Source organism: Pristiophorus japonicus, chromosome 2 (assembly GCF_044704955.1).
Source record: "Pristiophorus japonicus isolate sPriJap1 chromosome 2, sPriJap1.hap1, whole genome shotgun sequence".
NCBI classification, from domain to species: domain Eukaryota; kingdom Metazoa; phylum Chordata; class Chondrichthyes; family Pristiophoridae; genus Pristiophorus; species Pristiophorus japonicus.
Window position 1 is genome coordinate 133,200,266 of NC_091978.1, and position 288,358 is coordinate 133,488,623.

A 288,358-nucleotide genomic window follows, 5' to 3' on the forward strand; every position below is an offset into this window, starting at 1 on the left:
ATAAAATTTGCAGAGACGAAAAAGGAATATGAAAAAGACTAGCAGATAATATAGAAGGAAACAGTAATGGTTTTTATAAGCATATAAAAAGTAAAAGAATGGTCTAATCCTGCTCCTATTTCTTATGTTCTTATCTTCTTATGCTGAAGTCGAGCTTTCAGATATGCTAAAAGAGCTGAAAACCAATATATCCCTGGGATGGACAAATTGTAACCAATAAATATTGACAGAGAAAAGGGGAGATTTGTGTTGGAGAGCAAAGTGGGCAGAGTTCCGATGAAAAGATTCTTCCACCTATTTTCCACTGCTGTCCATTCAATTACCGCTTCAACATTGAGAGGATTGTGATGTAAAATCAGGGCTAAAAAGTTACATGTGTAAAGGAAAGCATTGATATAAAATGAATCAGTTTGTTGATTTGTTATATTCACTAAAATGATTTAATTCTTTCTTACATACTTTAATAATCTGTTGTGAACATTTTAGGTCAACTATCTCAGATTCTTATGAAAGCACATGTTCCTATATTAAACCATGAGACATGCCAATCAGATTATTCAGAACATAATATAACAGACCAAATGTTATGTGCTGGTTATCAAGAAGGCAAAATAGACTCCTGTCAGGTAATGTAAAATTTTGTTCACATTACAATATTAATAATTAATCATAGTCACCCTGGATGTCCATGTCACATGTGCGTGGTTAATATCAGACTTCCTGTAGTCCAAAGGGAAGACTTGGTATGCAGGGCTGATACGATCCTAAATTAATATTTAAATGAGGCACCTACATATGTGAGGTGGGAACTGAAAAATGGGCAGTTCACAGCTGCCTGAGTACTGCCCCAAATTTGGGAAGACAGGTGTGTAAAATCTGACCTTGACTATTACACAGGAACATAGGAACAAGAGTAAGCCATTTCGCCCCTCGATCCTGTTCCGCCATTCAATAAAATCATGGCTGATCTGCGACCTAACTCCATATACCCGCCCTTGGCTCATATCCCTTAATACCTTTGGTTAACAAAAATCTTTCAATCTCAGATTTCAAATTAACAGTTGATTTAGCATCAATTGACATTTGTGGAACAGAGTTCCAAACTTGTACCACGCTTTGTGTGTAGAAGTGTTTCCTAATTTCACTCCTGAAAGGTCTGGTTCTAATTTTTAAACTACGCCCCCTAGTCATAGACACCTCTTGGACTGGATGTCAGACAAGCAGTCTGGCATCATGGGAGCAATGGAGGGGTCGAGAGAGGTGGGTGAGGTAAAGCTGCGTGTCATCAGCGTACATATGGAACCTGACGTCGTGTTTTTGGATGATATTGCAAAATGAAGAAAACCCACCAAAACTTTCTCAGGTCAACTAGGGATGGGAAATAAATACAGACTTACCATCATGGCCCATGACCCAAGAACAAGTAAAGTAAAAGACTTATTTGATTTAGAATCGTGGAGCACAAATGGCCTCCTGATATAGTCCGCGAAAATTAGCCTTACTACATTAAAGCAAAAGAGCTACATTTTTCCAAAGTGCCAGGCATTTAAATAAATGAAATTAAAATATTGATGGTTATTTGGTTATCTGTCCTGGGTCTTCAGTAGCTGTAGTGTCGGTTCTATTTTTGGAATTGTAGCTGCATTGTTTGAATGTTGCAAGAATTCCCTTGGACAAATTTCCTCTTATTCTTATGATTCTGACGAAATTTATATCAGAACTAATAGATTTCATTCCCCCTGAAACTTGCACTGTTTTATAGAGACACGAGTTATGTCTGCACTGGCGTAAATGACAGGATTTCTGATGGATAACATTATTCCTTCTATATGCTGTCATTTATATGGAATTGGCACTTTTAGGGCAGGCAATTCTTCTGCTCACCCCCACTTCCGCCAAACTTTAATGGGCACTGAAAAGAAGTGGAACGCTGATGTTTCGGTGTCAACTCGTCCAAATCTCAATCATCCCTGCTGGAAATTCTCCATTTTACTGTGTAAAATACTGGGATTCCTAGCCCACAATTTCTGTTGCCATGGCTTGGAGATACCACTGCAACGATAAGCTGTGTACTGATATAAATATCAATATTAGATGAAGTGCAGCAGTAAAGTGGCAAATTTTAATGGATAGAAAATTCTGTGGGTTGGACCCAAATTCCCAATTAAAACACAGAGTCAGTTTCCACATGTACACAGACGACACCCAGCTCTACCTCTCCGCCACTTTGGTCGACCCCTGCTTGTTATCTAAATTGTCAGATTGTTTGTCCAACATCCAGAACTGGATGAGCAGAAATTTACTCCAATTAAATATTGGGAAGACCCCGCCACAAACTGAGATCCCTGGTCACTGACTCCATCCCTCTCCCTAGCATTAATCTGAAGGTGAACAAGACTGTTCGCAAACTAGGTGTCATATTTGACCCTGAAATGAATTTCCAGCCACATATCTGTGGCATAACTAAAACCGCCTTTTTCCACCTCTGTAACATTGCCTGCCTCTGCTCCTGCCTCAGCTCTTCTGCTGCTGAAACCCTTATCCATGCCTTTGTTACCTCTCACTCCAACTCACTCTTGGCTGGCCTTCCACATTCCACACTACGTAAACTTGAAGTCATCCAAAACTCAGCAGCCCATGTAATAACCCGCAACAGATCAAGATAACCCATCACCCCAGTGCTTTCTGATCTACATCAGCTCCCAGTTAAACAATGCCTCGATTTCAATATTCTCATCCACTCCATGGCCTTGCTCCTCCCTATCTCTGTAATCTTTTTCAGCCTCATAATCCCACAAGATGGCTGCACTCCTCAAATTCTAGTCTCTTGAACATCCCCCATTATAACTGCTCAACCATCGGCGGACTTGCCTTCAGCTGCCTCGGCCCTAAATTCTGGAACTCCCTCCCTAAACTTCTACGCCTCTCTACTTCTCTTTCCTCCTTTAAGACACTCGTTAAAACCTACCTCTTTAAACATGCTTTTGATCATCTGCCTTAATTTCTTCTGTGGCTCGGTGTCAAATTTATCTGTTTTGTCTTGTAACACTGTTGTGCTGGAATGTTTTACTATGTTAAAGGTGCGATATAAATACAAGTTATTATAATTATTATTGTTATGCAAATGTTGGTTCTGTTAAGGTTAGCAGGGTGGAAAATACCATACTTGAACAAGGTGACAGGTAAGCACCAACATCTTACCTTGCCCTTTATCAAGATGAAACTCGACTCCACTATAGAGAACAAAGCTGATTCCCTGGTCGGGCTCCCAGTGAGGAGCACTGCCTGATTTTCCATCCAGTTAAATTACTGGACAGTAACTCAGCCATGTAGTTTTCCTGACCAGCCCTGCCCTGTGAGCACCACTCCTCACTGGGTGCACTTGCTCAGGAACTCGAGGTATAATTGGTGCTGTTATAATCGGACAGAACGCAAGGCAAGGAAAAGTTCATATTACATTTTTGACACGCAATGAGCCATTCAGGATAAAAATCGCTAAATAAGTTAGGAAAAAAATGTAATAATTACATCTAATCTATTTTTATACAGGGAGATTCGGGAGGTCCTTTGGTATGTGAACAGGCAGGTGATTGGCATTTGGTTGGAATTACCAGCTGGGGTAAAGGATGTGCTCAGAAAGGAAAACCTGGAATTTATACTCGTGTTTCAAAATTTGACACTTGGGTACACAAAAAGATTTCAAATGGTAAGAGTCACTTTTTACACTCTGCACGCAATTGTTTTTGCACCTTAGCTTTTCATTTTTTTGAGAAACAATCCAAAAGTCTCTGCAGTATTGAATTCTCAGAATCTGTCTTGTAAGGGGTTCTCGGGGAGTGTTGTTGTGCCTTGGGTCTCTCTCTCTGTACTTCAGCCCTCACAGCTTATGACTGGCCTGTGAGGTACCCTGAGTGCTGCAAGAGACTGTGTCCACAGCTTATGAAGGGGGTTTTGAGACTCGTGCGTCCCCACAGCTTATGCCTAGCCTGTGAGGCACCTGTGAGTGTCAAACACTCCTAACCGCTTCTTCCCTAGCCTGTGACACACAGTTGAGCGTTTTTGAGGCGCTCCTAGCTTCCTTTACACTGTTCTGACGTAAGACTCACGATCAGGAGATGTAATACAATAGAACTGAGACAAGGTGATTCCAAGAGGAACTTAGGCTTCCAATTTATTTGACAAGGTGTATCTCAACAAACATTAGTACACCAACAAAACAATCCCCCTAAATCCCACTAAACGGACACAACGAAAATCTTCACACAAATTTAGCAGTACAATGCCCAACCTCCCACCTTTCCTGGCCGAACTGAGTTGGGAATTCCGGGGACCAGAGGTTATACTAACTACTGTGCCTTCTGCAGTCTGGTGGTTTGTTTCTTCTATTTTTGGTGTCTTCGGACATTGGTTTTCCTTCAGTGTCAAGAGGTTTGCTGGTTGTTGGATCACGAGAGCAGGCAACCACACACAATGCGTCAGAAACCCCTTTTTATAGCCAGATTATCCAGTCCGCCTCTCCTGCTGAAATCGATCCTTCCCATTGATGGGCTTTGTGATTTTGAAAAATGCAGCAGTTTTAGATTATTGCGGGTTTTTTCCACTGATGTTAACCTACTCAAGGTTTGAGTTGGTGTTGTTTGCGTTGGCCTCCTGTAGCCATTGTGTAGGCCCTTGGTTTGTTTTGGGTTCCCTAGTTTTCTGAAGGTCTGCATAATTTCCTTCCATAGTGTAAACATGGGGAAGACAATAGCCCGATAATGGCGATGAGTCAGTCCTACAATTTTCGAGCAAGTGCTCTCCCATTGGCTTGAAAGCCCCATGTTTCGGGCTGACTCTGTCCCACCATTGGCCCTCCGGTGTCTTCCCCCGTCCAATCACTGCTCTGCCAAGGTCAAACCGTCTCGGTTTCAATTTCACATTGCAGCACAGACAGATCCCACAGCCCTTTTCCTTCTGGGTAAAATGAGGGGGTTTTCGTCCTCCCCTATATAATCCCCCATCTGACACAGTCAGACACCACTCAAGTGTGTCAAAGTTCAGGGTGGTGAGAAAACCCTAGGTCTCCCAAATTGCCCAACTTTCCCCAATTTAACTCTAAACTGATCCCGTCGATATATATCGTAATTCCTTTTAACGCGGTACAAACACAGAATCGAACAGGTTACAATATAGGACAGCAATATACATATATGTACTTAAGGTTACAGCAGTAATTGTACATTGAATCTCATTTCAGTCTTAACTGTAAAACAAAGAAACCTGCCCTGCAAACTCCCCAGGGGCCATGTATGAAAACGCAGTCATCCCTGGGAATAACAAAACCATCTAAGTGTCGTGGTCAAGCTTTGTTTACACGCCTTGAATGTTGAACAACGGCTCTCCTGTCTGTGTAGTAGCCTGAGGAACTGCTTTCTTTTTCTTTTTCTCCTGAGCTTACAGCTTGTAACTGCAGATAAGCTACAATCAGGAGTTGGCCGATTACTAAGGCATGCGATCCCACCCAGATCCACGCAGGTATGTCTGCCCGTATCCCCAAATCCCACCATGTTGGGGGTTTAATCTGGGCAATCTCCCCTGCTAGAATTTCAGTTTTCTGCTCCATGGTGTAAAAATGTTTTTGAGACAAATCCACTGCCTGGAGGAGGGCTGTAAGTTTCTCAGGTAGTGGAGCAATGGGATAGCCAAAATGGGCGACATATTGTTGTAGGTGGCTGAGGTTGTTTTGTACCGTGAGGTGAATCGTGGAAGGTTCAGAGATGGGTGTGATTCTGGTGTGTGCCACTTGAACCTCTGCCCTGGGTTTAAAGCAAAAGCTGCTGTACGGTATTGGACACCACCTTCCCGGTCCGTGTTCATACCATTGGACACTTGTGGTGACACAATATGTCCCACCGCCTACATATGCTACCTGTGGAGGCATGTGGTAAGGGGCCATTACCTCCATTGTGCAATTGATGGGCTCTGCCGATACCGATGGGCTCATTCGGTACAGGGGTGCTTGTCGTGGGGACGCCCCCATCACGGGCATCCTGACCACCACACCCATGGAAAGCAATGGAGACCCCTTCTGAACACATGCGAGTGGATCCCCACATACACAAATAAATTCCTTGGTCGTACGCCCACCATTTCTCCCAGCACACCGTGACCCCGCCAGATGATCCCGTGATGGTTCGGTAGGTATCATTATCCAGACGTTCCCAGTCCGAGTGTCGGTCTCCCACGTCCCTCTTGAGCTTTCTGAGCCACCACCACCATCCCAGAGGTATGTCCCCTTGGCAAGTTAGGCATACCTTCCTGCCTTCTGTCACTCTCACTCTGGAAGTGGCCACAGTGATCTCCGGGCAGGGGATGGAGGCCTCTCCGTAGGTAAAGTCCTTATGGTTGGAGTACTTGGTGGAGTTCGATCCCAATCACCCAGGCCATCAGCCGCCGGAGTCTCTTCTCCTGTGGTCACTGTCGGCACTCTGCCCCCGGAGCATCCAAAAACCAGGGAGTCCTTGATGTCCCCTCGGTGCCTGGTGCAGATCCTTAGCGATACCAGAATCACTAACGTCCAGTAGGGATGTGTTGACATCTGAAAGGCAAGAAGAACATGGCCTTGCCTTGAGAGACCTCTCCAGGCTCGGCCTGCATAATATGTTCCAAACACAAAAATGCTGTATCCAACCATCACTGCCTTACCTAAATACATATGCACACAACACAAAGTAACAAAACAGGAAGGGAAAATATCTACACCGCCACCCGTCCCCGGGTGGCCAGGCTACATCCTGTCACTGTACAGGCGTCGTCGACCACTCGGTTGACCGTACCCGGAGGACCAGGATGCCCGCCGCTGAGGGACTCGTATAGTCCCCCTTAATGAATCTTGTACTGCCGTCCAAGGCCCTCCCGAGCCCCGGATAATCGGTGGGAGACCCTTGCTAGTGCAACAGAGCACCCTCCCCGTTGTCTTTCGCCTTCTTGGTCTGGGGCAGGGAGCTAAGTAAACAGGGGACCACGGCGCCCTGGGCTGTGGCACTCTGTCACTCCTCCTTACTGTCGGTGCAGAGTCCCACATTATGGGCTGCAATGCTATCTCCTCCACCTCTTGGGCTAGCCCCAGCTGATCCACCATGGGAGGTTCAGCTTCCCCTCGGACCTTGCTAATGGTAGAGCCTTTCCCCCTACTTCTGTTAGTGGGCTGGGACCCTCTACCCAGTGGTGGGATAGCCTTACAGGAGCAGTGAAGCAGCCCTGGCTGTAGAGCTTCGGGGCCCGCTGCCTCCTCCGGAGCCTCCAAATCCACCGGGGCCTGTTCTTCCCCCAATGCCTGATTCCCTTCCCTTGCTCGTCCCCTCTGTTTTTTTACCTCTTTTGGGGTCAAACAATTTACACTGATTAATGTGATACCACTTCACCCGGTGAGGCAATTGAACCGCATAGACCATAGGGCTAGCCTTGTCGACGATGCTGTATGGTCCCATATACAGTGGTTCAAATACCCCGACCCGGGCGAAGCTTCTCACCATCACCTGGTCGCCCACCTCCCAATCATGGTGACTGCGGGGTTCCAGCAGCAGCAGATTGGCACGGTGCTGTTTACCCATGTTGTTGGCCGCCTGCCATTGAATCTGTTGAAGCTGTTCAAACAGATTCTTGACAAAGCGGTCCCGGTTCACCTCTCGAAGCTGCCCTTCGGTGAGAACCGGCGCCAACACATGCACTGGGATTCTCATGATCCGGCCAGTCATCAGCTCATGCGGTGAGTACCCTGTGCTCTTTGACTGACTGGCCCGGATTCCCATGAAGACCAATGGTAAGACCTCCACCCACTTGTTCGGTAAGTCTCCCGTCTTCTTGCACAGCCTTTCCTTTAGGGTCCGGTTCAGGTGTTCTACGGGGCCTGAGGACTGAGGGTTGTAGGCGACATGCCATTTGGCTTTTATCCCCAGCATCTTTAGGATGACCTGCATCACCTGGCCGGTGATGTGGCTTCCCCGGTCGGACTCCACGATTTGAGGTCGACCCCACCGAGAGAACACCTTCCTCACCAGAATTTTGCAGTCCCCACCGTGGTAGCTGTTCGGCAAGGGAAGGCTTCCACCCACTTGGAAAACACATCCACCAGGGCGAGGCAATATTTATAACCTCCCTGGGCGGCCGGTAGGGGTCCGATGTAGTCGATCGGGATCGACTGCCATGGTCCCTCTACCCGCCTGACGTGTCCCATAGACACCTTCCTTTTCTGAGTGTCTGGGTTATTTGCAGCGCAAACCAGACAGACCGCACAGAAGTTGCAGACATCTTCCCAGAGGCCTGGCCACCACCCTGCCTTTTCTACCCGTTGCCAGGTAGATTCCGGCCCGGGGTGTCCCCCAACTGGACCCTCATGGGCCAGCTGAAGGAATTCCCTCCGGTGTTGTGGCGGCACTACCCATTTGTCCCCTTTAAACAGCATGCCTTCCTGCACAGCAGTATCTGCAGCACTGTATGGGCCCTTCGCCTTTTCCCCCTTTTTGATAGCAGCCAAGGCAGTCTTCAGGACCAGATCCTGCATCTGGACTACTTTAAGGTCCGGGGCCGCAGCCGCCCCTATGCTCCCTTGTGTCCCTGGCTTGCTTTTTGCTGCTGCTATCCTGCCTGCCTTGTATGGGTCCCATGGGCGACCTGTGCGAGCACCTTCCCTTGCCAGAAGGTCTGCCTGCTGGTTACCTTCCCCCCCCGTGACTCAGTTTTGGAGTGGGCCTTGAGGACCCTGGAGGTGTACACCACTGGTCTCAGCTTACCATTTCGCTCCTGGAGCAACACTGCACTTAAGCTGTCGCCACTGGCTGCCACCTCCAGGAAGATTTCCTCCCCCCCATCAATTGCCCCTCGGGCTGGTGCTACCTGCAGGTCTCTCTTAAGACAGACAAATGCTGCCTCACAGCCCTCGCCCCATTCCCACTCGACCCCCTTATGTAGGAGTCTGAGCAGAGGGGCGGCAGTGGCTGCATAGTCCTCGATGAAGTCCCTACAGTAGCCAGTGATTCCCAGGAAAGACCTTACCCCCGACAAATCCCTAGGGACAGGGAGTTCCTGCACTGCCTTTCTTCTAGCCTCATCAATGGCCCTTTCTCCTGCCCTTATCGTCAGGCCCAGGAATTTTACTTCTCCTAGACCTATCTGGGCTTTCTTGGGGTTAATTTTAAAACCCCCTTCCTTCAGTAAGACCAGCAGTTCGGCCAACAGTGGACCGTGTTCCTCACTGCTGTCTGTGAACAACAACAGGTCGTCCACATACTGGACCAGCTGGTGTGGTTGGCTGAAGTCTTTTAAGCAGTTCGCCATGCATTGGTGAAAGATGCTGGGACTATTATGAAAGCCCTGTGGGAGGCAGCTCCATGTATACTGCTGTTCCCAGAAGGCGAAGGCAAACTTGTACTGGTCTTCCCTCCGTACAGGGATAGACCAGAACCCATTGGATATGTCCAACACTGTGAACGTGGTTGCGGATGCAGGGATTTCCCCTATCAGATCCGCAACCGCCGCTACTGTGGGGGCACAAGCTGGGATGTTTTTATTGAGCACCCTATAATCCACCGTAGCCCTCCAAGAATTGTCCGGTTTCCTAACCGGCCAAAGCGGGGAGTTGACATGGGTGGCTAGGGGTCTCAAAACACCCATAAAGCTGTCTCCAAGTCTGCTTCTGCCTCTCGGGGAAAGCCATACTGCTTTTGCGGGTGGGACATGGGATCCCCATCTATTCTAACCTCCACTCCTGTGACTCTCCCACAATCGTGTTTATGGATGGCAAATGCTGCAAGATTTGCTTGCACATAGGCCCGGTACTCGGCCGAGATGTTACCGACCAGATCCTCCAGGTCGTAACCTCCTTTTGGCTTCATTGTACACAGAGTCCCTTTTCCCTGTTTCTTATCAATAACCATGACTTCTCCCTCTGCTCCCGTGCCCACTGTGCCCCATAGACAGTGATTCCTCAAGTCTACTAGGATCTGGCGAGTGATGATGAAATCAGCCCCCAAGAACCCTTTTTCCACCTGCTCCCAGTTCATCAGGACGCACTTCCATTGTGTTTGGAGTGCTCCTAAACGAACTGCGAGCGGGACTGAGAAAAACCCAGCCTTCTCATTTCCTGTGAACCCAACTAGTTGATACGGCACCCCGTTTGATAGAGGTGAGGTTGCGGGGTCCTCCGAATGGACTATCGTGCTAGAAGCACCAGAGTCCAAAAGGTAAGTACCCAATACACCCTCAACCTCCATCTTGACCCAGGGTCGTCCCCAGGGGTCGTATTCTAGTGAGCACAGGTATGCAGGCTGGGTCTGGGCTAGTCACGGCCTCTGTACTGGCAGGGTTGCTGATGCTTCCTGCCTGTTGCCGTGGCTACCTTCCCAGTCCCCTCCAGCGCTGTCCTCACTGCAGCTACTATCTCGTCAAGGGATGGTGAGGAGCTCCCTCCACTTCCCCCACTCTGGGCGGCTCCTGAAGGTCTTCTCCCCCCATATCTCTTTACTGGGCTCCTGCAATCCCTTTTAAAATGTCCAGCTTTCCCGCACCCGTAGCACATTCCCTCCTTATCAGACGAGCAGCCACCCTCCTGGTGCCATTCCCTTTTGGGAATCAAGTTGGGTTTTACTTCATTTACCCGACCTTTGGAGGTTTTCTCCTCCTCCCCTCCTCCATTCCGTTGGACCAGTGCCAATTGCGTGACCACTGCTTCCTCGGTGAGGTTGGAGTCCCGGTAATCGAACCACAGTTCTGCCCTGGCCTTGAGCTGGGGCAAGCAGGTTGCCACCAGCATCCTCAGCCAGCGGCCAGTCTGTACCGCAGAAAGATTCGCCCGGTCGAGGAGCTCCCCACAGGCTGCGTGGTATACCACCCACAGCCTGTCCGCAAATGCCTGCGGGGTTTCCCCTGCGAGCTGCCTTGTCCTTTTGACCCGTTCGAAAGGACTGCCATCATCGAAGCCCATAGCCTCAAGGACGGCCCTCTGGACCTCAGTAAATGTGCGCTGCCCCCTCTGGCATTCTGCCGGTAGGGCCTGGTACAATTTGCTGTCCAGAGAGAAGAGCAGCAGCTTGGCTGTCTCTGCGTCGTCGCACCCATTAATTTCCCCTGCCTGCATCACCTCCATGAAGTGGATAGACGGGTCCCCGCTGCGAGTGAGTTTGGCCAAATGGGCCAGCATGGCCCTGAGTGATTGAACTCCATGGAGAATAATAAAGTCACTCTCCAGCGCTCCCTAACCTTGGCCACTTCCCTGTGGAGGACCGTACTTGCGCTTCCTGACCGGGCACATCCGCCCTGGTTCAGGATCTTTCTGCGCTGGTCCCTCTACCTCCGGCTGTCCCACCATACCCGGTGCAGCAGACAGTGCCTGGTCGCCTGATCCAGCCCTTAACTGACCCTCGGCGGGAGCCTCACATCCCTGCTGCCGAGCGGGACACATTGGCCCTGCCCCCAGCCCTGGGTATGCTACTACCTGCGCGCCCCACTCCTCCTGGTACCCCACCGGACAAACCACCGGTGCCTCGGGAGGTGGTCAGGCGTCTCTTACCTTTGGATTCTCCTCTACCCCCCAATACTCTCCTTTGTCCCCTGTGGACCCTCCAGGTCCTATCAGGGCGACCATCCCCTTTGCCTGGGATAGAGCGTGGGTGAGAGTTTTAATCCTCTCCTGGCAGGGACTGTGATCTGCAAATTCACGGCTACTGGTCACTTTATAGGCTGCCTGTACGTCTTTTAATTTATTCTCTAGTTCCCAAATTTTCTGGGTGTACTGAGAGTTCTGTTCCCGGAGGGACCCCTCACTACCCTTGGCCTCAGTGACCTGACACAAGATAGTCCCGGCTATTTCGTAAGGTCTCCTCCAACTGCCGGTTCCCTTGCTGCTCCTCAGCTAATTCGGCCAGCAGGTTGTCCCCAACCACAGCTCGGATAGCAGAGAGCTCCTCTGATTTCTGAAGACTCTGTTCCAAGTCCTTCACCCGCTGGTCGAGCTTTCGGACTTGGCGGGTGAAGCAGATAAGCCAGATGGCCTTTTCCACCCTGCGGTTGTGGTCCTTCCCTGCTGTCCACTGGGCAGCAGCATCCCCTGGGCGCTCTGCCCGTGTGAGGGCTTGCACCCAAGGTTTGGTGAGGTTCACCTTGCCAAAAATGTATGAGGAAATTCTCTCCTCCATTTTAGATTCCTCTCTTATCACCTCATCTGTTATATTAACAACTCCTGTTTGCTTATGTCCTGTCACGGTCACCATGTTCTGTAAGGGGTTCTGGGGAGTGTTGTTGTGCCTTGGGTGTCTCTCTCTGGGCTTCTGCCCTCACAGCTTATGACTGGCCTGTGAGGTACCCTGAGTGCTGCAAGAGCACTCCTGGAGAGACTGTGTCCACAGCTTATGAAGGGGGTTTTGAGACTCGTGCGTCCCCACAGCTTATGCCTAGCCTGTGAGGCACCTGTGAGTGTCAAACACTCCTAACCCCTTCTTCCCTAGCCTGTGACACACAGTTGAGCGTTTTAGAGGCGCTCCTAGCTTCCCTTACACTCTTCTGACATAAGACTCACGATCAGGAGATGTAATACAATAGAACTGAGACAAGGTGATTCCAAGAGGAGCTTAGGCTTCCAATTTATTTGACAAGGTGTATCTCAACAAACAGCAATACACCAACAAAACAATCCCCCTAAACGGACACAACGAAAATCTTTACACAAGTTTAGCAGTACAATGCCCAACCTCCCACCTTTCCTGGCCTAACTGAGTTGGGAGTTCCAGGGACCAGAGGTTCTACTCACTACTGTGCCTTCTGCAGTCTGGTGGTTTGTTTCTTCTATCTTCGGTGCCTTCGGACACTGGATTTCCTTCAGTATCGAGAGGCTTGCTGGTTGTTGGATCACGAGAGCAGGGAATCACACACAATGCATCACAAACCCTCAAGGATCTCTTCCTTGAATGCCTCCCAGTGCTTTGACACTGATTATCCAGTCCGCCTCTCCTGCTGAAATCGATCCTTCCCATTGGAGGCCTTTGTGATTTTGAAAAATGCAGCAGTTTTAGATTATTATGGGTTTTTTCCACTGATGTTAACCTACTCAAGGTTTGAGTAGGTGTTGATTGGGTTGGCCTCCTGTAGCCATTGTGTAGACCCTTGGGTTGTTTTGGGTTCCCTAGTTTTCTGAAGGTCTGCATAATTTCATAGTGTAAACATGGGGAAGACAATAGCCCGATAATGGCGATGAGTCCGTCCCACAGTTTTCGAGCAAGTGCTCTCCCATTGGCTTGAAAGCCCCATGTTTCGGGCTGACTCTGTCCCACCATTGGCCCTACGGTGTCCTCCCCCGTCCAATCACTGCTCTGCCAAGGTCAAACCGTCTCGGTTTCAATTTCACATTGCAGCACAGACAGATCCCACAGCCCTTTTCCTTCTGGGTAAAATGAGGGGGTTTTCGTCCTCCCCTACAGTCTTAAGCTTCCCTTTTTTTCTATTCCTTACCCTGTATGTCCCTTGATATCCACGGGGCTCTAGATTTGTTCGCCCCACCTTTTTTTTTAAGGGAACATACTTTCTCTGTACCCTCAGGATCTCTTCCTTGAATGCCTCCCAATGCTTTGACACTGATTACCATCAAGTAGCTATTTCCACTCCACCTTGGCCAAATCCATCTGAGCTCAGCAAAATTGGCTTTACTCCAATTGAGAACTTTTTTTTCTGGTCCACCTTTGTCTTTTCCCATAAGTACCCTAAATCTTACTGAATTATGATCACAAGCACCAAAATGCTCTCCCACTGATACAACTTCCACTTGCCCCTCTTTCTTCCCCTAAACCAAGTCCAGAACCGCTCCCTCCCTTGTTATGCTTGTTACATACTGGCTAAAGAAGTTCTCCCAAATGCATTTTAGGAATTCCGCACCCTTTGTACCATTTACATTGCTTTCTTCCCAGTTAATATTAGGGTAGTTGAAATCCTCCACTATTACAGTTCTATAGTTTTTTGCACTTCACAGCAATTTGCCGATATATTTGTTCTTCTATCTCCCTCTGACTGTTTGGGAGTATATAGTACACTCCTGCCGTATGATCACCCCTTTTTTTCTTCAATTCAACCCATATGGCCTCATTTGATGACCCTTCTAACATATCATCCCTTCTCATAGCTGTAATTGTTTCTTTGATTAATACTGTGACACGCCCCTCCTTTTTTACCCCCTCTCTATCCCACCTGAAAACCCTGCAACTAGGAATGTTGAGCTGCCATACCTCTCCTTCTTTCAGCCATGTCTCAGTAATAGCTATAATAGTGTATTGCCAAGTGTCTATCTGTGCTCACAGCTCATCTGCCTTAATCCCTATATTCATTTCCATTGAAGTACATACCATTTATTGGTGCCCAACTCCCTTGTTGTCTATTTACCAGCCTTTTTCCCTCTGTCTTCCAAATTCACTTTCTACTTTTCTGCTGCCCAATTCCAGTTTTGCTTCTCTCCCCACTGAATCTACGCTCCAGTGCCATCCCCCTGCCAAGCTAGCTTAAACCCTCCCAACAGCACAATCAAACCCTCCCACGAGGATACTGGTCCCGACTCTATTGCAATGCAACCCGTCTGGCTTGTACAGGTCCCACCTCCCCCGGAAATGGTCCCAATGCTTCAGGAATCTAAATCCCTCCCGCCTGCACCATCAAACACACAACCCTCATTGAACCACCTTGTGAGCTCCTCAAAAAATTCAATCAAGTTCGTCAGACACGACCTTCCTTTAACAAATCCGTGCATTATAGGGATGCTTTATGTTGTTGTTGTGTGGTGGTGGCAACCTGCCACAACATGTGGCAGCCAGGGTGTGCAGCGTCAAGTGAAGTAAACCTGGCCTTGGTTCCCGCCCCGCTGTCATTCATTTTAAATTTGACAGCTGACCACCCACCTATCCCGTCCGCTGAGCACCGGTAAAATTCCGGCCATTATCTTAGGATTTATGTCCTACTACCACCTCCCCTCCTCCCACCCCCAATTCTTGCAGAAAAGCAGGATGGTAGGGAGACAAAAATTTACTCTCATAAGTCATCTATTTTTCCTTCCTATGTGCTGCACTTTACACCTTTCTGCACTGTTTCATCTGCCTTTGTTATGCTCTTTTACATATTTTGTGCAGTTTCTGAGCTGCTTTCTCTGATTCACTGCCCCTCCTTGTGTAGTATCATTTGCAGATTTGATTACTTTGCTTTGAGTTTCTGAATCCAAGTCATTTACATAAATTAGGAACAGTAGGGGCCCCAGCATTGAGCCCTGAGGCACCCACTCAGCAATTCTTCCCTTCACTCTGACAGAACTCCTCCAGTGAGTACTCATTGTTTCATATCCATTCTTATCCATTCTCAGAGTTTACTCTGAATCCTCATAATGTTGAGTATAATTAATTCAAGCTTCAACGGAGTTCAGGAGGTTGGGCAAGAAGAATCTTTCTCTTCTGTATCCATACTGACTATTGTTAGCTAGACTATTGTTGTATAGATGATCCTCAAATTACTACTTATTAGAGTCTTGTATATGCATTATACTTAGAAAATAGTGAATAACTGGGAGTGATTACAAAGCAGTAACCTAATCAAGGTGTTCATAATATAAACAAAGGTTGAGCAGAATGAGTTTGCTACCTTGAACGTTTGGAGCTAATTTGAGAAATCTATACTGCTGACGGGAGTCTCACCAGCAACCGCACATATTGGAATCTTAGATGTGCACTGCCCATGCTTTTCTAACCATTAAGATTAATGGGCAAAAAAGGGAACGATAACTGAAATGCAGTGCTGATAGGCAAGGCTCCCTGGTGATGGTATGGACTTGTAAAGTTACCCCTCCTGCGGCCATTATGTCTCACACATCTTTTTCATCATATCACATGCAATCAAGTTAATTTTTGACATGGGGAGCAGCCTGCAATTGTATGATAGAAGGCAAGATAATAGCAGAATCCTGGAAATTACAGTAGAGAAAGAGACTATGTGGCAAATCACTAACTCTTCAACCAGAGCTCATCCTTTCCCAGTAACTTTTTATATTCTTTTATATCTAATTTGCTTTTAAAATGAAGTTATAGTGTCTTTGATGTTATGGTTTTTGACTCAAAAACACTTTGAGTTTGCTGCGAAAGTACTAATATCCCTCTGTGTGAAAAACAATTCATCCAACTATTATAATCTTATATATTCATCAACTAGTGCAAACAAAGGGGAAGATTTTCCTCTTCAGTCCCTGGATGTAAGAGGATTGCAAGGCAGAAGAATTTGTTATAAATTTGGTCATGAGCTGTTTGATATTTCTGTTCAGTAATGGATGGAACATGTGGACAGCCTGTACCCGAATTTGTGACGAGCGCTTCTGCCCTGCCAGTTCCTTATGTTCTAGCGCTAAAGAGGAAAATCTGCCAAATCTTTCACTAATTAACCTTGTGTTGTGGAGAAATCTTCCTTTCTCCCGAACAGACCCACTGAAATAGAGGATCGACGCCCGATTGATGACAGACTCCAGAGTTAAGTTCGAAATGATCTTTATTCCGGCATATGCGGGGGAAGTTCTATCCTAGCAGCCGAAGACAAAATCTTCAAAAACCCAAAGGATTCACTCATTATTACACAGATTTTGAGTGTCAGTGATAGAAGACACTGCCAGTGACAGTGAGAGGCTAAGTAAAGTGAACTAACTGCCACAGATAACACAAATGGGAGAATAGATACAAAGAAGGGATTCTGTCAAAGCATTTGTTATTCCTTATCAGATTGCCTACTAAGTGGCCTGTGATCTCTTCACCCTCCATAGCATATGAAATCATTCTCAGGTTCTTGGAATGTGTTTTTATCTGTAGGTTTGACCTTGCCCTGGCCTGAGCAGCCTGTTTCCTTGGGCAGAGAATTCCACAGATTCACAACCCTCTGGGAGAAGAAATTTCTTCTCAACTCGGTTTTTTAAATTGGCTCCCCCGTATTTTGAGGCTGTGCCCCCTAGTTCTAGTCTCCCCGACCAGTGGAAACAACCTCTCTGCCTCCATCTTTTCTATCCCTTTCATTATTTTAAATGTTTCTATAAGATCACCCCTCATCCTTCTGAATTCCAACCAGTAAAGACCCAGTCTACTCAATCTATCATCATAAGGTAACCCCCTCATCTCCGGAATCAGCCTAGTGAATCGTCTCTGTACCCCCTCCAAAGCTAGTATATCCTTCCTTAAGTAAGGTGACCAAAACTGCATGCAGTACTCCAGGTGCGGCCTCACCAATACCCTATACAGTTGCAGCAGGACCTCACTGCTTTTGTACTCCATCCCTTTCGCAATGAAGGCCAACATTCCATTCGCCTTCCTGATTACCTGCTCCACCTGCAAACTAACTTTTTTGGGATTCATGCGCAAGGACCCAGGGGCTGGACGGGCTGACCGTGGAGTTCCACAGGGCGTTCTGGGACGTCCTGGGGAGCGACTACGCGCGGGTCCTGGGGAAAGTCTGGCGACCGGGGAGATGGCCCTCTCTTGGCGCAGGGCAGTCATCGTCCTACTGCCTAAGAAGGGCGATCTCCGCCTCCTTAAGAACTGCCGCTCGGTCTCCCTCCTCAGCACGGACTACAAAATCTTCGCCAGGGCGATGTCTGCTCGCCTTGGTGCCGTGCTGGACCACATGATCCACCCCGACCAGTCCTACACGGTCCCGGGCCGGACAATCCACGATAACATCCATCTGGTCCGGGACCTCATCCATTGTTCCCAGGAGGCTGGTCTGTCGGTCGCCTTCCTATCCCTCGACCAAGAGAAGGCGTTCGACAGGGTGGATCACGACTATCTGCTCGGAACTCTGCGCGCTTTCGGGTTCGGGACGCATTTCGTTGCCCGGATCCGACTTTTGTACGCCGCCGCGGAGTGTCTGATTAAGGTTAACGGGTCCTTGACGGCGCCCCTTCGCTTTAGGAGAGGGGTGCGCCAGGGATGCCCCATGTCCGGCCAGTTATACGCCGTTTGCGTGGAGCCTTTCCTGCGCCTCTTGTGGACGAGGTTGACGGTACTGGCTCTGCAAGGGGCGTGGAGGTCGTCCTCTTGACTTACGCCGATGACGTGCTCCTCGCGGTAGAGGATCCCGCTGACCTGCGGAGGATGCGTGAGTGCCAGGAGATTTACTCGGCCGCGTCCTCCGCCAGGATCAACTGGGAGAAATGTTCTGGATTCCTGGTGGGTCATTGGCGGGTGGACTCCCTGCCGGAGGAGCTCAGGCCTTTTGCCTGGAGCACGACCCATCTCCTCTATCTGGGAGTCTACCTTAGCCCCGACGAGGGAGCCTGGCCGGCGAACTGGCAGGAGCTGGAGGCCAAGGTCGCCGCTCGCCTAGGGCGCTGGACAGGACTGCTCCGAGTGCTGTCCTACAGGGGTCGAGCGCTAGTCATAAACCAGCTGGTGGCCGCAATGTTGTGGTCCCGGCTGGTCACTTTGACCCCTCCCCCTGCGTTTGTCGCCAAGATACAGAAGAAGCTGGTGGACTTCTTCTGGAACAACAGGAAGCACTGGGTCTCTGCGGCGGTCTTGAGTCTCCCGCTTGAGGAGGGCGGTCAGTCGTTGGTGTGCGTCAGCGCCCAGCTCGCGACTTTCCGTCTTCAGACCCTGCAGAGATACCTTTACGTCGAGCCCCCTCCTAGGTGGTGTGCTCTGGCGACGTATTTCTTCCGCCAGCAGCGCGACCTCAATTACGACACGCAGCTCCTGTTTGTGAACTTGGGGGGTGTCAGGACCGCCCTCCGGGAGCTGCCTGTCTTTTACAAGGAACTCATCAGGGTCTGAAACAAAGTCTCCACCAAGCGCAGCTCTCCGCCAGCTGGAGTGGCGGCCGTCCTGCAGGAGCCGCTGCTCGGGAATCCGTACCTCCACGACCGAGGTTTTATGTGGCGGTCGGAAGAGAGGGCTGTGGCTGGTGAGGTGACCATGGTCAGGGACCTGCTCGATGGCGGAGGAGCGGGCTGGATGGCGCCAGACACGCTGGCGCGGCGCCTAAATTCTGCCAACGTCCGCCACGCGGCCGATGCCATCGAGTCGCTAAAAACAGCTCTGGGCCCTGACCCCGTTAGGTGCATCGAGGAGGCTCAAGCACGTGGGGAGATCCCATCCGAACTGACCCCCGTCCGGACGGAATTCCTCATCGGCGCCAAACCCCGGAACCTTCCTCGGGGGCCGGCGCCTCACAACTTGAGCCGCCTCGGGGAAATCCCCTCCATGCCTTTCAGTTCCGCGTGGAGGGGTTTCCTGTACGGGCTGCTCCTGCACACTCTCAACTTTGCCATCCTCGCCGGCCGTCCGGACACGCCATGGCGTACCATCTTGCCGTCCGGAGGAGGCGGGGGTCCCCGATGGAGGGCACTCTACGCAGGGGTCCTCCCACTATTCATCGGGGACTTGGCCTGGAGGGTGGTGCACGGAGCAGTGCCGTGCAACAAATTTTTAAGCCGGTTCACGGACTCCCAGGCCGCCTGCAATTTCTGCGGTCTGGAAGAGTACGTGTTCCATGTTTTTATGGAATGCACAAGGTTGCAGCCCCTGTTTTATTATTTGAAGGGGCTGCTCCTGAAATTCTGGCTGCACTTCAGTCCCACTCTCCTGATCTTTGGGCACCCTGTGCGGAGGGGAGCGGGTAGGTCCGAAGGCCTCCTCGTAGGACTGCTCCTGGGCACGGCCAAGGGTGCCATCAGCCGGTCCAGGCAGCGGGCGGTCGAGGGGGTCGTTCAACCTGACTGCCTGCCTCTCTTCCGCTCTTACATCCGGTCCAGGGTGTCCTTGGAGATGGAGCACGCGGTGTCCACCGGTACGCTCGCGGCCTTCCGCGAGAGGTGGGCACCGGAGGGACTGGAGTGCATCATCACGCCCGGCAACCAAATTTTAATTTGATTTTACGTTTTAAAGTTTAATTTTGTTTTAATTGCCGGTGCTTTTAGTGTCCCCCTCCCCTTTTATAGGGGGCACTTGGAAAAATGTGATTTTAGCGCCCAAAAAAAAACCCCCCCAAAAAAAAGGAAAAAAAAGGGCCTTGTAAATGTCTGCTGTGTCATCCAAGGCGGGTGGCACGTTTTAATGTTTCTTTATTTTACAGATAAACTCAAAAGAGTTTCATGCGCAAGGACCCCCAGGTCCCTCTGCACCGCAGCATGTTGTAATTTCTCCCCATTCAAATAGTATTCCCTTTTACTGTTTTTTTTTCTAAGGTGGATGACCTCACATTTTCCGACATTGTATTCCATCTGCCAAACCTTAGCCCATTCGCTTAACCTATCTAAATCTCTTTGCAGCCTCTCTGTGTCCTCTACACAACCCGCTTTCCCACTAATCTTTGTGTCATCTGCAAATTTTGTTACACTACACTCTGTCCCCTCTGGTAATGGGGGCACCTCATCCCCAAACATGTTCACGTACTTGGTGAGCTCCTCCTTTATGTCTCCTGACACCTGTATCGATGTTGACTCTCGTCGATGTATGTCTATCAATTCCTCCTTCCGATTCTCAAAAGTATGTCCGAAACAAAGCAGACTGTAGCAGTGGGGATCTGGCATTCCTGCTGATTGTACTTGAAGGATTTCTGATTAGTCATTACACAGTCTTCTCTGTTGCTTACATACGCCACGTGTGCCTTTCCCCATTGTGTGCACATGGTTTCCATGGCGCAATTTACTAGCGTATTTGTAATATTAAATCCACAAGCTGCCTCAGGACCATAACTAATTTTATGAGGGCGTATCGTGGTGCCCTGATGAGTAACATATCCTTCCAATTTTGTTCCTATCAAACTGTCTCCATAAGTTACTGTCTCATGATAAGCTATATACATACCTTTTCTAATAATCCCTATGTTTTGTACTTCATACACTTCCTTTGTGTTATCTCCTTCCATAATTACTGAAATGACCAATACCAATCCTAAGAAAGGAGGGAGACAGAAAGCAGGAAAGTATAGATCACTTAGCCTAACATCTGTCATTGGGAAAATGCTGGAATCCATCATTAAGGAAGCAGTAGCAGGACATTTAGAAAATCATAATGCAGTCAAGCTGAATCAGCATGGTTTTATGAAAGGAAAATCATGGTTGACAAATTTGCTCGAGTTATTTGAGAATACAATGAGCAGGGTGGATGAAGGGGAATCAGTAGATATTGTGTATTTGGATTTCCAGAAAGCATGTGATAGGGTGTCACATAAAAGGTTACTGCACAAGATAAGAGCTCACAGTGTTGAGGGTAATATATTAACGTGGATAGAGGAATGGCTAACTATCAGAAAACAGAGAGTTGGGATAATTGGGTCATTTTCAGGTTGGCAAACTGCAACTAGTGGGGTACCACAGGGATCAGTGCTGGGGCCTCAACTATTTACAATTTCCATTAATGATTTGGATGAAGGGACCAAGTGTAATGCAGCCAAATTTACTGATGATACAAAGATGGGTGGAAAGTAAGTTGTGAGGAAGACAAAACAATTCTGCAAGGGGATATAGACAGGCTAAGTGAATGGGGAAAAATTGGCAGATGGAGTATAATGTAGGAAAATGTAAGGTTATCCACTTTGGCAGAAATAATAAAAAAGTAACTTATTATTTAAATGGGGAAAATTTACAAAATGCTGCAGTACAGAGGGACCGAGGTCTCCTTGTGCATGAAACACAAAAAGTTAATATGCAGGTACAGTAAGTAATCATGAAGGCAAATGGAATGTTGGCCTTTATTGAAAGGGGGATGGAGTATAAAAGCAGAGAAGTCCTTTTGACAGATCCTCCGCATCCCCGCAGCCAGGACACTCGCGCAGGCGAGATTGTGCTATTTGCCCAACTCTTGCCGAGTGAGTCTCCGTAACATCTTGCGCCTGGTAAAAGCAGTCACATAGCCTACTTTTACCATCGTAAGAGTTTTAAACATATAAAAATAAAATTTAAAAACACATTTTAATGTAAAAAAACCCCTGTCCACTAAGGTAAGTTTAGTTTACACCCTAATAAGACAATTAAAATAAAATCCCAAAAATATTTTTCTAAAACATTTAATTAACTTTAATTTCAAACAATGTTAAATATATGAGGTATTTTCTTTTATTATGTTGTGTGTGGGTGTTTTAGCAGGTATTCTCAATGACAGTAATAGGAACTCGGAGTTGCAGAGTTCCCATTATTGTCAATGAGAATACTGTACCGTGATTGGTTGTCCAGCCCCATGTGACTCCAGCTTTTACTTGCCAATCTAGAAGCGGTGGACTCGCTGCAAAGCACGGGAAGAGAAGGTCTCCAAATGGAATCAAAGACAGCTCTGGCATCAGCAGGTACATTCGTAGAGATGTTTCGGATCGGAGGCATTCGTCCGAAGGAAGCCGCTGAACAGAATTTTAGGCCCCATAAGTTAGCATGCCGGTACAGCAAGAGATTGTCCTCTTTTCCAGCGGTAGCTCTGACAGCAAGAATTCCACAATATCCAGTTCAATAACTCTAATGCAGAAGACACGAGATGGTGCAGTTGGGCCTTTATGTCTGAGTAGTAATAATTATGATACCAGTGGACCGCCAGGTGGATTGTTTATGGCTTTGCTCAGCAGCAGATACTTTGCTGTAGTGGGTTAATAACCCCAAATAAGCTAACTCGTAGATGATGAAATTCGTAAACAGAAGGAGATCTATCATACTTCAATATTTTGAAGTCTTACTACCCTAGGACTGTATGTCACACTTTCATGGGGCTTATTGTCACAAGCACTCGTTAAATTCCCCAAATTTCCTTAGACTCTGGGATTCATTTCAAGAGCATAAGTCTTCCGGGACTGCAACGGAGAGGCATGAAAATTAGGCCGGACTTGGAAACACCAGGCTAAATTTTAACTTTTGGGCATTCACTCCTGCTGGCATGAGGCCTGAATTATCTTGAGGCCGGGGCCTAATTTCCATGCCGTTTGGCGAGCTACACGTCGGGGATTAAAGATTTGCTGCAGCTCGCTGGGTTTGGGCCAGTGCAGTATCGGGTAGATAGGATGCCGCACTGGCCCACAGGTGGGCCCTGCTGGGGAGGGATGAGGCAGGAGGGTGAGCCCCAGGATGAGAACGGCAGCAAGATTTTCCATTGGGGCCTGGGGAGGGTTCAACTTGTGCCCGCCCTCCTGCACAAAGCCTGTAACATAGCAGGGCATTGAGGTCATCAGGATATTTTCCATGCTGGAATTCCTATGGTTCCTGCAGGTCATTTCTTGGATTGAAATAGATCCTGGCCTGGACATCCCTGAAGAATGCCAGCATCCTCAGGGAAATCCTTTATGAAGGTGATTTTATCTGCAACCCTCCCCTCCCCCAGCAGTGCTCAACATGTGCTCATACTAGCATAGGCTCCTGACAAAAATATTTAAATTAAATGACCCCAGCCTGAACTTGTATACCCTGTAGAGGCTGGAGCAGAGGTGCGTAGCAGAGTGAGATTCCCTCTCCCGCACACTTTTTTTCTTCTTAGGCAGTCCCTCGTACTCGAGGGTGAGGATGATTTGCTTCCACACTATCAGTTCTCAGATGACTGAAGAGACCAATGTGGGACCTACAGTCTCTGTCACAGGTGGAGCAGACGGTGATTGAAGGGATGGGTGGGGGAGTGCTTGGGTTGTCGTGCGTTCCTTCCGCTGTTTGCGCATGGACTCCACATCCTCCCCGCAAAGAGACTCGAGGTGTTCGGCGCCTTCCTCTTTTGTCAGCCGACTCTCGAGTTGGCTCGACCATGGCGACCCTAGTGTGGTCCAAGCTGTCATCGTGCAGTCCGGCACTCCGCCTTGGGTGCCTTGCTGCTGGCCAAGTCGCACACTGCCCTTGTGGCCCATGGGTGACCATCAGAGGTCATGTAGTGTGCGCAGCAGCCCTCCCCTTTAATCGAAGGGGAGGGGTGTTGAAGTGCATCAGCGCTTCGTGGTGCATCCGGAGGTGTAAAATTGAGGTGCTACAATGCCACCACTGGCAAGAGCATGTAATTGTTGCGTGATAGGTTTACATAAATAGTGTCAATGGACGTAGACATCTATAATGGGAAAGGTTGACAGGATGTGCACGTAGATATAAAAGTAGTAATGTAGTAATGAATAATATTAATTATCACAGCTTGAGAATAATAATAATATGGTAAATGGATTGTTTTCAGGTTGTGGGAAACCAAATCAAACGGAAGCCAAAATTGTTGGTGGAAATGTTTCTGCTCCTGGTGAATGGCCTTGGCAAGTGTCTCTCCATTTTGAACAATGGGGTAGATTCAGCCATGTCTGTGGTGGATCGATTATTGACAGTCGTTGGATTATCACGGCTGCTCACTGCTTTCAAAGGTATGGGGCTGGATTTTAGGTTTTTTGCTTTTGGGGCAAAAACGTAGGCGGAGCGGGAAAGTTACCAGCCGGGAATAATCAGCGCTTTGGAAAAGAATGTTCACCATTTGGGCCCTGCGTCAGGGATGCAGTGCGTAGGGAGGTGTTGTACACTTTTTGAGGTGCAAAAATGCAAAACTCGTGAACTAAAGTGTCGGGTCATATGTGCTCCGATAGAGGCCTGCGGGATAGTGGTGGGGGCGGCGGGGGGTGAATCTTAAAAAAACCCACAAAAACATTCCCAAAACATTGCCCACGCCACCACAACACAAATCGCTGAAAGGTTTATAGAACAAACACTCGCCCTTACCTTCGGAGTACTTTACTTTCCTCTGTGCTGCCGGCCAGGCTGGACCGCACTGATTTCCCGGGCGGTCATTGTGGGCGGACTTGCGGGCGGATGGATCAGGCAATTGGCCAAACTACTGGCCAAACGCGAGGATTTACACACCTTGCGCAGCTTTTCCCAGCGGTGCAACTGAGCGCCGTCATAACAACCGACCGGAGGATCCCGAAGGGGCGCAGGAGAACTGAACGCTGGCTTTCACGCCGCTCCAGGTGAAACTCGGAGCGCAAAGGACCAGAAAATCCAGCTCATGATCTTCATCGCAGGAAATGAAAATCTTTGCACCAGTATACACTTCTATTTCGCACAACAGACATACTAGTCATCTCTCTGACTCACACTGTTAATTTGGTGTTAGTTTTGTGGCTACAGACTAGGGGGGCCAAAATTGCCCTCTGCCTAAAATGGGACGCATCTACCGATCTCAATGCATGGGGTGGACAATCTGAAGAAATTCATAACTTCGTGGCTTTTTTTGGAGCGGGACGGAAGTGGCCTCATCATCGGGACGGAAGTGCAGTTGGGGCGGCGGAGCCACCACTAGCGCAGCGGAAGTGGGGGCGGGTTGGATTGGCTGATGCTCCAAGACATCAGTGCCACGCTGATGACGTCATCGCGCTGGCAATTTCGGGAAGGGTTCGCCGCCGGTCAGTAAGTGGTTGGTAAGGGGTCGGTGCATGCACGACGCGGCGGGAGAAACGGGTGGAACGGTCCTGTACACCGCTCCAATACTGAAGGAGGGCAATATCGAAAATGGCGGCTCACTCCGCGGAGACTCGGCGGCCAGTCCGCATCGACACGTGGCTGCTGCTTTCAGGCGGCTACGGGACTTATAGAAAGGGGCAATTTTAGCCCCTCGAGGTTTAATTGCATTTTATTGAAAGTACCCAAATTCATTTCACCCTAACTCCTGCTGTTTTGATATATTTCTATTTATGGAGAAATACACCCAGTGATTCAAGATTCCATTACTGCTCCCGATGTTAGTGACTGTGGAAATAACACTGGGTATAACACACTGGGGTCGAAATTGCTCACTGCCCAAAACGAGGCGCATCTACCGCTCTTTGTCGTTCATTACCGTGGCAATGGATGCGGCGGCCATTCGAGCGAAATTCAGCAATTTTGCAGACAAAAAGGAGCGGTGCGATATTGGTGACGGTAATGGGCCCTTTGCAGCGGTGTGGGTGTGGAGTGGCCAATTGGGCGGCAAAATTTAGCTGATGCACATCTGGTGATAACGAGGCAGTGGCTCCGTGGCCTTCTTAAAGGGCAGGTTTTGCAGCTAGGCCCTGAACATTGAGTTTGTCTCTGTTGCTTGGCTAATGCAAGAGGTTTAAGGAGAGCCAGCTGCTTTTCAGATGTGGAACTTGAGACCCTGGTCCAAGCTGTGGAGGGAAGGTGGCACATAGAAACATAGAAAATAGGTGCAGGAGTAGACCATTCGGCCCTTCTAGCCTGCACTGCCATTCAATGCGTTCATGGCTGAACATGCAACTTCAGTACCCCATTCCTGGTTTCTCGCCATACCCCTTGATCCCCCTAGTAGTAAGGACTTCATCTAACTCCTTTTTGAATATATTTAGTGAATTGGCCTCAACTTTCTGTGGTAGAGAATTCCACAGGTTCACTGCTCTCTGGGTGAAGAAGTTTCTCCTCATCTCGGTCCTAAATGGCTTACCCCTTATCCTTAGACTGTGACCCCTGGTTCTGGACTTCCCCAACATTGGGAACATTCTTCCTGCATCTAACCTGTCTAACCCCATCATAATTTTAAACGTTTCTATGAGGTCCCCTCTCATTCTTCTGAACTCCAGTGAATACAAGCCCAGTTGATCCAGTCTTGCTTGATAGGTCAGTCCCGCCATCCCAGGAATCAGTCTGGTGAACCTTCGCTGCACTCCCTCAATAGCAAGAAAGTCCTTCCTCAGGTTAGGAGACCAAAACTGTACACAATACTCCAGGTGTGGCCTCACCAAGTCCCTGTACAACTGTAGCAACACCTCCCTGCCCCTGTACACAAATCCCCTCGCTATGAAGGCCAACGTGCCATTTGCTTTCTTAACCGCCTGCTGTACCTGCATGCCAACCTTCAATGACTGATGTACCATGACACCCAGGTCTCGTTGCACCTCCCCTTTTCCTAATCTGTCACCATTCAGATAATAGTCTGTCTCTCTGTTTTTACCACCAAAGTGGATAACCTCACATTTCTCCACATTATACTTCATCTGCCATGCATTTGCCCACTCACCTAACCTATCCAAGTCGCTCTGCAGCCTCATAGCATCCTCCTCGCAGCTCACACTGCCACCCAACTTAGTGTCATCCGCAAATTTGGAGATACTACATTTAATCCCCTCGTCTAAATCATTAATGTACAGTGTAAACAGCTGGGGCCCCAGCACAGAACCTTGCGGTACCCCACTAGTCACTGCCTGCCATTCTGAAAAGTCCCCATTTACTCCTACTCTTTGCTTCCTGTCTGACAACCAGTTCTCAATCCATGTCAGCACACTACCCCCAATCCCATGTGCTTTAACTTTGCACATTAATCTCTTGTGTGGGATCTTATCAAAAGCCTTCTGAAAGTCCAAATTTACCACATCAACTGGTTCTCCCTTGTCCACTCTACTGGAAACATCCTCAAAAAATTCCAGAAGATTTGTCAAGCATGATTTCCCTTTCACAAATCCATGCTGACTTGGACCTATCATGTCACCTCTTTCCAAATGCACCGCTATGACATCCTTAATAATTGATTCCATCATTTTACCCACTACCGATGTCAGGCTGACCGGTCTATAATTCCCTGTTGTTTCTCTCCCTCCTTTTTTAAAAAGTGGGGTTACATTGGCTACCCTCCACTCCATAGGAACTGATCCAGAGTCAATGGAATGTTGGAAAATGACTGTCAATGCATCCACTATTTCCAAGGCCACCTCCCTAAGTACTCTGGGATGCAATCCATCAGGCCCTGGGGATTTATCGGCCTTCAATCCCATCAATTTCCCCAACACAATTTCCTGACTAATAAGGATTTCCCTCAGTTCCTCCTCCTTACTAGACCCTCCGACCCGTTTTATATCCGGAAGGTTGTTTGTGTCCTCCTTAGTGAATACCGAACCAAAGTACTTGTTCAATTGGTCCGCCATTTCTTTGTTCCCCGTTATGACTTCCCCTGATTCTGACTGCAGGGGACCTACGTTTGTCTTTACTAACTTTTTTCTCTTTACATATCTACAGAAACATTTGCAATCCGTCTTAATGTTCCCTGCAAGCTTCTTCTCGTACTCCATTTTCCCTGCCCTAATCAAACCCTTTGTCCTCCTCTGCTGAGTTCTAAATTTCTCCCAGTCCCCGGGTTTGCTGCTATTTCTGGCCAATTTGTATGCCACTTCCTTGGCTTTAATACTATCCCTGATTTCCCTTGATAGCCATGGTTGAGCCACCTTCCCTTTTTTATTTTTACGCCAGACAGGAATGTTCAATTGTTGTAGTTCATCCATGCGGTATCTAAATGTCTGCCATTGCCCATTCACAGTCAACCCCTTAAGTATCATTTGCCAATCTATCCTAGCCAATTCACGCCTCATACCTTCAAAGTTAGCCTTCTTTAAGTTCTGGATCATGGTCTCTGAATTAATTGTTTCATTCTCCATCCAAATGCAGAATTCCACCATATTATGGTCACTCTTCCCCCAAGGGGCCTCGCACAACAAGATTGCTAATTAATCATCTCTCATTACACAACACCCAGTCTAAGATGGCTTCCCCCCTAGTTGGTTCCTCGACATATTGGTCTAAAAAAACATCCCTTATGCACTTCAGGAAATCCTCCTCCACCGTATTGCTTCCAGTTTGGTTAACCCAATCTATGTGCATATTAAAGTCACCCATTATAACTGCTGCACCTTTATTGCATGCACCCCTAATTTCCTGTTTGATGCCCTCCCCAACATCACTACTACTGTTTGGAGGTCTGTACACAACTCCCACTAACGTTTTTTGCCCTTTGGTGTTCTGCAGCTCTACCCATATCGATTCCACATCATCCAAGCTAATGTCCTTCCTAACTATTGCCTTAATCTCCTCCTTAACCAGCAATGCTACCCCACCTCCTTTTCCTTTTATTCTATCTTTCCTGAGTGTTGAGTTCCCAGCCCTGATCATCCTGGAGCCACGTCTCAGTAATCCCAATCACATCATATTTGTTAACATCCATTTGCACAGTTAATTCATCCACCTTATTGCGGATACTCCTTGCATTAAGATACAAAGCCTTCAGGCTTGTTTTTTTAACACCCTTTGTCCTTTTAGAATTTTGCTGTACAGTGGCCCTTTTTGTTCTTTGCCTTGGGTTTCTCTGCCCTCCACTTTTCCTCATCTCCTTTCTGTCTATTGCTTTTGCCTCCTTTTTGTTTCCCTCTGTCTGCCTGCATTGGTTCCCATCCCCCTGCCATATTAGTTTAAATCCTCCCCAACAACACTAGCAAACACTCCCCCTAGGACATTGGTTCCGGTCCTGCCCAGGTGCAGACCGTCCGGTTTGTACTGGTCCCACCTCCCCCAGAACCGGTTCCAATGCCCCAGGAATTTGAATCCCTCGCTGCTGCAACACTGCTCAAGCCACGTATTCATCTGCGCTATCCTGCGATTCCTACTCTGACTAGCACGTGGCACTGGTAGCAATCCCGAGATTACTACTTTTGAGGTCCTACTTTTTAATTTAGCTCCTAGCTCCTTAAATTCGTTTCATAGGACTTCATCCCTTTTTTTACCTATGTCATTGGTACCAATGTGCACCACGACAACTGGCTGATCTCCCTCCCTTTTTAGAATGTCCTGCACCCGCTCCGAGACATCCTTGACCCTTGCACCAGGGAGGCAACATACCATCCTGGAGTCTCAGTTGCGGCCGCAAAAACGCCTATCTATTCCCCTTACAATTGAATCCCCTATCACTATCGCTCTCCCACTCTTTTTCCTGCCCTCCTGTGCAACAGAGCCAGCCACGGTGCCATGAACTTGGCTGCTGCTGCCCTCCCCTGATGAGTCATCCCCCTCAACAGTACCCAAAGCAGTGTATCTGTTTTGCATGGGGATAACCGCAGGGGACCCCTGCACTACCTTCCTTGCACTGCTCTTCCTGTTGGTCTTCCATTCCCTATCTGGCTGTGGACCCTTTCCCTGCGGTACGACCAACTCGCTACACGTGCTACTCACGTCATTCTCAGCATCGTGGATGCTCCAGAGTGAATCCACCCTCAGCTCCAACTCCGCAACGCGGTCCGTCAGGAGCTGGAGGAGGATACACTTCCCGCACACATAGTCGTCAGGGACACTGGAGTCGTCCCTGAGTTCCCACATGGTACAGGAGGAGCATAACACCCGACCGAGCTCTCCTGCCATGATTTAACCCTTAGATACACTTAAATTGGCAACAACAATGTTAAAGTTTACTCACTGTTATAGAAGAGAAAAAATAAAAACTACTCACCAATCACCAGCCAATCACTTACCCTCTTGGCTGTGACGTCACCTTTTGATTTCTTTCTACTTCTTGCCTTCTCTCCCCGCTGCAGCTGCAGAGGTACGCCTCTCGCTGCCGCTGGGCCTTTATAAGCCTCACCAACACCAGGAACTCCCGCCTCTCGGACTGCCGCCGCCTCCCGCTGCCGCTGAGCCTTTATTGGCCTCACCAACGCCAGGAACTCCCGCCTCTCGGACTGCCGCCGCCTCCCGCTGTCGCTGGGCCTTTATAAGCCTCACCAACGCCAGGAACTCCCGCCTCTCGGACTGCCGCCGCCTCTCGCTGCCGCTGGGCCTTTATAGGCCTCACCAACGCCAGGAACTCCCGCCTCTCGGACTGCCGCCGCCTCTCGCTGCCGCTGGGCCTTTATAGGCCTCACCAACGCCAGGAACTCCCGCCTCTCGGACTGCACATTCTCTATCCGGACACAGGCAGACCCAGTCGCACTGTCTTTGTCAATGCCTGGAGAGAGATCGTATGGAGGTGTCGGGGACCTCCATTAATGACCGCACCGCCACCCAATGCCGCAAAAGGCTGAATGACATCATTCGACTGATGAAAGTGAGTACATGTTCACCCAACTCCTCATCTTCCATCTCTGAGCCTCTCCTTCACCTCTTATTTCCCATCTTCACTATGTAGTCAATGAAACATCATTTTACTACTGAGGCCTGTATTTCTATGTGTGCATACTCACAATGGAGGGTCCCTTTCATGTGAGAGTTACCTGCATGTAATGGACCCACACTTGCACTAATTGTCAAGGCCTCATGACATGTTACTCAGCAACCCTTCTTTGCTTTGCAGGCCAAGGTCTCCCACAAACAACAGAGGACAGGTGGGGGCGAGGACGATATCCAGCAGCTGAGTGATATAGAAGAGAAGGTGCAGCGGCTAGTGGGCCCACATGTTGCCTTCCCTGTGGCCGCTGGTCGTGTGGATCCTTCTGAGGCAGCATCAGCAATTGAAGGCCTTCCTTTAATGCCGTCTCTCTCTGAAAGTGGCAGCACTTACCAGTCAATTGAATATGATTGTGTGCAAGTTGCTTGCTGCATGGTGCAATGCCCTACATCACCCTGAATGGACCCCTTGTGCCATTTATGATTTCAGATGAAATCCCGAATGTGAGCCAGAGCGAGACCGAGACCCTTGAGGCGAGTGCAGACATTGGCGGCATGTCTGATGGGGGCAAGTGTTATGTATGTGAACCTCAGCTGTGTGTAAGACTTGCCACTAGGGGGCACACCTGTGGGAGACCTATGGGTCACCTGCGTACCCTGGGAGCAAGCAGGTATAAAAGGCAGTCCAACGCGCTGCTGCCTCACTTTGGAGTCATATTAAAGTGACCAAGATCACAATGGTTTGAGCTTACAACACAGTCTTGTGGAGTTATTCTGAGCTTAACAGCGAGGAAGAGGGGGATACTGCTGCCAGCATTGCGTCACTGCTTCCTACACTCACATGTGCCAGCTCAGATACTGGGACTATGCAGTCGGGTCAGTTAGATTTTTAATTTAAATGGAGAAAAATTGCAAAGTGTTGCAGTACAGAGAGACCTGGGGGGTCCTTGTGCATGAAACACAAAAAGTTAGTTTGCAGGTACAGCAAGTAATCAGGAAGGCAAATGAAATGTTGGACTTTATTGCAAGGGGGATGGAGTATAAAAGCAGAGAATTCCTGCTACAACTGTACAGGGCATTGGTGAGGCCACATCTGGAGTACAGCGTACTGTTTTCGTATCTGTATTAAAGGAATGATATACTTGCATTGGAGGCTGTTCAGAGAAAGTTCACTCGGGTGATTCCGGAGATGAGGGGGTTGACTTATGAGGATCGGTTGAGTAGGTTGGGCCTATACTTATTGGAGTATAGAGAAGTGTTCTGATTGAAACTTATAAGATAATGAGGAGGCTCCACAAGGTGGATGCAGAGAGGATATTTGCACTCATAGGGGAAACTAAAACTAGGGGACATAGTCTTAGAATAAGGGCCCACTCATTTAAAACTGAGATGAGGAGAAATTTCTTCTCTCAGAGGGTTGTAAATCTATGGAGTTCTCGGACCCAGAGAGCTGTGGAAGCTGGGTCATTGAATATATTTAAGGCGGAAATACAGATTTTTGAACGATAAGGGAGTAAAGGATGATTGGGAGCGGGCAGGGAAGTGGAGCTGATTCCATGATCAGATCAGCCATGATCTTATTGAATGGCGGAGCAGGCTCGAGGGGCCAAATGGCCTACTCCTGATCCTATTTCTTATGTCCTTATGTTCTTATTTAGTAGAGGGGTCTGCACTGGGTGATGCATCAGGGCCTAGAGGACTGCAGCATGGTCAAGGACAAAGCAACAGTTGTGTGAGTTTGCACACGAGTTCTGCTGTAGAGCACTCAGACGAGCCCCTTGATGTTGGGGCTTATGAAAGAAGGGTGGATGCCATGCATTCACAGATGTTGGGGGCGATGCCATGCATTCACAGATGTTGGGGGCAATGCCAATGGTGCCCGAGAGCCTGATGCAAGTGGTTAGGAGCGTGGCGGAGTCTGCCTCCCACATTGTGGACAGCTCTGCGCAACCCATGGAGCCATTATTGCCAGTGTGCAGACGATGGAGGACTCACAGAGTGGCTGTGCGGATCCAGCTGTCATGTCGCGTGTCGTGGAAGATGAGTCAGCTGCCATTACAGCACAGGCATAAGAGAATGAACGTCTGAGTGCTGCTTTGGAGAGGATGGCTGCGGCCCTGGAAGCTCAGAATGCTCTCATGCACTCTGAGCAACAGGCCATGGAGCGTCTTACTGCTGTCGTCTCTTGTGGCATCGAGACTGTGTCTGGTCTCATGCAGTCTCAGCTGGATACCACGTGAGATCTGACTGCTGCCATTGCGGCTGGGTCCACAGCGGTCCACCGGGGGCATTCCGGTGTCGTGCCATCCCACGTAACTCTGCTCCAGCAGATTGGTGGTGATGGTGAGGTGCTGCCCCGGGGGAGTGGCACAGGCTCATCGGACCAAGATCCTGATGTGGTCTTTCAGAATTGTAGCAGTCCTGAGCCAAGACCTGCCACTCCACCATTGCTCCCAACCATGGAATCGATCCAGCCAATTCTGACTGAAGGTGCTGAGGAGGATGAGGCCCAATCTGCAGCCGGCCATTCCAGGGCCTGAGCTGGTTGAGGAAGTACAGAAGTTCAGCTTCTATACCTGAAACACAGCTGCCTTCCCAGATCCATGATGCAGCCACAGGGGAGACACTGCATGTAGTTCCAGAATAGGTATACCTACGAGGGTTTCTAAGGAACTGCACAAGGGTGAGAATTGATTTTGTGTATGTGTTTTGGATCCATTATTTCTGACCGAATAAATCTTTATTTTGGGTTTGAATATCTGCGCAGGTGTCGCATTTCAGTACGGGGACTGATGTGTGAAAGGGCTCATTGGTTTGCCCATGGAGATTCACAGATGAAGGCTAAAGTGGGGGTGAACTCAGCGACAATGAGCAGCACTGAGACGGTTTACGACTTCCCTTGCAGGGTCTGGATGGTGACACCGCCTCTTGCGTGGCCGCCGAACCTCATCCTGGTCCTCCTCCTGTGACTCCTCCTCCTCCTGCTGTGTGTCATGCTCCTGCACCTCCTCCTCCTGGTCCTCCTCCTCAGGTGGTACTTCTGCCTCCTCCTCCAATGGTTGTGGTCTCATGATTGCCAGGTTATGAAGCATGCAGCAGATGATCACAAGTAGGGACACCCGCTCAGGCGAGTACTGCAGCATTCCTCCGAAATGATCCAGGCCACGGAACCTCTGTTTAAGGATTCCAATGGTCTGCTCAATGCCAATTCTGACTAAAGGTGCTGAGACGCCTGGCATACCGGTCTGGCACAGGATGAAAGCATCGTGATTGCTGCCAGGATACCGGGCATCAACTGCCAGGATTTTGTAGTTGTGGTCGCACACCTGCTGGACAGTGAGGGAGTGGAATCCCTTCAGTTTCTGAAGATCTCGGGATTGTTCTATGGCACCCTCAATGCGACGTGGGTGCAGTCTATGGCACCCTGAACCCTGCAGAAACGTGCAATCCTCACAAATCTGGTCTGCCGCTCCAACTGCTTCTCCCTGCTCTTAGGGAAGGATATATACTCCCTCCTCATAAGAACATAACAACATAAGAAATAGGAGCAGGAATAGGCCATTTGGCCCCCTAAACCTGCTCTGCCATTCAATAAGATCATGGCTAACCGAATCCTGGCCTCAACTCCACTTCCCACACGTTTCCCATCACCCTTAACTCCTCCTCTTATACAGAACATTTGTCACCTGATGGATGGAGCTATCTGTGGCGAACTGGGAGATGTTCGCGATGTCTGCAGTTGCAGCTTGAAAAGATCCAGTCGCATAGAAATTGAGTGCAATGATCACGTTTGATGTGAGTGTTGCGTCTAGCAGCATTCTTGTCAGAGAGTAGATGGTCAGAGCTGTCCTCAATCTTGTCTGGAGCTGCAGGTCTGGCTGCAGGAGATTGCACAGCTTCGTCACGATATCCTTGCGGAATCGCAGTCTCCGGAGACACTGGTCATCCGTCAGGTCCATGGAAAAGAACTGATGTGTGTAGACCCTTTGATGATGGGGCCTTCTGCCACCATGTTTATGTAGGCGTCTTCTTCTCACAGCTGCATCATTGCCTTCTCCCTCTGACTCTTGTTGGTCCTCACCCTCTGCAGCCTGCTGCTGGCTAATATCTGCTTCCTGTGCATCTGCCCCACTATGTTGTGCAGGGGTTCTGCATACTTGACCCACCTCCTGATAACAGGCTCTTCCTGAGATCTTTCCTGGGGCACCTCTCTGGGTCCAGCTCTGTCACCATCTCCATGGCCTTCTGCATGTTCCTCATCCATGTGCGCTGCGTCCCTTGTCCGTTGCCTCTCCAGCTGTTGGAGCCGACGCCACCTTCTCCTGCGTGCTTCCCTGCTGCACACAATGTGCAGGAGGCGTTCTGAAACCAGCACTGACCCCATTTAGTTCTCCTCTGAAAGCCCAGACTCCTCAATCACGGCTCTCTGTTGTAGAGAATGAAGAGTCTGGGCCACTATCACTCAATCCAGCTGTCAACAAGGCAACTCACAATGGTTGAAAAAGTCCGAATAAATCTCCCCGACAAGAATGCTGCAAGACACAATATGCCTTTCGAGGCGCTGGCGATCTTGAGCAAGCACTGTGTACCGACCCAAAAACCTGTCGTTGGCACCGACAGGCGGCTGGAAGAAGATTTGACTTGAATTTAGATTCCAGGGCAGGTCAGAGGCGCTGCATGATTTGATGATGTCGTTAACGACACATCTGCAGGAGTGGGGCGAAAGTGAGGGAGCAGGATGGATATCCACACCTCGGGAAAACCCATCAGGGAAATGCCGCGAATGTCGGCCAGGCCGCTGCGGCTCGGTGCCCATTCTGCATCGACCTGTGGCCACCGCTATCAGGCAGCCAGTGGCCTTATAGAAAGGGCCAATTTCAACCCCACTATTTTTGATAAAATCTCGATTCACCATCAACAATGCCGTAGGGAGATCTGCTAGGTTTCAAAATAGGGAATTCATTTTTGTAACACCTTTATCCAGTGTTGTTATTATTATCACAAACAATTTGTATCCTTTTTTTGTTGCTGTTTCTTTAGCATGGAAGTAAGACAGATAATAAAAGAGAATTTCTGATATCTGTCCTTTGAAATATTGCAGTGCACAAGAGTTGGTGTGACACATTTGAATATAGTATTCTAAATTTGTCACTAAATATAATTTGAATTTGTAGCAGCAGCGAGGCTCTCGATCACTGGAAGGTGTATGCTGGTATTACAAACTTATCAGATATTACAAGCACAACTTCGTTCTACAAAATTGAAAAGGTAATTATCCATGAAGATTACAAGGATGCGACTGAAGGTTCCGATATTACTCTCCTCAAGCTCGAACAACCTATTCTCTTTAATGGTAAGTGTGGTATTCAAATTCAGTGTACCAGGTTGATATTTGATATTGATCCCTGTGACATTACATACAAGGAGATAAATCCAAATTCTAATTCTAACAGATCAAAATGATTTGCATGCAACCTGGTTTTATCAAAAAATTACAATCCTGAACCTTATTAACATTATGGCCTTGGAAATAGCGGATGCATTGACAGTCATTTTCCAACATTCCATTGACTCTGGATCAGTTCCTATGGAGTGGAGGGTAGCCAATGTAACCCCACTTTTTAAAAAAGGAGGGAGAGAGAAAACAGGGAATTATAGACCGGTCAGCCTGACCTCAGTAGTGGGTAAAATGATGGAATCAATTATTAAGGATGTCATAGCAGTGCATCTGGAAAATGGTGACATGATAGGTCCAAGTCAGCATGGATTTGTGAAAGGGAAATCATGCTTGACAAATCTTCTGGAATTTTTTGAGGATGTTTCCAGTAAAGTGGACAAAGGAGAACCAGTTGATGTGGTATATTTGGACTTTCAGAAGGCTTTCAACAAGGTCCCACACAAGAGATTAATGTGCAAAGTTAAAGCACATGGGATTGGGGGTAGTGTGCTGACGTGGATTGAGAACTGGTTGTCAGACAGGAAGCAAAGAGTAGGAGTAAACGGGTACTTTTCAGAATGGCAGGCAGTGACTAGTGGAGTGCCGCAAGGTTCTGTGCTGGGGCCCCAGCTGTTTACCTTGTACATTAATGATTTAGACGAGGGGATTAAATGCAGTATCTCCAAATTTGCGGATGATACTAAGTTGAGTGGCAGTGTGAGCTGCGAGGAGGATGCTATTAGGCTGCAGAGTGACTTGGATAGGTTAGGTGAGTGGGCAAATGCATGGCAGATGAAGTATAATGTGGATAAATGTGAGGTTATCCACTTTGGTGGTAAAAACAGAGAGACAGACTATTATCTGAATGGTGACAGATTAGGAAAAGGGAAGGTGCAACGAGACCTGGGTGTCATGGTACATCAGTCATTGAAGGTTGGCATGCAGGTACAGCAGGCGGTTAAGAAAGCAAATGGCATGTTGGCCTTCATAGCGAGGGGATTTGAATACAGGGGCACGGAGGTGTTGCTACAGTTGTACAGGGCCTTGGTGAGGCCACACCTGGAGTATTGTGTACAGTTTTGGTCTCCTAACTTGAGGAAGGACATTCTTGCTATTGAGGGAGTGCAGCGAAGGTTCATCAGACTGATTCCCGGGATGGCGGGACTGACCTATCAAGAAAGATTGGATCAACTGGGCTTGTATTCACTGGAGTTCAGAAGAATGAGAGGGGACCTCATAGAAACATTTAAAATTCTGACGGGTTTAGACAGGTTAGATGCAGAAAGAATGTTCCCAATGTTGGGGAAGTCCAGAACCAGGGGTCACAGTCTGAGGATAAGGGGTAAGCCATTTAGGACCGAGATGAGGAGAAACTTCTTCACCCAGAGAGTGGTGAACCTGTGGAATTCTCTACCACAGAAAGTAGTTGAGGCCAATTCACTAAATATATTCAAAAGGGAGTTAAATGAAGTCCTTACTACTCGGGGGATCAAGGGTTATGGCGAGAAAGCAGGAAGGGGGTACTGAAGTTTCATGTTCAGCCATGAACTCATTGAATGGCGGTGCAGGCTAGAAGGGCTGAATGGCCTGCTCCTGCACCTATTTTCTATGTTTCTATGTTTCTATGAATGGCAATATGTAGAGTAACACAAAAATTGCAATTTTAGCAGATATTTACGGCAACTCACAATTATATAATGCAGTTAACAGGAAAAGATCAAACGTTCTTCACAGAGAGGTAATCAAAAACTTGAAGGCAAGACAAAGAAGGAGTAATTAAGAGGGGTGACCAAAAACTTGCTCAAAGAGGTGGATTTTAAGTAGCTCCTTAAAGGAGGAGAGGGAGGTGGAGAGGTGGAGAATTTTGGGAGATAATTTCTGAGTGTGGGGCCTAGGCAACTAAAGACACAACTGCCATTCATAAGGTAAATGGATGGGAGATATGCAAGAGGCCAGAATAAGGAATGGTGAGTTCAGGGGCCTTCTAGCGCTGCAGGAACTTACAGAGAAAAGGGAAGAGCAAACCCATGAAAGAATTTAAACATGAGGATGAGAATTTTAATTTGAGGAGTTGGTAGACTGGAGGCCAGTGTAGGTCAATGACCACAGAGATGATGGATGAACGGGACTTGGTGTGAGTTAGGATACGGACAGCAGACTTTTGGATCAGCTCAAGTTTATGAGAGTGGGGATTAGAGACCGGCCTAGGAGAGCATTGGAATTGTCGGGTCTGGAGGTAACAAAAGCATGGATGAGGGTTTCAGTGGCTGATGGGCTGATGCAAGTAACAGAGGTGGGCAGTGTTACAGAGGTGGAAGTAAGTGATCTTTGTGATGGTGAGGAATTTTTTAATGTTTAAAAATTCTTCCAAAGTCTGTAAGTTATTCAATTTCCTTCCTATTTGATTTCACCTTCCTATAAGTTTCAGATGATAGACATTCAATTTAAACTTTGATAATAAAAATCAAAAAGCTGGAAATTGCAAACAAAATCAGAAATGGAGGAAGCATTCAGTCAGCATCTGTGGCGAGAACAGACTGGTGCGCTCATATTAAACGAGACATCAATGGAGCATTTGGATCCCACCAAGATGTGGCCTGGACCCCCCAGGTTTTCAAAATCTTTGGAATGTTTATCAACCCGTTTACAATGGGAACTAATAACCATATTGTTCAGTTTCAGGGAAGGACCCCATCACTTGCCCAAGTGGGTTGATTTAGGACAAAATTCCCAGCTTCCTGGAGCAAGCAGTCACCGAAGCTGCAGCTCTAGTGGCCCTGACATTCACATTCACGTAAAGGGTTCCCCCTGCCCCAGCAATCTTGGCAGGGTCACTTACTAAGTTCCTGGTCTTATGCATCCTTACGCTAGGACGCTGCGCCCTGCCTCTGCCCCCCATGGATTTCAGGCCCCAAAATCTGCTTCAGTTGTGTTCGAATACTCTTCATAATTTAAAACAACAATCCAGAAAGTGTGCCAATGTTTTAGTCTGAAGATGTTTCAAACAGATTTTTGGTTGGAGTTGGCTTTTCATATACAGGTAATGGCCCAGAAATTCCCGGGAAGGCAACGGAAAAGCCGTTTTTCAGAGCACAATACTTTTACAGGCGTAAGAGTTTTAAAACACACCTAAAACATAAAAAATAAAATTAAAGAAACACATATTATTTTTAAATACCCTGCCCAATACTTTACATTTATTTTTAACAAAAATTAAAACTTTAAAAAACATTTATATCAACTTTAATTTCTATTGGTGTATTGATGCGAGATATTTTTTCAATGTTTTATGTAATGTTTGTGTGTTTTGGATCGTTTCTCATTCATAGTAATAGGAGTTTCGGATAAAGTCGCAAAGAATCTGCAAAGGGATATAAACAGACTAAGTGATTGGGCAAACATTTGGCAGATGGAGTATAATGCGGGAAAGTGTGAGGTTATCCACTTTGGCAAGAAAAATAAAAATGCTAATTCGTATTTAAATGGAGAGAAATTACAAAATGCTGCAGTACAGAGTGACCTGGGGGTCCTTGTGCATGAAACACAAAACTTTAGTATACAGGTAGAACAAGTAATCAGGAAGGCAAATGGAAAGTTAGCCTTTATTGCAAGTGGGAGGAGTCTTCTTGTTCTTCTTAGGCAGTCCCTTGGAGTCGAGGATAACTTGCACAGGAGTCGGTGGGGGTGTTGCACTTCCAAGGAGGCTTTGAGGGTGTCCTTGAAGCGTTTCATTTGCCTACCTGGGATTCGCTTGCCGTGTCGGAGCTGTGAGTAGAGCGTTTGTTTAGGGAATGTAGTATTGGGCATGTGGACGATGTGGCCCATCCTTTGGAGCTGATCGAGTGTGCTCAAAGCTTTTATGTTGGGGATGTTGGCCTGAGCACGGACACTGACAGTGGTGTGCCTATCATGCCAATGAATTTGCAGGATCTTGCAGAGGCAGCGTTGGTGGTACTTATCCTGTGCTTTGAGATGCATGCTGTACATAGTCCATGTCTCCGAAGCATATAGTATCTCTACTGCTCTGTGGACCATGACCTTGCTGCCGGGTTTGAAGTGCTGCTCCTCAAACACTCTCTTCCTCATGTGAACGAAGGCTGCACTGGCACACTGAAGGTGGTGTTGGACTTCGTCATTAACATCTGCCCTTGTTGACAGTAGGCTCACAATGTATGGAAAATGGTCCACCATGTTCACGGCCTCGTCATGGATCTTGATAATTGAGTGGCAATACTGTGTGGCCGGGGCAAGTTGGTAGAGTATCTTTATCTTTGGGATGTTTTTCTGTAAGGCGATTACTCTCATACGCTTCTTTGAAGTTGTTGACGATGGTTTGAAGTTTGACCTCCGAGTGTGCGCAGACAGCAAGTGTCGTCTGCATACTGTAATTCAATGACAGAGGATGGGACAACCTTGGATCTGGACTGGAGGCGATGGAGGTTGAACAGTTTCCCGTTTGTTCTAAAGATTGTTTCCACTCCAGCGGGGAGCTTATTGCGGGTGTGGTAGAGCATTGCAGCAAGGAAGATCGAGAATCATGCAGGTGCGATGACACAGCCTTGCTTTACCCCGGTCCACAAGTGTATTAGGTCTCTGGTGAATCCGTTGGTCAGGATCACAGCTTGTGTGTTATCATGAAGCAGGCAGAGGATAGTGACAAACTTTTGAGGGCAGCTGAATTTGAAGAGGATACTCCATAATCCCTGACGGTTGATAGTATCGAAGCCTTTGTGAGGTCAAACAAGGCCATGTACAGCGGTTGGTGTTGTTCCCTCCATTTCTCTTGCATCTGCCGCAAGGTGAAGATCATGGGCTAGACTTTCCATTATTTTTGCATGCATACCGCCTGCTTAACGTCCATTTTAATGCTGAAATGAGGTATAATGCCCATATGTCTCCATTTAGCCACAAAATAGAAACTAACAGCCATTTCTCTGTCATTTATCGCTGACCGTTACTTTCGGCATGAAATTAACGGCGATAAAAAATAATACCGCCCGCCCACCATTTTTGGGCGGAAATATCAGAATGGGCAAAACTAACACTCATAATATCGGCCAGCGTTACTTTCGGCACCTCGCACACAACTCGCTCGCTGAAAAAACCGCTGTGAAAAAGTTGCTCTCGTCCTGAAGTAATCACAACGGTATGGACACCATGTTCTAAATCAAAGTGCGCATCATTTAAAAGGCTGCTTCAACTTCGGGGGAGTTTGGATGTACTCTGGAGTTATTTTAAGGTGATGTGGACATCTGAACAAACATCTTGTCATTCTGTGGATGATTTGAATTTACTTTCGGTGTCTTAGTGGGGATATTTATTGTTTGTGAATAATTGGTGTAATAATGATAGTTATTGGAATGGGACCTGTCATTTCTCAGTCTGTCTTGATGAGTAGGCACATGCTGCAGACTAGAGATGGCAGAAGATATATTCGACAGCATTATGTGCCCAATCTAAGATGTGCCAGACTGCTGAGGAGGACCAGACCTTACACCCTCCACACTTACAGGAAGATGCGGTCTTACCTCAACTTGTCCGATAACACCTGCCTTAGGAGACTGCGCTGCCACAAGGAGGTTATCAGTGAGATATGCCAGCTCATCAGAGGAGATCTGCAGCCTGCCAGCACAATCAGGACCGCACTGTCCATCGATATCAAGGTCACCACGGCATTTTTGTTCGACGCGTCGGGTTACTTTCAGGCCTCAGCTGGTGACAATTGCGGTATATCGCAGCGTGCTGAATATTGCTGCATTAGACAGGTCACTGGAGCACTGTACACACGCAGGATGGACTTTATCACTTCCCTATGACCAGGGAGGCTCAGACTGAGAGGGCTTTAGGATTCTACTGAATTGCTAACTTCCCCAAGGTGCAGGGAGCAATAGACTGTACGCACATCGTGATGAGGACATCTTTTTAGGATGCTGAAGTTTTTAGGAACCGCAAGGGATTCCACTCCCTGAATGTGCAACACGTTGTCGACCACCAGCAAATAATTATGGCAGTGTATGCCAAATTTCCGGGCAGCATTCATGATGCTCACATCTTGCATGAGAGCACTGTATCTGACATGTTTACCAGTCAGCCACAGGCTCAATGCTGGATGCTTGGTGACAAAGGATATGGCCTCGCCACCTGGCTGATGACCCCCCTGCGTGACACCCACACCGAAGCCGAGAAGTGATACAACGAGATCCACAGAGTCACTCTCAATATCGTCAAGAAAACCATTGGAGTGCTTAAGCAGCGCTTTAGATGCCTGGACCACTCAGGAGGAGAGCTCCAATACCACCCTGAGCAGGTAGCTCAATTCATGGTGGTGTGCTCAATACTGCACAACTTGGCTATCAGGAGGAGACAAGAATTGTCAGAAGAGACTGACGGTCCACCTCAGGAGAGAGAGGAAGAGGAGGGTGAGGAGGTGGACACTGGCTGATGCTGAATACATGCCCCGGCCCCCCTCTGGACTGCAGGAAAGGGCCCGTGGTGGCTACATAGCTGCAAGACTCTCACGTCAACAGCTCATAAATGAGCGCTTTGCTTGAAGGAAAGTTGTTGTTATTTACAAAGCTGCAACACTGCTGGGTGTGTAGGTCATAAATCAATGGTGTGCATCACCTTGGTGACAGTTAAATTTAAGTTGATTCAAGTGAAGTGCAATTATACCCTTTCATGTTAAGGAATCACCAGTGTGTAACGGTGCAGCTATCTGAGACAATGCGCAATAAGGTTATATTAAATAAAAAAACATTTAACCCGACCATTTGCGTGAAATCATAATTATAATTGTAAAAATCACCTCACCCCACCCCACCCACACCAGAACAAATTTATCACATTTACATCATTCGATTGGTCACCATTTCCAGCAACACAGAACACAAATGCAAACCAACAAGATAGCCCCCTCGCCCCTTCCCCTGACCCTCCCACCAAAATAGCACCAACAACATAAAAATATGCCCAAGACAACACCTGCAGCCATGCTACTCACTTACCTGCCCCCCCACCACCGCTTCTCCTCTCCAACTCTACCCCTTCCCCTTCCCCTCCTTGCTCCAAGCCACCTGGCCGAGGAGCTCATCAGGCGATGCTTCATTGGGGGAGATGACGGCAGAACCGCTGCTTGGACAGATACGGGAAAGGACGGTCCCGAGGTGGGAATGTCCTCCGAGCCAGAAGCAAGATGTTCCTCCTGGCTCTCATGTGTCATTGACAATGGGGTGCAGTTCCGCGCGCCGGGACCACTGGGAGGCCTCTGCCACCAGTGTTCCTGGCTATCAGCTCCAGGGCCTCCACCATCCACGGCACGTATTCTGTCATGGTGGTGGACATGCTGGCCAGTTGGAGGGATATGCCCCCCATTGTCTGTTGGATCTGCTGACCTACGTCAACAGTCCTCCTGGACAAGTGTACCATGCCCCAGCTCAGATCTGCCACACGTGGAGGATAATTGCAATGTCGAACTAACCTCCGCTTGGTCGGCGCCGTCCTGGAGACACTTGGGGTGCCCAGTACCCCCACAGTGGATGTGGGAATGGCCGCAGGAGCACTAGATGTCACCGGTGTCGAATGGATTATGGAGGTTGGGGATGCAGGCTCCTCGAAGTCGGAACTGTCATCCGTTGAGAAGGGACCCAGCAGATGCATGGGTGAGAATCAGTGCTCCTCAGCACCAGATGGAGGCGAGTCCGGTGAGTCCATCCCCACGCCCCCACCCTCTGGGCTCGATGATCATCACCAAATGCTGCATTGCAATGATTCTCATGATGACATCATTATTTAAAGAAGAATTTTATGATTCATCTATCATAAAATATTGGTTGGATATGAGTTGGTGTGGCATCTATTGACTTAAGATCATGCAATGGTGTATACTTTACTCACGTGGCTTCATATCAGGCTCTGCTGTTGCTTGCATGGCCGACCTGGGGTTTCAGCACCCGCTCCTCGATGTCGATGAGGTCGATGATAACTGGTGGCCTCCCACCCGTTCGCCCCAGCTTGGCTTTATTCCTCGAAAGCTTCTTCTGTTAAAGGCAACAACAGCACGACATGGCATGAGATCGTTGCATGATATCATTGCTCAGTACTGTCACAGAGATTGATACAACATATAACCGACAAATGTAATCATGATTATAATGAAATTATCATTCTTTACCTAAAGACGTACACCGTGACCACAGGCTTTGAGTACAACCTTCCTGGTATAAGTGCAAGACAGTAGCATCTGATCTTAATCACTCAATACACTTACAATTTCAATTATATAAATATATAAGTACATGTAAATAAATGTAATACATACTCTTGCGGATCTGACAAGGTCGTTCCATCGCTTGCGGCATTGTTTGCCCTCATGCTCCTCATTGGCCGCTGACGAGACCACCTCGGCTATCTCGGCCCATATCTTCTGGTAGTCCTTTGGGGTGGTCTATCCACACCCTCCCTGGGTCAATTGAGCAGCGTGACTCGACCTCCTGCATGAGGGAGGCATTTGCCTTGTCCGAGAAACTCCTTGTACTTTTTGATCCTCTCAATTGTTCCTCTCCCAGTTCCCTGCTTTTGCCAGTGTCCTCAGTCTCCACAGCATGCTGGGTCGCCTCCTCCATTCCTTCTATGTTAAATATTATTTTTTCCACAAAAAGTCGGTGCCAACTACCTTCTTTGTGCTTAGTAGGCTTTTTGCTGCTGGTGAATCTCCCTCATGCCTCCCACAACAGCCAAGCAAGCACACAACACACCCACACACACTTTCAGTCCCTCTCTGCTCCCTCTCTCTGTCCACTCTCATGCGCATGTAATGATGACCCCTGACCACCTGAAACTTGGGAAATGAGCGTTTCCATGCCGTTGCTATGGTCGGCGACACTTTACGGCAGAAGGTCAAAAAGATTTTACACCAACGCCCATTTCAGATCGCTCGTGGTAACGGCCATTTTCAAAAATTGAAAGTTAGGGTTTTGAAAATGGGCAATAATCCGGCGATATCAAAACCCATTTTAACCGCCCACGCTGGAAATAACACCCATTTTTGGCCGATCTGCACAAAAGTGAAAAGTCTAGTCCTATGTTCATTGTGCCCCTTGGTGGGTGGAATCTGCATTGTGACTCTGGGAGGAGCTCTTCAGCCACTGGGAGAAGGCGATTGAGGAGGATTCTTGCGATGACTTTCCCTGTGCCGGACAGCAGGGAAACTCATCTGTAATTACCGCAATAGGACTTGTCACCTTTCTTGAAGATGGTCACGGTTACATCAACTTTGAGATCCTCTGGCATGCTTTGCTCCTTCCCAATAAGAGAAATTAGTTCATGGATTTGCACCAATAGTACTTCTCCACCATGATTCGGCAGGTATTCCATCTGCTCCTGAGGCCTTGTTGTTCTTCAGTTGTTGGATTGCCTTTTCAACCTCATGCCGGGCTGGAGTTGGGCTGAGGTGGTGCCGCGTAGCATGCTGCGGGATGGAGTCGAGGACACTCACGTCGAAGACATGAAGTATAAAAGCAGGGAAGTCCTGCTACAACCGTAAAGGGTATTGGTGAGACCACACCTAGAGTACTGCGTACAGTTTTGGTCTCCTTATTTAAGGAGGGATTGGCATTGGAGGCAGTTCAGAGAAGGCTCACTAGGTTGATTCCTGAGATGCAGTGGTTGACTTATGAAAAAAGGTTGAGCAGGTTGGGGCTATACTCATTGGAGTTTAGAAGAATGAGAGGTGATCTTATTGAAACATATAAGATACTGAGGCGGCTCCACAGGGGAGATGCAGAGAGGATGTTTCCACTCGAGGGGGAATCTAGAACTAGGGGGCATAGTTTAACAATAAGTGGTCGCCCATTTAGAACTGAGATGAGGAGGAATTTCTTCTCTCAGGTGATGGTAAATTTGTGGAATTCTCTGCAACAGAGAGCTGTAGAGGGTGGATCACTGAACATATTTCAGATGGAGATATACAGATTATTGAACGATAAGGGAGTTAAGGATTATGGGGAGCGGGCAGGGAAGTTGAGCTGAGCCGAAGATCAGATCAGCCATGATATTAAATGGCGGAGCAGGTTCGAGGGGCCAAATGGCCTACTCCTGCTCCTATTTCTTATGTTCTTATATTAGAGTAACTCTCATTAAATTCTCAGCCATCTTTTGACCATCTGGTTGAGAAAGGATTGAGAACTTGATTTTTTTCCTATACATACTGAGGTGACACTTCCTACGAAGAGCTCACATAGATAAGTGGTCACAGTTGCTTTAAAAAACAATTGTCATATTAAGGCACTACATTGTGAGGTTATAGCTTAAATAACTAATGCTTTTTAAAAATTATGTTTATGTTATTCAATAGATTTTGTAACTACATCATATTTACACAGATTATCAAATGCCAATATGTCTTCCAACTTCAAAAGAGAATGCCACTATGGAAAACCAATGCTCGACAACAGGTTGGGGTGTAACAGAATCAGGTGAGTTACAGTGAAAATATCATCTGATGAAATGCTGAAAAGTAATATATACCAAGCAGTGTACTATCTACTGTTCTGGTCCAGCAGCACAGTTTGCAAGATCTGTGTAACATTGTACACAAGGAGCAAAGGACTTCCCAAGAGGGTGAGATGCAAGTAGACTACAAAAATAGAAGAAGGGTATTCTACAGTCAGAAATATTTATTCTGCAGTTGTGACTGGGAGACCAACATGGCGTGTTGCCTCCCATATGCCAGGAAGAAGAGAATCACAAAATGGATGGGAAAACTTCTGGAAAGCCATGCAGAGCAGCAAAACGTTACGACGCATATTGGAACCAATGACATAGATAGAAATATATATTGGGGGACTTGCATAGGAAATTTAATGACTTAGGACTAAATTGAAAAACAAGACCTTAAGGGTGGTAATCTACAGAATGCTTCCAACGCTATACATCGAGCACGTCAAGGAAAGGAAGATAAGGAAGGTCAGTGCATGACTGGTGTAGGAGGGATGGCTTCATATACTTGGGGAATTGGAGCAATTACTGGAACTAGGGAAGACCATACTGATGGGATGGCCTTCACCTAAACCGAAATGACATCAACGTCCTTGTGGAGAGGGTATATAGAGCAGTGGGGAGTACATGAACTAATATGGTAGGGGGTGGGGAAAGTCTAGGTTTGAAATGAAACAGGAAGAGCAGGATTAATAAAGCTATTTGAATAGAAGCAAAAGGCGGTTATGAGATATTGAGAGGAATAACATTAAATGAAAAACAAATTAGAAAAGTAGTAAGGGTTAATGTTCCAAAAAATTGGAGTCAAGTTTGAGTGGTATGTGTGTGAAAGCTTGGAGCAGTCAAAACAAAATTGGTGAGCTGGAAGCAATAATAACTATGGAGGAATATAATAAAGTAGCTATAATAGAGATGTGGTTTTAAGTTCGGACAGGACTGAGATCTTAATATTCTTCATTATAACATTTTCAGAATAACAGGGATGAAAAAAAAGGGTGGTGGGTGGTAGTGCTGCTCGAGGGACTTTATCACAATCTTAGAATATAAGAATGTCCCATGGAGTTGTGGTAAGACAGAATATAAGGGGTTAGAGTTAAGAAATATGGAGAGAAATGGTGCAATTATTGATGTGCATTGCAGGCTATCAGACAGTGGAGGTGAGATAGGGAAATCTGCAGACAGTTCAGAGAGAGATGTAGAAAGAATAGGGTAATAATATTGAATAATTTTAACTATCCTAACATGGAATGGCATGAAGGTAATGCATATGGTCAAAGTGGGGAACATTTTTGAGAATACATCCAGAACTGCTTCCTGTATGAGTATGTTTCTAGTCCAACAGGAAAGAAGCACTGTTTGAATTAGTTCTTGGAAATGAAATGGGACAAATAACTGAGTAAGAGAACAATTGGGAAATAATGACTGCAACATAGTTAGATTCATGTAAGAATAGAAATGCACAATGCAGACTGAAGCATAAGGGCGCTGGACGAGGGCAAAATTCAATAACATAAAAGGAGATCTGGCCCAAATTAACTGGGCACTTAAATTAGCAAAGGATCAGCAGCAGGAATTTTTCAAATGTAGTATGTTTAGAGTACAAAATAAATATACTCCTGTAAGGCGAAAAATGGGTGCACCAACATACAAGATTGTTTTTTAAGTCCTTCTGTCTGGTGGAAACTGGGTGATACGGGAGATGAGGTGAAGTTAATACACCTTGTTTCAACTTCATGGCCTTCTTATGCAACTGCTTTCCTGGGCAGATAAGGTGCCCACCTGACTCAGGCAGGAAACTCTTAAACGTATGGAACTTGGAGTCTAATCACTTAGATAGGACCCTGAAGCCAATTTAATGGCCGACTGAGTGGACAATCCACCATGGATTCTCCCGCTCAGTAGAAGCAGTTGGAGCAGAAATGTAGGGCCCAGAACATCAATGCTAAACTTAATTTTGTGCTGCCAGGGGTGGCAGGACTGCTCCTCTGGGCTCCACAGATACATTTTGGGCTGCTGCTACCTGGGCTCCCACCTTCCGTGAAACTGTCTCAACCGCCACCCGTCCCCCGACGTGTTATTTGAATGCTTGCCGAGTGACTTCTAGGCTGCCCAATATTTGCCAGCCAAAGGTCAGTGAGCTGTTCACTGGACACCTGTCTCAGGCAGGCAGCTCACCTGCTACTTTTAAATGAGGCACGGTCATTAAAATGTACCTGGTTTCCTACAGCACCTTCTGGGCGCTTGGCCCATGCATTCTGCCAGCTTTCCGAACAGGAGTCAAAATCTGAATTGTAGAGTTCTCGTGCTATATAGAGAAGCTTTAAAGCGAGAACAATGGTAAATCTAGGCCAAGCAATACAAGATAATCCTGAGGAATATAGTAGGTATTGTATTGAGGTGAGAAGGGAGATCAGAATTGAATTTTTTAAATAAAATTTGCAGAGACGAAAAAGGAATATGAAAAAGACTAGCAGATAATATAGAAGGAAACAGTAATGGTTTTTATAAGCATATAAAAAGTAAAAGAATGGCCTAATCCTGCTCCTATTTCTTATGTTCTTATCTTCTTATGCTGAAGTCGAGCTTTCAAATATGCTAAAAGAGCTGAAAACCAATATAATCCTGGGTAGGACAAATTGTAACCAATAAATATTGACAGAGAAAAGGGGAGATTTGTGTTGGAGAGCAAAGTGGGCAGAGTTCCGATGAAAAGATTCTTCCACCTATTTTCCACTGCTGTCCATTCAATTACCGCTTCAACATTGAGAGGACTGTGATGTAAAATCAGGGCTAAAAAGTTACATGTGTAAAGGAAAGCATTGACATAAAATGAATCAGTTTGTTGATTTGTTATATTCACGAAAATGATTTAATTCTTTCTTACATACTTTAATAATCTGTTGTGAACATTTTAGGTCAACTATCTCAGATTCTTATGAAAGCACATGTTCCTATATTAAACCATGAGACATGCCAATCAGATTATTCAGAACATAATATAACAGACCAAATGTTATGTGCTGGTTATCAAGAAGGCAAAATAGACTCCTGTCAGGTAATGTAAAATTTTGTTCACATTACAATATTAATAATTAATCATAGTCACCCTGGATGTCCATGTCACATGTGCGTGGTTAATATCAGACTTCCTGTAGTCCAAAGGGAAGACTTGGTATGCAGGGCTGATACGATCCTAAATTAATATTTAAATGAGGCACCTACATATGTGAGGTGGGAACTGAAAAATGGGCAGTTCACAGCTGCCTGAGTACTGCCCCAAATTTGGGAAGACAGGTGTGTAAAATCTGACCTTGACTATTACACAGGAACATAGGAACAAGAGTAAGCCATTTCGCCCCTCGATCCTGTTCCGCCATTCAATAAAATCATGGCTGATCTGCGACCTAACTCCATATACCCGCCCTTGGCTCATATCCCTTAATACCTTTGGTTAACAAAAATCTTTCAATCTCAGATTTCAAATTAACAGTTGATTTAGCATCAATTGACATTTGTGGAACAGAGTTCCAAACTTGTACCACGCTTTGTGTGTAGAAGTGTTTCCTAATTTCACTCCTGAAAGGTCTGGTTCTAATTTTTAAACTACGCCCCCTAGTCATAGACACCTCTTGGACTGGATGTCAGACAAGCAGTCTGGCATCATGGGAGCAATGGAGGGGTCGAGAGAGGTGGGTGAGGTAAAGCTGCGTGTCATCAGCGTACATATGGAACCTGACGTCATGTTTTTGGATGATATTGCTATAATGAAGAAAACCCACCAAAACATTCTCAGGTCAACTAGGGATGGGAAATAAATACAGACTTACCATCATGGCCCATGACCCAAGAACAAGTAAAGTAAAAGACTTATTTGATTTAGAATCGTGGAGCACAAATGGCCTCCTGATATAGTCCGCGAAAATTAGCCTTACTACATTAAAGCAAAAGAGCTACATTTTTCCAAAGTGCCAGGCATTTAAATAAATGAAATTAAAATATTGATGGTTATTTGGTTATCTGTCCTGGGTCTTCAGTAGCTGTAGTGTCGGTTCTATTTTTGGAATTGTAGCTGCATTGTTTGAATGTTGCAAGAAGTCCCTTGGACAAATTTCCTCTTATTCTTATGATTCTGACGAAATTTATATCAGAACTAATAGATTTCATTCCCCCTGAAACTTGCACTGTTTTATAGAGACACGAGTTATGTCTGCACTGGCGTAAATGACAGGATTTCTGATGGATAACATCATTCCTTCTATACGCTGTCAGTTATATGGAATTGGCACTTTTAGGGCAGGCAATTCTTCTGCTCACCCCCACTTCCGCCAAACTTTAATGGGCACTGAAAAGAAGTGGAACGTTGATGTTTCGGTGTCAACTCGTCCAAATCTCAATCATCCCTGCTGGAAATTCTCCATTTTACTGTGTAAAATACTGGGATTCCTAGCCCACAATTTCTGTTGCCATGGCTTGGAGATACCACTGCAACGATAAGCTGTGTACTGATATAAATATCAATATTAGATGAAGTGCAGCAGTAAAGTGGCAAATTTTAATGGATAGAAAATCCTGTGGGTTGGACCCAAATTCCCAATTAAAACACAGAGTCAGTTTCCACATGTACACAGACGACACCCAGCTCTACCTCTCCGCCACTTTGGTCGACCCCTGCTTGTTATCTAAATTGTCAGATTGTTTGTCCAACATCCAGAACTGGATGAGCAGAAATTTACTCCAATTAAATATTGGGAAGACCCCGCCACAAACTGAGATCCCTGGTCACTGACTCCATCCCTCTCCCTAGCATTAATCTGAAGGTGAACAAGACTGTTCGCAAACTAGGTGTCATATTTGACCCTGAAATGAATTTCCAGCCACATATCTGTGGCATAACTAAAACCGCCTTTTTCCACCTCTGTAACATTGCCTGCCTCTGCTCCTGCCTCAGCTCTTCTGCTGCTGAAACCCTTATCCATGCCTTTGTTACCTCTCACTCCAACTCACTCCTGGCTGGCCTTCCACATTTAACACTACGTAAACTTGAAGTCATCCAAAACTCAGCAGCCCATGTACTAACCCGCAACAGATCAAGATAACCCATCACCCAGTGCTTTCTGATCTACATCGGCTCCCAGTTAAACAATGTCTCGATTTCAATATTCTCATCCACTCCATGGCCTTGCTCCTCCCTATCTCTGTAATCTTTTTCAGCCTCATAATCCCACAAGATGGCTGCACTCCTCAAATTCTAGTCTCTTGAACATCCCCCATTATAACTGCTCAACCATCGGCGGACTTGCCTTAAGCTGCCTCGGCCCTAAATTCTGGAACTCCCTCCCTAAACTTCTACGCCTCTCTACTTCTCTTTCCTCCTTTAAGACACTCGTTAAAACCTACCTCTTTAAACATGCTTTTGATCATCTGCCTTAATTTCTTCTGTGGCTCGGTGTCAAATTTATCTGTTTTATCTTGTAACACTGTTGTGCTGGGACGTTTTACTATGTTAAAGGTGCGATATAAATACAAGTTATTATAATTATTATTGTTATGCAAATGTTGGTTCTGTTAAGGTTAGCAGGGTGGAAAATACCATACTTGAACAAGGTGACAATTAATTTATTTGTCATGCATTAAGCAATAAACCATGCATTTAAAAAAAATAGGCTGTATGCTTTTTGGTATTTGTGGAGGCCTGGAAAAAACATCTTACCTTGCCCTTTATCAAGATGAAACTCGACTCCACTATAGAGAACAAAGCTGATTCACTGGTCGGGCTCCCAGTGAGGAGCACTGCCTGATTTTCCATCCAGTTAAATTACTGGACAGTAACTCAGCCATGTAGTTTTCCTGACCAGCCCTGCCCTGTGAGCACCACTCCTCACTGGGTGCACTTGCTCAGGAACTCGAGGTATAATTGGTGCTGTTATAATCGGACAGAACGCAAGGCTAGGAAAAGTTCATATTACATTTTTGACACGCAATGAGCCATTCAGGATAAAAATCGCTAAATAAGTTAGGAAAAAAATGTAATAATTACATCTAATCTATTTTTATACAGGGAGATTCGGGAGGTCCTTTGGTATGTGAACAGGCAGGTGATTGGCATTTGGTTGGAATTACCAGCTGGGGTAAAGGATGTGCTCAGAAAGGAAAACCTGGAATTTATACTCGTGTTTCAAAATTTGACACTTGGGTACACAAAAAGATTTCAAATGGTAAGAGTCACTTTTTACACTCTGCACGCAATTGTTTTTGCACCTTAGCTTTTCATTTTTTTGAGAAACAATCCAAAAGTCTCTGCAGTATTGAATTCTCAGAATCTGTCTTGTAAGGGGTTCTCGGGGAGTGTTGTTGTGCCTTGGGTCTCTCTCGCTGTACTTCAGCCCTCACAGCTTATGACTGGCCTGTGAGGTACCCTGAGTGCTGCAAGAGACTGTGTCCACAGCTTATGAAGGGGGTTTTGAGACTCGTGCGTCCCCACAGCTTATGCCTAGCCTGTGAGGCACCTGTGAGTGTCAAACACTCCTAACCGCTTCTTCCCTAGCCTGTGACACACAGTTGAGCGTTTTTGAGGCGCTCCTAGCTTCCTTTACACTGTTCTGACGTAAGACTCACGATCAGGAGATGTAATACAATAGAACTGAGACAAGGTGATTCCAAGAGGAACTTAGGCTTCCAATTTATTTGACAAGGTATATCTCAACAAACATCAGTACACCAACAAAACAATCCCCCTAAATCCCACTAAACGGACACAACGAAAATCTTTACACAAATTTAGCAGTACAATGCCCAACCTCCCACCTTTCCTGGCCTAACTGAGTTGGGAGTTCCGGGGACCAGAGGTTATACTCACTACTGTGCCTTCTGCAGTCTGGTGGTTTGTTTCTTCTATTTTTGGTGTCTTCGGACATTGGTTTTCCTTCAGTGTCAAGAGGTTTGCTGGTTGTTGGATCACGAGAGCAGGCAACCACACACAATGCATCAGAAACCCCTTTTTATAGCCAGATTATCCAGTCCGCCTCTCCTGCTGAAATTGATCCTTCCCATTGGTGGGCTTTGTGATTTTGAAAAATGCAGCAGTTTTAGATTATTGCGGGTTTTTTCCACTGATGTTAACCTACTCAAGGTTTGAGATGGTGTTGTTTGCGTTGGCCTCCTGTAGCCATTGTGTAGGCCCTTGGTTTGTTTTGGGTTCCCTAGTTTTCTGAAGGTCTGCATAATTTCCTTCCATAGTGTAAACATGGGGAAGACAATAGCCCAACAATGGCGATGAGTCAGTCCTACAATTTTCGAGCAAGTGCTCTCCCATTGGCTTGGAAGCCCCATGTTTCGGGCTGACTCTGTCCCACCATTGGCCCTCCGGTGTCCTCCTCCATCCAATCACTGCACTGCCAAGATCAAACCGTCTCGGTTTCAATTTCACATTGCAGCACAGACAGATCCCACAGCCCTTTTCCTTCTGGGTAAAATGAGGGGGTTTTCGTCCTCCCCTATATAATCCCCCATCTGACACAGTCAGACACCACTCAAGTGTGTCAAAGTTCAGGGTGGTGAGAAAACCCTAGGTCTCCCAAATTGCCCAACTTTCCCCAATTTAACTCTAAACTGATCCCGTCGATATATATCGTAATTCCTTTTAACGCGGTACAAACACAGAATCGAACAGGTTACAATATAGGACAGCAATATACATATATGTACTTAAGGTTACAGCAGTAATTGTACATTGAATCTCATTTCAGTCTTAACTGTAAAACAAAGAAACCTGCCCTGCAAACTCCCCAGGGGCCATGTATGAAAACGCAGTCATCCCTGGGAATAACAAAACCACCTAAGTGTTGTGGTCAAGCTTTGTTTACACGCCTTGAATGTTGAACAACGGCTCTCCTGTCTGTGTAGTAGCCTGAGGAACTGCTTTCTTTTTCTTTTTCTCCTGAGCTTACAGCTTGTAACTGCAGATAAGCTACAATCAGGAGTTGGCCGATTACTAAGGCATGCGATCCCACCCAGATCCACGCAGGTATGTCTGCCCGTATCCCCAAATCCCACCATGCTGGGGGTTTAATCTGGGCAATCTCCCCAGCTAGAATTTCAGTTTTCTGCTCCATGGTGTAAAAATGTTTTTGAGACAAATCCACTGCCTGGAGGAGGGCTGTAAGTTTCTCAGGTAGTGGAGCAATGGGATAGCCAAAATGGGCGACATATTGTTGTAGGTGGCTGAGGTTGTTTTGTACCGTGAGGTGAATCGTGGAAGGTTCAGAGATGGGTGTGATTCTGGTGTGTGCCACTTGAACCTCTGCCCTGGGTTTAAAGCAAAAGCTGCTGTACGGTATTGGACACCACCTTCCCGGTCCGTGTTCATACCATTGGACACTTGTGGTGACACAATATGTCCCACCGCTTACATATGCTACCTGTGGAGGCATGTGGTAAGGGGCCATTACCTCCATTGTGCAATTGATGGGCTCTGCCGGTACCGATGGGCTCATTCGGTACAGGGGTGCTTGTCGTGGGGATGCCCCCATCATGGGCATCCTGACCACCACACCCATGGAAAGCAATGGAGACCCCCTCTGAACACATGCGAGTGGATCCCCACATACACAAATAAATTCCTTGGTCGTACGCCCACCATTTCTCCCAGCACACCGTGACCCCGCCAGATGATCCCGTGATGGTTCGGTAGGTATCATTATCCAGACGTTCCCAGTCCGAGTGTCGGTCTCCCACGTCCCTCTTGAGCTTTCTGAGCCACCACCACCGTCCCAGAGGTATGTCCCCTTGGCAAGTTAGGCATATCTTCCTGCCTTCTGTCACTCTCACTCTGGAAGTGGCTACAGTGATCTCCAGGCAGGGGATGGAGGCCTCTCCGTAGGTAAAGTCCTTATGGTTGGAGTACTTGGTGGAGTTCGATCCCAATCACCCAGGCCATCAGCCGCCGGAGTCTCTTCTCCTGTGGTCACTGTCGGCACTCTGCCCCCGGAGCATCCGAAAACCAGGGAGTCCTTGATGTCCCCTCGGTGCCTGGTGCAGATCCTTAGCGATACCAGAATCACTAACGTCCAGTAGGGATGTGTTGACATCTGAAAGGCAAGAAGAACATGGCCTTGCCTTGAGAGACCTCTCCAGGCTCGGCCTGCATAATATGTTCCAAACACAAAAATGCTGTATCCAACCATCACTGCCTTACCTAAATACATATGCACACAACACAAAGTAACAAAACAGGAAGGGAAAATATCTACACCGCCACCCGTCCCCGGGTGGCCAGGCTACATCCTGTTACTGTACAGGCGTCGTCGACCACTCGGCTGACCGTACCCTGGGGACCAGGATGCCCGCCGCTGAGGGACTCGTATAGTCCCTCTTAATGAGTCTTGTACTGCCGTCCAAGGCCCTCCCGAGCCCCGGATAATCGGTGGGAGACCCTTGCTAGCGCAACAGAGCACCCTCCCCGTTGTCTTTCGCCTTCTTGGTCTGGGGCAGGGAGCTAAGTAAACAGGGGACCACGGCGCCCTGGGCTGTGGCACTCTGTCACTCCTCCTTACTGTCGGTGCAGAGTCCCACATTATGGGCTGCAATGCTATCTCCTCCACCTCTTGGGCTAGCCCCAGCTGATCCACCATGGGAGGTTCAGCTTCCCCTCGGACCTTGCTAATGGTAGAGCCTTTCCCCCTACGTCTGTTAGTGGGCTGGGAACCTCTACCCAGTGGTGGGATAGCCTTACTGGAGCAGTGAACCAGCCCCGGCTGTAGAGCTTCGGGGCCCGCTGCCTCCTCCGGAGCCTCCAAATCCACCGGGGCCTGTTCTTCCCCCAATGCCTGATTCCCTTCCCTTGCTCGTCCCCTCTGTTTTTTTACCTCTTTTGGGGTCAAACAATTTACACCGATTAATGTGATACCACTTCACCCGGTGAGGCAATTGAACCGCATAGACCATAGGGCTAGCCTTGTCGACTATGCTGTATGGTCCCATATACAGTGGTTCAAATACCCCGACCCAGGCGAAGCTTCTCACCATCACCTGGTCGCCCACCTCCCAATCATGGTGACTGCGGGGTTCCAGCAGCAGCCGATTGGCACGGTGCTGTTTACCCATGTTGTTGGCCGCCTGCCAGTGAATCTGTTGAAGCTGTTCAAACAGATTCTTGACAAAGCGGTCCCGGTTCACCTCTCGAAGCTGCCCTTCGGTGAGAACCGGTGCCAACACATGCACTGGGGTTCTCATGATCCGGCCAGTCATCAGCTCATGCGGTGAGTACCCTGTGCTCTTTGACTGACTGGCCCAGATTCCCATGAGGACCAATGGTAAGACCTCCACCCACTTGTTCGGTAAGTCTCCCGTCTTCTTGCACAGCCTTTCCTTTAGGGTCCGGTTCAGGTGTTCTACGGGGCCTGAGGACTGAGGGTTGTAGGCGACATGCCATTTGGCTTTTATCCCCAGCATCTTTAGGGTGGCCTGCATCACCTGGCCGGTGAAGTGGCTTCCCCGGTCGGACTCCACGATTTGAGGTCGACCCCACCGAGAGAACACCTTCCTCACCAGAATTTTGCAGTCCCCACCGTGGTAGCTGTTCGGCAAGGGAAGGCTTCCACCCACTTGGAAAACACATCCACCAGGGCGAGGCAATATTTATAACCTCCCTGGGCGGCCGGTAGGGGTCCGATGTAGTCGATCGGGATCGACTGCCATGGTCCCTCTACCCGCCTGACATGTCCCATAGACACCTTCCTTTTCTGAGTGTCTGGGTTATTTGCAGCGCAAACCAGACAGACCGCACAGAAGTTGCAGACATCTTCCCGGAGGCCTGGCCACCACCCTGCCTTTTCTACCCGTTGCCAGGTAGATTCCGGCCCGGGGTGTCCCGCAACTGGACCCTCATGGGCCAGCTGAAGGAATTCCCTCCGGTGTTGTGGCGGCACTACCCATTTGTCCCCTTTAAACAGCATGCCTTCCTGCACAGCAGTATCTGCAGCACTGTATGGGCCCTTCACCTTTTCCCCCTTTTTGATAGCAGCCAAGGCAGTCTTCAGGACCAGATCCTGCATCTGGACTACTTTAAGGTCCGGGGCCGCAGCCGCCCCTATGTGCCCTTGTGTCCCTGGCTTACTTTTTGCTGCTGCTATCCTGCCTGCCTTGTATGGGTCCCATGGGCGACCTGTGCGAGCACCTTCCCTTGCCAGCAGGTCTGCCTGCTGGTTACCTTCCCCCCCGTGGCTCAGTTTTGGAGTGGGCCTTGAGGACCCTGGAGGTGTACACCACTGGTCTCAGCTTACCATTTCGCTCCTGGAGCAACACTGCACTTAAGCTGTCGCCACTGGCTGCCACCTCCAGGAAGAATTCCTCCCCCCCATCAATTGCCCCTCGGGCTGGTGCTACCTGCAGGTCTCTCTTAAGACGGACAAATGCTGCCTCACAGCCCTTGTCCCATTCCCACTCGACCCCCTTATGTAGGAGTCTGAGCAGAGGGACGGCAGTGGCTGCATAGTCCTCGATGAAGTCCCTACAGTAGCCAGTGATTCCCAGGAAAGACCTTACCCCCGACAAATCCCTAGGGACAGGGAGTTCCTGCACTGCCTTTCTTCTAGCCTCATCAATGGCCCTTTCTCCTGCCCTTATCGTCAGGCCCAGGAATTTTACTTCTCCTAGACCTATCTGGGCTTTCTTGGGGTTAATTTTAAAACCCCCTTCCTTCAGTAAGACCAGCAGTTCGGCCAACAGTGGACCGTGTTCCTCACTGCTGTCTGTGAACAACAACAGGTCGTCCACATACTGGACCAGCTGGTGTGGTTGGCTGAAGTCTTTTAAGCAGTTTGCCATGCATTGGTGAAAGATGCTGGGACTATTATGAAAGCCCTGTGGGAGGCAGCTCCATGTATACTGCTGTTCCCGGAAGGCGAAGGCAAACTTGTACTGGTCTTCCCTCCGTACAGAGTTAGACCAGAACCCATTGGATATGTCCAACACTGTGAATGTGGTTGCGGATGCAGGGATTTCTCCTATCAGATCCGCAACCACCGCTACTGTGGGGGCACAAGCTGGGATGTTTTTATTGAGCACCCTATAATCCACCGTAGCCCTCCAAGAATTGTCCGGTTTCCTAACCGGCCAAAGCGGGGAGTTGACATGGGTGGCTAGGGGTCTCAAAACACCCATAAAGCTGTCTCCAAGTCTGCTTCTGCCTCTCGGGGAAAGCCATACTGCTTTTGCGGGTGGGACATGGGATCCCCATCTATTCTAACCTCCACTCCTGTGACTCTCCCACAATCGTGTTTATGGGTGGCAAATGCTGCAAAATTTGCTTGTACATAGGCCCGGTACTCGGCCGGGATGTTACCGACCAGATCCTCCAGGTCGTAACCTCCTTTTGGTTTCATTGTACACAGAGTCCCTTTTCCCTGTTTCTTATCAATAACCATGACTTCTCCCTCTGCTCCCGTGCCCACTGTGCCCCATAGACAGTGCTTCCTCAAGTCTACTAGGATCTGGCGAGCGATGATGAAATCAGCCCCCAAGAACCCTTTTTCCACCTGCTCCCAGTTCATCAGGACGCACTTCCATTGTGTTTGGAGTGCTCCTAAACGAACTGCAAGCGGGACTGAGATAAACCCAGCCTTCTCATTTCCTGTGAACCCAACTAGTTGATACGGCACCCCGTTTGATAGAGGTGAGGTTGCGGGGTCCTCCGAATGGACTATCGTGCTAGAAGCACCAGTGTCCAAAAGGTAAGTACCCAATACACCCTCAACCTCCATCTTGACCCAGGGTCGTCCCCTGGAGTCGTATTCTAGTGGGCACAGGTATGCAGGCTGGATCTGGGCTAGTCACGGCCTCTGTACTGGCAGGGTTGCTGGTGCTTCCCTGCCTGTTGCCGTGGCTACCTTCCCAGTCCCCTCCAGTGCTGTCCTCACTGCAGCTACTATCTCGTCAAGGGATGGTGAGGAGCTCCCTCCACTTCCCCCACTCTGGGCGGCTCCTGAAGGACTTCTCCCCCCCATATCTCTTTACTGGGCTCCTGCAATCCCTTTTAAAATGTCCAGCTTTCCCGCACCCGTAGCACATTCCCTCCTTATCAGACGAGCAGCCACCCTCCTGGTGCCATTCCCTTTTGGGAATCAAGTTGGGTTTTACTTCATTTACCCGACCTTTGGAGGTTTTCTCCTCCTCCCCTCCTCCATTCCGTTGGACCAGTGCCGATTGCGTGACCACTGCTTCCTCGGTGAGGTTGGAGTCCAGGTAATCGAACCACAGTTCTGCGCTGGCCTTGAGCTGGGGCAAGCAGGTTGCCACCAGCATCCTCAGCCAGCGGCCAGTCTGTACCGCAGAAAGATTCGCCCGGTCGAGGAGCTCCCCACAGGCTGCGTGGTATACCATCCACAGCCTGTCTGCAAACGCCTGCGGGGTTTCCCCTGCGAGCTGCCTTGTCCTTTTGACCCGTTCGAAAGGACTGCCATCATCGAAGCCCATAGCCTCAAGGACGGCCCTCTGGACCTCAGTAAATGTGCGCTGCCCCCTCTGGCATTCTGCCGGTAGGGCCTGGTACAATTTGCTGTCCAGAGAGAAGAGCAGCAGCTTGGCTGTCTCTGCATCGTCGCACCCATTAATTTCCCCTGCCTGCATAACCTCCATGAAGTGGATAGACGGGTCCCCGCTGCGAGTGAGTTTGGCCAAATGGGCCAGCATGGCCCTGAGTGATTGAACTCCATGGAGAATAATAAAGTCGCTCTCCAGCGCTCCCTAACCTTGGCCACTTCCCTGTGGAGGACCGTACTTGCGCTTCCTGACCGGGCACATCCGCCCTGGTTCAGGATCTTTCTGCGCTGGTCCCTCTACCTCCGGCTGTCCCACCATACCTGGTGCAGCAGACAGTGCCTAGTCGCCTGATCCAGCCCTTAACTGACCCTCGGCGGGAGCCTCACATCCCTGCTGCCGAGCGGGACACATTGGCCCTGCCCCCAGCACTGGGTATGCTACTACCTGCGTGCCTCGCTCCTCCTGGTACCCCACCGGACAAACCACCGGTGCCTCGGGAGGTGGTCAGGCATCTCTTGCCTTTGGATTCTCCTCTACCCCCCAATACTCTCCTTTGTCCCCTGTGGACCCTCCAGGTCCTATCAGGGCGACCATCCCCTTTGCCTGGGATAGAGCGTGGGTGAGAGTTTTAATCCTCTCCTGGCAGGGACTGTGATCTGCAAATTCACGGCTACTGGTCACTTTATAGGCTGCCTGTACGTCTTTTAATTTATTCTCTAGTTCCCAAATTTTCTGGGTGTACTGAGAGTTCTGTTCCCGGAGGGACCCCTCACTACCCTTGGCCTCAGTGACCTGACACTGAAGATAGTCCCGGCTATTTCGTAAGGTCTCCTCCAACTGCCGGTTCCCTTGCTGCTTCTCAGCTAATTCGGCCAGCAGGTTGTCCCCAACCACAGCCCGGATAGCAGAGAGCTCCTCTGATTTCTGAAGACTCTGTTCCAAGTCCTTCACCTGCTGGTCGAGCTTTCAGACTTGGCGGGTGAAGCAGATAAGCCAGATGGCTTTTTCCACCCTGCGGTTGTAGTCCTTCCCTGCTGTCCACTGGGCAGCAGCATCCCCTGGGCGCTCTGCCCGTGTGAGGGCTTGCACCCAAGGTTTGGTGAGGTTCACCTTGCCAAAAATGTATGAGGAAATTCTCTCCTCCATTTTAGATTCCTCTCTTATCACCTCATCTGTTATATTAACAACTCCTGTTTGCTTATGTCCTGTCACGGTCACCATGTTCTGTAAGGGGTTCTGGGGAGTGTTGTTGTGCCTTGGGTGTCTCTCTCTGGGCTTCTGCCCTCACAGCTTATGACTGGCCTGTGAGGTACCCTGAGTGCTGCAAGAGCACTCCTGGAGAGACTGTGTTCACAGCTTATGAAGGGGGTTTTGAGACTCGTGCGTCCCCACAGCTTATGCCTAGCCTGTGAGGCACCTGTGAGTGTCAAACACTCCTAACCGCTTCTTCCCTAGCCTGTGACACACAGTTGAGCGTTTTAGAGGTGCTCCTAGCTTCCCTTACACTCTTCTGACATAAGATTCACGATCAGGAGATGTAATACAATAGAACTGAGACAAGGTGATTCCAAGAGGAGCTTAGGCTTCCAATTTATTTGACAAGGTGTATCTCAACAAACAGCAATACACCAACAAAACAATCCCCCTAAACGGACACAATGAAAATCTTTACACAAGTTTAGCAGTACAATGCCCAACCTCCCACCTTTCCTGGCCTAACTGAGTTGGTAGTTCCAGGGACCAGAGGTTCTACTCACTATTGTGCCTTCTGCAGTCTGGTGGTTTGTTTCTTCTATCTTCGGTGCCTTCGGACACTGGATTTCCTTCAGTATCGAGAGGCTTGCTGGTTGTTGGATCACGAGAGCAGGGAATCACACACAATGCATCTCAAACCCTCAAGGATCTCTTCCTTGAATGCCTCCCAGTGCTTTGACACTGATTATCCAGTCTGCCTCTCCTGCTGAAATCGATCCTTCCCATTGGTGGGCTTTGTGATTTTGAAAAATGCAGCAGTTTTAGATTATTATGGGTTTTTTCCACTGATGTTAACCTACTCAAGGTTTGAGTAGGTGTTGATTGGGTTGGCCTCCTGTAGCCATTGTGTAGGCCCTTGGGTTGTTTTGAGTTCCCTAGTTTTCTGAAGGTCTGCATAATTTCATAGTGTAAACATGGGGAAGACAATAGCCCGATAATGGCGATGAGTCCGTCCCACAGTTTTCGAGCAAGTGCTCTCCCATTGGCTTGAAAGCCCCATGTTTCGGGCTGACTCTGTCCCACCATTGGCCCTACGGTGTCCTCCCCCGTCCAATCACTGCTCTGCCAAGGTCAAACCGTCTCGGTTTCAATTTCACATTGCAGCACAGACAGATCCCACAGCCCTTTTCCTTCTGGGTAAAATGAGGGGGTTTTCGTCCTCCCCTACAGTCTTAAGCTTCCCTTTTTTTCTATTCCTTACCCTGTATGTCCCTTGATATCCACGGGGCTCTAGATTTGTTAGCCCCACCTTTTTTTTTAAGGGAATATACTTTCTCTGTACCCTCAGGATCTCTTCCTTGAATGCCTCCCAGTGCTTTGACACTGATTACCATCAAGTAGCCATTTCCACTCCACCTTGGCCAAATCCATCTGAGCTCAGCAAAATTGGCTTTACTCCAATTGAGAACTTTTTTTTCTGGTCCACCTTTGTCTTTTCCCATAAGTACCCTAAATCTTACTGAATTATGATCACAAGCACCAAAATGCTCTCCCACTGATACAACTTCCACTTGCCCCTCTTTCTTCCCCTAAACCAAGTCCAGAACCGCTCCCTCCCTTGTTATGCTTGTTACATACTGGCTAAAGAAGTTCTCCCAAATGCATTTTAGGAATTCCGCACCCTTTGTACCATTTACATTGCTTTCTTCCCAGTTAATATTAGGGTAGTTGAAATCCTCCACTATTACAGTTCTATAGTTTTTTGCACTTCACAGCAATTTGCCGATATATTTGTTCTTCTATCTCCCTCTGACTGTTTGGGAGTATATAGTACACTCCTGCCGTATGATCACCCCTTTTTTTCTTCAATTCAACCCATATGGCCTCATTTGATGACCCTTCTAACATATCATCCCTCTCATAGCTGTAATTGTTTCTTTGATTAATACTGTGACACGCCCCTCCTTTTTTACCCCCTCTCTATCCCACCTGAAAACCCTGCAACTAGGAATGTTGAGCTGCCATACCTCTCCTTCTTTCAGCCATGTCTCAGTAATAGCTATAATAGTGTATTGCCAAGTGTCTATCTGTGCTCACAGCTCATCTGCCTTAATCCCTATATTCATTTCCATTGAAGTACATACCATTTATTGGTGCCAAACTCCCTTGTTGTCTATTTACCAGCCTTTTTCCCTCTGTCTTCCAAATTCACTTTCTACTTTTCTGCTGCCCAATTCCAGTTTTGCTTCTCTCCCCACTGAATCTACGCTCCAGTGCCATCCCCCTGCCAAGCTAGCTTAAACCCTCCCAACAGCACAATCAAACCCTCCCACGAGGATACTGGTCCCGACTCTATTGCAATGCAACCCGTCTGGCTTGTACAGGTCCCACCTCCCCCGGAAATGGTCCCAATGCTTCAGGAATCTAAATCCCTCCCGCCTGCACCATCAAACACACAACCCTCATTGAACCACCTTGTGAGCTCCTCAAAAAATTCAATCAAGTTCGTCAGACACGACCTTCCTTTAACAAATCCGTGCATTATAGGGATGCTTTATGTTGTTGTTGTGTGGTGGTGGCAACCTGCCACAACATGTGGCAGCCAGGGTGTGCAGCGTCAAGTGAAGTAAACCTGGCCTTGGTTCCCGCCCCGCTGTCATTCATTTTAAATTTGACAGCTGACCACCCACCTATCCCGTCCGCTGAGCACCGGTAAAATTCCGGCCATTATCTTAGGATTTATGTCCTACTACCACCTCCCCTCCTCCCACCCCCAATTCTTGCAGAAAAGCAGGATGGTAGGGAGACAAAAATTTACTCTCATAAGTCATCTATTTTTCCTTCCTATGTGCTGCACTTTACACCTTTCTGCACTGTTTCATCTGCCTTTGTTATGCTCTTTTACATATTTTGTGCAGTTTCTGAGCTGCTTTCTCTGATTCACTGCCCCTCCTTGTGTAGTATCATTTGCAGATTTGATTACTTTGCTTTGAGTTTCTGAATCCAAGTCATTTACATAAATTAGGAACAGTAGGGGCCCCAGCATTGAGCCCTGAGGCACCCACTCAGCAATTCTTCCCTTCACTCTGACAGAACTCCTCCAGTGAGTACTCATTGTTTCATATCCATTCTTATCCATTCTCAGAGTTTACTCTGAATCCTCATAATGTTGAGTATAATTAATTCAAGCTTCAACGGAGTTCAGGAGGTTGGGCAAGAAGAATCTTTCTCTTCTGTATCCATACTGACTATTGTTAGCTAGACTATTGTTGTACAGATGATCCTCAAATTACTACTTATTAGAGTCTTGTATATGCATTATACTTAGAAAATAGTGAATAACTGGGAGTGATTACAAAGCAGTAACCTAATCAAGGTGTTCATAATATAAACAAAGGTTGAGCAGAATGAGTTTGCTACCTTGAACGTTTGGAGCTAATTTGAGAAATCTATACTGCTGACGGGAGTCTCACCAGCAACCGCACATATTGGAATCTTAGATGTGCACTGCCCATGCTTTTCTAACCATTAAGATTAATGGGCAAAAAAGGGAACGATAACTGAAATGCAGTGCTGATAGGCAAGGCTCCCTGGTGATGGTATGGACTTGTAAAGTTACCCCTCCTGCGGCCATTATGTCTCACACATCTTTTTCATCATATCACATGCAATCAAGTTAATTTTTGACATGGGGAGCAGCCTGCAATTGTATGATAGAAGGCAAGATAATAGCAGAATCCTGGAAATTACAGTAGAGAAAGAGACTATGTGGCAAATCACTAACTCTTCAACCAGAGCTCATCCTTTCCCAGTAACTTTTTATATTCTTTTATATCTAATTTGCTTTTAAAATGAAGTTATAGTGTCTTTGATGTTATGGTTTTTGACTCAAAAACACTTTGAGTTTGCTGCGAAAGTACTAATATCCCTCTGTGTGAAAAACAATTCATCCAACTATTATAATCTTATATATTCATCAACTAGTGCAAACAAAGGGGAAGATTTTCCTCTTCAGTCCCTGGATGTAAGAGGATTGCAAGGCAGAAGAATTTGTTATAAATTTGGTCATGAGCTGTTTGATATTTCTGTTCAGTAATGGATGGAACATGTGGACAGCCTGTACCCGAATTTGTGACGAGCGCTTCTGCCCTGCCAGTTCCTTATGTTCTAGCGCTAAAGAGGAAAATCTGCCAAATCTTTCACTAATTAACCTTGTGTTGTGGAGAAATCTTCCTTTCTCCCGAACAGACCCACTGAAATAGAGGATCGACGCCCGATTGATGACAGACTCCAGAGTTAAGTTCGAAATGATCTTTATTCCGGCATATGCGGGGGAAGTTCTATCCTAGCAGCCGAAGACAAAATCTTCAAAAACCCAAAGGATTCACTCATTATTACACAGATTTTGAGTGTCAGTGATAGAAGACACTGCCAGTGACAGTGAGAGGCTAAGTAAAGTGAACTAACTGCCACAGATAACACAAATGGGAGAATAGATACAAAGAAGGGATTCTGTCAAAGCATTTGTTATTCCTTATCAGATTGCCTACTAAGTGGCCTGTGATCTCTTCACCCTCCATAGCATATGAAATCATTCTCAGGTTCTTGGAATGTGTTTTTATCTGTAGGTTTGACCTTGCCCTGGCCTGAGCAGCCTGTTTCCTTGGGCAGAGAATTCCACAGATTCACAACCCTCTGGGAGAAGAAATTTCTTCTCAACTCGGTTTTTTAAATTGGCTCCCCCGTATTTTGAGGCTGTGCCCCCTAGTTCTAGTCTCCCCGACCAGTGGAAACAACCTCTCTGCCTCCATCTTTTCTATCCCTTTCATTATTTTAAATGTTTCTATAAGATCACCCCTCATCCTTCTGAATTCCAACCAGTAAAGACCCAGTCTACTCAATCTATCATCATAAGGTAACCCCCTCATCTCCGGAATCAGCCTAGTGAATCGTCTCTGTACCCCCTCCAAAGCTAGTATATCCTTCCTTAAGTAAGGTGACCAAAACTGCATGCAGTACTCCAGGTGCGGCCTCACCAATACCCTATACAGTTGCAGCAGGACCTCACTGCTTTTGTACTCCATCCCTTTCGCAATGAAGGCCAACATTCCATTCGCCTTCCTGATTACCTGCTCCACCTGCAAACTAACTTTTTTGGGATTCATGCGCAAGGACCCAGGGGCTGGACGGGCTGACCGTGGAGTTCCACAGGGCGTTCTGGGACGTCCTGGGGAGCGACTACGCGCGGGTCCTGGGGGAAAGTCTGGCGACCGGGGAGATGGCCCTCTCTTGGCGCAGGGCAGTCATCGTCCTACTGCCTAAGAAGGGCGATCTCCGCCTCCTTAAGAACTGGCGCTCGGTCTCCCTCCTCAGCACGGACTACAAAATCTTCGCCAGGGCGATGTCTGCTCGCCTTGGTGCCGTGCTGGACCACATGATCCACCCCGACCAGTCCTACACGGTCCCGGGCCGGACAATCCACGATAACATCCATCTGGTCCGGGACCTCATCCATTGTTCCCAGGAGGCTGGTCTGTCGGTCGCCTTCCTATCCCTCGACCAAGAGAAGGCGTTCGACAGGGTGGATCACGACTATCTGCTCGGAACTCTGCGCGCTTTCGGGTTCGGGACGCATTTCGTTGCCCGGATCCGACTTTTGTACGCCGCCGCGGAGTGTCTGATTAAGGTTAACGGGTCCTTGACGGCGCCCCTTCGCTTTAGGAGAGGGGTGCGCCAGGGATGCCCCATGTCCGGCCAGTTATACGCCGTTTGCGTGGAGCCTTTCCTGCGCCTCTTGTGGACGAGGTTGACGGTACTGGCTCTGCAAGGGGCGTGGAGGTCGTCCTCTTGACTTACGCCGATGACGTGCTCCTCGCGGTAGAGGATCCCGCTGACCTGCGGAGGATGCGTGAGTGCCAGGAGATTTACTCGGCCGCGTCCTCCGCCAGGATCAACTGGGAGAAATGTTCTGGATTCCTGGTGGGTCATTGGCGGGTGGACTCCCTGCCGGAGGAGCTCAGGCCTTTTGCCTGGAGCACGACCCATCTCCTCTATCTGGGAGTCTACCTTAGCCCCGACGAGGGAGCCTGGCCGGCGAACTGGCAGGAGCTGGAGGCCAAGGTCGCCGCTCGCCTAGGGCGCTGGACAGGACTGCTCCGAGTGCTGTCCTACAGGGGTCGAGCGCTAGTCATAAACCAGCTGGTGGCCGCAATGTTGTGGTCCCGGCTGGTCACTTTGACCCCTCCCCCTGCGTTTGTCGCCAAGATACAGAAGAAGCTGGTGGACTTCTTCTGGAACAACAGGAAGCACTGGGTCTCTGCGGCGGTCTTGAGTCTCTCGCTTGAGGAGGGCGGTCAGTCGTTGGTGTGCGTCAGCGCCCAGCTCGCGACTTTCCGTCTTCAGACCCTGCAGAGATACCTTTACGTCGAGCCCCCTCCTAGGTGGTGTGCTCTGGCGACGTATTTCTTCCGCCAGCAGCGCGACCTCAATTACGACACGCAGCTCCTGTTTGTGAACTTGGGGGGTGTCAGGACCGCCCTCCGGGAGCTGCCTGTCTTTTACAAGGAACTCATCAGGGTCTGAAACAAAGTCTCCACCAAGCGCAGCTCTCCGCCAGCTGGAGTGGCGGCCGTCCTGCAGGAGCCGCTGCTCGGGAATCCGTACCTCCACGACCGAGGTTTTATGTGGCGGTCGGAAGAGAGGGCTGTGGCTGGTGAGGTGACCATGGTCAGGGACCTGCTCGATGGCGGAGGAGCGGGCTGGATGGCGCCAGACACGCTGGCGCGGCGCCTAAATTCTGCCAACGTCCGCCACGCGGCCGATGCCATCGAGTCGCTAAAAACAGCTCTGGGCCCTGACCCCGTTAGGTGCATCGAGGAGGCTCAAGCACGTGGGGAGATCCCATCCGAACTGACCCCCGTCCGGACGGAATTCCTCATCGGCGCCAAACCCCGGAACCTCCCTCGGGGGCCGGCGCCTCACAACTTGAGCCGCCTCGGGGAAATCCCCTCCATGCCTTTCAGTTCCGCGTGGAGGGGTTTCCTGTACGGGCTGCTCCTGCACACTCTCAACTTTGCCATCCTCGCCGGCCGTCCGGACACGCCATGGCGTACCATCTTGCCGTCCGGAGGAGGCGGGGGTCCCCGATGGAGGGCACTCTACGCAGGGGTCCTCCCACTATTCATCGGGGACTTGGCCTGGAGGGTGGTGCACGGAGCAGTGCCGTGCAACAAATTTTTAAGCCGGTTCACGGACTCCCAGGCCGCCTGCAATTTCTGCGGTCTGGAAGAGTACGTGTTCCATGTTTTTATGGAATGCACAAGGTTGCAGCCCCTGTTTTATTATTTGAAGGGGCTGCTCCTGAAATTCTGGCTGCACTTCAGTCCCACTCTCCTGATCTTTGGGCACCCTGTGCGGAGGGGAGCGGGTAGGTCCGAAGGCCTCCTCGTAGGACTGCTCCTGGGCACGGCCAAGGTTGCCATCAGCCGGTCCAGGCAGCGGGCGGTCGAGGGGGTCGTTCAACCTGACTGCCTGCCTCTCTTCCGCTCTTACATCCGGTCCAGGGTGTCCTTGGAGATGGAGCACGCGGTGTCCACCGGTACGCTCGCGGCCTTCCGTGAGAGGTGGGCACCGGAGGGACTGGAGTGCATCATCACGCCCGGCAACCAAATTTTAATTTGATTTTACGTTTTAAAGTTTAATTTTGTTTTAATTGCCGGTGCTTTTAGTGTCCCCCTCCCCTTTTATAGGGGGCACTTGGAAAAATGTGATTTTAGCGCCCAAAAAAAAACCCCCCCAAAAAAAAGGAAAAAAAAGGGCCTTGTAAATGTCTGCTGTGTCATCCAAGGCACGTTTTAATGTTTCTTTATTTTACAGATAAACTCAAAAGAGTTTCATGCGCAAGGACCCCCAGGTCCCTCTGCACCGCAGCATGTTGTAATTTCTCCCCATTCAAATAGTATTCCCTTTTACTGTTTTTTTTTCTAAGGTGGATGACCTCACATTTTCCGACATTGTATTCCATCTGCCAAACCTTAGCCCATTCGCTTAACCTATCTAAATCTCTTTGCAGCCTCTCTGTGTCCTCTACACAACCCGCTTTCCCACTAATCTTTGTGTCATCTGCAAATTTTGTTACACTACACTCTGTCCCCTCTGGTAATGGGGGCACCTCATCCCCAAACATGTTCACGTACTTGGTGAGCTCCTCCTTTATGTCTCCTGACACCTGTATCGATGTTGACTCTCGTCGATGTATGTCTATCAATTCCTCCTTCCGATTCTCAAAAGTATGTCCGAAACAAAGCAGACTGTAGCAGTGGGGATCTGGCATTCCTGCTGATTGTACTTGAAGGATTTCTGATTAGTCATTACACAGTCTTCTCTGTTGCTTACATACGCCACGTGTGCCTTTCCCCATTGTGTGCACATGGTTTCCATGGCGCAATTTACTAGCGTATTTGTAATATTAAATCCACAAGCTGCCTCAGGACCATAACTAATTTTATGAGGGCGTATCGTGGTGCCCTGATGAGTAACATATCCTTCCAATTTTGTTCCTATCAAACTGTCTCCATAAGTTACTGTCTCGTGATAAGCTATATACATACCTTTTCTAATAATCCCTATGTTTTGTACTTCATACACTTCCTTTGTGTTATCTCCTTCCATAATTACTGAAATGACCAATACCAATCCTAAGAAAGGAGGGAGACAGAAAGCAGGAAAGTATAGATCACTTAGCCTAACATCTGTCATTGGGAAAATGCTGGAATCCATCATTAAGGAAGCAGTAGCAGGACATTTAGAAAATCATAATGCAGTCAAGCTGAATCAGCATGGTTTTATGAAAGGAAAATCATGGTTGACAAATTTGCTCGAGTTATTTGAGAATGCAATGAGCAGGGTGGATGAAGGGGAATCAGTAGATATTGTGTATTTGGATCTCCAGAAAGCATGTGATAGGGTGTCACATAAAAGGTTACTGCACAAGATAAGAGCTCACAGGGTTGAGGGTAATATATTAACGTGGATAGAGGAATGGCTAACTATCAGAAAACAGAGAGTTGGGATAATTGGGTCATTTTCAGGTTGGCAAACTGCAACTAGTGGGGTACCACAGGGATCAGTGCTGGGGCCTCAACTATTTACAATTTCCATTAATGATTTGGATGAAGGGACCAAGTGTGATGCAGCCAAATTTACTGATGATACAAAGATGGGTGGAAAATAAGTTGTGAGGAAGACAAAACAATTCTGCAAGGGGATATAGACAGGCTAAGTGAATGGGGAAAAATTGGCAGATGGAGTATAATGTAGGAAAATGTGAGGTTATCCACTTTGGCAGAAATAATAAAAAAGTAACTTATTATTTAAATGGGGAAAATTTACAAAATGTTGCAGTACAGAGGGACCGAGGTCTCCTTGTGCATGAAACACAAAAAGTTAATATGCAGGTACAGTAAGTAATCATGAAGGCAAATGGAATGTTGGCCTTTATTGAAAGGGGGATGGAGTATAAAAGCAGAGAAGTCCTTTTGACAGATCCTCCGCATCCCCGCAGCCAGGACACTCGCGCAGGCGAGATTGTGCTATTTGCCCAACTCTTGCCGAGTGAGTCTCCGTAACATCTTGCGCCTGGTAAAAGCAGTCACATAGCCTACTTTTACCATCGTAAGAGTTTTAAACATATAAAAATAAAATTTAAAAACACATTTTAATGTAAAAAAAACCCTGTCCACTAAGGTAAGTTTAGTTTACACCCTAATAAGACAATTAAAATAAAATCCCAAAAATATTTTTCTAAAACATTTAATTAACTTTAATTTCAAACAATGTTAAATATATGAGGTATTTTCTTTTATTATGTTGTGTGTGGGTGTTTTAGCAGGTATTCTCAATGACAGTAATAGGAACTCGGAGTTGCAGAGTTCCCATTATTGTCAATGAGAATACTGTACCGTGATTGGTTGTCCAGCCCCATGTGACTCCAGCTTTTACTTGCCAATCTAGAAGCGGTGGACTCGCTGCAAAGCACGGGAAGAGAAGGTCTCCAAATGGAATCAAAGACAGCTCTGGCATCAGCAGGTACATTCGTAGAGATGTTTCGGATCGGAGGCATTCGTCCGAAGGAAGCCGCTGAACAGAATTTTAGGCCCCATAAGTTAGCATGCCGGTACAGCAAGAGATTGTCCTCTTTTCCAGCGGTAGCTCTGACAGCAAGAAATGCACAATATCCAGTTCAATAACTCTAATGCAGAAGACACGAGTTAGTGCAGTTGGGCCTTTATGTCTGAGTAGTAATAATTATGATACCAGTGGACCGCCAGGTGGATTGTTTATGGCTTTGCTCAGCAGCAGATACTTTGCTGCAGTGGGTTAATAACCCCAAATAAGCTAACTCGTAGGTGATGAAATTCGTAAACAGAAGGAGATCTATCATACTTCAATATTTTGAAGTCTTACTACCCTAGGACTGTATGTCACACTTTCATGGGGCTTATTGTCACAAGCACTCGTTAAATTCCCCAAATTTCCTTAGACTCTGGGATTCATTTCAAGAGCATAAGTCTTCCGGGACTGCAACAGAGAGACATGAAAATTAGGCCGGACTTGGAAACACCAGGCTAAATTTTAACTTTTGGGCATTCACTCCTGCTGGCATGAGGCCTGAATTATCTTGAGGCCGGGGCCTAATTTCCATGCTGTTTGGCGAGCTACACGCCGGGGATTAAAGATTTGCTGCAGCTCGCTGGGTTTGGGCCAGTGCAGTATCGGGTGGATAGGATGCCGCACTGGCCCACAGGTGGGCCCTGCTGGGGAGGGATGAGGCAGGAGGGTGAGCCCCAGGATGAGAACAGCAGCAAGATTTTCCATTGGGGCCTGGGGAGGGTTCAACTTGTGCCCGCCCTCCTGCACAAAGCCTGTAACATAGCAGGGCATTGAGGTCATCAGGATATTTTCCATGCTGGAATTCCTATGGTTCCTGCAGGTCATTTCTTGGATTGAAATAGATCCTGGCCTGGACATCCCTGAAGAATGCCAGCATCCTCAGGGAAATCCTTTATGAAGGTGATTTTATCTGCAACCCTCCCCTCCCCCAGCAGTGCTCAACATGTGCTCATACTAGCATAGGCACCTGACAAAAATATCTAAATTAAATGACCCCAGCCTGAACTTGTATACCCTGTAGAGGCTGGAGCAGAGGTGCGTAGCAGAGTGCGATTCCCTCTCCCGCACACTTTTTTTCTTCTTAGGCAGTCCCTCGTACTCGAGGGTGAGGATGATTTGCTTTCACACTATCAGTTCTCAGATGACTGAAGAGACCAATGTGGGACCTACAGTCTCTGTCACAGGTGGAGCAGACGGTGATTGAAGGGATGGGTGGGGGGGTGCTTGGGTTGTCGTGCGTTCCTTCCGCTGTTTGCGCATGGACTCCACATCCTCCCCGCAAAGAGACTCGAGGTGTTCGGCGCCTTCCTCTTTTATCGGCCGACTCTCGAGTTGGCTCGACCATGGCGACCCTAGTGTGGTCCAAGCTGTCATCGTGCAGTCCGGCACTCCGCCTTGGGTGCCTTGCTGCTGGCCCAGTCGCACACTGCCCTTGTGGCCCATGGGTGGCCATCAGAGGTCATGTAGTGTGCGCAGCAGCCCTCCCCTTTAATCGAAGGGGAGGGGTGTTGAAGTGCATCAGCGCTTCATGGTGCATCCGGAGGTGTAAAATTGAGGTGCTACAATGCCACCACTGGCAAGAGCATGTAATTGTTGCGTGATAGGTTTACATAAATTGTGTCAATGGACGTAGAAATCTATAATGGGAAAGGTTGACAGGATGTGCACGTAGATATAAAAGTAGTAATGTAGTAATGAATAATATTAATTATCACAGCTTGAGAATAATAATAATATGGTAAATGGATTGTTTTCAGGTTGTGGGAAACCAAATCAAACGGAAGCCAAAATTGTTGGTGGAAATGTTTCTGCTCCTGGTGAATGGCCTTGGCAAGTGTCTCTCCATTTTGAACAATGGGGTAGATTCAGCCATGTCTGTGGTGGATCGATTATTGACAGTCGTTGGATTATCACGGCTGCTCACTGCTTTCAAAGGTATGGGCTGGATTTTAGGTTTTTTGCTTTTGGGGCAAAAACGTAGGCGGAGCGGGAAAGTTACCAGCCGGGAATAATCTGCGCTTTGGAAAAGAATGTTCACCATTTGGGCCCTGCGTCAGGGATGCAGTGCGTAGGGAGGTGTTGTACACTTTTTGAGGTGCAAAAATGCAAAACTCGTGAACTAAAGTGTCGGGTCATATGTGCTCCGATAGAGGCCTGCGGGATAGTGGTGGGGGGGGCGGGGGGGTGAATCTTAAAAAAACCCACAAAAACATTCCCAAAACATTGCCCACGCCACCACAACACAAATCGCTGAAAGGTTTATAGAACAAACACTCGCCCTTACCTTCGGAGTACTTTACCTTCCTCTGTGCTGCCGGCCAGGCTGGACCGCACTGATTTCCCGGGCGGTCATTGTGGGCGGACTTGCGGGTGGATGGATCAGGCAATTGGCCAAACTACTGGCCAAACGCGAGGATTTACACACCTTGCGCAGCTCTTCCCAGCGGTGCTACTGAGCGTCATAACAACCGACCGGAGGATCCCGAAGGGGCGCAGGAGAACTGAACGCTGGCTTTCACGCCGCTCCAGGCGAAACCCGGAGCGCAAAGGACCAGAAAATCCAGCTCATGATCTTCATCGCAGGAAATGAAAATCTTTGCACCAGTATACACTTCTATTTCACACAACAGACATACTAGTCATCTCTCTGACTCACACTGTTAATTTGGTGTTAGTTTTGTGGCTACAGACTAGGGGGGCCAAAATTGCCCTCTGCCTAAAATGGGACGCATCTACCGATCTCAATGCATGGGGTGGACAATCTAAAGAAATTCATAACTTCGTGGCTTTTTTTGGAGCGGGACGGAAGTGCAGTTGGGGCGGCGGAGCCACCACTAGCGCAGCGGAAGTGGGGGCGGGTTGGATTGGCTGATGCTCCAAGACATCAGTGCCACGCTGATGATGTCATCGCGCTGGCAATTTCGGGAAGGGTTCGCAGCCGGTCAGTAAGTGGTTGGTAAGGGGTCGGTGCATGCACGACGCGGCGGGAAAAACGGGTGGAACGGTCCTGTACACCGCTCCAATACTGAAGGAGGGCAATATCGAAAATGGCGGCTCACTCCGCGGAGACTCGGCGGCCAGTCCGCATCGACACGTGGCTGCTGCTTTCAGGCGGCTACGGGACTTATAGAAAGGGGCAATTTTGGTCCCTCGAGGTTTAATTGCATTTTATTGAAAGTACGCAAATTCATTTCACCCTAACTCCTGCTGTTTTGATATATTTCTATTTATGGAGAAATACACCCAGTGATTTAAGATTCCATTACTGCTCCCGATGTTAGTGACTGTGGAAATAACACTGGGTATAACACACTGGGGTCGAAATTGCTCACTGCCCAAAACGAGGCGCATCTACCGCTCTTTGTCGTTCATTACCGTGGCAATGGATGCGGCGGCCATTCGAGCGAAATTCAGCAATTTTGCAGACAAAAAGGAGCGGTACGATATTGGTGACGGTAATGGGCCCTTTGCAGCGGTGTGGGTGTGGAGTGGCCAATTGGGCGGCAAAATTTAGCTGATGCCCATCTGCTGATAACGAGGCAGTGGCTCCGTGGCCTTCTTAAAGGGCAGGTTTTGCAGCTAGGCCCTGAACATTGAGTTTGTCTCTGTTGCTTGGCTAATGCAAGAGGTTTAAGGAGAGCCAGCTGCTTTTCAGATGTGGAACTTGAGACCCTGGTCCAACCTGTGGAGGGAAGGTGGCACATAGAAACATAGAAAATAGGTGCAGGAGTAGACCATTCAGCCCTTCTAGCCTGCACCGCCATTCAATGAGTTCATGGCTGAACATGCACTTCAGTACCCCATTCCTGCTTTCTCGCCACACCCCTTTATCCCCCTAGTAGTAAGGACTTCATCTAACTCCTTTTTGAATATATTTAGTGAATTGGCCTCAACTTTCTGTGGTAGAGAATTCCACAGGTTCACCACTCTCTGGGTGAAGAAGTTCCTCCTCATCTCGGTCCTAAATGGCTTACCCCTTATTCTTAGACTGTGTCCCCTGGTTCTGGACTTCCCCAACATTGGGAACATTCTTCCTGCATCTAACCTGTCTAACCCCGTCATAATTTTAAACGTTTCTATGAGGTCCCCTCTCATTCTTCTGAACTCCAGTGAATACAAGCCCAGTTGATCCAGTCTTTCTTGATAGGTCAGTCCCGCCATCCCAGGAATCAGTCTGGTGAACCTTCGCTGCACTCCCTCAATAGCAAGAATGTCCTTCCTCAGGCTAGGAGACCAAAACTGTACACAATACTCCAGGTGTGGCCTCACCAAGGCCCTGTACAACTGTAGTAACACCTCCCTGCCCCTGTACTCAAATCCCCTCGCTATGAAGGCCAACATGCCATTTGCTTTCTTAACCGCCTGCTGTTCCTGCATGCCAACCTTCAATGACTGATGTACCATGACACCCAGGTCTCGTTGCACCTCCCCTTTTCCTAATCTGTCACCATTCAGATAATAGTCTGTCTCTCTGTTTTTACCACCAAAGTGGATAACCTCACATTTATCCACATTATACTTCATCTGCCATGCATTTGCCCACTCACCTAACCTATCCAAGTCGCTCTGCAGCCTCATAGCATCCTCCTCGCAGCTCACACTGCCACTCAACTTAGTGTCATCCGCAAATTTGGAGATACTACATTTAATCCCCTCGTCTAAATCATTAATGTACAGTGTAAACAGCTGGGGCCCCAGCACAGAACCTTGCGGTACCCCACTAGTCACTGCCTGCCATTCTGAAAAGTCCCCATTTACTCCTACTCTTTGCTTCCTGTCTGACAACCAGTTCTCAATCCATGTCAGTACACTACCCCCAATCCCATGTGCTCTAACTTTGCACATCAATCTCTTGTGTGGGACCTTGTCGAACGCCTTCTGAAAGTCCAAATATACCACATCAACTGGTTCTCCCTTGTCCACTCTACTGGAAACATCCTCAAAAAATTCCAGAAGATTTGTCAAGCATGATTTCCCTTTCACAAATCCATGCTGACTTGGACCTATCATGTCACCTCTTTCCAAATGCACTGCTATGACATCCTTAATAATTGATTCCATCATTTTACCCACTACCGATGTCAGGCTGACCGGTCTATAATTCCCTGTTTTCTCTCTCCCTCCTTTTTTAAAAAGTGGGGTTACATTGGCTACCCTCCACTCCATAGGAACTGATCCTGAGTCAATGGAATGTAGGAAAATGACTGTCAATGCATCCACTATTTCCAAGGCCACCTCCTTAAGTACTCTGGGATGCAGTCCATCAGGCCCTGGGGATGTATCGGCCTTCAATCCCATCAATTTCCCCAACACAATTTCCCGACTAATAAGGATTTCCCTCAGTTCCTTCTCTTTACTAGACCCTCCGACCCGTTTTATATCCGGAAGGTTGTTTGTGTCCTCCTTAGTGAATACCGAACCAAAGTACTTGTTCAATTGGTCCGCCATTTCTTTGTTCCCCGTTATGACTTCCCCTGATTCTGACTGCAGGGGACCTACGTTTGTCTTTACTAACCTTTTTCTCTTTACATATCTACAGAAACTTTTGCAATCCGTCTTAATGTTCCCTGCAAGCTTCTTCTCGTACTCCATTTTCCCTGCCCTAATCAAACCCTTTGTCCTCCTCTGCTGAGTTCTAAATTTCTCCCAGTCCCCAGGTTCGCTGCTATTTCTGGCCAATTTGTATGCCACTTCTATGGCTTTAATACTATCACTGATTTCCCTTGATAGCCACGGTTGAGCCACCTTCCCTTTTTTATTTTTACGCCAGACAGGAATGTACAATTGTTGTAGTTCATCCATGCGGTCTCTAAATGTCTGCCATTGCCCATTCACAGTCAACTCCTTAAGTATCATTCGCCAATCTATCCTAGCCAATTCACACCTCATACCTTCAAAGTTACCCTTCTTTAAGTTCTGGACCATGGTCTCTGAATTAACTGTTTCATTCTCCATCCTCATGCAGAATTCCACCATATTATGGTCACTCTTCCCCCAAGGGGCCTCACACAACGAGATTGCTAATTAATCCTCTCTCATTACACAACACCCAGTCTAAGATGGCCTCCCCCCTAGTTGGTTCCTCGACATATTGGACTAAAAAACCATCCCTTATGCACTTCAGGAAATCCTCCTCCACCGTATTGCTTCCAGTTTGGTTAACCCAATCTATGTGCATATTAAAGTCACCCATTATAACTGCTGCACCTTTATTGCATGCACCCCTAATTTCCTGTTTGATGCCCTCCCCAACATCACTACTACTGTTTGGAAGTCTGTACACAACTCCCACTAACGTTTTTTGCCCTTTGATGTTCTGTAGCTCTACCCATATCGATTCCACATCATCCAAGCTAATGTCCTTCCTAACTATTGCCTTAATCTCCTCCTTAACCAGCAATGCTACCCCACCTCCTTTTCCTTTTATTCTATCTTTCCTGAATGTTGAATACCCCTGGATGTTGAGTTCCCAGCCCTGATCACCCTGGAGCCGCGTCTCAGTAATCCCAATCACATCATATTTGTTAACATCTATTTGCACAGTTAATTCATCCACCTTATTGCGGATACTCCTTGCATTAAGATACAAAGCCTTCAGGCTTGTTTTTTTAACACCCTTTATCCTTTTAGAATTTTGCTGTACAGTGGCCCTTTTTGTTCTTTGCCTTGGGTTTCTCTGCCCTCCACTTTTCCTCATCTCCTTTCTGTCTTTTGCTTTTGCCTCCTTTTTGTTTCCCTCTGTCTGCCTGCATTGGTTCCCATCCCCCTGCCATATTAATTTAAATCCTCCCCAACAACACTAGCAAACAGTCCCCCTAGGACATTGGTTCCGGTCCTGCCCAGGTGCTGACCGTCCGGTTTGTACTGGTCCCACCTCCCCCAGAACCGGTTCCAATGCCCCAGGAATTTGAATCCCTCGCTGCTGCAACACTGCTCAAGCCACGTATTCATCTGCGCTATCCTGCGATTCCCACTCTGACTAGCACGTGGCACTGGTAGCAATCCCGAGATTACTACTTTTGAGGTCCTACTTTTTAATTTAGCTCCTAGCTCCTTAAATTCGTTTCGTAGGACTTCATCCCTTTTTTTTACCTATGTCGTTGGTACAAATGTGCACCACCAACAACTGGCTGATCTCCCTCCCTTTTTAGAATGTCCTGCACCCGCTCCGAGACATCCTTGACCCTTGCACCAGGGAGGCAACATACCATCCTGGAGTCTCGGTTGCGGCCGCAGAAACGCCTATCTATTCCCCTTACAATTGAATCCCCTATCACTATCGCTCTCCCACTCTTTTTCCTGCCCTCCTGTGCAACAGAGCCAGCCACAGTGCCATGAACTTGGCTGCTGCTGCCCTCCCCTGATGAGTTATCCCCCTCAACAGTACCCAAAGCAGTGTATCTGTTTTGCAGGGGGATGACCGCAGGGGACCCCTGCACTACCTTCCTTGCACTGCTCTTCCTGTTGGTCTTCCATTCCCTATCTGGCTGTGGACCCTTTCCCTGCGGTACGACCAACTCGCTACACGTGCTACTCACGTCATTCTCAGCATCGTGGATGCTCCAGAGTGAATCCACCCTCAGCTCCAACTCCGCAACGCGGTCCGTCAGGAGCTGGAGGAGGATACACTTCCCGCACACATAGTCGTCAGGGACACTGGAGTCGTCCCTGAGTTCCCACATGGTACAGGAGGAGCATAACACCCGACCGAGCTCTCCTGCCATGATTTAACCCTTAGATACACTTAAATTGGCAACAACAATGTTAAAGTTTACTCACTGTTATAGAAGAGAAAAAAGAAAAACTACTCATCAATCACCAGCCAATCACTTACCCTCTTGGCTGTGACGTCACCTTTTGATTTCTTTCTACTTTTTGCCTTCTTTCCCCGCTGCAGCTGCAGAGGTACGCCTCTCGCTGCCGCTGGGCCTTTATAAGCCTCACCAACGGCAGGAACTCCCGCCTCTCAGACTGCCGCCGCCTCTCGCTGTTGCTGGGCCTTTATAAGCCTCACCAACGCCAGGAACTTCCGCCTCTCGTACTGCCGCCACCTCTCGCTGCCGCTGAGCCTTTATTGGCCTCACCAACACCAGGAACTCCCGCCTCTCGGACTGCACATTCTCTATCCGGACACAGGCAGACCCAGTCGCACGGTCTTTGTCAATGCCTGGAGAGAGATTGTATGGAGGTGTCGGGGACCTCCATTAATGACCGCACCGCCACTCAATGCCGCAAAAGGCTGAACGACATCATTCGACTGATGAAAGTGAGTACATGTTCACCCAACTCCTCATCTTCCATCTCTGAGCCTCTCCTTCACCTCTTATTTCCCATCTTCACTCTATAGTCAATGAAACATCATTTGACTACTGAGGCCTGTATTTCTATGTGTGCATACTCACAATGGAGGGTCCCTTTCATGTAAGAGTTACACATGCATGTAATGGACCCACACTTGCACTAATTGTCAAGGCCTCATGACATGTTACTCAGCAACCCTTCTTTGCTTTGCAGGCCAAGGTCTCCCACAAACAACAGAGGACAGGTGGGGGCGAGGTCGATATCCAGCAGCTGAGTGATATAGAAGAGAAGGTGCAGCGGCTAGTGGGCCCACATGTTGCCTTCCCTGTGGCCGCTGGTCGTGTGGATCCTTCTGAGGCAGCATCAGCAATTGAAGGCCTTCCTTTAATGCCGTCTCTCTCTGAAAGTGGCAGCACTTACCAGTCAATTGAATATGATTGTGTGCAAGTTGCTTGCTGCATGGTGCAATGTCCTACATCACCCTGAATGGACCCCTTGTGCCATTTATGATTTCAGATGAAACCCCGAATGTGAGCCAGAGCGAGACCGAGACCCTTGAGGCGAGTGCAGGCATTGGCGGCATGTCTGATGGGGGCGAGTGTTATGTATGTGAACCTCAGCTGTATGTAAGACTTGCCACTAGGGGGCACACCTGTGGGAGACCTATGGGTCACCTGCGTACCCTGGGAGCAAGCAGGTATAAAAGGCAGTCCAACGCACTGCTGCCTCACTTTGGAGTCATATTAAAGTGACCAAGATCACAATGGTTTGAGCTTACAACACAGTCTTGTGGAGTTATTCTGAGCTTAACAGCGAGGAAGAGGGGGATACTGCTGCCAGCATTGCGTCACTGCTTCCTACACTCACATGTGCCAGCTCAGATACTGGGACTACGCAGTCGGGTCAGTTAGATTTTTAATTTAAATGGAGAAAAATTGCAAAGTGTTGCAGTACAGAGAGACCTGGGGGGTCCTTGTGCATGAAACACAAAAAGTTAGTTTGCAGGTACAGCAAGTAATCAGGAAGGCAAATGAAATGTTGGACTTTATTGCAAGGGGGATGGAGTATAAAAGCAGAGAATTCCTGCTACAACTGTACAGGGCATTGGTGAGGCCACATCTGGAGTACAGTGTACTGTTTTCGTATCTGTATTAAAGGAATGATATACTTGCATTGGAGGCTGTTCAGAGAAAGTTCACTCGGGTGATTCCGGAGATGAGGGGGTTGACTTATGAGGATCGGTTGAGTAGGTTGGGCCTATACTTATTGGAGTATAGAGAAGTGTTCTGATTGAAACTTATAAGATAATGAGGAGGCTCCACAAGGTGGATGCAGAGAGGATATTTCCACTCATAGGGGAAACTAAAACTAGGGGACATAGTCTTAGAATAAGGGCCCACCCATTTAAAACTGAGATGAGGAGAAATTTCTTCTCTCAGAGGGTTGTAAATCTATGGAGTTCTCGGACCCAGAGAGCTGTGGAAGCTGGGTCATTGAATATATTTAAGGCGGAAATACAGATTTTTGAACGATAAGGGAGTAAAGGATGATTGGGAGCGGGCAAGGAAGTGGAGCTGATTCCATGATCAGATCAGCCATGATCTTATTGAATGGCGGAGCAGGCTTGAGGGGCCAAATGGCCTACTCCTGATCCTATTTTTTATGTCCTTATGTTCTTATTTAGTAGAGGGGTCTGCACTGGGTGATGCATCAGGGCCTAGAGGACTGCAGCATGGTCAAGGACAAAGCAACAGTTGTGTGAGTTTGCACACGAGTTCTGCTGTAGAGCACTCAGACGAGCCCCTTGATGTTGGGGCTTATGAAAGAAGGGTGGATGCCATGCATTCACAGATGTTGGGGGCGATGCCATGCGTTCACAGATGTTGGGGGCAATGCCAATGGTGCCCGAGAGCCTGACGCAAGTGGTTAGGAGCGTGGCGGAGTCTGCCTCCCACATTGTGGACAGCTCTGCACAACCCATGGAGCCCATCATTGCCAGTGTGCAGACGATGGAGGACTCACAGAGTGGCTGTGCAGATCCAGCTGTCATGTCGCGTGTCGTGGAAGATGAGTCAGCTGCCATTACAGCACAGGCGTAAGAGAATGAATGTCTGAGTGCTGCTTTGGAGAGGATGGCTGCGACCCTGGAAGCTCAGAATGCTCTCATGCACTCTGAGCAACAGGCCATGGAGCGTCTTACTGCTGTCGTCTCTTGTGGCATCGAGACTGTGTCTGGTCTCATGCAGTCTCAGCTGGATACCACGTGAGATCTGACTGCTGCCATTGCGGCTGGGTCCACAGCGGTCCACCGGGGGCATTCCGGTGTCGTGCCATCCCACGTAACTCTGCTCCAGCAGATTGGTGGTGATGGTGAGGTGCTGCCCCGGGGGAGTGGCACAGGCTCATCGGACCAAGATCCTGATGTGGTCTTTCAGAATTGCAGCAGTCCTGAGCCAAGACCTGCCACTCCACCATTGCTCCCAACCATGGAATCGATCCAGCCAATTCTGACTGAAGGTGCTGAGGAGGATGAGGCCCAATCTGCAGCCGGCCATTCCAGGGCCTGAGCTGGTTGAGGAAGTACAGAAGGACATCTGTAGCTTCTACACCTGAATCACAGCTGCCTTCCCAGATCCATGATGCAGCCACAGGGGAAACACTGCATGTAGTTCCAGAATAGGTATACCTAAGAGGGTTTCTAAGGAACTGCACAAGGGTGAGAATTGATTATGTGTATGTGTTTTGGATCCATTATTTCTGACCTAATAAATCTTTATTTTGGGTTTGATTATCTGCGCAGGTGTCGCATTTCAGTACGGGGACTGATGTGTGAAAGGGCTCATTGGTTTGCCCATGGAGATTCACAGATGAAGGCTAAAGTGGGGGTGAACTCAGCGACAATGAGCAGCACTGAGACGGTTTACGACTTCCCTTGCAGGGTCTGGATGGTGACACCGCCTCTTGCGTGGCCGCCGAACCTCATCCTGGTCCTCCTCCTGTGACTCCTCCTCCTCCTGCTCTGTGTCATGCTCCTGCACCTCCTCCTCCTGGTCCTCCTCCTCCTCAGGTGGTACTTCTGCCTCCTCCTCCAATGGTTGTGGTCTCATGATTGCCAGGTTATGAAGCATGCAGCAGATGATCACAAGTAGGGACACCCGCTCAGGCGAGTACTGCGGCATTCCTCCGAAATGATCCAGGCCACGGAACCTCTGTTTAAGGATTCCAATGGTCTGCTCAATGCCAATTCTGACTAAAGGTGCTGAGACGCCTGGCACACCGGTCTGGCACAGGATGAAAGCATCGTGATTGCTGCCAGGATACCGGGCATCAACTGCCAGGATTTTGTGGTTGTGGTCGCACACCTGCTGGACAGTGAGGGAGTGGAATCCCCTCAGTTTCTGAAGATCTCGGGATTGTTCTATGGCACCCTCAATGCGACGTGGGTGCAGTCTATGGCACCCTGAACCCTGCAGAAACCTGCAATCCTCACAAATCTGTTCTGCCGCTCCAACTGCTTCTCCCTGATCTTAGGGAAGGATATATACTCCCTCCTCATAAGAACATAACAACATAAGAAATAGGAGCACGAATAGGCCATTTGGCCCCCTAAACCTGCTCTGCCATTCAATAAGATCATGGCTAACCTAATCCTGGCCTCAACTCCACTTCCCACCCGTTTCCCATCACCCTTAACTCCTCCTCTTATACAGAACATTCGTCACCTGATGGATGGAGCTATCTGTGGCGAACTGGGAGATGTTCGTGATGTCTGCAGTTGCAGCTTGAAAAGATCCAGTCGCATAGAAATTGAGTGCAATGATCACGTTTGCGTCTAGCAGCATTCTTGTCAGAGAGTAGATGGTCAGAGCTGTCCTCAATCTTGTCTGGAGCTGCAGGTCTGGCTGCAGGAGATTGCACAGCTTCGTCACGATATCCTTGCGGAATCGCAGTCTCCAGAGACACTGGTCATCCGTCAGGTCCATGGAAAAGAACTGATGTGTGTAGACCCTTTGATGATGGGGCCTTCTGCCACCATGTCTATGTAGGCGTCTTCTTCTCACAGCTGCATCATTTCCTTCTCCCTCTGACTCTTGTTGGTCCTCACCCTCTGCAGCCTGCTGCTGGCTAACATCTGCTTCCTGTGCATCTGCCCCACTATGTTGTGCAGGGGTTCTGCATACTTGACCCACCTCCTGATAACAGGCCCTTCCTGAGATCTTTCCTGGGGCACCTCTTTGGGTCCAGCTCTGTCACCATCTCCATGGCCTTCTGCATGTTCCTCATCCATGTGTGCTGCGTCCCTTGTCCGTTGCCTCTCTAGCCGTTGGAGCCGACGCCACCTTCTCCTGCGTGCTTCCCTGCTGCACACAATGTGCAGGAGGCGTTCTGAAACCAGCACTGACCCCATTTGGTTCTCCTCTGAAAGCCCAGACTCCTCAATCACGGCTCTCTGTTGTAGAGAATGAAGAGTCTGGGCCACTATCACTCAATTCAGCTGTCAACAAGGCAACTCACAATGGTTGAAAAAGTCCAAAAAAAACACCCCGACAAGAATGCTGCAAGATACAATATGCCTTTAGAGGCGCTGGCGATCTTGAGCAAGCACTGTGTACCGACCCAAAAACCTGTCGTTGGCACCGACAGGCGGCTGGAAGAAGATTTGACCTGAATTTAGATTCCAGGGCGGGTCAGAGGCGCTGCATGATTTGATGATGTCGTTAACGACACATCTGCAGGAGTGGGGCGAAAGTGAGGGAGCGGGATGGATATCCACACCTCGGGGAAAACCCATCAGGGAAATGCCGCGAATGTCGGCCAGGCCGCTGCGGCTCGGTGCCCATTCTGCATCGACCTGTGGCCACCGCGATCAGGCAGCCAGTGGCCTTATAGAAAGGGCCAATTTCAACCCCACTATTTTTTATAAAATCTCGATTCACCATCAACAATGCCGTAGGGAGATCTGCTAGGTTTCAAAATAGGGAATTCATTTTTGTAACACCTTTATCCAGTGCTGTTATTATTATCACAAACAATTTGTATCCTTTTTTTGTTGCTGTTTCTTTAGCATGGAAGTAAGACAGATAATAAAAGAGAATTTCTGATATCTGTCCTTTGAAATATTGCAGTGCACAAGAGTTGGTGTGACACATTTGAATATAGTATTCTAAATTTGTCACTAAATATAATTTGAATTTGTAGCAGCAGCGAGGCTCTCGATCACTGGAAGGTGTATGCTGGTATTACAAACTTATCAGATATTACAAGCACAACTTCGTTCTACAAAATTGAAAAGGTAATTATCCATGAAGATTACAAGGATGCGACTGAAGGTTCCGATATTACTCTCCTCAAGCTCGAACAACCTATTCTCTTTAATGGTAAGTGTGGTATTCAAATTCAGTGTACCAGATTGATATTTGATATTGATCCCTGTGAAATTACATACAAGGAGATAAATCCAAATTCTAATTCTAACAGATCAAAATGATTTGCATGCAACCTGGTTTTATCAAAAAATTACAATCCTGAACAATCATAAAATAACCTTATTAACATTATGAATGCCAATATGTAGAGTAACACAAAAATTGCAATTTTAGCAGATATTTACGGCAACTCACAATTATATAATGCAGTTAACAGGAAAAGATCGAACGTTCTTCACAGAGAGGTAATCAAAAACTTGAAGGCAAGACAAAGAAGGAGTAATTAAGAGGGGTGACCAAAAACTTGCTTAAAGAGGTGGATTTTAAGTAGCTCCTTAAAGGAGGAGAGGGAGGTAGAGAGGTGGAGAATTTTAGGGAGATAATTTCTGAGTGTGGGGCCTAGGCAACTAAAGACACAACTGCCATTCATAAGGTAAATGGATGGGAGATATGCAAGAGGCCAGAATAAGAGGAATGGTGAGTTCAGGGGCCTTCTAGCGCTGCAGGAACTTACAGAGAAAAGGGAGGAGCAAACCCATGAAAGAATTTAAACATGAGGATGAGAATTTTAATTTGAGGAGTTGGTAGACTGGAGGCCAGTGTAGGTCAATGACCACAGAGATGATGGATGAACGGGACTTGGTATGAGTTAGGATACGGACAGCAGACTTTTGGATCAGCTCAAGTTTATGAGAGTGGGGATTAGAGACCGGCCTAGGAGAGCATTGGAATTGTCGGGTCTGGAGGTAACAAAAGCATGGATGAGGGTTTCAGTGGCTGATGGGCTGATGCAGGTAACAGAGGTGGGCAGTGTAACAGAGGTGGAAGTAAGTGATCTTTGTGATGGTGAGGAATTTTTTAATGTTTAAAAATTCTTCCAAAGTCTGTAAGTTATTCAATTTCCTTCCTATTTGATTTCACCTCCCTATAAGTTTCAGATGATAGACATTCAATTTAAACTTTGATAATAAAAATCAAAAAGCTGGAAATTGCAAACAAAATCAGAAATGGAGGAAGCATTCAGTCAGCATCTGTGGCGAGAACAGACTGGTGCGCTCATATTAAACGAGACATCAATGGAGCATTTGGATCCCACCAAGATGTGGCCTGGACCCCCCAGGTTTTCAAAATCTTTGGAATGTTTATCAACCCGTTTACAATGGGAACTAATAACCATATTGTTCAGTTTCAGGGAAGGACCCCATCACTTGCCCAAGTGGGTTGATTTAGGACAACATTCCCAGCTTCCTGGAGCAAGCAGTCACCGAAGCTGCAGCTCTAGTGGCCCTGACATTCACATTCACGTAAAGGGTTCCCCCTGCCCCAGCAATCTTGGCAGGGTCACTTACTAAGTTCCTGGTCTTATGCATCCTTACGCTAGGACGCTGCGCCCTGCCTCTGCCCCCCATGGATTTCAGGCCCCAAAATCTGCTTCAGTTGTGTTCGAATACTCTTCATAATTTAAAACAACAATCCTGAAAATGTGCCAATGTTTTATTCTGAAGATGTTTCAAACAGATTTTTGGTTGGAGTTGGCTTTTCATATACAGGTAATGGCCCAGAAATTCCCGGGAAGGCAACGGAAAAGCCGTTTTTCAGAGCACAATACTTTTACAGGCGTAAGAGTTTTAAAACACACCTAAAACATAAAAAATAAAATTAAAGAAACACATATTATTTTTAAATACCCTGCCCAATACTTTACATTTATTTTTAACAAAAATTAAAACTTTAAAAAACATTTATATCAACTTTAATTTCTATTGGTGTATTGATGCGAGATATTTTTTCAATGTTTTATGTAATGTTTGTGTGTTTTGGATCGTTTCTCATTCATAGTAATAGGAGTTTCGGATGAAGTCGCAAAGAATCTGCAAAGGGATATAAACAGACTAAGTGATTGGGCAAACATTTGGCAGATGGAGTATAATGCGGGAAAGTGTGAGGTTATCCACTTTGGCAAGAAAAATAAAAATGCTAATTCGTATTTAAATGGAGAGAAATTACAAAATGCTGCAGTACAGAGGGACCTGGGGGTCCTTGTGCATGAAACACAAAACTTTAGTATACAGGTAGAACAAGTAATCAGGCAGGCAAATGGAAAGTTAGCCTTTATTGCAAGTGGGAGGAGTCTTCTTGTTCTTCTTAGGCAGTCCCTTGGAGTCGAGGATAACTTGCACAGGAGTCGGTGGGGGTGTTGCACTTCCAAGGAGGCTTTGAGGGTGTCCTTGAAGCGTTTCATTTGCCTACCTGGGATTCGCTTGCCGTGTCGGAGCTGTGAGTAGAGCGTTTGTTTAGGGAATGTAGTATTGGGCATGTGGACGATGTGGCCCATCCTTTGGAGCTGATCGAGTGTGCTCAAAGCTTTTATGTTGGGGATGTTGGCCTGAGCACGGACACTGACAGTGGTGTGCCTATCATGCCAATGAATTTGCAGGATCTTGCAGAGGCAGCGTTGGTGGTACTTATCCTGTGCTTTGAGATGCATGCTGTACATAGTCCATGTCTCCGAAGCATATAGTATCTCTACTGCTCTGTGGACCATGACCTTGCTGCCGGGTTTGAAGTGCTGCTCCTCAAACACTCTCTTCCTCATGTGAACGAAGGCTGCACTGGCACACTGAAGGTGGTGTTGGACTTCGTCATTAACATCTGCCCTTGTTGACAGTAGGCTCACAATGTATGGAAAATGGTCCACCATGTTCACGGCCTCGTCATGGATCTTGATAATTGAGTGGCAATACTGTGTGGCCGGGGCAAGTTGGTAGAGTATCTTTATCTTTGGGATGTTTTTCTGTAAGGCCATTACTCTCATACGCTTCTTTGAAGTTGTTGACGATGGTTTGAAGTTTGACCTCCGAGTGTGCGCAGACAGCAAGTGTCGTCTGCATACTGTAATTCAATGACAGAGGATGGGACAACCTTGGATCTGGACTGGAGGCGATGGAGGTTGAACAGTTTCCCGTTTGTTCTAAAGATTGTTTCCACTCCAGCGGGGAGCTTATTGCGGGTGTGGTAGAGCATTGCAGCAAGGAAGATCGAGAATCATGCAGGTGCAATGACACAGCCTTGCTTTACCCCGGTCCACAAGTGTATTAGGTCTCTGGTGAATCCGTTGGTCAGGATCACAGCTTGTGTGTTATCATGAAGCAGGCAGAGGATAGTGACAAACTTTTGAGGGCAGCTGAATTTGAAGAGGATACTCCATAATCCCTGACGGTTGATAGTATCGAAGCCTTTGTGAGGTCAAACAAGGCCATGTACAGCGGTTGGTGTTGTTCCCTCCATTTCTCTTGCATCTGCCGCAAGGTGAAGATCATGGGCTAGACTTTCCATTATTTTTGCATGCATACCGCCTGCTTAACGTCCATTTTAATGCTGAAATGAGGTATAATGCCCATATGTCTCCATTTAGCCACAAAATAGAAACTAACAGCCATTTCTCTGTCATTTATCGCTGACCGTTACTTTCGGCATGAAATTAACGGCGATAAAAAATAATACCGCCCGCCCACCATTTTTGGGCGGAAATATCAGAATGGGCAAAACTAACACTCATAATATCGGCCAGCGTTACTTTCGGCACCTCGCACACATCTCGCTCGCTGAAAAAACCGCTGTGAAAAAGTTGCTCTCGTCCTGAAGTAATCACAACGGTATGGACACCATGTTCTAAATCAAAGTGCGCATCATTTAAAAGGCTGCTTCAACTTCGGGGGAGTTTGGATGTACTCTGGAGTTATTTTAAGGTGATGTGGACATCTGAACAAACATCTTGTCATTCTGTGGATGATTTGAATTTACTTTCGGTGTCTTAGTGGGGATATTTATTGTTTGTGAATAATTGGTGTAATAATGATAGTTATTGGAATGGGACCTGTCATTTCTCAGTCTGTCTTGATGAGTAGGCACATGCTGCAGACTAGAGATGGCAGAAGATATATTCGACAGCATTATGTGCCCAATCTAAGATGTGCCAGACTGCTGAGGAGGACCAGACCTTACACCCTCCACACTTACAGGAAGATGCGGTCTTACCTCAACTTGTCCGATAACACCTGCCTTAGGAGACTGCGCTGCCACAAGGAGGTTATCAGTGAGATATGCCAGCTCATCAGAGGAGATCTGCAGCCTGCCAGCACAATCAGGACCGCACTGTCCATCGATATCAAGGTCACCACGGCATTTTTGTTCGACGCGTCGGGTTACTTTCAGGCCTCAGCTGGTGACAATTGCGGTATATCGCAGCGTGCTGAATATTGCTGCATTAGACAGGTCACTGGAGCACTGTACACACGCAGGATGGACTTTATCACTTCCCTATGACCAGGGAGGCTCAGACTGAGAGGGCTTTAGGATTCTACTGAATTGCTAACTTCCCCAAGGTGCAGGGAGCAATAGACTGTACGCACATCGTGATGAGGGCATCTTTTTAGGATGCTGAAGTTTTTAGGAACCGCAAGGGATTCCACTCCCTGAATGTGCAACACGTTGTCGACCACCAGCAAATAATTATGGCAGTGTATGCCAAATTTCCGGGCAGCATTCATGATGCTCACATCTTGCATGAGAGCACTGTATCTGACATGTTTACCAGTCAGCCACAGGCTCAATGCTGGATGCTTGGTGACAAAGGATATGGCCTCGCCACCTGGCTGATGACCCCCATGCGTGACACCCACACCGAAGCCGAGAAGTGATACAACGAGATCCACAGAGTCACTCTCAATATCGTCAAATAAACCATTGGAGTGCTTAAGCAGCGCTTTAGATGCCTGGACCACTCAGGAGGAGAGCTCCAATACCACCCTGAGCAGGTAGCTCAATTCATGGTGGTGTGCTCAATACTGCACAACTTGGCTATCAGGAGGAGACAAGAATTGTCAGAAGAGACTGACGGTCCACCTCAGGAGAGAGAGGAAGAGGAGGGTGAGGAGGTGGACGCTGGCTGATGCTGAATACATGCCCCCGCCCCCCTCTGGACTGCAGGAAAGGGCCCGTGGTGGCTACATAGCTGCAAGACTCTCACGTCAACAGCTCATAAATGAGCGCTTTGCTTGAAGGAAAGTTGTTCTTATTTACAAAGCTGCAACACTGCTGGGTGTGTAGGTCATAAATCAATGGTGTGCATCACCTTGGTGACAGTTAAATTTAAGTTGATTCAAGTGAAGTGCAATTATACCCTTTCATGTTAAGGAATCACCAGTGTGTAACGGTGCAGCTATCTGAGACAATGCGCAATAAGGTTATATTAAATAAAAAAACATTTAACCCGACCATTTGCGTGAAATCATAATTATAATTGTAAAAATCACCCCACCCCACCCCACCCACACCAGAACAAATTTATCACATTTACATCATTCGATTGGTCACCATTTCCAGCAACACAGAACACAAATGCAAACCAGCAAGATAGCCCCCTCGCCCCTTCCCCTGACCCTCCCACCAAAATAGCACCAACAACATAAAAATATGCCCAAGACAACACCTGCAGCCATGCTCCTCACTTACCTGCCCCCCCACCACCGCTTCTCCTCTCCAACTCTACCCCTTCCCCTTCCCCTCCTTGCTCCAAGCCACCTGGCCGAGGAGCTCATCAGGCGATGCTTCATTGGGGGAGATGACGGCAGAACCGCTGCTTGGACAGATACGGGAAAGGACGGTCCCGAGGTGGGAATGTCCTCCGAGCCAGAAGCAAGATGTTCCTCCTGGCTCTCATGTGTCATTGACAATGGGGTGCAGTTCCGCGCGCCGGCACCACTGGGAGGCCTCTGCCACCAGTGTTCCTGGCTATCAGCTCCAGGGCCTCCACCATCCACGGCACGTATTCTGTCATGGTGGTGGACATGCTGGCCAGTTGGAGGGATATGCCCCCCATTGTCTGTTGGATCTGCTGACCTACGTCAACAGTCCTCCTGGACAAGTGTACCATGCCCCAGCTCAGATCTGCCACACGTGGAGGATAACTGCAATGTCGAACTAACCTCCGCTTGGTCGGCGCCGTCCTGGAGACACTTGGGGTGCCCAGTACCCCCACAGTGGATGTGGGAATGGCCGCAGGAGCACTAGATGTCACCGGTGTCGAATGGATTATGGAGGTTGGGGATGCAGGCTCCTCGAAGTCGGAACTGTCATCCGTTGAGAAGGGACCCAGCAGATGCATGGGTGAGAATCAGTGCTCCTCAGCACCAGATGGAGGCGAGTCCGGTGAGTCCATCCCCACGCCCCCACCCTCTGGGCTCGATGATCATCACCAAATGCTGCATTGCAATGATTCTCATGATGACATCATTATTTAAAGAAGAATTTTATGATTCATCTATCATAAAATATTGGTTGGATATGAGTTGGTGTGGCATCTATTGACTTAAGATCATGCAATGGTGTATACTTTACTCACGTGGCTTCATATCAGGCTCTGCTGTTGCTTGCATGGCCGACCTGGGGTTTCAGCACCCGCTCCTCGATGTCGATGAGGTCGATGATAACTGGTGGCCTCCCACCCGTTCGCCCCAGCTTGGCTTTATTCCTCGAAAGCTTCTTCTGTTAAAGGCAACAACAGCACGACATGGCATGAGATCGTTGCATGATATCATTGCTCAGTACTGTCACAGAGATTGATACAACATATAACCGACAAATGTAATCATGATTATAATGAAATTATCATTCTTTACCTAAAGACGTACACCGTGACCACAGGCTTTGAGTACAACCTTCCTGGTATAAGTGCAAGACAGTAGCATCTGATCTTAATCACTCAATACACTTACAATTTCAATTATATAAATATATAAGTACATGTAAATAAATGTAATACATACTCTTGCGGATCTGACAAGGTCGTTCCATCGCTTGCGGCATTGTTTGCCCTCATGCTCCTCGTTGGCCGCTGACGAGACCACCTCGGCTATCTCGGCCCATATCTTCTGGTAGTCCTTTGGGGTGGTCTATCCACACCCTCCCTGGGTCAATTGAGCAGCGTGACTCGACCTCCTGCATGAGGGAGGCATTTGCCTTGACCGAGAAACTCCTTGTACTTTTTCATCCTCTCAATTGTTCCTCTCCCAGTTCCCTGCTTTTGCCAGTGTCCTCAGTCTCCACAGCATGCTGGGTCGCCTCCTCCATTCCTTCTATGTTAAATATTATTTTTTCCACAAAAAGTCGGTGCCAACTACCTTCTTTGTGCTTAGTAGGCTTTTTGCTGCTGGTGAATCTCCCTCATGCCTCCCACAACAGCCAAGCAAGCACACAACACACCCACACACACTTTCAGTCCCTCTCTGCTCCCTCTCTCTGTCCACTCTCATGCGCATGTAATGATGACCCCTGACCACCTGAAACTTGGGAAATGAGCATTTCCATGCCGTTGCTATGGTCGGCGACACTTTACGACAGAAGGTCAAAAAGATTTTACACCAACGCCCATTTCAGATTGCTCGTGGTAACGGCCATTTTCAAAATTTGAAAGTTAGGGTTTTGAAAATGGGCAATAATCCGGCGATATCAAAACCCATTTTAACCGCCCACGCTGGAAATAACACCCATTTTTGGCCGATCTGCACAAAAGTGGAAAGTCTAGTCCTATGTTCATTGTGCCCCTTGGTGGGTGGAATCTGCATTGTGACTCTGGGAGGAGCTCTTCAGCCACTGGGAGAAGGCGATTGAGGAGGATTCTTGCGATGACTTTCCCTGTGCCGGACAGCAGGGAAACTCATCTGTAATTACCGCAATAGGACTTGTCACCTTTCTTGAAGATGGTCACAGTTACATCAACTTTGAGATCCTCTGGCATGCTTTGCTCCTTCCAAATAAGAGAAATTAGTTCATGGATTTGCACCAATAGTACTTCTCCACCATGATTCGGCAGGTATTCCATCTGCTCCTGAGGCCTTGTTGTTCTTCAGTTGTTGGATTGCCTTTTCAACCTCATGCCGGGCTGGAGTTAGGCTGAGGTGGTGCCGCGTAGCATGCTGCGGGATGGAGTCGAGGACACTCACGTCGAAGACATGAAGTATAAAAGCAGGGAAGTCCTGCTACAACCGTAAAGGGTATTGGTGAGACCACACCTAGAGTACTGCGTACAGTTTTGGTCTCCTTATTTAAGGAGGGATTGGCATTGGAGGCAGTTCAGAGAAGGCTCACTAGGTTGATTCCTGAGATGCAGTGGTTGACTTATGAAAAAAGGTTGAGCAGGTTGGGGCTATACTCATTGGAGTTTAGAAGAATGAGAGGTGATCTTATTGAAACATATAAGATACTGAGGCGGCTCCACAGGGGAGGTGCAGAGAGGATGTTTCCACTCGAGGGGGAATCTAGAACTAGGGGGCATAGTTTAACAATAAGTGGTCGCCCATTTAGAACTGAGATGAGGAGGAATTTCTTCTCTCAGGTGATGGTAAATTTGTGGAATTCTCTGCAACAGAGAGCTGTAGAGGGTGGATCACTGAACATATTTCAGATGGAGATATACAGATTATTGAACGATAAGGGAGTTAAGGATTATGGGGAGCGGGCAGGGAAGTTGAGCTGAGCCGAAGATCAGATCAGCCATGATATTAAATGGCGGAGCAGGTTCGAGGGGCCAAATGGCCTACTCCTGCTCCTATTTCTTATGTTCTTATATTAGAGTAACTCTCATTAAATTCTCAGCCATCTTTTGACCATCCTGGTTGAGAAAGGATTGAGAACTTGATTTTTTTCCTATACATACTGAGGTGACACTTCCTACGAAGAGCTCACATAGATAAGTGGTCACAGTTGCTTTGAAAAACAATTGTCATATTAAGGCACTACATTGTGAGGTTATAGCTTAAATAACTAATGCTTTTTAAAAATTATGTTTATGTTATTCAATAGATTTTGTAACTACATCATATTTACACAGATTATCAAATGCCAATATGTCTTCCAACTTCAAAAGAGAATGCCACTATGGAAAACCAATGCTCGACAACAGGTTGGGGTGTAACAGAATCAGGTGAGTTACAGTGAAAATATCATCTGATGAAATGCTGAAAAGTAATATATACCAAGCAGTGTACTATCTACTGTTCTGGTCCAGCAGCACAGTTTGCAAGATCTGTGTAACATTGTACACAAGGAGCAAAGGACTTCCCAAGAGGGTGAGATGCAAGTAGACTACAAAAATAGAAGAAGGGTATTCTACAGTCAGAAATATTTATTCTGCAGTTGTGACTGGGAGACCAACATGGCGTGTTGCCTCCCATATGCCAGGAAGAAGAGAATCACAAAATGGATGGGAAAACTTCTGGAAAGCCATGCAGAGCAGCAAAACGTTACGACGCATATTGGAACCAATGACATAGATAGAAATATATATTGGGGGACTTGCATAGGAAATTTAATGACTTAGGACTAAATTGAAAAACAAGACCTTAAGGGTGGTAATCTACAGAATGCTTCCAACGCTATACATCGAGCACGTCAAGGAAAGGAAGATAAGGAAGGTCAGTGCATGACTGGTGTAGGAGGGATGGCTTCATATACTTGGGGAATTGGAGCAATTACTGGAACTAGGGAAGACCATACTGATGGGATGGCCTTCACCTAAACCGAAATGACATCAACGTCCTTGTGGAGAGGGTATATAGAGCAGTGGGGAGTACATGAACTAATATGGTAGGGGGTGGGGAAAGTCTAGGTTTGAAATGAAACAGGAAGAGCAGGATTAATAAAGCTATTTGAATAGAAGCAAAAGGCGGTTATGAGATATTGAGAGGAATAACATTAAATGAAAAACAAATTAGAAAAGTAGTAAGGGTTAATGTTCCAAAAAATTGGAGTCAAGTTTGAGTGGTATGTGTGTGAAAGCTTGGAGCAGTCAAAACAAAATTGGTGAGCTGGAAGCAATAATAACTATGGAGGAATATAATAAAGTAGCTATAATAGAGATGTGGTTTTAAGTTCGGACAGGACTGAGATCTTAATATTCTTCATTATAACATTTTCAGAATGACAGGGATGAAAAAAAAGGGTGGTGGGTGGTAGTGCTGCTCGAGGGACTTTATCACAATCTTAGAATATAAGAATGTCCCATGGAGTTGTGGTAAGACAGAATATAAGGGGTTAGAGTTAAGAAATATGGAGAGAAATGGTGCAATTATTGATGTGCATTGCAGGCTATCAGACAGTGGAGGTGAGATAGGGAAATCTGCAGACAGTTCAGAGAGAGATGTAGAAAGAATAGGGTAATAATATTGAATAATTTTAACTATCCTAACATGGAATGGCATGAAGGTAATGCATATGGTCAAAGTGGGGAACATTTTTGAGAATACATCCAGAACTGCTTCCTGTATGAGTATGTTTCTAGTCCAACAGGAAAGAAGCACTGTTTGAATTAGTTCTTGGAAATGAAATGGGACAAATAAATGAGTAAGAGAACAATTGGGAAATAATGACTGCAACATAGTTAGATTCATGTAAGAATAGAAATGCACAATGCAGACTGAAGCATAAGGGCGCTGGACGAGGGCAAAATTCAATAACATAAAAGGAGATCTGGCCCAAATTAACTGGGCACTTAAATTAGCAAAGGATCAGCAGCAGGAATTTTTCAAATGTAATATGTTTAGAGTACAAAATAAATATACTCCTGTAAGGCGAAAAATGGGTGCACCAACATACAAGATTGTTTTTTAAGTCCTTCTGTCTGGTGGAAACTGGGTGGTACGGGAGATGAGGTGAAGTTAATACACCTTGTTTCAACTTCATGGCCTTCTTATGCAACTGCTTTCCTGGGCAGATAAGGTGCCCACCTGACTCAGGCAGGAAACTCTTAAACGTATGGAACTTGGAGTCTAATCACTTAGATAGGACCCTGAAGCCAATTTAATGGCCGACTGAGTGGACAATCCACCATGGATTCTCCCGCTCAGTAGAAGCAGTTGGAGCAAAAATGTAGGGCCCAGAACATCAATGCTAAACTTAATTTTGTGCTGCCAGGGGTGGCAGGACTGCTCCTCTGGGCTCCACAGATACATTTTGGGCTGCTGCTACCTGGGCTCCCACCTTCCGTGAAACTGTCTCAACTGCCACCCGTCCCCCGACGTGTTATTTGAATGCTTGCCGAGTGACTTCTAGGCTGCCCAATATTTGCCAGCCAAAGGTCAGTGAGCTGTTCACTGGACACCTGTCTCAGGCAGGCAGCTCACCTGCTACTTTTAAATGAGGCACGGTCATTAAAATGTACCTGGTTTCCTACAGCACCTTCTGGGCGCTTGGCCCATGCATTCTGCCAGCTTTCCGAACAGGAGTCAAAATCTGCATTGTAGAGTTCTCGTGCTATATAGAGAAGCTTTAAAGCGAGAACAATGGTAAATCTAGGCCAAGCAATACAAGATAATCCTGAGGAATATAGTAGGTATTGTATTGAGGTGAGAAGGGAGATCAGAATTGAATTTTTTAAATAAAATTTGCAGAGACGAAAAAGGAATATGAAAAAGACTAGCAGATAATATAGAAGGAAACAGTAATGGTTTTTATAAGCATATAAAAAGTAAAAGAATGGTCTAATCCTGCTCCTATTTCTTATGTTCTTATCTTCTTATGCTGAAGTCGAGCTTTCAAATATGCTAAAAGAGCTGAAAACCAATATATTCCTGGGATGGACAAATTGTAACCAATAAATATTGACAGAGAAAAGGGGAGATTTGTGTTGGAGAGCAAAGTGGGCAGAGTTCCGATGAAAAGATTCTTCCACCTATTTTCCACTGCTGTCCATTCAATTACCGCTTCAACATTGAGAGGATTGTGATGTAAAATCAGGGCTAAAAAGTTACATGTGTAAAGGAAAGCATTGACATAAAATGAATCAGTTTGTTGATTTGTTATATTCACGAAAATGATTTAATTCTTTCTTACATACTTTAATAATCTGTTGTGAACATTTTAGGTCAACTATCTCAGATTCTTATGAAAGCACATGTTCCTATATTAAACCATGAGACATGCCAATCAGATTATTCAGAACATAATATAACAGACCAAATGTTATGTGCTGGTTATCAAGAAGGCAAAATAGACTCCTGTCAGGTAATGTAAAATTTTGTTCACATTACAATATTAATAATTAATCATAGTCACCCTGGATGTCCATGTCACATGTGCGTGGTTAATATCAGACTTCCTGTAGTCCAAAGGGAAGACTTGGTATGCAGGGCTGATACGATCCTAAATTAATATTTAAATGAGGCACCTACATATGTGAGGTGGGAACTGAAAAATGGGCAGTTCACAGCTGCCTGAGTACTGCCCCAAATTTGGGAAGACAGGTGTGTAAAATCTGACCTTGACTATTACACAGGAACATAGGAACAAGAGTAAGCCATTTCGCCCCTCGATCCTGTTCCGCCATTCAATAAAATCATGGCTGATCTGCGACCTAACTCCATATACCCGCCCTTGGCTCATATCCCTTAATACCTTTGGTTAACAAAAATCTTTCAATCTCAGATTTCAAATTAACAGTTGATTTAGCATCAATTGACATTTGTGGAACAGAGTTCCAAACTTGTACCACGCTTTGTGTGTAGAAGTGTTTCCTAATTTCACTCCTGAAAGGTCTGGTTCTAATTTTTAAACTACGCCCCCTAGTCATAGACACCTCTTGGACTGGATGTCAGACAAGCAGTCTGGCATCATGGGAGCAATGGAGGGGTCGAGAGAGGTGGGTGAGGTAAAGCTGCGTGTCATCAGCGTACATATGGAACCTGATGTCATGTTTTTGGATGATATTGCTATAATGAAGAAAACCCACCAAAACTTTCTCAGGTCAACTAGGGATGGGAAATAAATACAGACTTACCATCATGGCCCATGACCCAAGAACAAGTAAAGTAAAAGACTTATTTGATTTAGAATCGTGGAGCACAAATGGCCTCCTGATATAGTCTGCGAAAATTAGCCTTACTACATTAAAGCAAAAGAGCTACATTTTTCCAAAGTGCCAGGCATTTAAATAAATGAAATTTAAATATTGATGGTTATTTGGTTATCTGTCCTGGGTCTTCAGTAGCTGTAGTGTCGGTTCTATTTTTGGAATTGTAGCTGCATTGTTTGAATGTTGCAAGAAGTCCCTTGGACAAATTTCCTCTTATTCTTATGATTCTGACGAAATTTATATCAGAACTAATAGATTTCATTCCCCCTGAAACTTGCACTGTTTTATAGAGACACGAGTTATGTCTGCACTGGCGTAAATGACAGGATTTCTGATGGATAACATCATTCCTTCTATACGCTGTCAGTTATATGGAATTGGCACTTTTAGGGCAGGCAATTCTTCTGCTCACCCCCACTTCCGCCAAACTTTAATGGGCACTGAAAAGAAGTGGAACGCTGATGTTTCGGTGTCAACTCGTCCAAATCTCAATCATCCCTGCTGGAAATTCTCCATTTTACTGTGTAAAATACTGGGATTCCTAGCCCACAATTTCTGTTGCCATGGCTTGGAGATACCACTGCAACGATAAGCTGTGTACTGATATAAATATCAATATTAGATGAAGTGCAGCAGTAAAGTGGCAAATTTTAATGGATAGAAAATCCTGTGGGTTGGACCCAAATTCCCAATTAAAACACAGAGTCAGTTTCCACATGTACACAGACGACACCCAGCTCTACCTCTCCGCCACTTTGGTCGACCCCTGCTTGTTATCTAAATTGTCAGATTGTTTGTCCAACATCCAGAACTGGATGAGCAGAAATTTACTCCAATTAAATATTGGGAAGACCCCGCCACAAACTGAGATCCCTGGTCACTGACTCCATCCCTCTCCCTAGCATTAATCTGAAGGTGAACAAGACTGTTCGCAAACTAGGTGTCATATTTGACCCTGAAATGAATTTCCAGCCACATATCTGTGGCATAACTAAAACCGCCTTTTTCCACCTCTGTAACATTGCCTGCCTCTGCTCCTGCCTCAGCTCTTCTGCTGCTGAAACCCTTATCCATGCCTTTGTTACCTCTCACTCCAACTCACTCTTGGCTGGCCTTCCACATTCCACACTACGTAAACTTGAAGTCATCCAAAACTCAGCAGCCCATGTACTAACCCGCAACAGATCAAGATAACCCATCACCCTGTGCTTTCTGATCTACATCAGCTCCCAGTTAAACAATGCCTCGATTTCAATATTCTCATCCACTCCATGGCCTTGCTCCTCCCTATCTCTGTAATCTTTTTCAGCCTCACAATCCCACAAGATGGCTGCACTCCTCAAATTCTAGTCTCTTGAACATCCCCCATTATAACTGCTCAACCATCGGCGGACTTGCCTTCAGCTGCCTCGGCCCTAAATTCTGGAACTCCCTCCCTAAACTTCTACGCCTCTCTACTTCTCTTTCCTCCTTTAAGACACTCGTTAAAACCTACCTTTTTAAACATGCTTTTGATCATCTGCCTTAATTTCTTCTGTGGCTCGGTGTCAAATTTATCTGTTTTGTCTTGTAACACTGTTGTGCTGGGACGTTTTACTATGTTAAAGGTGCGATATAAATACAAGTTATTATAATTATTATTGTTATTCAAATGTTGGTTCTGTTAAGGTTAGCAGGGTGGAAAATACCATACTTGAACAAGGTGACAGGTAAGCACCTAAAATTAATTTATTTGTCATGCACTAAGCAATAAACCATGCATTTAAAAAAAATAAGCTGTATGCTTTTTGGTATTTGTGGAGGCCTGGAAAAAACATCTTACCTTGCCCTTTATCAAGATGAAACTCGACTCCACTATAGAGAACAAAGCTGATTCCCTGGTCGGGCTCCCAGTGAGGAGCACTGCCTGATTTTCCATCCAGTTAAATTACTGGACAGTAACTCAGCCATGTAGTTTTCCTGACCAGCCCTGCCCTGTGAGCACCACTCCTCACTGGGTGCACTTGCTCAGGAACTCGAGGTATAATTGGTGCTGTTATAATCGGACAGAACGCAAGGCTAGGAAAAGTTCATATTACATTTTTGACACGCAATGAGCCATTCAGGATAAAAATCGCTAAATAAGTTAGGAAAAAAATGTAATAATTACATCTAATCTATTTTTATACAGGGAGATTCGGGAGGTCCTTTGGTATGTGAACAGGCAGGTGATTGGCATTTGGTTGGAATTACCAGCTGGGGTAAAGGATGTGCTCAGAAAGGAAAACCTGGAATTTATACTCGTGTTTCAAAATTTGACACTTGGGTACACAAAAAGATTTCAAATGGTAAGAGTCACTTTTTACACTCTGCACGCAATTGTTTTTGCACCTTAGCTTTTCATTTTTTTGAGAAACAATCCAAAAGTCTCTGCAGTATTGAATTCTCAGAATCTGTCTTATAAGGGGTTCTCGGGGAGTGTTGTTGTGCCTTGGGTCTCTCTCTCTGTACTTCAGCCCTCACAGCTTATGACTGGCCTGTGAGGTACCCTGAGTGCTGCAAGAGACTGTGTCCACAGCTTATGAAGGGGGTTTTGAGACTCGTGCGTCCCCACAGCTTATGCCTAGCCTGTGAGGCACCTGTGAGTGTCAAACACTCCTAACCGCTTCTTCCCTAGCCTGTGACACACAGTTGAGCATTTTTGAGGCGCTCCTAGCTTCCTTTACACTGTTCTGACGTAAGACTCACGATCAGGAGATGTAATACAATAAAACTGAGACAAGGTGATTCCAAGAGGAACTTAGGCTTCCAATTTATTTGACAAGGTGTATCTCAACAAACATCAGTACACCAACAAAACAATCCCCCTAAATCCCACTAAACGGACACAACGAAAATCTTTACACAAATTTAGCAGTACAATGCCCAACCTCCCACCTTTCCTGGCCTAACTGAGTTGGGAGTTCCGGGGACCAGAGGTTATACTCACTACTGTGCCTTCTGCAGTCTGGTGGTTTGTTTCCTCTATTTTTGGTGTCTTCGGACATTGGTTTTCCTTCAGTGTCAAGAGGTTTGCTGGTTGTTGGATCACGAGAGCAGGCAACCACACACAATGCATCAGAAACCCCTTTTTATAGCCAGATTATCCAGTCCGCCTCTCCTGCTGAAATCGATCCTTCCCATTGGTGGGCTTTGTGATTTTGAAAAATGCAGCAGTTTTAGATTATTGCGGGTTTTTTCCACTGATGTTAACCTACTCAAGGTTTGAGTTGGTGTTGTTTGCGTTGGCCTCCTGTAGCCATTGTGTAGGCCCTTGGTTTGTTTTGGGTTCCCTAGTTTTCTGAAGGTCTGCATAATTTCCTTCCATAGTGTAAACATGGGGAAGACAATAGCCCAACAATGGCGATGAGTCAGTCCTACAATTTTCGAGCAAGTGCTCTCCCATTGGCTTGAAAGCCCCATGTTTCGGGCTGACTCTGTCCCACCATTGGCCCTCCGGTGTCCTCCTCCATCCAATCACTGCTCTGCCAAGGTCAAACCGTCCCGGTTTCAATTTCACATTGCAGCACAGACAGATCCCACAGCCCTTTTCCTTCTGGGTAAAATGAGGGGGTTTTCGTCCTCCCCTATATAATCCCCCATCTGACACAGTCAGACACCACTCAAGTGTGTCAAAGTTCAGGGTGGTGAGAAAACCCTAGGTCTCCCAAATTGCCCAACTTTCCCCAATTTAACTCTAAACTGATCCCGTCGATATATATCGTAATTCCTTTTAACGCGGTACAAACACAGAATCGAACAGGTTACAATATAGGACAGCAATATACATATATGTACTTAAGGTTACAGCAGTAATTGTACATTGAATCTCATTTCAGTCTTAACTGTAAAACAAAGAAACCTGCCCTGCAAACTCCCCAGGGGCCATGTATGAAAACGCAGTCATCCCTGGGAATAACAAAACCACTTAAGTGTTGTGGTCAAGCTTTGTTTACACGCCTTGAATGTTGAACAACGGCTCTCCTGTCTGTGTAGTAGCCTGAGGAACTGCTTTCTTTTTCTTTTTCTCCTGAGCTTACAGCTTGTAACTGCAGATAAGCTACAATCAGGAGTTGGCCGATTACTAAGGCATGCGATCCCACCCAGATCCACGCAGGTATGTCTGCCCGTATCCCCAAATCCCACCATGCTGGGGGTTTAATCTGGGCAATCTCCCCTGCTAGAATTTCAGTTTTCTGCTCCATGGTGTAAAAATGTTTTTGAGACAAATCCACTGCCTGGAGGAGGGCTGTAAGTTTCTCAGGTAGTGGAGCAATGGGATAGCCAAAATGGGCGACATATTGTTGTAGGTGGCTGAGGTTGTTTTGTACCGTGAGGTGAATCGTGGAAGGTTCAGAGATGGGTGTGATTCTGGTGTGTGCCACTTGAACCTCTGCCCTGGGTTTAAAGCAAAAGCTGCTGTACGGTATTGGACACCACCTTCCCGGTCCGTGTTCATACCATTGGACACTTGTGGTGACACAATATGTCCCACCGCTTACATATGCTACCTGTGGAGGCATGTGGTAAGGGGCCATTACCTCCATTGTGCAATTGATGGGCTCTGCCGGTACCGATGGGCTCATTCGGTACAGGGATGCTTGTCATGGGGATGCCCCCATCATGGGCATCCTGACCACCATACCCATGGAAAGCAATGGAGACCCCCTCTGAACACATGCGAGTGGATCCCCACATACACAAATAAATTCCTTGGTCGTACACCCACCATTTCTCCCAGCACACCGTGACCCCGCCAGATGATCCCGTGATGGTTCGGTAGGTATCATTATCCAGACGTTCCCAGTCCGAGTGTCGGTCTCCCACGTCCCTCTTGAGCTTTCTGAGCCACCACCACCGTCCCAGAGGTATGTCCCCTTGGCAAGTTAGGCATACCTTCCTGCCTTCTGTCACTCTCACTCTGGAAGTGGCTACAGTGATCTCCGGGCAGGGGATGGAGGCCTCTCCGTAGGTAAAGTCCTTATGGTTGGAGTACTTGGTGGAGTTCGATCCCAATCACCCAGGCCATCAGCCGCCGGAGTCTCTTCTCCTGTGGTCACTGTCGGCACTCTGCCCCCGGAGCATCCGAAAACCAGGGAGTCCTTGATGTCCCCTCGGTGCCTGGTGCAGATCCTTAGCGATACCAGAATCACTAACGTCCAGGAGGGATGTGTTGACATCTGAAAGGCAAGAAGAACATGGCCTTGCCTTGAGAGACCTCTCCAGGCTCGGCCTGCATAATATGTTCCAAACACAAAAATGCTGTATCCAACCATCACTGCCTTACCTAAATACATATGCACACAACACAAAGTAACAAAACAGGAAGGGAAAATATCTACACCGCCACCCGTCCCCGGGTGGCCAGGCTACATCCTGTCACTGTACAGGCGTCGTCGACCACTCGGCTGACCGTACCCTGGGGACCAGGATGCCCGCCGCTGAGGGACTCGTATAGTCCCTCTTAATGAGTCTTGTACTGCCGTCCAAGGCCCTCCCGAGCCCCGGATAATCGGTGGGAGACCCTTGCTAGCGCAACAGAGCACCCTCCCCGTTGTCTTTCGCCTTCTTGGTCTGGGGCAAGGAGCTAAGTAAACAGGGGACCACGGCGCCCTGGGCTGTGGCACTCTGTCACTCCTCCTTACTGTCGGTGCAGAGTCCCACATTATGGGCTGCAATGCTATCTCCTCCACCTCTTGGGCTAGCCCCAGCTGATCCACCATGGGAGGTTCAGCTTCCCCTCGGACCTTGCTAATGGTAGAGCCTTTCCCCCTACGTCTGTTAGTGGGCTGGGAACCTCTAACCAGTGGTGGGATAGCCTTACTGGAGCAGTGAACCAGCCCCGGCTGTAGAGCTTCGGGGCCCGCTGCCTCCTCCGGAGCCTCCAAATCCACCGGGGCCTGTTCTTTCCCCAATGCCTGATTCCCTTCCCTTGCTCGTCCCCTCTGTTTTTTTACCTCTTTTGGGGTCAAACAATTTACACCGATTAATGTGATACCACTTCACCCGGTGAGGCAATTGAACCGCATAGACCATAGGGCTAGCCTTGTCGACTATGCTGTATGGTCCCATATACAGTGGTTCAAATACCCCGACCCAGGCGAAGCTTCTCACCATCACCTGGTCGCCCACCTCCCAATCATGGTGACTGCGGGGTTCCAGCAGCAGCCGATTGGCACGGTGCTGTTTACCCATATTGTTGGCCGTCTGCCAGTGAATCTGTTGAAGCTGTTCAAACAGATTCCTGACGAAGCGGTCCCGGTTCACCTCTCGAAGCTGCCCTTCGGTGAGAACCGGTGCCAACACATGCACTGGGATTCTCATGATCCGGCCAGTCGTCACCTCATGGGGTGAGTACCCTGTGCTCTTTGACTGACTGGCCTGGATTCCCATGAGGACCAATGGTAAGACCTCCACCCACTTGTTCGGTAAGTCTCCCGTCTTCTTGCACAGCCTTTCCTTTAGGGTCCGGTTCAGGTGTTCTACGGGGCCTGAGGACTGAGGGTTGTAGGCGACATGCCATTTGGCTTTTATCCCCAGCATCTTTAGGGTGGCCTGCATCACCTGGCCGGTGAAGTGGCTTCCCCGGTTGGACTCCACGATTTGAGGTCGACCCCACCGAGAGAACACCTTCCTCACCAGAATTTTGCAGTCCCCACCGTGGTAGCTGTTCGGCAAGGGAAGGCTTCCACCCACTTGGAAAACACATCCACCAGGGCGAGGCAATATTTATAACCTCCCTGGGCGGCCGGTAGGGGTCCGATGTAGTCGATCGGGATCGACTGCCATGGTCCCTCTACCCGCCTGACGTGTCCCATAGACACCTTCCTTTTCTGAATGTCTGGGTTATTTGCAGCGCAAACCAGACAGACCGCACAGAAGTTGCAGACATCTTCCCGGAGGCCTGGCCACCACCCTGCCTTTTCTACCCGTTGCCAGGTAGATTCCGGCCCGGGGTGTCCCGCAACTGGACCCTCATGGGCCAGCTGAAGGAATTCCCTCCGGTGTTGTGGCGGCACTACCCATTTGTCCCCTTTAAACAGCATGCCTTCCTGCACAGCAGTATCTGCAGCACTGTATGGGCCCTTCGCCTTTTCCCCCTTTTTGATAGCAGCCAAGGCAGTCTTCAGGACCAGATCCTGCATCTGGACTACTTTAAGGTCCGGGGCCGCAGCCGCCCCTATGTTCCCTTGTGTCCCTGGCTTACTTTTTGCTGCTGCTATCCTGCCTGCCTTGTATGGGTCCCATGGGCGACCTGTGCGAGCACCTTCCCTTGCCAGCAGGTCTGCCTGCTGGTTACCTTCCCCCCCGTGACTCAGTTTTGGAGTGGGCCTTGAGGACCCTGGAGGTGTACACCACTGGTCTCAGCTTACCATTTCGCTCCTGGAGCAACACTGCACTGAAGCTGTCGCCACTGGCTGCCACCTCCAGGAAGATTTCCTCCCCCCCATCAATTTCCCCTCGGGCTGGTGCTACCTGCAGGTCTCTCTTAAGACAGACAAATGCTGCCTCACAGCCCTCGCCCCATTCCCACTCGACTCCCTTATGTAGGAGTCTGAGCAGAGGGACGGCAGTGGCTGCATAGTCCTCGATGAAGTCCCTACAGTAGCCAGTGATTCCCAGGAAAGACCTTACCCCCGACAAATCCCTAGGGACAGGGAGTTCCTGCACTGCCTTTCTTCTAGCCTCATCAATGGCCCTTTCTCCTGCCCTTATCGTCAGGCCCAGGAATTTTACTTCTCCTAGACCTATCTGGGCTTTCTTGGGGTTAATTTTAAAACCCCCTTCCTTCAGTAAGACCAGCAGTTCGGCCAACAGTGGACCGTGTTCCTCACTGCTGTCTGTGAACAACAACAGGTCGTCCACATACTGGACCAGCTGGTGTGGTTGGCTGAAGTCTTTTAAGCAGTTTGCCATGCATTGGTGAAAGATGCTGGGACTATTATGAAAGCCCTGTGGGAGGCAGCTCCATGTATACTGCTGTTCCCGGAAGGCGAAGGCAAACTTGTACTGGTCTTCCCTCCGTACAGAGTTAGACCAGAACCCATTGGATATGTCCAACACTGTGAATGTGGTTGCGGATGCAGGGATTTCTCCTATCAGATCCGCAACCACCGCTACTGTGGGGGCACAAGCTGGGATGTTTTTATTGAGCACCCTATAATCCACCGTAGCCCTCCAAGAATTGTCCGGTTTCCTAACCGGCCAAAGCGGGGAGTTGACATGGGTGGCTAGGGGTCTCAAAACACCCATAAAGCTGTCTCCAAGTCTGCTTCTGCCTCTCGGGGAAAGCCATACTGCTTTTGCGGGTGGGACATGGGATCCCCATCTATTCTAACCTCCACTCCTGTGACTCTCCCACAATCGTGTTTATGGGTGGCAAATGCTGCAAGATTTGCTTGCACATAGGCCCGGTACTCAGCCGAGATGTTACCGACCAGATCCTCCAGGTCGTAACCTCCTTTTGGTTTCATTGTACACAGAGTCCCTTTTCCCTGTTTCTTATCAATAACCATGACTTCTCCCTCTGCTCCCGTGCCCACTGTGCCCCATAGACAGTGCTTCCTCAAGTCTACTAGGATCTGGCGAGCGATGATGAAATCAGCCCCCAAGAACCCTTTTTCCACCTGCTCCCAGTTCATCAGGACGCACTTCCATTGTGTTTGGAGTGCTCCTAAACGAACTGCAAGCGGGACTGAGAAAAACCCAGCCTTCTCATTTCCTGTGAACCCAACTAGTTGATACGGCACCCCGTTTGATAGAGGTGAGGTTGCGGGGTCCTCCGAATGGACTATCGTGCTAGAAGCACCAGTGTCCAAAAGGTAAGTACCCAATACACCCTCAACCTCCATCTTGACCCAGGGTCGTCCCCAGGGGTCGTATTCTAGTGGGCACAGGTATGCAGGCTGGATCTGGGCTAGTCACGGCCTCTGTACTGGCAGGGTTGCTGGTGCTTCCCTGCCTGTTGCCGTGGCTACCTTCCCAGTCCCCTCCAGTGCTGTCCTCACTGCAGCTTCTATCTCGTCAAGGGATGGTGAGGAGCTCCCTCCACTTCCCCCACTCTGGGCGGCTCCTGAAGGTCTTCTCCCCCCCATATCTCTTTACTGGGTTCCTGCAATCCCTTTTAAAATGTCCAGCTTTCCCGCACCCGTAGCACATTCCCTCCTTATCAGACGAGCAGCCACCCTCCTGGTGCCATTCCCTTTTGGGAATCAAGTTGGGTTTTACTTCATTTACCCGACCTTTGGAGGTTTTCTCATCCTCCCCTCCTCCATTCCGTTGGACCAGTGCCAATTGCGTGACCACTGCTTCCTCGGTGAGGTTGGAGTCCAGGTAATCGAACCACAGTTCTGCCCTGGCCTTGAGCTGGGGCAAGCAGGTTGCCACCAGCATCCTCAGCCAGCGGCCAGTCTGTACCGCAGAAAGATTCGCCCGGTCGAGGAGCTCCCCACAGGCTGCGTGGTATACCATCCACAGCCTGTCTGCAAACGCCTGCGGGGTTTCCCCTGCGAGCTGCCTTGTTCTTTTGACCCGTTCGAAAGGACTGCCATCATCGAAGCCCATAGCCTCAAGGACGGCCCTCTGGACCTCAGTAAATGTGCGCTGCCCCCTCTGGCATTCTGCCGGTAGGGCCTGGTACAATTTGCTGTCCAGAGAGAAGAGCAGCAGCTTGGCTGTCTCTGCGTCGTCGCACCCATTAATTTCCCCTGCCTGCATCACCTCCATGAAGTGGATAGACGGGTCCCCGCTGCGAGTGAGTTTGGCCAAATGGGCCAGCATGGCTCTGAGTGATTGAACTCCATGGAGAATAATAAAGTCGCTCTCCAGCGCTCCCTAACCTTGGCCACTTCCCTGTGGAGGACCGTACTTGCGCTTCCTGACCGGGCACATCCGCCCTGGTTCAGGATCTTTCTGCGCTGGTCCCTCTACCTCCGGCTGTCCCACCATACCTGGTGCAGCAGACAGTGCCTGGTCGCCTGATCCAGCCCTTAACTGACCCTCGGCGGGAGCCTCACATCCCTGCTGCCGAGCGGGACACATTGGTCCTGCCCCCAGCCCTGGGTATGCTACTACCTGCGCGCCTCGCTCCTCCTGGTACCCCACCGGACAAACCACCGGTGCCTCGGGAGGTGGTCAGGCGTCTCTTACCTTTGGATTCTCCTCTACCCCCCAATACTCTCCTTTGTCCCCTGTGGACCCTCCAGGTCCTATCAGGGCGACCATCCCCTTTGCCTGGGATAGAGCGTGGGTGAGAGTTTTAATCCTCTCCTGGCAGGGACTGTGATCTGCAAATTCACGGCTACTGGTCACTTTATAGGCTGCCTGTACGTCTTTTAATTTATTCTCTAGTTCCCAAATTTTCTGGGTGTACTGAGAGTTCTGTTCCCGGAGGGACCCCTCACTACCCTTGGCCTCAGTGACCTGACACTGAAGATAGTCCCGGCTATTTCGTAAGGTCTCCTCCAACTGCCGGTTCCCTTGCTGCTTCTCAGCTAATTCGGCCAGCAGGTTGTTCCCAACCACAGCCCGGATAGCAGAGAGCTCCTCTGATTTCTGAAGACTCTGTTCCAAGTCCTTCACCCGCTGGTCGAGCTTTCGGACTTGGCGGGTGAAGCAGATAAGCCAGATGGCCTTTTCCACCCTGCGGTTGTAGTCCTTCCCTGCTGTCCACTGGGCAGCAGCATCCCCTGGGCGCTCTGCCCGTGTGAGGGCTTGCACCCAAGGTTTGGTGAGGTTCACCTTGCCAAAAATGTATGAGGAAATTCTCTCCTCTATTTTAGATTCCTCTCTTATCACCTCATCTGTTATATTAACAACTCCTGTTTGCTTATGTCCTGTCACGGTCACCATGTTCTGTAAGGGGTTCTGGGGAGTGTTGTTGTGCCTTGGGTGTCTCTCTCTGGGCTTCTGCCCTCACAGCTTATGACTGGCCTGTGAGGTACCCTGAGTGCTGCAAGAGCACTCCTGGAGAGACTGTGTTCACAGCTTATGAAGGGGGTTTTGAGACTCGTGCGTCCCCACAGCTTATGCCTAGCCTGTGAGGCACCTGTGAGTGTCAAACACTCCTAACCGCTTCTTCCCTAGCCTGTGACACACAGTTGAGCGTTTTAGAGGCGCTCCTAGCTTCCCTTACACTCTTCTGACATAAGATTCATGATCAGGAGATGTAATACAATAGAACTGAGACAAGGTGATTCCAAGAGGAGCTTAGGCTTCCAATTTATTTGACAAGGTGTATCTCAACAAACAGCAATACACCAACAAAACAATCCCCCTAAACGGACACAATGAAAATCTTTACACAAGTTTAGCAGTACAATGCCCAACCTCCCACCTTTCCTGGCCTAACTGAGTTGGGAGTTCCAGGGACCAGAGGTTCTACTCACTACTGTGCCTTCTGCAGTCTGGTGGTTTGTTTCTTCTATCTTCGGTGCCTTCGGACACTGGATTTCCTTCAGTATCGAGAGGCTTGCTGGTTGTTGGATCACGAGAGCAGGCAACCACACACAATGCATCACAAACCCTCAAGGATCTCTTCCTTGAATGCCTCCCAGTGCTTTGACACTGATTATCCAGTCTGCCTCTCCTGCTGAAATCGATCCTTCCCATTGGTGGGCTTTGTGATTTTGAAAAATGCAGCAGTTTTAGATTATTACGGGTTTTTTCCACTGATGTTAACCTACTCAAGGTTTGAGTAGGTGTTGATTGGGTTGGCCTCCTGTAGCCATTGTGTAGGCCCTTGGGTTGTTTTGGGTTCCCTAGTTTTCTGAAGGTCTGCATAATTTCATAGTGTAAACATGGGGAAGACAATAGCCCGATAATGGCGATGAGTCCGTCCCACAGTTTTCGAGCAAGTGCTCTCCCATTGGCTTGAAAGCCCCATGTTTCGGGCTGATTCTGTCCCACCATTGGCCCTACGGTGTCCTCCCCCGTCCAATCACTGCTCTGCCAAGGTCAAACCGTCTCGGTTTCAATTTCACATTGCAGCACAGACAGATCCCACAGCCCTTTTCCTTCTGGGTAAAATGAGGGGGTTTTCGTCCTCCCCTGCAGTCTTAAGCTTCCCTTGTTTTCTATTCCTTACCCTGTATGTCCCTTGATATCCACGGGGCTCTAGATTTGTTAGCCCCACCTTTTTTTTTAAGGGAACATACTTTCTCTGTACCCTCAGGATCTCTTCCTTGAATGCCTCCCAGTGCTTTGACACTGATTACCATCAAGTAGCCATTTCCACTCCACCTTGGCCAAATCCATCTCAGCTCAGCAAAATTGGCTTTACTCCAATTGAGAACTTTTTTTTCTGGTCCACCTTTGTCTTTTCCCATAAGTACCCTAAATCTTACTGAATTATGATCACAAGCACCAAAATGCTCTCCCACTGATACAACTTCCACTTGCCCCTCTTTCTTCCCCTAAACCAAGTCCAGAACCGCTCCCTCCCTTGTTATGCTTGTTACATACTGGCTAAAGAAGTTCTCCCAAATGCATTTTAGGAATTCCGCACCCTTTGTACCATTTACATTGCTTTCTTCCCAGTTAATATTAGGGTAGTTGAAATCCTCCACTATTACAGTTCTATAGTTTTTTGCACTTCACAGCAATTTGCCGATATATTTGTTCTTCTATCTCCCTCTGACTGTTTGGGAGTATATAGTACACTCCTGCCGTATGATCACCCCTTTTTTTCTTCAATTCAACCCATATGGCCTCATTTGATGACCCTTCTAACATATCATCCCTTCTCATAGCTGTAATTGTTTCTTTGATTAATACTGTGACATGCCCCTCCTTTTTTACCCCCTCTCTATCCCACCTGAAAACCCTGCAACTAGGAATGTTGAGCTGCCATACCTCTCCTTCTTTCAGCCATGTCTCAGTAATAGCTATAATAGTGTATTGCCAAGTGTCTATCTGTGCTCTCAGCTCATCTGCCTTAATCCCTATATTCATTTCCATTGAAGTACATACCATTTATTGGTGCCAAACTCCCTTGTTGTCTATTTACCAGCCTTTTTCCCTCTGTCTTCCAAATTCACTTTCTACTTTTCTGCTGCCCAATTCCAGTTTTGCTTCTCTCCCCACTGAATCTACGCTCCAGTGCCCATCCCCCTGCCAAGCTAGCTTAAACCCTCCCAACAGCACAATCAAACCCTCCCACGAGGATACTGGTCCCGACTCTATTGCAATGCAACCCGTCTGGCTTGTACAGGTCCCACCTCCCCCGGAAATGGTCCCAATGCTTCAGGAATCTAAATCCCTCCCGCCTGCACCATCAAACACACAACCCTCATTGACTCACCTTGTGACCTCCTCAAAAAATTCAATCAAGTTCGTCAGACACGACCTTCCTTTAACAAATCCGTGCATTATAGGGATGCTTTATGTTGTTGTTGTGTGGTGGTGGCAACCTGCCACAACATGTGGCAGCCAGGGTGTGCAGCGTCAAGTGAAGTAAACCTGGCCTTGGTTCCCGCCCCGCTGTCATTCATTTTAAATTTGACAGCTGACCACCTACCTATCCCGTCCGCTGAGCACCGGTAAAATTCCGGCCATTATCTTAGGATTTATGTCCTACTACCACCTCCCCTCCTCCCACCCCCAATTCTTGCAGAAAAGCAGGATGGTAGGGAGACAAAAATTTACTCTCATAAGTCATCTATTTTTCCTTCCTATGTGCCGCACTTTACACCTTTCTGCACTGTTTCATCTGCCTTTGTTATGCTCTTTTACATATTTTGTGCAGTTTCTGAGCTGCTTTCTCTGATTCACTGCCCCTCCTTGTGTAGTATCATTTGCAGATTTGATTACTTTGCTTTGAGTTTCTGAATCCAAGTCATTTACATAAATTAGGAACAGTAGGGGCCCCAGCATTGAGCCCTGAGGCACCCACTCAGCAATTCTTCCCTTCACTCTGACAGAACTCCTCCAGTGAGTACTCATTGTTTCATATCCATTCTTATCCATTCCCAGAGTTTACTCTAAATCCTCATAATGTTGAGTATAATTAATTCAAGCTTCAACGGAGTTCAGGAGGTTGGGGAAGAAGAATCTTTTTCTTCTGTATCCATACTGACTATTGTTAGCTAGACTGTTGTTGTACAGATGATCCTCAAATTACTACTTATTAGAGTCTTGTATATGCATTATACTTAGAAAATAGTGAATAACTGGGAGTGATTACAAAGCAGTAACCTAATCAAGGTGTTCATAATATAAACAAAGGTTGAGCAGAATGAGTTTGCTACCTTGAACGTTTGGAGCTAATTTGAGAAATCTATACTGCTGACGGGAGTCTCACCAGCAACCGCACATATTGGAATCTTAGATGTGCACTGCCCATGCTTTTCTAACCATTAAGATTAATGGGCAAAAAAGGGAACGATAACTGAAATGCAGTGCTGATAGGCAAGGCTCCCTGGTGATGGTATGGACTTGTAAAGTTACCCCTCCTGCGGCCATTATGTCTCACACATCTTTTTCATCATATCACATGCAATCAAGTTAATTTTTGACATGGGGAGCAGCCTGCAATTGTATGATAGAAGGCAAGATAATAGCAGAATCCTGGAAATTACAGTAGAGAAAGAGACTATGTGGCAAATCACTAACTCTTCAACCAGAGCTCATCCTTTCCCAGTAACTTTTTATATTCTTTTATATCTAATTTGCTTTTAAAATGAAGTTATAGTGTCTTTGATGTTATGGTTTTTGACTCAAAAACACTTTGAGTTTGCTGCGAAAGTACTAATATCCCTCTGTGTGAAAAACAATTCATCCAACTATTATAATCTTATATATTCATCAACTAGTGCAAACAAAGGGGAAGATTTTCCTCTTCAGTCCCTGGATGTAAGAGGATTGCAAGGCAGAAGAATTTGTTATAAATTTGGTCATGAGCTGTTTGATATTTCTGTTCAGTAATGGATGGAACATGTGGACAGCCTGTACCCGAATTTGTGATGAGCGCTTCTGCCCTGCCAGTTCCTTATGTTCTAGCGCTAAAGAGGAAAATCTGCCAAATCTTTCACTAATTAACCTTGTGTTGTGGAGAAATCTTCCTTTCTCCCGAACAGACCCACTGAAATAGAGGATCGACGCCCGATTGATGACAGACTCCAGAGTTAAGTTCGAAATGATCTTTATTCCGGCATATGCAGGGGAAGCTCTATCCTAGCAGCCGAAGACAAAATCTTCAAAACCCAAAGGATTCACTCATTATTACACAGATTTTGAGTGTCAGTGATAGAAGACACTGCCAGTGACAGTGAGAGGCTAAGTAAAGTGAACTAACTGCCACAGATAACACAAATGGGAGAATAGATACAAAGAAGGGATTCTGTCAAAGCATTTGTTATTCCTTATCAGATTGCCTGCTAAGTGGCCTGTGATCTCTTCACCCTCCATAGCATATGAAATCATTCTCAGGTTCTTGGAATGTGTTTTTATCTGTAGGTTTGACCTTGCCCTGGCCTGAGCAGCCTGTTTTGCATTCTTTAAAAGATCTTTATGTTCCCTTAAAATCTTGAATATCTAAAGTTTCATTTTATGTAATATGGCCATTTCCTATCATTTATAAGCAAGTTTTACATACAATCTGTTGGTATTTTCCTCACTCTCCTACAATTCCCCCTTATGGCCCTTGGCTATACACAAGCAGGCCATACTGTTGAGATTTGTTAAAGAACACCCTCTGGTTTTCCTTGACCAGTGGCCATCTAGCCTGGAGTACCATCATGTGTCTCTCCAAACCTCAAACAGTGCGCCTCTTGTCCATCCACTGCTCATAAAGATTTTCCTGTTCTGAGGTTGACCTAGCCTTTATTGCCCTTACTAGCCTTAATTGCCCTTACTAGCAGCCGGGCCTTCCATTTTCTTGCTGCAGTACATTGGAAACACAACAAATATAGCACAATCAGTAATTGAATCACAATAAGTACATGAGATATTATTCTGAGCTAAGGATGAATTTGAATGTTCAGTCCAATGTTCCATAGGTCATCCCACCATGTGGTGGCCTTAATGTCCAGATATCCTTCTGAATGTCATGATTGTTCTGCCTGAGAGTGTAGTAGACTCTGTGACTCTTGGCAACTGTTTCTCGCAGTTTGACGAGATAAGAACATAAGAATTAGGAACAGGAGTAGGCCATCTAGCCCCTCGAGCCTGCTCCGCCATTCAACAAGATCATGGCTGATCTGGCCTTTGTCTCAATTCCACTTACCCGCCCGCTCCCCATAACCCTTAATTCCCTTATTGGTTAAAAATCTATCTATCTGTGATTTGAATACATTCAATGAGCTAGCCTCAACTGCTTCCTTGGGCAGAGAATTCCACAGATTCACAACCCTCTGGGAGAAGAAATTTCTTCTCAACTCGGTTTTTTAAATTGGCTCCCCCGTATTTTGAGGCTGTGCCCCCTAGTTCTAGTCTCCCCAACCAGTGGAAACAACCTCTCTGCCTCCATCTTGTCTATCCCTTTCATTATTTTAAATGTTTCTATAAGATCACCCCTCATCCTTCTGAATTCCAACCAGTAAAGACCCAGTCTACTCAATCTATCATCATAAGGTAACCCCCTCATCTCCGGAATCAGCCTAGTGAATCGTCTCTGTACCCCCTCCAAAGCTAGTATATCCTTCCTTAAGTAAGGTGACCAAAACTGCATGCAGTACTCCAGGTGCGGCCTCACCAATACCCTATACAGTTGCAGCAGGACCTCACTGCTTTTGTACTCCATCCCTTTCGCAATGAAGGCCAACATTCCATTCGCCTTCCTGATTACCTGCTGCACCTGCAAACTAACTTTTTTGGGATTCATGCGCAAGGACCCAGGGGCTGGACGGGCTGACCGTGGAGTTCCACAGGGCGTTCTGGGACGTCCTGGGGAGCGACTACGCGCGGGTCCTGGGGGAAAGTCTGGCGACCGGGGAGATGCCCCTCTCTTGGCGCAGGGCAGTCATCGTCCTGCTGCCTAAGAAGGGCGATCTCCGCCTCCTTAAGAACTGGCGCTCGGTCTCCCTCCTCAGCACGGACTACAAAATCTTCGCCAGGGCGATGTCTGCTCGCCTTGGTGCCGTGCTGGACCACATGATCCACCCCGACCAGTCCTACACGGTCCCGGGCCGGACAATCCACGATAACATCCATCTGGTCCGGGACCTCATCCATTGTTCCCAGGAGGCTGGTCTATCGGTCGCCTTCCTATCCCTCGACCAAGAGAAGGCGTTCGACAGGGTGGATCACGACTATCTGCTCGGAACTCTGCGCGCTTTCGGGTTCGGGACGCATTTCGTTGCCTGGATCCGACTTTTGTACGCCGCGGCGGAGTGTCTGATTAAGGTTAACGGGTCCTTGACGGCGCCCCTTCGCTTTAGGAGAGGGGTGCGCCAGGGATGCCCCATGTCCGGCCAGTTATACGCCGTTTGCGTGGAGCCTTTCCTGCGCCTCTTGTGGACGAGGTTGACGGTACTGGCTCTGCAAGGGGCGTGGAGGTCGTCCTCTCGGCTTACGCCGATGACGTGCTCCTCGCGGTAGAGGATCCCGCTGACCTGCGGAGGATGCGTGAGTGCCAGGAGATTTACTTGGCCGCGTCCTCCGCCAGGATCAACTGGGAGAAATGTTCCGGACTCCTGGTGGGTCAGTAGCGGGTGGACTCCCTGCCGGAGGAGCTCAGGCCTTTTGCCTGGAGCACGACCCATCTCCTCTATCTGGGAGTCTACCTTAGCCCCGACGAGGGAGCCTGACCGGCGAACTGGCAGGAGCTGGAGGCCAAGGTCGCCGCTCGCCTAGGGCGCTGGACAGGACTGCTCCGAGTGCTGTCCTACAGGGGTCGAGCGCTAGTCATAAACCAGCTGGTGGCCGCAATGTTGTGGTACCGGCTGGTCACTTTGACCCCTCCCCCTGCGTTTGTCGCCAAGATACAGAAGAAGCTGGTGGACTTCTTCTGGAACAACAGGAAGCACTGGGTCTCTGCTGCGGTCTTGAGTCTCCCGCTTGAGGAGGGCGGTCAGTCGTTGGTGTGCGTCAGCGCCCAGCTCGCGACTTTCCGTCTTCAGACCCTGCAGAGATACCTTTACGTCGAGCCCCCTCCTAGGTGGTGTGCTCTGGCGACGTATTTCTTCCGCCAGCAGCGCGACCTCAATTACGACACGCAGCTCCTGTTTGTGAACTTGGGGGGTGTCAGGACCACCCTCCGGGAGCTGCCTGTCTTTTACAAGGAACTCATCAGGGTCTGGAACAAAGTCTCCACCAAGCGCAGCTCTCCGCCAGCTGGAGTGGCGGCCGTCCTGCAGGAGCCGCTGCTCGGGAATCCGTACCTCCACGACCGAGGTTTTATGTGGCGGTCGGAAGAGAGGGCTGTGGCTGGTGAGGTGACCAGGGTCAGGGACCTGCTCGATGGCGGAGGAGCGGGCTGGATGGCGCCAGACACGCTGGCGCGGCGCCTAAATTCTGCCAACGTCCGCCACGCGGCCGATGCCATTGAGTCGCTAAAAACAGCTCTGGGCCCTGACCCCGTTAGGTGCATCGAGGAGGCTCAAGCACGTGGGGAGATCCCATCCGAACTGACCCCCGTCCGGACGGAATTCCTCATCGGCGCCAAACCCCGGAACCTCCCTCGGGGGCCGGCGCCTCACAACTTGAGCCGCCTCGGGGAAATCCCCTCCGTGCCTTTCAGTTCCGCGTGGAGGGGTTTCCTGTACGGGCTGCTCCTGCACACTCTCAACTTTGCCATCCTCGCCGGCCGTCCGGACACGCCATGGCGTACCATCTTGCCGTCCGGAGGAGGCGGGGGTCCCCGATGGAGGGCACTCTACGCAGGGGTCCTCCCACTATTCATCGGGGACTTGGCCTGGAGGGTGGTGCACGGAGCAGTGCCGTGCAACAAATTTTTAAGCCGGTTCACGGACTCCCAGGCCGCCTGCAATTTCTGCGGTCTGGAAGAGTCCGTGTTCCATGTTTTTATGGAATGCACAAGGTTGCAGCCCCTGTTTTATTATTTGAAGGGGCTGCTCCTGAAATTCTGGCTGCACTTCACTCCCACTCTCCTGATCTTTGGGCACCCTGTGCGGAGGGGAGCGGGTAGGTCCGAAGGCCTCCTTGTAGGACTGCTCCTGGGAACGGCCAAGGGTGCCATCAGCCGGTCCAGGCAGCGGGTGGTCGAGGGGGTCGTTCAACCTGACTGCCTGCCTCTCTTCCGCTCTTACATCCGGTCCAGGGTGTCCTTGGAGATGGAGCACGCGGTGTCCACCGGTACGCTCGCGGCCTTCTGCGAGAGGTGGGCACCGGAGGGACTGGAGCGCATCATCACGCCCGGCAACCAAATTTTAATTTGATTTTACGTTTTAAAGTTTAATTTTGTTTTAATTGCCGGTGCTTTTAGTGTCCCCCTCCCCTTTTATAGGGGGCACTTGGAAAAATGTGATTTTAGCGCCCAAAAAAAAACCCCCCCAAAAAAAAGGAAAAAAAAGGGCCTTGTAAATGTCTGCTGTGTCATCCAAGGCGGGTGGCACGTTTTAATGTTTCTTTATTTTACAGATAAACTCAAAAGAGTTTCATGCGCAAGGACCCCCAGGTCCCTCTGCACCGCAGCATGTTGTAATTTCTCCCCATTCAAATAGTATTCCCTTTTACTGTTTTTTTTTCTAAGGTGGATGACCTCACATTTTCCGACATTGTATTCCATCTGCCAAACCTTAGCCCATTCGCTTAACCTATCTAAATCTCTTTGCAGCCTCTCTGTGTCCTCTACACAACCCGCTTTCCCACTAATCTTTGTGTCATCTGCAAATTTTGTTACACTACACTCTGTCCCCTCTGGTAATGGGGGCACCTCATACCCAAACATGTTCACGTACTTGGTGAGCTCCTCCTTTATGTCTCCTGACACCTGTATCGATGTTGACTCTCGTCGATGTATGTCTACCAATTCCTCCTTCCGATTCTCAAAAGTATGTCCGAAACAAAGCAGACTGTAGCAGTGGGGATCTGGCATTCCTGCTGATTGTACTTGAAGGATTTCTGATTAGTCATTACACAGTCTTCTCTGTTGCTTACATACGCCACGTGTGCCTTTCCCCATTGTGTGCACATTGTTTCCATGGCGCAATTTACTAGCGTATTTGTAATATTAAATCCACAAGCTGCCTCAGGACCATAACTAATTTTATGAGGGCGTATCGTGGTGCCCTGATGAGTAACATATCCTTCCAATTTTGTTCCTATCAAACTGTCTCCATAAGTTACTGTCTCGTGATAAGCTATATACATACCTTTTCTAATAATCCCTATGTTTTGTACTTCATACACTTCCTTTGTGTTATCTCCTTCCATAATTACTGAAATGACCAATACCAATCCTAAGAAAGGAGGGAGACAGAAAGCAGGAAAGTATAGATCACTTAGCCTAACATCTGTCATTGGGAAAATGCTGGAATCCATCATTAAGGAAGCAGTAGCAGGACATTTAGAAAATCATAATGCAGTCAAGCTGAATCAGCATGGTTTTATGAAAGGAAAATCATGGTTGACAAATTTGCTCGAGTTATTTGAGAATGCAATGAGCAGGGTAGATGAAGGGGAATCAGTAGATATTGTGTATTTGGATCTCCAGAAAACATGTGATAGGGTGTCACATAAAAGGTTACTGCACAAGATAAGAGCTCACAGGGTTGAGGGTAATATATTAATGTGGATAGAGGAATGGCTAACTATCAGAAAACAGAGAGTTGGGATAATTGGGTCATTTTCAGGTTGGCAAACTGCAACTAGTGGGGTACCACAGGGATCAGTGCTGGGGCCTCAACTATTTACAATTTCCATTAATGATTTGGATGAAGGGACCAAGTGTGATGCAGCCAAATTTACTGATGATACAAAGATGGGTGGAAAATAAGTTGTGAGGAAGACAAAACAATTCTGCAAGGGGATATAGACAGGCTAAGTGAATGGGGAAAAATTGGCAGATGGAGTATAATGTAGGAAAATGTGAGGTTATCCACTTTGGCAGAAATAATAAAAAAGTAACTTATTATTTAAATGGGGAAAATTTACAAAATGTTGCAGTACAGAGGGACCGAGGTCTCCTTGTGCATGAAACACAAAATGTTAATATGCAGGTACAGTAAGTAATCATGAAGGCAAATGGAATGTTGGCCTTTATTGAAAGGGGGATGGAGTATAAAAGCAGAGAAGTCCTTTTGACAGATCCTCCGCATCCCCGCAGCCAGGACACTCGCGCAGGCGAGATTGTGCTATTTGCCCAACTCTTGCCGAGTGAGTCTCCATAACATCTTGCGCCTGGTAAAAGCAGTCACATAGCCTACTTTTACCATCGTAAGAGTTTTAAACATATAAAAATAAAATTTAAAAACACATTTTAATGTAAAAAAACCCCTGTCCACTAAGGTAAGTTTAGTTTACACCCTAATAAGACAATTAAAATAAAATCCCCAAAATATTTTTCTAAAACATTTAATTAACTTTAATTTCAAATAATGTTAAATATATGAGGTATTTTCTTTTATTATCTTGTGTTTGGGTGTTTTAGCAGGTATTCTCAATGACAGTAATAGGAACTCGGAGTTGCAGAGTTCCCATTATTGTCAATGAGAATACTGTACCGTGATTGGTTGTCCAGCCCCATGTGACTCCAGCTTTTACTTGCCAATCTAGAAGCGGTGGACTCGCTGCAAAGCACGGGAAGAGAAGGTCTCCAAATGGAATCAAAGACAGCTCTGGCATCAGCAGGTACATTCGTAGAGATGTTTCGGATCGGAGGCATTCGTCCGAAGGAAGCCGCTGAACAGAATTTTAGGCCCCATAAGTTAGCATGCCGGTACAGCAAGAGATTGTCCTCTTTTCCAGCGGTAGCTCTGACAGCAAGAAATGCACAATATCCAGTTCAATAACTCTAATGCAGAAGACACGAGATGGTGCAGTTGGGCCTTTATGTCTGAGTAGTAATAATTATGATACCAGTGGACCGCCAGGTGGATTGTTTATGGCTTTGCTCAGCAGCAGATACTTTGCTGCAGTGGGTTAATAACCCCAAATAAGCTAACTCGTAGGTGATGAAATTCGTAAACAGAAGGAGATCTATCATACTTCAATATTTTGAAGTCTTACTACCCTAGGACTGTATGTCACACTTTCATGGGGCTTATTGTCACAAGCACTCGTTAAATTCCCCAAATTTCCTTAGACTCTGGGATTCATTTCAAGAGCATAAGTCTTCCGGGACTGCAACAGAGAGACATGAAAATTAGGCCGGACTTGGAAACACCAGGCTAAATTTTAACTTTTGGGCATTCACTCCTGCTGGCATGAGGCCTGAATTATCTTGAGGCCGGGGCCTAATTTCCATGCTGTTTGGCGAGCTACACGCCGGGGATTAAAGATTTGCTGCAGCTCGCTGGGTTTGGGCCAGTGCAGTATCGGGTGGATAGGATGCCGCACTGGCCCACAGGTGGGCCCTGCTGGGGAGGGATGAGGCAGGAGGGTGAGCCCCAGGATGAGAACGGCAGCAAGATTTTCCATTGGGGCCTGGGGAGGGTTCAACTTGTGCCCGCCCTCCTGCACAAAGCCTGTAACATAGCAGGGCATTGAGGTCATCAGGATATTTTCCATGCTGGAATTCCTATGGTTCCTGCAGGTCATTTCTTGGATTGAAATAGATCCTGGCCTGGACATCCCTGAAGAATGCCAGCATCCTCAGGGAAATCCTTTATGAAGGTGATTTTATCTGCAACCCTCCCCTCCCCCAGCAGTGCTCAACATGTGCTCATACTAGCATAGGCACCTGACAAAAATATCTAAATTAAATGACCCCAGCCTGAACTTGTATACCCTGGTAGAGGCTGGAGCAGAGGTGCGTAGCAGAGTGCGATTCCCTCTCCCGCACACTTTTTTTCTTCTTAGGCAGTCCCTCGTACTCGAGGGTGAGGATGATTTGCTTCCACACTATCAGTTCTCAGATGACTGAAGAGACCAATGTGGGACCTACAGTCTCTGTCACAGGTGGAGCAGACGGTGATTGAAGGGATGGGTGGGTGGGTGCTTGGGTTGTCGTGCGTTCCTTCCGCTGTTTGCGCATGGACTCCACATCCTCCCCGCAAAGAGACTCGAGGTGTTCGGCGCCTTCCTCTTTTGTCAGCCGACTCTCGAGTTGGCTCGACCATGGCGACCCGAGTGTGGTCCAAGCTGTCATCGTGCAGTCCGGCACTCCGCCTTGGGTGCCTTGCTGCTGGCCCAGTCGCACACTGCCCTTGTGGCCCATGGGTGGCCATCAGAGGTCATGTAGTGTGCGCAGCAGCCCTCCCCTTTAATCGAAGGGGAGGGGTGTTGAAGTGCATCAGCGCTTCGTGGTGCATCCGGAGGTGTAAAATTGAGGTGCTACAATGCCACCACTGGCAAGAGCATGTAATTGTTGCGTGATAGGTTTACATAAATAGTGTCAATGGACGTAGACATCTATAATGGGAAAGGTTGACAGGATGTGCACGTAGATATAAAAGTAGTAATGTAGTAATGAATAATATTAATTATCACAGCTTGAGAATAATAATAATATGGTAAATGGATTGTTTTCAGGTTGTGGGAAACCAAATCAAACGGAAGCCAAAATTGTTGGTGGAAATGTTTCTGCTCCTGGTGAATGGCCTTGGCAAGTGTCTCTCCATTTTGAACAATGGGGTAGATTCAGCCATGTCTGTGGTGGATCGATTATTGACAGTCGTTGGATTATCACGGCTGCTCACTGCTTTCAAAGGTATGGGGCTGGATTTTAGGTTTTTTGCTTTTGGGGCAAAAACGTAGGCGGAGCGGGAAAGTTACCAGCCGGGAATAATCTGCGCTTTGGAAAAGAATGTTCACCATTTGGGCCCTGCGTCAGGGGTGCAGTGCGTAGGGAGGTGTTGTACACTTTTTGAGGTGCAAAAATGCAAAACTCGTGAACTAAAGTGTCGGGTCATATGTGCTCCGATAGAGGCCTGCGGGATAGTGGTGGGGGCGGCGGGGGGTGAATCTTAAAAAAACCCACAAAAACATTCCCAAAACATTGCCCACGCCACCACAACACAAATCGCTGAAAAGTTTTAAAGAACAAACACTCGCCTTTACCTTCGGAGTACTTTACTTTCCTCTGGACCGCACTGATTTCCCGGGCGGTCATTGTGGGCGGACTTGCGGGCGGATGGATCAGGCAATTGGCCAAACTACTGGCCAAACGCGAGGATTTACACACCTTGCGCAGCTTTTCCCAGCGGTGCAACTGAGCGCCGTCATAACAACCGACCGGAGGATCCCGAAGGGGCGCAGGAGAACTGAACGCTGGCTTTCACGCCGCTCCAGGCGAAATCCGGAGCGCAAAGGACCAGAAAATCCAGCTCATGATCTTCATCGCAGGAAATGAAAATCTTCGCACCAGTATACACTTCTATTTCGCACAACAGACATACTAGTCATCTCTCTGACTCACACTGTTAATTTGGTGTTAGTTTTGTGGCTATAGACTAGGGGCCCAAAATTGCCCTCTGCCTAAAATGGGGCGCATCTACCGATCTCAATGCATGGGGTGGACAATCTAAAGAAATTCATAATTTTGTGGCTTTTTTTGGAGCGGGGCAGAAGTGCAGTTGGGGCGGCGGAGCCACCACTAGCGCAGCGGAAGTGGGGGCGGGTTGGATTGGCTGATGCTCCAAGACATCAGTGCCACGCTGATGATGTCATCGCGCTGGCAATTTCGGGAAGGGTTCGCCGCCGGTCAGTAAGTGGTTGGTAAGGGGTCGGTGCATGCACGACGCGGCGGGAAAAACGGGTGGAACGGTCCTGTACACCGCTCCAATACTGAAGGAGGGCAATATCGAAAATGGCGGCTCACTCCGCGGAGACTCGGCGGCCAGTCCGCATCGACACGTGGCTGCTGCTTTCAGGCGGCTACGGGACTTATAGAAAGGGGCAATTTTGGTCCCTCGAGGTTTAATTGCATTTTATTGAAAGTACCCAAATTCATTTCACCCTAACTCCTGCTGTTTTGATATATTTCTATTTATGGAGAAATACACCCAGTGATTCAAGATTCCATTACTGCTCCCGATGTTAGTGACTGTGGAAATAACACTGGGTATAACACACTGGGGTCGAAATTGCTCACTGCCCAAAACGAGGCGCATCTACCGCTCTTTGTCGTTCATTACCGTGGCAATGGATGCGGCGGCCATTCGAGCGAAATTCAGCAATTTTGCAGACAAAAAGGAGCGGTGCGATATTGGTGACGGTAATGGGCCCTTTGCAGCGGTGTGGGTGTGGAGTGGCCAATTGGGCGGCAAAATTTAGCTGATGCCCATCTGCTGATAACGAGGCAGTGGCTCCGTGGCCTTCTTAAAGGGCAGGTTTTGCAGCTAGGCCCTGAACATTGAGTTTGTCTCTGTTGCTTGGCTAATGCAAGAGGTTTAAGGAGAGCCAGCTGCTTTTCAGATGTGGAACTTGAGACCCTGGTCCAAGCTGTGGAGGGAAGGTGGCACATAGAAACATAGAAAATAGGTGCAGGAGTAGACCATTCAGCCCTTCTAGCCTGCACCGCCATTCAATGAGTTCATGGCTGAACATGCACTTCAGTACCCCATTCCTGCTTTCTCGCCACACCCCTTTATCCCCCTAGTAGTAAGGACTTCATCTAACTCCTTTTTGAATATATTTAGTGAATTGGCCTCAACTTTCTGTGGTAGAGAATTCCACAGGTTCACCACTCTCTGGGTGAAGAAGTTCCTCCTCATCTCGGTCCTAAATGGCTTACCCCTTATTCTTAGACTGTGTCCCCTGGTTCTGGACTTCCCCAACATTGGGAACATTCTTCCTGCATCTAACCTGTCTAACCCCGTCATAATTTTAAACGTTTCTATGAGGTCCCCTCTCATTCTTCTGAACTCCAGTGAATACAAGCCCAGTTGATCCAGTCTTTCTTGATAGGTCAGTCCCGCCATCCCAGGAATCAGTCTGGTGAACCTTCGCTGCACTCCCTCAATAGCAAGAATGTCCTTCCTCAGGCTAGGAGACCAAAACTGTACACAATACTCCAGGTGTGGCCTCACCAAGGCCCTGTACAACTGTAGTAACACCTCCCTGCCCCTGTACTCAAATCCCCTCGCTATGAAGGCCAACATGCCATTTGCTTTCTTAACCGCCTGCTGTACCTGCATGCCAACCTTCAATGACTGATGTACCATGACACCCAGGTCTCGTTGCACCTCCCCTTTTCCTAATCTGTCACCATTCAGATAATAGTCTGTCTCTCTGTTTTTACCACCAAAGTGGATAACCTCACATTTATCCACATTATACTTCATCTGCCATGCATTTGCCCACTCACCTAACCTATCCAAGTCGCTCTGCAGCCTCATAGCATCCTCCTCGCAGCTCACACTGCCACCCAACTTAGTGTCATCCGCAAATTTGGAGATACTACATTTAATCCCCTCGTCTAAATCATTAATGTACAGTGTAAACAGCTGGGGCCCCAGCACAGAACCTTGCGGTACCCCACTAGTCACTGCCTGCCATTCTGAAAAGTCCCCATTTACTCCTACTCTTTGCTTCCTGTCTGACAACCAGTTCTCAATCCATGTCAGTACACTACCCCCAATCCCATGTGCTCTAACTTTGCACATCAATCTCTTGTGTGGGACCTTGTCGAACGCCTTCTGAAAGTCCAAATATACCACATCAACTGGTTCTCCCTTGTCCACTCTACTGGAAACATCCTCAAAAAATTCCAGAAGATTTGTCAAGCATGATTTCCCTTTCACAAATCCATGCTGACTTGGACCTATCATGTCACCTCTTTCCAAATGCACTGCTATGACATCCTTAATAATTGATTCCATCATTTTAACCACTACCGATGTCAGGCTGACCGGTCTATAATTCCCTGTTTTCTCTCTCCCTCCTTTTTGAAAAAGTGGGGTTACATTGGCTACCCTCCACTCCATAGGAACTGATCCAGAGTCAATGGAATGTAGGAAAATGACTGTCAATGCATCCACTATTTCCAAGGCCACCTCCTTAAGTACTCTGGGATGCAGTCCATCAGGCCCTGGGGATGTATCGGCCTTCAATCCCATCAATTTCCCCAACACAATTTCCCGACTAATAAGGATTTCCCTCAGTTCCTTCTCTTTACTAGACCCTCCGACCCGTTTTATATCCGGAAGGTTGTTTGTGTCCTCCTTAGTGAATACCGAACCAAAGTACTTGTTCAATTGGTCCGCCATTTCTTTGTTCCCCGTTATGACTTCCCCTGATTCTGACTGCAGGGGACCTACGTTTGTCTTTACTAACCTTTTTCTCTTTACATATCTACAGAAACTTTTGCAATCTGTCTTAATGTTCCCTGCAAGCTTCTTCTCGTATTCCATTTTCCCTGCCCTAATCAAACCCTTTGTCCTCCTCTGCTGAGTTCTAAATTTCTCCCAGTCCCCAGGTTCGCTGCTATTTCTGGCCAATTTGTATGCCACTTCCTTGGCTTTAATACTATCACTGATTTCGCTTGATAGCCACGGTTGAGCCACCTTCCCTTTTTTATTTTTACGCCAGACAGGGATGTACAATTGTTGTAGTTCATCCATGCGGTCTCTAAATGTCTGCCATTGCCCATTCACAGTCAACCCCTTAAGTATCATTCGCCAATCTATCCTAGCCAATTCACGCCTCATACCTTCAAAGTTACCCTTCTTTAAGTTCTGGACCATGGTCTCTGAATTAACTGTTTCATTCTCCATCCTCATGCAGAATTCCACCATATTATGGTCACTCTTCCCCCAAGGGGCCTCACACAACGAGATTGCTAATTAATCCTCTCTCATTACACAACACCCAGTCTAAGATGGCCTCCCCCCTAGTTGGTTCCTCGACATATTGGACTAAAAAACCATCCCTTATGCACTTCAGGAAATCCTCCTCCACCGTATTGCTTCCAGTTTGGTTAACCCAATCTATGTGCATATTAAAGTCACCCATTATAACTGCTGCACCTTTATTGCATGCACCCCTAATTTCCTGTTTGATGCCCTCCCCAACATCACTACTACTGTTTGGAAGTCTGTACACAACTCCCACTAACGTTTTTTGCCCTTTGGTGTTCTGTAGCTCTACCCATATCGATTCCACATCATCCAAGCTAATGTCCTTCCTAACTATTGCCTTAATCTCCTCCTTAACCAGCAATGCTACCCCACCTCCTTTTCCTTTTATTCTATCTTTCCTGAATGTTGAATACCCCTGGATGTTGAGTTCCCAGCCCTGATCATCCTGGAGCCGCGTCTCAGTAATCCCAATCACATCATATTTGTTAACATCTATTTGCACAGTTAATTCATCCACCTTATTGCGGATACTCCTTGCATTAAGACACAAAGCCTTCAGGCTTGTTTTTTTAACACCCTTTGTCCTTTTAGAATTTTGCTGTACAGTGGCCCTTTTTGTTCTTTGCCTTGGGTTTCTCTGCCCTCCACTTTTCCTCATCTCCTTTCTGTCTTTTGCTTTTGCCTCCTTTTTGTTTCCCTCTGTCTGCCTGCATTGGCTCCCATCCCCCTGCCATATTAGTTTAAATCCTCCCCAACAACACTAGCAAACAGTCCCCCTAGGACATTGGTTCCGGTCCTGCCCAGGTGCTGACCGTCCGGTTTGTACTGGTCCCACCTCCCCCAGAACCGGTTCCAATGCCCCAGGAATTTGAATCCCTCGCTGCTGCAACACTGCTCAAGCCACGTATTCATCTGCGGTATCCTGCGATTCCCACTCTGACTAGCACGTGGCACTGGTAGCAATCCCGAGATTACTACTTTTGAGGTCCTACTTTTTAATTTAGCTCCTAGCTCCTTAAATTCGTTTCGTAGGACTTCATCCCTTTTTTTTACCTATGTCGTTGGTACAAATGTGCACCACAACAACTGGCTGATCTCCCTCCCTTTTTAGAATGTCCTGCACCCGCTCCGAGACATCCTTGACCCTTGCACCAGGGAGGCAACATACCATCCTGGAGTCTCGGTTGCGGCCGCAGAAACGCCTATCTATTCCCCTTACAATGGAATCCCCTATCACTATCGCTCTCCCACTCTTTTTCCTGCCCTCCTGTGCAACAGAGCCAGCCACAGTGCCATGAACTTGGCTGCTGCTGCCCTCCCCTGATGAGTTATCCCCCTCAACAGTACCCAAAGCAGTGTATCTGTTTTGCAGGGGAATGACCGCAGGGGACCCCTGCACTACCTTCCTTGCACTGCTCTTCCTGTTGGTCTTCCATTCCCTATCTGGCTGTGGACCCTTTCCCTGCGGTACGACCAACTCGCTACACGTGCTACTCACGTCATTCTCAGCATCGTGGATGCTCCAGAGTGAATCCACCCTCAGCTCCAACTCCGCAATGCGGTCCGTCAGGAGCTGGAGGAGGATACACTTCCCGCACACATAGTCGTCAGGGACACTGGAGTCGTCCCTGAGTTCCCACATGGTACAGGAGAAGCATAACACCCGACCGAGCTCTCCTGCCATGATTTAACCCTTAGATACACTTAAATTGGCAACAACAATGTTAAAGTTTACTCACTGTTATAGAAGAGAAAAAAGAAAAACTACTCACCAATCACCAGCCAATCACTTACCCTCTTGGCTGTGACGTCACCTTTTGATTTCTTTCTACTTTTTGCCTTCTCTCCCCGCTGCAGCTGCAGAGGTACGCCTCTCGCTGCCGCTGGGCCTTTATAAGCCTCACCAACGGCAGGAACTCCCGCCTCTCAGACTGCCGCCGCCTCTCGCTGTTGCTGGGCCTTTATAAGCCTCACCAACGGCAGGAACTCCCGCCTCTCGGACTGCCGCCGCCTCTCGCTGCCGCTGAGCCTTTATAGGCCTCACCAACACCAGGAACTCCCGCCTCTCGGACTGCACATTCTCTATCCGGACACAGGCAGACCCAGTCGCACGGTCTTTGTCAATGCCTGGAGAGAGATTGTATGGAGGTGTCGGGGACCTCCATTAATGACCGCACCGCCACTCAATGCCGCAAAAGGCTGAACGACATCATTCGACTGATGAAAGTGAGTCCATGTTCACCCAACTCCTCATCTTCCATCTCTGAGCCTCTCCTTCACCTCTTATTTCCCATCTTCACTCTATAGTCAATGAAACATCATTTGACTACTGAGGCCTGTATTTCTATGTGTGCATACTCACAATGGAGGGTCCCTTTCATGTGAGAGTTACACCTGCATGTAATGGACCCACACTTGCACTAATTGTCAAGGCCTCATGACATGTTACTCAGCAACCCTTCTTTGCTTTGCAGGCCAAGGTCTCCCACAAACAACAGAGGACAGGTGGGGGCGAGGTCGATATCCAGCAGCTGAGTGATATAGAAGAGAAGGTGCAGCGGCTAGTGGGCCCACATGTTGCCTTCCCTGTGGCCGCTGGTCGTGTGGATCCTTCTGAGGCAGCATCAGCAATTGAAGGCCTTCCTTTAATGCCGTCTCTCTCTGAAAGTGGCAGCACTTACCAGTCAATTGAATATGATTGTGTGCAAGTTGCTTGCTGCATGGTGCAATGCCCTACATCACCCTGAATGGACCCCTTGTGCCATTTATGATTTCAGATGAAACCCCGAATGTGAGCCAGAGCGAGACCGAGACCCTTGAGGCGAGTGCAGGCATTGGCGGCATGTCTGATGGGAGCGAGTGTTATGTATGTGAACCTCAGCTGTATGTAAGACTTGCCACTAGGGGGCACACCTGTGGGAGACCTATGGGTCACCTGCGTACCCTGGGAGCAAGCAGGTATAAAAGGCAGTCCAACGCACTGCTGCCTCACTTTGGAGTCATATTAAAGTGACCAAGATCACAATGGTTTGAGCTTACAACACAGTCTTGTGGAGTTATTCTGAGCTTAACAGCGAGGAAGAGGGGGATACTGCTGCCAGCATTGCGTCACTGCTTCCTACACTCACATGTGCCAGCTCAGATACTGGGACTACGCAGTCGGGTCAGTTAGATTTTTAATTTAAATGGAGAAAAATTGTAAAGTGTTGCAGTACAGAGAGACCTGGGGGGTCCTTGTGCATGAAACACAAAAAGTTAGTTTGCAGGTACAGCAAGTAATCAGGAAGGCAAATGAAATGTTGGACTTTATTGCAAGGGGGATGGAGTATAAAAGCAGAGAATTCCTGCTACAACTGTACAGGGCATTGGTGAGGCCACATCTGGAGTACAGTGTACTGTTTTCGTATCTGTATTAAAGGAATGATATACTTGCATTGGAGGCTGTTCAGAGAAAGTTCATTCGGGTGATTCCGGAGATGAGGGGGTTGACTTATGAGGATCGGTTGAGTAGGTTGGGCCTATACTTATTGGAGTATAGAGAAGTGTTCTGATTGAAACTTATAAGATAATGAGGAGGCTCCACAAGGTGGATGCAGAGAGGATATTTCCACTCATAGGGGAAACTAAAACTAGAGGACATAGTCTTAGAATAAGGGCCCACCCATTTAAAACTGAGATGAGGAGAAATTTCTTCTCTCAGAGGGTTGTAAATCTATGGAGTTCTCGGACCCAGAGAGCTGTGGAAGCTGGGTCATTGAATATATTTAAGGCGGAAATACAGATTTTTGAACGATAAGGGAGTAAAGGATGATTGGGAGCGGGCAAGGAAGTGGAGCTGATTCCATGATCAGATCAGCCATGATCTTATTGAATGGCGGAGCAGGCTTGAGGGGCCAAATGGCCTACTCCTGATCCTATTTTTTATGTCCTTATGTTCTTATTTAGTAGAGGGGTCTGCACTGGGTGATGCATCAGGGCCTAGAGGACTGCAGCATGGTCAAGGACAAAGCAACAGTTGTGTGAGTTTGCACACGAGTTCTGCTGTAGAGCACTCAGACGAGCCCCTTGATGTTGGGGCTTATGAAAGAAGGGTGGATGCCATGCATTCACAGATGTTGGGGGCGATGCCATGCGTTCACAGATGTTGGGGGCAATGCCAATGGTGCCCGAGAGCCTGACGCAAGTGGTTAGGAGCGTGGCGGAGTCTGCCTCCCACATTGTGGACAGCTCTGCACAACCCATGGAGCCCATCATTGCCAGTGTGCAGACGATGGAGGACTCACAGAGTGGCTGTGCGGATCCAGCTGTCATGTCGCGTGTCGTGGAAGATGAGTCAGCTGCCATTACAGCACAGGCGTAAGAGAATGAATGTCTGAGTGCTGCTTTGGAGAGGATGGCTGCGACCCTGGAAGCTCAGAATGCTCTCATGCACTCTGAGCAACAGGCCATGGAGCGTCTTACTGCTGTCGTCTCTTGTGGCATCGAGACTGTGTCTGGTCTCATGCAGTCTCAGCTGGATACCACGTGAGATCTGACTGCTGCCATTGCGGCTGGGTCCACAGCGGTCCACCGGGGGCATTCCGGTGTCGTGCCATCCCACGTAACTCTGCTCCAGCAGATTGGTGGTGATGGTGAGGTGCTGCCCCGGGGGAGTGGCACAGGCTCATCGGACCAAGATCCTGATGTGGTCTTTCAGAATTGCAGCAGTCCTGAGCCAAGACCTGCCACTCCACCATTGCTCCCAACCATGGAATCGATCCAGCCAATTCTGACTGAAGGTGCTGAGGAGGATGAGGCCCAATCTGCAGCCGGCCATTCCAGGGCCTGAGCTGGTTGAGGAAGTACAGAAGGACATCTGTAGCTTCTACACCTGAATCACAGCTGCCTTCCCAGATCCATGATGCAGCCACAGGGGAAACACTGCATGTAGTTCCAGAATAGGTATACCTAAGAGGGTTTCTAAGGAACTGCACAAAGGTGAGAATTGATTATGTGTATGTGTTTTGGATCCATTATTTCTGACCTAATAAATCTTTATTTTGGGTTTGATTATCTGCGCAGGTGTCGCATTTCAGTACGGGGACTGATGTGTGAAAGGGCTCATTGGTTTGCCCATGGAGATTCACAGATGAAGGCTAAAGTGGGGGTGAACTCAGCGACAATGAGCAGCACTGAGACGGTTTACGACTTCCCTTGCAGGGTCTGGATGGTGACACCGCCTCTTGCGTGGCCGCCGAACCTCATCCTGGTCCTCCTCCTGTGACTCCTCCTCCTCCTGCTCTGTGTCATGCTCCTGCACCTCCTCCTCCTGGTCCTCCTCCTCCTCAGGTGGTACTTCTGCCTCCTCCTCCAATGGTTGTGGTCTCATGATTGCCAGGTTATGAAGCATGCAGCAGATGATCACAAGTAGGGACACCCGCTCAGGCGAGTACTGCGGCATTCCTCCGAAATGATCCAGGCCACGGAACCTCTGTTTAAGGATTCCAATGGTCTGCTCAATGCCAATTCTGACTAAAGGTGCTGAGACGCCTGGCACACCGGTCTGGCACAGGATGAAAGCATCGTGATTGCTGCCAGGATACCGGGCATCAACTGCCAGGATTTTGTGGTTGTGGTCGCACACCTGCTGGACAGTGAGGGAGTGGAATCCCCTCAGTTTCTGAAGATCTCGGGATTGTTCTATGGCACCCTCAATGCGACGTGGGTGCAGTCTATGGCACCCTGAACCCTGCAGAAACCTGCAATCCTCACAAATCTGTTCTGCCGCTCCAACTGCTTCTCCCTGATCTTAGGGAAGGATATATACTCCCTCCTCATAAGAACATAACAACATAAGAAATAGGAGCACGAATAGGCCATTTGGCCCCCTAAACCTGCTCTGCCATTCAATAAGATCATGGCTAACCTAATCCTGGCCTCAACTCCACTTCCCACCCGTTTCCCATCACCCTTAACTCCTCCTCTTATACAGAACATTCGTCACCTGATGGATGGAGCTATCTGTGGCGAACTGGGAGATGTTCGTGATGTCTGCAGTTGCAGCTTGAAAAGATCCAGTCGCATAGAAATTGAGTGCAATGATCATGTTTGCGTCTAGCAGCATTCTTGTCAGAGAGTAGATGGTCAGAGCTGTCCTCAATCTTGTCTGGAGCTGCAGGTCTGGCTGCAGGAGATTGCACAGCTTCGTCACGATATCCTTGCGGAATCGCAGTCTCCAGAGACACTGGTCATCCGTCAGGTCCATGGAAGAGAACTGATGTGTGTAGACCCTTTGATGATGGGGCCTTCTGCCACCATGTCTATGTAGGCGTCTTCTTCTCACAGCTGCATCATTTCCTTCTCCCTCTGACTCTTGTTGGTCCTCACCCTCTGCAGCCTGCTGCTGGCTAACATCTGCTTCCTGTGCATCTGCCCCACTATGTTGTGCAGGGGTTCTGCATACTTGACCCACCTCCTGATAACAGGCCCTTCCTGAGATCTTTCCTGGGGCACCTCTTTGGGTCCAGCTCTGTCACCATCTCCATGGCCTTCTGCATGTTCCTCATCCATGTGTGCTGCGTCCCTTGTCCGTTGCCTCTCCAGCCGTTGGAGCCGACGCCACCTTCTCCTGCGTGCTTCCCTGCTGCACACAATGTGCAGGAGGCGTTCTGAAACCAGCACTGACCCCATTTGGTTCTCCTCTGAAAGCCCAGACTCCTCAATCACGGCTCTCTGTTGTAGAGAATGAAGAGTCTGGGCCACTATCACTCAATTCAGCTGTCAACAAGGCAACTCACAATGGTTGAAAAAGTCCAAAAAAATCTCCCCGACAAGAATGCTGCAAGATACAATATGCCTTTAGAGGCGCTGGCGATCTTGAGCAAGCACTGTGTACCGACCCAAAAACCTGTCGTTGGCACCGACAGGCGGCTGGAAGAAGATTTGACTTGAATTTAGATTCCAGGGCGGGTCAGAGGCGCTGCATGATTTGATGATGTCGTTAACGACACATCTGCAGGAGTGGGGCGAAAGTGAGGGAGCGGGATGGATATCCACACCTCGGGAAAACCCATCAGGGAAATGCCGCGAATGTCGGCCAGGCCGCTGCGGCTCGGTGCCCATTCTGCATCGACCTGTGGCCACCGCGATCAGGCAGCCAGTGGCCTTATAGAAAGGGCCAATTTCAACCCCACTATTTTTTATAAAATCTCGATTCACCATCAACAATGCCGTAGGGAGATCTGCTAGGTTTCAAAATAGGGAATTCATTTTTGTAACACCTTTATCCAGTGCTGTTATTATTATCACAAACAATTTGTATCCTTTTTTTGTTGCTGTTTCTTTAGCATGGAAGTAAGACAGATAAAAAAAGAGAATTTCTGATATCTGTCCTTTGAAATATTGCAGTGCACAAGAGTTGGTGTGACACATTTGAATATAGTATTCTAAATTTGTCACTAAATATAATTTGAATTTGTAGCAGTAGCGAGGCTCTCGATCACTGGAAGGTGTATGCTGGTATTACAAACTTATCAGATATTACAAGCACAACTTCGTTCTACAAAATTGAAAAGGTAATTATCCATGAAGATTACAAGGATGCGACTGAAGGTTCCGATATTACTCTCCTCAAGCTCGAACAACCTATTCTCTTTAATGGTAAGTGTGGTATTCAAATTCAGTGTACCAGATTGATATTTGATATTGATCCCTGTGAAATTACATACAAGGAGACAAGTCCAAATTCTAATTCTAACAGATCAAAATGATTTGCATGCAACCTGGTTTTATCAAAAAATTACAATCCTGAACAATCATAAAATAACCTTATTAACATTATGAATGCCAATATGTAGAGTAACACAAAAATTGCAATTTTAGCAGATATTTACGGCAACTCACAATTATATAATGCAGTTAACAGGAAAAGATCGAACGTTCTTCACAGAGAGGTAATCAAAAACTTGAAGGCAAGACAAAGAAGGAGTAATTAAGAGGGGTGACCAAAAACTTGCTTAAAGAGGTGGATTTTAAGTAGCTCCTTAAAGGAGGAGAGGGAGGTAGAGAGGTGGAGAATTTTAGGGAGATAATTTCTGAGTGTGGGGCCTAGGCAACTAAAGACACAACTGCCATTCATAAGGTAAATGGATGGGAGATATGCAAGAGGCCAGAATAAGAGGAATGGTGAGTTCAGGGGCCTTCTAGCGCTGCAGGAACTTACAGAGAAAAGGGAGGAGCAAACCCATGAAAGAATTTAAACATGAGGATGAGAATTTTAATTTGAGGAGTTGGTAGACTGGAGGCCAGTGTAGGTCAATGACCACAGAGATGATGGATGAACGGGACTTGGTATGAGTTAGGATACGGACAGCAGACTTTTGGATCAGCTCAAGTTTATGAGAGTGGGGATTAGAGACCGGCCTAGGAGAGCATTGGAATTGTCGGGTCTGGAGGTAACAAAAGCATGGATGAGGGTTTCAGTGGCTGATGGGCTGATGCAGGTAACAGAGGTGGGCAGTGTAACAGAGGTGGAAGTAAGTGATCTTTGTGATGGTGAGGAATTTTTTAATGTTTAAAAATTCTTCCAAAGTCTGTAAGTTATTCAATTTCCTTCCTATTTGATTTCACCTCCCTATAAGTTTCAGATGATAGACATTCAATTTAAACTTTGATAATAAAAATCAAAAAGCTGGAAATTGCAAACAAAATCAGAAATGGAGGAAGCATTCTGTCAGCATCTGTGGCGAGAACAGACTGGTGCGCTCATATTAAACGAGACATCAATGGAGCATTTGGATCCCACCAAGATGTGGCCTGGACCCCCCAGGTTTTCAAAATCTTTGGAATGTTTATCAACCCGTTTACAATGGGAACTAATAACCATATTGTTTAGTTTCAGGGAAGGACCCCATCACTTGCCCAAGTGGGTTGATTTAGGACAAAATTCCCAGCTTCCTGGAGCAAGCAGTCACCGAAGCTGCAGCTCTAGTGGCCCTGACATTCACATTCACGTAAAGGGTTCCCCCTGCCCCAGCAATCTTGGCAGAATCACTTACTAAGTTCCTGGTCTTATGTATCCTTACGCTAGGACGCTGCGCCCCGCCTCTGCCCCCCATGGATTTCAGGCCCTAAAATCTGCTTCAGTTGTGTTCGAATACTCTTCATAATTTAAAACAACAATCCTGAAAATGTGCCAATGTTTTATTCTGAAGATGTTTCAAACAGATTTTTGGTTGGAGTTGGCTTTTCATATACAGGTAATGGCCCAGAAATTCCCGGGAAGGCAACGGAAAAGCCGTTTTTCAGAGCACAATACTTTTACAGGCGTAAGAGTTTTAAAACACACCTAAAACATAAAAAATAAAATTAAAGAAACACATATTATTTTTAAATACCCTGCCCAATACTTTACATTTATTTTTAACAAAAATTAAAACTTTAAAAAACATTTATATCAACTTTAATTTCTATTGGTGTATTGATGCGAGATATTTTTTCAATGTTTTATGTAATGTTTGTGTGTTTTGGATCGTTTCTCATTCATAGTAATAGGAGTTTCGGATAAAGTCGCAAGGAATCTGCAAAGGGATATAAACAGACTAAGTGATTGGGCAAACATTTGGCAGATGGAGTATAATGCGGGAAAGTGTGAGGTTATCCACTTTGGCAAGAAAAATTAAAATGCTAATTCGTATTTAAATGGAGAGAAATTACAAAATGCTGCAGTACAGAGGGACCTGGGGGTCCTTGTGCATGAAACACAAAACTTTAGTATACAGGTAGAACAAGTAATCAGGAAGGCAAATGGAAAGTTAGCCTTTATTGCAAGTGGGAGGAGTCTTCTTGTTCTTCTTAGGCAGTCCCTTGGAGTCGAGGATAACTTGCACAGGAGTCGGTGGGGGTGTTGCACTTCCAAGGAGGCTTTGAGGGTGTCCTTGAAGCGTTTCATTTGCCTACCTGGGATTCGCTTGCCGTGTCGGAGCTGTGAGTAGAGCGTTTGTTTAGGGAATGTAGTATTGGGCATGTGGACGATGTGGCCCATCCTTTGGAGCTGATCGAGTGTGCTCAAAGCTTTTATGTTGGGGATGTTGGCCTGAGCACGGACACTGACAGTGGTGTGCCTATCATGCCAATGAATTTGCAGGATCTTGCAGAGGCAGCGTTGGTGGTACTTATCCTGTGCTTTGAGATGCATGCTGTACATAGTCCATGTCTCCGAAGCATATAGTATCTCTACTGCTCTGTGGACCATGACCTTGCTGCCGGGTTTGAAGTGCTGCTCCTCAAACACTCTCTTCCTCATGTGAACGAAGGCTGCACTGGCACACTGAAGGTGGTGTTGGACTTCGTCATTAACATCTGCCCTTGTTGACAGTAGGCTCACAATGTATGGAAAATGGTCCACCATGTTCACGGCCTCGTCATGGATCTTGATAATTGAGTGGCAATACTGTGTGGCCGGGGCAAGTTGGTAGAGTATCTTTATCTTTGGGATGTTTTTCTGTAAGGTGATTACTCTCATACGCTTCTTTGAAGTTGTTGACGATGGTTTGAAGTTTGACCTCCGAGTGTGCGCAGACAGCAAGTGTCGTCTGCATACTGTAATTCAATGACAGAGGATGGGACAACCTTGGATCTGGACTGGAGGCGATGGAGGTTGAACAGTTTCCCGTTTGTTCTAAAGATTGTTTCCACTCCAGCGGGGAGCTTATTGCGGGTGTGGTAGAGCATTGCAGCAAGGAAGATCGAGAATCATGCAGGTGCGATGACACAGCCTTGCTTTACCCCGGTCCACAAGTGTATTAGGTCTCTGGTGAATCCGTTGGTCAGGATCACAGCTTGTGTGTTATCATGAAGCAGGCAGAGGATAGTGACAAACTTTTGAGGGCAGCTGAATTTGAAGAGGATACTCCATAATCCCTGACGGTTGATAGTATCGAAGCCTTTGTGAGGTCAAACAAGGCCATGTACAGCGGTTGGTGTTGTTCCCTCCATTTCTCTTGCATCTGCCGCAAGGTGAAGATCATGGGCTAGACTTTCCATTATTTTTGCATGCATACCGCCTGCTTAACGTCCATTTTAATGCTGAAATGAGGTATAATGCCCATATGTCTCCATTTAGCCACAAAATAGAAACTAACAGCCATTTCTCTGTCATTTATCGCTGACCGTTACTTTCGGCATGAAATTAACGGCGATAAAAAATAATACCGCCCGCCCACCATTTTTGGGCGGAAATATCAGAATGGGCAAAACTAACACTCATAATATCGGCCAGCGTTACTTTCGGCACCTCGCACACAACTCGCTCGCTGAAAAAACCGCTGTGAAAAAGTTGCTCTCGTCCTGAAGTAATCACAACGGTATGGACACCATGTTCTAAATCAAAGTGCGCATCATTTAAAAGGCTGCTTCAACTTCGGGGGAGTTTGGATGTACTCTGGAGTTATTTTAAGGTGATGTGGACATCTGAACAAACATCTTGTCATTCTGTGGATGATTTGAATTTACTTTCGGTGTCTTAGTGGGGATATTTATTGTTTGTGAATAATTGGTGTAATAATGATAGTTATTGGAATGGGACCTGTCATTTCTCAGTCTGTCTTGATGAGTAGGCACATGCTGCAGACTAGAGATGGCAGAAGATATATTCGACAGCATTATGTGCCCAATCTAAGATGTGCCAGACTGCTGAGGAGGACCAGACCTTACACCCTCCACACTTACAGGAAGATGCGGTCTTACCTCAACTTGTCCGATAACACCTGCCTTAGGAGACTGCGCTGCCACAAGGAGGTTATCAGTGAGATATGCCAGCTCATCAGGGGAGATCTGCAGCCTGCCAGCACAATCAGGACCGCACTGTCCATCGATATCAAGGTCACCACGGCATTTTTGTTCGACGCGTCAGGTTACTTTCAGGCCTCAGCTGGTGACAATTGCGGTATATCGCAGCGTGCTGAATATTGCTGCATTAGACAGGTCACTGGAGCACTGTACACACGCAGGATGGACTTTATCACTTCCCTATGACCAGGGAGGCTCAGACTGAGAGGGCTTTAGGATTCTACTGAATTGCTAACTTCCCCAAGGTGCAGGGAGCAATAGACTGTACGCACATCGTGATGAGGGCATCTTTTTAGGATGCTGAAGTTTTTAGGAACCGCAAGGGATTCCACTCCCTGAATGTGCAACACGTTGTCGACCACCAGCAAATAATTATGGCAGTGTATGCCAAATTTCCGGGCAGCATTCATGATGCTCACATCTTGCATGAGAGCACTGTATCTGACATGTTTACCAGTCAGCCACAGGCTCAATGCTGGATGCTTGGTGACAAAGGATATGGCCTCGCCACCTGGCTGATGACCCCCATGCGTGACACCCACACCGAAGCCGAGAAGTGATACAACGAGATCCACAGAGTCACTCTCAATATCGTCAAGAAAACCATTGGAGTGCTTAAGCAGCGCTTTAGATGCCTGGACCACTCAGGAGGAGAGCTCCAATACCACCCTGAGCAGGTAGCTCAATTCATGGTGGTGTGCTCAATACTGCACAACTTGGCTATCAGGAGGAGACAAGAATTGTCAGAAGAGACTGACGGTCCACCTCAGGAGAGAGAGGAAGAGGAGGGTGAGGAGGTGGACGGGTGGCTGATGCTGAATACATGCCCCCGCCCCCCTCTGGACTGCAGGAAAGGGCCCGTGGTGGCTACATAGCTGCAAGACTCTCACGTCAACAGCTCATAAATGAGCGCTTTGCTTGAAGGAAAGTTGTTGTTATTTACAAAGCTGCAACACTGCTGGGTGTGTAGGTCATAAATCAATGGTGTGCATCACCTTGGTGACAGTTAAATTTAAGTTGATTCAAGTGAAGTGCAATTATACCCTTTCATGTTAAGGAATCACCAGTGTGTAACGGTGCAGCTATCTGAGACAATGCGCAATAAGGTTATATTAAATAAAAAAACATTTAACCCGACCATTTGCGTGAAATCATAATTATAATTGTAAAAATCACCCCACCCCACCCCACCCACACCAGAACAAATTTATCACATTTACATCATTCGATTGGTCACCATTTCCAGCAACACAGAACACAAATGCAAACCAACAAGATAGCCCCCTCGCCCCTTCCCCTGACCCTCCCACCAAAATAGCACCAACAACATAAAAATATGCCCAAGACAACACCTGCAGCCATGCTCCTCACTTACCTGCCCCCCCACCACCGCTTCTCCTCTCCAACTCTACCCCTTCCCCTTCCCCTCCTTGCTCCAAGCCACCTGGCCGAGGAGCTCATCAGGCGATGCTTCATTGGGGGAGATGACGGCAGAACCGCTGCTTGGACAGATACGGGAAAGGACGGTCCCGAGGTGGGAATGTCCTCCGAGCCAGAAGCAAGATGTTCCTCCTGGCTCTCATGTGTCATTGACAATGGGGTGCAGTTCCGCGCGCCGGCACCACTGGGAGGCCTCTGCCACCAGTGTTCCTGGCTATCAGCTCCAGGGCCTCCACCATCCACGGCACGTATTCTGTCATGGTGGTGGACATGCTGGCCAGTTGGAGGGATATGCCCCCCATTGTCTGTTGGATCTGCTGACTTACGTCAACAGTCCTCCTGGACAAGTGTACCATGCCCCCGCTCAGATCTGCCACACGTGGAGGATAACTGCAATGTCGAACTAACCTCCGCTTGGTCGGCGCCGTCCTGGAGACACTTGGGGTGCCCAGTACCCCCACAGTGGATGTGGGAATGGCCGCAGGAGCACTAGATGTCACCGGTGTCGAATGGATTATGGAGGTTGGGGATGCAGGCTCCTCGAAGTCGGAACTGTCATCCGTTGAGAAGGGACCCAGCAGATGCATGGGTGAGAATCAGTGCTCCTCAGCACCAGATGGAGGCGAGTCCGGTGAGTCCATCCCCACGCCCCCACCCTCTGGGCTCGATGTTTTTGCATGGAGCCGTGCTGCTGGCTGATGCAAAACATAAATGAGGTTATTAGAGGAGAAGGGGGTGCTAGGGTCACAAGGTGAGTCCAGCGCAATACACAGCATATGCACGACAAAAGCAACACCGCTATCAAGATCTTCACAGACATCACATTTCATGATCATCACCAAATTCTGCATTGCAATGATTCTCATGATGACATCATTATTGAAAGAAGAATTTTATGATTCATCTATCATAAAATATTGGTTGGATATGAGTTGGTGTGGCATCTATTGACTTAAGATCATGCAATGGTGTATACTTTACTCACGTGGCTTCATATCAGGCTCTGCTGTTGCTTGCATGGCCGACCTGGGGTTTCAGCACCCGCTCCTCGATGTCGATGAGGTCGATGATGACTGGTGGCCTCCCACCCGTTCGCCCCAGCTTGGCTTTATTCCTCGAAAGCTTCTTCTGTTAAAGGCAACAACAGCACGACATGGCATGAGATCGTTGCATGATATCATTGCTCAGTACTGTCACAGCATATAACCGACAAATGTAATCATGATTATAATGAAATTATCATTCTTTACCTAAAGACGTACACCGTGACCACAGGCTTTGAGTACAACCTTCCTGGTATAAGTGCAAGACAGTAGCATCTGATCTTAATCACTCAATACACTTACAATTTCAATTATATAAATATATAAGTACATGTAAATAAATGTAATACATACTCTTGCGGATCTGACAAGGTCGTTCCATCGCTTGCGGCATTGTTTGCCCTCATGCTCCTCGTTGGCCGCTGACGAGACCACCTCGGCTATCTCGGCCCATATCTTCTGGTAGACCTTTGGGGTGGTCTATCCACACCCTCCCTGGGTCAATTGAGCAGCGTGACTCGACCTCCTGCATGAGGGAGGCATTTGCCTTGTCCGAGAAACTCCTTGTACTTTTTCATCCTCTCAATTGTTCCTCTCCCAGTTCCCTGCTTTTGCCAGTGTCCTCAGTCTCCACAGCATGCTGGGTCACCTCCTCCATTCCTTCTATGTTAAATATTATTTTTTCCACCAAAAGTCGGTGCCAACTACCTTCTTTGTGCTTAGTAGGCTTTTTGCTGCTGGTGAATCTCCCTCATGCCTCCCACAACAGCCAAGCAAGCACACAACACACCCACACACACTTTCAGTCCCTCTCTGCTCCCTCTCTCTGTCCACTCTCATGCGCATGTAATGATGACCCCTGACCACCTGAAACTTGGGAAATGAGCATTTCCATGCCGTTGCTATGGTCGGCGACACTTTACGGCAGAAGGTCAAAAAGATTTTACACCAACGCCCATTTCAGATCGCTCGTGGTAATGGCCATTTTCAAAAATTGAAAGTTAGGGTTTTGAAAATGGGCAATAATCCGGCGATATCAAAACCCATTTTAACCGCCCACGCTGGAAATAACGCCCATTTTTGGCCGATCTGCACAAAAGTGGAAAGTCTAGTCCTATGTTCATTGTGCCCCTTGGTGGGTGGAATCTGCATTGTGACTCTGGGAGGAGCTCTTCAGCCACTGGGAGAAGGCGATTGAGGAGGATTCTTGCGATGACTTTCCCTGTGCCGGACAGCAGGGAAACTCATCTGTAATTACCGCAATAGGACTTGTCACCTTTCTTGAAGATGGTCACAGTTACATCAACTTTGAGATCCTCTGGCATGCTTTGCTCCTTCCAAATAAGAGAAATTAGTTCATGGATTTGCACCAATAGTACTTCTCCACCATGATTCGGCAGGTATTCCATCTGCTCCTGAGGCCTTGTTGTTCTTCAGTTGTTGGATTGCCTTTTCAACCTCATGCCGGGCTGGAGTTGGGCTGAGGTGGTGGCGCGTAGCATGCTGCGGGATGGAGTCGAGGACACTCACGTCGAAGACATGAAGTATAAAAGCAGGGAAGTCCTGCTACAACCGTAAAGGGTATTGGTGAGACCACACCTAGAGTACTGCGTACAGTTTTGGTCTCCTTATTTAAGGAGGGATTGGCATTGGAGGCAGTTCAGAGAAGGCTCACTAGGTTGATTCCTGAGATGAAGTGGTTGACTTATGAAAAAAGGTTGAGCAGGTTGGGGCTATACTCATTGGAGTTTAGAAGAATGAGAGGTGATCTTATTGAAACATATAAGATACTGAGGCGGCTCCACAGGGGAGATGCAGAGAGGATGTTTCCACTCGAGGGGGAATCTAGAACTAGGGGGCATAGTTTAACAATAAGTGGTCGCCCATTTAGAACTGAGATGAGGAGGAATTTCTTCTCTCAGGTGATGGTAAATTTGTGGAATTCTCTGCAACAGAGAGCTGTAGAGGGTGGATCACTGAACATATTTCAGGTGGAGATATACAGATTATTGAACGATAAGGGAGTTAAGGATTATGGGGAGCGGGCAGGGAAGTTGAGCTGAGCCGAAGATCAGATCAGCCATGATATTAAATGGCGGAGCAGGTTCGAGGGGCCAAATGGCCTACTCCTGCTCCTATTTCTTATGTTCTTATATTAGAGTAACTCTCATTAAATTCTCAGCCATCTTTTGACCATCCTGGTTGAGAAAGGATTGAGAACTTGATTTTTTTCCTATACATACTGAGGTGACACTTCCTACGAAGAGCTCACATAGATAAGTGGTCACAGTTGCTTTGAAAAACAATTGTCATATTAAGGCACTACATTGTGAGGTTATAGCTTAAATAACTAATGCTTTTTAAAAATTATGTTTATGTTATTCAATAGATTTTGTAACTACATCATATTTACACAGATTATCAAATGCCAATATGTCTTCCAACTTCAAAAGAGAATGCCACTATGGAAAACCAATGCTCGACAACAGGTTGGGGTGTAACAGAATCAGGTGAGTTACAGTGAAAATATCATCTGATGAAATGCTGAAAAGTAATATATACCAAGCAGTGTACTATCTACTGTTCTGGTCCAGCAGCACAGTTTGCAAGATCTGTGTAACATTGTACACAAGGAGCAAAGGACTTCCCAAGAGGGTGAGATGCAAGTAGAAGAATAGAAGAAGGGTATTCTACAGTCAGAAATATTTATTCTGCAGTTGTGACTGGGAGACCAACATGGCGTGTTGCCTCCCATATGCCAGGAAGAAGAGAATCACAAAATGGATGGGAAAACTTCTGGAAAGCCATGCAGAGCAGCAAAACGTTACGACGCATATTGGAACCAATGACATAGATAGAAATATATATTGGGGGACTTGCATAGGAAATTTAATGACTTAGGACTAAATTGAAAAACAAGACCTTAAGGGTGGTAATCTACAGAATGCTTCCAACGCTATACATCGAGCACGTCAAGGAAAGGAAGATAAGGAAGGTCAGTGCATGACTGGTGTAGGAGGGATGGCTTCATATACTTGGGGAATTGGAGCAATTACTGGAACTAGGGAAGACCATACTGATGGGATGGCCTTCACCTAAACCGAAATGACATCAACGTCCTTGTGGAGAGGGTATATAGAGCAGTGGGGAGTACATGAACTAATATGGTAGGGGGTGGGGAAAGTCTAGGTTTGAAATGAAACAGGAAGAGCAGGATTAATAAAGCTATTTGAATAGAAGCAAAAGGCGGTTATGAGATATTGAGAGGAATAACATTAAATGAAAAACAAATTAGAAAAGTAGTAAGGGTTAATGTTCCAAAAAATTGGAGTCAAGTTTGAGTGGTATGTGTGTGAAAGCTTGGAGCAGTCAAAACAAAATTGGTGAGCTGGAAGCAATAATAACTATGGAGGAATATAATAAAGTAGCTATAATAGAGATGTGGTTTTAAGTTTGGACAGGACTGAGATCTTAATATTCTTCATTATAACATTTTCAGAATGACAGGGATGTAAAAAAAGGGTGGTGGGTGGTAGTGCTGCTCGAGGGACTTTATCACAATCTTAGAATATAAGAATGTCCCATGGAGTTGTGGTAAGACAGAATATAAGGGGTTAGAGTTAAGAAATATGGAGAGAAATGGTGCAATTATTGATGTGCATTGCAGGCTATCAGACAGTGGAGGTGAGATAGGGAAATCTGCAGACAGTTCAGAGAGAGATGTAGAAAGAATAGGGTAATAATATTGAATAATTTTAACTATCCTAACATGGAATGGCATGAAGGTAATGCATATGGTCAAAGTGGGGAACATTTTTGAGAATACATCCAGAACTGCTTCCTGTATGAGTATGTTTCTAGTCCAACAGGAAAGAAGCACTGTTTGAATTAGTTCTTGGAAATGAAATGGGACAAATAACTGAGTAAGAGAACAATTGGGAAATAATGACTGCAACATAGTTAGATTCATGTAAGAATAGAAATGCACAATGCAGACTGAAGCATAAGGGCGCTGGACGAGGGCAAAATTCAATAACATAAAAGGAGATCTGGCCCAAATTAACTGGGCACTTAAATTAGCAAAGGATCAGCAGCAGGAATTTTTCAAATGTAATATGTTTAGAGTACAAAATAAATATACTCCTGTAAGGCGAAAAATGGGTGCACCAACATATAAGATTGTTTTTTAAGTCCTTCTGTCTGGTGGAAACTGGGTGGTACGGGAGATGAGGTGAAGTTAATACACCTTGTTTCAACTTCATGGCCTTCTTATGCAACTGCTTTCCTGGGCAGATAAGGTGCCCACCTGACTCAGGCAGGAAACTCTTAAACGTATGGAACTTGGAGTCTAATCACTTAGATAGGACCCTGAAACCAATTTAATGGCCGACTGAGTGGACAATCCACCATGGATTCTCCCGCTCAGTAGAAGCAGTTGGAGCAGAAATGTAGGGCCCAGAACATCAATGCTAAACTTAATTTTGTGCTGCCAGGGGTGGCAGGACTGCTCCTCTGGGCTCCACAGATACATTTTGGGCTGCTGCTACCTGGGCTCCCACCTTCCGTGAAACTGTCTCAACCGCCACCCGTCCCCCGACGTGTTATTTGAATGCTTGCCGAGTGACCTCTAGGCTGCCCAATATTTGCCAGCCAAAGGTCAGTGAGCTGTTCACTGGACACCTGTCTCAGGCAGGCAGCTCACCTGCTACTTTTAAATGAGGCACGGTCATTAAAATGTACCTGGTTTCCTACAGCACCTTCTGGGCGCTTGGCCCATGTATTCTGCCAGCTTTCCGAACAGGAGTCAAAATCTGCATTGTATAGAGAAGCTTTAAAGCGAGAACAATGGTAAATCTAGGCCAAGCAATACAAGATAATCCTGAGGAATATAGTAGGTATTGTATTGAGGTGAGAAGGGAGATCAGAATTGAATTTTTTAAATAAAATTTGCAGAGACGAAAAAGGAATATGAAAAAGACTAGCAGATAATATAGAAGGAAACAGTAATGGTTTTTATAAGCATATAAAAAGTAAAAGAATGGCCTAATCCTGCTCCTATTTCTTATGTTCTTATCTTCTTATGCTGAAGTCGAGCTTTCAAATATGCTAAAAGAGCTGAAAACCAATATATTCCTGGGATGGACAAATTGTAACCAATAAATATTGACAGAGAAAAGGGGAGATTTGTGTTGGGGAGCAAAGTGGGCAGAGTTCCGATGAAAAGATTCTTCCACCTATTTTCCACTGCTGTCCATTCAATTACCGCTTCAACATTGAAAGGATTGTGATGTAAAATCAGGGCTAAAAAGTTACATGTGTAAAGGAAAGCATTGACATAAAATAAATCAGTTTGTTGATTTGTTATATTCACGAAAATGATTTAATTCTTTCTTACATACTTTAATAATCTGTTGTGAACATTTTAGGTCAACTATCTCAGATTCTTATGAAAGCACATGTTCCTATATTAAACCATGAGACATGCCAATCAGATTATTCAGAACATAATATAACAGACCAAATGTTATGTGCTGGTTATCAAGAAGGCAAAATAGACTCCTGTCAGGTAATGTAAAATTTTGTTCACATTACAATATTAATAATTAATCATAGTCACCCTGGATGTCCATGTCACATGTGCGTGGTTAATATCAGACTTCCTGTAGTGCAAAGGGAAGACTTGGTATGCAGGGCTGATACGATCCTAAATTAATATTTAAATGAGGCACCTACATATGTGAGGTGGGAACTGAAAAATGGGCAGTTCACAGCTGCCTGAGTACTGCCCCAAATTTGGGAAGACAGGTGTGTAAAATCTGACCTTGACTATTACACAGGAACATAGGAACAAGAGTAAGCCATTTCGCCCCTCGAACCTGTTCCGCTATTCAATAAAATCATGGCTGATCTGCGACCTAACTCCATATACCCGCCCTTGGCTCATATCCCTTAATACCTTTGGTTAACAAAAATCTTTCAATCTCAGATTTCAAATTAACAGTTGATTTAGCATCAATTGACATTTGTGGAACAGAGTTCCAAACTTGTACCACGCTTTGTGTGTAGAAGTGTTTCCTAATTTCACTCCTGAAAGGTCTGGTTCTAATTTTTAGACTACGCCCCCTAGTCATAGACTCCTCTTGGACTGGATGTCAGACAAGCAGTCTGGCATCATGGGAGCAATGGAGGGGTCGAGAGAGGTGGGTGAGGTAAAGCTGCGTGTCATCAGCGTACATATGGAACCTGACGTCGTGTTTTTGGATGATATTGCTATAATGAAGAAAACCCACCAAAACTTTCTCAGGTCAACTAGGGATGGGAAATAAATACAGACTTACCATCATGGCCCATGACCCAAGAACAAGTAAAGTAAAAGACTTATTTGATTTAGAATCGTGGAGCACAAATGGCCTTCTGATATAGTCCGCGAAAATTAGCCTTACTACATTAAAGCAAAAGAGCTACATTTTTCCAAAGTGCCAGGCATTTAAATAAATGAAATTAAAATATTGATGGTTATTTGGTTATCTGTCCTGGGTCTTCAGTAGCTAGGGTATCGGTTAAATTTTTGGAATTGTAGCTGCATTGTTTGAATGTTGCAAGAAGTCCCTTGGACAAATTTCCTCTTATTCTTATGATGCTCACAAAATTTATATCAGAACTAATAGATTTCATTCTCTTTGACTCTTGCAGCTGTTTTATAGAGACACGAGTTAAGTCAGCACTGGTGGAAATTACAGGATTTCTGATGGATAACATCGTAGAAACATTGAAACATAGAAAATAGGTGCAGGAGTAGGCCTTTCGGCCCTTCGAGCCTGCACCGCCATTCAATATGATCATGGCTGATGTTGCACTTCAGTACCCCATTCCTGCTTTCTCTCCATATCCCTTGATCCCTTTAGCCGTAAAGGCCACATCTAACTCCATTTTGAATATATCTAACAAACTGGCCTCAACAACTTTCTGTGGTAGAGAATATGCTCACAACTCTCTGAGTTCAGAAGTTTCTTCTCATCTCGGTCCTAAATGGCTTACCCCTTATCCTTAGACTGTGACCCCTGGTTCTGGACTTTTCCAACATCGGGAACATTCTTCCTGCATCTAACCTGTCCAATCCTGTCAGAATTTTATATGTTTCTATGAGATCACCTCTCATTCTTCTAAATTCCTTTGAATATAAGCCTAGTCAATCCAGTCTTTCTTCGTATGTCAGTCCTGTCATCCCGGGAATCAGTCTGATGAACCTTCGCTGCTCTCCCTCAAGGTACAGCAGGTGGTGAAGAAGGCAAGTGGCATGTTGGCCTTCATAGTGAGAGGATTTGAGTTTAGGAGCAGGGAGATCTTACTTCAGTTGTACAGCGCCTTGGTGAGACCACACCTTGAATACTGTGTACAGTTTTTGTTGTGTCCTTACACACTACTGTAAATCAACACGAGACACATTCTGCAGACAAGGTCACTCTGTGACCCTGTACTTTTATTCACAGGACCAAGAAGTGATGACCCTGCGTGGGACCTCCCTTTATATACCTGGATGACCAGGTGAGGAGTGTCTCCCACAAGTTCACCCCCTGTGGTCAAGGTGTGCAGTTCTTAGGTGTATACAGTGTACAGTGTTGTTACATGAAGGTTAAAATTACACGAAGGTTACATACATGACATCACCTCCCCCCCAACGTCTTTGGGTCAAAGATTGAGTCTTTCAGGGGCTCAACGCTCTCTCGTGGAGCGCCGCAGTTGGGGCTCTGGTTGTTGAGCCTTGGCATGCGTCTTTGTCACCTGTGGTGATTCCGGCTCGTCCGGGCTGGCCGCAGGGACTGTGCATGCTGCTGACGGTTCTTGTTGCTCGTTCACTGGCGGTGGTGTGGGCAACATCTCATGATTTTCCTCAGGTTCCTCAGTGTCCATGCTGAACCTTTTTTTTACTTGGTCCAGATGCTTGTGGCATATCTGTCCATTGTTAAGTCTATAGAATGTTGGAAAATGACTAACAAGGCATCCATTATTTCTAGGGCCACTTCCTTTAGTACTCTGGGATGCAGACTATCAGGCCCTGGGGATTTATCACCCTTCAATCCCATCTATTTCCCTATCACAATTTGCTAACTAATAAGGATTTCCTTTAGTTCCTCCTTCTCGCTAGACACTTGGTCCCCTAGTATTGCCAGAAGGCTATTTGTGTCTTTCTTAGTGAAGGCAGAACCAAAGTATTTGTTCAATTGATCTGCCAATTCTTTGTTCCCCATTATAAATTCACCTGATTCTGATTGTAAGGGACAATTGTATTCACTAATCTTTTTGTCTTCATGTATTTGTAGAATCTTTTGCAGCCAGTTTTTATGTTCCCTGCAAGATTACTCTCATATTCTATTTTCCCCCTCCTAATTAAACCCTTTGTCCTCCTCTGCTGAATTCTAAATTTCACCCTGTCCTCAGGTTTGCTGCTTTTTCTGGCCAATTTATATGCCTCTTCCTTGGATTTAACACGATTCCTAATTTCCCTTGTAAGCCATGGTTGAGCCACCTTCCCTATTTTATTTTTACTCCAGTCAGGGATGTACAATTGTTGAAGTTCATCCATGTGATCTTTAAATGTCTGCCATTGCCTATCCACTGTCAACCCTTTAAGTATCATTTGCCAGTCTATCCTAGCCAATTCACATCTCATACCGTTGAAGTAACCTTTCTTTAAGTTCAGGACCCTAGTCTCTGAATTAACTGTGTCACTCTCCATCTTAAACATAGAAACATAGAAACATAGAAAATAGGTGCAGGAGCAGGCCATTCAGCCCTTCTAGCCTGCACCGCCATTCAATGAGTTCATGGCTGAACATGAAACTTCAGTACCCCCTTCCTGCTTTCTCGCCATAACCCTTGATCCCCCGAGTAGTAAGGACTTCATCTAACTCCCTTTTGAATATATTTAGTGAATTGGCCTCAACTACTTTCTGTGGTAGAGAATTCCACAGGTTCACCACTCTCTGGGTGAAGAAGTTTCTCCTCATCTCGGTCCTAAATGGCTTACCCCTTATCCTCAGACTGTGACTCCTGGTTCTGGACTTCCCCAACATTGGGAACATTCTTTCTGCATCTAACCTGTCTAAACCCGTCAGAATTTTAAACGTTTCTATGAGGTCCCCTCTCATTCTTCTGAACTCCAGTGAATACAAGCCCAATTGATCCAATCTTTCTTGATAGGTCAGTCCCGCCATCCCGGGAATCAGTCTGGTGAACCTTCGCTGCACTCCCTCAATAGCAAGAATGTCCTTCCTCAAGTTAGGAGACCAAAACTGTACACAATACTCCAGGTGTGGCCTCACCAAGGCCCTGTACAACTGTAGCAACACCTCCCTGCCCCTGTATTCAAATCCCCTCGCTATGAAGGCCAACATGCCATTTGCTTTCTTAACCGCCTTAATGAAGAATTCTCCCATATTATGGTCACTCTTCCCCAAGGGGCCTCGCACAACAAGATTGCTAATTAATCCTCTCTCATTGCACAACACCCAGTCTAGGATGGCCAGCCCTCTATAGTTGGTTCCTCGACATATTGGTCTAGAAAACTATCCTTTATGCTCTCCAGGAAATCCTCCTCCACTGTATTGCTACCAGTTTGTTTAGCCCAATCTATATGTAGATTAAAGTCACCCATGATAACTGCTGTACCTTTATTGCACGCATCCCTAACTCCTGTTTGATGCCATCCCCAACCCCACTATGACTGTTTGGTGATCTGTATACAACTCCAACTACTGCTTTCTGCCCTTTGGTCTTGCGCAACTCTACCCATACAGATTCCACATCATCCAGGCTAATGTCCTTCCTTACTACTGCGTTAATCTCCTCTTTAACCAGCAACGCTACCCCACCTCCTTTTCCTTTCAGTCTATCTTTCCTGAATATTGAATACCCTTGGATATTGAGTTCCCAGCCTTGGTCACCCTGGAGTCATGTCTCCGTAATCCCAACTACATCATATCCATTAACAGCTATCTGCGCAGTTAATTCATCCATCTTATTATGAATGTTCCTCACATTGAGACACAGATCCTTCAGGCTTGTTTTTTTTAAACACTCTTTGTCCTTTTAGAATTATGTTGTAATGTGGCCCTTTTTGATTTTTGCCTTTGATTTTTCTGCCCCCCACTTTTACTTTTCTCCTTTATACCTTTTGCTTCTGTCCCCATTTTACTTCCCTCTATCTTCCTGCATTGGTTCCCATGTCCCTGCCCTATTAGTTTAAATCCCCCCCAACAGCACTAGCAAACACTCCCCCTTGGACATCGATTCCAGTCCTGCCCAGATGCAGACCGTTCGGTTTGTACTGTAGTGGTCCCACCTCCCCCAGAACCAGTTCCAATGTCACAGGAATTTGAATCCCTCCCTCTTACACCATTCCTGAAGCCACCTATTCATCTTAACGATCCTGCTATTTCTACTCTGACTAGCACGTGGCACTGGTAGCAATCCTGTGATTACTACCTTTGAGGTTCTACTTTTTAATTTAACTCCTCGCTCCCTAAATTCAGCTTGTAGGACCTCATCCCGTTTTTTACCGATATCGTTGGTACCTATGTGCACCATGATAACTGGCTGGTCACCCTCTCCCTCTAGAATGCCCTGCAGCCGCTCTGAGACATCCTTGACCCTTGCACCAGGGAGGCAACATACCATCCTGGAGTCTCATTTGCGGTCGCTGAAACGCCTATCTATTCCCCTTACAATATAATCTGTAGGGGGTGGTGTGTGGGGTCAGTTTGCCTTCCCTGACCCAGAGCGGTTGCGAGTTGCTCCCATTCCCTGGTTCTCGAACTTGGATTTATTAATCAGGGTGTGATAAAGTGCAACAGACAACCATTTTGTACAAAGAAGGTATGGATTTTATTCAGGAAGACTGAATACACCTTTTATTAAAAACTAAGAAAACTTATCACTTTAAATGAGAGAAAACTTATCACTCTAATGAGGAATCCTTGACTAAGACACAAGAGAATACACAGCAGTACAACACCTCCAACCTCCCAATTCCCCTATCTAACTAAGTTAGGCTCTGGGGCTTCAGGGACTATGCTCACCAATCGTTCCTTGACAGTCAATAATGGGTCATGGTTTCGGGGTTCGTTGGATTTTGTCAATTCTGCTAGCCGTACCCCGAACGTAGGAGAGGACTTCTTGCTGCGTGTTCCTCAGTTGGGTGGTGTCCGCTGATGCGGTTGGGTGCGCATTGGATCTATGGGGTAAGTATCCACTTCCTTCCTTCAGCAGTAGGTTTTAAAGTTCTTTCAGGTAATGTTTTATCCGTTGGTAGTTCTGGGATAGCTTGTCGAGTGGAAACAGCTTGCGAATCTTTGGATTTTCGTCGAGTTGACTTCGGTTTTGACATTGTTGGTCGCGGTGGCTCACTATTACCAATTTGGTTGCTGGTAATATCTTGGTGCTTGTTTCGTGAGCCTCTTGCTGCCGCGGCATGCTTGGTGTCCTGGTTGCTTGCGATGCTGTCTTGGTTGATGTTCTGAAGAACCAGGTTAACGAAGCTGGTGTGCTGATCTTGAAGTCTGCCAGGTCTGAAGCATATGAAGCTGGTGTAGAAGCAAAGTGCAGTCCTGGCTGTAAAACAGGCCTCAATTATACTTTGAGAGGCTTCCTTATCTGTGCCCCAAATCAACCTTGGTTCTTTGTTTAAGTTTTGCAGCCCAGTTAACTGAAACCTGAGTCAGTGGTTTTAATCTGGCGTTTATAGACTTTTCTAAGCTGACCAGCTCTTGTCAATTGCTGGAATTATCTGTTGGTTTCGAGTCACAATTGTTAAAGTTAGTTTCTGCAGTCGATTTGTCTGCCTGGGTCTGAACTTTCTATGCAGGCCGGAAAAAGTGATTAGCATTATGCATGTGTTGGATGGGATTTTTCCTTGGATTGATTGTTGGAATGCAAATGTCTTCTCGGGGCAGGTTTTGAGGGTAAACAGTTCCCCAGACAATTTGATTAGCTCCAGTGTCCAAACTGGCCTTTCAGAGGCTGACCCCGCACCTTTTCTTGCAGACCCAACATTCACCTTTTAAAAATCCCAAACTTGGTTAAAACTCGTAGATTTCTTCCCAAAGCATTTTAGGATCCCAAACTTTGCTGCTTGATAGTCCCAAATCGAATTTCCTTTTCAATGAGTCCAAACACTGGGGTGGGGGTGTTTCCACGAATTTTGGAATCTTGCACAGCCCCCATTTGACAGTCTTTGCCACAGAGTGTCATCCGAAGTGAACAAAATTCCTGATTCCCAAGAGCCAACCATCCCCTGTATTTACCTAGCTAAACCCAAATGTACATTCCCCTTTGAAATGTATTACTGTTTACAGGTAAATTCAGTCATAAGTTACATTACAGCATAGAGGGGGTCCAACGCCCCTCCATTACTCCAGTTTCACAAAAATACACAGTAAAACAAACACAGTACAAACTTTTTAACACTTGACCTCTGCGTTTTTTACAGCAGGCGGAATCTAAGCTGGACCTCACCGGGTGACTGCGAATTTTCTGCAGTGTCCTATCATATTTTTGTGTTTCCCTCCCTGATACAACCCTCAAGTTACTAGGGCTCGTCCAGCACCCTCTGGTGCTAGAACCGATGACCTCTGCCTCTCACCCTGCAGGTAGCACCCCATAGATAAAGAATAATCGCGAACTGGCAGATAACCAAACATGGGAAGCTATTCTGATCCAGGGAGGAACCTCTATATTTCTGAAAATATCCCACCAGGGTGGAACTGTGATCTCCGAAATCTCACCCCCTATCGCAATTGTTTTTTGTTCTAGAGTATAGAATTGTTTCTGTGATACTTCTACAGCTTTCAGTAGGGCGGTAAGATGTTCGGGTAGAGGGGGGATTTCATATCCGAAATGTGCGACATAGTCTTGCAGGTTTGTTATGTTGTCACTTACAGTGAGGTGAACAGTGGAGGGTTCAGGAATGGGAGACAATCTGTTCCTGGGCCACTTGAACTTCTGCCTCGGGTTTAAAGCAGAAACTGCTGTCACTTACCAGATGTGCTGTCCATGCTGGTAGTGGAGCGCACTTGTGATGACACAATATGTCCCACCTCCTATGTATGCTACCTGTGGAGGAACATGGTCTTGTGCCATTATCTCCATGGTACAGTTGATAGGCTGTGCGCTAGCAGCCTGAAACCCACATTGTGGTCTAGAATAGACGTTCAAGTGCTGGCGGCACAGTATTATGTGTGCACCCCGGCTCCGGCACCTGGACAGGTCGGTACCCGTCATAGCGTGCTCCCACTTTATGACATAAGGTGGGACCACTGTGAAACGAACGTGTGCACCCCCTTGAATGACCCCAATGTTCTCCACCTTGTATACCGGTGCGGGTCCCACCCATAACTGGCATCCTCACTCTTATCCCCATAGTGTTCCCAGCGTGTAGGGTGTATAAATCTGCTTTATCTATGTTGCCAAAATCTAATTCGTAAAATTTCTTGAACATTTCTCTGAGTGGGGCCTGGTATAGCTGTTCTGTTCCTTCGGGCACCATGCAGGTAAGTGTACTTCTGTGAGCTTTCCTCGATGTCACCTCTGTGACCCGTACGCACCCCCATTAGGGCGAGCATGAGCAAGGCCCCTCTCATCATTTGGTTCCTTCCCTTTCGGGACACAAAATAGATAGCCTTACCCTTGAGAGAAACAGTTCTCTGGCTTGGTAAAGGTGGTCCAGTTCTGCAATCTTAAACTTACTTCTAAAATAATTATATGCTAAAACTTAAACTTAACTCCCAAAAACTTTAAAACACCCTTAAAGTCATACAGTAACGCTATGTACATTTGCCACCCGTCTCCGGGTGGCCAGGCTAAATCCTGTTCTGCTCATTCCTTTTGCGGCCTCTGGGCAGCTTGTATGGCTGGAGGTAAGGTGGCCTGTACCGCAGGACCCGGAGAGTCCTAACCAGGGGTTTCCCTGAGTCCCAAATGATCGGGGGAATGTCCCCTCTGGTACTACAGCACACTACCCCCTTCTGTGTAGCTGCTGGGTCCATGTCGTTCCCTGTGGGTTCCACACAGCCTGAGGCTGCAGGCTGGGGACCCTTGCCGTTCTCTTGGCCCACTGCTACCTCTCCTGTGAGTCTCTCACTGTTGAAGGTTGCATGCTGGGGATCCCTATCACTAGAATGATCCTTGACCTTGGGCATTCTTTTACGGGTTGCAACCCTCCCGGGGTTGAACCACTGAAACTGGGGTGCTGGTGATCACGGTGTCTTTGGCCATGGTGTACGCGGAGTCCTTCTTAGGGCTCCGGCCACTGGGGGTGCGTCCGAGTCCCAAACAATTGGTGGGATAGCCCCTCCAGTAATACAATTCACCGTCCCGTCTATACGGTCTGTGAGTCTGCAATGTCCCCTGTGGGCCTTTCACAGTCAGAGGCTGCTGGCTGAGGATCCCTATCCTGAGGACGGTTCACTGCCCCCAATAGTAGCAGGATGGAGAATGACCCAGCCTGTTCGTTCCTTGTGTGACCCACTAGACTGTACGGGATCCGTTAGATAGAGGTGAGGCGGCTGGGTTATCTGCGTATACAATGGTGCTTGAAGCTCCAGTATCTAGCAGATAGGTCCCTGTCACCTTCTCCAACTCCACTTTAACCCATCTTGTGTGCATCGTATTCTAGGGGACACAGGTACACAGGCGGCGCCGGTTCTAGTCATGGGTCAGGATTTGGTGGGGCAGATGGGGTTTCCCTTCTGATGGCCGTAGCTACCTTCCCTGGGCTGCCCAATACGGACTGGAGGCCACGAACTCCTCGAAGGAAGAGGGAGAGTTCTGCACTCCGAGTCCGGCCTTTTGGGCAGGTGCTGGGGGTTCCATGGCTACGTTATCCTTCCAAGGGTTCCTACAATCCTTTCTCCAATGCCCACTTTTCCTGCAACCAAAACAGTTACGCTTGGTGCCATTCTCTCTTTGCTTGGTGGGGCCTTAACTCATGTACACTCCCCTTGGGTGTGTTCTCCTCCGTCTCTTGGCCACTTCTAAAAGCCAGGGTTAGTTGCCTAATCACTGACTCCTCGATGGCGGTTCGGATCCCTAGGATCGAAGCACAGCTCGGCTTTGGCCTTCACCCGTGACAAACTGTTTGTCACCAGGCTCTGGAACCAGTGGGCCCTCTCATCTCAGGTCAAGTGATCCTGGTTAAGGATCCCACTGCAGGCACTCTTGTAGACGGGCCACAGCCTCTCTGCGAATGCCTGCGGGGTCTCTCCTGAAAGCTGCAGTGTTCTCTCCACTCAGGAAAACGGGCTCCGATTGTTGAGGCCCATAGCCTCCAGGATTTCTTTGCCCCTTCTTGGTGTTTGTGGAGAGAGACTGGTACAATCTACTGTCTAGGGAGAATAGGAGCATTTTCGCCATTTCGGAGTCGTCGCACCCATTAATGCCTGCCGCTTGGTCTACTTCCATAAAGTGAACCGAAGGGTCCCCTTGATGGGTGAGCTTGTCCAGGTGGGCTATCATGGTTCTAAGCTACTGGGTGCTGTGGGGGACTACGAAGTTACTTTCGAGAGGCCCTGCTGCCCCACCGAGAGTGGGTGCACCGTACTTTTGCTGCCATACCGGGCACATCGGCCCCGGTCCTGGCCTCCCACCTCTCCCTGCTGCCAAGCCGAGTTACAACCCGACGCCACAGGTGGTGGGGTACCGTCCCCGTCTGCCCCGCAAACTGTTCGCCCCTCCTGCTGCCAGACCGGGCTAAGCCCCGGCACCACAGGTACTGGTCGAATGGTTACCCCCTGCTCTTCCAGGTCTGCCCGAGCCATACTTGGGTTTATTAGGCAGAACATGCCTTTGGCCTTGGAAAGAGCAAGGTTCAGACTCTCAATTTGCTTTTGGCAGGGTCTGTGGTCTCCAGTCTCAAACCCTCTGCTGCTTGCTATCTTATAATCCCTTAACTTCTCCTCCTGCTCTTTAATTATCCTGGTGAAACAGGTGATTTCCTCCTGCAACAATTCTTGACCCTTCGCTTCGGTGACCTGGCACTGAAGGTAATCCTGCCAGTTTCTATGTGTTTCCACTAACCGTAGTTTACCTTGCTTTTATTTGCCTAACTCCTCAAATAATCTCTCCCCCATGATAGCTCTGGCACTCGAGTGTTCCTCGGACTCCCTGAGGACTGCCTCCAGCGACTCGACTTTCTTGTCCAATTGCTGGACCTGTCAGTGTAGGCAGACTAACCATATTGCTGTCTCCATGGAGTGCTTATGGTCCTTACTCTCAGTCCATTTGGCTGTAGCGCCACAGGACGCTCAACGTGCAATAGATTCAGTACCCATTTCTTTGTTATATTGACTTTCTTGAATATGTAAGAGAAAATCCTCTCTTCCATTTTGCTTCTTTCCTCAAAAACAGTGTCTACTGCATCACACCCTTTTGACCAAGCTCCTACCTGGCTCGCCATTCTGTAGGTGGTGTGTGGGATCAGTTTGCCTTCCCTGACCCAGAGCGGTCGTGAGTTGCTCCCATTCCCTGGTTCTCGAACTTGGATTTACTAATCAGGGTGTGATAAAGTGCAACAGACAACCGTTTTGTACAAAGAAGGTATGGATTTTATTCAAGAAGAATGAATACACCTTTTATTGAAAATTGAGAAAATGTAACACTTTAAATGAGAGAAAACTTATCATTCTAATGAGCATTCCTTTACTAAAACACAAGAGAATACACAGCAGTACAACATCTCCCACCTCCCAATTCCCCCTATCTAACTAAGTTAGGCTCTGGGACTTCAGGGACTATGCTCACCAATCCTTTCTTGACAGTCAGTAATGGGTCATGGTTTCGGAGTTCGTTGGATTTTGTCATTCTGCTAGCCATACCCCGAATGTAGGAGAGGACTTCTTGCTGCGTGTTCCTCAGTTGGGTGGTGTCCGCTGATGCGGTTGGGTGCGCATTGGATCTATGGGGTAAGTATCCACTTCCTTCCTTCAGCAGTAGGTTTTAAAGTTCTTTCAGGTAATGTTTTACCCGTTGGTAGCTCTGGGATAGCTTGTAGAGTGGAAACAGCTTGCGAATCTTTGGATTTTCGTCGAGTTGACTTCGGTTTTGACATTATTGGTCGCGGTGGCTCACTATTACCAATTTGGTTGTTGGTAATTTCTTGGTGCTTGTTTCGTGAGCCTCTTGCTGCCGCGGCATGCTTGGTGTCCTGGTTGCTTGCGATGCTGTCTTGGTTGATGTTCTGAAGAACCAGGTTAACGAAGCTGGTGTGCTGATCTTGAAGTCTGCCAGGTCTGAAGCATATGAAGCTGGTGTAGAAGCAAAGTGCAGTCCTGGCTGTAAAACAGGCCTCAATTATACTTTGAGAGGCTTCCTTATCTGTGCCCCAAATCAACCTTGGTTCTTTGTTTAAGTTTTGCAGCCCAGCTAACTGAAACCTGAGTAAGTGGTCTTAATCTGGCGTTTATAGACTTTTCTGAGCTGACCAGCTCTTGTTAATTGCTGGAATTATCTGTCGGTTTCAAGTTGCAATTGTTAAAGTTAGTTTCTGCAGTCGATTTGTCTGCCTGGGTCCGAACTTTCTATGCAGGCCGGAAAAAGTGATTAGCATTATGCATGTGTTGGATGGGTTTTTTCCTTGGATTGATTGTTGGAATGCAAATGTCTTCTCGGGGCAGGTTTTGAGGGTAAACAGTTCCCCAGACAATTTGATTAGCTCCAGTGTCCAAACTGGCCTTTTAGAGGTTGACCTCACCCCTTGTCTTGCAGACCCAACATTCACCTTTTAAAAATCCCAAACTTGGTTAAAACTTGTAGATTTCTTCCATAAGCATTTTAGGATCCCAAACTTGCTGCTTGATAGTCCCAAATCGAATTTCCTTTTCAATGAGTCCAAACACTGGGGGGGGAGGGGGGTTCAATGAACTTTGGAATCTTGCAAATCCCCTACCACTGTAGCTCTCCCACTCTTTTTCCTGCCCTCCTGCATAGCAGGGACACCCACGGTGCCATGAACTTGGCTGCTGCTGCCTTCCCCTGATGAGCCATCTCCACCAACAGTATCCAAAGTGGTATATCTGTTTTGGATGGAGATGATCACAAGGGACCTCTGCATTACCTTCCTTCCACTGCTCTTCCTGCTGGTCACCCATTCCCTATCTGCCTGTGTAACCTTTACCTGCGGTGTGACCAACTCACTGAACGTGCTATTCATGACATTCTCAGCATCGCGGATGCTCCAGAGTGAATCCATGCGCAGCTCCAGTGCCGCAATGCTTTACGCTGTCATTTATATGGAATTGGCACTTTTAGGGCAAGCAATTCTGCTCACCCCCACTTCCGCCAAACTTTAATGGGCACTGAAGAAGAAGTGGGACGTTGATGTTTTGTTGTCAAATCATCCAAATCTCAATCAACCTTGCTGGAAATCCTCCATTTTACTGTGTAACATACTGGGATTCTGAGCCCACAATTTCTGTTGCCATGGCTTGCAGATACCGCTGCAACTATAAGCTGTGTACTGATATAAATATCAATATTAGATGAAGTGCAGCAATAAAGTGGCAAATTTTAATGGATGGAAATTCCTGTGAATTGGATCCAAATTCCCAATTAAAACACGTAGTCAGTTTCTGCATGTACACAGACGACACCCAGCTCTACCTCTCCACCCCTTCGGTCGATCTCTGCTTAGTATCTAAATTGTCAGATTGTTTGTCCGACATCCAGTACTGCATGAGCAGAAATTTTCTCCAATTAAATATTGGGAAGACCAAAGCCACAAACTGCGATCCTGGTCACTGACTCCATCCCTCTCTCTAGCATTCGTCTGAAGGTGAACAAGACTGTTTGCAACCTAGGTGTTATATTTGACCCTGAAACGAGTTTCCAGCCACATATCTGTGGCATAACTAAAACCGCCTTTTTCCACCTCCTTAACATTGCCTGCCTCTGCTTCTGCCTCAGCTCTTCTGCTGCTGAAACCCTCATTCATGCCTTTGTTACCTCTATACTTGACTACTCCAACTCACTCCTGGCCGGCCTTCCACATTCCAAACTACGTAAACTTGAAGTCATCCAAAACTCTGCAGGCCATGTACTAACCCACAACAAGTCAAGATCACCCATCACCCATGTGCTTTCTGACCTACATTGGCTCCCAGTTAACCAACGCCTCGATTTCAAAATTCTTATCCTTGTTTACAAATCACTCCATGGCCTTGCCCCTCCCTATCTCTGTAATCTTTTTCAGCCTCACAATCCCACAAGATGTCTGCGCTCCTCAAATTCTGGTCTCTTGAACATCCCTCAGTATAACAGCTCAACCATCGGTGGATGTGCCTTCAGCTGCCTGGGCCCTAAACTCTGGAACTCCCTCCCTAAAACTCAACTCTACCTCTCTTTCCTCCTTTAAGATGCTCTTTAAAACCTATCTCTTTAAACATGCTTTTGATCATCTGCCTTAATTTCATCTCTGGCTCGGTGTCAAATTTATCTGTTTTGTCTTGTAACACTGTTGTGCTGGGACGTTTTACTATGTTAAAGGCGCGATATAAATAAAAGCTATTATTATTATTATTGTTATTCCAATGTTGGTTCTGTTAAGGTTAGCAGGGGTAGAAAATACCATACTTGAACAAGGTGACAGGTAAGCACCTAAAATTAATTTATTTGTCATGCACTAAGCAATAAACCGTGCATTTAAAAAAAATAGGTTGTGTACTTTTTGCTATTTGTGGAGGCCTGGAAAAAACATCTTACCTTGCCCTTTATCAAGATGAAACTCGACTCCACTATAGAGAACAAAGCTGATTCCCTGGTCAGGCTCCCAGTGAGGAGCACTGCCTGATTTTCCATCCAGTTAAATTACTGGACAGTAACTCAGGCATGTAGATTTCCTGTCCAGCCCTGCCCTGTGAGCACCACTCCTCACTGGGTGCTCTTGCTCAAGAACTCGAGGTATAATTGGTGCTGTTATAATCGGACAGAACGCAAGGCTAGGAAAAGTTCATTTTACATTTTTGACACGCAATGAGTCATTCAAGTTAAAAATCGCTAAATACGGCAGGAAAAAAATGTAATAATTACATCTAATCTATTTTTATACAGGGAGATTCGGGAGGTCCTTTGGTATGTGAACAGGCAGGTGATTGGCATTTGGTTGGAATTACCAGCTGGGGTAAAGGATGTGCTCAGAAAGGAAAACCTGGAATTTATACTCGTGTTTCAAAATTTGACACTTGGGTACACAAAAAGATTTCAAATGGTAAGAGTCACTTTTTACACTCTGCATGCTGTCATCTTTTAATTGTTTTTTGCACCTTAGCTTTTCATTTTTTTGAAAAATGATCCAAAAGATTTAAGTATGTGTGATGAGACTAAACATCTTACTTTAAAATTCCAGATTCACAATTGGAAATCTGAGAATCCCAGTCGGAAGTCAGGTGGAATTATAATTGAAAACCAAGTTCTGCCAAGAAGGAATGACTTGTCACAGAGCTCTACTTCCTGACAGAGTCTAGGAGAAGAACATCCAAATTATAAACACAGCTTGATTTACTATTCTAACTATTCCTGGTAGCTTTGGGAAACAAATACCTATTTTTTTTCTTAATCTTGTATAACAGTAATAGAATTAAAAACCAATTAAATTGATTGCTAATTCTTGTATATCATGTCTTTTTACCAGATGTTTGAATACATGGGATGCATTTTATAAAATATATCCCATTGTTTCTTTGGGACAAAGGTAGCACTAAAAGTTACTCTTTGCAATGGGCATTGCGCACTTTCTGACTCACACTGCAACTGAAGCACCGTTTTCACAAGATCACAAAATCAAAATAAAAATATTGATGAGGGAGGTAATTTGTCCCATCTTAGCTCATCCACCCAGGAAACAAAGTTACAGTTACCCCTTCACGTCATGCGCCTGTAACTTCAGTATATCTAACATCTAACTACAATGTTGGGATGGTAGGCCACTAGCCCCGAAGGCAATCACATATGATGAAAATCTTGATTTTAAACTTGCTGCTTTTCTAGTGGCAGACATTGACTCTCGGATAGATTGCCTTTAGAAGTCTGGCTTAGTGAGGCCCACTTTCGTCAGAAAGGTGGAACAAATGGAATTTCTGTCAGGGGATGTCAGCTCGCCAGTCCTGCCTTGCTGTTTGATGTCAGAACAGAGTGGGTGGGTGCAAGAAGGACCCGCCCCCCCACCATTGGAATTTCCAACCAATAAATGCGACAGAGAACCAGTTGAACCAAATTCTGCGCCTTGCCATTTGACTTGCATTATTGTTCTGCCCCTCCAGATGAGAAATTTCGAGCACAATATGTTTTGTTTGTTGTTGCTCCACAGTGATTTGTCATGTTAAATGCTGAGTTTACCATCACTCCAGATAACTTTTAACTTTACCATGAACTATTTCAATAACATCCATAATTTCTTATTTTATTTTAATTCCTTAATAGACTCTTGGCTGCTTCCTCTGATATAATTGTTTCTCTAGTTTAGTATTAACAATTTGCACTGGCTTCTGAACCAAGTTATTAGTGCCCATGGGTCCCAGCATCAATCCCGAGGGCATTCCACTCAGCATTTCCTCACACTCCAACACCCTTCTCCTAACAAATAGCTGCTGCTTCCCTTCCCTCAGCCAATTTCTTATCCACAATCTGGTCCCACTATTTTCAGTGTCAGGCACTTTATTGCAGGTGCTTAGATGCAACAGGGCCATTTTCCGATCAACGAATTTCACGTCTGATTGCACTTGTGCTACATTCCTTTGTGCGCTATTTTTAGGAGGCGTTTAACACTTTTGTTTTAATCCCTGTGTAAGATAGGAATGTGGTTTGAGCCGGTCAAGTGTTAATATGCAAATTTTGATTGCTGATTGAGAAATGTACCCCAACAGGTCAAATCATAGCCCACAGTTCATGGGATATCACTTCTTTGGAGCGGATCAGCCATGATTGTACGAAATGGCGGAACAGGCTCGAGGGGCCGTATGGTCTACTCTTGCTCCTATTTCTTATGTTCTTATGTTCAAATATAATGAAGCATATTGTTCAGACAGGATCTATCTTTTTGAAGCTTTGGTTTTTGTACTTTATCAAACTATTCCCATACAGTCAATGCAGAAGTTTGCTCCATTATTCCATTATTTTACCAGTTATTGATGTAAGATTGATGGGCCTGTCATTGCCTGGATTAGAATACTCTCCTCTTTTAATAAGAGTACTGCATTTCCAATTTAGTGGAGCCTCTCAAGCATGCAATGATTTCCTCATAATAAGAACATAAGAACACAAGAATTAGGAACAGGAGTAGGCCATCTAGCCTCTCGAGCCTGCTCCGCCATTCAACAAGATCATGGCTGATCTGGCCGTGGACTCAGCTCCACTTACCCGCCCGCTCCCCGTAACCCTTAATTCCCTTATTGGTTAAAAATCTATCTGTGACTTGAATACATTCAATGCGCTAGCCTCAACTGCATCCGTGGGCAGAGAATTCCACAGATTCACAACCCTCTGGGAGAAGAAATTCCTTCTTAACTCTGTTTTAAATTGGCTCCCCAATATTTTGAGGCTGTGCTCCCTAGTTCTAGTCTCCCCGACCAGTGGAAACAACCACTCTGCCTCTATCTTGTCTATCCCTTTCATTATTTTAAATGTTTCTATAAGATCACCCCTCATCCTTCTGAACTCCAACCAGTAAAGACCCAGTCTACTCAATCTATCATCATAAGGTAATCCCCTCATCTCCGGAATCAGCCTAGTGAATCGTCTCTGTACCCCCTCCAAAGCCAGTATATCCTTCCTTAAGTAAGGCAAAGAAAACTGCACGCAATACTCCAGGTGTGGCCTCACCAATACCTTATACAGTTGCAGAAGGACCTCCCTGCTTTTGTACTCCATCCCTCTCGCAATGAAGGCCAACATTCCATTCGCCTTCCTGATTACCTGCTGCACCTGCAAACTAATCTTTTGGGATTCATGGACAAGGAGCGCCCCCAAGCAGCGCTGTAGGCGGGAGGAGTCTGTCCCCGGGGAGGGTGAGACAGTCGAGGCTGCCCAGCCTCTGCCTCCCGGGGATGGCGTGGAAGATCTGCCTGTCGTGGGGGGCGTGGGGACCACGGAGGAATGCATTGCCGCCGGGCCGGGCGTCCCGGGGACTGAGGCGGGCGGGGCCGAAAAGGCCGAACCTGAGCCCGCCCAGCCAATACCCAACTTCCCCCGGGAGTCGCTCGACCCGGCAGAAACCGAAACAAATGTTTATAATGACACTGTAGATGCTGGGCCGGGGGGTGGCAGCGGGGAGGGGGAGGAACACCCACCCTCGCCTCTTGCTGTGGAGCTGGAGCACTTGGAGAGCCTGGGGATTTCCTATGGCCGGGTCTCTCCTTGTTCCCCGGTTCCTGGGGCGGAGGGGGAACCACTTCCGCTGTCATTTCCCGACCCAGCACCATTTTTAAAAGAGTCCAGTGGGGACTCCTCTGCCGACGATCCTGGGGGTGGGATCGGGGCAGAGCCAGGGCCGGTTGGAGCGGCCGGTTCATTTGCCGTACCTTGTACGGTCGATGGGCCGGCTGCTGGCGGCCACCTCCCGGAGGAGGACGGGGACTCGGTGGGGGACGCGGGTGAAGACCTAGAGACCACCGCCAGCGAGGCGGTGGATCTGCTCGCGGCCGCCGCCGAGACCATCCTCATTCCTGCAAAGGAACTCCGGGACTTTTTGGCCCAGAGCCGGGGTCACTGCAACCAAGCCCGACTGGCCCTGGAAAAATGGTCCGAGCCAGAGCTGATCAAGGGGTCCGTCCGCGCCACCGTTAAAACCTTGGCTGCGGGCGGGCCCTTGACAAAGGCGCAACACCTTAAGCTGCGCGAGCTCGAGGGACTCCTCGCTGGGCTGTGGAGGGAGCGGAGTTCAACAAAAGACTCCGCTCCCTCCCCCACAATAGGTTAAGGTAGAGGTTGCACTATGCTTTTGCCATGAAGGTAACCATAGCCAGCCTCAACATCAACGGCGGCAGAGGGGCACGCCGTAGATTTTGACAATTTTTCGCTCCTGCGGGAGGGGAAATATGCGGTGTGCTTCCTGCAAGAAACCCACACCGTTCCGGGAGACGAAGCCACGTGGCTCCTGGAATGGCAAGGAGAGGTCCGCATGAGCCACCTCACCGCCATTTCTAGTGGGGTGGCCATCTTGCTGGGCCCGCATTTTCAGCCGGAGATCTTGGGGGTCGAGGAGCCCGTGCCAGGCCGCTTGCTGCACGTAACGGTTCGCCTGGGGGACGTGCCGCTCCATCTCGTGAACGTGTACGCCCCTCAGCCCGGCCCGCAGCAAACGCGCTTCTTTGAAGAGGTGTCCGCTCTTCTTGGCTCCGTCGACGTCGGCGACTGCATTGTCCTCGGGGGGGATTTTAACTGCACCCTCGAGGCGAGGGACCGCTCCGGTGCCCCGCAGTGCATGACGGCGATGGAGAAGTTGAGGGACCTGGTCGGGTCCTTCGACTTGGTGGACGTCTGGCGAAATCTCCACCCCGACTCCAGCGCCTTTACTTGGGTGAGGCCTGGAGTAGGATGGTCTAGAGTCGACCGCCTTTACGTGTCTCGGGCGTAGGTTTCCTGCGTCCCGGCGGCCTCCATGCGGCCGGTGCCGTGTTCGGACCACCACCTGGTGTGGGTGGAGCTTGCTTCGCTCCGCGTGAGGACGGGGTCCGCGTACTGGCACTTTAACAACCGGCTGCTGGAGGACGTGCGGTTCCAGGACTCGTTCCGTCGATTCTGGTCCGACTGGAGAAGGAAGCAGGGGGGCTTCCCCTCCTTGAGGCTATGGTGGGACGTGGGCAAGGCTCACGTCCGCGTCTTCTGTCAAGAGTACGCGAGGGGGTCGACCAAGAGGCGGGCGGCCAGAGTCGGGTGCCAAGAAAAAGAGGTGCTCGACCTGGAAGCCCGTCTCGGTCAAGTCGTCCAGGACCCGGCCCTGCGGACGGTGTACGAAGCGAAGAAGGCCGCGCTGAAGGACCTGCAGCTCGTCGGGTCCCGAGGCGCGTTCGTGAGGTCGCGGATCCGGTTCCTGCGGGATCTGGACCGCGGCTCCCCCTTCTTCTACTCGCTGGAAAAAAGGCAGAGTGTCCGTAAGCAGCTCTTGACGCTGCTGGCCGACGACGGCTCTCTCGTCTCGGATCCGGAGGGCGTCAACAACAGGGCCCGTGAATATTACGGGGCTCTGTTCTCTCCGGATCCGTCCAGCGAGGAAGCGCGTAGAGTTTTGTGGGAGGACCTGCCGAAGGTCAGCCCGGAGGGCGCCGAAAATCTGGAAGCTCCGCTAAGTCTGGCGGAGCTGACCGGTGCCCTCGACCGGCTCTCGAGGGGAAATGCCCCGGGGCTGGACGGGCTGACCGTGGAGTTCCACAGGGCGTTCTGGGACGTCCTGGGGGGCGACTACGCGCGGGTCCTGGGGGAAAGTCTGGCAACTGGGGAGATGCCCCTCTCTTGGCGCAGGGCAGTCATCGTCCTGCTGCCGAAGAAGGGCGATCTCCGCCTCCTTAAGAACTGGCGCCCGGTCTCCCTCCTCAGCACGGACTACAAAATCTTCGCCAGGGCGATGTCTGCTCGCCTTGGTGCCGTGCTGGACCACATGATCCACCCCGACCAGTCCTACACGGTCCCGGGCCGGACAATCCACGATTACATCCATCTGGTCCGGGACCTCATCCATTGTTCCCAGGAGGCTGGTCTGTCGGTCGCCTTCCTATCCCTCGACCAAGAGAAGGCGTTCGACAGGGTGGATCACGACTATTTGCTCGGAACTCTGCGCGCTTTCGGGTTCGGGACGCATTTCGTCGCCCGGATCCGACTTTTGTACGCCGCCGCGGAGTGTCTGATTAAGGTTAACGGGTCCTTGACGGCGCCCCTTCGCTTTAGGAGAGGGGTGTGCCAGGGATGCCCCATGTCCGGCCAGTTATACGCCGTTTGCGTGGAGCCTTTCCTGCGCCTCTTGCGGACGAGGTTGACGGGACTGGCTCTGCAAGGGCTGGGCGTGGAGGTCGTCCTCTCGGCTTACGCCGATGACGTGCTCCTCGCGGTAGAGGATCCCGCTGACCTGCGGAGGATGCGTGAGTGCCAGGAGATTTACTCGGCCGCGTCCTCCGCCAGGATCAACTGGGAGAAATGTTCCGGACTCCTGGTGGGTCAATGGCGGGTGGACTCCCTGCCGGAGGAGCTCAGGCCTTTTGCCTGGAGCACGACCCATCTCCTCTATCTGGGAGTCTACCTTAACCCCGACGAGGGAGCCTGGCCGGCGAACTGGCAGGAGCTGGAGGCCAAGGTCGCCGCTCGCCTAGGGTGCTGGACAGGACTGCTCCGAGTGCTGTCCTACAGGGGTCGAGCGCTAGTCATAAACCAGCTGGTGGCCGCAATGCTGTGGTACCGGCTGGTCACTTTGACCCCTCCCCCTGCGTTTGTCGCCAAGATACAGAAGAAGCTGGTGGACTTCTTCTGGAACAACAGGAAGCACTGGGTCTCTGCTGCGGTCTTGAGTCTCCCGCTTGAGGAGGGCGGTCAGTCGTTGGTGTGCGTCAGCGCCCAGCTCGCGACTTTCCGTCTTCCGACCCTGCAGAGATACCTTTACGTCGAGCCCCCTCCTAGGTGGTGTGCTCTGGCGAGGTATTTCTTCCGCCAGCAGCGCGACCTCAATTATGACACGCAGCTCCTGTTTGTGAACTTGGGGGGTGCCAGGACCGCCCTCCGGGAGCTGCCTGTCTTTTACAGGGAACTCATCAGGGTCTGGAACAAAGTCTCCACCAAGCGCAGCTCTCCGCCGGCTGGAGTGGCGGCCGTCCTGCAGGAACCGCTGCTCGGGAATCCGTACCTCCACGGCCGAGGCTTTATGTGGCGGTCGGAAGAGAGGGCTGTGGCTGGTGAGGTGACCAGGGTCAGGGACCTGCTCGATGGCGGAGGAGCGGGCTGGATGGCGCCAGACACGCTGGCGCGGCGCCTAAATTCTGCCAACGTCCGCCACGCGGCCGATGCCATCGAGTCGCTAAAAAGAGCTCTGGGCCCTGACTCCGTTAGGTGCATCGAGGAGGCTCAAGCACGTGGGGAGATCCCGTCCGGACGGAATTCCTCATCGGCGCCAAACCCCGGAACCTCCCTCGGGGGCCGGCGCCTCACAACTTGAGCCGCCTCGGGGAAATCCCCTCCGTGCCTTTCAGTTCCGCGCGGAGGGGTTTCCTGTACGGGCTGCTCCTGCACACCCTCAACTTTGCCATCCTCGCCGGCCGTCCGGACACGCCATGGCGTACCATCTTGCCGTCCGGAGGAGGCGGGGGTCCCCGATGGAGGGCACTCTACGCACGGGTCCTCCCACTATTCGTCGGGGACTTGGCCTGGAGGGTGGTGCACGGAGCAGTGCCTTGCAACAAATTTTTAAGCCGGTTCACGGACTCCCAGGCCGCATGCAACTTCTGCGGTCTGGAAGAGTCCGTGTTCCATGTTTTTATGGAATGCACAAGGTTGCAGCCCCTGTTTTATTATTTGAAGGGGCTGCTCCTGAAATTCTGGCTGCACTTCAGTCCCACTCTCCTGATCTTTGGGCACCCTGTGCGGAGGGGAGCGGATAGGTCCGAAGGCCTCCTCGTAGGACTGCTCCTGGGCACGGCCAAGGGTGCCATCAGCCAGTCCAGGCAGCGGGCAGTCGAGGGGGTCGTTCAACCTGACTGCCTGCCTCTCTTTCGCTCTTACATCCGGTCCAGGGTGTCCTTGGAGATGGAGCACGCGGTGTCCACCAGTACGCTCGCGGCCTTCCGCGAGAGGTGGGCACCGGAGGGACTGGAGTGCATCATCACGCCCGGCAAACAAATTTTAATTTGATTTTACGTTTTAAAGTTTAATTTGTTTTAATTGCCGGTGCTTTTAGTGTCCCCCTCCCCTTTTATAGGGGGCACTGTAAAAAATTTGATTTTAGCGCCCCAAAAAAAAACCAAAAAAAAAAGGAAAAAAAAAAAGGGGCCTTGAAAATGTCAGCTGTGTCACCCAGGCGGGTGGCACGGTTTAATGTTTATGTTATTTTCAGGTAAACTCAAAAGAGTTTCATGGACAAGAACCCCCAGGTCCCTCTGCACCGCAGCATGTTGTAATTTCTCCCCATTCAAATAGTATTCCCTTTTTTTGTTTTTTTTCCCAAGCTGGATGACCTCACACTTTCCGACATTGTATTCCATCTGCCAAACCTTAGCCCATTTGCTTAACCTATCTAAATCTCTTTGCAGCCTCTCTGTGTCCTCTACACAACCCGCTTTCCCACTAATCTTTGTGTCATCTGCAAATTTTGTTACACTACACTCTATCCCCTCTTCCAGGTCATCTATGTATATTGTAAACAGTTGTGGTCCCAGCACCGATCCCTGTGGCACGCCACTAACCACCGATTTCCAACCCGAAAAGGACCCATTTATCCCGACTCTCTGCTTTCTGCTCGCCAGCCAATTCTCTATCCATGCTAATACATTTCCACTGACTCTGCGTACCTTTATCTTCTGCAGTAACCTTTTGTGTGGCACCTTATCGAATGCCTTTTGAAAATGTAAATACACCACATCCATCGGTACACCTCGATCCACCATGCTCGTTATATCCTCAAAGAATTCCAGTAAATTAGTTAAACATGATTTCCCCTTCATGAATCCATGCTGTGTCTGCTTTATTGCACTATTCCTCTCTAGATGTCCCGCTATTTCTTCCTAAATGATAGTTTCAAGCATTTTCCCCACTACAGATTTTAAACTAACCGGCCTATAGTTGCCTGCCTTTTGTCCGCCCCATTTTTAAACAGAGGCGTTACATTAGCTGCTTTCCAATCCGCTGGTACCTCCCCAAAGTCCAGAGAATTTTGGTAGATTATAACGAATGCATCTGCTATAACTTCCGCCATCTCTTTTAACACCCTGGGATGCATTTCATCAGGACCAGGGGACTTGTCTACCTTGAGTCCCATTAGCCTGTCCAGCACTACCCCCCTAGTGATAGTGATTGTCTCCAGGTCCTCCCTTCCCACATTCCTGTGACCAGCAATTTCTGGCATGGTTTTTGTGTCTTCCACTGTGAAGACCGAAGCAAAATAATTGTTTAAGGTCTCAGCCATTTCCATATTTCCCATTATTAAATCCCCCTTCTCATCTTCTAAGGGACCAACATTTACTTTAGTCACTCTTTTCCGTTTTATATATCTGTAAAAGCTTTTACTATCCGTTTTTATGTTTTGCGCAAGTTTACCTTCGTAATCTATCTTTCCTTTCTTTATTGCTTTTTTAGTCATTCTTTGCTGTCGTTTAAAATTTTTCCAATCTTCTATTTTCCCACTGACCTTGGCCACCTTATACACATTCATTTTTAATTTGATACTCTCCTTAATTTCCTTGGTTATCCACGGCTGGTTATTCCTTCTCTTACCACCCTTCTTTTTCATTGGAATATATTTTTGTTGAGCACTATGAAAGAGCTCCTTAAATGTCCTCCACTGTTCCTCAATTGTGCCACCATTTAGTCTGTGTTTCCAGTCTACTTCAGCCAACTCTGCCCTCATCCCACTGTAGTCCCCTTTGTTTAAGCGTAGTATGCTCGTTTGAGACACTACTTCATCACCCTCAATCTATATTACAAATTCAACCATACTGTGATCACTCATTCCAAGAGGATCTTTTACTAGGAGATCGTTTATTATTCCTATCTCATTACAGAGGACCAGATCTAAGATAGCTTGCTCCCTTGTAGGTTCTGCAACATACTGTTCTAAGAAACAATCCCGTATGCATTCTATGAATTCCTCCTTCAGGCTACCCTGTGCGATTTGATTTGACCAATCGATATGTAGGTTAAAATCCTCCATGATTACTGCCGTTCCTTTTTCACATGCCTCCATTATTCCCTTGATTATTGCCCGCCCCACCGTGAAGTTATTATTCGGGAGCCTATAAACTATGCCCACAAGTGACTTTTTCCCCTTACTATCTCTAATCTCCACCCACAATGATTCAACATTTTGTTCATTAGAGCCAATATCGTCTCTCACAACTGCCCTGATATCATCCTTTATTAATAAACCAACCCACCTCCTTTCCCTTCTTGTCTATCTTTCTGAATCGTCAGATACCCCTGTATGTTTAATTCCCAGTCTTGGCCATCCTGCAACCACGTTTCTGTAATGGCCACCAAATCATACCCATTTGTAATGATTTGTGCCGTCAACTCATTTACTTTATTTCGAATGCTGCGTGCGTTTAGGTAGAGTGTTTTAATACTAGTTTTTAAACCATGATTTTTAGTTTTGACCCCTCCTGCAGCCCCTTTACATTCAGTGGCCCTTTTTGTTTTTTGTCTTGGGTTTCTCTGCCCTCCACTTTTACTCACCTCCTTTCTGTCTTTTGGTTTTGTCTCCTTTTTGTTTCCTTCTGTCACCCTGTATTGGTTTCCATCCCCCTGCAACATTAGTTTAACTCCTCCCCAACAGCACTAGCAAACACTCCCCCTAGGACATTGGTTCTGGTCCTGCCTCGGTGCAGACCGTCTGGTTTGTACTGGTCCCACCTCCCCCAGAACCTGTTCCAATGCCCCAGGAATTTGAATCCCTCCCTGCTGCACCACTGCTCAAGCCACGTATTCATCTGCACTATCCTGCGATTCCTACTCTGACTACCACGTGGCACTGGTAGCAATCCTGAGATTACTACTTTTGAGGTCCTACATTTTAATTTAGCTCCTAGCTCCTTAAATTTGTCTCGTAGAACCTCATTCCTTTTTTTACCTATATCGTTGGTACCAATGTGCACCACAACAACTGGCTGTTCACCCTCCCTTTTCAGAATGTCCTGCACCCGCTCCGAGACATCCTTGACCCTTGCACCAGGGGAGGCAACATACCATCCTGGAATCTCGGTTGCGGCCGCAGAAACGCCTATCTATTCTCCTTACAATCGAATTCCCTATCACTATCGCTCTCCCACTCTTTTTCCTGCCCTCCTGTGCAGCAGAGCCAGCCACGGTGCCATGAACTTGGCTGCTGCTGCCCTCCCCTGATGAGTCATCCCCCTCAACAGTACTCAAAACGGTGTATCTGTTTTGCAGGGAGATGACCGCAGGGGACCCCTGCACTACCTTCCTTGCACTGCTGTTCTTGCTGGTCTTCCATTCCCTAGCTGGCTGTGGACCCTTCACCTGCGGTAAGACCAACTCACTAAACGTGCTATTCACGTCATTCTCAGCATCGTGGATGATCCAGAGTGAATCCACCCTCAGCTCCAATTCCGCAACGCGGTCTGTCAGGAGCTGGAGGCGGATACACTTCCCGCACACGTAGTCGTCAGGGACACTGGAGCGTCCCTGAGTTCCCACATGGTACAGGAGGAGCATATCACATGACCGAGATCTCCTGCCATGACTTAACCCTTAGATACATTTAAATTGGCAACAACAATGCTAAGGTTTACTCACTGTTATAGAAGATTTAAAAGAAAAACTACTCACCAATCACCAGCCAATCACTTACCCCCTTGGCTATGACGTCACCTTTCTGTTCTTTCTACTTTTTTGCCTTCTCCCTGTAGCTGCACCGGCACGCCTCTTGCCGAACTCACGCTGCTCCCGACTCAGCGACGCATTTCCACACGCTGCTCCCGACTGCCGCCGCGTTGGACCTTTTGTAGGCATCTTGCCGACCCCGGAACTCACGCCTCTCCATGCACCTCCTCGACGCTGCTCCCGACTCAGCGACGCACCTCCACACGCTGCTGATGATTGTCAGCATTTCACAACAGAATTGTCAGGAAGAAACAATATTTGGGTGCCTTTCCCATCCAGTATTCTGCATTTTCTTAAATGTCTTCTACTCATAAAGAAAAAAGAAACTTCTTGCATTTATATAGGACATTATATTATTTAAATTGATGGGCAGAAAATCCAGGGCTGCGTTCCTGCCAATTCCCCAATCAGAACTCATCACAAATATGGCTTCTCACTGGAAGCATGTGCCCTATAATTCCCACCGCTCACTGACTGTGATGGGATTTGACAAAAGTGATCCTGTTCACTATTGAAAATTTCCAATATTAGGGATAAGGAGGAAAGTTGTCTGGAACCTTTTCCACCAGAGGGTAATAGAGAGTTGCAGAATAACTGACAGAAACAGACAGCATACATGGATTCAAGAGGCAATTAGATATACTTCTGAAGCGAGAAGGCATTGAAGGCTATAATAAGGTGGAGAGGTAGGATTGATCCAGGCTTTGCCTGTTATTGAAAATCCTTATATTTTATGGCAACTTTTCTTCTCTGAAGGACATTATTGAACCTGTAGTTTTTGTAACTATGTGGCACCTTTTCATGGCCATTTTTTTCTAATGCTGGCCCAAAATTTAACAGATTTATTGAATTCAGTTTTACAAATTGACATGGTGGGATTTGAACCTATGACCACTGCATTACTAGTCTAGTACTATAACTACTAGAGCACAGTACCCATAATCATTGAATCCATCCTACATTGACTCCATCCAAACTACATGAAACTTCGCCACTCCATTTGACTCAGTGCAAAGCTTCAAATTCCATATCATATCCACTACCAAGACTGCTTCCTCTCTTCACTGACACTGAAACTCCTATTCGGGCCTTATTGAACAATTTCCTCATCAGCCTTCTGATTTCCATAATCTATAACTGCAAATTATCCAAAAACTCAACACCTAGACCTTGTCAGGCACCATGTCCATCACCTCCATTCTTATTGACCTAACCCACCTGGCGGGAAACTGATGGCATCAGATTGACTGCTAGTTTTACACCCCGCCCCATTTGACTTCCCAGGTAGTTGGGTGAGGTGCAAAATGGACGTTGAACTGATCCCACCAGTATCCCTCTAGGTGGCTTAGGTTAACATTAAGCCCAAGTTTTCAGTTATCTCTCCTAGATACAAATGAGTATGATCTGATAGCCATTACAGAGACATGGTTGGAAGGTGACCAGGACTGGGAAGTAAATATTCAGGGGTATTTGACAATCTGGAAGGACAGACAGAAAGGAAAAGGAGGTGGGGTAGCTCTATTGATAAAGGATGGAATCACTGCAATAGTGAGAAACGATATTGGCTCAAATGATCAAGATGTTAAAACAGTTTGGGTGGAGATAAGGAATAATAAGGGGGAAAATTCACTGGTGGGCGTAGTCTATAGTTCACCTAACAGTAGCAACTCTGTTGGTTGGAGTATAAACCAGGAAATAGAGGGGGCTTGTAAAAAGGGAACACCAATAATCCTGGGTGATTTTAACCTCCATATTGATTGGACAAATCAAATTGGTTAGGGTAGCCTTGAGGAAGAGTTCATAGAGTGCATAAGGGACGGGTTCCTTGAGCAGCATGTAACAGAACCAGACTATCTTAAATCTGGTCCTGTGTAATGAGACAGGATTAATAAACAATCTCCTAGTAAAGGATGCCCTTGGAATGGGTGATCATAGCATGGTTGAATTTCAAATTCAGATGGAGGGTGAGAAAGTTGGATCTCAAACCAGCATACAAAGCTTAAATAAAGGAGACTATGAAGATATGAGGGCAGACTGGCAAAATAGATTAAAGTGTAGGAGATTAATGAACAGTGGCGTACATTTAAGGAGATATTTCACAACTCAAGAAAAATATATTCCAATGAGGAGAAAAAGGTGTAAAAGAAAAGATAGCCATCCGTGGCTAACTAAAGAAATAAAGGACGGTATCCAATTAAAAACAAGGGCATACAAAGTGGCCAAAACTAGTGGGAGGACAGAAGATTGGGAAACTTTTAAAAGCCAGCAAAGAACGACTAAAAAAATGATTAAGAAAGAGAAGATAGACTATGGGCTCAATTTTCCATATGGGTGATTTTTGGCGCAGTTGAAGAGGTACGTCCGATTTTTTAATGGCCCAAATGCACAAAAAAAATCCAAGTTTCACCGGAATTAACTTTGAATTTGGAGCGGCGCAGATTAGCCTTAAGCTTTGTGGGTGGAACTTAAGGCTTGCACCAAAGACTGATGTTGCTAGGGTAATGAGGGATGCCCAGAAGGGCTGAGGTTGGAAACTGAAACTGATGAAGGCCTGAGGCTGGGCTGGAAACTGAAGCCGCTGCGATCCCGGGCTGAAAGGACCCTGCACCAGCCCGCCCGTGTATTATTTGACTTATCATGAGCTACCCACATGATTTGTAACACATAAATGTCTCTTTCTTCCCCCCCCCACCCCTCCATATTTTCTCTCCTCCTCTTCTGGAGGCTCTGGCTCACTTAGTATGAATACACGTACACCATCCATTCTCCAGTGCCTTGAACAGGTGAGATAGTTAATCTCAGCCAAAGAGGTAATGCGGGCCAGTGTGGGGTCCTTTCAGCCTAGGATAGGTGCGAGCCGGTGCGGGGTCCTTTCTGTTATGTCTGTAATGCACTTATGAATGACTCCATGAGGCAATGTGTTGTACTCAAACTGTAGTGACTTTGGTCCTTTATTCCTAACTCCAGAGTGAGGCAGCCGCATGGTGGCTTCCCTTTTATACAGCCCCTGCCACCAGGGCAGGAAACCCCTGTCTCCACCAGTTGCACCCTCTAGTGGTGCCAGCATAGTATATGCACAGTGTAAACCTTATTGATAGTACATCAGGTAAACAAGTCTCCATCTTATGCAACTATACAGTAACTACACAGAGAGTATATCTATAGTCTGCATATATAACACTTTCGGCTTGGGATAGGTGCGAGCCGGTGCAGAGTCCTTTCGGCCCGGGATAGGTGCAAGCCAGTGTGGAATCATTTCAGCCCGGGATAGGTGTGAGCCAGTGCAGAGTCCTATCGGCCCGGGATAGGTGCGAGCCGGTGCGGGGTCTTTTCGGCCTGGTATGGCAGCGGGCCGGCCCACACCTATCCCAGGCCAAAAGGACCCCGCACTGGCCCACTGCAATCTCAGGCCTAAATGACCCACCTCCCCCCGCCACCGACCTGCCCTGTCTTCAGCTCCGCTGAACAATGGTGTCTTATCTCCGCCGATTTTCTCTTCTCTGCACCGATTTCCTTAAGTGTAGGGAAGGTTTTACACAAGGGTGCAGTGCACCGTTTTAGAAAAAAATTGTATTTAGCCAAACTCGCTTAAATGGCCAGAAGTGGTGCACATGGCAGGTTCCGCCCCCAATGAGGTAAAAAAATCGAGAACTACAAAAATTGGACATACCTGGTTTAGAACAGTGCAGAAACTTTGGCCAAACTTGCAGATTATTGTCTGCTCCAAAAAAAATGCTGCGTTAGTATGCAGGTACAGCAAGTGATCAGGAAGGCCAATGGAATCTTGGCCTTTATTGCAAAGCGGATGGCGTATAAAAGCAAGGAAGCCTTATTACAATTATATTGAGTATTGGTGAGAGCACACCTGGAATACTGCGTGCAGTTTTGTTTTCCATAGTTACGAAAGGATATACTTGCTTTGGAGGCAGTTCAGAGAAGGTTCACTAGGTTAATTCCGGAGATGAAGGGGTTGACTTATGAGGAAAGGTAGAGCAGGTTGGGCCTCTACTCATTGGAATTCAGAAGAATGAAAGATGATCTTATCGAAATGTATAAGATTATGAGGGGGCTTGACAAGGTGGATGCAAAGAGGATGTTTCCACTGATAGGGGGCATAATCTTAGAATAAGTGGCCATCCATTTAACACTGAAATGAGGAGAAATTTCTTCTCTCAGATGGTTGTAAATCTGTGGAATTCTCTGCCTCAGAGAGCTGTGGCAGCCGGGACATAGAATAAATTTAAGACAGAGATAGACAGTTTCTTAACCGCTAAGGGATTAAGAGGTTCTGGGGAGCGGGCAGGGAAGTGGAGCTGAGTCCATGATTGGATCTGCCATGATCGTATTAAATGGCGGAGCAGGCTCAAAGTGCTGTATGGCCTACTCCTGCTCCTATTTTTTATGTTCTTATGTTCTTATTAACCCTTCCACAAAATCTCAGTGACTGGGAGATACCTCGGGCCACCTTTCTACAATAAAGACATTATCATTGTTGTTTGTTTGTTTGTTAGTTTGTTAGAGCAGAATTGAACCCTACAGAAAGAACAGGAGACAAACTGCCTTAATAGGCAATTGTATTAAATTTAAAACCCGTTTGCAATAGGTCGAAGCTGACTCCATATTGGTAACAATATGATTTCTATTGAAGTATGAGTAAGACTTAATGCAAGCAATATTTGAGCAGCAGTTTACAATGAACAATTGAGAATTACATTATTCCATTGAGCATTGGGTAAAAGGTGTGACCCATTCCCCATACCTTCAACTCACAAATGCTTGTACACCTGTCTGGTGTTCTCATTGGCCCTTCTACATTGAGAATGACCTAAACCCCCTAGACATACCCCAAAAACCAAAACTACAGAAAAGCCCATCCAATCATGTATCTTCCATGCCCCCCATTCGACCCAATCACGGGCCCCGAAGGTCTGTGTCCAGGCACAGACCTTGAGCCTCCCTTATCTGCTTTTTAACCTTAGCACAAGCTTTTTCTGTTCTTGCTTTCTGTTTCCATGGTTGATGATGCACCCAGGGACCTTGAAGCCAACAAGAGTTCTAACTGTAAATTAAATCTAGGTTTATACATCTCCTTGTCCCTAATTCTAACATAAATAAGACTAAAGTAATAAAATTATAGACTATCAAACTTAATATTAAACTGCAATGTTGTAAAGTGTAAAAGAGGATTATATTTGATTATATTTCAACAAATTGCAAAACTTCAGCGTATTCCCACTGACATTAGAAGCGATAAGAAATAAATACTGTAGTCTTTTCCCTCTCCTAGCACTAACAATTTGGTGCTGGATTTTTGGTCTTCTGCTGCCCCTGTTAGCGCCCCGGAGGGGCTGCAATGGCTGCAGTATGCACTTCTGGGCAGGCGGCCGACTTCCACTGCCTCGCCGGGACATTCAGTGCCGGTTTCGAGAGGGCGCGGAGCATTACCGCCCGGAAGTGGCGAGCCGGTGTGTACTGTCCATGGTTGCGACACCGGATTGATATTTGGATCATGCCCGACACTTAGCGCCCCGTAGCAGCCCTGGTGGCGGTTGCAGTGAGGTAAATAATGTCGACCTGAGGTAAGTGAGATTGTTTTCATTTTTTTTTTTGCGATTTATATTGTGCTGGTGCGAGTTATTTATTGGGAATGTTTCTGGAGTTTTTTCAGATTTATTTTTCCCCTGAGGCCTCTCTTAGGATGCTCCAAGGCCGGCTGCTTAGCTCGGGATTTTCACTGGCTCAGCCGGCCTAGCACCCTAAAAGAGGTGTGCAATGCCTCCCTTAGCGCTCCACTCCAAACTTAGAACCGAGCTGATGAATTTTGCAGCAGCAGACACAAACCGTTTGCTGGCACAAAATTTACTACTCCGCCTGGATTAATGCCGCAACGGAGGCGCGACCAAATTTCCACCCCTTAGTTTTTGCATTAATAAGGACACTTGTGATATTGTACCTGCCAGAAGTCCTAAAGCAGTGTATTTTTGTAAGAAAGACTTGCATTTATATAGCAACTTTCATGACTACTGGACATCCCAAAGTGCTTCACAGCCAATGAAGCACTTTTTGAAGTGTAGTCACTGTTGTAATGTACGAAACGTGGCAGTCAATTTGCATACATCAGCAATGTGATACTGACCAGATAATATTTTTCAGTGAAGTTGATTGAGGGTAAATATTGGCCAGGACACCAAGGATAACTTCCCTGCTCTTCTTCAAAATAGTGCCATGTGATCTTTTAAGGCCAGCTGAGAGAGCAGACGGAGCCTCGGTTTAATGTTTTATCCAAAAGACAGCACAGCATCCTTCAGTACTGTACTGGAATGTCAGGCTAGATTTTTGTGTTCAAGTTTCTGGATTGCGACTTGAACCGACTACTTTACTGATTCAGAGCCAAGGGTGCTACCCACTGAGCCACAGCTGACTGAATTTGCAGACCAGCAGCTCTAGCAAAAAGCCTAGGGTCATTTAACTCTTGCAATGCCTAATCCATCTAAATACCCCATAAGCCTATATTCTTACACCATGAGCAAAATATGTATCAAGGAGCATCAAAATGAAATTAAATTTTTCATCACAAAGTAGCAGCAGCTATTAGACAGGATCAATTTTTCATGAACTTGGAACCAGGAAAAAATCATCTTCACCTTCTGGATTATGATCATGTAGATACATTAATTGAAATCAACAAACGTTCATGAACTTTGCATGAAATTATTACAAAAATGTGTAAAGAAACAATCCTGCAAGCTGATAATTGTAGACTAGCTGAGTACTACACAGTGATGGTGGTACATAACAAAATAAAGCAGTTGAATAAAGGCATCAAGGCTGCTAATTTATATGATGCAGGAGCTGAATGTTTTGATGAGATAAATACCTCTTAGGCATAGCTACCTGTAAATAACAATGGTTTGCTGTTGCTGCATGCCAGGAATAACCAAAAGCATTGAAGTTACTAACTGAACTTCGACTGAATGGCAAAACATTCTTACTATGCAGCACTGAACAATCTAAAAGAGTTAAACTCAAACCTTGTGTCCTTTATGAGGACAGTCAGGGTGTTAATGTTGGATAGGGGGAGTGAAATCAAAAATGAGGCAACAGTGCAAGTTCATTTCAGTCAATTGTGGATCATTACTACTTTCATATAAAATAAATACTGTCAACTAAAGTTTCCATTCTATTCAAGAGGATTCAGAGTTGATCTTTTTATGCATAATAATTTGGGCATTTATTTGTAAATAGAATTAACACATAATCTTTTTTAATCATTCTTGAACTTGGTTAATTAGGGAATATTATAATTAGGCAATGGGTCTGACAATACAACAGCTGTCACCTAATGTGCTCATTCACCATATTACTGGGCAAAGATATTTGAGACAAACGATGTGCCCAAGGCATACTGCATGTCCCAGTGTAAGTAGCGAGTGTGAAAAGGACTGGGAGATCTGTACACAAACTGTATGCTAGGCTCATTAGGACCCCAATTTCCATGTAAATTAGGTGTCCTCTCCATTATGCACTAAACCATTAAAATTAATTAAACCTGCCTATACTCTTCATTTTTGATGGTTTCAAATATGTTCATGATATTTGTTTTCAGAAGCCTATCGCTGTGATAGAAGACAAAGGTCTTAAGATCTGCTACTTCAGGCTGACAAGGAGTTACAACTCCCTCTATGAATCGCTAATCATAACATGTTGGTTCTTTGAAGGTCAATTCTGATTTCTGATTGGACATCCTAATATTTTTCCCCTTTTAGAAATCATATCTAGAGAAAAATGATTTTTCCAAACACCTTCCATTTCATTTACTGTGTTCCTTGCACCATTAAACCGGTATCTTCAGTGCCCCGTGATTTTGATTTTAAAATTCTGTACTGCTCTCCCTCCATCCCTACACCCACCGTTCTCACGCACTCCCTGTCGTTTGTTCCCTGTTGCCGAACAAATTTACTGCTTATACTCCCCTAGTCCTCGACTCCTTGGCATCCTCGGCTGTGATCTTACCTACACAGTTTGGAAGAGCTGATCAACTTCAAAAAAGCTGACGCATCCCCCCAAAAAGTTAACAACTCAAAAAACAATGTGCAATTGGAAATCAGCCCCGAAGAAAGGATTGTGCATCAGGCCACTGCGTCAAAGCCACTAACTAAGTTACATAAAATTTACAGCACAGAAACAGGCCATTTGGCCCAACAGGTCTATGCCGGTGTTTATGTTCCACATGAACCTCTTCGCACCCTACTTCATCTAACCCTATCAACACACCCTTCAAATCCTTTCGTCTCATGCTTCCACTTAAATGCATCTATCCTAATTCCCTCATGTGGTAGAAAGTTCCACAATCTAACCACTCTCTGGGTAAAAAAATGTTTGTTCTGAATTGCTTATTAGATTTAATAGTGACTATCTTATATTTGTGCTCCCTAGTTTTGGACTCTCCCACAAGTGGAAACAATTTCTCTACATCTACCCTATCAAACCTTTTCATAATCTTAAAGACCTCTATTCGATCACCCCTCAATCGTCACTTTTCGAGGGAAAAGAGCCTCAGCCTGTTCCACTTTCCAGATAGTTGTAATCTCAGTTCTGGTATCATACTTGCAAATCTTTTTTGCACCCATCCAGTGCCTCCTTTTTGTAATATGGAGTCTAGACCTGTTCACAGTACTCCAAATGTGGTCTAAACAAGGTTCCATACAAATTTAACATAACCTCTCTGCTTTTCAATTCTATCCCTTTAGACTGATTCAGTTAAATCCCTTTTTATTTCATGTTTCCCTGGCAAGGCCTGCACCTCATGCCAAACGCACGCTAAAATCTTGTTGGGGTCTGAATGACATAATGAGACTCAGCTTTTGCATTCCAATGAGGCCCTCACCTACCTGGGGTTTTGCTGGCCAAAACAGCCTGCAAAAATGGAGCTCGGTGCTAAGTGAACGTTGATCTGGTGAGAAAACGCTGCTCCAGTGATAACCCTCTACATGCCCCATTCTTGTCAGGGTCTGGGGATTAAAATTGGGCCTTTACTCTCTATGGAGCAGTACAACACTGAATTTACCTCTGCCATTAAATCTTAAATCAGAGACTATAATGATAGTGCAACATTTATGTGAATTATTAATTTCTGAAATAAGTTTATATCTCCCACAGTTGTGTTTATGTTAATTTAAATGAAATGATTAATTACAAATTCATTAAACAATTTTCGAAGCAAACTAAAATTTGATCCAAAATCCAGCACTTGCTACTGTGAGGCTGAGTGAAATGTACATAGTAGTTCATCATAAAAGCATTGTGGTAAACACAAAACAGTCAAATATGTAAACAAATGCATCAGCTTTTTTTAAAGAGAGATCATGTTAGAACATGTCTTTCCAAGGAAAATCATAAAGTGCACCTTATTTCCAGCCTGACAGAAATTAGCTCCTTGTTTCATGAGAATTCCCAGAACTGAAAGGCTTGTAGCATTGGTGTAAGACATACCTTCTTGAGAGCACATGAAAGTGGACACTTATACAACGAAACACACATTGAGCCAGATCTTGCTGAAGCAGGGCATCTCGTGGCATCTGCCGTTAGTTGGACTTTTTCCTACACTTTCAGCTCAAAAGTCTTTTGCGCCATAGCTTGCTGGAAGTGCGATGGCTTTAGTGAATGACAGGACCAACAGTGCATCGCCTTAATTAATAAGATTTAAGGATTGAGCAAGAATCAGAGGAATGACAGAGAAGGAGGATGAATTGGAGTGGGTGAATTAGATTTAAATGAGGTACAGAAAGAGAAAAAAGAGAGGGAAAGAGAAATATAATTAAGAGAGATAAAAGAGACAAAGAAAAAGTAAGAAAAATATTTAAAATGTAACATTTTTAATTTTTAAATCTCTAAGAACAATTTATTACATGCAAGAATAAGATTAAACAGTTTCAATCGTTCCCTTTATTGGCTAGAGAGGTGAACTGGCATTGGATTAACAATAATCACATCGTTAAGCCGTAACTTTTTATGGTGAGTTTAATAGAAACATAGAAAATAGGTGCAGGAGTAGGCCATTCGGCCCTTCAAGGCTGCACCACCATTTAATAAGGTCATGGTTGATCATTCACCTCAGTACCTCTTTCCTGCTTTCTCTCCATACCCCTTGATCCCTTTAGCTAAAAGGGCCTTATCTAACTCCCCCTTGAATATATCCAATGAACTGGCATCAACAACTCTCTGCGGTAGGGAAGTCCACAGGTTAACAACTCTCTGAGTGAAGAAGTTTCTCCTCATCTCAGTCCTAAATGGCCTACCCCTTATCCTTTGACTATGTCCCCTGGTTCTGGACTTCCCCAACATCGGGAACATCATTCCTGCATCTAACCTGTCCAGTCCCGTCAGAATTTTATATGTTTCTATGAGATCGCCTCTCATCCTTCTAAACGCCAGTGAATACAGGCCCAGTCGATCCAGTCTCTCCTCATATGTCAGTCCTGCCATCCCAGGAATCAGTCTGGTGAACCTTCGCTGCATTCCCTCAGATTAGGAGACCAAAACTGAACACAATGTTCCGGGTGAGGCCTTACCAAGGCCCCGTACAACTGCAGTAAGATCTCCCTCCAGCAAGTTCTTAAAAATAATGGGAAGGCTAAGGGCGAAAAGCCATTCATGCGAATCAAATGGTGGAGCAGCTTAAATTGACCAGTAAGTTCTGGAGAATTGTAACTCAAATCCTATCTCTTAATCCCCCGAACCTGCTGGCCAATTTGCACATTAATAACTTTGTACGTCATTAACACACTGTTATTTTCCCAGCAAGATTCGGCCCAATATATTTAATAACAATGATGGCTATAGTTGCAGCAACTGGGAGTAGCTCTGGTTGATATTTTATATATAAAACGACAGATAATTACAAAACAATTGATGAGATTGTGCTGCCGCCTGGCTACATTAGCAGTTAATGTTTCATAAGCCATAAGTAAAATAAAGGATAGGAAAAAGCCCATCAGTGTTCATCACTTGAAAATCACAAACACTCCCTTTAAAGGGCCCGAAATTCATCGACATAGCGCCCACTACCGCCCGCGTACCGGCCAAAAATGCAATTTTACTGAAAAAACACCTACATACAGCCGACATACCGCTTGGCAGAATATTCATCATTAACATACCGCCGAGCGGTATGAAAACCATCCGCCATGCAGAACCGCCCGCATACTGCCAAAAAAGTCAGATTTTTATGGCATTCCGTCGACATACTACCAGAGCTGCATACGGTCCTGGAAAAGGTAGTTTTATGCGATGTTAAGTGGGTGGGAATGGGCTCGGAACCACCATTTTGAAATCGGAAACAGTCAGCTAAAGCAGCACCTCTGTATTTCTGAGGTGATCAGTGACTTTACAGTGCGATTTACAATGGTAAATGTATTTTTATTGGTGCTGAGTAAATTAGTAAGATCAAAGGCATTTTAGTTATTTTTTTTTCATTGAAACATATTCTGGAGATTTAAAAAGAATGCGGCCTGTACTATCTCAGTCTGTATTGCTGACTACCTGGCTAATGAAGGATCCAGATGGGAGAAGGTTTATTGAGCAGAGTTATCAGGGTAATGGAGGAGATCGCAGACTGATGAGGAGGAGGCCTTACCCACAAAGGATTTTCAGGGAGAAGCGCTCATACTTGGACCTGACTGATCGACAATGTGTTTGAAGGATGTGCTTCTAAAAAGAGGTGATCAATGAGATTTTCCAGCTCATTAAGGCAGACCTGCAGCCCAGTACCACCAACGTTACTGCACTCTCTGTCGAGATGAAGGTGACTGCGGAACTTTCCTTTTATACATGCGGCTCTTTTCAGGCATCAGCTGGGGACATATGCTGTATTTCTCAGCACATTACTCATCGCTGCATTCGACAGGTAACTGAAGCACTGTATGCATGATGGATGGAATTTATAAACTTTCCAATGATCAGAGAGGCACAGAGTGAGAGGGCTTTGGGATTTGCACACATTGCCGGCTTCCCCAAGATGCAGGGTGCTGTTTGTATCCATATTGCCCTGTGAGCACTATTACAGGAGGCGGAAGTGTACCGGAACTGTAAGGGATTCCACTCCCTTAACGTGCAGTTTGTATGCGACCAGAAACAGTGCATAATGGCAGTGAATGCCAACTTTCCAGGGAGCATCCAGGGAGGGAGAGAGATAACAGGGAATTATAGACCGGTCAGCCTGACATCGGTTGTGGGTAAAATGATGGAATCAATTATTAAGGATGTCATAGCAGTGCATTTGGAAAGAGGTGACATGATAGGTCCAAGTCAGCATGGATTTGTGAAAGGGAAATCATGCTTGACAAATCTTCTGGAATTTTTTGAGGATGTTTCCAGTAGAGTGGACAAGGGAGAACCAGTTGATGTGGTATATTTGGACTTTCAGAAGGCTTTCGACAAGGTCCAACACAAGAGATTAATGTGCAAAGTTAAAGCACATGGGATTGGGGGTAGTGTGCTGACATGGATTGAGAACTGGTTGTCAGACAGGAAGCAAAGAGTAGGAGTAAATGGGTACTTTTCAGAATGGCAGGCAGTGACTAGTGGGGTACCACAAGGTTCTGTGCTGGGGCCCCAGCTGTTTACACTGTACATTAATGATTTAGACGAGGGGATTAAATGTAGTATCTCCAAATTTGCGGATGACACTAAGTGGGGTGACAGTGTGAGCTGCGAGGAGGATGCTATGAGGCTGCAGAGCGACTTGGATAGGTTAGGTGAGTGGGCAAAATGCATGGCAGATGAAGTATAATGTGAATAAATGTGAGGTTATCCACTTTGGTGGTAAAAACAGAGAGACAGACTATTATCTGAATGGTGACAGATTAGGAAAAGGGGAGGTGCAAAGAGACCTGGGTGTCATGGTACATCAGTCATTGAAGGTTGGCATGCAGGTACAGCAGGCGGTTAAGAAAGCAAATGGCATGTTGGCCTTCATAGCGAGGGGATTTGAGTACAGGGGCAGGGAGGTGTTGCTACAGTTGTACAGGGCCTTGGTGAGGCCACACCTGGAGTATTGTGTACAGTTTTGGTCGCCTAACCTGAGGAAGGACATTCTTGCTATTGAGGGAGTGCAGCGAAGGTTCACCAGACTGATTCCCGGGATGGCGGGACCAACCTATCAAGAAAGACTGGATCAACTGGGCTTGTATTCACTGGAGTTCAGAAGAATGAGAGGGGACCTCATAGAAACGTTTAAAATTCTGATGGGGTTCGACAGGTTAGATGCAGGAAGAATGTTCCCAATGTTGGGGAAGTCCAGAACCAGGGGACACAGTCTAAGGATAAGGGGTAAGCCATTTAGGACCGAGATGAGGAGGAATTTCTTCACCCAGAGAGTGGTGAACCTGTGGAATTCTCTACCACAGAAAGTTGTTGAGGCCAATTCACTAAATATATTCAAAAAGGAGTTAGATGAAGTCCTTACTACTAGGGGGATCAAGGGGTATGGTGAGAAAGCAGAAATGGGGTACTGAAGTTGCTTGTTCAGCCATGAACTCATTGAATGGCGGTGCAGGCTAGAAGGGCCGAATGGCCTACTCCTGTACCTATTTTCTATGTTTCTATGTTTCTATGCCCACATCTTGCGTGAGAGCACTGTGTTGAAGTTTGAGCCACAAGATAAATGCTGGATGCTGGGGGACAGAGAGTACGGCCTCGCCACCTGGCTCTTGACCCCACTGCGGAACTCTCAGGCAGAAGCCGAGCAACAATATAATAAAAGCCATATAGCCACACGTAATATTATCGAAAAGATAATTGGAGTGCTGAAGCAGCGCTTTTGATGCTTGGACCACTCGGGAGGCAGGCTGCAATACCACCCAGAGCAGGTTGCTTTATTCACTGTGGTGTGCTGCATGTTGTATAATTTAGTAATCATGCGGCGACAGGAATTGCCACAGGGGACTGTGGGACCACCTGAGGAGACAGTGCAGGAGACGGAGGAGGAAGAAGAGGAAAATGAGGGAGAGGAGGATGAGGAGGGGTTCCCAGATTAACCCATGGCACCAGAAGCACTCCTCCCTTCCCCCAACATCACAGCGGAGGGCTCGCGGAGCATATGCTACTGCAAAATTGTTATGTCAGCAGCTCATAAATGTCATCATCATAGACAGTCCCTCGGAATCGAGGAAGACTTGCTTCCACTCGAAAAATGAGTCCTTAGGTGGCTGAACAGTCCAATACGAGAGCCACTGTCCCTGTCACAGGTGGGACAGATAGTCGTTGAGGGAAAGGGTAGGTGGAACTGGTTTGCCGCATGCTCCTTCCGCTGCCTGCACTTGATTTCTGCATGCTCTCGGTGACGAGACTCGAGGTGCTCAGCGCCCTCCCGGATGCATTTCCTCCACCTAGGGCAGTCTTTGGCCAGGGACTCCCAGGTGTCGGTGGGGATGTTGCATTTTATCAGGGAGGCTTTGAGGGTGTCCTTGTAACGTTTCCTCTGCCCACCTTTGGCCCGCTTGCCATGAAGGAGTTCCAAGTAGAGCACTTGCTTTGGAAGCCTCATGTCTGACATGCGAACAATGTGGTCTCCCCAGCGGAGTGATCAAGTGTGGTCAGTGCTTCAATGCTGGGGATGTTGGCCTGGTCGAGGACGCTAACGTTGGTGCATCTGTCCTCCCAAGGGATTTGTGGGATCTTGCGAAGACATCGTTGGTGGTATTTCTCCAGCGACTTGAGGTGGCTACTGTACATGGTCCATGTCTCTGAGCTATACAGGAGGGTGGGTATTACTACAGCCTTGTAGACCATGAGCTTGTTGCCAGATTTGAGGGCCTGGTCTTCAAACACTCTTTTCCCCAGGCGGCCGAAGGTTGCAGTGGTGTACTGGAGGCGGTGTTGGATCTCGTCATCAATGTCTGCCCTTGTTGATAAGAGGCTCCCGAGGTATGGGAAGTGGTCAACGTTGTCCAGGGCTGCACGTAGATCTTGATGACTGCGGGGAGTGCTGTGTGGCGAGGACAGGTTGGTGGAGGATCTTTGTCTTATGGATGTTTAGCATAAGGCCCATGCTTTCGTACGCCTCAGTAAATATGTTGACTTGTTCAGCCTATGTATGTGCGCAGACGCAGGCATCGTCCGGGTACTGTAGCTCGATGATAGACATTGGGGTGGTCTTGGACCTGGCCTGGAGTCGACGAAGGTTGAACAAGTTCCCACTGGTTCTGTAGTTTAGCGCCCCACTCCAGCAAGGAGCTTGTTGACTGTGAGGTGGAGCATGGCAGCGAGGAAGATTGAGAAGAGGGTTGGGGCGATGACACAGCCCTGTTTGACCCCAGTCCGGGCGCGGATTGGGTCTGTAATGGATCCATTGGTAAGGATCACGGCCTGCATGTCGTCGTGGAGCAGGCGGAGGATGATGACGAACTTTTAGGGGATCCGAGACGGAGGATGATGTTCCATAAACCCTTGCGGTTGACAGTGTCAAAAGCCTTTGTAAGGTCGAAGAAGGCCATATATAAGGGCTGGTGCTGTTCCCTGCATTTTTCCTGCAGCTGTAGCGCTGCAAAGTCATGTCCATTGTGCCGCGTAGGGGATGAAATCTGCACTGTGACTCTGGGAGGAGCTCCTGAGCCATAGGGAGAAGACGGTTGAGGAGGACTCTAGCGACGACTTTCCCAATGGCTGATAATAGGGAGATTCCTCTGTAGTTGCTGCAGTCGGACTTGTCCTCATTTTTAAAGATGGCCACGATCACTGCATCTCTGAAATCTCCCGGCATGCTCTCCTCCCTCCAGATAAAAGAGACGAGGTCATGTATTCGCGCCAACAGTGCCTCTCCGCCATACTTCAGAGCCTCAGCAAGGATTCCATCCACTCCCGTAGTATTGATGTTCTTAAACTGTCTTATGGCTTTTTCCATCTCATGCAGTGTTGGGGTCTCACTGAGGTGGTGGCGTGTAGCATGCTGTGAGATGGAGTTGAGAACACCCGAGTCAAAGACAGAGTCTCGATTGAGGAGATCTTCGAAATGCTCCTTCCAATGGGCCCTGACTGCCTCGGTGTCCTTGATGAGTGTTTCCCCATTCTTGGCCAGCAGTGGGGTGGGGCCTTGGGTGTTTGGTCCATATATGGCCTTGACTGCAATGAAGAATCCTCACACATCATGGCTGTCGGCCAGCTGTTGTATCGCCTGTGCTTTCTCCATCCACCACCTGTTCTTTAGGTCCCGAGTTTTTTGTTGGACCTCAGCCTTAAGCTGTCTGTAATGATGGCTTGCTGCTCCCGAGTTGGATTGTCGTTTAAGGTTCAAATATGCCCTACGCTTGCGATCTATTAATTCTTCGATCTCCTAGTCATTCTCATCAAACCAGTCCTGGTGTTTCCTGGTTGAGTGATCGAATGTCTCTTCGCAGGCACTGGTTATGGAGGCCTAGAGGGCAGACCAAGCGCTGTGGGCATTCTGCGTCTCGGGATCATCTAGGCACGCCAGGTTAGCTGTGAGACGCTGACTGTAAAGGGCTCTCTTAGCTGGGTCCCTACGTGCCCCTGCATTGATTTTTTTGTGGCACTGCTTCTGCTGCCCCCTCCGCTTTGGGGCTATGTTGATATCAATGAGGGATCGGATTAAGCGATGGTCCGTCCAGCAGTCGTCAGCTCCTGTGATGGCGCGGGCGATGCGCACATGCTTGCGATCCCTGGCTCGGACGATGCCATAGTCAAACAGGTGCCAGTGTTTGGAGCAATGGTGTTGCTACGATGCCTTATATTTGTCCCTCTGGCAGAACAAGGCGTTGGTGATAACAAATTCATGTTCTAGACATTTTGTCAGGAGTAGGGTACCGCTGGAGTTGGCTTTCCCTACCCCCTCTCTGCCAATCACGCCTCCCCAGAGGGCTGTGTCCTTACCGACCCTGGCATTAAAGTCACCGAAGAGGATCAGTTTGTCGTCCGCAGGGTTGCGGGACAGGGATTTTTTGAGGTTGGAATAAAAACCCTCTTTGGTCTCATCTGTCACATCGAGTGTTGGAGCATATGCACTGCTGACTATGACCGGAATCGGGTGAGTCGAAGAGTCATGAGGTGTTCGTTAACCCCGCAGGGGGAGTCTTTGAGGTGTCCGACCAGCTCGTTTTTGATCACGAAACCGACTCTGTGGAGGCGGCGTTCTTCCTCTGGTTTCCCTTTCCAGAAGGTGCAACCTCCACCTTGTTCCTTGAGCTGGCCTTCTCCTGTTTGCTGGGTCTCGCTTAGGGTGGCGATGTCGACATCAAAGCGTTTAAGTTCCTGGATAACTATGGTGGTGCGGCATTCCGGCCTGTCGCTGTTGGGGTTGTCCATGAGGGTCCTTGATGTTCCAGGTCCCGAACTTCATGTTAATGGAGTGGAAGATGCCTGTGCGTGAGTTCTTTTAATGTGGGGTGATCGTTGCACACCAGCTACCACACGGACTTAGCTGAGCGAGGTCTTGCTCCAGTGGCAAGGGGATCCAAGACGACAGGAGACCAGGCACTGCTGTATGGGCCTAGTTGCCTACGGCGAGATGTTGGCTGCAAGCTCGGCGCCGAGTAGTGCCCTTGATGGTAGGTGGTCCAAGGCTTGGTTGGGGGCAGACATTGAGGGGGTCAGCGGTTCACTGGAGTTCAGTATTGGAGGTCAGGGTGATCACAGCCATGGTACTCACCACGTACTGGAGGAGGAGAACAGACCAGGTCTCCAGTGGGGAAGGAGGTCCAGTCGTCGCTGAAGGAGGAGGAGAGGCCAGCCGCCATCGTAGAAGAGGAGACACAGTCACCGTTGAGGAGGAGGTCACCTGTGGGGAAGGAGCGGTCCAGCCATCGTCGAGGAGGCCCATCTGCCACCGTTGGAGGGGGCCCGATCGCCTGGTCGGAGACTCACCTGGCTCGCTGGGGTCATTGGGATCGAGGATCGGGTGATAAATGAATGCTTTGCTTGAATGTGGAGAGCTGCGTATTGGGACCTGATGACTTTACCCCAAAAGTTTGACACTGTACAAGAGAGTACTTAAATTCAATTCAAACGTTTATGTAAAATGTAAAAAATATACAACAATTTTAAAACTTTGTAAAACTTATAACTATAAAACAACTGTAACAACTTTAACAACTTTAATAACAACTTTAACAAAACTTTAACAACTTGAATAAACTTTTAAAAATCAAACTTTAATTATTAAATGAACAAGTACAACAAAAGACCCTTTACTGTCCTTGACCACGACCGCGACCTTGACCGTGTGCTACACCACCATTGGGACTATTTCCTCCTTTTTTACTCCTGCCCTTCCCTTTCCCACTGCTCCTGAGCATGGACCTCCCATGGTGGTACCAAGTCAGCATGCAGCACCGCATCCCAAGTGCTGTTGCTGTTGTTGGGGGTCAGCCATTACAGCCGCAATAAATGGGGCCTCAGGAGAAGCTTGTGATGTGGAAGACACGGCTTCAGGGCTGGAATCTGTTGGCAGCTCCACACCCTCAGGTGCTGTCGACCTGACTACTATGGCACTGGGGGATTCTGTGCCATGTCACATTCCCGTCGATTGCTACATGGCATCGACGGAGTCGGTGGTTTGCTCCATCGTGGTGATCAGACGTGACATATCTTCCAACTGCCATTCTGATAGAGCCATGATGTTTCTGGCTATGGTAGCCATGGCCTTGAGCAGCTCTCAACCTATGTCGACGCTGGCCTGTGACAGACGCACCATGTCCTGGTACATACCTATCTGTCGTGCAGCAACCGACGTTTTTTGCACCAACCTCTGTTGCTGCGGCAAAGGTGCTGCAACACTGGAGGTGCGTTGCTGCACACCACTTGGACCCGCAGAATCAGAATAGCCATGGGGGAATCCCCTAACTATAGATTCAGTGGTGGAGGATGTTCAAGCTGGTCCACATGGAACTGATATATCCTCCTCTGTCTCCACCTCCACCTCAACTGGCTCCAGGATCAGCGGCTCTTCCTCTTCCTCTTTGTCTTCATCATCTCTGCCAGTGGCGAAATCGGGAGAGGGCTGGGTGATGCCAGAGGTGGAGGCAGTGGATCTCTCGTCTGGTCTCTCTGTGGAGGTGTAGTCTGAATCATCCGAGTCTGGAAGTACAAAACAACATTTAAAAATGCATGGCACCGGGGAGGGGTCAGGGTTACATGAGTACATATTACAGTGACTTATCGCAGTCTTACTTAAATGTTCGTCAACATTCTCCGCCCGCTCCACGATGACATGCAGGCTGTGATTCTAACCAATGGATTCATTACAGATCCAATCCACGTCCGGACTGGGGTCAAACAGGGCTGTGTCATCGCCCCAACCCTCTTCTCAATCTTCCTTGTGCCATACTCTACCTCACATTCAACAAGCTCCCCGCTGGAGTGGAACTAAACTACAGAACCAGTGGGAACCTGTTAAACCTGCGCCGTCTCCAAGCCAGGTCCAAGACCATCCCAATCTCTGTCGTCGAGCTACAATACGCGGATGACGCCTGTGTCTGCGCACATACAGAGGCTGAACTCCAGGACATAGTCGACGTATTTACTGAGGCGTACGAAAGCATGGGCCTTACGCTAAACATCCGTAAGACAAAAGTCCTCCGCCAGACTGTCCTCGCTGCACAGCACTGCCCCCCAGTCATCAAGATCCACGGCGTGGCCTTGGACAATGTGGACCATTTCCCATACCTCGGGAGCCTCTTATCAGAGCAGAATTCATGACGAGATTCAACACCGCCTCCAGTGCGCCAGTGTAGCCTTCGGCTGCCTGAGGAAAAGAGTGTTCGAAGACCAGACCCTCAAATCTACTGCCAAGCTCATGGTCTACAGGGCTGTAGTAATACCCGCCCTCCTGTATGACTCAGAGATATGGACCATGTACAGTAGATACCTCAAGTCGCTGGAGAAATACCATCAACAATGTCTCCTCAAGATCCTACAAATCCCCTGGGAGGACAGACGCAACAACATTAGCGTCCTTGACCAGGCCATCAACCCCAGCATTGAAGCACTGACCATACTTGATCAGCTCCGCTGGGCAGGCCACATTGTCCGCATGCCAGACACGAGACTACCAAAGCAAGCGCTCTACTCTGAACTCCTTCGCAGCAAACGAGCCAAAGGTGGGCAGAGGAAACATTACAAGGACACCTTCAAAGCCTCCCTGATAAAGTGTAACATCCCCATCGACATCTGGGAGTCCCTGGCCAAAAACAGCCCTAAATGGAGAAAGTGCATCCAGGAGGGCGCTGAGCACCTCGAGTCTCATCACCGAGAGCATGCAGAAATCAAACGCAGGCAGCGGAAGGAGCGTGCGTAAATCTGTCCCACCCTTCCTTACCCTCAATGACTATCTGTCCCACCTGTGACAGGTGTTGTGGCTCTCGTATTGGACTGTTCAGCCACCTTAGGACTCATTTTAAGAGTGGAAGCAAGCCTTCCTCGATTCCGAGGGACTGCCTATGATGATGACTTAAATGTCCACCACTGCTGCATTACTGCATTGCATATCGCAGACAGACAATACATGTATGCATTGCGTTACATGTCCCCAATATTGCAGTACATCACATGAGGCCAACGTTACAGTTACATTACATCCCATGACAAGACCACAACACAGGGTATTGTATTCAACTTACCATCCTGTGTGAGTGGGTCAGCTCCAATGCCGGTGATGGCACAGTTGCTATCCTTGACCAGGGACAGGGCACAGATCTCTATTTCTGTCAATGGCTCTTAGGTTGCGGGTCCTCCCCCCGTGCGCCGCTGATCGGCTGCTATTGCAGTTGTCTTCTGTGAAGTAAATGAAAGTAAAAATCTTCAATCCATTTAATATCGCAGACACACAGGGTCACACACACACACACTAAAACACCGCGTTGATCCACTTCTCATTGCCTGAAGGCACGAATACATCGCCGTAACCTTAAGATAATAACATCGTCTGTGTGACACTGAATCTACATTTACATGGCACACGGGAGGTGCATAAATAAAATCATTACTTACTCTTGCTACGCTCACCAGGTCGTTCCACCTCTTACAGCACCTTTCCCCGGTGCGTACCATGGTACTTGTGGAGGACACAGCCTCCCTGATCTCCTGTTGTACTCCTTTGGGGGGGCTTTCCATGACCACCCTTCGTTAGTTCAGAGTACCTCTCCGTAATATTCTCGAGAAGGGCCAGTAACTCCGTCTCGTCCTTCTCGATGTTCCTGAGCTTCGACTTTTTTTTTACATTTCCATTATATTTATGTTATGATTTTTGATTTGTAAAATATATCTTATTATTGTTCAAACTGTATAATTATTACTTGTTATAAATATTTTTAAACTCTGCAATCTGTTATTAAACCAATTGACCCTTGAATACTTTGCTGCTCCTTCTCACTCTCTCTCCCTCGACTTCAATGCTCTGCACATGCGCAGGTGACCCCTGACCCCCGAAATCATGGGTAAAAAGCTTCTCTGAAAAAATGGGTAAAAAGATCGTGCATGCGCAGTTCAGTGCCGCACCATCCATCAAAAAGAAAGTAAATCTGGATCAATTACAATATAAACCTAACACCCACTGTACACCGCTCGCATACCGCCAAAAAAAATCGACCAAAATTGCATTCTTTGGTATCGGCGGTGTTCCGCCAGTGGTTTGAAACTTCGCACCGCTGGCATACCGCCGAGAAGTAGGCGAGCTTAATGTAATGACCAATTTCAGGCCATAGCATTTAGGTAGATTTTGAATATACCAAAAATGTTTCCTTCTTGTACACTGCCTGGTAAGTTTCCCTGGACATTTATCATCTAGGGCTTACTTATTTGATGGCTGTTAGCCTCGTAGACACAATTGTACATGCTAAACATAAAAGCATAGAAAATAGGAGCAGCAGTAGGCCATTCGGCTCTTCAAGTCTTCACCGCCATTCAATATGATCATGGCTGATCCTCTATCTCAACACCATATTCCCGCTGTTTCCCGATACCCCTTGATGCCTTTTGTGTCTAGCAATCTATCTAGGACATTAAGGGCCCAAGTTTCGGGCTGTGCCTAGAATGGCGCAGCCCCGACCTGGATACCCGTTTTTCGTGCCACAGAGTGCGCCTAAAAAAAACTTATTCTCCGGCTCCCTGCAGGTCCTCTGGAGCTGGGCGCAGCGCAGCACAAGCTGTGGGGGGCGGAGCCAGATCCCTGCGCTGAAAACAGTGCCGGGACCTCTGCACAGGCGCGCTACAGTGGGCGCGCATATGCAGTACCTCAAGGCGCCCAAAACTGTGGGAGGGGCCCGTAGCACGCAGCCCCTAGCCCTGGCCGAATGGCCTCACTGGGGCTGCGTCGATAAGGCTGCCTCCCACGCCCAGCTCCTGCTTCCTCCCGACCGGACCAGACCCGACTTGACTCCCGTTCCCACCACCCCCCTCCGTTCCCGACCGCCGCCCCCACTCCCCGACTGACCTCCCCTCCCGACATCCCTCTCACCAACCGACCTCCACTCCCGACCGATCTCCGCCACCCCCCCGACCGATCTCCGCGCCCCCCCCGACCGATCTCCGAACGACCGATCCCCTTCCCCTCCGCCCCGACCCGCGCTCCCGATCCCCCCGGACCCCGGACCCGACGCCACCTACCTGTCAATCCGGTAATTCTAAGCTCGAAGTCTTGGGCCCGGCCGGGCCCGGCCCGTTCAGCCTCCCTCTCCTTTCTTTCTCTCTCTCTCTCTCTCTCTTCCCCCCTTCTCTCACCCCTCCCCTCCCTCCCTTCTCTCCCCCCTCCCCTCCCTCCCTTCTCACCCCCCCTCCCCTCCCTCCCTTCTCACCCCCCTCCCCTCCCTCCCTTCTCACCCCCCCTCCCCTCCTCTCCCTCTCTTCTCCCCCCCCAACCCCTCTCCCCCACTCCACCACCCCTCCTCCCCCTCCCCATCCTCCCCCTCCCCTCCCTCCCCCTCCCCTCTACCCCTCGCTGTCAGAAACACAGACACTGACAGACAGAGAGTGAGCGAGACACACACAGACAGAGAGATAGAGACAATAACAGAGGCACATGGGGGCGGGGAGGGGGGGGGGGCCCGTCCCAGCATGCTGTGGAGGACTCCCGGTGCTGCAGTCAGTAAGTAGAAAATGTTTTATTTATTGATTTTTAAAAATTTTTATTTTTTATAAATTATTTTTGGTGTATAGATCATTTATTATTGATGATGACTCTATTTGTAAAACTGAAGTGTTTAATGTTTGGAAACTTCCCTTTAAACCCCCCCCCACCCTGCCCCCCCATTCCCTACGCCTGATTTGAAACCTACGCCTGATTTTCTAAGTGTAGACAAGGTTTTTATGAGTGTACAAAAATCTTCACTTACTCCATTCTAAGTTAGTTTGGAGTAAGTTTTCATTGCCTAAACTTTCAAAACGGGCGTAAGTGGCCGGACACGCCCCCTTTTGAAAAAAAAATTCTGTTCCAAACTGAAACTGTTCTAACTGACTAGATCTTGAGCAAACTAAATACCGAGAATTGCAATTTCTAAGATACTCCATTCTAAACCAGTTGCTCCAAAAAAACAGGAGCAACTCAGGCCGAAACTTGGCCCCTAAATGTTGATGTAGCAACAGCAATTGATGCTGAAAATTGAATTCAGTTTCCCACTTAGATGGAAACAGGAGTTAAGGCGCTAATTATATAGATGGCTCTGCCAACACTGATCAGGAGCACAAATATGTTTTACTTATCTGCTCCCACACCCTGGGCATGTGAAAAACTACAATGATTTGCTCAGTCCTTCGAACTATTACCAACAAAATTTAAAAACTGCGACTTAAATATAATTACGAGCAGCAGCCTTTTAAGAGCTGCTGATTTGCTGGATATTAACATACGAACATAAGAATTAGGAACAGGAGTAGGCCATCTAGCCCCTGGAGCCTGCTCCACCATTCAAAAAGATCATGGCTGATCTGGCCGTGGACTCAGCTCCACTTACCCGCCCGCTCCCCATAACCCTTAATTCCCTTATTGGTTAAAAATCAATCTATCTGTGATTTGAATACATTCAATGAGCTAGCCTTAACTGCTTCCTTGGGCAGAGAATTCCACAGATTCACAACCCTCTGGGAGAAGAAATTCCTTCTCAACTCGGTTTTAAATTGGCTCCCCCGTATTTTGAGGCTGTGTCCCCTAGTTCTAGTCTCCCCGACCAGTGGAAACAACCTTTCTGCCTCTATCTTGTCTATCCCTTTCATTATTTTAAATGTTTCCAAAAGATCATCCCTCATCCTTATGAACTCCAACGAGTAAAGACCCAGTCTACTCAATCTATCATCATAAGGTAACCTCCTCATCTCTGGAATCAGCCGAGTGAATCGTCTCTGTACCCCCTCCAAGGGGAGTATATCCTTCCTTAAGTAAGTTGACCAAAACTGCACGCAGTACTCCAGGTGCGGCCTCACCAATACCCTGTACAGTTGCAGCAGAACCTCCCTGCTTTTGTACTCCATCCCTCTCGCAATGAAGGCCAACATTCCATTCGCCTTCCTGATTACCTGCTGCACCTGCAAACTAACTTTTTGGGTTTCATGCACAAGGACCAATCGTGGAGCTTTGGAGGCGTGTCCTGCTCAGTTGGCTGAGTGAGCAGTGAGGAGAGCAGCTCCTGTTGTAGCTACTGGCTGGGCCTGTGAATCAGCCCAGGAAGAGAAGGAAGGAAGGGGCTTCACCACCAACTTTCACCCAGAGGGAGAGGAGGAAAAAGCAGAAAACTTGAACAACTTCACCATTTCTACAAAGAGTTGGAGAGAGGGAGAAAGACCAACAACAACATCCAGTGTGGAAGGAGGGAGACTCTACCATTCTACAGGTGGGTGTATTGGTGCAGTCCCTAAAAGACTTTGTTGTATCGGTGGGTGGAGGAAAGAAGACCAGTCGGGGGCCGGAACATCGCGGGGAGTGTGTGTGTGTGGAAGTGTGTGTGGGGGCCTTGCTGACAACTAGGCCCCACACACCTTTGAAGCACCCCTCCCCCATTTGCCTAGCCTGGGATAGCTGGAGCTACCAGACTGAAGAAACAATTAATCCACCCTAATTAACATCGTTGGGAATGTGTGCCTGTGTGGCTCCAGCTGCACCAGGTGAAGACATCTTCTCCCCTCACCCGAAGACCACCCCAAAGACTATTTTTGTTTTGCCATCTGGGGATTGCACCCACCCACAGCTGCGAGGGGAGACCTGCCCTCGCAGTTTCCCCCCCTTCCCACCCCCCTCTCTCTTTCTCTGTTACTCTCTGTATATCCCCTCTCTCTCTGAGAGCCCTTCCTCCCAAATTGATTAGAAAAAAATATATAAAACAATTAAGATAACTGAGCAGAGGGAGCAAGGCCCCTCCCCAATTGGCAACTAGCGGAGAGGTGTGCCTCGTTAAGAGCTCCTCTGCTCAGTCTTTTGAACGAGGCCATTTAAAGACCATTAAGGCCTGTGACTTTGGGGTGGGTGTAGCCCTTAAAGGGATCCCATGATGGCGACCCCATCCACGCCGGTGGCAGGGCCAGCTAGGACTTATGCGCAGGAGGCATCCACATCCACGGCACCTCCTGCGCCACCTGCTGCCCTGCCACCATTCAGACTTATAACTAAGAAACACGGGGTCAAGAGCTACACTCACCCCACAATGAGCATCGAGGAGTGCGTGCGGGCGATAGCTGGGGTAGTCGGCCCCTCGCCCATTGTCGCAGCCTCTAAGATGTCTGGGAAGGCTGTGTTCTTCCTGGGATCGGAGCGGGCGGTGTCCCTGGCCCTTGAAAGGGAGCTCACGGTGGGCGGGACGTTCCTGCCGGTGGACCCTCTCGAGGCCACCGCGCAGAGGGTCATCATATCGAACGTCCCGCCCTTTGTTCCCGCTGAGCTCCTCCTCCCTCACCTACACCAACTGGGGGAGGTAAGGTTGGGGATTAACCCCATACCGCTCGGCCTCAGAGAGAACAGCCTGCGCCACTTGTTCTCCTTCCGCCGCCAGCTTTTTGTCCGGCTGGCGCGGGAGGAGACGATGGAAGGGCATTTTAATGTGGTGCACGAGGGGACTGCCTGCCGCGTCTTCTGGACGTCGGACGGCGTGCGGTGTCATGCCTGTAGGGAGGTGGGGCATGTTCGTAAGAACTGCCCCGCCTCCAAGGCCGCCAAACCACCGAGGGCGGCCAAGGCTGGCGCCGCCGCCACCCCTCCCCCTAGTTGCGTCCGCGTGCCGGGAGCCGTAGGTGCGCGGGCATCATCGGGGGCCTTTGTTTTCACGGCCTCCGGCGGGGTGGAGGGAGAGCGTCCGACCGGAAAGAAGGCGCGGAACAAGGCGAAACATCTAGAGGCGGGTCCCCTCGGTGCGCCAAACAACTTGTTTACTGCGCTCGGCCCAACCCAGTCATCGGCGAGCATGGGGTGCCCTGAGCCCGTGCCCGAGCCCTTGAACAACACCACAGAGGGGCCCGGGCGCGGGCAAGAAAAGGAAAAGGGGGGGGTGGAGCGGGAGGCCTCGGCAGACATGGGGGTCTCCCTGCCTCCGCGCTGCCCCAGGAAAAAAAGGAGGCGGCGCTCCCATGAGGTTGAGGGGGAACAACATCCCTCCGCGGAGGAGTCGGTGCCCGCCGCGTGTCCCGCGTCCCCCACCGGCGCCCCCAAAATGCGCCATAGGCACGAGGAATCTGTCCCTGGGGAGGGTGAGACAGTCCGAACCTGAGCCAGCCCAGCCAATACCCAACTTCCCCCGGGATTTGCTCGACTCGGCAGAAACTGACACTGCAAACAATTTTAACATACATCCACACGCTGGGCCGGGGGGTGGCGGCGGGGAGGGGGAAGAACAACAACCGTCGCCCCCTACTTTGGAGCTGAGGGACTTGGTGGACCTGGAGAACTTCCTAAACCAGGTCTCTCCGTGTTCCCCGGCTCCTGGGGCGGAGGAGGAACCCCTTCCGCTGTCGCTTCCCGACCCAGCACCAATTTTAAAAGAGCCCAGTGGGGACTCCTCTGCCGACGATCCTGGGGGTGGGATCGGGGCAGAGCCAGGGCCAGATGGAGCGGCCGGGCCGTTTGCCGTACCTCGTGCGGTCGAAGGGCCGGCTGCTAGCGGCGACCTCCCGGAGGGGGACGGGGACTCGGTGGAGGTCGCGGGTGAAGATCTCGAGTCCATCGCCAGTGAGGCGGTGGATCTCCTCGTGCCCGCCACTGAGTCCCCCCTCATTCCTGCAAAGGAACTCCGGGACTTTTTGGTCCAGTGCTGGGGTCGCCGCGACCAAGCCCGTCTGGCCCTGGAAAGATGGTCCGAGCCGGGGCTGCTCGTCGCGTCCGTCCGCGCCACCGCTAAAACCATGGCCGCGGGCGGGCCCTTATCAAAGGCGCAAGGCCTTGAGCTGCGCCGGCTCAAAAAGTTCCTCGCTGGGCTGCTGAAGGAGTGGAGGTCAACAAACGACTCCACTCCCCCCCCCCACAATAGGTTAGGTAGAGGTTGCACTATGCTCTAGTCATGAAGATAACCATAGCCAGCCTCAACATCAACGGCGGCAGAGGGGCACGCCGTAGATTTGACAATTTTTCGCTCCTGCGGGAGGGGAAATATGCGGTGTGCTTCCTGCAAGAAACCCACACCGTTCCGGGAGACGAAGCCACGTGGCTCCTGGAATGGCAAGGAGAGGTCCGCATGAGCCACCTCACCACCACTGCTAGTGGGGTGGCCATCTTGCTGGCCCCGCATTTTCAGCCGGAGATCTTGGGGGTCGAGGAGCCCGTGCCAGGCCGCTTGCTGCACGTAACGGTTCGCCTGGGGGACGTGCCGCTCCATCTCGTGAACGTATACGCCCCTCAACCCGGCCCACAGCAAACGCGCTCCTTAGAAGAGGTGTCCGCTCTTCTTGGCTCCATCGACGTCGACGACTGCATTGTCCTCAGGGGGAATTTTAACTGCGCCCTTGAGGCGAGGGACCGCTCCGGTGCCCCGCAGTGCATGACGGCGATGGAGAAGTTGAGGGACCTGATCGGGTCCTTCGACTTGGTGGACGTCTGGCGAAATCTCCATCCCGACTCCAGCGCCTTTACTTGGGTGAGGCCTGGAGTAGGATGGTCCAGAGTCGACCGCCTTTACGTGTCTCGGGCGTACGTTTCCTGCGTCCCGGCGGCCTCCATGCGGCTGGTGCCATGTTCGGACCACCACCTGGTGTGGGCGGAGCTCGCTTCGCTCCGCGCGAGGACGGTGTCCGCGTACTGGCATTTTAACAACCAGCTGCTGGAGGACGTGCGGTTCCAGGACTCGTTCCGTCGTTTCTGGGCCGACTGGAGAAGGAAGCAGGGGGGCTTCCCCTCCTTGAGGCTATGGTGGGACGTGGGCAAGGCTCACGTCCGTGCCTTCTGTCAAGAGTACGCGAGGGAGTCGACCAAGAGGCGGGCGGCCAGGGTCGGGCGCCTAGAAAAAGAGGTGCTCGACCTGGAAGCCCGTCTCGGTCAAGTCCTTGGGGACCCGGCCCTGCGGATGGTGTACGAAGCAAAGAAGGCCGCGCTGAAGGACCTGCAGCACGTCGGGTCCCGAGGCGCGTTCGTGAGGTCGCGGATCTGGTTCCTGCGGGATCTGGACCGCGGCTCCCCCTTCTTCTACTCGCTGGAAAAAAGGCAGAGTGTCCGTAAGCAGCTCTTGACGCTGCTGGCCGACGACGGCTCTCTCATCTCGGATCCGGAGGGCGTCAACAACAGGGCCCGTGAATATTACGGGGCCCTGTTCTCTCCGGATCCATCCAGCGAGGAAGCGCGTAGAGTTTTGTGGGAGGACCTGCCGAAGGTCAGCCCGAAGGGCGCCGAAAATCTAGAAGCTCCGCTAAGCCTGGTGGAGCTGACCGGTGCCCTCGACCGGCTCTCGAGGGGAAAATCCCCGGGGCTGGACGGGCTGACCGTGGAGTTCCACAGGGCGTTCTGGGACGTCCTGGGGGGTGACTACTCGCGGGTCCTGGGGAAAGTCTGGCGACCGGGGAGATGCCCCTCTCTTGCCGCAGGGCAGTCATCATCCTGCTGCACTAAGAAGGGCGATCTCCGCCTACTTAAGAACTGGCGCCCGGTCTCCCTCCTCAGCACGGACTACAAAATCTTCGCCAGGATGATGTCTGCTCGCCTTGGTGCCGTGCTGGACCACATGATCCACCCCGACCAGTCCTACACGGTCCCGGGCCGGACAATCCACGATAACATCCATCTGGTCCGAGACCTCATCCATTATTCCCAGGAGGCTGTTCTGTCGGTCGCCTTCCTATCCCTCGACCAAGAGAAGGCGTTCGACAGGGTGGATCACGACTATCTGCTCGGAACTCTGCGCGCTTTCGGGTTCGGGACGCATTTCGTCGCCCGGATCCGACTTTTGTACGCCGCCGCAGAGTGTCTGATTAAGGTTAACGGGTCCTTGACGGCGCCCCTTCGCTTTAGGAGAGGGGTGCGCCAGGGATGCCCCATGTCCGGCCAGTTATGCGCCGTCTGCGTGGAGTCTTTCCTGCGCCTCCTGCGGACGAGGTTGACGGGACTGGCTCTGCAAGGGCCGGGCGTGGAGGTCGTCCTCTCGGCTTACGCCGATGACGTGCTCCTCGCGGTAGAGGATCCCGCTGACCTGCGGAGGATGTGCGAGTGCCAGGAGATTTATTCAGCCGCATCCTCCGCCAGAATCAACTGGGAAAAATGTTCCGCACTCCTGGTGGGTCAGTGGCGGGTGGACTCCCTGCCGGAGGAGCTCAGGCCTTTTGCCTGGAGCACGACCCATCTCCTCTATCTGGGAGTCTACCTTAGCCCCGACGAGAAAGCCTGGCCGGCGAACTGGCAGGAGCTGGAGGCCAAGGTCGCCGCTCGCTTAGGGCGCTGGACAGGACTGCTCCGAGTGCTGTCCTACAGGGGTCGAGCGCTAGTCATAAATCAGCTGGTGGCCGCCATGTTGTGGTACCGGCTGGTCACTTTGACCCCTCCCCCTGCGTTTGTCGCCAAGATACAGAAGAAGCTGGTGGACTTCTTCTGGAACAACAGGAAGCACTGGGTCTCTGCGGCGGTCTTGAGGCTCCCGCTTGGGGAGGGCGGTCAGTCGTTGGTGTGCGTCAGCGCCCAGCTCGCGACTTTCCATCTTCAGACTTCAAAAATTGGCATTGTAAATGTTGGTGTTTCCCCCAGGTCGGGGGGCACGGTTTAATGTTTTTTCCGTTAACGCCCTAAAAGAGTTTCATGCACAAGGACCAATCGTGGAGCTTTGGAGGCGTGTCCTGCTCAGTTGGCTGAGTGAGCAGTGAGGAGAGCAGCTCCTGTTGTAGCTCCTGGCTGGGCCTGTGAATCAGCCCAGGAAGAGAAGGAAGGAAGGGGCTTCACCACCAACATTCACCCAGAGGGAGAGGAGGAAAAAGCAGAAAACTTGAACAACTTCACCATTTCTACAAAGAGTTGGAGAGAGGGGGAAAGACCAACAACAACATCCAGTGTGGAAGGAGGGAGACTCTACCATTCTACAGGTGGGTGTATTGGTGCAGTCCCTAAAAAAACTTTGCTGTATCGGTGGGGGGAGGAAAGAAGATAACATGAGGGCCGGAACATCGCGGGGAGTGTGTGTGTGTGGAAGTGTGTGTGGGGGACTTGCTTACAACTAGGCCCCACACACCTTTGAAGCACCCCTCCCCCATTGCCTAGCCTGGGAGAGCTGGAGCTACCAGGCTGAAGAAACAATTAATCCACCCTAATTAATATCGTTGGGAGTGTGTGCCTTTGTGGCTCCAGCTGCACCAGGTGAAGACATCTTCTCCCCTCACCCGAAGACCACCCCAAGGCCATCTGGGGATTGCACCCACCCACAGCTGCGAGGGGAGACCTGCCCTCGCAGTTTCCCCCCCCTTCCCACCCCCCTCTCTCTTTCTCTGTTACTCTCTGTATCTCCCCTCGCTCTCTGAGAGCCCTTCCTCCCAAATTGATTAGAAAAAAATATATAAAACAATTAAGACAACTGAGCAGAGGGAGCAAGGCCCCTCCCCAATTGTCAACTAGGGGAGAGGTGTGCCTCGTTAAGAGCTCCTCTGCTCAGTCGTTTGAACGAGGCCATTTAAAGACCATTAAGGCCTGTGACTTTGGGGTGGGTGTAGCCCTTAAAGGGACCCCGTGATGGCGACTCCATCCACGCCGGTGGCAGAGCCAGCTAGGACTTATGCGCAGGCGGCATCCACATCCACGGCACCTCCTGCGCCTCCTGCTGCCCTGCCACCATTCAGACTTATAACTAAGAAACACGGGGTCAAGAGCTACACTCACCCCACAATGAGCATCGAGGAGTGCGTGCGGGCGATGGCTGGGGTAGTCGGCCCCTCGGCCATTGTCGCAGCCTCTAAGATGTCTGGGAAGGCTGTGTTCTTCCTGGGGTCGGAGCGGGCGGTGTCCCTGGCCCTTGAAAGGGAGCTCACGGTGGGCGGGACGTTCCTGCCGGTGGACCCTCTCGAGGCCACCGCGCAGAGGGTCATCATATCGAACGTCCCGCCCTTTGTTCCCACTGAGCTCCTCCTCCCTCACCTACACCAACTGGGGGAGGTAAGGTCGGGGATTAACCCCATACCGCTCGGCCTCAGAGAGAACAGCCTGCGCCACGTGTTCTCCTTCCGCCGCCAGCTCTTTGTCCGGCTGGCGAGGGAGGAGACGACGGAAGGGCATTTTAATGTGGTGCACGAGGGGACTGACGACTGCGTCTTCTGGACGTCGGACGGCGTGCGGTGCCATGCCTGCAGGGAGGTGGGGCATGTTCGTAAGAACTGCCCCGCCTCCAAGGCCGCCAAATCACCGAGGGCGGCCAAGGCTGGCGCCGCCGCCACCCCTCCCCCTAGTTGCGTCCGCGTGCCGGGAGCCGTAGGTGCGCAGGCATCGTCGGAGGCCTTTGTTTTCACGGCCTCCGGCGGGGGGGGAGGGAGAGCGTCCTACCGGAAAGAAGGCGCGGAACAAGGCGAAACATCTAGAGGCGGGTCCCCTTGGTGCGCCAAACAACTTGTTTACTGCGCTCGGCCCAACCCAGTCATCGGCGAGCGCGGGGTGCCCTGAGCCCGTGCCCGAGCCCTTGAACAACACCACAGAGGGGCCCGGGCGTGGGCAAGAAAAGGAAAAGGGGGGGGTGGAGCGGGAGGCCTCGGCAGACATGGGGGTCTCCCTGCCTCCGCGCACCCCCAGGAAAAAAAGGAGGCGGCGCTCCCATGAGGTTGAGGGGGAACAACATCCCTCCGCGGAGGAGTCGGTGCCCGCCGCGTGTCCCGCGTCCCCCACCAGCGCCCCCAAACTGCACCGTAGGCACGAGGAATCTGCCCCCGGGGAGGGTGAGACAGTCGAGGCTGCCCAGCCGCTGCCTCCAGGGGATGGCGTGAAAGATTTGCCTTTCGTGGGGGGCGTGGGGCCAGCGGAAGAATGCGTAGCCGCCGGGCCGGGCGTCCCGGGGACTGAGGCGGGCGAGGCCGAAAAGGCCGAACCTGAGCCCGCCCAGCCAATACCCAACTTCCCCCGAGATTTGCTCGACTCGGCAGAAACTGACACTGCAAACAATTTTAACATACATCCACACGCTGGGCCGGGGGGTGGCGGCGGGGAGGGGGAAGAACAACAACCCTCGCCCCCTACTTTGGAGCTGAGGGACTTGGTGGACCTGGAGAACTTCCTAAACCAGGTCTCTCCGTGTTACCCGGCTCCTGGGGCGGAGGAGGAACCCCTTCCGCTGTCGCTTCCCGACCCAGCACCAATTTTAAAAGAGCCCAGTGGGGACTCCTCTGCCGACGATCCTGGGGGTGGGATCGGGGCAGAGCCAGGGCCAGATGGAGCGGCCGGGCCGTTTGCCGTACCTCGTGCGGTCGACGGGCCGGCTGCTAGCGGCGACCTCCCGGAGGGGGACGGGGACTCGGTGGAGGTCGCGGGTGAAGATCTCGAGTCCATCGCCAGTGAGGCGGTGGATCTGCTCGCGTCCACCGCTGAGACCCTCCTCATTCCTGCAAAGGAACTCCGGGACTTTTTGGTCCAGTGCCGGGGTCGCCGCGACCAAGCCCGTCTGGCCCTGGAAAGATGGTCTGAGCCGGTGTTGCTCGTCGCTTCCGTCCGCGTCGCCGCTAAAACCATGGCCGCGGGCGGGCCCTTATCAAGGACGCAGGGCCTTGTGCTGCGCCGGCTCAAAAAGTTCCTCGCTGGGCTGCTGAAAGAGCGGAGGTCAACAAAAGACTCCGCTCCCTCCCCCACAATAGGTTAAGGTAGAGGTTGCACTATGCTCTAGTCATGAAGATAACCATAGCCAGCCTCAACATCAACGGCGGCAGAGAGGCACGCCGTAGATTTAACAATTTTTCGCTCCTGCGGGAGGGGAAATATGCGGTGTGCTTCCTGCAAGAAACCCACACCGTTCCGGGAGACAAAGCCACGTGGCTCCTGGATTGGCAAGGAGAGGTCCGCATGAGCCACCTCACCGCCACTTCTCGTGGGGTGGCCATCTTGCTGGCCCCGCATTTTCAGCCGGAGATCTTGGGGGTCGAGGAGCCCATGCCAGGCCGCTTGCTGCACGTAACGGTTCGCCTGGGGGACGTGCCGCTCCATCTCGTGAACGTGTACGCCCCTCAGCCCGGCCCGCAGCAAACGCGCTTCTTCGAAGAGGTGTCCGCTCTTCTGGGCTCCGTCGACGTCGACGACTGCATTGTCCTCGGGGGGGATTTTAACTGCACTCTCAAGGCGAGGGACCGCTCCGGTGCCCCGCAGTGCATGACGGCGATGGAGAAGTTGAGGGACCTGGTCGGGTCCTTCGACTTGGTGGACGTCTGGCGAAATCTCCATCCCGACTCTTGCGCCTTTACTTGGGTGAGGCCTGGAGTAGGATGGTCCAGAGTCGACCGCCTTTACGTGTCTCGGGCGTACGTTTCCTGCGTCCCGGCGGCCTCCATGCGGCTGGTACAGTGTTCGGACCACCACCTGGTGTGGGCGGAGCTCGCTTCGCTCCGCGCGAGGACGGGGTCCGCGTACTGGCATTTTAACAACCGGCTGCTGGAGGACGTGCGGTTCCAGAACTCGTTCCGTCATTTCTGGGCCGACTGGAGAAGGAAGCAGGGGGGCTTCCCCTCCTTGAGGCTATGGTGGGACGTGGGCAAGGCTCACGTCCGCGCCTTCTGTCAAGAGTATGTGAGGGGGTCGACCAAGAGGTGGGCGGCCAGGATCGGGCGCCTAGAAAAAGAGGTGCTCGACCTAGAGTCCCGTCTCGGTCAAGTCATTGGGGACCCGGCCCTGCGGACGGTGTACGAAGCAAAGAAGGCCGTGCTGAAGGACCTGCAGCTCGTCGGGTCCCAAGGCGCGTTCGTGAGGTCGCGGATCTGGTTCCTGTTGGATCTGGACCGCGGCTCCCCCTTCTTCTACTCGCTGGATAAAAGGCTTTTGACGCTGCTGGCCGACGACGGCTCTCTTGTCTCGGATCCGGAGGGCGTCAACAACAGGGCCCGTGAATATTACGGGGCCCTGTTCTCTCTGGAGCCGTCCAGCAAGGAAGCACGTAGAGTTTTGTGGAAGGACCTGCCGAAGGTCAGCCCGGAGGGCGCCGAAAATCTGGAAGCTCCGCTAAGCCTGGTGGAGCTGACCGGTGCCCTCGACCGGCTCTCGAGGGGAAAATCCCCGGGGCTGGACGGGCTGACCGTGGAGTTCCACAGGGAATTCTGGGACGTCCTGGGGGGCGACTACTCGTGGGTCCTGGGGGAAAGTCTGGCAACCGGGGAGATGCCCCTCTCTTGGCGCAGGGCAGTCATCGTCCTGCTGCCTAAGAAAGGCGATCTCCGCTTCCTTAAGAACTGGCGCCCGGTCTCCCTCCTCAGCACGGACTACAAAATCTTCGCCAGGGCGATGTCTGCTCGCCTTGGTGCCGTGCTGGACGACATGAACCACCCCGACCAGTCCTACACGGTCCCGGGCCGGACAATCCACGATAACATCCATCTGGTCCGGGACCTCATCCATTATCCCCAGGAGGCTGGTCTGTCGGTCGCCTTCCTATCCCTCGACCAAGAGAAAGCGTTCGACAGGGTGGATCACGACTATCTGCTCGGAACTCTGCGCGCTTTCTGGTTCGGAATGCATTTCGTCGCCCGGATCCGACTTTTGTACACCGCCGCGGAGTGTCTGATTAAGGTTAACGGGTCCTTGACGGCGCCCCTTCGCTTTGGGAGAGGGGTGCGCCAGGGATGCCCCATGTCCGGCCAGTTATACGCCGTCTGCGTGGAGCCTTTCCTGCGCCTCCTGCGGACGAGGTTGATGGGACTGGCTCTGCAAGGGCCGGGCGTGGAGGTCGTCCTCTCGGCTTATGCCGATGACGTGCTCCTCGCGGTAGAGGATCCCGCTGACCTGCGGAGGATGCGTGAGTGCCAGGAGATTTACTCGACCGCATCCTCCGCCAGAATCAACTGGGAAAAATGTTCCGGACTCCTGGTGGGTCAGTGGCGGGTGGACTCCCTGCCGGAGGAGCTCAGGCCTTTTGCCTGGAGCACAACCCATCTCCTCTATCTGGGAGTCTACCTTAGCCCCAACGAGGAAGCCTGGCCGGCGAACTGGCAGGAGCTGGAGGCCAAGGTCGCCGCTCGCCTAGGGCACTGGACAGGACTGCTCCGAGTGCTGTCCTACAGGGGTCGAGCGCTAGTCATAAACCAGCTGGTGGCCGCCATGTTGTGGTACCGGCTGGTCACTTTGACCCCTCCCCCTGCGTTTGTCGCCAAGATACAGAAGAAGCTGGTGGACTTCTTCTGGAACAGGAAGCACTGGGTCTCTGCGGCGGTCTTGAGGCTCCCGCTTGGGGAGGGCGGTCAGTCGTTGGTGTGCGTCAGCGCCCAGCTCGCGACTTTCCGTCTTCAGACCCTGCAGAGATACCTTTACGTTGAGCCCCCTCCTAGGTGGCGTGCTCTGGCGACGTATTTCTTCCGCCAGCAGCACGGCCTCAACTACGACACGCAGCTCCTGTTTGTGAGTGTGGGGGGAGTCAGGACCGCCCTCCGGGAGCTGCCTGTCTTTTACAAGGAACTCATCAGGGTCTGGAACAGAGTCTCCAACAAGCGCAGCTCTCCACTGGCTGGAGTGGCGGCCGTCCTGCAGGAGCCGCTGCTTGGGAATCCGTAGCTCCACGACCGAGGTTTTATGTGGCGGTCGGAAGAGAGGGCTGTGGCTGGTGAGGTGACCAGGGTCATGGACCTGCTCGATGGCGGAGGAACGGGCTGGATGGCGCCAGACACGCTGGCGCGGCGCCTAAATTCTGCCAACGTCCGCCACGCGGCCGATGCCATCGAGTCGCTAAAAAGAGCTCTGGGCCCCGACTCCGTTCGGTGCATCGAGGAGGCTCAAGCACGTGGGGAGATCCCGTCCGAACTGACCCCCGTCCGGACGGAATTCCTCATCGGCGCCAAACCCCGGAACCTCCCTCGGGGGCTGGCGCCTCACAACTTGAGCTGCCTCGAGGAAATCCCCTCCATGCCTTTCAGTTCTGCGCGGAGGGGTTTCCTGTATGGGCTGCTCCTGCACACTCTCAACTTTGCCATCCTCGCCTGCCGTCCGGACACGCCATGGCGTACCATCTTGCCGTCCGGAGGAGGCGAGGGTCCCCGATGGAGGGCACTCTATGCAGGGAGTCTTCCCAGTATTTATCGGGGACTTGGCCTGGAGGGTGGTGCACGGAGCAGTGCCGTGCAACAAATTTTTAAGCCGGTTCACGGACTCCCAGGCTGCCTGCAATTTCTGCGGTCTGGAGGAGTCCGTGTTCCATGTTTTTATTGAATGCACGAGGTTGCAGCCCCTGTTTCATTATCTAAAGGGGCTGCTCCTGAAATTCTGGCTGCACTTCAGTCCCACTCTCCTGATCTTTGGGCACCCTGTGCGGAGGGGAGCGGGTAGGTCCGAAGGCCTCCTCGTAGGACTGCTCCTGGGCACGGCCAAGGGTGACATCAGCCGGTCCAGGCAGCGGGCGATCGAGGGGGTCGTTCAACCTGACCGCCTGCCTCTCTTCCGCTCTTACATCCGGTCCAGGGTGTCCTTGGAGATGGAGCACGCGGTGTCCACCGGTACGCTCGCGGCCTTCTGCGAGAGGTGGGCACCGGAGAGACTGGAGTGCATCGTCACGCCCGGCAATCAAATTTTAATTTGATTTTACGTTTTAAAGTTTAATTTGTTTTAATTGCCGGTGCTTTTAGTGTCCCCCTCCCCTTTTATAGGGGGCACTTGGAGAAAAATTCCATTCTGTGCCACAAAAAAAAATGGCATTGTAAATGTTGGTGTTTCCCCCAGATCGGGGGGCACGGTTTAATGTTTTTTCCGTTAACTCCCTGAAAGAGTTTCATGCACAAGGACCAATCGTGGAGCTTTGGAGGCGTGTCCTGCTCAGTTGGCTGAGTGAGCAGTGAGGAGAGCAGCTCCTGTTGTAGCTCCTGGCTGGGCCTGTGAATCAGCCCAGGAAGAGAAGGAAGGAAGGAAGGGGCTTCACCACCAACTTTCACCCAGAGGGAGAGGAGGAAAAAGCAGAAAACTTAAACAACTTTACCATTTCTACAAAGAGTTGGAGAGAGGGGGAAAGACCAACAACAACATCCAGTGTGGAAGGAGGGAGACTCTACCATTCTACAGGTGGGTGTATTGGTGCAGTCCCTAAAAGACTTTGTTGTATCGGTGGGGGGAGGAAAGAAGACCAGTCGGGGGCCGGAACATCGTGGGGGGTGTGTGTGTGTGGAAGTGTGTGTGGGGGTCTTGCTTACAACTGGGCCCTACACACCACGAAAACACCCCTCTCCCAATGCCTAGCCTGGGATAGCTGGAGCTACCAGGCTGAAGAAACAATTAATCCACCCTAATTAACATCGTTGGGAGTGTGTACCTGTGTGGCTCCAGCTGCACCAGGTAAAGACATCTTCTCCCCTCACCCGAAGACCACCCCAAAGACTATTTGTTTTGCCATCTGGGGATTGCACCCACCCACAGCTGCGAGGGGAGACCTGCCCTCGCAGTTTCCCCCCCCTTCCCACCCCCCTCTCTCTTTCTCTGTTACTCTCTGTTTCTCCCCTCTCTCTCTAAGAGCCCTTCCTCCCAAATTGATTGAAAAAAAAATAAAACAATTAAGACAACTGAGCAGAGGGAGCAAGGCCCCTCCCCAACTGTCAACTAGGGGAGAGGTGTGCCTCGTTAAGAGCTCCTCTGCTCAGTCTTTTCAACGAGGCCATTTAAAGACCATTAAGGCCTGTGACTTTGGGGTGGGTGTAGCCCTTAAAGGGACCCCATGATGGCGACTCCATCCACGCCGGTGGCGGGGTCAGCAAAGACATATGCGCAGGCGGCGTCGACATCCACGGCACGTCCTGCGCCTCCTGCTGCCCTGCCACCTTTCAGATTGATTACAAAAAAACACGGGGTCAAGAGCTACACTCACCCCACAATGAGCATCGAGGAGTGTGTGCGGGCGATGGCTGGGGTAGTCAGCCCCTCGGCCATTGTCGCAGAGTCTAAGATATCTGGGAAGGCTGTGTTCTTCCTGGGGTCGTAGCGTGCGGTGTCCCTGGCCCTCGAAAAGGGGCTCACGGTGGGCGGGACGTTCCTGCCGGTGGACCCTCTCGAGGCCACCGCGCAGAGGGTCATCATATCTAACGTTCCGCCCTTTGTTCCCACTGAGCTCCTCCTCCCTCACCTACAAAAACTGGGGGAGGTAAGGTCGGGGATCAACCCCATACCACTCGGCCTTAGGGAGAGCAGCCTGCGCCACGTGTTCTCCTTCCGCCGCCAGCTCTTTGTCCGGCTGGCGCGGGAGGAGACGACGGAGGGCAATTTTAATGTGGTGCACGAGGGGACTGCCTACCGCGTCTTCTGGACGTCGGACGGCGTGCGGTGCCATGCCTGCAGAGAGATGGGGCACGTTCGCAAAAACTGCCCCGCCTCCAAGGCCGCCAAACCACCGTAGGCGGCCAAGGCTGGCGCCGCTGCCACCCCTCCCCCTAGTTGTGTCCGCGTGCCGGGAGCCGTAGGTGCGCGGGCATCATCGGGGGCCTTTGTTTTCACGGCCTCCGGCGGGGGGGAGGGAGAGCGTCCAATCGAAAAGAAGGCGCGGAAGAAGACGAGACATCTAGAGGCGGGTCCCCTCAGTGCGCCAGAAAGTTTGACCACCGCCCTCAGCCCAACCCAGTCACCGGTGAGCGCGGGGTGCCCTGAGCCCGTGCCCGAGCCCTTGACCAATACTGCAGAGGGGCTCGAGCGAGGGCAAGATAAGGAAAAGGGGGGGGCGGAGCGGGAGGCCTCGGCAGACATGGAGGACTCCCTGCCTCCGCGCACCCCCAAGAACAAAAGGAGGCACCGCCCCAATGAGGCGGAGGGGGAACAACATCCCTCCGCGGAGGAGGCGGTGCCCGCCGCGTGTCCCGCGTCCCCCACCAGCGCCCCCAAATTGCACTGTAGGCGCGAGAAATCTGTCCCCGGGGAGGGTGAGGCAGTCGAGGCTGCCCAGCCGCTGCCTCCTGGGGATGGCGTGGAAGATCTGCCTGTCGTGGGGGGCGTGGGGCCAGCGGAAGACTGCGTAGCCGCCGGGTCGAGCGTCCCGGGGACTGTGGCGGGCGGGGCCGAAAAGGCCGAACCTGAGCCCGCCCAGCCAATACCCAACTTCCCCCGAGATTTGCTCGACTCGGCAGAAACTGACACTGCAGACAACTGTAATATACATCCACACGCTGGAGCGGGGGGTGGCGGCGGGGAGGGGGAAGAACAACAACCCTCGCCCCCTACTTTGGAGCTGAGGGACTTGGTGGACCTGGAGAATTTCCTAAACCAGGTCTCTCCGTGTTCCCCGGCTCCTGGGGCGGAGGAGGAACCCCTTCCGCTGTCGCTTCCCGACCCAGCACCACTTTGAAAAGAGCCCAGTGGGGACTCCTCTGCCGACGATCCTGGGGGTGGGATCGGGGCAGAGCCAGGGCCGGATGGAGAGGCCGGGCCATTTGCCGTACCTCGTGCGATCGATGGGCCGGCTGCTAGCGGCGACCTCCCGGAGGGGGACGGGGACTCGGTGGGGGACGCGGGTGAAGATCTCGAGTCCATCACCAGTGAGGCGGTGGATCTGCTCGCGTCCACCGCTGAGACCCTCCTCATTCCTGCAAAGGAACTCCGGGACTTTTTGGTCCAGTGCCGGGGTCGCCGCGACCAAGCCCGTCTGGCCCTGGAAAGATGGTCTGAGCCGGTGTTGCTCGTCGCTTCCGTCCGCGCCGCCGCTAAAACCATGGCCGCGGGCGGGCCCTTATCAAAGGCGCAAGGCCTTGAGCTGCGCTGGCTCAAAAAGTTCCTCGCTGGGCTGCTGAAGGAGTGGAGGTCAACAAAAGACTCCGCTCCCTCCCCCACAATAGGTTAAGGTAGAGGTTGCACTATGCTTTTGCCATGAAGATAACCATAGCCAGCCTCAACATCAACGGCGGCAGAGGGGCACACCGTAGATTTAACAATTTTTCGTTCATGCGAAGGGGAAATATGCGGTGTGCTTCCTGCAAGAAACCCACACCGTTCCGGGAGACGAAGCCACGTGGCTCCTGGAATGGCAAGGAGAGGTCCGCATGAGCCACCTCACCGCCACTTTTAGTGGGGTGGCCATCTTGCTGGCCCCGCATTTTCAGCCGGAGATCTTGGGGGTCGAGGAGCCCGTGCCAGGCCGCTTGCTGCACGTAACGGTTCGCCTGGGGGACGTGCCGCTCCATCTCGTGAACGTGTACGCCCCTCAGCCCGGCCCGCAGCAAACGCACTTCTTCGTAGAGGTGTCCGCTCTTCTTGGCTCCGTCGACGTCGGCGACTGCATTGTCCTCGGGGGGGATTTTAACTGCACCCTCGAGGCGAGGGACCGCTCCCGTGCCGCGCAGAGCATGACGGCGATGGAGAAGTTGAGGGACCTGGTCGGGTCCTTCGACTTGGTGGACGTCTGGCGAAATCTCCATCCCGACTCCAGCGCCTTTACTTGGGTGAGGCCTGGAGTAGGATGGTCCAGAGTCGACCGCCTTTACGTGTCTCGGGCGTACGTTTCCTGCGTCCCGGCGGCCTCCATGCGGCTGGTGCCGTGTTCGGACCACCACCTGGTCTGGGCGGAGCTCGCTTCGCCCCGCGCGAGGACGGGGTCCGCGTACTGGCACTTTAACAACCGGCTGCTGGAGGACGTGCGGTTCCAGGACTCGTTCCGTCGATTCTGGTCCGACTGGAGAAGGAAGCAGGGGGGCTTCCCCTCCTTGAGGCTATGGTGGGACGTGGGCAAGGCTCACGTCCGCGTCTTCTGTCAAGAGTACGCGAGGGGGTCGACCAAGAGGCGGGCAGCCAGTGTCGGACGCCTAGAAAAAGAGGTGCTCGACCTAGAGTCTCGTCTCGGTCAAGTCGTCGGGGACCCGGCCTGGCGGACGGTGTACGAAGCGAAGAAGGCCGCGCTGAAGGACCTGCAGCTCGCCGGGTCCCGAGGTGCATTCGTGAGGTCGCGGATCCGGTTCCTGCGCGATCTGGACCGCGGCTCCCCCTTCTTCTACTCGCTGGAAAAAAGACAGGGTGTCCGTAAGCAGCTCTTGACGCTGCTGGCCGACGACGGCTCTCTCGTCTCGGATCCGGAGGGCGTCAACAACAGGGCCCGTGAATATTATGGGGCCCTGTTCTCTCCGGAGCCGTCCAGCGAGGAAGCGCGTAGAGTTTTGTGGGAGGACCTGCCGAAGGTCAGCCCGGAGGGCGCCGAAAATCTGGAAGCTCCGCTAAGCCTGGCGGAGCTGACTGGTGCCCTCGACCGGCTCTCGAGGGGAAAATCCCCGGGGCTGGACGGGCTGACCGTAGAGTTCCACAGGGCGTTCTGGGATGTCCTGGGGGGCGACTACGCGCGGGTCCTGGGGGAAAGTCTGGCGACCGGGGAGATGCCCCTCTCTTGGCGCAGGGCAGTCATCGTCCTGCTGCCTAAGAAGGGCGATCTCCGCCTCCTTAAGAACTGGCGCCCGGTCTCCCTCCTCAGCACGGACTACAAAATCTTGGCCAGGGCGATGTCTGCTCGCCTTGGTGCCGTGCTGGACCACATGATCCACCCCGACCAGTCCTACACGGTCCCGGGCCGGACAATCCACGACAACATCCATCTGGTCCGGGGCCTCATCCATCATTCCCAGGAGGCTGGTCTGTCGGTCGCTTTCCTATCCCTCGACCAAGAGAAGGCGTTCGACAGGGTGGATCACGACTATCTGCTCGGAACTCTGCGCGCTTTCGGGTTCGGGACGCATTTCGTCGCCCGGATCCGACTTTTGTACGCCGCCACGGAGTGTCTGATTAAGGTTAACGGGTCCTTGACGGCGCCCCTTCGCTTTAGGAGAGGGGTGCGCCAGGGATGCCCCATGTCCGGCCAGTTATATGCCATCTGCGTGGAGCCTTTCCTGCGCCTCCTGCGGACGAGGTTGACGGGACTGGCTCTGCAAGGGCCGGGCGTGGAGGTCATCCTCTCGGCTTACGCCGATGACGTGCTCCTCGCAGTAGAGGATCCCGTTGACCTGCGGAGGATGCGTGAGTGCCAAGAGATTTACTCGGCCGCATCCTCCACCAGAATCAACTGGGAAAAATGTTCCGGACTCCTGGTGGGTCAGTGGTGGGTGGACTCCCTGCCGGAGGAGCTCAGGCCTTTTGCCTGGAGCATGACCCATCTCCTCTATCTGGGAGTCTACCTTAGCCCCGACGAGGAAGCCTGGCCGGCGAACTGGCAGGAGCTGGAGGCCAAGGTCGCCGCTCGCCTGGGGCGCTGGACAGGACTGCTCCGAGTGCTGTCCTACAGGGGTCGAGCGCTAGTCATAAACCAGCTGGTGGCCGCCATGTTGTGGTACCGGCTGGTCACTTTGAACCCTCCCCCTGCGTTTGTCGCCAAAATACAGAAGAAGCTGGTGGACTTCTTCTGGAACAACAGGAAGCACTGGGTCTCTGCCGCGGTCTTGAGGCTCCCGCTTGGGGAGGGCGGTCAGTCGTTGGTGTGCTTCAGCACCCAGCTCGCGACTTTCCATCTTCAGACCTTGCAGAAATACCTTTACGTCGAGCCCCCTCCGAGGTGGCGTGCTCTGGCGACGTATTCCTTCCGCCAGCAGCACGGCCTAAACTACGACACGCAGCTCCTGTTTGTGAGTGTGGGGGGCGTCAGGACCGCCCTCCGGGAGCTGCCTGTCTTTTACAAGGAACTCATCAGGGTCTGGAACAAAGTCTCCACCAAGCGCAGCTCTCCACCGGCTGGAGTGGCGGCCGTCCTGCAGGAGCCGTCGAGTCGCTAAAAACAGCTCTGGGCCCCGACTCCGTTAGGTGCATCGAGGAGGCTCAAGCACGTGGGGAGATCCCGTCCGAACTGACCCCCGTCCGGACGGAATTCCTCATCGGCGCCAAACCCCGGAACCTCCCTCGGGGGCCGGCGCCTCACAACTTGAGCCGCCTCGGGGAAATCCCCTCCGTGCCTTTCAGTTCCGCGCGGAGGGGTTTCCTGTACGGGCTGCTCCTGCACACTCTCAACTTTGCCATCCTCGCCGGCCGTCCGGACACGCCATGGCGTACCATCTTGCCGTCCGGAAGAGGCGGGGGTCCCCGATGGAGGGCACTCTACGCAGTGGTCCTCCCACTATTTGTCGGGGACTTGGCCTGCAGGGTGGTGCACGGAGCAGTGCCGTGCAATAAATTTTTAAGCCGGTTCACGTGCTCCCAGGCCGCTTGCAATTTCTGCGGTCTGGAAGAGTCCGTGTTCCATGTTTTTATTGAGTGCACGAGGTTGCAGCCCCTGTTTTGTTATCTAAAGGGGCTGCTCCTGAAATTCTGGCTGCACTTCAGTCCCACACTCCTGATCTTCGGGCACCCTGTGCGGAGGGGAGCGGGTAGGTCCGAGGGCCTCCTCGTAGGACTGCTCCTGGGCACGGCCAAGGGTGCCATCAGCCGGTCCAGGCAGCGGGTGGTCGAGGGGGTCGTTCAGCCAGACTGCCTGCCTCTCTTCCGCGCATATATCCGGTCCAGGGTGTCCCTGGAGATGGAGCACGCGGTGTCCACTGGTACGCTCGCGGCCTTCCGCGAGAGGTGGGCACCGAAGGAACTGGAGTGCATCATCACGCCCGGCAACCAAATTTTAATTTGATTTCATGTTTTTAAGTTAATTTATTTTAATTGCCGGTGCTTTTAGTGTCCCCCTCCCCTTTTATAGGGGGCACTTGGAGAAAAATATGTTTTTGTGCCCAAAAAACCCCCCCCCAAAAATACAACAAAAAAATAAAAGTGTTTCCCCAGATCGGGGGGGCATGGTTTAATGTTTTTTATTTACTCCCAAAAAGAGTTTCATGCACAAGGACCAATTGTGGAGCAGTGGAGGCGTGGCCTATTCAGTTGGAGTTGAGCTGCAGAGCGAGAAGGAGCTACCTGCTTTGCTCCTGTCTGGAAGGCCTGGAGTGAGCCCTGAGAACAGCCCAGGAATAGGAGGGAAGGGCTGACTTGCTACCCATTCAACATCCGGAGGGAGAGGAGGAGCGCAGAAACATTTATTATTTACTACAACTACAGAGAGAGGGCAAAAAACAACAACCTGTGTGGAAGGAGGGAGATTCTACAACATTCTACAGGTGGGTGTTGGTGCATTCCCCGAAAGACATTGTTGTATCGGTGGGGGGAGGAAAGAAGACTTTTCGAGGGCCGGACCATCGCGGAGGGTATGTGTGTGTGGAACTGTGTGTGGGGGCCTTGCTTACAACTAGGCCCCACACACCATTGAAGCACCCCTCCCCCATTGCCTAGCCTGGGATAGCTGGAGCTACCAGGCTGCTAACTATTGATTACCCTGGTTAACATCGTTGGGAGTGTGTGCCTGTGTGGCTCCAGCTGCTCCAGGTGAAGACATCTTCTCCCCCCACCCGAAGACCACCCCAAAGTCTGTGTTTTGTTTTGCCATCTAGGGAGTGCACCCACCCATTGCTGTGAGGGGAGACCTGCCCTCGCAGCCTCCCTCTTTCCCACACCCCCTCACTCTATCTCTCTCTCTCTGTCTTTCCCCTCTCTCTCTGAGAGCCCTTTCCTCCTCATTTAAAAAAAACAATTAAGACACTGAGCAGAGGGAGCAAGGCCCCTCCCCAATCGTTAACTAGGGGAGAGGTGTGCTTCTTTCAGAGCTCCCTCTGCTCAAATATTTAAACGAGGCCAATTAAGACCATTGAGGCCTGTGTCTTTGGGGTGGGTGTAGCCCTTAAAGGGACCCCGTGATGGCGACCCCATCCAAGCCGGTGGCAGGGCCAGCAAGGACTTATGCGCAGGTGGCGTCCATATCCACGGCACCTCCTGTGCCACCTGCTGCCCTGCCACCTTTCAGACTTATCACCAAGAAACACGGGGTCAAGAGCTACACTCACCCCACAAGGCCGCCAAACCACCGAAGGCGACCAAGGCTGGCGCTGCCGCCATCCCTCCCCCTAGTTGCGTCCGCGTGCCGGGAGCCATAGGTGCGCGGGCATCGTCGGAGGCCTTTGTTTTCACGGCCTCCGGCGGGGGATAGGGAGAGCGTCCGACCGGAAAGAAGGTGCGGAAGAAGGCAAAACACCTAGAGGCGGGTCCCCTCAGTGCGCCAGAAAGTTTGACCACCGCGCACAGCCCAACCCAGTCACCTGAGCCCGTCCCCGAGCCCTCGATCAATACTGCAGAGGGGTTCGGGCGCGGGCAAGATAAGAAAAAGGGGGGAGTGGAGCGGGAGGCCTCGGCAGGCACGGGTGTCTCCCTGTCTCCGTGCCCCCCCCAGGAAAAAAAGGAGTCGCCGCTCCAATGAGGTGGGGGGGGAACAACATCCCTCCGCGGAGGAGTCGGTGCCCGCCGCGTGTCCCGCGTCCCCCACCGGCGCCCCCAAACTGCGCCGTAGGACTGCTCCTGGGCACGGCCAAGGGTGCCATCAGCCGGTCCAGGCAGCGGGCGGTCGAGGGGGTCGTTCAACCTGACTGCCTGCCTCTCTTCCGCTCTTACATCCAGTCCAGGGTGTCCTTGGAGATGGAGCACGCGGTGTCCACCGGTACGCTCGCGGCCTTCCGCGAGAGGTGGGCACCGGAGGGACTGGAGTGCATCATCACGCCCGGCAACCAAATTTTAATTTGATTTTACGTTTTAAAGTTGAATTTGTTTTAATTGCTGGTGCTTTTAGTGTCCCCCTCCCCTTTTATGGGGGGCACTGGAAAAAAAAAAAGTGATTTTAGTGCCCAAAAAAAACCCCCCAAAAAAGAAAAACACAAAAAAAAACACAAAAAAGGAAAAGAAGGGCCTTGTAAATATCTGGTGTGTCATCCAGGTCGGGTGGCACGGATTAATGTTTTATGTTTTCAGATAAACTCCAAAAAGAGTTTCAAGCACAAGGACCAATTGTGGAGCAGTGGAGGCGTGGCCTATTCAGTTGGAGCTGAGCTGCAGAGAGAGAAGGAGCTACCTGCTTTGCTCCTGTCTGGAAGGCTTTGAGAGTCCTGAGAACAGCCCAGGAAGAGGAGGGAAGGGCTGGCTTGCTACCCATTCAACATCCGGAGTTGGAGCTGAGCTGCTGTGAGGGAAGGAGCTACCTGCTTTGCTCCTGCCTGGGAAGGCCTGGAGTAAGCCCTGAGAACAGCCCAGGAAGAGGAGGGAAGGGCTGGCTTACGACCCAATCAACATCCGGAGGGAGAGGTGGAGCACAGAAACATTTATTATTTACTACAACTACAGAGAGTTGGAGAGAGGGGAAAAAAACAACAACCTGTGTGGAAGGAGGGAGATTCTACAACATTCTACAGGTGGGTGTTGGTGCATTTCCCCGAAAGACATTGTTGTATCGGTGGGGGGAGGAAAGAAGACTTTTCGAGGGCCGGAACATCGCTGGGGGTGTGTGTGTGTGGAAGTGTGTGTGGGGGTCTTGCTTACAACTAGGCCCCACACACCACTAAAGCACCCCTCCCCCATTGCCTAGCCTGGGATAGCTGGAGCTACCTGGCTGAAGAATCATTAATCACCCGATTGAACATCGTTGGGAGTGTGTGCCTGTGTGGCTCCAGCTGCTCCAGGTGAAGACATCTTCTCCCCCCACCCGAAGACCAACCCAAAGACTGTTTTGTTTTGCCATCTGGGGAGTGCACCCACCAATTGCTGTGAGGGGAGCCCTGCCCTCGCAGCCTCCCTCTTTCCCACACCCCCCCGCTCTATCTCTCTCTCTCTGTCTCTCCCCTCTCTCTCTGAGAGCCTTTTCCTCCTAATTTAAAAAAAACAATTAAAACAACTGAGCAGAGGGAGCAAGGCCCCTCCCTAATTGTCAACTCGAGGAGAGGTGTGCATCGTTAAGAGCTCCTCTGCTCAGCCTTATTGAACGAGGCCAATTAAGACCATTAAGGCCTGTGACTTTGGGGTGGGTGTAGCCCTTAAAGGGGCCCCGTGATGGCGACCCCATCCACGCCGGTGGCAGGGCCAGCTAGGACATATGCGCAGGTGGCGTCTACATCCACGGCACCTCCTGCGCCACCTGCTGCCCTGCCACCTTTCAGACTTATCATCAAGAAACACGGGGTCAAGAGCTACACTCACCCCACAATGAGCATCGAGGAGTGCATGCGGGCGATGGCTGGGGTAGTCGGCCCCTCGGCCATTGTCGCAGCCTCCAAGATGCCTGGGAAGGCTGTGTTCTTCCTGGGGTCGGAGCGGGCGGTGTCCCTGGCCCTTGAAAAGGGGCTCACGGTGGGCGGGACGTTCCTGCCGGTGGACCCTCTCGAAGCCACCGCGCAGAGGGTCATCGTGTCAAACGTCCCGCCATTTGTTCCCGCTGAGCTCCTCCTCCCTCACCTACACCAACTGGGGGAGGTAAGGTCGGGGATCAACCCCATACCGCTCGGCCTCAGGGAGAGCAGCCTGCGCCACGTGTTCTCCTTCCGCCGCCAGCTCTTTGTCCGGCTGGCGCGGGAAGAGACGACGGAGGGCAATTTTAATGTGGTGCACGAGGGGACTGCCTACCGCGTCTTTTGGACTTTGGATGGCTTGCGGTGCCATACCTGCAGGGAGGTGGGGCACGTTCGCAAGAACTGCCCCGCCTCCAAAGCCGCCAAACCACCGAGGGCGGCCAAGGCTGGCGCCGCCGCCACCCCTCCCCCTAATAGCGTCCGCGTGCCGGGAGCCGTAGGTGCGCGGGCATCGTCGGGGGCCTTTGTTTTCACGGCCTCCGGCGGGGAGGAGGGAGAGCGTCTAGCCGGAAAGAAGGCGCGGAAGAAGACGAAACACCAAGAGGCAGGTCCCCTCGGTGCGCCAGACAAGCTGTTTACCGCGCTCGGCCCAACTCCGTCACCGGCGAGCGCGGGGTGCCCTGAGCCCGTGCCCGAGCCCTTGACTAGTATCACAGAGGGGCTCGGGCGCGGGCAAGATAAGAAAAAGGGGGGGGTGGAGCGGGAGGCCTCGGCAGACATGGAGGTCTCCCTGTCTCTGCGCACCCCCAGGAACAAAAGGAGGCGCCACTCCAATGAGGCGGAGGGGGAACAACATCCCTCCGCGGAGGAGTCAGTGCCCGCCGCGTGTCCCGCGTCCCCCACCAGCGCCCCCAAGCTGTGCCGTAGGAGAGAGGAGTCTGTCCCCGGGGAGGGTGAGGCAGTCGAGGCTGCCCAGCCGCTGCCTCCCGGGGATGTCGTGAAAGATCTGCCTGTCGTGGGGGGCGTGGGGCCAGCGGAAGAATGCGTAGCCGCCGGGTCGAGTGTCCCGGGGAGTGAGGCGGGCGGGGCCGAAAAAGCCGAACCTGAGGCCGCCCAGCCAATACCTAACTTCCCCCGGGATTTGCTCGACTCGGCAGAAACTGACACTGCAGACAACTGTAATATACATCCACACGCTGGGCTGGGGGGTGGCGGCGGGGAGGGGGAAGAACAACAACCCTCGCCCCCTACTTTAGAGCTGAGGGACTTGGTGGACCTGGAGAATTTCCTAAACCAGGTCTCTCCGTGTTCCCCGGCTCCTGGGGCGGAGGGGGAACCCCTTCCGCTGTCGCTTCCCGACCCAGCACCAATTTTAAAAGAGCTCAGTGGGGACTCCTCTGCCGACGATCCTGGGGGTGGGATCGGGGCAGAGCCAGGGCCAGATGGAGCGGCCGGGCCGTTTGCCGTACCTCGTGCGGTCGACGGGCCGGCTGCTAGCGGCGACCTCCCGGAGGGGGACGGGGACTCGGTGGGGGATGCGGGTGAAGATCTCGAGTCCATCGCCAGTGAGGCGGTGGATCTGCTCGCGTCCGTCGCTGAGACCCTCCTCATTCCTGCAAAGGAACTCCGGGACTTTTTGGTCCAGTGCCGGGGTCGCCGCGACCAAGCCCGTCTGGCCCTGGAAAGATGGTCTGAGCCGGTGTTGCTCGTCGCTTCCGTCCGCGCCGCCGCTAAAACCATGGCCGCGGGCGGGCCCTTATCAAAGGCGCAAGGCCTTGAGCTGCGCCGGCTCAAAAAGTTCCTCGCTGGGCTGCTGAAGGAGTGGAGGTCAACAAAAGACTCCGCTCCCTCCCCCACAATAGGTTAAGGTAGAGGTTGCACTATGCTTTTGCCATGAAGATAACCATAGCCAGCCTCAACATCAACGGCGGCAGAGGGGCACGCCGTAGATTTGACAATTTTTCGCTCCTGCGGGAGGGGAAATATGCAGTGTGCTTCCTGCAAGAAACCCACACCGTTCCGGGAGACGAAGCCACGTGGCTCCTGGAATGGCAAGGAGAGGTCCGCATGAGCCACCTCACCGCCATTTCTAGTGGGGTGACCATCTTGCTGGCCCCGCATTTTCAGCCGGAGATCTTGGGGGTCGAGGAGACCGTGCCAGGCCGCTTGCTGCACGTAACGGTTCGCCTGGGGGACGTGCCGCTCCATCTCGTGAACGTGTACGCCCCTCAGCCCGGCCCGCAGCAAACGCGCTTCCTCGAAGAGGTGTCCGCTCTTCTGGGCTCTGTCGACGTCGGCGACTGCATTGTCCTCAGGGGGGATTTTAACTGCACCCTCGAGGCGAGGCACTGCTCCGGTGCCCCGCAGAGCATGATGGCGATGGAGAAGTTGAGGGACCTGGTCGGGTCCTTCGACTTGGTGGACGTCTGGCGAAATCTCCACCCCGACGCCAGCGCCTTTACTTGGGTGAGGCCTGGAGTAGGATGGTCCAGAGTCGACCGCCTTTACGTGTCTCGGGCGTACGTTTCCTGTGTCCCGGCAGCCTCCATGCGGCCGGTGCCATGTTCGGACCACCACCTGGTGTGGGCGGAGCTCGCTTCGCTCCGCGCGAGGACGGGGTCCGAGTACTGGCATTTTAACAACCGGCTGCTGGAGGACGTGCGGTTCCAGGACTCGTTCCGTCGTTTCTGGGCCGACTGGAGAAGGAAGCAGGGGGGCTTCCCCTCCTTAAGGCTATGGTGGGACATGGGCAAGGCTCACGTCCGCGTCTTCTGTCAAGAGTACGCGAGGGGGTCGACCAAGAGGCGGGCGGCCAGGGTCGGGCGCCTAGAAAAAGAGGTGCTCGACCTAGAGTCTCGTCTCGGTCAAATCGTCGGGGACACGGCCCTGCGGACGGTGTACGAAGCGAAGAAGGCCGCGCTGAAGGACCTGCAGCTCGTCGGGTCCCGAGGCGCGTTCGTGAGGTCTCATATCCGGTTCCTGCGGGATCTGGACCGCGGCTCCCCCTTCTTCTACTCGCTGGAAAAAAGACAGGTTGTCCGTAAGCAGCTCTTGACTCTGCTGGCCGACGACGGCTCTCTCGTCTCGGATCCGGAGGGCGTCAACAACAGGGCCCGTGAATATTACGGGGCCCTGTTCTCTCCGGAGCCGTCCAGCGAGGAAGCGCGTAGAGTTTTGTGGGAGGACCTGCCGAAAGTCAGCCCGGATTTGGAAGTTCCGCTAAGCCTGGCGGAGCTGACCGGTGCCCTCGACCGGCTCTCGAGGGGTAAAACCCCGGGGCTGGACGGGCTGACCGTGGAGTTCCACAGGGCGTTCTGGGACGTCCTGGGGAGCGACTACGCGCGGGTCCTGGGGGAAAGTCTGGCGACCGGGGAGATGCCCCTCTCTTGGCGCAGGGCAGTCATCGTCCTGCTGCCTAAGAAGGGCGACCTCCGCCTTCTTAAGAACTGGCGCCCGGTCTCCCTCCTCAGCACGGACTACAAAATCTTGGCCAGGGCGATGTCTGCTCGCCTTGGTGCCGTGCTGGACCACATGATCCACCCCGACCAGTCCTACACGGTCCCGGGCCGGACAATCCACGACAACATCCATCTGGTCCGGGACCTCATCCATCATTCCCAGGAGGCTGGTCTGTCGGTCGCTTTCCTATCTCTCGACCAAGAGAAGGCGTTCGACAGGGTGGATCACGACTATCTGCTCGGAACTCTGCGCGCTTTCGGGATCGGGACGCATTTCGTCACCCGGATCCAACTTTTGTACGCCGCTGCGGAGTGTCTGCTTAAGGTTAACGGGTCCTTGACGGCGCCCCTTCGCTTTGGGAGTGGGGTGCGCCAGGGATGCCCCATGTCCGGCCAGTTATACGCCGTCTGCGTGGAGTCTTTCCTGCGCCTCCTGCGGACGAGGTTGACGGGACTGGCTCTGCAAGGGCCGGGCGTGGAGGTCGTCCTCTCGGCTTACGCCGATGACGTGCTCCTCGCGGTAGAGGGTCCCGCTGACCTGCGGAGGATGCGTGAGTGCCAGGATCCTCCGCATCCTCCGCCAGAATCATCTGGGAAAAATGTTCTGGACTCCTGGTGGGTCAGTGGCGGGTGGACTCCCTGCCGGAGGAGCTCAGGCCTTTTGCCTGGAGCACGACCCATCTCCTCTATCTGGGAGTCTACCTTAGCCCCGACGAGGAAGCCTGGCCGGCGAACTGGCAGGAGCTGGAGGCCAAGGTCGCCGCTCGCCTAGGGCGCTGGACAGGACTGCTCCGAGTGCTGTCCTCCAGGGGTCGAGCGCTAGTTATAAACCAGCTGGTGGCCGCCATGTTGTGGTACCGGCTGGCCACTTTGACCCCTCCCCCTGCGTTTGTCGCCAAGATACAGAAGAAGCTGGTGGACTTCTTCTGGAACAACAGGAAGCACTGGGTCTCTGCCGCGGTCTTGAGGCTCCCGCTTGGGGAGGGCGGTCAGTCGTTGGTGTGCTTCAGCACCCAGCTCGCGACTTTCCGTCTTCAGACCCTGCAGAGATACCTTTACGTTGACCCCCTCCTAGGTGGCGTGCTCTGGCGACGTATTTCTTCCGCCAGCAGCACGGCCTCAACTACGACACGCAGCTCCTGTTTGTGAGTGTGGGGGGCATCAGGACCGCCCTCCGGGAGCTGCCTGTCTTTTACAAGGAACTCATCAGGGTCTGGAACAAAGTCTCCACCAAGCGCAGCTCTCCACCGGCTGGAGTGGCGGCCGTCCTGCAGGAGCCGCTGCTCGGGAATCCGTACCTCCACGGCCGAGGTTTTTTGTGGCGGTCGGACGAGAGGGCTGTGGCTGGTGAGGTGACCAGGGTCAGGGACCTGCTCGATGGCGGAGGAGCGGGTTGGATGGCGCCAGACACGCTGGCGCGGCGCTTAAATTTAGCAGACGTCCGCCGCGCGGCCGAAGCCATCGAGTCGCTAAAAACAGCTCTGGGCCCTGACTCCGTTAGGTGCATCGAGGAGGCTCAAGCACGTGGGGAGATCCCGTCCGAACTGACCCCCGTCCGGACGGAATTCCTCATCGGCGCCAAACCCCGGAACCTCCCTCGGGGGCCGGCGCCTCACAACTTGAGCCGCCTCGGGGAAATCCCCTCCAGCCTTTCAGTTCCGCGCGGAGGGGTTTCATGTATGGGCTGCTCCTGCACACTCTCAACTTTGCCATCCTCGCCGGCCATCCGGACACGCCATGGCGTACCATCTTGCTGTCCGGAAGAGGCGGGGGTCCCCGATGGAGGGCACTATACGCGGGAGTCCTCCCACTATTCATCGGGGACTTGGCCTGGAGGATGGTGCACGGAGCAGTGCCGTGCAACAAATCTTTAAGCCGGTTCACGGACTCCCAGGCCGCCTGCAATTTCTGCGGTCTGGAGGAGCCCGTTTTCCATGTTTTTATTGAGTGCACGAGGTTGGAGCCCCTGTTTTATTATTTAAAGAGGCTGCTCCTGAAATTCTGGCTGCACTTCAGTCCCACTCTCCTGATCTTTGGGCACCCTGTGCGGGGGGGAGCGGGTAGGTCCGAGGGCCTCCTCGTAGGACTGCTCCTGGGCACGGCCAAGGGTGCCATCAGCCGGTCCAGGCAGCGGGCGGTCGAGGGGGTCGTTCAACCTGACTGCCTGCCTCTCTTCCGCTCTTACATCCGGTCCAGTGTGTCCTTGGAGATGGAGAACGCGGTGTCCACCGGTACGCTCGCGGCCTTCCACGAGAGGTGGGCACCGGAGGGACTGGAGTGCATCATCACGCCCGGCAACCAAATTTTAATTTGATTTTACGTTTTAAAGTTTAATTTGTTTTAATTGCCGGTGCTTTTAGTGTCCCCCTCCCCTTTTATAGGTGGCACTGGAGAAAAAAAAAGTGATTTTAGTGCCCAAGAAAAAACCAAAAAAAAAGAAAAACACAAAAAAAAAAACCACAAAAAAGGAAAAAAAGGGCCTTGTAAATGTCTGGTGTGTTATCCAGGTCGGGTTGCACGGATTAATCTTTTATGTTTTCAGATAAACTCCAAAAAGAGTTTCATGCACAAGGACCCCCAGGTCCCTCTCCACCGCAGCATGTTGTAATTTCTCCCCATTCAAGTAATATTCCCTTTTACTGTTTTTTTTTCCCAAGGTGGATGACCTCACATTTTCTGACATGTATTCCATCTGCCAAACCTTAGCCCATTCGCTTAACCTATCTAAATCTCTTTGCAGCCTCTCTGTGTCCTCTACACAACCCGCTTTCCCACTAATCTTTGTGTCATCTGCAAATTTTGTTACACGACACTCTGTCCCCTCTTCAAGGTCATCTATGTGTATTGTAAACAGTTGTGGTCCCAGCACCGATCCCTGTGGCACACCACTAACCACCGATTTCCAACCCGAAAAGGACCCATTTATCCCGACTCTCTGCTTTCTGTTAACCAGCCACTTCTCGATCCATGCTAATACATTTCCTCTGACTCCGCATACCTTTATCTTCTGCAGTAACCTTTTGTGTGGCACCTTATCGAATGCCTTTTGGAAATCTAAATACACCACATCCATCAGTACACCTCTATCCACCATGCTCGTTATATCCTCAAAGAATTCCAGTAAGTTAGTTAAACATGATTTTCCCTTCATGAATCCATGTTGCGTCTGCTTGATTGCACTGTTCCTATCTAGATGTCCCGCTATTTCTTCCTTAATGATAGCTTCAAGCATTTTCCCCACTACAGATGTTAAACTAACCGGCCTACAGTTACACGCCTTTTGTCTGCCCCCTTTTTTAAACAGAGGCATTACATTAGCTGCTTTTCAATCCGCTGGTACCTCCCCGGAGTCCAGAGAATTTTGGTAGATTATAACGAATGCATCTGCTATAACTTCCGCCATCTTTTTTAAAACCCTAGGATGCATTTCATCAGGACCAGGGGACTTGTCTACCTTGAGTCTCATTAGCCTGTCCAGCACTACCTCCCTAGTGATAGTGATTGTCTCAAGGTCCTCCCTTCCCACATTCCCGTGACCAGCAATTTTTGGCATGGTTTTTGTGTCTTCCACTGTGAAGACTGAAGCAAAATAATTGTTTAAGGTCTCAGCCATTTCCACATTTCCCATTATTAAATCCCTCTTCTCATCTTCTAAGGGACCAACATTTACTTTAGTCACTCTCTTCCGTTTTATATATCGGTAAATGCTTTTACTATCTGTTTTTATATTTTGCGCAAGTTTACTTTCTTAATCTATCTTTCCTTTCTTTATTGCTTTCTTAGTCATTCTTTGCTGTCGTTTAAAATTTTCCCAATCTTCTCGTTTCCCACTAACCTTGGCCACTTTATACGCATTGGTTTTTAATTTGATACTCTCCTTTATTTCCTTGGTTATCCACGGCTGGTTATCCTTTCTCTTATCACCCTTCTTTTTCACTGGAATATATTTTTGTTGAGCACTATGAAAGAGCTCCTTAAAAGTCCTCCACTGTTCCTCAATTGTGCCACCGTTTAGTCTGTGTTCCCAGTCTCCTTTAGTTAACTCTGCCCTCATCCCACTGTAGTCCCCTTTGTTTAAGCATAGTACACTCGTTTGAGACACTACTTCCTCAGCCTCAATCTGTATTACAAATTCAACCATACTGTGATCACTCATTCCGAGAGGATCTTTTACTAGGAGATCGTTTATTATTCCTGTCTCATTACACAGGACCAGATGTAAGATAGCTTGCTCCCTTGTAGGTTCTGTAACATACTGTTCTAAGAAACAATCCCGTATGCATTCTATGAATTCCTCCTCCAGGCTACCCCGTGCGATTTGATTTGACCAATCGATATGTAGGTTAAAATCCCCCATGATTACTGCCGTTCCTTTTTCACATGCCTCTATTATTCCCTGGATGATTGTTCTCCCCACCATGAAGATATTATTTGGGGGTCTATAAACTCCGCCCACAATGATTCAACATTTTGTTCATTAGAGCCAATATCATCTCTCACAACTGCCCTGATATCATCCTTTATTAACAGAGCTACCCCACCTCCTTTCCCTTCTTGTCTATCCTTCCGAATTGTAGATACCCCTGTATGTTTAATTCCCAGTCAGGCCACCCTGCAACCACGTTTCTGTAATGGCCACCAAATCATACCCAGTTGTAATGATTTGTGCCATCAACTCATTTACTTTATTTCGAATGCTGCGTGCATTTAGGTAAAGTGTTTTAATACGAGTTTTTAAACCATGATTTTTAGTTTTGACCCCTCCTGAAACCCCTTTATATTCATACATATTGTCCCTTCCTATCTCCTTGTGGTTTACACTTACCCCAGTGCTACTCTGCTCTGTTGCCTCCTGCCTTTTGCATTCTTTCTTGGGGTCCTGTTCATCTGCGCTCTCACCCACTCTAACTAGCTCAGAGTCCTCTCCTCGGTTCCGAATACTCCTCGCATTGAGGCACCGAGCTTTCAGGCTTGCCTTTTTATTACACTTTGACCCTTTTGAATTTTGCTGTACATTGGCCCTTTTTGTTTTTTGCCTTGGGTTTCGCTGCCCTCCAACTTTACTCATCTTCTTTCTGTCTTTTGCTTCTGTATCCATTTTATTTCCCTCTGTCTCCCTGCATTGGTTCCCATCCCCCTGACATATTAGTTTAACTCCTCCCCAACAGCACTAGCAAAAACTCCCCCTAGGACATTGGTTCCGGTCCTGCCCAGGTGCAGACCGTCCGGTTTGTACTGGTCCCATCTCCCCCAGAACTGGTTCCAATGCCCCAGGAATTTGAATCCCTCCCTGCTGCACCACTGCTTAAGCCACGTATTCATCTGCACTATCCTGCAATTCCTACTCTGACCAGCACGTGGCACTGGTAGCAATCCCGAGATTACTAATTTTGAGGTCCTACTTTTTAATTTAGCTCCTAGCTCCTTAAATTTGTCTTGTAGGACCTCATCACTTTTTTTATCTATGTCTATGGCTGTTCTCCCTCCCTTTTCAGAATGTCCTGCACGCGCTCTGAGACATCCTTGACCCTTGCACCAGGGAGACAACATACCATCCTGGAGTCTTGGTTGCTGCCGCAGAAACGCCTATCTATTCCCCTTACAATTGAATCCCCTATCACTATTGCTCTCCCACTCTTTTTCCTGCCCTCCTGTGCAACGGCGCCAGCCACGGTGCCATGTACTTGGCTGCTGCTGCCCTCCCCTGATGAGTCATCCCCCTCAACAGTACTCAAAGCGGTGCATCTGTTTTGCAGGGGGATGACCGCAGGGGACCCCTGCACTACCTTCCTTGCACTGCTCTTCCTGCTGGTCTTACATTCCCTAGCTGGCTGTGGTCCCTTCAACTGCGGCAAGACCAATTCGCTACACGTGCTACTCACGTCATTCTCAGCATCGTAGATGCTCCAGAGTGAATCCACCCTCAGCTCCAATTCTGCAACGCGGTCCATCTGGAGCTGGAGGCGGATACACTTCCCGCACACGTAGTCGTCAGAAGTGTCCCTGAGTTCCCACATGGTACAGGAGGAGCATATCATGTGACCGAGCTCTCCTGCCATGACTTAACCCTTAGATACACTTAATTTGGTGACAACAATGTTAACGGGTTACTTACTGATATAAAAAAGAAAAAGAAAAGCTTCTCACCAATCACCAGCAAATCACTTGCCCCTTTGGCTGTGATGTCATCTTTTGATTTCGTTCTACTTCTTTTTGCTTTTTCTCCCGGCTGGAGCTGCACAAGCTCGCCTTTATAGGCCTCTCGACACCACGCACTCCCGCCTCTCGGACTGCCGCCGCCTCTCGCAGCCGCTAGGCCTTTTATCGGCCTCTCCACGCACCTTGAGCTCTCGCCTCTGATCCCTTCATTGAGGCGAGGTCAGCTGTATGACCTCTGGTTCAAACAGCACTGCAGCAGAACTTCATAATCAGAAGGAAAATCTTTAGTGGGTTTTAATTAACTTGAAGCTAGTTAAGGCCTGTTAAATCCTTTTGTTACATTTCTGGTAGCAGTGGTGCTGTCATCTGTTGATTTCACTTTAATATTCCAATTGCTACTCTGAACATTTGCTGCATAATTAGCAGAATGACCAGCAGTTCCAGTGAATAGATGCAGAGAGCTGAAAGGGCGCACAGACTGACCAGACCCTCACAGCTCATGGACACATACAGCCAAAAGAAAGCCTCAGGAGCAATTACCTGGATCGGCATGCAAAAGGAAAGAAAGACTTACATTTATATAGCACCTTTCATAACCACCGGACATCTCAAAGCACTTTACAGCCAATGAAGTACTTTTGAAGTGTAGTCACTGTTGTAATGTAGGAAACGCGGCAGCCAATTTGCACACAGCAAGCTCCCACAAAAAGCAATGTGATAATGACCAGATAATGTGTTTTTTATTATGTTTATTGAGGAATAAATATTGACGCGGACACTGGGGATAACTCCCCTGCTCGTTTTCGAAATAGTGCCATGGGTTCTTTTACATCCACCTGAGAGAGCAGACCTCGATTTAATGTCTCATCCGAAAGATAGCACCTCCGACAGTGCAGCACTCCCTCAGCACTGCACTGGAGTGTCAGCCGAGATTTTTGTGCTCAAGTCCCTGGAGTGTGATTTGAACCCACACCTTCGGACATAAAAGATGAAACATTAAACCAAGGTCTGCTCTCCTTGGGCCCATTTATGCTGTAATCGCAAAATCTGAGTTGTAAACTTTTTTTGGTTGTAAAATAACTCATTATAGTTTATTAACTTGAATTAAGTGTGATTGAATATATTATACAGCTGGTGACACTAATTTAGGTTCTTCTAATAGTGCATTGTCTAATTTGGACAAAATAAGTACTCCAGGAGATCGTAATTGCAAAGGTTATTCAGGAGTATAATAGGTATAGATGAAAACTAGTTGGAACTTACAAATGGAGTCTTTTGTGCTATAAATAATGGCTTAATGTTATATAAAGTTGCTTAAATCAAATTTTCCTCCATTGAATTTGGAAGCAATTAGAATCAATTGTGTGGCAGTCTAAAATTTGTGTCATGTTCTGTATCTCATCTCATCTTTATTTAATGAGGCAATTTAGATTCAATGGTGATTTTATTTGCAAAGATTTGGCATCTGAATGTTTTGTCGAAAATGGCAATTTTCATTGCCCCAGATTTTGCTGTAGCAAGCCATCTAATGGTGACTTGGCCTTACAGTTGACGTTTTAAATTTATTGCACGGCAAGTTGCTGAAAGTGTGAGCTGATAACGGCGCAGCGAGGGAAACAGGGCATCTGGAACCTGTGTGAGCAGGGCAAGCAACTGTGTATCGCCTTAAATAATCAAGGAATAAATGAAGGATTGAGAAATCAACAACAGCAACAACTTTTATTGATATAGTGACTTTAACGTAGTAAAACATCCCAAGGCACTTCACAGGAGTGTTATAAAACTAAATTTGATACCAAGCCACAGAAGGAGAAATTAGGGCAGATGACCAAATGCTTGATCAAACAGATAAGTTTTAAGGGGAGGTTGAGAGGCGGAGAGGTTTAGGGAGGTAATTCCAGAGCTTATGGCCTTGGCAGCTGTAGGCACAGCCACCAATGGTAGAGCGATTAAAATCAGGGATGCTCAAGAGGTCAGAATTAGAGGAGCGCAGATATATCGGAGGGGGGGTGGGGTGGTTTCTGGGGCTGGAGGAGATTGCAGAGATAGGGAGGGGCAAGGCCATGGAGGGATATGAAAACATGTATGAGAATTTTAAAGTCAAGGCTCTACTTAGCCGGAAAATGTAGGTCAGTGAGCACGGGGTGATAGAAACATAGAAACATAGAAAATAGGTATAGGAGTAGGCCATTCGGCCCTTTGAGCCTGCACCACCATTCAATAAGATCATGGCTGATCATCACCTCAGTAGCACTTCCCTGCTTTCTCTCCTTACCCCTTGATCCCTTTAACCCTAAGGGCCATATCTAACTCCCTTTTGAATATATCCAATGAACTAGCATCAACAACTCTCTGCGGCAGAGAATTCCACAGGTTAACAACTCTCTGAGTGAAGAAGTTTCTCCTCATCTCAGTCCTAAATGGCTTACCCCTTTTTTTAGACTGTGTCCCCTGGTTCTGGTCTTCCCCAACATCGGGAACACTCTTCCTGCATCTAACCTGTCCAGTCCCGTCAGAATTTTATATGTTTCTATGAGATCCCCTCTCATTTTTCTAAACTCCAGTGAATACAGGCCCAGTCAATCCAGTCTCTCCTCATATGTCAGTCCTACCATCCCGGGAATCAGTCTGGTCAACCTTCGCTGCACTCCCTCAATAGCAAGAACGTCCTTCCTCAGATTAGGAGACCAAAACTGAACACAATGTTCCAGGTATGGCCTCACCAAGGTCCTGTATAACTGCAGTAAGACCTCCCTGCTGTATACTCAAAACTTCTAGCTATGAAGGCCAACATGCCATTTGCCTTCTTCACCACCTGCTGTATCTGCATGGCAACTTTCAACGACTGATGTACCATGACACCCAGGTCTCATTGCACCTCCTCTTTTCCTAATCTGCCGCCATTCAGATAATATTCTGCCTTTGTGTTTTTGCCACCAAAGTGGATAACCTCACATTTATCCACATTATACTGCATCTGCCATGCATTTGCCCACTCACCTAACCTGTCCAAGTCACCCTGCAGCCTCTTAGCATCCTCCTCACAGCTCACACTGCCACCCAGCTTAGTGTCATCTGCAAACTTGGAGATATTACACTCAATTCGTCCATCTAAATCATTGATGTATATTGTAAATAGCTGGGGTCCCAACACTGAGCCCTGCGGCACCCCACTAGTCACTGCCATCCATTCTGAAAAGGACCAATTTATCCCGACTCTTTGCTTCCTGCCTGCCAATCAGTTCCCTATCCACGTCAATACATTACCCCCAATACCATGTGCTTTCATTTTTCACACCAATCTCTTGTGTGGGACCTTGTCAAAAGCCTTTTGAAAGTCCAAATACACCACATCCACTGGTTCTCCTCTACTAGTTACATCCTCAAAAAATTCTAAAAGATTTCTCAAGCATGACTTCCCTTTCATAAATCCATGCTGACTTGGACCGATCCTGTCACTGCTTTGCAAATGCACTGTTATTTCATCTTTAATAATTGATTCCAACATTTTCCCCACTACTGGTGTCAGGCTAACCGGTCTATCACTCCCCGTTTTCTCTCTCCCTCCTTTCTTAAAAAGTGGTATTACATTAGCTACCTTCCAGTCCATAGGAACTGATCCACAGTCATTAGACTGTTGGAAAATGATCACCAATGCATCCACTATTTCTCGGGCCACTTCCTTAAGTACTCTGGGATGCAGACTATCAGGCCCCAGGGATTTATCGGCCTTCAATACCATCAATTTCCCTTACACAATTTCCCACTTAATAAGGATTTCCTTCAGTTCCTCCTTCTCCCTAGACCCTCTGTCCCCTAGTATTTCCGGAAGGTTATTTGTATCTTCCTTCGTGAAGACAGAACCAAAGTGTTTGTTCAATTGGCATGTGATTTCTTTGTTCCCCATTATAAATTCATCTGATTCTGACTGCAAGGGACCTACGTTTGATTTCACTAATCTTTTGCTCTTCACATATCTACCGAAGCTTTAGCAGTGAGTTTTATGTTCCCAGCAAGCTTCCTCTCATACTCTATTTTCCCCCTCCTAATTAAACCTTTAGTCCTCCTCTGCTGAATTCTAAATTTCTCCCAGTCCTCAGGTTTGCTGCTTTTTCTGGCCAATTTATATGCCTCTTCCTTGGATTTTACACTATCCTTGTTCGCCACGGTTGAGCCACCTTTCCCATTTTATTTTTACTCCAGTGTACAATTATTGAAGTTCGTCCATGTGATCCTAAAATGTTTGCCGTTGCCTCTCCACCATCAACCCTTTAAGTATCATTCGCCAGTCTATTCTAGCCAATTCACGTCTCATACCATCGAAGTTACCTTTCCCTAAGTTCAGGACCCTAGTCTCTGAATTAAATGTGTCACTCTCCACCTTAATAAAGAATTCTACCATATTATGGTCACTCTTTCCCAAGGGGCCTCGCACAATAAGATTGCTAATTAGTCCTTTCTCATTACACATCACCCAGTCTAGGATGGCCAGCCCTCTAGTTGATTCCTCGACATATTGGTCTAGAAAACCATCCCTAATACACTCCAGGAAATCCTCCTCCACCGTATTGCTACCAGTTTGGTTAGCCCAATCTATATGTAGATTAAAGTCGCCCATGATAACTGATGGATGAATGGGACGTCGGGGAGAATGTGTGAGGCCTGCCAGGAGTGCATTGGATAAGTCAAGTCTAGAGATAACAAAGCATAAATTAGGGTTTCAGCAGCAGATGAGCTGAGGCAGTGGCTGAGTCGGGCGATGTTACAGGTGTGGAAATAGGCGGTCTTAGTGAATATGTGGTCGGAAATTCATTTCAGGATCAAATATGACATGAAGGTTGCGAACAGTTTGGTTCAGCATCAGACAAATGCTCGTGAGAGGGATGCTGTCAGTGACTAGGGAATGGAAATTGTGGCGGCAACCGAAGACAATAAACAGAGAATGATGGAGAAAGAAGTGTAAATTAGAATGGTGAAGTCAATGGCCCTGAAATTCCAAGGACGGCTTCCCACGGGTAAATCCTGAAAAAATAGAAATAAACTGCGCCCTTACCTGGAGCTGCTGCGCATGTTGGGACTTCCGTCCGATTCACAGGCCTCCTCTCCCAATGACGCGCAGCACATGCACGTCAGGACATCCATAGGAGTATTGTATACCTGGACACCCAATTGCAGGTAAGTATTTTCTCATTCATAAGTTACGAATCTCCTATACTATAAATGAGAAAAAGCACAAACACTACATAAAACATTTAAAAAACAACTCACACAATAAACTAACAGAAATAAAAAATGTTACACATGTTTTTTAAATTAAAAATAATTCCCGATTTTAAAAAAAAGTTAGGGTTAGGGTTTAAAATAAAATTATCTGAGTGGGGAGGGTTTTAACATTAATGTGTTTTAATCATGTTTTTTCTATGTTTTTAAACTCTTACGCTTGTAAAAGTAGGCTATATGCCTGCTTTTTCAGGCGCAAGATTTTAAAGGAGATTTTCAGGGCAAGATATTCGTAAATATCGGAAGTCTTGCCCTGCAAGTGTCCTCGCTGCTGAGATACGGAGGATCTGCCAAGCCAGAAACTTGACAGATCGGAAATGCCGGTTTTCAGCGCATGCTTAATGCGCATTGAAAACCGGCTTTTCCGATGCCTTCCCGTGTCCGTAGAAACTTCGTACAGACCCTGGACATCGGAATTCCAGGGCCATTTTCAAATGAGGTGCAGTAAGAGAAATAAAGAGAAGGGAAGAAACGTTGAATTAAGAGAGAGGGGGGAAAGAGAGACAGGAAAGAAAAAGTTTTTAAAAAATGGTTTGACTTTTGTAAAATATCCAACAGCAATTAACACCTGAAGGAATGAGCCTCCACACTTAAATTTAAACAAAGTCAATTGTGGAGGCACGAGGGGTGAGTTGGCTAAGGTAGATTAGGAAGTTAGATTAAAAGATATGATAGAAACATAGAAACATAGAAATTTACAGCGCAGAAGAAGGCCTTTTTGGCCCATCGTGTCCGCGCCGGCCGACAAAGAGCCGCATGACTCATGGTCAGCAGCCCGAAAGGTTATATAAAAATCTATGAACAATGATGGAAAGGCAAAGAGCACCCAGCCCAACCAGGCCGCCTCACACAACTGCGACACCCCTTATACTGAAACATTCTACACTCTACCCCAAACGGAGCCAAGTGATCTCCTGTGAGAGGCAAAAACCAGATAAAAACCCAGGCCAATTTAATGTGATAAAATTCCTCTCCGGTGCATCCAGGTGATCGAAACTATTCTAGGAGGCTATTCCCTACAGTGCTTACCATTATATCTGCGCTGTCCTTTACGATAGAGGACACGAACAATATTCCAACAGTGGATAGTCTAGGGGCGATATGAGGGGAGGAACGTAACACAATCACAATCACTAAGGATGTAGTACTCAGTAAGATATTGGGACTAAAGGCAGATAAATCCCCTGGACCTGATGGCTTGCATCCTAGGGTCTTAAGAGAAATAGCGGCAGGGATTGTGGATGCATTGCTTGTAACTTACCAAAATTCCCTAGATTCTGGAGGGATCTCAGCAAATTGTACAACTGCAAATGTAATGCCCCTATTTAAAAAAGGAGGCAGACAAAAAGCAGGAAAACACAGAAACAGAGAAAATAGGTGCAGGAGCAGGCCAATCGGCCCTTCAAGCCGGCACTGCCATTCAATATGATCATGGTTGATCATGCAACCTCAGTACCCCATCCCTGCCTTCTCTCCATACCCCCTGATCCCTTTAGCCGTAAGGGCCACATCTAACTCCCTTTTGAATATGTCCAACGAACTGGACTCAACAACTTTCTGTGGCAGAGAATTCCATAGGTTCACAACTCTCTGGGTGAAAAAGATTCTCCTTATCTCGGTCCTATATGGCTTAGCCTTCATCTTTAGACTGTGACCCCTGGTTCTGGACTTTCCTAACATAGGAACATTCTTCCTGCATCTAACCTGTCTAGTCCCGTCAGAATTTTATACGTTTCTATGAGATCCCCTCTCATTCTTCTAAATTCCAGTGAGTTTAAGTCTAGACGATCCAATCTTTCCTCATATGTCAGACCTGCCATCCCGGGAATCAGTTTGGCGAACCTTCGCTGCACTCCCTCAATAGCAAGCATGTCCTTCCTCAGATTAGCAGTCCAAAACGGCACACAATACTCAAGGTGTGGTCTCACCAAGGTCCTGTACAACTGCAATAAGACCTCCCTGCTCCTATATTCAAATCCCCTTGTTATGAAGGCCAGCATGCCATTGGCTTTCTTTATTGCCTGCTGGACTTGCATGCCTACCTTCAATGACTGATGTACCATGACACCCAGGTCTCGTTGCACCTTCCCTTTTCCTAATCTGTCACCATTCAGATAATAATCTGCCTTCCTGTTTTTGCCACCAAAGTGGATAACCTCACACTTATCCACATTATACTGCATCTGCCATGCATTTGCACATTCACCTAACCTGTCCAAGTCCCCCTGCAGCCTCTTAGCATCCTCCATGCAGCTCGCATTGCCACCCAGCTGAGTGTCATCTGCAAACTTGGAGATATTACATTCAATTCCTTCGTCTAAATCATTAATGTATATTGTAAATAGCTGGGGTCTCAGCACTGAACCCTGCCATTCTGCCTGCCATTCTGAAAAGGATCCGTTTATTCCCACTCTTTACTTCCTGTCTGCCAACCAGTTCTCTATCCATGTCAATACATTACCCCCAATACCATGTGCCTTAAATTTGCACACTAATCTTTTGTGTGGGACCTTGTCAAAAGCCTTTTGAAAGTCCAAATACACCATATCCACTGGATCTCCCTTATCCACTCTACGAGTTTACATCCTTAAAAAACTCTAGAAGATTTGTCAAGCATGATTACCCTTTCATAAATCAATGCTGACTTCGACCGATCCTGCCACTGCTTTCCAAATGCGCTGCTATTACATCTTTCATAATTAATTCCAGCATTTTCCCCACCACCGATATCAGGCTAACCGGTCTATAATTCCCTGTTTTATCTCTCCCTCCTTTTTTAAAAAGTGGGGTGACATTAGCTACCCTCCCATCCATACGAACTGAACCAGAGTCCATGGAATGTTGGAAAATGACCACCAATGCATCTAATATTTCTAAGGCCACTTCCTTAAGTACTCTGGTATGCAGTTTATCAGGCCCTTGGGATTTATCGGCCTTCAGTCCCTTCCATTTCCCTAACACCATTTCCTAACTAATAAGGGTTTCCCTCAGTTCCCCCTTCTCGCTAGACCTTCGGTCCCCTAGTATTTTAAACTATAGTCCAGTTAGCCTAACATCTGTGATTGGCAAAATTTTGGAGTCCTTTATTAAAGAAGCAGTTTCAGCACATTTGCAAAAGCAAAATTTGGTCAGGCAGAGTCAGCATGGATTTATGAAGGGGAAATCATGTTTGACAAATTTGCTGGAGGTCTTTGAGGATGTAACGAACAGGGTGGATAAAGGGGAATTAGTGGATGTGGTGTATTTGGACTTCCAGAAGGCATTTGACAAGGTGCCACATAAAAGATTACTGCACAAAATAAAAGCTCACGGGGTTGGGGGAAATATGTTAGCATGGATAGAGGATTGGCTAACTAACAGAAAACAGAGAATTGGGATAAATGGTTCATTCTCTGGTTGGCAACCAGTAACTAGTGGGGTGCCACAGGGATCAGTGCTGGGACCCCAACTATTTACAATCTATATTAACGACTTGGAAAAAGGGACTGAGTGTAACGTAGCCAAAATTGCTGAGGATACAAAGATGGGAGGAAAAGCAATGTGTGAGGAGGACACAAAAAATCTGCAAAAGGACATAGACAGCTTAAGTGTCATTTATGTAACCACAATGTAACACCACTGTATTACTGTATACACTCAACCTAGATGCACACCTTGACCACTAGGCGTGAACTTGTGGGAGACACTCCTTACCTGATCACCCAGGCATATAAAGGGAGGGTCATCGTCTTTGGAGTCCTGTAAATAAAGAGTTAAGGTGACAGAGTGACCTTGTCCCCAGAATGTGCCTTGTGTGGTTTCATGCTGTAGAGTAAGGACTATACATTGGCGACGAGAAACGGGAATTCACGACCCACGAGAATGGCCACCGGTAGCACAGATGAACGGTATTGTGTTGGGGAAGACTGGAACGATTTTGTCGAGAAGCTTCAGCAAAGCTTCGTTATGAAAGAATGGCTGGGGGATGCAGCGGTCGACAAGCGAAGGGCTCATCTTTTGACCAGTTGCGGACCAAAGACTTAAGCGCTCATGAAGGACTTACTAGCATCCGAAAAGCCGGCGGACAAAACCTTTGAAGAACTTAGCAAATTGATCGGGGAGCACCTCAAACCGGCGAGTAGCATACATATGGCCCGACACAGATTCTACACCCATCGACGTCGTGAAGGACAGAGCATACCCGACTTCGTAGCGGACTTCCGGCATTTGGCCAGCCTCTGTAAGTTCACAGACGCCTGCAGGGGGGAGATGTTAAGGGACTTCTTTATCGAGAGCATCGATCATGTGGGAATTTTCCGCAAATTAATTGAGACCAAGGCTTTGACCTTGGATGCGGCGGCGCTGATAGCTCAAACTTTCATAGCGGGGGAGGAAGAGACGAAAATAATATACGCGCGCAATTCTACCTCTAACGCGGTGATGGATCAGGGTGTCAACATCATCAATGCGACTCAGAGCCCCGCAGGTAGGCAGGGGCAGTCCAACATCCCCCAGGCAGCAATAGACCCGAGAGTAGGACTTCAACAGAGACAATGGCAGGCTGAACGGACATTCATGCCATCACAGTGGACAATGCAGCCCGGGATGGGGCCATTGACACCCACTAATAGGGTACTTAAGAGCAGTCAAAGAGACAGTCAGCGCAGAATGCCTGACCATAGTCCCTTTGTTCCCAACAATGAAAACTTTAACTCATGCTGGAGATGTGGGGGAAAACACTCAGCTAGATCTTGCAGATTTCAACAGTTTGTCTGCAGGAACTGCAATCTCAGTGACCACTTAGATCGAATGTGCAGGAAGCCTGCAACCAGACTAATATACGAGGCGGATGGACCAGAAGAGGGTTCTTTGAGGCAGGATGACTTTTGGGGTGAATCGATGGACATCGAGGTTCAGCGGGTTCATGCGGCGAATATTCACAGTTCATAAACCAAAACGCCGCCAATGATGATGAGGGTTTTATTAAACAGTATCCCAGTATGCATGGAGCTGGACACTGGGGCCAGTCAGTCACTCATGGGAGTTTCGCAATTTGAGAAGCTATGGACACTTAAAGCTAGTAGACCCAAATTAGCATGTATTGAGACACAATTACGGACTTACACTAAAGAAATCATTCTGGTGCTAGGCAGTGCAATGTTGGCTGTCACACATAATGGGTTAGTGAACCGGCTGCCGCTCTGGATTGTCCCGGGCAATGGTCCCGCACTGTTGGGGAGGAGCTGGTTAGCTGAAATGAACTGGAAATGGGGGGATGTTCACGCAATGTCACCTGTGGAGCGAAATTCATGCTCACAAGTCCGACAACAATTCGATTCACTATTCCAACCTGGCGTCGGGACTTTCAAAGGCACTAAAGTAGTAATACACATCACCCTGGACGCCAGGCCAGTGCACCACAAAGCCAGAGTGGTGCCGTATGTGATGCGGGAAAAAATCGAGAGGGAATTGGACTGACTGTTGAGAGAGGACATCACCTTGCCTGTTGAATTCAGCGACTGGGCGAGCCCCATTGTTCCCGTCCTCAAAGTGGATGGCTCTATCAGGATCTGTGGTGACTACAAGGCCACCATCAATCGGGTGTCCCTACAAGATCAATACCCGCTCCCGAGAGCGGAGGACCTCTTCGCCACGTTGGCAGGTGGCAAGCTGTTCACCAAGTTGGACCTCACTTCAGCCTATATGACCCAGGAACTGGCCGACAAATCTAAACTACTGACCACCATCACCACGCACAAGGAACTGTTCGTTAATAACAGGTGCCCGTTTGGCATTCGATCAGCGGCCGCGATTATTCAACGAAACATGGAAAGCCTGCTTACATCTATTTCTGGAACGATCGTATTCCAGGATGACATCCTCATCACGGGTCGAGACACCGAGGAACACCTCCACAACCTGGGGGAGGTTCTACGCCGACTGGACCCGGTAGGCCTGTGACTCAAGAAGTCTAAATGTGTGTTCTTAGCTCCTGAGGTTGAGTTTCTGGGCTGCTGCAGATGGGATTCGGCCAACCGAATCCAAAACAGAGGCGCTTCGACGAGCACCCAGGCCCTGCAACACATTGGAGTTGCGTTCATTCCTGGGACTGTTGAACTATTTCGGGAACTTTCTGCTGAACTTGAGCATGTGTTGGAGCCGCTACACGTGCTCCTGTGTAAGGGTTACGATTGGTTTTGGGGGGACTGTCAGGAGCGGGCTTTTGATCAGGCACAAAACCTACTTTGTTCAAACAAGTTGTTGACCCTATACGACCCCTGTAAAACATTGGTACTGACATGTGATACATTGTCCTATGGGGTTGGGTGCATGTTGCAGCAGGGCAATGCTGAGGGCCAACTACAACCTGTGGCTTATGCCTCCAGGTCGCTCTCTCAAGCAGAATGGGGATATGGGAAGGTCGAGAAGGAAGCGCTTGCATGTGTCTATGGTGTAAAAAAAATGCATCAGTACCTCTTCGGTGGGAAGTTTGAATTAGAGACAGACCACAAGCCATGAACACCCCTGCTCGCATACAGCGATGGGCTCTCATGCTGGCTGTTTATGATTACTCCATCCGGCACCGGCCCGGCACTGAAAATTGCGCTGACGCGCTCAGCAGGCTTCCTCTGGCCACCAATGAGGGGGCAGCGGAGCAAAGCGCCGAAATGGCCATGGCTGTCGATGCCTTTGACAGCGCAGGCTCCCCCATCACAGCCCGCCAGAACAAAATCTGGAAACAAACAGAGATCCCCTCCTATCCCTGACTGGGGATTGGGCGCCCGCACACGGAGCATGCCCTGAGGAGGTCAGACCGTTCCACAGACGGATGGATGAGCTCGCCATCCAAGCCGACTGCCTACTATGGGGCAGCCGGGTAGTTATGCCCCAGAAGGGCAGGGAGGCATTCATCAGGGAACTCCACAACGAGTACCCAGGCATTGTGCTGATGAAGGCCTTTGCCGGTCACACGTTTGGTGGCCTGGAATTGATTCAGACCTGGAACACTGTGTTCGCAGGTGCACGACATTTGCCCAGCTGGGTAATGCCCCCAGGGAGGCCCCGCTCAGCCCGTGGCCCTGGCCCACCAGGCCATGGTGATGCATTCATGTTGACTACGTGGGCCCGTTCATGGGTAAGATGTTTCTGATTCTGGTAGATGTGAACTCGAAATGGATCGAGTGCTTCATTCTGAATTCATGCACGTCATCCACCACCGTGGAAAGCCTACGTGCGATCTTTGCAACCCATGGCTTGCCAGACATCGTGGTTAGTGATAATGGCCCATGTTTCACAAGCTACGAATTCTGGGAGTTTATGTCGGGCAATGGCATCAACCACGTCAGGACTGTGCCGTTCAAGCCGGCCTCCAATGGTCAGGCGGAACATGCGGTCCAAATCATTAAGCAAGGTATGCTCAGGATTCAAGGACCCTCCCTACAATGCCGCCTATCGCGCCTCCTGCTGGCCTATAGATCCCGACCGCACTCGCTCACGGGGGTCCCGCCCACAGAGCTACTAATGAAACGGACACCCAAAACTCGGTTGTCCCTCATTCACCCAGTCCTGACCGACATAGTTGAGGGCAAGCGCATGTCACAAAACGAGTACCATGACCGTAATCCGAGGGGGAGAAGTACAGAAATAAATGATCCTGTCTTCGTCCTCAATCACGCCATGAGGCCCAAATGGCTTGAGGGTACTGTAATTGGCAAAGAGGGGAATAGGGTCATCGTGGTAAAACTCAACAATGGTCAGATATGCCGTAAGAATCTGGACCAAGTAAAAAAAAGGTTCAGCATCGACACGGAGGAACCTGAAGAAGACCATGAGATGGAGCTCACACTACCGCCAGTGAACGAGCAACAAGAGCAATCAGAAGAATGCACAGTCCTGGCGGTCAACAGCCAGAGCCCCAACTGCGGCACTCCACGAGGGAGCGGAGACCACCTGAAAGACTAAACCTATGATCCTAATAAGACTTTGGGGGGGGGGGTGGGGGCGGGGAGGTGATGTCATGTATGTAACCACAATGTAACAACACTGTATTACTGTATACACTCAACTTAGATGCACACCTTGGCCACTAGGGGTGAACTTGTGGGAGACAATCCTTACCTGATCACCCAGGTATATAAAGGGAGGTCCCACGCAGGGTCATCGTCTTTGGAGTCCTGTAAATAAAGAGTTAAGGTGACAGAGTGACCTTGTCCCCAGAATGTGCCTTGTGTGGTTTTATGCTGTAGAGTAGGGACTTTACACTAAGTGATTGGGCAAAAATTTGGCAGATGGATTATAATGTTGAAAAGTGTGAGGTCATGCACTTTGGCAGAAAGAATCAAAGAACAAGTTATTATTTAAATGGAGAAAGATTGCAAAGTGCATGAAACACAAAGGATATTGTGCAGGTACAGCAGGTGATCAGGAAGGCCAATGTTATCTTGGCCTTTATTGCAAAGGGGATGGAGTATAAAAACAGGGAAGTTTTGCTACAGCTATAGAAGGTATTGGTGAGGCCACACCTGGAATACTGCATGCAATTTTGGTTTCCATAGTTACAAAAGGATATACTTGCTTTGGAGGCAGTTCAGAAAAGGTTCACGAGGTTCATTCCGGGGATAAGGGGGTTGACTTATGAGGAAGGGTTAAGTAGGTTGGGCCTCTACTCATTGGAAATCAGAAGAATGAGAGGTGATCTTATAGAAATGTATAAGATTATGAAGGGGCTTGACAAGGTGAATGCAGAGAGGATGTTTCCACTAACGGGGGAGACTAGAACTAGAGGGCATGATCTTAGAATAAAGGGCCGCCCATTTAATATAGAAACTTAGAAACATAGAAAAATAGGTGCAGGAATAGGCCATTCGGCCCTTCGAGCCTGCACCACCATTCAATAAGATCATGGCTGATCATTCACCTCACTAACTCTTTCCTGCTTTCTCTCCATGCCCCTTGATCCCTTTCACCATAAGGGCCATATCTAACTCTCTCTTGAATATATCCAATGAACTGGCATCAACAACTCTCTGCGGTAGGGAATTCCACAAGTTAACAACTCTCTGAGTGAAGAAGTTTCTCCTCATCTCAGTCCTAAATGGCCTACCCTGTATCCTAAGACTGTGTCCCCTGTTTCTGGACTTCCCCAACATCGGGAACAATTTACCCACATCTAACCTGTCCCGTCCTGTCAGAATCTTGCATGTTTCTATGAGATCCCCTTTCATCCTTCTAAACTCCAATGTATAAAGGCCCAGTTGATCCAGTCTCTCCTCATATGTCAGTCCGCCATCCCGGGAATCAGTCTGGTGAACCTTCGCTGCACTCCCTCAATAGCAAGAACGTCCTTCCTCAGATTAGGAGACCAAAATTGAATACAATATTCCAGGTGAGGCCTCACCAAGGCCCTGTATAACTGCAGTAAGACCTCCCTGCTCCTGTACTCAAATCCTCTAGCTGTGAAGGCCAACATACCATTTGCCTTCTTTATGCCTGCTGCATCTATATGCCAACTTTCAATGACTGATGATCCTTGACACCCAGGTCTCGTTGCACTTCGCCTTTTCCTAATCAACCACCATTTAGGTAATATTCTGTCTTCGCGTTTTTGCCCCAAAGTGGGTAACCTCACATTTATCCACATTTATCCACATCTGCCATGCATTTGCCCACTCACCTAACCTGTCTAAGTCACCCTGCAGCCTCTTAGCGTCCCCCTCACAGCTCACACCGCCACCCAGTTTAGTGTCATCTGCAAACTTGGAGATATTACACTCAATTCCATCATCCAAATCATTGATGTAAAGAGCTGGGGTCCCAGCACTGAGCCCTGCGGCACTCCACTAGTCACTGCCTGCCATTCTGAAAAAGACGCGTTTATCCCGACTCTCTGCTTCCTGTCTGCCAACCAATTCTCTATTCACGTCAGTATATTACCACCAATACCATGTGCTTTGATTTTGCACACCAATCTCTTGTGTGGGACCTTGTCAAAAGCTTTTTGAAATTCCAAATACACCATATCCACTGGTTCTCCATTGTCCACTCGACTAGTTACATCCTCAAAAAATTCCAGAAGATTTGTCAAGCATGATTTCCCCTTCATAAATCCATGCTGACTTGGACCGATCCTGTCACTGCTTTCCAAATGCGCTGCTATTTCATCCTTAATAATTGATTCCACCCTTTTCCCCACCACTGATGTCAGTCTAACCGGTCTATAATTACCTGCTTTCACTCTCTCTCCCTTCTTAAAAAGTGGTGTTACATTAGCTACCCTCCAGTCCATAGGAACTGATCCAGAGTCGATAGACTGTCGGAAAATGACCACCAATGCATCCACTATTTCTAGGGCCACTTCCTTAAGTACTCTTAAGGACTATCAGGCCCCGGGGATTTATCGGCTTTCAATACCATCAATTTCCCTAACACAATTTCCTGCCTAATAAGGATATCCTTCAGTTCCTCCTTCTCGCTAGACCCTCAGTCCCCTAGTACTTTCCGGAAGGTTATTTGTGTCTTCCTTCGTGAAGACAGAACCAAAGTATTTGTTCAATTGGTCTGCCATTTCTTTGTTCCCCATTATAAATTCAGCTGAATCCGACTGCAAGGGACCTACATTTGTCTTCACTTATCTTTTTCACTTCACATATCTATAGAAGCTTTTGCAGTCAGTTTTTATGTTCCCGGCAAGCTTCTTCTCGTACTCTATTTTCCCCCTCTTAATTAAACCCTTTGTCCTCCTCTGCTGTATTCTAAATTTCTCCCAGTCCTCAGGTTTGCTGCTTTTTCTGGACAATTTATATGCCTCTTCCTTGGAGGGAGAGAGAAAACAGGGAATTATAGACCGGTCAGCCTGACCTCAGTAGTGGGTAAAATGATGGAATCAATTATTAAGGATGTCATAGCAGTGCATCTGGAAAATGGTGACATGATAGGTCCAAGTCAGCATGGATTTGTGAAAGGGAAATCATGCTTGACAAATCTTCTGGAATTTTTTGAGGATGTTTCCAGTAAAGTGGACAAAGGAGAACCAGTTGATGTGGTATATTTGGACTTTCAGAAGGCTTTCGACAAGGTCCCACACAAGAGATTAATGTGCAAAGTTAAAGCACATGGGATTGGGGGTAGTGTGCTGACGTGGATTGAGAACTGGTTGTCAGACAGGAAGCAAAGAGTAGGAGTAAACGGGTACTTTTCAGAATGGCAGGCAGTGACTAGTGGAGTGCCGCAAGGTTCTGTGCTGGGGCCCCAGCTGTTTACATTGTACATTAATGATTTAGACGAGGGGATTAAATGCAGTATCTCCAAATTTGCGGATGATACTAAGTTGGGTGGCAGTGTGAGCTGCGAGGAGGATGCTATTAGGCTGCAGAGTGACTTGGATAGGTTAGGTGAGTGGGCAAATGCATGGCAGATGAAGTATAATGTGGATAAATGTGAGGTTATCCACTTTGGTGGTAAAAACAGAGAGACAGACTATTATCTGAATGGTGACAGATTAGGAAAAGGGAAGGTGCAACGAGACCTGGGTGTCATGGTACATCAGTCATTGAAGGTTGGCATGCAGGTACAGCAGGCGGTTAAGAAAGCAAATGGCATGTTGGCCTTCATAGCGAGGGGATTTGAATACAGGGGCAGGGAGGTGTTGCTACAGTTGTACAGGGCCTTGGTGAGGCCACACCTGGAGTATTGTGTACAGTTTTGGTCTCCTAACTTGAGGAAGGACATTCTTGCTATTGAGGGAGTGCAGCGAAGGTTCACCAGACTGATTCCCGGGATGGCGGGACTGACCTATCAAGAAAGATTGGATCAATTGGGCTTGTATTCACTGGAGTTCAGAAGAATGAGAGGGGACCTCATAGAAACGTTTAAAATTCTGACGGGTTTAGACAGGTTAGATGCAGAAAGAATGTTCCCAATGTTGGGGAAGTCCAGAACCAGGGGTCACAGTCTGAGGATAAGGGGTAAGCCATTTAGGACCGAGATGAGGAGAAACTTCTTCACCCAGAGAGTGGTGAACCTGTGGAATTCTCTACCACAGAAAGTAGTTGAGGCCAATTCACTAAATATATTCAAAAGGGAGTTAGATGAAGTCCTTACTACTCGGGGGATCAAGGGTTATGGCGAGAAAGCAGGAAGGGGGTACTGAAGTTTCATGTTCAGCCATGAACTCATTGAATGGCGGTGCAGGCTAGAAGGGCTGAATGGCCTGCTCCTGCACCTATTTTCTATGTTTCTATGTTTCTATGTTAACACTATCCTTAATTTCCCTTGTTAGCCACGATTGAGCCACCTTCCCCATTTTATTTTTACTCCAGACAGGGATATACAATTGCTGAAGTTCATCCATGTGATCTTTAAATATTTGCCATTGCCTATCCACCATCAACCCTTTAAGTATCATTTGCCAGTCTACTCTAGCCAATTCACGCCTCAAACCATCGAAGTTACCTTTCCTTAAGTTCAGGACCCTAGTTTCTGAATTAACTGTGTCACTCTCCATCCTAATAAAGAATTCTACCATGTTATGGTCACTCTTCCCCAAGGGGTCTCGCACAACAAGATTGCTAATTAGTCCTTTCTCATTACACATTACCCAGTCTCGAATGGCCAGCTCCCTGGTTGGTTCCTCGACATATTGGTCTAGAAAACCATCCCAAATACACTCCAGGAAATCCTCTGCTATCGCATTGCTATCAGTTTGGTTAGCCCAATCAATATGTAGATTAAAGTCATCCATGCTAACGGCTGTACCTTTATTGCATGCATCCCTTATTTCTTGTTTGTTGCTGTCCCCAACCTTACTACTACTGTTTGGTGGTCTGTACACAACTCCCACTAGCGTTTTCTGCCCTTTGGTATTCAGAGACAAGGAGAAATTTCTTCTCTCAGAGGCTTATAAATCTGTGGAATTCGCTGCCTCAGAGAGCTGTGGAAGCTGGGACTTTGAATAAATTTAAGACAGAAATAGACAGTTTCTTAAATGATAAGGGGATAAGGGGTTATGGGGTGCGGGTAGGGAAGTGGAGCTGAGTCCATGATCAGATCAGCCATGATCTTATTTAACGGTGGAGCAGGCTCGAAAGTCGATATGGCCTACTCCTGCTCTTATTTCTTATGTTCTTATGTCCAACAAAAGGTTATGCAATCTAATTACCAGTTCTACGTCCGTAACCTTGCAGGTTACTGCTCTTTAAGTGCCCATCCAACCATCTCTTAAAAGTAGTGAGGGTTTCTGCATCCACACTCTTCCAGGCAGTGAGTTCCAGATCCTCACAACCCTCTGCGTAAAGAAGCCCCACCTCAAATCCCCTCTAAATCTTCCACCAACCACCTTAAAACTATGCCCCTTCATTATAGACCCATACACCAATGGAAATAGGCCCTTACTATCCACTATGTCCAGGCCCCTCAATATTTTGTACACCTCAATGAGGTCTCCTCTCAACCTCCTCTGTTCCAATGAGAACAAACGCGGCCTATCCAAACTGTTCTCATAACTAAGATTCTCTATTCCAGGCAGCATCCTAGTAAATTTCCTCTGCACCCTCTCTAGTGCAATCACGTCCTTCCTATAATACGGTTCCCCGAACTGCACGCAGTACTTCAGCTGTAGCCTAACCAAAGTTTTACACAATTTAAGCATAACTCCCCGCTTTTATATTCTATGCCTCGGCTAATAAAGGCAAACATTCTGTATGACTTCTTAACCACCTTATCCATCTGGCCTGCTACTTTCAGAGATCTGTGGACAAGCACTCCAAGGTCCCTTTGTTCATCTACAATTGCCTACACTATTAAGTGGCCTACCACCTAATGTGTATACCTTGCCTTATTAGCCCTCCCAAAGTGCATCACCTCACACTTCTTTGAATTAAATTCCATTTGCCACTGCTCTGCCCACCTGACCAGTAGATTGATATCCTCCTGCAGCCCATGACTTTCCTCTCCATTATCAACCACACAGCCAATGTTAGTGTCATCTGCAAACTTCTTAATCATACTCCTTATATTCAAATCTAAATCATTGATATATATCACAAAAAGCAAGGGACCTAGTACTGAGTCCTGCGGAACCCCACTGGAAACATCTTTCCAGTCACAAAAGCATCCATCAATCATTACCCTTTGCTTCCTACCTCCAAGCCAATTTTGGATCCAACTTGCCACTTTTCCCTGTATCCAATTGGCTTTAACCTTCATGACCAGTGTACCATGTGGGATCTTATCAAAAGCCTTGCTAAAGTCCATATACACTACATCGTACGCACTACCCTCATCAACCCTCATGGTTACCTCCTCAAAAAATTCAATATTTGTACTCAAACACGATCTTCCCTTAACAAATCCATGCTGACTGTCCCTAATTAATCCTTGCCTTTCCAAATGCAGATTTATCCTGTCTTTCAGGATTTTTTCCAATAATTTTCCCACCACTGAGGTTAGGCTGACAGGCCTGTAATTACTCGGCCTATCCCTTTCTCCCTTCTGAAACAAGGGTACTACATTAGCAGTCCTCCAATCCTCCGGCACCATACCCAGATCTAAAGAGGACTGGAAAATTATGGTCAAGGCCTCTGCTATTTCCTCTTTTACTTCGCTCAACAACCTGGGATGCATTTCATCCGGGCCTGGGGACTTATCTACTTTCAAAGCTGCTAAACCCCTTAATACTTCCTTTCTCGCTATATTTATTTAATCCAGAATATCACACTCCTCCTTGATAGCAGTATCTGCATTGCCGCTTTCCTTTGTGAAAACAGATGCAAAGTATTTGTTAAGAACCCTACCAACATCTTCCGCCTCCACACAAAGATTACCCTCATGGTCTCTAATAGGCCCTATCCTTTCTTTAGTTACCCTCTTACTCTTAATATATTTATAGAACATCTTAGGGTTTTCCTTAATTTTACTGGCCAAGAATTTCTTGTGCTCTCTCTTAGCATTCCTAATATCCTTTTTAATTTTGGCTCTTATCTTTCTATATTCCTCTAAAGATTCTTTTGTATTTAGCCGTTGGTGTATGACATAAGCGTCCCTTTTTTTCTTAATCCTTCCCTGAAAATCCCTAGACATCCAGGGGGCTCTAGAATTTTTTTTCCCAGACTTTTTCTTTAAGGGCACATGTTTGGCCTGAGCCTTCCAGATCTCCTTGAATGCCTCCCACTGTTCCGACACTGATTTACCCACAAGTAGCTGTTTCAAGTCCACTATGGCCAAATCACTCCTTAACTTAGCAAAATTAGCTTTTCCCCAATTCGGAACTTTTATTCCAGGCCTATTCTTGTCCTTATCCATAACCAACTTTAATCTGACTGAATTATGGTCATTGGCACCCAAGTGCTCTCTCACTAATACCCCTTCAACCTGCCCAGCTTCATTCCCCAAAACTAAATTCTCTCGTGTTGGGCTTGCTACATACTGACTAAAAAAGTTCTCTTGAATGCATTTCAAGAATTCCGCACCCTCTATACCCTTCACACTAAATTTGTCCCAATCAATATTTAGATAGTTGAGATCACCTACTATTACTACCCTATGGTTTTTGGACTTCTCAGCAATTTGCCTACATATTTGCTCCTCTATCTCCCTCCCACTGTTTGGAGGTCTATAATACACGCCCAGCAGTGTGATCACCCCGTTTTTTTTTTCAATTCGACCCATATGGCCTTATTTGATGATCCCTCTAACATATCATCCCTCCTCACCGCTGTAATAGTTTCTTTAACCAGTCCTGCAACCCCACCCCCTTTTCACCCCCCTCTCTATCTTGTCTAAATATCCTTTAGCCAGGAATATTGATCTGCCAAACCTGCCCCTCTTTCAGTCATATTTCTGTAATGGCTATAATGTCATACTCCCAAATGTCTACCAGTGCTCTTAGCTCATCTGCCTTATTCGCTATACTCCTTGCATTAAAGTGTATACCATTCAGCACAGGAAGACCTCCTTGCTTACTACATACTGAGCCCTGCTTCCTCTGTCTTACAGATTCGCTTTCTAGATTCTTGCTATCCAATTTCTGCTTTACTTCCTTCCCTTTTGAATTCATTCTCAGGTTTCCATCCCCCTGCCAAGCTAGTTTAAATCTCCTCAACAGCACTAGCAAAACTCCCAGCGAGGATATTGGTCCTGGTGCTGTTGAGATGCAACCCATCCGGTTTGTACAGGTCCCATCTCCCCCAGAAGCAGTCCCAATGCCTCAAGAATTTAAAACCCTCCCTCCTACACCAACTTTCCAGCCACGTGTTCATCCTCTCTATCCTTCTATTCTTATACTCATTAGCACGTGGTACCAGTAGTAACCCAGAAATTACTATCTTTGAGGTACAACCCTATAATTTTCATCCTAGCTCCCTTAATTCTTCCTGTAGGACCTCATCCCTCATTTCACCTATGTCGTTGGTCCCGATATGGACCACGACGTCTAGCTGTTTACCCTCCCCCCCCCCCCCAGGATGCCCTGCGTCCGCTCTGTGATATCTTTGACCCTGGCACCAGGGAGGCACAAAACCATTTGGGAGTCACATCTAAGGCCGCAGAAACACCTGTCTGTTCCTCTAACTATAAAATCCCCTGTCACTAGGGCTTTTTTGTTCTTTGTTCCTCCCCCCTGTGCAGCTGAGCCACCCGTGGTGCCTTGGAATTGGCTCTGGCTGCACTCCCCAGAGGTATCATCGTCCTTACCGATACTCAGAAGTGAATATTGGTTTGAAAGCGAGATAGACTCATGGGGGGACTCCTGCGCTACCTACCTAGCTCACTTACTATGTCTGGTGGTCACCCACTTCCCCTCTTCATACACGCCTTTATGCTACAGGGTAACCACCTCCTGAAATGTGCTATCCATGTAGCTCTCAGCCTCGTGGATGCACCGTATAAACTCCAGCCGCTACTCCAGCTCCGAAATGCGGAGCTTGAGCAGTTGAAGCTGGAGACACCTCCTGCACACATGGTTGTCTAGGCTGCGCGAAGCGTCCAGGACTTCCCACATGCTGCAGGACATGCACTCCACAGGACTGAGCTACACTGCCATCCCTCTAGTTAGCCTTATCTAGTTTAAAGTTTACTTAAAAAGAAGTAGAGAAAAGAGAGCTACTCACCAACTCACCTCACCTACCTCTGTGGCCTCTCGACCTCTCGGCCTCCGAACTCTCGACCTACTGAAAAAAAATAGAGTGAAAAGAGAGCTATTTACTAACTCACCTCACCGACCTCCGAGGCCTCCGAACTCTTGGCCTCCGAACTCCCGACTCGCCAACCTCACAGGGCCTACCGACTCGCCAACCTCACAGGGCCTACCGCCTCGTCGACCTCACAGGGCCTACCGACTCGCCGACCTCCCGACTCAGTTGCCGAACATCCAATTCACCGACTCGCCTACCTCCTGACCTCCTGACTCACCGACTCGCTGACCTCCCGATTCACTGACCTCCCGACTCATCAAATCAGCCAGCAGGACCTCCGACTGTCCTGTTCTGGTAGAATCAGAATCATACAGCACAGAAGGAGGCCGTTTGGCACATTGAGCCTGTGCCGGCTCTCTGCAAGTGCACTTCAGCGGCTGGCATCCCCTCCCCGCCGCCCTTTCCCCGTAGCCCTGCATTTTTTTTCCTTCAGGTACTTATCCAATTCCCTTTTGAAAGCCATGATTGAATCAGCCTCCACCATCCTTTCAGGCAGTGCATTCCAGATCCTAACCACTCACTGTGTAAAAAAGTTTTTCCTCATGTCGCCTTTGGTTCTTCTGCCAATCACCTGAAATCTGTGTCCTCTGGTTCTCGACCCTTCCACGAATGGGAACAGTTTCTCTCTACCTATTCTCTCAACCCCTCATGATTTTAACACCTCTATCAAATCTCCTCTCAACCTTCTCTGCTCCAAGGAGAGCAACCCCAGCTTCTCCAGTCTATCCATGTAACTGAAGTCCCTCATCCCTGGAACCATTCTTGCAAATCTTTTCTGCTTATGGTAGATAAGCAATATCAAAAATTAACGAAACAATTCATAATTCTCAACGAATATACATTCCCTTCAGGAATAAAAGCTCCACTGGAAAAGTAGTACAACCATGGCTCACTTGAGAAGGTAAGAGTAATATTAGATTAAAAGAAGAGGCTTACAATGTTGCCGAAAACAGTAGCAAGCTGGGCATTGGGAGGGTTTTAAAAATCAGCAAAGGATGAGCAAGAAATTGATAAAGAGGGAGAAAATAGAATATGAGAGTAAACTAGCAAGACATATAAAAACAGATTGCAAGAGCTTTTATAAGTATGTAAGAATGAAAAGATTCGCAAAAGTGAACATGGGTCCCTTAGAGGCAGAGACAGGAGAAATTTTAATGGGGAATAAGGAAATGGCAGAGAGGTTAAATAAGTATCAGTCTTCACAGCTGCATGTTGATGGTGTGAGGGCCAAGTGTTCTGCAATTCGCTGCAAAGGAACTCAATGTACCGTCACTGTCCCGAGGAGGGTCAGCTGCACCCACGGCCATCGCATCAACCTGCTGCCCATTAGGGCAGCTAGCCGTTCCGCCAACGGACTGAGAACTTGGAGGTCTGGCTCCCCTCTATCAGTCTGCATTTGCTCCCGTCAGTTGTGCGCGAACTTTGACTGTAACATTAAAGAGAAAGTCGGAGTTAGAGTCAGTGTGTCCCATGTGCCTTACATACTTTAGTATATTTTACTCTATGACTATGTTCACAGTTCAATGTAAGTACCATTCACTGTGTGGACTTGCTGTGGCAATGGTGGGATTAGGGGGCCAGGACCTAAAAGTAACGGGAGGCTACCGTCTTCGAGACACATATGAGTCAACAACATGAGGGATGGGTCTGCAGAACCGAGTAGCAAGTTTAACAGCGCATGCAGGCCCTTGCAGTGGGTGAGGCTGCAAATGGGAACCTTGACTGTGGCCTCACCCATTTAGAGCATGGATTCCGAAACACTACATAAGAACATAAGAACATAAGAAATAGGAGCAGGAATAGGATATTTGGCCCTTCTAGCCTGCTCAGCCATTTAATAAGATCATGGTGATCTGATCATGGACTCAGCTCCACTTCCCCGCCCTCTCTCCATAACCCTTTATTCCCTTATTGCTCAAAAATCTGTCTATCTCTGCCTTAAATATAGTCAATGATTAAACAATTATTTTGCTTCGGTCTTCACAGTGGAAGACACAAAAACCATGCCAGAAATTGCTGGTCACAGGAATGTGGGAAGGGAGGACCTTGAGACAATCACTATCACTAGGGGGGTAGTGCTGGACAGGCTAATGGGACTCAAGGTAGACAAGTCCCCTGGTCCTGATGAAATGCATCCTAGGGTTTTAAAAGAGATGGCGGAAGTTATAGCAGATGCATTCGTTATAATCTACCAAAATTCTCTGGACTCTGGGGAGGTACCAGCGGATTGGAAAGCAGCTAATGTAACGCCTCTGTTTAAAAAAGGTGGCAGACAAAAGGCAGGTAACTATAGGCTGGTTAGTTTAACATCTGTAGTGGGGAAAATGCTTGAAACTATCATTAAGGAAAAAATAGCGGGACATCTAGATAGGAATAGTGCAATCAACCAGACGCAGCATGGATTCATGAAGGGGATTTCATGTTTAACTAATTTAATGGAATTCTTTGAGGTTATAACGAGCATGGTGGATAGAGGTGTACCGATGGATGTGGTGTATTTAGATTTTGAAAAGGCATTCGATAAGGTGCCACACAAAAAGTTACTGCAAAAGATAAAGGTACGCGGAGGCAGTGGAAATGTATTAGCATGGATAGAGAATTGGCTGGCTAACAGAAAGCAGAGAGTCGGGATAAATGGGTCCTTTTCGGGTTGGAAATCGGTGGTTAGTGGTGTGCCACAGGGATCAGTGCTGGGACCACAATATACTGTTTACAATATACATAGATGACCTGGAAGAGGGGACAGAGTGTAGTGTAACAAAATTTGCAGATGACACAAAGATTAGTGGGAAAGCGGGTTGTGTAGAGGACACAGAGAGGCTGTAAAGAGATTTAGATAGGTTACGCGAATGGGCTAAGGTTTGGCAGATGGAATACAATGTCGGAAAGTGTGAGGTCATCCACCTTGGGAAAAAAAATAGTAAAAGGGAATATTATTTGAATGGGGAGAAATTACAACATGCTGCGGTGCAGAGGGACCTGGGGGTCCTTGTGCATGAATCCCAAAAAGTTAGTTTGCAGGGCAACAGGTAATCAGGAAGGCGAATGGAATGTTGGCCTTCATTGCAAGAGGGATGGAATACAAAAGCAGGGAGGTCCTTCTGCAATTGTATAGGGTATTGGTGAGGCTGCACCTGGAGTACTGCGTGCAGTTTTGGTCACCTTACTTAAGGAAGGATATACTAGCTTTGGAGGGGGTACAGAGACGATTCACTAGGCTGATTCCGGAGATGAGGGGGTTACCTTATGATGATAGATTGAGTAGACTGGGTCTTTACTCGTTGGAGTTCAGAAGTATGAGGGGTGATCTTATAGAAACATTTAAAATAATGAAAGGGATAGACAAGATAGAGGCAGAGAGGTTGTTTCCACTGGTCGGGGAGACTAGAACTAGGGGGCACAGCCTCAAAATACGGGGGAGCCAATTTAAAACCGAGTTGAGAAGGAATTTCTGTGGAATTCTCTGCCCAAGGAAGCAGTTGAGGCTAGCTCATTGAATGTATTCAAGTCACAGATAGATAAGATTTTTAACCAATAAGGGAATTAAGGGTTATGGGGAGCGGGCAGGTAAGTGGAGCTGAGTCCACGGCCAGATCAGCCATGATCTTGTTGAATGGCGGAGCAGGCTCGAGGGGCTAGATGGCCTACTCCTGTTCCTAATTCTTATGTTCTTATGTTCTTATGACCCAGCATCCACAGCTCTTTGGGGCAGAGAATTCCATAGATTTACAACCCTCTGAGAGGAGAAATTACTCCTCATCTCAGTTTTAAGTGGGCGGCCCCTTATTCTGAAACTATGGGCCAACTTTGGTGAGAGGAGAGAGGAGAGAGGAGAGAGAAGAGAGAGGAGAGAGGAGAGAGAAGAGAGAGGAGAGAGGAGAGAGAGGGGAGAGAGTTGGAGGTTAGAGAGCAGAGGTGGCATTGGAGAGGGAGCAGTCTGAGTTGCAGAGGGGGAAGTGTGACACATTTTTACCCAGACTCTTGAGCAGCCATTCCTCTCATCACCGAGGATGAGTGGGCAGAAAGCATCAAGACTGGAAAAACCAGGCCCAGAGCTCTGTGGTTCAATGAGCAGGAGTGGGAGGAGCTAGTGACAGAGGTGGAGCGCAGGTACAGCGAACTCACCCAGGGTAGGGCGTGGCAAGCCTCCACCAGCCCAATACCCACATCTTTGGATGGACATAGGTCAGATAGTCAGTGCAATGGGCAACGTGGAGCAGGATGGGGACCAATGCCGCAAACGTTGGATTTGGTGGCGGCAGCTAAAGTGAACACAAATTTATTCTCCCCCTCCTGTCCAAGGCAAAAAAGGTTGTGTGCTTGATGTGTGTATGTGGGGGGCATCAGCAAAGGGGGTAAAGGCTGCGATGTTTCTTTGTGCAGAGAAAACAAGCAGCCAAACAGGCAAGCCTGAGTGCGACCGGAGGGGGCCCACAAGATGTGGTCCAATTCACCAGGCTGGAGGAGCGTGCGTTGGCATTGGTGGGTCATCGCCACATTCCAACCACAAACGTTTCTGCAGATCCGGTACTACCGCAGGGTAAGGCTCACATCTCTGGTGTCAGCGATGCTCATGGCATGAAAGTACTTGCAACGTTAAGGGACTCGCGGTTGAATGCACACTTTGTCACCCATTATTGGTGTGGACATGTAGAGATGGAACTCCTTGCTGGTATAATGTGAGATGGAGTGGCTCACATCTCACTTTCACCACCACCATTCTCCCCCCTCCCGCCACGTCTCCCACCCTACAGACTGAAATGTTGTCCTCTACTTGCAGATGCTGAATCAGACACCACAGATCTGGAGAGACCATTAACCTTTGGCCTTCACAGAAGCCGTCACACCCCAGCATCTCCCACCCCGATGTCCTCCACACCCGAGGACACCGGATCGTTCCTGCGCCCCCAGTCCACATCACCCATGTCTACCTCTGCCACCCAGGGCCAGGAAGAACAGGAGAGAGGAGGGAGAAGAGCCCATATTTGTGCCCCTTCACCTGGAAGAGCCGGAAGCAGCTGACATCAGCCTCCTGACATGTCGGCCAAGTGTCCGCAGAATCTCAGCGTCAGGCTCAGATTTCCTGGGGTTTCCCACAGACTCCACTCAAACAAGCTCAAACAAGCGCAGAGGCAGTGGCGCAAAGGGAAGCAAGATGCCACCACCCAGCAGCAGCGAGCAACCACCTGTGGATGCAGGACGGCTCGCTCTATTGAGCCAGATGGTGCAGCTATCAACCACCAGCGAGATGCTGCAACCACGGCTGGGATAGTTGGCAACATCGCCACATTCACCCAGCAAAATGATCAAAGGATGCTGTGCCTCCACACAGTGTTGGAGTGCACAACAGAAAGTGTCAAGGCCATCAGGCAGGAGATGGCTTCTGCACGCGTGGTGCAAGCCCCTGACCCCACACCCTCAAGGCAGACAGATGCGGAGGAGCAGAAGATCCCGCACCTACAATCCCATACCCTACCTTCTCACTGATACGCACATGTCTGCACACATCCCATTGCCCTCCTGCACAACCTCCTCAACTAGAGGCAGTGAGGTGCCGGGGAGGGCCACTCCATCGTGTAGGCATGGGGAGGAAGAGGAAATCGTGCATCGCTGCAAGGGGGAGGAAGAGAGGTGGTGGTGCCGGGTAGACGAGTGGGTGTTGCTTCATCGTGTAAATGGATGTATATGTGATAATATTATGTAACATTTGTCATTGTGCACTTGTAAATATACTCACATTGTTGACCCTCAGTTTGTGCATGTGTCATTTTAACATCAAATTTGTGGTGCGTTGCGCCAACCATACATCTGTCCCTCAGGTCATTCCCTTCATCAGGAATATCTTCACATCCACATCTGACTGCAGTGTATAATGGGTCCAGTCATCAGGCCATTGCAAGACGACAATTACTCTAATTTACCAAGTTTCAGGGCAAACCTTAAGGCTTGCACTTCAACCCTCTTTTTGCGAGGCCAAACATGGAGGAGTGTCACCCCTGAGATGTCATGGTCATCAGTTATATTGCAGTACATTGTGCGAGACAATTAATTAATCAGCTTGGATGTACAACATGTGAGATGCTGAACACTTTTCAGTCACTCATAATAATTTTCCCTTTGCCATTGGCCTTCTCAATGAAGGACTTTCAGCAAGGTGCAACAAAAAAGCCTCCATTAGCTTACTCACATTTCAGTCGGTTTTATGACATTCAATTTAAACATCACCATCAGCAATAAAGTAATACAACATTGACCTAACTTCTTTCCAGCAGTCCCACTGATATGGTGCAGAATCCAACTGGCTGCCGTGATGTGATGGCCAGCAGCAGTCCCTCCCAACCGATATGCGAGTGCTGCCCCATTGCACTCCACCACTGTCCCGCTCCCTCCCAGCCGATGTGTCAGAGCTGCCCCATTGCACTCTGCCTCTGTCTCCCTCCCGCCCATTCAATGTGCGATTGCTGGCCAACTGCCCCCCGGCTCAGACCTGCTTTTCCAGAGCGATCCTTCTGGTGGGCGGCAGGTCGACGGGATGCCAGGTTAAAGCATCAAAATGGCCATTTACAGACATCCGGCATGGGTGGGCGGGACGGTGTGACGTGGGCGGAACCCTTCCACACCAGGTTCCCGCCGGGCCGAATCTTGACGGCAGATGGGTGGTTCTGGTGGAATCGCCTAGAAAACGACCATTTCCGACGGGACCTCGGCAGCTGCGGGCGGGACAGCGATGAAAGTCAGCCCCATAGAACATACCAGAAATAGTGGAGACCCAAGCGTCAAATGGGAGTGAGGAACTTAAAGTAATTAGTATTAGTAATGATAAAGGCCAGACTTTTCCGGGGTGGCAGCGGGCACGATCAGTGGTAGGTGGGGGGGAAAAGTTGTTATTTTTGACAGTGGGTCTTGGCGCTAATGGCACAATTGCAGCCTATGTATACTGTTGGCATGAATTCATGTTCTCGCATGAGCGCCTTGCTACAGTATGCAGAGTCTGGAATCGTTATTGATTACTTAGCCATAGTTCTTTGCCTATCCTCACCAAGCACGGTGTGTTTTGGAGAACCAGTTGGCTCCCATGAGGTTGTCTCCCACACCTGCAGGGTTCACGCTTAGTGGTGCATTGCCCTTCTGACCCATAAAGAGCATTCCTCCATTTCCTCACATCATCCACAATAATACAAAGGGATCACTGTCAATCATACCATATTGTTATTTATATAGGTATGACAATTAATGTACAATGCTATTTATGATTATAATTTTCAATTACTCTACATTGCATGTGTGCCAAATATGCTTTACTTTCTCTATCAGCACTTCAGTATTGAGGGCGTGCATTCCTCCTACTTTTCGTTTTATTTTTTACATATATCTGCAAATGTCCAATGAAATGTCCAATTCTAAGGACTTTCAATGGTTACACATTGTTATAAAGATAAAAAAAGAATGGATTTGACGTTTTAAAGTTACAGCCAATTGGTATCTATTTTTCATAAATGTAGGTAGAACATTGTGGAAAAAAGTTAAGCACAGCACTACACTTTTTCAAAAATCCAAGAGCCTGCAGTACATATAGCAAAGGTGGGGTGTTTTTAGCGCCTCAACGTAAAATTCATTAGAAGTTTACTGGGGGTGCAAACTGCTAATGCCTGGCTGCTGATGATCACTCCGATCATGACTTCAGTCCTGCTGCAATGCCCACATTTGCATCCCGCTTGCTAAATTAGGTGCGCCTCATTTAGCACCCACTAATAATCACGTTTGTTAAAGCAGTCGGCACAGGCTTCCAGAGTTGTTAACTGGTAGCTACTTAAAAGGATAAGGAAGCGCTTCCCTCGGAGGCCACAGTAAGTGTAACATTTACACACAGCATGGTGGTGAGCCTCCGAGTTTGCAGCAGCAGACAGACATAACAGTACAGCTTGAGAAAAAGTGTTTTTGAAAACTTAATTGGGGGCATTATCAGTTCACCAACATCACATTCTACATGCTCTAGCAAGGCGGCGTCAAGAGAGAAGGCCTGTTGGCCATGTCGGTGGCAGAAAGAGGAGAGCCCCTGGACATCGGGGCAGGAGGCTTTAACCCCCACGGCTTTACCTGCGGCAACGCTCAAAGCTGGACCTGTCCAAGGAACAGTGTGTCAGAAGGCTGTGCTTCTGAAAGGAGGTAGTTACAGAGATATGCCATCTCCGGCAGGCAGATCAGCAGCCTCACATCGGCACCAGGACTGCGCTGCCCATCACAGTGAAGGTCACAGTGGCACTCACCTTCTATGCTTCTAGCTCCTTCCAGGCTGCATCAGGGGACATGTGCAACGTCTCACAATTCGAAGCACATTGCTGCATCTGCGACATCACACAGGCTCTCTATACACACAGAATGGACTTCATTACCTTTCCGATGACGAGGGAGAAACAGGATAAGTGCGCATGTGGGTTTTCCAGGACAGCGGGCTTCCCGAGGTTGAAAGGAGCAATTGATTGCACGCACTTGACCTTGCGAGCACCATTCCAGAATGTAGAGGTCTTCAGAAACAGAAAGGGATACCACTCCCTGAATGTGCAACTGGTGTGCGCCTACACGCTCGCATACTCGCAGTCAATGCTCGCTATCCTGGAAGCGCACTGTGCCTCGACTGTTTCAGCCACTATGGTGTTATGTTCAGAATAACTCCACAAGACTATCGTAAGCTCAAACTGTTGTGACCTTGGTCTCTTTAATGTGACTCCAGAGTGAGGAAGCAGCATAGTATACCTGCTTGCCCAGGGTGCACAGATGACCCTTAGATCTCCCACAGGTGTGCCCCCTGGTGGCAAGTCTTACATATTAGTGAGGTTAACATACATATATAACATCACTCCCCCCCAAAAGTCTTATGTACAAGTTATTTACAAGTTGAAGCGATCTGATGTTCTGCATTCCCGGGTTGATCACCTGAGTTGAAATCCTGGCATGGGTGAGTTGGTTGGATCATTGCTGCACGGCCGAGCAACTGGTCTGATCGGATTGTCGGGCATGGTGGGTTCATCCTCATGGTTGACAGCAAGGTCGATTGTGTTAGTGGGTCGCTGGGGGCCAGGTCCTTTCACAGTGGTTCCTGGTTATCTGTAGTTCGCAGTTTGGTCTGGTCCAAATGCTTTCTGCATTTGCCCATTACATGGTTTCACAACCAACACTCTATTTTCATCACAAACACTCCATACCCCTCTTTGGCTAATACAGTGCTAGCAGCCCATCTGGGGCCCTGAACATGGTCCATAGCATTTATTCTGATGTCACGTGGAGGAGCTGGACGATCATGGTACCTTCTCTGCCGATAGCATACGGAAGGCTCGGTTCTGAGTGATACTGTCCGGTGACTGCATAGCACCCAGGATAACCAGGTCTGTAGGGAGTCTACCGTGACACGGGTGGTGCTTGGCTTTGTGATTTGAGCTGCCCGCTCCAGACTATTGTCGCTGACCCTAAGGTCTGGCAAGCCCAGGGTGGCCGATATGGCCTTGAGACTTTCAGTAGTGGCAGGAAGCCAAGTGGTCCCTGTGGATCCTGGGCCATGGTGTGGAGGCCCCGGACCACCAACTGTGAGTAGCCTCACTGCCTTTCCAAGCTGCAACATCCCGTCTTGTGGTTCGTCGTTAGCAGGCAGTAACGTGGGATCCTGGCTGGTCCAGGTCCGAAACTGGGGGCCGTTACTGTTGAACCCTCGCTTTCTAGCACTTCCATAACAACGAGCAGTTCTGCAGTCACCCCGGTGGTGGGCAATGGTAGCCAACTGAGGGCATCAGCACTGTTCTCAGTGCCTGGCCTGTGGCGGATCATGTTACAGTGCACATACAGCGTTAGACATATTCGAAACAAAGCATTGATAATAGTACCTCTGCTCTCCAAAAACTGAGAGATTGGCAGCTTGTCTGACTCGAGCAAATATTGGGACATTCTTTGGTATGTCTCTTTTGTCCTGTGAATGCAGACTACTGCCTTGGTTAACTTATTGGATACATGTACAACCGCTACTTTGGCTTGCTGTACAACATGCCCGACCCTGTGTGATAACACATCACTTGCTACAAATACTTTGTTAGATACATATACAACTGGTTGGTGTTCGCCCGCTACTTTGGCTTGTTGTAAGGTACCTCCAACCCCATATGATAATACATCATTAGCCGCGAACGAGTGCTCACATGGGTTACATAGTGCAAACAACCTATTGGAACGTAGTGGGTTCCTGGCCTTCTCAGCGGCCGCCCCTTTACCTTTGCCCCAAGCCCAGTTGTCTTCCTTGCTGGACAATACATGCCTCTGTTTCGTTGTGGCGACATCCCGTGGTCTGGACGCACTCTCGTCCCGTGGTCTGGACGCACTCTCGTCCCGTGGTCTGGACGCACTCTCGTCCATGTCCGTGATGCCGACTGCTGCGATCTTCCTCCCCAGGGATTTTGCCTCTGGCATCGGGAATACGCATTCAGATCATTTTGGCCGGAGTCCCACTCTGCTTGGTCGACCTGGAGCCTCTTCCATCGTCGCGAAGAGGTCGTTGGCTTTGAGTGGTGGGTACCGTGTCTGTACCGCTGCTCGGTTGATCTTTACTTCCTCGTGGTTGTGATGAGTGGCCTGTGCCTCGGGGATCTGCCAATGGATCTGCACTTCGATGCCTGGTTCAGCTGAAGGTGGGGCTTTACTCAGCCTTTGAGCAGGGAAGACGTCGTTCACTGGAGAAGGTACACAGAGATCTTCCCAGTTCCATCGAATCTTCTTCATCCACCTTCTACCAAACAGCATTGGCCCATTACCTGAAACAATCCACAGTGGTAAATCGTGCACCGCTCCCTCATGGGATACTCTTATGTCCGCACTATCAATAACTGGGATCAGTTCCTTGGTGTAGGTGCGCAGCTTTGCCTGAATCGGAATCAGCTTGGGTCATTGTGCTCTGTCGCCCCACAGCCTCTCGAATGCCTCCTAGCTCATTATTGATTGACTTGCCCCCGTGTCCAATTCCATGGAGACTGGAGTGCCATTGAGTTTAACTTTTAACATTATCGGAGGGCTTTTGCTGGTGAAGGTGTGTATCCCATATACTTCCTCTTCATCCTCAGGTTGAGTTGCCTCTCCTGCTCGTTCAGCGTGATCCTCGCTGGATTGGTCGTCCTCTCCTGACTCTGCCACGTGGTGAGTCACAGGTCGTTTGCACATTCACTGGAGGTGCCCCATTGTTCCACAGCCCTTGCACACATAGTGCTTGAATTGACATTGATGGGCTCTATGACTGCCCTCGCAGCGCCAACATGGTGCTAATGGATACGTATTCACACCCCACGGCCGACTCTGAGTCACCCTAGGTCTGGCCTCTGCAGTCGTGTAGGCACTGCCATGTACAATTCTGCCTGCTGAAAGCATTATTTTATGCACAGTACTTGCCAGTGAGCTTTGATTCTGTGAAGATATCTGTTTCGTGTTGTCGCTCGTGGATATGAAAGCCTGGGCTATCGTGATGGCTTTGCTCAGATCTAGGGATTTGGCAGACAGCAGTTTGCGAAGAATGACCTTGTGGCCGATTCCAAGCACGAAAAGGTCCCGCAACATTTCCCCCAAAGATCAGTCAAATTCGCACTGTCCCACAGGCATCTTAGGTCGGCGACAAAGCTCGCCACGTTCTGGCCCTCGGAGCAATGGTGTGTGTAAAAGCGATACCTGGCCATTAAGATGCTCTCCTTCGGCTTGAGGTGTTCCCGAACCAACATGCGCAGCTCTGTGTAAGTCTTGTCTGTTGGGTTGTCCGGTACCAGCTGATTTTTGAGGAGGCCATATATCAAAGGCCCACATATGGTGAGGAGAATCGCCTTGTGCTTGACCGCCGTCTCAGCCTTGTCCAGTTCATTGGCCACGAAGTACTAGTTGAGATGCTCAAAAAATACTTCCCAATCATCACCCTCAACAAATCTCTCAAGAATACCAATGGCAGCCATTACCGCGTGAAAGTTCATGATCCGTTACTTGTCGCCAATTGTTATGTTCAGAATAACTCCACAAGACTGTATCGTAAGCTCAAACTGTTGTGACCTTGGGCTTTTTAATGTGACTCTAGTGTGAGGAAGCAGCATGTTAGATTACCTTTTATACCTGCTTGCCCAGGGTGCACAGGTGACTCTTAGGTCTCCCACAGGTGTGCCTCCTGGTTGCAATTCTTACATATTGGTGAAGTTTACCTACATACATAACATACGGGATAGCCGCGGCTGGCTGCTCGGTGACAAGGGATACTTTCTGGCCACCTGACTAATGACCCCCCTCCACAACCCCACCACAGAGCCGGAGGAACATTACAATGAGAGCCAAGCTGCCACCTACAACATCATAGAGCAGACAATAGAGCTGTTGAAGCAGCGATTCTAATGCCTGGGCAGCTCTGGAGGCAGCTTTCAATACTCCCCTCAACAGGTCTCACTATTCATTGTGGCGTGCTGCATGCTGCACAACTGGGCCATCATGAGGCCAAGGCCTTGCCAATGGGGATCACAGACCCACCTCAGGAGGAGGAGGATGAGGGGGACGAGGTGGGAGTGGAACAGGAGCCTGCCGATGCCTTGAATGTCCAGCAAGACATATAAAACAGTGAACAGTATACAAAAAGGAAGAGATTAGCTAAAGTAAACGCTGGTCCCTTAGAGGATGAGACTGGGGAATTAATAATGGGGAACAGGGAAATGGCAGAGACTTTGAACAAATATTTTAAGAACATAAGAACGTAGAGATAGGAGCAGGAGTAGGACATATGGACCCTCGAGCCTGCTCTGCCATTCAACACGATCATGGCTGATCCAATCATGAACTCAAGTCCACTTCTCTGCCCGCTCCCCACAACCCCTTATTCCATTTAAGAAACTGTCTATTTCTGTCTCAAATTTATTCAATGTCTCAGCTTCCACAGCTCTCTGAGGCATCGAATTCCACAAATTTACAACCCTCTGAGAGAAGAAATTTCTCCTCATCTCAGTTTTAAATGAGCAGCCCCTTATTCTAAGATTATGCCCTCTAGTTCTAGTCTCCCCTATCAGTGGAAACATCCTCCCTGCATCCACCTTGTCAAGCCACCTCATAATCTTATACATTTCGATAAGATCACCTCTCATTCTTCTGAATTCCAATGAGTAGAGGCCCAACCTCCTCAACCTTTCTCATTTCTGGAATCAACCTAGTGAACCTTCTCTGAACTGCCTCCAAAGCAAGTATATCCTTTTGTAACTATGGAAACCAAAACTGCATGCAGTATTCCAGGTGTAGCCTCACCAATATTCTGTATAACTGTAGCAAGACTTCCCTGCTTTTATACTCCATCCCCTTTGCAATAAGGGCCAAGATTCCATTGGCCTTCCTGATCATTGCCGTACCTGCATACTATCCTTTTGTGTTTCATGCACAAGTACCCCCAAGTCCCACTGTACTTGCAATCTTTCTCCATTTAAATAATAACTTGTTCTTTGATTTTTTTCTGCCATAATGCATGACCTCACACTTTCTAACATTATACGCCATCTGCCAAATTTTTGCCCACTCAGCCTGTCTATGTCCTTTTGCAGATTTTTTGTGTTCTCCTCACACATTGCTTTTCTCCCATCTTTGTATCGTCAGCAAACTTGTATCGTCAGCCTAACATCTGTCATTGAGAAAATCATACAATCATAGAGATATACAGCACGGAAGGAGGCCATTTCGGACCATCATGTCAGTGCTGGCCGACCAAGAGCTATCCAACCTAATCCCACTTTTTAGCTCTTGGTCCGTAGCCCTGTAGGTTACAGCACTTCAAGTGCATATCCAAATATCTTTTAAATGTGGTGAGGGCTCCTGCCTCTATCACCCTTTCAGGCAGTGAGTCCAGATCCCTTCTACCCTCTGGGTGAAGACATTTCTGGAATCTATTAGTAAGGAAGTGATAGCAGGATATTTTGAAAATCATAATACAGTCAAGCAGAAAGGGAAATCATGTTTGGAGTTCTTTGAAGATGTAACGAGCAGGGTGGATAAAGGGGAACTGGTATATGTCATGTATTTAGATTTCCAGAAGGCATTTGATAAGGTGCCACATAAAATGTTACTGCACAAGATAAGAGCTCACTGGGTTGGGGGTAAAATATTAGCGTGAATAGACGATAACAGAAAACAGAGAGTCAGGATAAATGGGTAATTTTCAGGTTGGCAAACTGTAACTAATGACGTGCCACAGGGATCAGTGCTGGGGACTCAACTATTTACAATTTATATTAATAACTTAGATGAAGGAACCAAGTATAATGTAGCCAAATTTGCTGATGATACAAAGATAGACGGGAAACCAAGATGTCTCGAGGACGTAAAGAAGCTGCAAATGGATATAGATAGGTTCAGTGAGTGGGTAAAAATCTGACAGATGGAGTATAAGATGGGAAAATGTGAGGTTATCCACTTTGGTAGCAATAATAAAAAAAGGAAATTATTATTTAAATGGGGAGAGATTAAAAATGCTGATGTACAGCAGAATCTGGGGGTCCTTGTACATGAAACATAAAAAGTTAGCAAGCAGGTACAGCAAGTAATTAGGAAGGAAAATGGAATGTTGGCCTTTATTGCAAGGGGGATGAAATATAAAAGTAGGGAAGTCCTGCTACAAATGTACAGGGCGTTGATAAGACCACACCTGAAGTTTTAGTCTCCTTATTATACTTACATTGGAGGCAGTTCAGAGAAGGTTCACGAGGTTAATTCCTGAGATGAAGGGGTTGTCTTATGAAGAAAGATTGAGCAGGTTTGTCCTATACTCATTGGAGTTTAAAAGAATGATAAGGGATCTTAAATTGAAATACATAAGATTCTGAAGGGGCTTGACAGGATAGATGCAGAGAGAATATTTTCCCTCGTGAGGGAATCCAGAATTAGGGGGCATAATTTCAGAATAAGGGCTCGCCCATTTAACACGGAAATGAGGAGGAATTTCTTCTCTCAGAGGGTCATGAATCTTTGGAATTCTCTTCCCCAGAGAGATGTGGATGCTGGATCATTGAATATATTTAAGGTGGAGACAGACAGATTTTTGAATGATAAAGAAGTCAAGGGTTATGGGGAGCAGGCAGGGAAGTGGAGTTGAGGCCAAGATCAAATCAGCTATGATCTTATTGAATGGCGGAGCAGGCTCGAGGGGCCAAATGGCCTACTCCTGCTCCTATTTCTTATGTTAAGATGATGAGGACCAGCAGCAGCCATGGAGGAGGCAGCATGCAAATGTACAAGGGCTATTCGGCGATGGCTCATAACTGATTGGTTTGCTTAAATGGATGGAGCTGAGGGATGCAGCTAATAATGACAATGCATTGTGCCACGATAATGCCACATCTCCATCACAAATCTGCAGTCAAACACCAGAGACTGAAGGAGACGGTCAAATAACGGTTTATTTTTCACACAGCGCTCAAACAACCTCAAAAACCCCACACCATCAAATAAAACAAAATGAAGCACATGCCCCTTCAAAGAACACAAACAAAGATGAAACGTCATTACATTTCTACAGAGGTCCTATGGGGAGACATTTGCTACTGGGTCTTTCACTGATATTTCCCACTCCTCTGCCTCACCCCCCCTCACACACCTATTGCTCCTCCTCAATGTGGCTTTAGTGCCTGCAGCAAGACTGCTTGAGGGCTGCTTTGTGTCTGAGGGAGTCAGGACAGAGGGCTTGGACTAGCTGTGGCCATGGAAGGCCCGGCTGCTGATTTCACCACCTGAGGATGGGCAGCAGCAGTGTGGATGGCTGGGGTGCAGACCATGGCAGGTGCAGAGGTGGACTGGCACAGACAGGAGCTGGAATGCTGTCATCATGAGGAACAGTGCCAGTTCTCCATGGCAGTGCCAAAGCATCAGGAGCAATATGTGCAACATTGTTGATCTGCTGCGGCAACGTCTCTTCCCCATCCGACTGTGAGGATGACAGAGAGGATAGCGGCAGACAGTGCTTGCATGGCATCGCTCTGAGACTGCATGAACTCAGGGAGCACTTGAAAGGCTGCAGTCTGAGTTTGTATGCCAGCAAACAGTGCCTGCACGACATCACAAAGACCTTGCGTGACTTCAGCATGTGATGTCATGGCTAAAGCCATGTCAAACATGGCACGTGCTATCACCACTGTCGCTCGTTGAGGCTACTTCCCAGTTTAGCCAGGCAAGGATGGTTTCAGTGGACTGCTGAGAGGCATGGGCAATGCTGGAGCGGCCTCCGCCAAACTCACAGCAAATACATCCATGCTCTACGGCACCATCCCCAATGCACCCATAAGCTCACGGTGCCTCTGCATGGACTTCCTGAACATAGCCTCCCAATCCCAATCCTCATCTGCCTGACTCTGAGTAGGACTTCTGGGTTGACTTAACCTCCAGAGAGCTGGCTCCCGAGTTTCCACTTGCATTGTGCGTGGCTGCAGGCCACTAGTGCCAGGAGTGTCAGGATCAACAAACCACGTGAACATGCCCTCCTCCACCGAACTGGGCTCCCCACTCACGGGCAATGAGGACGGGTCCCGGACTATGGTCACACACGTCTCTACAGCCTCCTCATCCTCCCCATCGTATGATGATGGGGGCTGGTGGACAGGCTGCAGCTCATCTGGCTCATCACCCCTAAGCACAAGGCAACACAAGTATGGGTAGCAGTTGGGGAGGGGCAGAAAGGCAAGAAGGAGGGGGTATCGTTGTTGTGGAGCAACATATTGTAAGGCATGTGGTCTCAAGGGTCAGGGCTCTCACAGAAAATGGACATCTCATTCACAACCCGTCACTATCGTGCGGGGGCTCTGCCTCACTGGCTGCCACCGTCTCGACTGGTGTGCCCATGAGGGCAGCCATTTGCTCCTCGATGATGGTAAGATCCTGGAGATCTGGCTCCCAAACTCCTGTCCGCTCCTGCTCTCGTCTATTGTGGGCAAGTTTGGCCTGCAATGACCAAAACAAGAAGTTGTAGCTACTTGTGTGCCACATGTGTCTGCAGTAAGTGACTCGCTACTAATGTCCCGAGATGTGCATCCCTGCATCTCAGCCTGCGTGGCAGTGCATGGTGGTTGTGTCAACGGTGGGATTTGGGGACAAAGAGCTAAGAGTAAGTATGAGGCTGAAGGCCTGTGACCGCAATGGAGAGTTAAAAGGTGTTGGTGGCTGAGTTGGGAGCTAGAAGGGGAGAGATGCTTGTCGGGGCATGTCTGGTGAGGTGATAGAGAGCTTTTAAGGTGTCTCCAGCAACAAGGAGCATGGCCTGGGACACATACAGAAGGGGTGTAAGACAGTGAGGCTCACAAGAATACATTGCAAGGTTAATGCAAAGGATACTCACCCGGACGACCCGAATGAGGTCGTTGTATTTCTTGCGACATTGAGTCATTGTCCTGATCACTATGACATGAGCATAGACGTGCTGGGCCACCTCCCTCCACAGCCTCCTGAACACCCATGGAGATGGCCTTCAACCCCCTCCAGGATGCAGGGCATTTTTGCACTTCTCCAGAGCAACCAACAAGGCCTCAAGGGCCATGGCTGAGGAGTGCGTTCTCTGCCTTCCTCCCTGCTCCTCCATTTTCCTGCTCTAAGTTCAGAGGAGCTGCGCATGCGCATACTTACCGTGCCGCGCCTTTAAGACTCGGCTTTTCCCGGGATCGGAATCGGAGATCATAGCGTGTGCAATGGTTTGGAATATTTTAGCACTAGCATTTTCGTGAGCGCCCCCCCAGATCAAGTGTGTAACGACTGATTTTGAGCCACCTTCAGCTCTTCGTCCGATCTGACAAATTTCTCGGCGGGAAATGCAAACCTTTTCAAGGCTCACAAATTACCGCTCCGCCTGCATTACCGCGGCAACAGAGGCGCGACCACATTTCCACCCCCAGCTGTTTTAGGTCTGGATCGTGCTCTTGGGCCCATTCACAAAACCACTAGCATCTTTTCAAGAATATATTACTGACAAAACAGCAATAATTGTTCCCACAGAGAAATGACTCCAGATGTTTTGAATTTGTTGATTTAAGTCAAAAGATTTTATTTTTGGATTACATTAATCCTCATAGCAGTGTTGTCTTTATTTGACTAATCAAAAGTTCTCTGTACACTAGACTTGGCGCGTATTAAGAAATATGAAATGTGTCTAGCATTATTAGACATAATAATCAAAGAAATTAATTATTCCCAAGACCTTGTTTAGCAACCAAAATCCTGACACTGAAACAGTACAGAAAGTCTTTGAGATGATGCATTAGTTTGATCTCTTTAACTGGTGATAGAATGTAAATCCATGTTTCTATTTTGCCCCGGGTCCAAAATAATTTCACAAGTTCAAACCAATCTTCAAAATAGCAGAAACAGATCTGAGGACATTTATGCACCCCCTGTGTTATCTGAGTGAATTATCCTGTAATACTTTTCATTTCTGAAAGTTTAGAGTTTCTTCAAGGTAAAAAATAACAAAACATAAAGTCAAAAGACATGAGCATGGATGAGGTATGGACCAAATTACAAAAGAAAAAAACAAGAAGAAATGATATACTAATGATATACAGATGAAAGAAAAAAAAACAATGGAAAGCAAGAGCCCTGAAGCTGGCAAAGTTGGTCACTCGACAATAATATTGAACATGATGGGGTGAAATTACTCTTAATTCATAAAGAATGTTTTAATTAGGAAAATATTCCCCTTTTTAACACATTCTTAGAAATCACCAACTTTACTTTGTGCTCTTTCTTGCACAGAATGTGCATTATAACTAATGGCCATCTGAATAGCCAATAAGAACTAAGAATACACCTGATTCAATGGTGTGGAATTCCTTGTTTTTGTGGGGGAGGGGCTGCTGGCTGTATCTCTGGAGCATGTTCCCAGGAATCCTGGTTTTGGCTCCTACAGGCCACTGGCATAATGCTCTGAGGAGAAACAGGTAGCCTGGCTTTTGCTACTGTCTTGAGAGAAGGCAGTATCATGCAGGTGGGATGTTATGTATGTAAACATTGTAACTGTGTAAGACTTGCCACCAGAGGGTGCAACTGCTGGAGGCCCAAGGGTCACCTGCACACCTCGTGCAAGGGAGTATAAAAGGTTATCTGCCATGCTGTTTAGGCACACTGATGTTGTATTAAAGAGATGAAGGACACATCAGTTTGAGCTCACAGTACTCAATCTTGTGGCGTTCTTCCATACTTAACAATTGCCGATGAGTAACAGATTACGAACTTTCACGTGGTCATGGCTGCCATGAGTATTCTAGAGAAATTTGTAGAGGGTGATGATTGGGAAGACTTCACTGAGCGACTCGACCAGTACATCGTGGCCAACGAGCTGGATGGGGACGATACAGCGATCAAGCGCAGGGCGATTCTCCTCACCGTGTGTGGGTCCACAATATGCGACCTCATCAAGAGTCTGCTAGCACCAGAGAAACCAACAGAGAAGATATATATAGAGTTGTGTACGCTGGTTCGGGAACACCTCAAGCCGAAGGAGAGCGTCTTAATAGCCAGGTATCGCGTGTACATGCACCACCGCTCCAAGGGCCAGGATGTGGTGGGTTATGTCGCCGACCTGAGACACCTTACAGGAACTTGCGAATTTGCTGGATTTTTTTGGGGAAATGCTGCAGGACTTTTTGTGCTTGGCATCGGCCATGAGCTCATTCTTTGCAATCTGCTGTCTGCCAAATCCCTAGACCTGAGCAAGGCCATCACGACAGCCCAGGCATTCATATCCATGAGTGATAATACCAGACAGATATCTTCCCAGCAACGAAGCTCACAAGCAAGTACTGTGCATAAAATAATGTCACTAGCAGGCAGAACTGCAAATGGCAGGGCCTACACACCTGCAGCTGCAAGACCTAGGATGACTCAGAGTCTGCCATCGGGCGTGAATGCAAATCCATTAGCACCATGTTGGCGCTGCGGGGGATAATCATTGAGCCCATCAATGTCGATTCAAGCACTACATGTGCAAAGGCTGCGAAACAATAGGGCACCTCCAGCGAATGTGCAAGAGTGCTGCGACTCACCACGTGGCAGAGTCGGCAGAGAATGATCGATCCGGCGCATATCACGCAGAACAAACAAGAGAGGCAACTCAACTCGAGGAAGAAGTGTATGGAGTACACACCTTCACCACCAAGAGCCCTTCTATTATGATGAAAGTCAAATTGAACGGTATTCCAGTATCAATGGAGTTGGACACGGGGGCGAGTCAGTCAATTATGAGCCAGAAGGCTTTTGAGAAACTGTGGGGCAACAAGGCACAAAGGCCCAAACTGAGCCTGATTCAGACAAAGCTGCACACCTAAACCAAACCACTCATACCAGTCATTGGCAGTGCGGCAGTTAAGGTATCGTATGATGGAGCTGTGCATGATTTATCACTGTGGATTGTACCAGGCGATGGCCCAACGCTATTCGGCAGAAGCTGGCTAGGAAATATTCGATGGAACTGGGACGACATCAAAGCACTGTCTTCAGTGGATGGTGCCTTGTGCGCCCAAGTGCTGAGCAAGTTTCCGTCGCTATTCGAACTAGGCATCGGCAACTTCACAGGCACCAAAGTGTAGATCTATCTAGTCCCTGATGCAAGGCCCATTCATCACAAGGCTTGAGCAGTTCCATATATGATGAGGGAGAAAGTCGAGATCGAACTGGACAGACTTCAACGAGAGGGAATCATATCGCCAGTTGAGTACAACGTGTGGGCCAGTCCGATTGTTCCGGTGTTGAAAAGCAATGGCAAGGTCAGAATCTGCGGAGACTACATGGTAACATAAGAACATAAGAAATAGGAACAGGACTAGGCCATACTGTCCCTCGAGCCTGCTCTGCCATTCAATAAGATCATGGCTGATATAATCATGGACTCAGCTCCAATTCCCCACCCGCTCCTCATAAACCCTCATCCCCTTATCGTTAAAGAAAATGTCTATTTCTGTCTTAAATTTATTCAATGTCCCACCTTCCACAGCTCTCTGAGGCAGTGAATTCCACAGATTTACAACCCTCTGAGAGAAGAAATTTCTCCTCATCTCTGTTTTAAATGGGCAGACCCTTATTCGAAGATCATGCCCCCTAGTTCTAGTCTCCCCCATCAGTGGAAACATCCTGTTCGCAAAGTTAGCAGAGGGGAAGTCATTCACCAAGCTGGACCTAACCTCCGCCTATATGACACAGGAGCTGGCTGAATCTTTGAAAAGATTGACATGCATCAACACGCACAAAGGACTGTTTATATACCACATGTGCCCTTTTGGGATTCGCTTAGCTGCTGCCATCTTTCAGAGAAGCATGGGGAATTTGCTGAAATCGGTTCCGCGCACCGTTGTGATTCAAGACGACATCCTGATCACCGGTCGTGACACCACCGAACACCTGTACAACCCGTGTCTAAGTCAACTAGACAGAGTAGGACTCAGACTCCAAGTTTGTTTTCTGGTGCCAGAGGTTGAATTTTTGGGGAGAAAGATTGCGGCAGACGGCATCAGACCCACGGACTCAAAGACAGAGGCCATCAAGAATGCACCCAGACCACAGAATGTGACGCAGCTGCGTTCGTTCCTGGGACTCCTCAACTATTTTGGTAACTTTCTACCCGGGTTAAGCACTTTGCTGGAACCGCTAAGGGTGACGACTGGGTTTGGGGTGTTAACGCGTATGTTCCCTCCAAGAATCACTTGTCACTCTGGGTCGGTTCCATACATCAAAACGGTTTATTATGCCAGTGGGGATATGAAGCCACTGGTTCATCCAGGTACCTCTCTCCGCAGAACAAAGGATTTCATGGATTTTTATATGTTTTACAACAGTTTACTACAGTTACATCAGCCCATTTTGGCCAGACACTATCCAATCATATTGATTATAGATTACATATAGATTCAATTAGACCAATAGAATTGGTCTCTAAACATTAGGTGGCTGCGTGATCGCCTCATGTGTTGCTAAGAGTTACTCATGGTCTTGTGACATTGTCCAGGCCCCCCCTCCCTTATCTTACTGTCCTTGGGTGCTGTCTTTGGTTAGTTTCCTTATCTTAACCCTGTTACAGGAGTATTATTCTGTCATTCAACCGGGACATCTTGTCTGGGGCCTGGAAGTCTGTTGATTAGAGACCTCTGCTGAGCTCGTCTTTTCTGTGTATTCCTGTGTGAGAAACGGCAATTATCAGTAACTAGGAATGCAGTCTCTTTTGGCTAGCTGAATCCTTTGAGGCTTTGCTGAACCATTGGCAACCATCTTCATACATCTCCTGTCACCATTTTATACAAACATATTTAATTCTAACGTTACACATATTTAATTCTAACATTATGCATATTTAATTCTAACATTATGCCACAGGTGCCTTTGCTCTGGAAACGCTCTCCAACAATCCCCCCTTTCGGTAAAGGGACTCGTCCTAGCCCCCTGAAACCGACACTAATTGATATTATATTTATATTTTTGTGTCACCTGGTATTCCCTGCTTCAACATGCTGGCCAGTCACATGATTTCAGGATTCCCAGTTGTTTAGATCAAATTAATATAATTCGAATTGCCCCTCTCGCCTGTCACACAGACTTCCTTGCTTATCTGAGCTTTGGTGCTAAACCTCCATTGTTGTGCATAATATCTGCAGGACCGGCAAGCCATGACTCCCCATGCTAACGCTAGGACTAGATGTATTCCGACTAGTATATGTGATATAATTCGAATTCAGGGGTGGATGTTGACATTCATCCCCCAGTTCCAAACCCTCCTCCACCAACTCTCATCCTGCAGCTCTGTGTCGGTGTCTTTCTCCAGTATCTCAATCTTTGTCCGTAGTTGGTGGTAGAGTTTGACAGACTGGCCGACTCTGAGTCTTAGTTCCCTTAGTACTTCCGCTAAATGGGGGATAGGGGCCTGCTCTGGCTCGTCATAGTCCTGCAGGTGATCATGGAGCTAATCGGTGGCGTTAATGATTTCGGTACTTTGCCGTCTAACTTGGATAATGCGGGCTTGCCTATAGTGACGGGTCATAGAGGTGTAAAGCAGATGTTTAGTTGCGGGGTCTGACATTGCAAGCCGTTATACTGATATGAGCGTTCCGTGGTGGAGACACAGTATCTCCCTTTGCCTCCGTACCTGACCCGGGCAAAATGTGTAGGGGCAGGTACTATTTCCAGAACGCATCCATTGGTTCGATTAAAACCACACTCATCTAATTCTCCCTGTCCCACCGGGTGGGGGCACACCGCGACCTCGCCCTCTGTTTGCACCCTGCAGGGAGACGCTGTCTAGCGTGTTATCTCTATGGATAGCGGGGTCTGCGGTTAAGTAATAACGGAGGGAGGCATTGTCATCTACGACCCTGATATTCTCTAGTTGATATAGTGGAAATGGACCTGAGTCTCGTGTGACTATAGGGACCATCAAGACAATCCCCACTCCCACAGCTGTGCCCATTTGGCAGTTTGGGATCGCTGGGCATACTCTGGTTAGTCCCTTCAGTGTGCAGTTATCCAGTGTCCCCTTCAGCTTGGCTAGCTGAGCCAGATGTGAGCTGTCTATCCAGTCTGGTACCTCCCCACTTTGGATCTGATCGAGGTTGTGTCGTATCTGTCCCACCATCCACAAACCATAAGCGTGACAGAATTGCCCTTATCGGAGCTTTCCGGCGTTTTTCTTTTCTCAGTCAATTAGATGATTAATTGTTTTGGCATGTGTCTCTATTATTGAAATTCCATCTAACTGTATCTCCATGCCTTCCCTTCCTAGGTCGACTTGGTCTTTCTGATTCTGCTCTGCCCGTTCTAGTAGTTCCTTCATCACCCCTTTAAGTTGTTCCACCTTTTCATTCAGCCCTTGTATATCCAGTGAATTTACTGTGGAGGTTCCGGTATTAAAACCGGTAGCTGCATCATTAACTATTACTTTCTTATTCCTATGCACCTGCTCTTGTCCTCAGAACCTACTGATGCCCATGGCATCGGCAGCCTGCTGCATTACAACCTTACTGAATACACTATACATATTCCTTGCCTGTTCTGTACAATATTCCAGCATTCGTATGCCTGAGATATTGATCAGAACAGGCACAATTTCATGCTTAACATTATGCATTAAAATAAGTTCTGTCCTTGCTCCAGTCTTTGGCTGCTGGGATACATATTCTATCAGTTAAATTAAACAAAGCCCCATAGTTCATGTAGTTGTGTCTTTCCTGCGTATGCTATATTTCTCGTCGTCCGTCTGTATTATCCAGTGCTTGCATGGGCTTTAAGGTTCCCAGTATCATGAGTCTCCAGAGTCGAAGTAGCCGCTGCAGTCCCATCTCGGTGAGTGTTCTATCTGCAAATTTTAAACAGATCCAGGTCGTCACCAGGTGTTAGGTTCTGGTCTATTCATCTTTTATCCATGCATGTCGAGGTCACTCTGTGAAATCGGAGGTAAGGATTAGGTTGGGTTTGTGGACTCCACTTACCCACCGTGGGGTACATTTGTTCTATTGCGATAGGTGATGGTGCTATGGCTGCACATTGCACTATACGTCTGGTCCCGTTTTTTAAAAATCTCTTCCAGCTTATTTATCTTAGCTTTTAACTCTTGAATTTGTTTTGTTTGTGTATCTATTTCTTTATTTGTATCAGGTGAGTATTATCACATAGGCTAGTTCTATTTTACTTTTATTCTGACTATCCCACCATTTCCTCTATCTGTCAGATGAGTCTTCTTTATTCTATTAAGAAATCCAAATTAATAATGTCCAGTATAAAACAGCTTTCAATGGAAAGGGTTAACTCCTTTACAGGTTTGTAAGAAGGCCTGGTGTCATTACGTGACTTCGCGTAATCATCTGAAATTTTTTTTCAAGTCTTTGTGCCTTCAAAACTTGCTTAGAAATTAGGAATCCGTTAAAACAGCAGAAATCATTAGTAAAGCCATCATAATAAAAATCTTCTCATCAGGAAAGACAGCATTTTAGATTAAACTCCAATATTTCCTAAACTTCTAATTCAAGTACTTGCCAAAGATTTTTTTTTAATTGATTTAAAACGAGGCCACACATTTTTTAATAGCTATTTTGTTTACTGAAATCCAATTTTCACACAAGCTGTATACATTCCAACATTTCGGGGGTTTTTTACGGTTCCGTTCACTGGGCAAATCTTGTGTTTTATTTCTCTCTCGGCACAAAATCTAAACTTCCGTGCCAGTTCCATTTTCTATAAGAATTTTAAAATTCAGTAAGATTTTCTAATTCCCAGTTTTTTTTTCTGTGCTGAGTTCGCATAGCTTAGATCTTTTCTCTTCATTATTTTCAAAACCCTCCTGCTTGTTTAGACTGTTCGGGACTTTTCTTGATAAACAACGTCCATTTTGGAAATCTTTTCAAACTGCAGTGAAACTTTCTCGTAATTTAAAATCATTATCAATGGGGAGTGTCTTTTACCTCTTCCAAAAAATGTTTTCCAATTAAACCAATATCTTTTTCACAGCCAATACCAACTAATATTTAGTAAGTTATGTATTTTTCCATCGCAAACACTCTTTTTTTTTCAGCACCTATTTAGTACGTTACGTCTTTTTTTTCAGATCTCCTTTCTTCAAATTAGGTTTTGTATTTTACACAGAGGGCTCGTGTCTCCGTAAATTTGTTAATTTAAAATCATCAGACAATCGAAGACACTTTTTCTTTCAAATTTGTTCAATTTGTTTTCTTTCAAGCTTGTGTCTTTATCTTTTTTCATCTTTTCCATAACTAGAACGGAGTCTAGCACGTAGGCTTTGAGAGCTGCTTTTCATTACCTCAAATGTTCCAGTTTCAAGGCCGTTACAACATTCTTTTTTCTAAACTGCTAAAGCTTGCCATTTTAACATTCTTTTTTCAAAAGTCCCTTTTACACCTTCGCAGATAGCTCACCACTCACCCAGGAGTTTGACCTGATCCCTGAAGGTATTTCCAAACCTTTTAGTTTTATTTCTCTTTTTTTTTAAAGAGATCAGATTTAATTTTTTTAGTTTGAATCTACCTCAGTATTTTGCTGTGCCTTCTCTTAATATCTCAAAATCCCAATGCAAATTTTGTAATGCCAATCTTTTATTTAAAACTCTTTTTACTGAGCTAGAAGCTTTCGTGTCAAGGTTTTTCACAAAGGAAAATGGAACGTACTTCCCCTGCCCGCAGCCTCGAGAGACCCATGCAGGCTTTTTTTAAAGGCATTCTTTATCTCATTCCGAGACTAAATTTATGTCTTTCAACCCAGTGTAATCAATGATTGCGTGTTTTCTTTCGACAAGTAAGTGAGCGTGTCAAATACATTTTTTTTTAAAAAAACACCGGGACCATGTATTTTTTATCTTTTGCTCAACAAATCTATCCTTTGTGCATTTCCTAGCTCCATAACTTATCATCTGAATAAATCCACACCTGCGTTTCTAACTTAAAATGTAATTCAATTCTAAGTTCACACTTTCTTGAAACTTCCTACATACAGGACAACACTGCAAAGGGTTAAAAATAAACTTTCACTCTGTTTGAAAAAGTGAGTGGAGCTAAAACAAACAGGCAGCTCCACCACTTTTCAAAACAGGCTTTCAGACAAGTGAAAAATTCATTCTGCAGTCAAAAATCACACAAGCACTCTCACTCAAAGACAGACATTCACAAAAGTCTCTCTTCATTCAACAAAGCTTATTGTTTGGCCAGCTCTATTTTTGGATCCATACATCACTTAAGATAGTCACTATCAGGGTTTAAAAAAAATAAATTAACACATGATGATAGATTAATACATGATTGATTTACTTTCTCTGTTAATTTTACGTGGGCTCGAAGAATCAGAAACATAGAAACATAGAAAATAGGTGCAGGAGTAGGCCCTTTGAGCCTGCACCACCATTCAATAAGATCATGGCTGATCATTCCTTCAGTACCCCGTTCCTGCTTTCTCTCCATACCCCTTGATCCCTTCAGTCACAAGGGCCATATCTAACTCCCTCTTGAATATATCCAATGAACTGGCATCAACAACTCTCTGTGGTAGGGAATTCCACAGGTTAACAACTCTCTGAGTGAAGAAGTTCCTCCTCATCTCAGTCCTAAATGGCTTACCCCTTATCCTATGACTATGTCCCCTGGTTCTGGACTTCCCCAACATCGGGAACATTCTTCCTGCATCTAACCTGTCCAGTCCCATCAGAATTTTATATGTTTCTATGCGATCCCCTCTCACCCTTCTAAACTCCAGTGAATACAGGCCCAGTCGATCCAGTCTCCCCTCATATGTCAGTCCTGCCATCCTAGGAATCAGTCTGGTGAACCTTCGCTGCACTCCCTCAATAGCAAGAATGTCCTTCCTCAGATTTGGAGACCAAAACTGAACACAATATTCCAGGTGGGGCCTCACCAAGGCCCTGTACAACTGCAGTAAGACTTCCCTGCTCCTATACACAAATCCCCTTGCTATGAAGGCCATCATACCATTTGCCTTCTTCACCGCCTGCTGTACCTGCATGCCAACCTTCAATGACTGATGTACCATGACACCCAGGTCTCGCTGCACCTCCCCTTTTCCCAATCTGCCGCCATTCAGATAATATTCTGCCTTCGTGTTTTTGCCCCCAAAGTGGATAACCTCACATTTATCCACATTATACTTCATCTGTCATGTATTTGCCCACTTGCCTTCTTTACCGTGGTGTGGGCAAATACATGACGGATGCAGTATAATGTGGATAAATCACCCTGCAGCCTCTTAGCGTCCTCCTCACAGCTCACACCGCCACCCAGTTTAGTGTCATCTGCAAACTTGGAGATATTACACTCAATTCCATCATCCAAATCATTAATATATATTGTAAAGAGCTGGGGTCCCAGCACTGAGCCCTGCGGCACTCCACTAGTCACTGCCTGCCATTCTGAAAAGGACCCGTTAATCCCGACACTCTGCTTCCTGTCTGCCAACCAGTTCTCTATCCACGTCAGTACATTACCCCTAATACTATGTGCTTTGATTTTGCACACCAATCTCTTGTGTGGGACCTTGTCAAAAGCCTTTTGAAATTCCAAATACACCACATCCACAGGTTCTCCCTTGTCCACTCTACGAGTTACATCCTCAAAAATTTCCAGAAGATTTGTCAAGCATGGTTTCCCCTTCATAAATCCATGCTGACTTGGACCAATCCTATCACTGCTTTCCAAATGTGCTGCTATTTCATCCTTAATGATTAATTCCAACATTTTCCCCACTACTGATGTCAGGCTAACTGGTCTATAATTACCCGTTTTCTCTTTCCCTCCTTTTTTAAAAAGTGGTGTTACATTAGCAACCCTCCAGTCCATAGGAACTGATCCAGAGTCGATAGACTGTTGGAAAATGATCACCAATGCATCCACTATTTCTAGGGCCACTTCCTTAAGCACTCTGGGATATAGACTATCAGGCCCAACCCAGGCCTTTTCTATTACTTTATTTTGTTTCTCCGTCAGGTGGCGGGTAAGGGACCTTTCTGGCTCCCACTCGAGTTCTGTTGTTACATTGCCATATTGGGTATTAGGTATGGTTAGCTAGCTAGGGATCTAACTCTCAGAGGTCCGCCTTTTACCCGGCGCGACTTGTAGTCGACCGTTTCTAACTCGCAGATATTGGGGTATTGGGTAGCTCGTTAGGGATCTAACTCTCAGAGGTCCGCCTTTTACCTGACGTGACTTGTAGTCGACCATCTAACTCTCAGAGGTCTGCTTTTTCTTTCCAGCGCGACTTGTAGTAGACCGTTTCTAGCTACTGTCAGGTCACAAGTGTGCTGTTACACAAACGTATACAATTCTTAAAACGCGTTTAAGCAATTCCCGCAGTGGCCTACGCCTCCTTAACGACCACCTACCACTGTTTTGCCTGTTGGTCTGACCCTTTTCACAGGTTGGATATTGCGTTGGCCTCTGGACACCACCTGGTCCCTTACCCCTGGGATCTACTGCCAATACTCACCCGGATTCTCCAGGCCTCTGCAATATCCTGTTCGTGACGCCATTGTTAGCGCGAATGTTCCCTCCAAGAATCACTCGTCACTCTGGGTCGGTTCCATACATCAAAACGGTTTTTTACGCCGGCGGGGAGATGAAGCCACTGGTTCATCCAGGCACCTCTCTCTCTGCTGAACAAAGGATTTCATGGATTTTTATATGTTTTACAACAGTTTATTACAGTTACATCAGCCCATTTTGGCTGGACACTATCCAATCATATTGATTATAAATTACATATAGATTCAATTCGACCAATAGAATTGGTCTCTAAACATTAGGTGGCTGCGTGATCACCTCATGTGTTGCTAAGTGTTACCCATGGTCTTGTGACATTGTCCAGGCCCCCCTCTTATTTTACTGTCCCTGAGTGCTGTCTTTGGGTAGTTTCCTTATCTTAATCCTGTTACAGGAGTACTATTGTTCTACCATTCTACCAGGACATCTTGTCTGGGACCTGGAAGCCTGTTGATTCAAGACATCTACTGAGCTCTTCTTTTCTGTGTCTCCCTGTGTGAGAAACAGCAGTTATCAGTAACTAGGAATGCAGTCTCTTTCGGCTAGCTGAATCCCTTGAGGCTTTGCTGAATCACTGGCAGCCATCTTCATACATCTCCTGCCACCATTTTATACACACATATTTAAGTCTAACATTACACATATTTATTCTAACATTATGCATATTTAATTCTAACATTATGCCACGGGTGCCTTTGCTCTGGAAACGCTCTCCAATAGAGGTAAATCTCAAGAGCCAGCCTTTGAGAATGCCAGAAACCCTACTTTGTTATAATAAGTTACTTGTACTGTGTGATCCGTGTAAATGATTAGTGCTAGCTTGTGGTGCATCTTCGCATGGGATCGGCTGTGTGTTACAGCAAACCAATGTATCGAGCAAACTTCAACCGGTTGCAGCCTGTCGAAGGCTGAAAGAGCCTCCAGTATGGTCGAGAAAGAGATGTCAGCATATGTATATAGGGTTAAGAAAATGCACCAATACCGAGTTGGACTTCGGTTTGAACTTGAAACTGACAACAAACCTCTCATTTTGTTGTTTTCAGAAAGCAAAGGTATAAACACGAATGCTTCATCCCACATCCAAAGATGGGCACTAACATTGTTCACCTATGACTATGTTATCCGCCACAGACCAGGCACGGAGAACTGTGCTGATGCCCTCAGTCAGCTACCATTGCCCCCTACCGGGGTGGAAATGGCGCAGCCCGCAGACTTGCTCCTGGTCATGGATGCTTTTGAGAGCAAGGGGTCACCCGTCACGGAACACTAGATCAGGACCTGGACCAACCAGGATCCTCTGCTATCACTTGTAAAAGGTTGTGTCCTCAATGGGAGCTGGTCGGCCGTTCCCGGGGAAATGCAAGATGAAATTAAGCCGTTTCACCGACGCAAAGGTGAAATGTCCATCCAGTTGGATTGTCTCTTTTGGGGTAATCACGACGTTTTGCCAAAAAAAGGCTGGGTAACGGTTATACGCGACCTACACAATACCCACCCAAGTATAGTCACGATAAACGCTATAGCCAGGTTGCATGTTTGGTGGCCCGGCATTGACTCGGACTTAGAGTCATGCGTATACCAGTGCAACACGTGCTCACAATTGAACAATACACCAAGGGAGGCTCCATTGAGTCTGTGGTCATGGCCCTCCAAACTGTGGTCTAGGATCCACGTAGATTTTGCTGCCCCTTTCTCGGAAAGATGTTTTTAGTTGTAGTGGATGCTTACTCTAAATGGATTGAATGTGTAATCATGTCATCTAGCACATCCACTGCCACCATTGAAAGCCTCCGGGCTATGTTCGCCACCCATGGCTTGCCCGACGTCCTTTTCAGTGACAATGGACCGTGTTTCACCAGCTCAGAATTCAATGAGTTTATGACATGCAATGGCATCAAGCATGTCAGGTCTGCCCCGTTTAAGCCCGCATCCAACGGTCAAGTGGAACAGGCAATGCAAACTATCAAGTAGAGCTCGAAACGCGTGATGGAAGGTTCCTTGCAGACCCGCTTATCTCGGGTTCTGCTCAGCTACCGGACACGACCCCACTCGCTCACTGGGGTTCCCCTTGCAGAATTGTTAATGAAGAGAGCACTCAAAACCAGGCTCTCCTTAGTCCACCTGGATCTAAATGATCATGTAGAAACCCGGCGTCACCGGCAAAACATGTACCACGATCGCGCGGCTGTATTGCATGACATTGATGTTAACAACCCTGTATTTGTCCTGAATTACGGTTATGGTTCTAAATGGGTTGCTGGCACTGCCTTGGCCAAGGAGGGGAATAGAGTGTTTATAGTCAAACTATTGAATGGACAAACGTGCAGAAAGCATTTGGATCAGACCAAACTGCGGTTCATCGACAATCAGGAACAACTTGGAGAGGACATCACCATCATCGATCCACCAACACAGACCTGACCAGCAATCGACCTCGCTGTCAATCAAGAGGATGAACCCACCATTCCCAACAGTCCTGTCAGAGCAGCCGCGCCGCAGTGCAGCAATGCTCCGACCAACTCACCCATGTCAGAGTTTGAACTCAGACGATCAACCAGGGAGCGTAGGGCCCCGGATCGTCTCAACTTATAACTAATTTGTATCAAAGACTTTGGTGGGGTGTGATGCTATGTATGTATACATTGTAACTCTGTAAAACTTGCCACCAGAGGGCGCAACTGTTGGCGGCCCAAGGGTCACCTGCACACATTGTGCAAAGGAGTATAAAAGGTTGTATCCATGCTGCTTAGGCACTCTGGAGTTGTATTAAAGAAACTAAGGTCACATCAATTTTAGCTCACAGTATTCAGTCTTGTGGAGTTCTTCCATACTTAACATGGGCTTCGGCTGTTGCCATTGCATTGGACACTGGATCTTTTCAGGTTATCAAAGGAGAAAGCCAATTTTGCTGAGCTGAGATGGGATTTGGGCAAAGTGGACTGGAAACTGCTGGTAAAACAGTGTCAGAGCAGTGGGAGGCATTCAAGGAGGAGATCCTGAGGGTATAGAGCTAGTGTGTTCCTTTAAAAAAAAAAGTGGGACTAAAAGATCTAGAGTCCCCTGGATATCAAGGGACATATAGGGTAAGATAAATGAAAAAAGGGGAAATTTATGACAGATACCAACAACACTGCAGAAACTCTAGAGGAGTATAAAAAGTGCAGGGGTGCAATTAAAAAAGATATCAGGAAAGCAAAGAGAGAGCATGAAAGAATGTTGGCAAGTAAAATCAGAGAAAACCCAATAATGTTTTATAAATACATTAAGAGCACTAGGATAACTAAAGAAAGAGTGGGGCCTATTAGAGGCAGAAGACTTGGGTAGGATCCTTAATGAATACTTTGCATCTGCTTTCACAAAAGAGAGGCAGGGCTATGCAAAGTTTGCAATGAGGGAGGAGGAGTGGGAAATATTAGATGAGATAAATATAGTGAGAGAGGAAGTATTAAGGGGTTTATCAGCTTTGAAAGCGGATAAATCCCCAGGTCCAGATGAAATGTATCCTCGGCTGTTAAGAGAAGCAAAAGAGGAAATAGCAGAGGCTCTGACCATCATTTTCCAATCCTCTTTGGCTACAGGTGTGGTGCCAGAGGATGGATGACTGCTAATGTTGTACCTTTGTTTCAAAAGGGAGAAAGGGATAGACTGAGTAATTACAGGCCAGGCAGCCTAACTTCCTCGGTGGTGAGAAAATTATTGAAAAAAATCCTGAGGGACAGGATAAATCTTCATTTGGAAAGACATGGATTAATCAAGGACAGTCAACATGGATTTGTGAAGGGAAGGTCGTGTCTGACTAACTAGATCGAATTTTTCAAGGAGGTAACCAGGAGGGTCGATGAGGGCAATGCATATGATGTAGTGTGTATGGATTTTAGCAAAGCTTTTGATAAGGTCCCACATGGCAGACTGGTCATGAAAGTAATAGCCCATGGGATCCAGGGCAAAGTGGCAAGTTGGATCCAAAATTGTCTCAGAGGCAGGAAGCAAAGAATAATGATTGATGGGTGTTTTTGTGACTGGAAGGCTGCATCCAGTGAGGTTCCGCAGAGCTCAGTGCTAGGTCCCTTGCTTTTTGTGGTATATATCAATGACTTGGACTTAAATGTTGGGGGTATGATTAAGAAGTTTACAGATGGCACTAAAATTGCCTGTGTGGTTCATAATAAAGTAGAAAGCAGCAGTCTGTGGAAAGATATCAATATAGTGGTCAGGTGGGCAGAACAATGGCAAATGAAATTCAATTAGTGTGAGGTAATGCATTTGGGGAGGTCTAACAAGGCAAGGGAATAAACATTAAATGGTATGACACTGAAAAGTGTAGAGGAACAAAGGGATCTTGGAATGCAGGTCGACAGATCCCTGAAGGTAGAAGTCCAAGTAGATAAGGTGGTTAAGAAGGCATGTGGAATACTTGCCTTTATTAGTCGAGGCATGGAATAGAAGAGCAAGGAGGTTATGCTTGAAATGTCTAAAACACTGGTTAGGCCGTAGCTGGAGTACTGTGTGCAGTTCTGGTCACCATATTACAGGAAAGATGTGACTGCACTGGAAAGGGTGCAGAGGAGATTTACAAGAATGTTGCCTGGACTGGAGAATTTTGGCGAGGAGGAAAGATTGGAGATGCTGGGTCTGTTTTCTTTGGAACTGCAAGTGGTTTGCTGGGGCATACCAAAACACTTTTAATGTCCTTAATGGTCACTGATGGCTTTTGATCTACAAACTGATCGAGTAAACTGGCTTATTTCCATACAGAAAATGGGCCAGCCATCTCCTGATATTCACCAGTTGGGAGTCGACTTCGTGGGACATTGTTTCTGTTGTGTATCTGTAAAGCATGCACTCCCATGTTCCGCCACCAGGGAGCTCATCCCCTGAAGTCCCACGGGATCCCAGCATCCCTTGGGAGCACTGTATATAAGCTGGCCCCTAAGGCCTGTTCCTCACTCTGGAGTGTCTTATTAAAGACTGAGGTCACTGTTACTTTAGTCTCCCTGTGTGCAGTCTCATCTGTGTTAGGAACACAATAACTGGCGACGAGAATACAAATTCAACGCAAAGCTGCAGCAAACTGTGGGCATCCTGGAGAAGTTCTCGGAGGGTGAGGACTGGGAAGCCGATATCGAATGGCTAGACCAGTACTTTGTAGCCAACGAGCTGAACGGAAAAGGAAGTGCTGCAAAAAGGAGAGCGGTCCTCCTCACAGTCTGCGGAGCACCGACCTACAGCCTCATGAAGAATCTTCTGGTTCCGGTGAAACCCACAGATAAGTCATATGATGAGCTGTGTACACTGGTTCGGGAGCATCTTAACCCGAGGGAGAGCGTGCTGATGGCGAGGTATCAGTTCTACACGTGCCAGCGAGCTGAAAGTCAGGAAGTGGCGAGCTACATCGCCGAGCTAAGGCAACTTGCAGGACAATGTGAGTTTGAAGGCTACCTGGAGCAAATGTTCAAAGACTTTTTTGACTGGGCATTGGCCACGAGACAATCCTATGAAAACTTTTGACTGTCGAGATACCGACCCTCAGCAAGGCCATTGCGATAGCACAGGCGTTTATGTCCACCAGTGATAATACCAAACAAATCTCTCAGCACACAAGTGCTAGCAATGTTCATAAATTAACTGGAACTGTGTTTGCGAGCAGAAATGTACAGGGCAGAAATCACGAGTCTGCAACTGCCAGCAGGTCTTAGGCGACCCAGATGACTCAGAGTCCCCAACAAAGGATGAATGCAATGCAATTCACACCTTGTTGGTGTTGTGGAGGCTTCCATTCAGCCTATTCATGCTACTTCAAAGGGTATGTTTGCAAGAGCTGTAGAACAATGGGGCAGCTCCAACGAGCTTGGTTGCAAGCCCTGCAAAACCTGTGAACCACCACATGGCAGAGGAAGATCGGTCCATGGTGGATCAAAGCAATTTCGACCCTCAGAGAGAGGAGGCAGATGTTGAAGTACATGGGGCGCACACATTTTCGATGAAATGTCTACCTATAATGTTAAACGTAAAATTAAATAGCTTACCCGTAGCCATGGAACTGGATACTGGCGCTAGCCAATCCATCATGAGTAAAAAGATGCTTGAGAGACTGTGGTGCAACAAGGCATTCAGACCAGCCCTGAGCCCCATCCACACGAAACTGAGAACATACACCAAAGAGCTTATCACTGTCCTGGACAGCGCCATGTTCAAGGTCACCTACGAGGGCACGGTGCACGAACTGCTACTCTGGATTGTCCTGGGTGATGGCACCACACTGCTTGGAAGGAGCTGGCTGGGCAAAATCCGCTGGAACTGGGATGACATCCGAGCGCTATTACATGTCGATGAGACCTCATGTATCCAGGTTCTTAACAAATTTCCTTCCCTTTTTGAGCCAGGCATTGGAAACTTTTCCGGGGCAAAGGTGCGGATCCACTTGGTCCCAGAGGCACGACCCATTCACCACAAGGTGCGAGCGGTACCTCACATCATGAGGGAGAGAGTGGAAATTGAGCTGGACAGGCTGCAACGCGAGGACATCATCTCCCCAATGGAATTCAGCGAGTGGGCCAGCCCAATTGTTCCAGTACTCAAAAGTGATGGCACGGTCAGGATTTGTGGCGATTATAAAGTAACTATTAATCGCTTCTTGCTACAGGACCAATACCCGCTACCTAAGGCAGACGACCTATTTGCGATGCTGGCAGGAGGCAAGACGTTCACCAATTCGACCTGACTTCAGCCTACATGACGCAGGAGCTGGAGGAGTCTTCGAAGGGCCTCACCTGCATCAACATGCATAAGGGACTGTTCATCTACAACAGATGCCTGCTTGGAATTCGGTCGGCTGCAGCGATCTTTCAGAGAAACATGGAGAGCCTACTCAAGTCGCTACCACACACGGTGGTCTTTCAGGACGACATATTGGTCACGGGTCGGGAAACCGCCGAGCACCTACAAAACCTGGAGGAGGTCCCCCAGCGACTGGATCTCGTAGGGCTGCGGCTGAAGAGGTCGAAATGTGTCTTCATGGCAACAGAAGTGGAGTTCTTGGGGAGAAAGATTGCGGCAGACGGCATTCGGCCCACAGACTGTGAGGTGTACTGTGGCTGCCCTCAAAAGTTTGTAGCCATCCTCCACCTGCTCCACGATGACATGCAAGCCTTGATCCTGACCAACAGATCCACCACAGACCCAATCCACGTCTGGACCAGGTCAAGCAGGGCTGCGTCATCGCGCCAACCCTCTTCTCGATCTTCCTCACTGCAATGCTCCATCTCACACTCAACAAGCTCTCTGCTGGAGTGGAACTAAACTGCAGAACCAGTGGGAACCTGTTCAACCTTCGTCGCCTTCAGGCCAGATCCAAGACCGTCCCATCCTCTGTCGTCGAGCTACAGTACACGGACAACGCTTGCGTCAGCGCACATTCAGAGGCTGAACTCCAAGTCATAGTCAACATCTTTACTGAGACGTACAAAAGCATGGGCCTTACACTAAACATCCGTAAGACAAAGGTCCTCCACCAACCTGACCCCGCCACACAGCACTGTCCCCCAGTCATCAA

At 48.5% G+C, this 288,358-nt stretch overlaps 2 protein-coding genes across 2 annotated transcripts; both read left to right on the plus strand.

Annotated features, from left to right (window-relative positions):
* The first annotated feature begins 526 nt into the window (after positions 1-526).
* On the plus strand, positions 527-128,955 carry LOC139228945 (transmembrane protease serine 9-like). The gene is made up of 18 exons (XM_070860494.1): positions 527-626; positions 3,550-3,706; positions 22,237-22,311; positions 24,153-24,330; positions 36,043-36,221; positions 46,685-46,777; positions 49,715-49,854; positions 52,858-53,014; positions 71,541-71,615; positions 73,457-73,634; positions 85,200-85,378; positions 94,317-94,409; positions 97,347-97,486; positions 100,504-100,660; positions 120,024-120,098; positions 121,941-122,118; positions 128,305-128,434; positions 128,683-128,955. The coding sequence occupies exons 1-18, from the start codon at positions 582-584 to the stop codon at positions 128,953-128,955; spliced, it is 2,502 nt and encodes an 833-aa protein (XP_070716595.1). The 5' UTR covers positions 527-581.
* A 3,976-nt stretch (positions 128,956-132,931) lies between these two features.
* Positions 132,932-161,042, plus strand: LOC139228948 (plasma kallikrein-like). The gene is made up of 6 exons (XM_070860509.1): positions 132,932-132,975; positions 133,668-133,846; positions 142,935-143,027; positions 145,944-146,083; positions 160,615-160,771; positions 160,910-161,042. The coding sequence occupies exons 1-6, from the start codon at positions 132,932-132,934 to the stop codon at positions 160,927-160,929; spliced, it is 633 nt and encodes a 210-aa protein (XP_070716610.1). The 3' UTR covers positions 160,930-161,042.
* Positions 161,043-288,358: the final 127,316 nt, after the last annotated feature.

Bases quoted from the DNA above. Each gene is read 5' to 3' on its own strand.
- LOC139228945 (XM_070860494.1), top strand. From the start codon at position 582: ATGTTATGTGCTGGTTATCAAGAAGGCAAAATAGACTCCTGTCAG. The intron at 22,312-24,152 runs GTACATTCGTAG...GATTGTTTTCAG, and splicing joins GACAGCTCTGGCATCAGCAG to GTTGTGGGAAACCAAATCAA. The intron at 46,778-49,714 runs GTGAGTTACAGT...TGAACATTTTAG, and splicing joins TTGGGGTGTAACAGAATCAG to GTCAACTATCTCAGATTCTT.
- LOC139228948 (XM_070860509.1), top strand. From the start codon at position 132,932: ATGAAGAGTCTGGGCCACTATCACTCAATTCAGCTGTCAACAAG. The intron at 132,976-133,667 runs GCAACTCACAAT...TTGAATTTGTAG, and splicing joins TCAATTCAGCTGTCAACAAG to CAGTAGCGAGGCTCTCGATC. The intron at 146,084-160,614 runs GTAATGTAAAAT...ATTTTTATACAG, and splicing joins GCAAAATAGACTCCTGTCAG to GGAGATTCGGGAGGTCCTTT.